General features: G+C 39.0%; 1 protein-coding gene across 4 annotated transcripts; it reads left to right on the top strand.

Annotated features, from left to right (window-relative positions):
- The first annotated feature begins 10679 nt into the window (after positions 1-10679).
- Positions 10680-239051, top strand: grm4 (glutamate receptor, metabotropic 4). 4 transcript variants are annotated; one of them, XM_037534870.1, is made up of 12 exons: positions 10680-11101; positions 90243-90338; positions 96315-97164; positions 161201-161417; positions 186427-186562; positions 187314-187468; positions 190588-190728; positions 206095-206295; positions 216212-216348; positions 216607-217542; positions 235440-235689; positions 237723-239051. In XM_037534870.1, the coding sequence occupies exons 3-12, from the start codon at positions 96640-96642 to the stop codon at positions 237770-237772; spliced, it is 2748 nt and encodes a 915-aa protein (XP_037390767.1). In that variant the 5' UTR covers positions 10680-11101; positions 90243-90338; positions 96315-96639; the 3' UTR covers positions 237773-239051. The 4 variants fall into 4 exon arrangements, with proteins under 4 accessions (XP_037390767.1, XP_017553312.1, XP_017553310.1 ...); XM_017697823.2 differs by lacking the exon at positions 90243-90338 and having other exon boundaries at positions 237855-239051; XM_017697821.2 differs by lacking the exon at positions 90243-90338.
- Positions 239052-251036: the final 11985 nt, after the last annotated feature.

The raw sequence follows: 251036 nt of genomic DNA, 5'->3' as shown, positions 1-251036 counted from the left end.
TCTCTCTCTTTGATTCGCTTTCTGTCTCTCACTGATTCTCTGTCTCTCTGTCTCTCTCTCTCTGATTCTCTCTCTGTCTCTCTCTCACCGATTTTCTGTATCTGTCTCTCTCTGATTCTCTCTCTCTCTGACTCTCTGTCTCTCTCTCTGTGACCCATTTACAATACTTTAAAGGGCCTATATATTAATCCAATATATTTACATATATTTTGAAAGGCTAAATGTGATGTAGTTTGTAAACATTGTTAAAATCTCTAAATGTGCTCCCAAACTCATACAGACCATAGACGAAGCTGCAACAACAGCCTATTTTCAGTTCATTGTTTTTCCATCCATCCATCCATCCATCCATTTTCTAAGCCGCTTCTCCGTCAGGGTTCATTGTTTTTGTGATGTCACAAAAAACTGACACATTTACATATTTAATCTTATTTAGCCCTGCCCATTCATGCTGAAGTTATAAAGAGTGAGTACTTTTTGAATTAGACACAAGAGCCAATCAGATCAGAAGGCATTCTCATGTATCAGTCTTAAAAGTACAGTAACAACCTGTTAAATTGTAAGAAATAAAGAGAAGTTGGAAAATGCTTGTTATGACTGTGTTTGGCACATAAATGTTATAAGTGGACCTGAAAAATAAAATGCTAGAAAAATGTAGCATATGAACCTTTAAATGTAATATAAGAACCTTTAAACTTAGGATATGATCCTTTAAATGTAGGATATGAGCTTTTAAATGTACTATAAGAACCTTTAAACTTAGGATATGAGCCTTTAAATGTAGAATATGAACCTTTAAATTTAGGATATGAGCCTTTAAACTTAGGATATGAGCCTTTAAATGTAGAATATGAACCTTTAAATGTAGGATATGAGCCTTTAAATGTAATATAATAACATTTAAACTTAGGATATGAGCCTTTAAATGTATAACATGAACCTTTAAATGTAGGATATGAGCCTTTAAATGTAGTATAATAACCTTTAAACTTAGGATATGAGCCTTTAAATGTAGAATATGAACATTTAAATGTAGAATATGAACCTTTAAATGTAGAATATGAACCTTTAAATGTATAACCTGAACCTTTAAATGTAGAATATGAACCTTTAAATGTAGAATATGAACCTTTAAATGTAGGATATGAGCCTTTAAATGTAGTATAATAACCTTTAAACTTAGGATATGAGCCTTTAAATGTAGAATATGAACCTTTAAATGTAGAATATGAACCTTTAAATGTATAACATGAACCTTTAAATGTAGAATATGAACCTTTAAATGTATAACATGAACCTTTAAATGTAGAATATGAACCTTTAAATGTAGAATATGAACCTTTAAATGTAGGCTATAAGCCATGGTGATTTACCAGCTCATAATATAATCTAAACAGTAAAGGAAAACATGAAGTTGATTCTTTTACATTTCGCTAACCTTCATGGTTAAAGCCTACAAATACTTGTGATAGATCCATCTTCAGAAACAGCAATCTTACAAAAAAGAGCAGATCATCTAGCTTAATGGACTGTCTCAGGCTTATTTAAAGCTGAGAAGGGATGAGAGCTTGCTGAATAACAATGGGGTTGCAGCCAGCTGCCCAGCAGCGGGTCCCTGGTGTGAAGGGTCTGTTGTCACAGTGGTGTCAGGCGATGTTCTGTGTTATGCTAATGCAGCTTGGCTAACAGAGCAATGCAGCTGCTGGATGCCAGAGTGGCTATTAACTCTTCTGCTGCAGAGCCAGGCCCAACAAATCAGGCCCTGACCTATTGTTCCCCTTGCTTTCCAACTCTAGACCTCAGTAAAGAAGAACACATTCATCCACTCTGACTGAAGAACAGGCTAAAAACGCTGATAGTGGCAAAACACTCATCTCTGTTTCTTTTGTGGAAAAATTAGAAACTTCCTAACACTTCTTAGCCTTTACTGCTTGTTAGCTGTGTGGATATTTGAGCGTATGGCATCTGGAAGTGCTGGCAGCTGGTGTTTTAGTAAGAAATAAGGGGAAAAAAGTAATTGTAGTGTATGTAGAACTAGATGTGCATTTCCTGAAGGAACTGCAAGAGTGCTTGAAAAGATCTGTGTGTGTGTGTGTGTTTGTGTGTGTTTCTGTGTAGGTGAACAACACCTTAGGTGTGTGTCGATTTGTGTGTGTCTGTGTGGGGTGTGTGAGAGGGAGAGATATATGTGTTTGAGGGGGGGAGTTGGGGAAAGGCATTCAAGTGAACTGTCACTCTGTTATTATGCAGCTCTTAGTGGAGAAGCCTTATTTGAGTCCGATTTGCACCCTCTGAACAAACAGTCATAATTGGAAATGTCAAGTTATGACAAGTTAAACACAGAGAAAATCTCGAAATAAGCAGATTTTGATTTTGAGAAATTTACATGGTAGTTTTTTTATTCAAAACGACCAATCTGATCGAAGTATGGAAGAAGAAGAAGAAGAAGAAGAAGCATGAGAGATAACAATAGAGTGTTTTATCAATCATTCTAATGAGCTGGAGCAGGTTAGCTAAGTTATTATAATGTCAGTGCCTTTTTTTCTTTGCTTAATATATAAGATATATGAAGGAAGAAAGAATGAATGGAAATGAAGTAATAACTCTTTCAGCTGTCTAAACAAACTAATAAACAGAAAAACAAACAGTCAAGTGAGTGAATGAATGGAGGAATGAATGAATAAGCCCTCACGTATGCCTTTGTCTTCTTTCCTTCTTCTTTCTTGCCCTACAGATATGTGATGAGGGTGTTGATGTACTGAGCGCAGAGCTTAAACTGAGGTGAAGGCAACTGAGATAAAGACGACAACAGAAGTGAAAGACTTCAGAGCTCAAAGGCTTCTGCTTATAATTTTAAACCTCAAAGCAGAAGATATTTGTTTATGAAAGGGCTAAATTTTTGTCCTGTGCAGGCCACTGCAATTCATCCACATGAGGCTATGTTGGTGAATTGGTCCATTTCTATAGAGCATTTCTATTGGTCTATTCATGAGTAAAGGTGTATACATATACAGTATCTCACAAAAATGAGAACACCCCCCACACTTCTGCAAATATTTTATTAGATGTTTTCATGGGACAACACTAAAGAAATGAAACTTGGATATAACTTAAAGTAGTCTGTGTACAGCTTGTATAGCAGTACAGATTTACTGTCCTCTGAAAATAAGTCAGCACACAGCCATTAATGTCTAAATAGCTGGTAACACAAGTGAGTACATCTCACAGTGAACATGTCCAAATTGTGCCCAATTGTGTCGTGTCCCTCCCTGGTATTATGTTACTCGTTAGAGTTACAAGGTTCCAGGTGTGAATGGGGAGCAGGGCTGTTAAATTTGGTGTTTTGGGTACAATTCTCTCATACTGGCCACTGGATATTCAACATGGCACCTCATGGCAATGAACTCTCTGAGGATGTGAGAAAGAGAATTTTTGCTCTCCACAAAGATGGCCTAGGCTATAAGAAGATTGCTAACACCCTGAAACTGAGCTATAGCATGGTGGCCAAAGTCATACAGCGGTTTTCCAGGACAGGTTGCACTCGGAACAGGCCTCACCAGGGTGGACCAAAGAGTCCACATGTTCAGCGTCATATCCAGAGGTTGGCTACAAAAAATAGGCACATAAGTGAGAGGTCAGCCTGTCAGTGCTCAGACCATACGCCGCACAATGCATCAACTCAGTCTGCAAGGCCATTGTCCCAGAAGGAAGCCTCTTCTGAAGCTGATACACAAGAAAGCCTGCTAACAGTTTGCTGACAACAAGCAGTCCAAAAACATGGATTACCAAGATAAAATTGTTTGGCTCACATGGTGTCCAGCATGTGTGGCAGCGCCCTGGCGAGGAGTATCAAGACAACTATCTCTTGCCTACAGTCTAACGTGGTGGTGGTAGCATCATTGTCTGGGACTGCATGAGTGCTGCCTGCAGTGGGGAGCTGTGATTTATTGAGGGATACATATATTCCAACATGTACTGTGACATTCTGAAGCAGAGCATGATCCCCCTCCCTTTGGAAACTGCGCCACATGGCGGTTTTCCAACACAATAACGACCCCAAACACACCTCTAAGATGACACCTGCCTTGCTGAGGAAGCTGAAAGTAAAGATGGTAAAGTATGTCTCCAGACCTAAGCCCAATTGAGCATCTGTAGGGTATCCTCAAGTGGGAGGAGGAGCGCAAGATGTCTAACATCTACCAGCTCTGTTTTGTTAATGGTAAATTCCATGCCCAAGAGTACTGACACTTTGAGCACAATTTGACATGTTCACTGTGAGGTGTACTCACTTGTGTTTCCAGCTATTTAGACATTAAAGGCTGAGTGTTGAGTTATTTTCAGAGGACAGAAAATCTATATTTCTATACAAGCTGTACACTGACTACTTTAAGTTATATCCAAGTTTTATTTCTACAGTGTTGTCCCATGAAAATATATAATCAAATATTTGCAGAAATGTGAGGGGTGTACTCACTTTTGTGAGATACTGTATGTGGTAGATAGTAGACCTAAAGAAATGGACAATGAGTGTAGAACGTGTGTGTGTGTCTGTGTGTGTGTATAATCTTTCTTGAATGTCTAAGTTGGTTGATATGTCAGCAATAGCACAAAATGACTGCTTACATGCATGAGTCAGATTATAGATTATATTTGTATATTTGTTTTATAGAGCTTTTTTACCTGAGGACAGATTGAAAACCTTTTAATGTTTTACACGTAATTTCGCTGGATTTCCATAGAGACTACATTAATATCACTCATTGCCACTTCTTTGCACATTTTCAGCTCCAGACTTAATTTAGCAGTTTATAGCCTTTTAGAAATGAATTAGGATTTTAGAAAACACTGTGAGTGCAGACGCACACTCGGTGGCTTACATTGTAATTACGTTAACAGAGTACCTTCACTTCTACTGAAGAAGCTCTGTCTCTCTAAGAACTGTCCTTCATCTTGAGCAGAATTTTACTTACAGCAGAGCACCAGAATAGCATTTGATTGTGTGTTTTTTTTCGTATCTCTACTGGGTTCTGTGAAATGTCCACAAGAGGGCCCTTTATGTCTTTATGTAAGATATGTAAGTAATGGAGAAGCACCATTAGCCCGAAGCATCTACACTGAGTGAGCAAGTGTGATGCGGCACAGTGTAACTTCCCTTCACAGATGAGCTGTTTGTGCTGATGTTACTGTCATTTTTGTATGGAAATCTCATTTCCTGTTAGTGACCTGTTTTTAGATGAGCCACGTTCTCTCTCTCTCTCTCTCTCTCTCTCTCTCTCTCTCTCTCTCTCTCTCTCTCTCTCTCTGTCACCCTCTCTCTACCTCTACCCAAACTGACATTTTTTAGCAGACAATTTGCAAATTTAATCTTGCTTTAGATCCTCAACCCATCACTTATTCAGCACACGCAGTGCAGGTTGTTGCTGTCATGGCAGCTATGCCACAATAAAAAATGCATAGGAAGATTTTAAATTCTGGGCCTATGTTTAGTAGCAACATGCCTTTAAAAGTAATTATGTGGTTTAAAGGGAAATTTTAAAGGTTAGCTCATTTTTCATCCTAAAACCATCTTAAACCCTGCACACACACAAGTACATGTTGTGCACAGCACTTTTTCTCTCAGTGATAAAAGTAGAAAATAGTTAATTTTACAGAGAGTTCAGGATGTGACATCCGCGCGGCGTCATGGGACCATGCATGAAAATAGAACTGAAGTCTATTTTTCATGGCTGTCATCAGACAGCACAGCAAAAATGCCAGGTTGCACATTCTTACGAAAATACGCGGCCTGTTCAGCCCATTTACTCAGCTGATTACTATGAACCTTGAAGCAGGTTTTAGTATAATCTTGTCACCATGGAGTGAATAAAAGGATGTGTACTCTGCATACTGTTAGCATTTTCAGTGGAAGAAAAGAAGCATCTTGCTGTCATAGTCCAAATCTACTCTTGACTGCAGGTTCCTGGAAATTGCTTGCTTCCACTGTGTCAAATGGGTCAAAATATTTATGTCAGAGTGTCGGATGTGATAGCCTAGTGTGTGTGGGGGGGGGGGGCTTTATGCTTTTGTTAATGCCATGAATAGGAATTTAATATCTCTATGCTAAGTTTCAACCATTTACATTCTTAACCCGTTAAACCCAAAGGGCCTGTAAACTCTTGAAGAGAAAGGTTCCCAAATGGGTTCTTGGCTTGGATGTGTGGTTCAAGGAAACACTTTAAATTGCTCTACAGTCATCACATTACATGGAGATTCTGTAATCTTTTAGAAGAATTCTTCCAATTTTTTTTGTAATACCTGTCTTTTGAAAGGCTCCTTATTGGATGACAAGTGATTCTTCTATGGTGTTACTCCAGAAAAAGAAAAAAAAACTTTTGGTAGCTGTATATTTAAAAATGTATGTGGGCCCCCACTTCAATTCTCATGCATCGTTCTATATAATTTATACATTAGTACCATAGCAGATTCTGATTAATAAATATAAAATAACTAAAGCATGAGAGGACCACTGAAGCTCTACAGCTGAAATTCTCCACCTCAAGCTCTGCACCTGGATCTATACACTCTGTTTGCGTTCTTTGGTATTACATGGAGTTCTAAACACCGGCCATATAATACCAAATATTGCACGTCAGCCCAAGCTCTCAGAGGTCTTACGCCTCTTGTCATCATTTTTTCTCATACTGCAAAAATATATTGAAGACATGGTCTGAGGCAGCAGCATGAAGTCTTAAGATTAATAACTGAACAATAAGTGTTCCAGGAGTTAAAGCCACAAAAAGCTGTCAAGTTTCAACTGTCAAATTTATAGTTTATTTCTATTAACACTCAGAAATGTATTTGTTTATATTAACATTAGAAATGACAGCTATCCTATATATTCTCCCCAAGTGTAAGATTACACTGCTTACTTACTAAAGAAAAACATTGTGTGCTTTTTAATGATTTCTTTAATGCCACTGTATTAATTTTATTCAGAGCTCTGTGAAACTCAAAAGACAACATGATTAGATTTGATTGTGTGGTAGTTGCGCCTACGCAGGATTCAGAATCCCACAGTCTGTGTGCTCACCAGGAAAATATCTGAGCATATTGTTTAATCTTCAGTTTACACTGGCTTCCTGTTCAGTTTTATGTTTGATTAACATTACCAAGGCCTTCTGAATCTTCAAATAAAGGTCTAGCTGCAGATATGAGGCCATGTGAATTAGTGATGGAAAAGGAAGTCAGTTCAAATCTGAGTAAAAAGATGACAGTAGAGTGTACCGTGTGAGTGGCCACGGGCAGTGCTTCTGTGGGGAGCTTACAGGATGTAGCACTCCTGGGTCCAAAAGGACACGTTGTTGTTGCTTATTTGTAGTTATTAGTGTAATTGTGACTGAGGTGGGTGGGTTCTTTGTTTGTATGTTTGTCTACCCTCCATGTGTGTCATGTCCTTCTGCCTTACCCCCTCCCTGTACAGAGCTGGGCCGGGCATTTCCAAAATCTTTGCCAAGACCGTTTGTTGAAGTACTTTTCCAATAGAGAGTATTTGACCACATGCACATTTTCCACGTCTTCTATTTTTTGACACCACTATACGATCCATCAAAAAATACTCACAAAATAGTTTCATAAGATGGATATGTGTAAACAAAATGCAAAGGTGAACTGAAACTTTCAATTTACAAGAGAAATCGTTTTCCCAAACACCAACAACCAGAGGCCTTCATTTTAGGTTTCTCTGAGAATCTATTACATCTGGAATCTTAAGCAGTAAAAGCCTATAGTAGAAATCTGTTTTATTTTTAAGGAAATAAGTCTTACAGAAACACATTTCTGTACACATTTGCAAATGTAAATTAAAAGTAATTGTGGAAACATTCTTGTTTTATTGTCTACATCCACTTAGACATCCCTAACCTAAAGACTACTCAGGAATTCAGAAAGGCGGACGGATGTATGGACGGAACAGTGAGGAGTGTTGTGAAATAGTGTAGTGCAACAGAATTGGTTGGGTTTGTGAATTTACATAAAGCTATTGGCTTGCACAGCACCACAGCTTCTACTCTGTGAAGCAAAAGGAGGCCAGAGATGCTAAGAGTACCTATCAGAGACCTGCATAATTGATACAGAAAGTGTGAATTTTAATGACACCAGCAGATTTTGAAGTAAAAGAGTTATCAAAAGTGGTATGAAAGAATAGCCTCAAAAACTGCCAGCAGGTTTGCACATTCAGCTTGAACAACACTTACACTGACAGACTTAAAAGGTCGATGAAGCACCCAGAGGAGGACATCTGAAAACTGTCTTCAGTTTTTGAGCTAAAAAATCTGCCCCTTGAGATGAGCTAATGCTAAAAATAACAGAGCAGCTAGTCGACGCTGTGTTAAATGCAAAAGAGGACACGTCATCTATTATATTAAGTCTTTTAGTGAACTATAATGAAACAATAGATATGATGACATAGTACATATAAGCAGAGGTGTAGTCAAGGTGTGACCAGAGGTGGCCAGTGCTACTCTAGAAAGAAGCATGGCCACTCTTCTAGCCACCCCAGTAATGTAAAGTGAGACAGTCAGCCATCATCAATTAAGCCATCATTAGTTAAACATAATTTAAGCTTTATGGTAAAAATCTTCCATTGGGATAGTTACCAATAAGTTATAAGAATCTGATGATGCTGCATTTAATAACTGGCATATCTTGCTGTGATTGGCTAATTTAAACAGTAATCAGGTGAGTGAATGTATGCTGGGCCCAATTCCATTTCTTGTTTTTACCCCCACCCCATGTTTTTGAGTATTACCCTAACCCTTTGGAACTGAGTTACAAGTGGTAGTGGTTGAAATCTTGCCATACAAAATGGGACCCTCAAATAAAAAAAAGAAAACCTTGCTTCATTAACATGCTACTAGCGGTGCTCTGTGAGCGACCCGGCCTGTCTTCAGTGATAGCAGATAAGAGAAAAGTTCAGCAACCTCACTGCTGATATGAGTATCATATGCTTTCAAAGAGGGGGTTTAGGACAATTATTTATAATCGCCCATCGCTAATTCTTTGGTGATATGAAGCTGAAGTCAGCTATTTGCCAGCTTCTGCAACTAGAGCATCAAAAGAGGTGTGTTTGTGTGTGAGTGCAGAGTATGCGTGTGAGGGGGGGCTTTCAGATCAGTCCTTGTGAGTTGTTGCAAAGCTGTTGCAGAGTGTGGCAGTGATGGCACAGATGTTCTGGTACGTTCTGCGAGACAACAGCAGTGAAAAAAGCCTGTGTGAGGGATTGATAGGGTCGTCCACAATACGGGTGGCTTTGCAGATGCAGCGTTTATTGTATATGTCCATGATGGAGGGGTGAGAGACCCCAATGATCTTCTTAGCTGTCCTCACTATACGCTGTAGGGTCTTGTGGTCAGAGGTGGTGCAATTCCCAAACCAAGCGATGATGCAGCTGCTCAGGATGCTCTCTATAGTCCTTTTGTAGAACATAGTGAGGATGGGAGGGGGGAGATTAGCCTTTTTCTGTCTCCACAGGAAGTAGAGGCACTGCTGGGCTCTCTTGGCTATGGAGTTCATGTTGAGGGACCAGGTGAAGTTCTCTGTGATGTGGACACTGAGGAACTTCTGATTATTGATTGACTTCCTGATGATTTCCACAGCAGAGCCAGTGATGTTAAGTCGGGGGTGGTCACCTTGCATTCTTTGGAAGTCAACAACCATCTCCTTAGTTTTGTCCACATTCAGGGACAGGTTGCTGGTTCCACATCAATCTGTTAGTTGCTGCTATAGTTTTATAGTTTTGTCACAGAGCTCTGAGTGTGGTCTTCCACACAGATTCATTCAGTTCTCACTGCAGGTTTGTTCTGATGAGTTTTGTGGAGTGTTGCCATGACAACGTCTTAATAAAAAACATTCCACAAATGAGTCTTTTGGAACAAACTGTACTCAAAATTCAACAAGACAGGGAGTCACTGAAGAAAGAAAAGGGTGATGCATATGCGCATGCAGGCAAAGCGCCGCTAGGTGTCAGCATGGCGCTACGCTCAACCTTCAGTTGCTCTGATGGAGAGCGCAGGACGCAGGACAGTAAAATCCGTGAGTTCTGGAAGACGCCTACACCTGAGACCTTTTCAGACTTCAAATTGATTGGATGTGGAATCATTTACAAATCTGATTCCTGAACTGCAACCTGTATTGTCTTATTTTCTTCTGTAACCTGTATTTGAAGCCTTTAAATGCTAAACATCTTATTTATGAAGCCATTTGGAGCTTAGAAAGTGTTCTGAAAACTGCACTGGCTGTGGTCCATAAGTGCCGTCCAGTGTATCGTCAAGAGACAGAACCTTGACCAAATCCGAGTTAGAAATGGGTGAACTGGTCCCAATTTAACATTCTACCAAAAATATCCAGAGGACATCGAAAGGAGGTTTTTCCACGAGCTCGTCGTTTCTATCTAGATACTTGGTATTTGCCTTAGAACCCACGGAAAACCACATACGCTACGTCTAAAAAACAGGAATTCATTTCAACTCTTCCCCACTTCCACATTTCGACTCTAGTTGACACAGAACGCTGAGCGTCATTAGTATGTCCGTTATGTCCTCTTTGATCATCTCTAAAAAGCACATATTCGAACCTGAATACTTTCGCAGTAGCTGCGCTGCGTTAATGATGAAGCGAAGCATGTGGGCGTTGAAAGCACTGCATCCATCGACTGACTAGCGCAGCCCCCATTTCTACACGGGTGCGCGCGCTGCACTGGTACGTCGGCCACCCTCACCGTAGGCTGGCCTGAGGTACGATAGCTGTGGTGTAGACTGTCGATTAAACGCGGTAGTAATGAGTGAGTGAGTGGAGTCGGACTGTTAGGAAATGGGCAGCACTTGCGCGCCGAGAGCGTTTCAGCACCACTCCGGGTGGACAGCGCAACAGCCTTTACCGCTCGGATCCTGATGCGGGGATTCCTCTCTGAATTTTACTGCCACGGTGATGGAGCTCGTCTCACTGGAAGCCAGCGTACCTCATCTGATTTGCAAGACCCCAGATAATCAGCTTTCGCGTGGGTCTAGCAGATAATGCAGGAGCTCCCTGTCGATACGCAGTAAAGAAAGCAGCAGGACCAGAAACGGTGAGTGGGAAATGGGTCAACTTTGAAATTCACGGAGTGGCTTGATTAAGAAGAATGTCAGTCGGACAACTGACTTTGTAGAGCGACTGAACAAGACATGATCTTATATTCTTCTTGTAGATTATGTATAATTTCCTTTGGATATTAGTGGCAGGACGCACGGGGAAAAGGCACGTTTCACTGAAAGAGGTGCTGCATAGAACTGAATGAGAACGTTGTTGAACTGGCGAGTAATTAGAGGGGATAATAAGAGGATTTTGTGCTTTAGCAAAAGAGACTCGTGTGCAGCCCCAGTGAACCAGTGGCTGCAATAAAAATCTAAGCTGAAGTTGTGTTTATTTATTTATCGATGTAGCCTATAGTTTTGATTAAACTTTTGCCTAATTTTATTCAAACATGCCCAACAACAGGTCTTGCAAGTCTATACAATTGCAGTAATGCAGTCTTGATCTCATGAACGTGGCCATGAGATTGGTTCAGACCACAAAACTGATCTTGGTCTTGATCTTGGCCTACACTCTTGGGAATTTACACCAGGACATAACTTGGAGTTGATGCTGGCACTGCAGATCTGCACATTGTCAGTATCTTGGTCCCATCTTCATTGCAACCTCATAATCGTGCATACAGGTTAACACTGAATTCAAAGATGATGTAAATAAAGTTTATTTTATACTTAGCTTTACTATGACCAGAAGATGGTAACTGAAAGAACATGATTAATAGTAAAGAGAAAAAGAAAAACTCATTCTACATGGCATATGGCCTCCCCAGCAAGCTAGGTCAACAAGAAACAGGCTAAGAGGAATTCCAAGGCTGCAAAGATGTCTTTCAGTTCTGCAGATGTCAAAGCTCGGAGCGATGCATATGGGCTTGGTTGGACCCTTATTGGACAGTGACATATGTTCTTTGTGACCTTTCCATAATGCCACACTGACACCTACAGTATGTGGTAGCATAAATGTCAGACAATTATCCACCATGAATGATGGCCAATAATTGTATGAAACTACGATCTAAATTTCTTTCTGCTTCCAGTAGTGCTTGTGGGTGTCAGTCTGAAGGACTTTTGGGCAACTGCTGGTACTGATAGCCTGCAGCTGTGCGTTGTTTCACCAATGCGTCGTCACGGCCTGCAGCTCCACTCCATGCACTTTAAATTTAGATCAGCTGTTTTTTTGAACAAGGTTTATGCTTGAGGTTAATCACACCGCATTGTGCGGGGGGCTGGCCAGGAAAAAAGAGACGTTAACATTTAGCTATAATGGTTGTTTTCTCAGAGCACCTGCTCTTTATAAACACTGTTTATTTTGCCTCTGATTTGCTGCTCTTTCCCACAGATCACAGTGTCTGTCGGCTTTGAGAGGTGAGAACAAAACAGATGGTGAAAGCAAATTAAATTAGTCATATTTCACTTCCTTTGTGCGCTCTCCATGTATAGAATAACATATTTCAGTCTTATTTAACTGACCGATTTTGCTCGGAATCACTATCTATAATTTAGACATTCCTAAAGCATGCTAGGTGCATGGATAAAGTATTGGCCAGCTCTGTGTCCTTAATGCATACACCATCTACACGTTTGCCATTTATTATTGATTACCAAGTACGGTAACTGTATTCCATCAACTCAACAGAGACCAGATGCTAAAAGGCTTTCTATTTACCACTCAATCAAAAATATATAATGTACAGAGGTCTGCAGTGTGATGGTTTGGCTGGCATCACTTCTGCTGCAGTTTATTCTCATTTGATAGGAGCTATGGAGTCCTTCTGCCTTTTCTGAACAGATGGAGTAATAGATTAGGAATTATTATGTATGCAAGTTGATTTTCTACTGTGCATGTAAAAGCAATCAGTAAAGGAACATTTTATCATTTGAGAAATATTGCTAAAGTTTGGCCTTTTCTATATCAGAGTAACACAGATGAACTTGTTTGTGCATTTGTTATAAGCTGATTACTGAGTTGATCACTCTAAGGCTGTTCTTACTGGACTTCCTAAGAGAGCAATACATCCCTTACATTTTGTATAAAATGCATCAGCTCAGATTCTAACAAACAAATACAGAGAGATCATATCACCCCTGTTTTGAAAGATTGGCACTGGCCACCTGTATCGTTCAGGACAGATTTTAAAGTTCTGCTACTAGTTTTTAATGCTATAAATGGCCTTAAAGCACTTCTTATATCACAGAATGTCTATCACTTTATGTTCCAGCATGTGATCTTAGATTTGTAGATCCTGTCCTTCTAAAAACACCTTCTGTAAAATACAGGAAACACACAAAATCTCATTCAGTTGTTCTGCTTCGAAACTGTGGAACTCAATTTACCTTTTATTAGACAGTCAAGTTCTGTGCATCTACAAATGCATCTCTTTAACTCAGCATATCGTTTTCTTATATGATTCTATATTAATTTTTATAATTAAATACAAATACAAATGTCTTTTATTATTGTTGTCTGTAAAGCACTTTGAGCTGCCATAGTATTAAGAGTGCTATATAAATAACAATTATTATTATTATTATTGTTATTAGATGGAATATTACTTTACTGAAGGGCTGCATTTGCAGGGCTACAAGACACCTAACCTAAACCTGTCATAAAGGCTGCCTTTTAAGCCTTTATAAATGTCTATACAGGTTTATATCAGTTGTCACAAAGGCTTACATAGGTGTTATATAACTTATGAACGTTGGTTGCTGTAAAATGTTACCGAATGTTCTTTGACAGTCATTTAGGATTGCAGGCTTATAAAGGCTTAAAAATAGAGGTGCCAGTAAAGGTTCTTTGGAGCAATGCCACTATTGGTTCCTTAATGCTTCTTGAAAAACTCACAACATGAGTTTTCTCTTGCATCTTTAGGACATCAAATGTCCTTTTTTGTGGAATCACTCCAGAAAATAAAAGGTGCTAAATGGTTCTTGGACTGAATAGCCAATTCTGAAAAAAAAAAACTTCAATTATTATAGAACCTGTAAATTATAGAACATTAAATTGGTTCTTCAAACTCACACATATTTACAAATATGTACTCACACATTACAAAAATGCATTGAAGAACCTTCAACTGAAGGGCTCTTTAGGGAACCAAGAGAGCCTCTTTTGGTACCATAGGTCCCTGTTTATGGCAGTGTATCTCTTTGAAACGTAGGATAGTTTATACAGGAAAGATCATTCAGAATGTTTTTCAAACTGGGCCACAGTTCAGTGTAATTGAGACACTTTGCCAGATATTGACAGGTCAGACTGCTGTCGTGAACTGGCACTAGAGCAAGTCCTACTTTGATTCTGCCTCCAAGCACACTGGAGAGTTTGTTGTCGGCAAATGAGGACTTTTTTAAAAGATCAAAAACCTTTGCCATGGGGGGGAGGCTCCTCTCCTATCACAGCTTAATTATCTGAAGTGACTGAGTAAGCATAAATCCAAATTTAGATTTCATTTAGTCTTGTGTTTCAGGCTCCCACATATAGATTTTCTGTACACTTTATCGGATGACTCCCCTTGGCATGTACAGAATGGGAGCGTGTGCATGGAGCATAGATATAGCACTAATGCATTCTTCATATCAGACCCCTATAGAGAGGCAGAGGGCAAGGCTGGACATAGATTTATTAAGTCTATATCTTCTTTCTTACATGCGCTCTCCCCCTCACATACACACACACACACACACACATATAAGCCCAAAACCTGCTGATGTGCTGATGTTGCAGTTTTACGTAAACCCTGCAAAAGCCCTTTACGTTACATTTCTCTACATTAGTCTTCCATCATTACTTGGTGTGTGTATGTGTGCATGTGCGTAATGGGACTTTTTTAACTCAGAGTGCCTCCACTCTAGCCCATCTTCCTCATTTCCCCCCCCAGCAAAGACCATCTGCTCAGCGGATGGTCCAGCCAAACAGCTTAGACACTGGGCGAGAGAGCAGACCCGCTGCTGTCCCAGCTACTGTCAATATCTCTCAACCCAGAGCAAAATCCACAGCCAGCTAAACTATGAGCTCAGTCACTTCAAGCAGTCACTGGACTGTTTTTTATTAGCAGCTCTGTGTCAGTAGACCACTCTCACATGGTGGAGCTGAATGGGCTGAATGGAATGGAGGACTTGATGGGCTGGCTTCTGGCTTTCTCCCTGCCTTGGCTCATTTCAGAGTCAGCGCTCGCGGTGGGATACTTGCAGGGTATTGTCCGTTTCTCCAGCCCGAGCCAACTCATTAGGACTGGATCTGTGCTGGCTTCGGAATGTAAAACAGGTGCTTTGTTTGCCGGCCCGGCCTAAGCCCTCCTCTAGCCGCTGATTTTTGTTTGTAGGGCCGCAGTGGTGTGTTTGATTTGGAACGTCCTTGGAAAAAAAAGGCATATTTGGAAACCCTCAGCCATGAATGACGAGAATACAGCCATTAGTCAGATGGTCTTACAGTGACTTGGCGGAGAAGCGGCGAGGGCGTGAAAGAGAGAGAATGTACCATTCATTGCACTTCAAACGCTCGTGATTGTCTAGTCGTGATCATGTCTTCATTGACGCTGAAGAGAAGCAGATGGAAATTACAAACACAACATTTGAAAACAGATCTTTCAAATTGCCTGAGAGTGTTGCAGCACTCCTGAGAACAAAAGTTCCTAAATTGTGCTTTGCTTGGACATGTAGTTCTAATTCTGTAGTTCTAAAAATGTGTAGAGCCTTTATATTATGTGAATGCTCTGTAAAATGCTGCTACATTTTTCTTGCATTTTATTTTTTCCTGAGAACTACATTTGAGTGGTTTAAGGTATGGAAAACAATTGTTATTCATGTTTTTTGTTTTGTGCCTTTAAGACTTTAAGATATACAGACATATGCAAAAGCTACTCAAATGACACATTTTGTTGATTTTCTATATGAAATCCCGGCTAGCTCTTTATTTGGGGTGGTCATTTATAGATCATTAATAAACTCTTAACAGATTATCAGTAACATATCAGCAACATATCAGTGAAGTAGCAGTAGTGAAGCATTTGAATACATTGAAGTAAATATCTTGAGATGTACTGTTCATGCATTACTTACATTAGGTCGATGTATTGTTTTATATGTTACTTCCATTACACACAACCTAACTCTGGCTTAATCATAAATTCTTATCCTAACCCTAACCTGAACCTCAGCCCAAAACCTAATCCTAACCCTCATACATTTTTGCTGTGTTACTGAGAGTTAGTTGAGTGTTTGTTTTATTTAAAAAGGACCACCCAAAATAAACTGTCACCAAAATAACACATCTTCTACAGGGAACCAAATGATGCATGGCTTTTTCTGCAATTTATTTATTTATTTGCTGTGTTTCACATTTTGCAAAAAATAAAACATAAAATATAAAATATGCTATAGCTTTTGTTCTGGCAACATTTTAATTGTAAATATGCATCATAATGTGTAGAAGTGTGTTCTCTATATTTTCACTTAGAAAATAAAGAAATTCATAAAATTTGCCTAGGGGGTGGGGGTAAAACTTTGGAATATGTCTGTATATAAATCACCCCTGTTCTGATTAGAGTTGGGTATAATTAAAAATGTATCAATACTATTAATAACACTCATATTGTGTCTTTGATACCAATGCTATTAAATATAAAAAATATTGAATTAAAAGTTATATATTGTGGGGGGCGCTGGTGAGCAGGCAATGGAGTAGGTTGGGGTTTCTTGAGCTCCACTGGGAACTTTGAATAAAATATAGCTTGTGGTGTTTTTTTTTTTAAAACAAAGCCATAGGTTAGTTGTCTGATTGTATATTTAATTCACCCGTTTGCTTTTCATGTGAATTACGTGAATAAATGGCCAAGAATCTACGTCAATTCACGTACACGGGCAGAAACATTGCTAACAGGCCTAGCGCCTCAGGTGATACTCAAGCGACATCCCGCGAGAAAACTCCGGTGATGAAAGCCTAGATTCTTTCTTCTTTGAAGGAGGACATCACCACTTTACTAAGGTCTGAGCTGAAAAGTGTACTCGCTGACGAGTTTGCAGGAATGAAGTCTGAGCTTCGTGCCGTTAAAGAAGAAGTGATAAGCAGTGTGGTCGTGCTACGTGCAGACGTGGACAGTGTGAAACAAACCGTGGCTGGAATGGAGCACAGCCTCTCCACATGCTCAGATGATATCACCACTCTGCAAACAACCGTGCACAAGCTTAGCAAAGATGTAGCTGGTTTGCAGGAGAAATGCGTCGACCTGGAAGGGTGAATGAGGAGATCGAACATCCGAATCAATGTGACTGAGAGTCCTGGCTCGAGCTCGCCTGCCGCAGTTTCAAAGTTACTAAAAGAGGCCCTGCGTCTGGAGAAGGAGGTTGTAGTAGACAGGTCGCACTGTGGTCTGCAATCCAGGCAGCAGGGTGGCAAACCCCGTGCTATTGTGGCCCAACTTCACTACTATCAGGACTGTGTGGACATTCTTCGTCGAGCCAGGGAGGCTGGTTCTCTGCAGTATAATGGCACTAAGATTTTCATCTTCCCTGATTATCCACCCAGTGTAGTCCACGCCAGATCAGCATTTAACTTAAGTTAAGAACGTCCTCCGAGGGCAGAAAGGTATGTTTTACCCAGCTAGGCTCCGCATTACACATAATGGGACTGAGAAAGAGTTCCAAGACCCAGCGGAGGCAATGGCATATGTCAGGGCCAACATGACACAGACTGGGTAGATAGCTAGCCACGGCTGAAACTTGACACTCCATTGGTGAGTAACCAAAGACAAAGGCACACATTGTGGAACTGATTACTCGGACACTACAAATTTCACTGAAGTAAAAAAACTAATGTTGGAGTTTCTCATAACCGAGTGCTTTGCATAATAAGTTTATTTGATCTATAGGCCACTTTATTGTTATTGTTATTACTATTATTTTCCTGAAATACTCAGCCGGAGCTGCTTGTATAACTAGTTCTCTCCTGTAAGCACAGTGTGCTTTTCTTGTTGCATAGGGGTTTTAGAGCACCTTGTTATGTTAGGTGACATGGGTTGGGTTTCTACTGCACCATTGATTATTATTTCTGCTTGTTTAAGGTGTGCTGTGTTATTGGAGATAGCGGTTTATTTTCCTTGGTATTGCACTGCACTTATAACTAATACATGACTAGAACATGTCTAATGAGTAAAAAGGCAGGTTGCCAGGTAAAATTCACAAGCTGGAATGTGAAATCTTTGAATCATCCAGTAAAGCGTAGCAAAGTATTGTCACATTTGAAGCAGATTGGGACAGGAATTGCTTTTTTACAAGAAACTCACCTACGGTTGTGTGATCATTCTAGGCTGGGGGGTGGGGGGGGGGGGGGTTGGACAGGTTTATCATTCTAATTTTAATTCTAAGTCAAGGGGAGCTGCAATACTTATTAGTAAATCAGTCCCATTTGTTATGTCAAATGTGGAGGCTGACCCAACAGGCAGGTATATACTAGTAACAGGTAGATTATATAATACTCCAGTGATACTTAGATCTTTAGACCGTAGTCCATCCTCACCTTTTTCCCTTTCAAAGTCTGCTCGGGCAATCAAAACCTTTTTGGACACTTATAAAATTATTGACATCTGGCGTCTCCACAATCCAACTTCCAGGAGTTACTCCTTCTTCTCACAGGTTCATAAAACATACTCCCGAATAGATAATTTTTTTCTAGACAAGCATCTCTTACACCTAGTTACTGGTTGTGAATATCAGGCCATAGTGATATCAGACCATGCCCCAATGGTGATGAATCTAATAATACCCACAACACACAATGAGTACCGTCCCTGGCGGCTAAATACACTACTATTGGATGACAAGGATTTTGTGAAATTTATTTCAAATGAAATTAATTTTTTCTTACTACATAATACGACTCCAGGAATGTCTCCTTCATTGATTTGGGAAGCCATCCATGAAGGCATACTTAAGAGGACAAATAATATCGTACACATCTTTTGTAAGGAAAAATCAAATGAGATGCCTGGAGGAATTAACGAAAGAGATTTCGAAAGTAGATGCTATAATGGCCCGGTGTCTACCCCCTGATGTGTATAAAAGGAGATTGTTGACACAAACAGAATATAATCTTCTTTCCACAAAACATGCTGAAAATATGATCAATAAAATACGTTGTAGGACATATGAGCATGGTGAGAAGACAGGGAGGAGCCTTGCTCAGCAGTTACGTCAAAAAATAGCAAATCAAACTATAGCCGAAATAAAGGACGAACAAGGTAACATACATATAGATCATTCACAGATAAATAATAGTTTTTTCAAGTTTTATTTAAAATTATATGCTTCCGAATCACCTGGAGACGAGCCCTTGTTGAAATTGTTTTTTGATAAAATTAATACACCTATGATTGACGCGGTAGCTTTAAATCAGCTTGATGAGCCACTAACTAAGGAGGAGTTCTTGGCAGCAGTAAAATCTTTGCAGAATGGGAAGAGTCCGGGTCCTGATGGGTCCCCCAGCAAATTTTTTAGGACGTTTGCTGGGGAGCTGGCTCTGCTTTTGCTGTCTGTATATGAAGAATCATACACCTCCGGCTCGTTGCCTCTTACAACGCGCCAGGCGATTATATCGCTAATTCTTAAGAGAGATAAAAGTCCTGTGGAATGTAATTCTTATTGTCCAATTTTGCTTCTTAATGTAGATTGTAAGTTATTAGCCAAGATTCTTGCTCAAAGATTAGAAAAAATCTTGCCTTCTGTAATATCAGATGATCAAACTGGATTTATTAAACATAGACAATTATTTTTTAATACACGCAGGTTATTTGATATTCTTTATAGTCCCACCCCACCAGGAGATACAGAAATATTATTATTATTAGACGCTGAGAAGGCATTCGATCGGGTGGAGTGGGACTATCTCCTTTACACAATGAAAAAATTTGGTTTTAGTCAAATATTTATCAGATGGATTGAGGTTCTTTATGCCTCACCTCTGGCAGCAATTTGTACAAATAACACTTTATCCCCCTTTTTTTAAGTTAGAGCGAGGCACTAGACAGGGATGTCCCCTCTCGCCCCTCCTCTTCTCACTGGTCATAGAACCTTAGCTATATTACTACGCAGTGAGGATATGATTAAGGGGATACATAGAGGAGGTTTAGAGCATAAGATTTCTTTATATGCGGACAATATGCTTTTATATATATCTGATCCAATGTCTATCTTACCAGAATTACTTAAGGCATTAAATAGTTTCAGTAAAATATCAGGAAATAAAATAAATTTTGAAAAGAGTGAACTCATGCCCATAAATAATGTAAATAAGGCAGCCATATGAAATATCAGTTCCCATTTAAAATAAACACTAATTTAAGTTTAAATATTTAGGAATATGGGTGACACATAAGTTTAGAGATCTCTATAATCCCAATCCCCCCCCCCCTTATAACCAGAATGAAACAAGATTTTGAACGGTGGAACCTACTCCCTCTATCCTTGGGAGGTATTCCAATATTTTTAACAAAATCTTTTTCTACAAAAACATCCTCCACAAGGGGGTTTATCTTTGCCAAATTTTTTGTATTACTATTGGGCCTGTAATGCACGAATACTATTATATTGGATTAGTACCACAAATGAACAGAGTGATCCTAAGTGGGTGCAATTGGAAAGGAATTCATGTAGTCCTATCTCACTGCAGGCATTGATTTGAAATCAGTTTTGGAACATTTGAACAGCTGAGTAGAATTGGGAATATCCAACATTCACACTTTTTTAGTTATTTACAACTTCGTAGTTTTATTTCATCACATTACACTGAATTCCCCACCATGCCATCAAAACATCTTCTAGATGTCATTTTAGAATCTGCAAACTCACCAAGAATTGGTACAGTATATGCTTTAATTAATTCAGAAGAATCTGAATCTCTACTTTCACTGAAACAACAATGGGAAGAGGAGTTATATATACAAATATCTGAAGAAATATGGGAGGATGCTTTGAATAGAATTCACTCTTCATCAATATGTTTGAGACACACTGTGATGCAGTTCAAGGTTGTTCATCGTTTACATTGGTCTAAAATAAAGCTGAAAAAATTCATACCGGATATTGACCCTATGTGTGAAAAATGTAAAACGGATCTAGCCACCCTTTCACATATGTATTGGTCTTGTTCTAAACTAATAACATTTTGGCATTCAACATTTTCCTTCCTTTCAAATGTTTTAGAAGCTTTTATTCCACCTTCACCATCCGGGGCTATATTTGGGGTGATACCTCAAGATATTTGTATAGGCAAACCAACTAAAACCGTGATAGCTTTCACAACCTTGTTAGCAAGATGATTGATATTGCTCAAATGGAAAGATACACACCCACCTGCTTTTAACCACTGGATTAGGGATTTAATGTTTTTCTTGAATCTGGAAAAAATCCGCTGCACAACAAGTAGGGATAGTTCAAAATTTTATGCTATCTGGCAGCCTGTCATTACATATGTGGAACAAATGGACTCTGTGGATATTGATGCATGAGATTGTACTACCACTGTTTGTTACTACGACTAATTATTTCTTTTTTTTTTCTCTCTTTTTGACTGTTACAGCCACCTTTTACTATTTTGTATTTGTTTATATATGTGTTTATTTTTAAAGAAGAGAATTTATAGGTGCAGTAGGGAGTGGGAGGGTTTGGGGTTATCTTATTTTTGGGGTTATAAAATTTTTGAATTTTAGCATAGAAGCATAGAAAGAGGCTCACTTATACTGCTAAGACTGGCTACTAGGCATTGAAATTTGATGCTGAATTATATATTACATTTGGTAGTATTGAAGTATTGAAACTTAATACCATAAATTCTGAATATTGAAGTTCTAATTGGCTGCCTTGCACATCATTTCAACTGCAATCTGGGCTAAAACACTTCTTATAGCTTCAACGTAAATGGCAGAGCTGAACTACTACAGGCTGAATAGTTGGATTTGCATTGGTTTGTGTGACATCACAAAAATAATGATTTCAAAATAGTCTGGTATAGAAGTTTAGTAAAGTTTAACACAAACTGTGCCAATGTTTTAATGAATAATCCATAGAAAGGTTATTTAATCAACCAAAACTGGCTCCTCTGTGCCGTTACTCCAAAGAACTCGATAAAGAAGAGTGAGTAACACTTTAAATAAGACCCAGATTCTCCTTTCAGTACTTTTAGATAACAAGGTCATTGTCTGCCAGTATGTTGAATGAGTGTAAGAGACCAAGGTATATGTACAGACAATACAGTGGGTACTGACATGATCCTTTTTCAAGACAGCCTTATGTATCATCATGACTCAAGGTGAACTGGCTGATAAGGGAATGAAAATTGAAAAGTTTTAAAGTTGTCAGGCAGATCTAGAGTAATTACCAAATCTGAAATAAGACAGCTTTGCTAGTGGGGTGCCCATCTATTCTGAGTTCCTCCAAGGCAGATCCTCATGCATGCTGAGAGATTCCCTACGTCACAGCAGTCAGCGTGTCCCCCCCAAGAGTGCCTCCTGTTAAATGGAGTGTGAAATGAGCACATTTAGCCAGCCCACTAGCATCATGCTCATGACATGGGCTCTTCTGCACTTGTAGCCAAACTCACAGCACCCCTGCCAATCACACCACAGTCTCATTGCCTCACATTATATATTTTAGTGATATTTATAACAGTGCTGTATGTTGAAATGCAAGTGACTATAAGTACCAGACCACTTGAGTGGTTTTATCTGCTATGAAATATATGCTGAGTTAGTGAGTTAGTTCTGTGTAAGTTGCTTGCTGAAGTTATGCCACCTTACACAAATCAGAATAACTGCTTCATATCAAGTGCTCAGATTTATCATTTAGATGTTGCAGCTCTACATGATATAACTCTTTTATTAGAAGTCCTACAAGTGCATTTCCAAGGCTCTTTCATATAGAGTAGCTTTGTGAGGGATTTCACCTTGCTCTGCTGTACACGTTTTTCTAACTGAAAAGTCTATGTGACAGAAAGAAACGGACTGACCATGACTTAAACATGAAGTGGGTGATAACTTAAACATGATGCCATTTTTGTGCTTTGCCTTTGTTCTTATGAAAGCAGTGAGGGGGAGGCAAAGTCTCATGGGGGAGGCAGCGGGCAGGTCTCGGGAATCTGAAGCTACAGAACCGAACAAGCCAGGGAAAGGAACGTGTCATTATCTAATCCATTCCCCAACTGCTAATGCATTCTTTCGTAGCTGCAGTCATGAGGGAGGACAAGCTGTAAAAAATGTTGACAGTAATCTCATTCAACCTAATGAGAAATTGTAGCCCACCACCTAACAAAGTACATTTAGGGTTCAAAGACATGAGAGAAAGTTCAGTTTCAGATCTTTCAATGCTGTAAGCTAGTTAACTTAATATTATACCCTACACCACTAGCTACTCTAGCATGGTTGATGTTATTATAAGATATTACAATATAAACATCATGCTTACTATATAGACGTTATGGGGAAAAAGGCTTCTTTTGCCTTGAACTTTCAATAAAGTCAAATTTACTCATTGGTGGTAATGTGGGATGTTTCACATTTAATATAAGATGTTTCACAGGTAATATAGGATGTTTCACCAAGTTTGCCACGTTGGCCTGGCCCAAACTCTGAAAAACAGGCCCCAGTCATGCTTTTTCCTCCACCAAACTTTATTGTTGACACTATGAATTCCAGTATATGGCGATCTACTGGCATCTGCCAAACTCAGGTTCATCCATCAGACAGCCAGATGCTGAAGCATGATTCGCCACTCCAGACAGCATATTTTCACTCCTGCAGCTGGCACTTGGCATTGCACATGTAAACCCATTTCATGAAGCTCGTGACACAGATGTTGCTTCTAGAGGCAGTTTGGATCACTGTAGTGACTGATGCAACAGAGGGTAGGTGAATTTAGGCACTATATTCTTCAGCATTTGAGAGACCTTTTGTGTGAGATTGTGTAGTTTACTGCTTTGTGGCTGAGCTGCTGTTTTTCCTAGATACTTCCATTTCATAATAATTGCAGTTGGATTAGACAGATCTAGCAAGGCAGACATTGTACTGACTAAAATCACCAAGCTCTTCAGAACAATCCATTCTAATGTCAATGTTTGTCTGCTGAGCTTGCATGACTCTGTGCTTGGTTTTATACAGTTTTTAGCAATGAGTGTGGCTGAAACACCTGAAATCAAAGAGAGGTGTGTGCATACTTTTGGCCATATAGTGTTTCTGGGAGCTACAATTTCTCATTAGACAGGGTTTAGACAGTGAAATTTACATACAACTGTAGTTGCTTGAAACTCCTATGAGGGTAAATTTTACTTGAGTTGCATAATGCAAAGCTACCTGTGACTCATTTGAAACTCAGCTGCAACAGTTGCAAGCATCTCAACTTTGTGATATAGTTTCATGAAAAAGCCAAAGTTGAAACACTTAAAAAATGCTTCATGTGATAATGACAAACAACATCCTTTTCAGAATGATCAGTGCAAAATAAAACAAACAAAAGTTTATAAGCTGGTTGAAAAGGAGGTCCTCCAGACTGACTTTAGCAAAGTAGTTTTTTTGTTTTGTTAGTTTCCTGAGCTGTGACATTACAAAGTGTAACATGTTACAAAGGTAACATTTCTGTATCCATTTGGCTTAACTGTCTGCTTGTGCCACCATATAGTCTTATTTGCTAGCCTGCTGTTATCACGATTTACTTGATACTAGATTATTCATGTTTTCCTCTCTTGGTGTTCCTTAACTTATTCAGAGCAGAGATTCCTTCGAGATGAAAATTATTACAGAAGAGAAGACTGAGATGTTCTTCTTGATAAACTCGCAGTGCTTCTAGGACAGAATGAGTGAGGCATTAAGTACAGCTGTAATGTCTAGCTAAACATTACATTTCAAATGGTAAACATGCTCAGAACAGATAAAAATATGTAAAAAAACATCATGGTAGATTACTTTATATAGTGAGAATGACAGACTGTGGAGGAATGCAATGTGTTACTTGAAACTTTGATTGTTTTTGATTGCTTTGTGTGTCCAATTCGACAGATACTATGTTGCATGCATCTCCCATCTATGCGACTAACTGCATAGACATTTCACCGTGTAAAGCGAGTCTTATGTTGACTGGGATCCTGATCAACATTTTGCAAACCTTTTTCAACAGTAGTGGTGCAAGTATATGTTTGTGGGCTGAGCATGGATAGAACAATTTTGTCCTTAAATGAGAGCCTACATGGGCCTTATTACACAGAAAGGAGTTCTGTACTGATAGGTGCGCTTTGTCACATTCTTGAAGCTTTTGAATGTCGGGGAGGAGCTGTGCCTCATTCAAGCGGCTCTAACAATGCAAAGCGGGCCAGCTCTCGGGCTCATTACAAAGAGACCGAGGACGTGGCTCCACAGTGGAGTCTCAGGATTTGATAATGAGATGTAATTATTTACCATGAGAGGCCCCAATTAATAATGCATGGGTCGCAACACGAGGAAAGAGGTGCACAATGCTCTGCAAGCAGCATGGCGAGGCATGTTAATTGTCAAAGCTCTGGAAGGAAAGTAGAACTGCACGGATTTAATGAAAGCCTGCATCTTCACTTGGCTGCGGTAAATGCGCCTCTGTGGATGAGCGCGCTTATGCGTGTGGTGGAGGGAAACCCCACAAGGTTTGATTTATCTGATGTCGTTCTGCAATCGGGTGACCTCGCTGTAGATCCGATTGGATTAAGTCGTGGGCCGTTTCTCACCCTTGGAGCAAAGGCGACAGCTCAGGCGACCCCCTTACTTCAGTGCATCTACATGCTGCCATTTCAGAACAGCATAGAAGGATTTGTGGTGCGTCCAGAAGGAACGGTCTCATTGTTCCACACCAGCCAGAGCTCTGTCCTTGTTTATCTGCGGCTGTGCAGAAAGCGCGGCTCACAGGCTCTTTCTCTGATCTTTTCCAGAAGCGCGTCGGTCGCATGCCATGGGAGCTGCCTGCTCTGGAGGTGAGCCTGGGCTGAAAGCACAGCTGTTGTCACACCTGAGCATGCTCCGCAGGTATTCTGCTGCAGCAGAGCACAAGGCCTGTTTGGATTTTGCAAAATGGAGGAAGCGTGGTTACATCTAACTGCATGCTCATTTTCTTAGCAGTGCAATCTTCTTTGATGTTACGGTGCCACTGCCAGTTGATAATCTACTCTATGATTTTGGCCTTACATACGTAAAGCACATTTAATGCACTATCTGCATAGAAAATGAAGAGCCTAATGCTAAGCAAATCCATTTCATTACAGGCGAGAGCATCTCTGCGATTAACTTAGGTTCATTCTGCTTTGGGATGAGCACTGGCCTTATTTATTTTGGTAGGCAGCCCTGCAGGCCATGTAGCATCTAGTGATAATGGCAAAATGGCAAATTTCCTAAGGATATTAGACACACATGCAAATGCTCACGCACACACATAGCCATGCAAAGCATATGGTGGGAAACGAGGGCTGTTTGAAAGCTCTCTCGGCTCTTGGCTGTGCTATGTGGGTGTTCTCTCATTGTCTTTCCCGCGGGGGATGCTCTTGTTGTGTTGCGGGGGAAGGTTGAGCTCCGAGATTAATGAAAAGCACCATCTTAGTCCGTACAAAAAACATATTCTCACAATCTACTTAACGTCATGCATTCCAGTAGCTCGCCGATGACTTGGGTTCGTGCACTCCCATGTGTGCAGGGCCAGCATTGTGATTTCCTCTTCGAATACCCCAAAATGGCCTCAGGCTCTTTGCTTCCTAATGTTCAGAGCAAACTTGCCACATTCATCATTGGCATCCATATTCAGCAGCAGCTACTTGTTGCACTGAGATCACCAGAAAGAAAGAGGTCTCACAGAATCATAGTTCATCGCTATGACAGAAGACAGAGAAATATGTCCCAGATTCAGGCATGTGTTTAGCAACAGCCTACCATATGATAGAAAAAGTTTAGAGATAATATGAAGCTGCCACTGAGACTTTGCTATGTTAACTCAATGTCACATTGTCAGTATGCAAGTTCAGTTTTCATCTTATTTACTCGGCCCCAGGAGAATGCTACTGGTCTTCCACAAAACAACAAAAAACATAGCAGCTGTCAAAGGTATTCAGTAAAACAGTGGGCTTGCTCTTGGTCTTGCTGTTATTTATCCCTGGACCCGGGGAATATAGCCCACAGAAATTCTGTAATAAGCAAGCCGCAGTGCTCTTGTGAAGAGCGTTGTGTACACATCCGCAGAACTTGACATTGGAAGCACTACCTCAGCAAAGTCAGAAAACACTGAATTATAGAAGAAGAAAACAGGAATCCATTATTATTTATCTATGGTGATAGGAAATGTATTGTGAATGTCATTTTTAAGATGACATTTTTTCCTCAATATGAGAACTTGCATTATAGAGAAAAAACTGAGGAACAAGAGCAGATGGTGCATTTTTTCAGCCAGTGTTCAAACTTGCTATCTTCAATTTCCCACCTATCCAGCTCAGAATATTAACAATGGACCTATAAGACAACAGTTAGAAAACCTCTTGAATATTGATATGTAGTATTTTTGCTATTGCCATAACCACTAGTTCTGTTGTGGGTGATAAAACCGTACTGAGCTGCATGGCACTCAAATAAGATCCACCCACTCTGGAAGGATCCAAGCCATAATAGCCCCAATCAGAGGAGCCAAAATCAGCCTTCCAGCAGAGGATATTCAGTCAGCAGATGGGAAGGCCTGCATGTAATCATTTACATGTTTAGACAAGTCAGCTTCTCGACACTCTACGTACACTATTCTGTGGTTTATTGATATTCTTTATTCTGTTTTTTTATTTCTTTTTTGGGGCAAAAGCACATTTTTTTGAAGTGTACTGATCATTATCAATCATCCATAATGTTTGTAGGAGAACACTACTTGCCCAAATCTGTCTACATGGCTTAGAGGTCGAGGCCTTCATCTATAGCATGGGTGCCCAAAGCTGCTACAGGATCTCTACCAGCATATTCCAATTATAATATACCACAACTGAGCCAGTTAATCATCATCTTTTGTGTGGACTTTCATGGTCAAATGACCTCCTAAAAAGGGCATTTATGGTCATGCCAAAAAGGTCCCAGAAAGAGTTCTTTGGAGGTATACCTTCTTTCAATTCTGGTTCCATCCTTTTCTAAACAAATAAACATTAATTGGAACATTCTTTAGGGAACCAAACATGGTTCTTTAATGGCTTTGCCTCTTTGTGGTCCTTTATACTCAAGAGTGAATACTTTTGTATTTTGTACTTTTGGGTGTCTTTTATCAGAATGGTTCATCTATGGCATCACTGCAAAGAGCTCTTATTTATAAGTGTGTTCTTTAAAGGGAACCACCTTTCAATCAAAGGTTTTAATCCTATTCAAAGTTTTTTCAAGAGCCAGTGAGGACTAAAATAAGCTGTGCAGGAGTTCATCTCACCCTGCTGATTGTACTTGTGTTGCTAAGGGAAAGATTGACTACTACATCATTTGTATTGACTGAAGCACTGTCAATTGCACATATAGACCTCAGTCCATGAATGGTAAACACAAATAAGGTCCCAGATTTAGAACCCACCTGTGTATTGCAGAAGAAGCATTGATGTTGAATGAGTCAGTGGCATAACTACTGGGGGAGCAAAGGGCCAGTCACACTGAGGCCCTCCAAATGTTTTTGTTAGGCTCCTTCAGGTTTGGGCTGCCAATTGGTTATGCCAGAAGATTTTCCTGTCAGTTGGACAGTCCAGGCCAGTTGTTCCAAAGGGATATCCATTATATGCACCAATCATACAGTATAATATGTGATTGGTCTTCTCAAAGCACATACATAGTATATGAGTTATAAATAGCATTAGTAATAGTAATAGTAAACTTATTATAGAACTAGCTGGTGAACTTGCTTAGTTAAGTTGCCTACAGAATTGCAGTTTCTGTTTACAAAATGGATAAAAAGAGGAGAGAAGGGAGGAGCATAGAGGAAAATAGAGAGCTTGCTCAGATTAACTCATTTAGCAACAAACAGATCAGTCTTCAGCCTCCTCTGCTCACCTGATCACTCTAGCTACTTGCTACTGCTGTTGGATTTTTCCCTTTATAATCATTTTATTTATCTATATTAAATAAATCCACCACCGACCAAGATGATCTTCCTTATTGACTCTAGCTAATCAATTTAATTAATGATGGTAGATTCAGCGTTCTCTTTTAAAGATAGTCCAGTTTGTACTTCATAATGTACCCATCTTATAACTGATTACAGACAGAACCCAAAAGAACTATCTTCAGCCAGGATGATTAAAAGTATCACTGAACTTCAACTTCATGGTCCAGTATTTAAAATATCATATTAAATAGAGCATTATTTACAACGGACTGTTAAAGTGATCGAACTGATTGTAGTGCTGTTATACATCAAGGATGGATATCATAGTTAGGTATGCTATTTGGTGATCACCTGATATAAACAGACATTTTAACCGTTTGCAATCATTTCTTATTTTAAATAAGCAATAATATTATAATATACATATCTACTACTGTGCAAAAGGCATCTGAGAAAATGATATATAAAGCCATTTATCTGTTTATTCGTCCCCAGGCACTAACATTGGAATAAATGCAAAAAACAAATGACCAGTCCATTGTGATTTGATGTGTGTTAGTTTAGCCATTTCAAAAACTTCCTCAAGGAATTGTAGTATTAGTATTCTAGTATTCGAGTTAACATCCAGTGCCTCATCTATCTATATATAGAACTCACTTCCAATCTCATCGGTTGTAGGTTTTAATATCTCCCTTGCCACGTTAATGCAGGGAGCTCACTCCGGGCTTTCTGATCATCTGCAGTGGCCTGGGAAATCAGCGGCATTCCAGGAATCTGATTTTGTTCTCGTGCCTGCGATCCCTCGTTGGCCATTTGGACTGTTTCTAGTGCCATGCCTTTTCGGCAACTTTCTCCAAGACCATGAAAGGTTCGGTGAGTGAGTGCTCTCTCCACTCCCCATTGCAACCTCCCAGCAATCACCTACTTGTCAGTATGTCAGCCAACATTACAGTAAAAACCCTTGTACAAGTGAGCAAGGCCCAGTGTGACTGGGGAACTGGAGCGGAACGGAGGGAGGGCAGGGCTGGGGAGGGAGCAGTCGTCTGACCTTCTGCGGCCTTGGAGGGTTCGAAGAACAGGCCCTGTGTGGGCGGCCGTGGTGTAGGACAGGAGATTCTCTGTCACAAATGATCTGCATGCTATGCACTGATGTGAGGCGAAGGCTCCGGTCACATGCTACCTTCCTGCATTGTAAGAACACTGGGCTCTGCCAAGGCCATGATTTCTGAAACCTTTTTAACTAGCAGGGGATTTTTAGTGAAGGGACATTATGTTGCAGTTCTCCAGATCAATAGCTGCAGCTGGACTTTTCAGCTCATTTATCATATTAGCCTATGAAATTGAAAATACATTTAAAACTGCCTGAGCAGGCTCCTCTTGGGAGGAAGGTTATGCAATTTTCAGTCTTCTTATTCTTTTTCTTTTTTTTTTTAAATTCATTAACCCTGCTCAAATGTCAGCTTGTCTCACAGCATAATAGTCCTGTAAAGTAACCCTAATCTGGACAGCTCAGTTAGGTGCACTGGTCAGTTCAAACATCCTCAGAGGGCTTAAGGCCTCTCTCAAGGCTTCTTTCATTTTAGTGCCATTGCCCTAGACAAGGTGATGATGTTCCGGGTTACACCTCTCACTATGCAGCTCGACTGTGGGCTTCCTCTGGGGCTATGCTCTGTACTAAGTGCCAGGGAGTCGAGGAGATTAAAACAGGGATTGAAAAGGCTGGCAGGCCTGGGCAGCCGTGTGGAGGAGGCTTTGACACACAGAGGCTTCCCAAGGGAGCTTTATCTTGTGGCCTGTAGCTCTATTTAAATGGAGCGAGCCCAGCTCAATTCATAGAGCACTCATGGGGAGGGACCTACAGAGACCACAGCTAAATAGACTTACTCCTATTGACTGGGCTTACTTGCCCAATGGATAATTTAGGTCATTTAAACATTTGATTTTCCAAGATTGTAATAATTAAATGTGGCTGCTTTCCTGATTCACAGATAAAAACAGAATTCGTTAAGGATAGATTACCAAGAAAATTACCATATTGTTTGTCTGGCAGTAGTTCCTCAATAAACAGTCACTCTACCTGAAAATGGTTGGTATCTCACTTTTTAAACAACTTTTTGATAGGTAGGAATTTAAGAGTGAGCACTATTTGAACAGGATTAGTTTTGCCATAAGAGGTTACTTAAAGATATTTGCAAGGGAGTTTACTGGCTGATTCTTGCATAAAGTATCTGTGGAATTTAACCAAATTACCACAGACTGCTGTGATTAAAACATCGTAGTCAGATGTATATGTCAGTCTTATGCACCACTAACAATACTGCACACTGCACCCTGTCTTGTCTATTATCAGGTTTTGTTATTACATTGCAAATTAGTTTTGGAGCCAAAATCACATAAATATAGTATTTCCCCAACTCTCAGTGCATATATACATACATATATATATATATATATATATATATATATATATAAATAATGTGCACCACTATTAGGTTACTGCTAACATAGTATTAAAAATCATGTAGGGGCACTAGCAAAATTTATCATACAGCTGTTTTTGTCATTTGTGGCCTAAACCAAAGATCTTGCTCTGATGCCATGTTTACATGATGAGGTTGAAAAAACAAGCCACGAGCGATGACGGCATGCAGCCTTTACAATGTTACCATGGTTATAAAATCTCAAATAAATGATTATTGGAGAACAGCTATAGATTTTTCAATTGTTTATTAAAGGTGGAAAAAAGATTTTCTGTACTTTTCATTAGACTTCATCAATGAGACCCTTTTTGTGAGAAAAGGAAAATCAACATCTGGGTTGTTCCACCACCATGGTCGACAGCAAATGTTGAGAAACTTGAACTCTTGATGGAATATTCCATTGAGTGCTGCAGTATGCTGTCATTAATGCTGGTGGTGGCAAAATTTTTCACTGCTCCATTGAAAACTATGATATATCCAGTTTGCCACTGACCACCTACCACCAACATAACACAGCATAATTGTCACAATTTGCTGGTAGTAAGACAAATTAAATAGGGCCATATGCAAGTAGATAATTTGTTCAGTCCAGCTTCAACATTGCATTTACAAGGCCTCATAACTTTTTATCTTACACAGCAAGTCTAAAAACAGAGGCTTCTTTTGTTTGTCCCCTCAAACAAGATGCTGTTTGTGTAAATACATAGTCTCTGTGTATTCTTATGACAGCACCAGTGTGCTTACACACCGGGGTCTTCAGGGCAGACTTTCACTGTCCATTCTAATAGTACTCACATCTGCGAGAATGGTACACAGAACTGCACCAAAATTTCACTCATGCAAAAAAACGAACAAACAAACAAACCCACGGGAATACAGTACCTATGTGTCTTATGAGTGAACAAAATAGTCTAGGTATAAACATTTCATACATAGAGCATGTTATGTAAAGCTGGGTATCCCTAAACCTTTTGAAAGAAGCTCAGTGATTATGATGTTCAGTGAAGTGTATGTTGAATATACACTATATTTGTAAAGGATTTGCAGTTGCAATATGAAAGTTGCATTGATTTTTTCAGATCATTAGACATTAAAAATGTGTCAAAAATTAAATAAGTCACTTTATTGCACATAATCAAAACCTGAATTCTTAAAGGGCCCATTTAATTGGATAAAAATCTCTTTTTTCAATTAAAAAATATTGAAAATAATTGAAAAGACTTTGGTTAAATAGGTTTTATATCCTACATTTCACTTCCACTAGCAAAATCAACCCATCTTGAATTCATTCATGTCACAAAAACCGATGTATTAAAATAAACTATAAAATAGTATGGAAAAGTATGTGGACACCCCTCCCAATTGTTGAGTTCACATGTTCCAGACACACCCTTTGCTAACAGTTGTATAAAATCAAACGCATTGCCATGTAATATCTATAGATGCACACTGGCAGTAAAATGGGCTGTATTTAAAAGCTCAGTGACTTTAAATGTGCCACTGTCATTGGATGCCGTGTTTATTCATTGGATGGCAGTTTGTGAATTTTCTGCTCTGCTAGATCTGCCCCAGTCAACTGTAAGTGCTATCATTATGAAATGGAAGCATCTAAGAGCAACAACAGCTCAGCCACGAAGTGTAAACTCACAGAATAGGGCTGCCTGTATGTAAAATGTAGGGTTGTAGGTATGTAGGGTTGCATGTAAAATCATCTATCCACTGTTACATCTTTCACTAACTGAGTCCCAAACTGCCTCTGGAAACAACGTCAGCGCTAGAACTGTTAGGAGCTTCATGAAATGGTTTCCCATGACCAAGCAGCTGCACACGAGCCAGTCAGCTGGAGTAGTATAAAGCATGCAGGCACTGGACTCTGGAGCAGTGGAATGGTGTGTGAATCACTCAACATGGAAGCATGAATCATGTTTCACTGTCTGGCAGTCTGATGGACGAATCTGAGTTTGTCAGATGCCAGGAGAACGCTACCTACATGAAAAAAATTGTGACAAAAACGAAGTATGATTGATAAATAATGGTCTGGGGCTGTTTATCAGGATGACTATGCCCCTGTGTCCCCACAAAGTGAGCTCCATAAACACATGGTTTGGAGAGGAACTCCACTTGTCAGTACAGACCCATGACCTCAACCTCATTAAACACTTTTGGGATGAACTGGAAAGTTGATAGTGAGTCAGGTCATCTTGTCCAACATCAGTGCCTGACTTCGCCAATGATTGGCACAGATTTCCCCAAACACACATCCAAAATCTAGTGAAAAGCTTTCCCAGATGAGTGAAGACTTTTATAGCCACAAAAGAGTGGCCAACTCCATATTAATGTCTGTGGTTTTGGAATAGGATGTCCAACAAGCTCAGATAAGTCTGATTATCAGGTATCTACATGCATTTGGTCATATAGTGCATAAGCACCTAATCAGCTAAACAGTTTAGCTCCATCCACTCGCATTGGATTGTTTCATGCCACAGGGCTACCAATGAGAACCAGAAGTCATTTATATATCGGCCTTGAAGGCACAGTGACAAACACCCTGTTTAATTGTAAATATTAAAAAAAAAGATAATATAAAAATGATTTACAACTCTGGTTAATAATGAAGTTTTTGTACACAAACCCACACAAATGTCAGAAGTAGATCCTCAGGGAAAAAAATAAAAGAAAAAGCTACATAGACAATGGCCCCTTTTGCCTAAAAACAATCAGTTTATTAATTATGAGTATTTATAAGCAGAAAACAGAGTGTTGCAATTTGGGAACAATTTCTCAATGCAATCATCAAAGCTGAGAAAACAAGTGAATGAACACTTGAATTAACCTGTAATTCCAAGTTAATGCAATTCAAAATTGTGAAAACTCCACACAGATTAAGCTCAAGAATGCTTATAAATTGTATTTTCAAGCTGCTAAGGAGTAAACCCAGCTCCCATGACTTCCCTCAGTGGTAGTGCTGCTCAGTTTTGTGGGCTCTTGCAAAATGAGTTGTGTAATCATCTTTACACGAGTTTAGCCTTAACCAGTATATATATATCTTCACTGATGAGAAAAGCAGGCAACAGTATTGTAGGTAAGGGTAGGCCTTGGCTGTTGGTTAAAGATAATTCAATCACTGAGATGGGAACCAGGAGTCATGAATGTCTACAATGCAAATCTAACTTTTTTAATTTACATTCAAAATGACTAGAGAACCTAAATGTGTCTTCTGACTGTTTCTTCTGTTTTTAAATGTAATGTTGATGGTAAAATAATAATCTTTATTTTTATAGCACTTTACATGCCAGTGGAAGCTCAAAGTGCTTTACAGACAGGCGATGGTGCTTAAGAGTAGTACAAGAAATTATGAGTACTAATTTAAAATCATTAAAAACATCATTAAAAAAATGTGGCCAATGTGAAAAAGGTGAAATAATGCTTTCTGGGTACTTGTATTGCATTACAATCTTGCATCCCTCCACCATAAACAGATGTGAATAAATGCATCTGAGGCTAAAATCTTTTCTTAGAACTATTGCCTATTATCATAGAAAGCATGTTTTCACCATTTCTGTGAGGAAGCTTTTAAAGGTGTTAAATGCTTCAGGTTCCCATCATCACCACTGTGAGCATTTCTGACTGTGTAAGTTTCTCTAGGATGGTTAGTTTATCCTCAAAACGCTCTTAATGATCTTTACATCTTAATCATTTAATTATGCAGTGATTTAGAAAAAATTAGTGTAATTCCCTTTTAACATGCAGTGGTGTTTCCAAAAGATATTAGTGTTGTTAGTAATGTGAATGGAAAGTGTCATGAATTTTAAACTGCAGAGATGTAGGAAGGTAGTTTAAGTTGGGGTGCTGAAATTTTAAGCACCATATATGTGATGTAAAGGACAGCATCATGGAAATTTTTTTATAGTTTACATCAAAATAATGCATCAAAACATGCCATAATACAGTTATGGACAACTCTCTCACTCTCTCATTCACAAAATTTATGCAAATGAACTCAGAGGCATCCAATCAGATTGTTCAATTGTGATGCGGTAACTGATTGTGTCACACCCACAGTCACACAGAGAGACTTAACACTGGAAAGTGGTTAAAAAACATGTTATTGTGGTACATTATATTTAAGGTCCAAAACATTATAGTCAGTATAATAATGGGCTGCTTTGGGGCTCAGAACTGACCTATAACTCTGCATAGGCTTTCCTTGTTTGCACTTCAACCTGTGCATTTTATTGATGTGAGAAAATCTCACTCTAAGTGCAGCGGTAACTTAAACAGTGCACGGCTACTGCGGGTTTTGAAAATACATAAATATAATATAAAATACCATACTATACTCTAATCAGAATAAAGTTCAGAGCTTTTTATTACTATTATTATGTTGGAGTCCTGAAATCTGGAGATGCTGAAGCATGCTTAGCATTCCCACTTCCTGCAATCCTGCTAAACTGACCTATGGTTGTTTTTTACAAGCATTATGGCCAATGAATGATTATGATGCATGTTTTGGATGCATTTTCTCTCAAATGAGCTGAGCCAGGCAAATTAATTCATAACAGCTTTCAAACTCTTTGGAAATGGATCCTTTGGCACTTGTTCCAAATAGCCTCAGAACTGGTATTCAACACTTAGCCGTAAATGTGATTCAGTAAATCGCTGCCGTTTTGCTCTCTTTTAACACTGCTGGGACCAGTAGATTCATACATGATGAGGAAAGATGCTTGACACATATATGAGAAAAATCAATACAGTTTTGTTGACTCCTGCAGACAATGAAGAAATAGGGACGCTCGACACATTTCAGAGTGTTCACAGAGCCTTTTCTTTCCTCTGGAACTAGTATTTTACTAGTGGTGGTATAAGATCAAATGAATCAGGTGGTATAAGATAAAATGAAGTCAATGAAAATTTTATACATTTGACAGATTTTAGCTATGCATGTAACTCTGCTGTATATTAAATGCTTTTGCTACTCAGTAGCATAGATCTATAACATGGTGCAAATGAAACTGCATAGATCAGCACTAAAATAATTCAACACATGGTTTCATAAATACATGGGTCATCAAATATTGACCTTTGATGAAGAGAGAATGTCAGTATTCAATGATGTTCCGCCTAATGCTGACTTGCCTGCAGTACCATGCCTACCATCTCCATGACAACCAAGGGTGAGCATTGTGATATATAACCCCAATACTGCCTTCCTCAACTGACAAATAATTATGATCTGTACACTCCGGCAGCTAATATAAAAGTGAGTTATGCATCTAACCTGTCATGCTGTTCACAAGGAAAGCTGGCATACTTTCATGCTCAAATATCTGATGCCATATGATGACTATAGAGAAGCAAATTTACATATTCAGTATTGCAGCAACTGCATAGTTTACAGTTCAGTGAATTGTTTCACGGTGAGCTTGATTATCATCTCTATTATTTCAAAACAATGTAAGTCCGTTGTACAGCTTTTAAATGCCAGCTGTCCTTTACATTATCTGAACATTTTATGATCAACAGAACAATAAAAATAGTCCAAAGATACTTGGAAAAGCATTAGATTGGGTTACATTAAAAGTTAAGGAGGTTTTTGCCTTCTACTGTAAAGTTAGCATTTTTGGAAGTAGAAAGTAATGTTAAGTAAAATTAGTGGGAAACCCTCAGAGCCTACATCAATTTGCCATTTGTATTTATTTATTTATTTATTGTTTGAGTGACCCTTATGAGTCCCACAACGGGGAAATTTCACTTCCGCATTTAACCCATCCGTGAAGTGAAGCACCACAAGCACACTAGTGAGCCCACACACTAGGGGGCAGTGAGCACACTTGCCCGTAAGGTGTGTATTCTTGACAAAGTTGTCCAGGATTTATTTCTCTTAGTGTAATTTATACAGCCAAGCTATCTTTCCCATTGCTTAGGCCTTCAGGATCGAAAGTGAAGACCTAATGATTAACCATTAACATAATAAGGAACAGTGGACCAAATTTTTGGGAGCGAAAGTGAGCAGTACCCTAGCCAGGTTTGAGTTAGTTGTAAATGAATGATGAATAAAAGTGGCAGCTCTATGCCAGGGTTGTTTGCTCAAACAGTGACTGACAACTGCTGCGAAGCAACCTTTACGTAAATGTCTGTTTTAAGCTACAAATAAAACATCTTTTTCCACTTTCAAAAGTCTGCAATTAATCTAGAACAGGCAAAAGGATAAATATTTATGTGATTTGCTATTAGTGCTCAGCATTACTAGAACCATATAGAGGTGCTAGCTGAAAATAGGTATTTTTAGTAGAGGTATTTTTTAAACTGTCATAGAGGAGTTTTGGCCCAAACTGAAGCCCTAGCCGTAATACTCGCGGTTCATCATGAATACTACTAATAAATACATTTCTGATCAGGAAGTGGTGATTAATAAAGTCAAACAGCAGAAAAAAATCTTCATGTGAATTGCCATTGGTGCTAACACACTGCTAGAATTATACATGGGAGCTAGCACAAATTATCATTGTTGTAGAGGAGTTTTGATATTCATGGTTCAAGCTAAAGGCCTAGCTCTAATGCACAATTCACCTCTGGAAATAATAATTACATTTCTGATCAGAAAGTTGTGATCCATAATGCCAAAGATTCAAGATTATTTTTAGCTAAATTCCATTTCATGGAATATTTCAGTTGAATAATATATTTTAGCTTGGTTCTCCTATAAGCTCCCTGCCACAGACACACACACACACCTTCCCCTGATTATATTCAGTGTCTGTCTTGTTTCCAACAGTATGTCAAATCACCTCCACACCTTTCTTGCTCTGGTGTTACTGATTAGATTTTGTTATGAAAGTCAAATTTCTGGAGTTCACAGTCAGAATAGATATAGATTTTGTGAATAGCCACTTTTAGTAGTTAGGGAGCAGCAAGTAGTCTCATGTGGCATTGTCTCGAGGTTCGTAGTCTCCAAATCGATGCCCATATCGTGTGTACAGCAGTGTTTTAGGGCCATAAACGCTTAATCATCTGCGTTGGGAGAGGGATATTTTTTCCTGGCATGGGCCTTTTGGTCGGGGCTTTTTTCCTATTAGCTTTTCTGCTCTCCATTATAATTGCAGACAGTTTGACTTACTTCACACGACTGTCTTGTAACCTGTTCTGTGGGATGCAAACATCACACAGCTTATCTCACAACCCACAGATGTGGAGGAGGGTAAATGATGGCAATTAAATTCTACTAGGATAATTAGCATTTTACAATATTAACAAAGTTTCCAACAATATTAATTTTATTACATGAAAATCATTCATCACTGCATCCCTCGTGGGCTCTCTTGAGACCCTGGGCTCAGGAAAGCTTTCTGCTGTTTTTTTTCCATCTTCTTGCAGTATGGAGAGAATGATTTGCATCTTGACATGACACGCTATTTTTTTCCACATAGAGCCCATAAAGAGGTTCAATTATAGATGTAAATGGTGGAGCTGCAGATTCATTCTCACATGAGGACGTTTCACTCCAGATGTTAAATTGGACCAAATGCATTTATCTAGCTCTTGAATCCCACTGATCAGACCTTCATTAGACATAATACATGAATCCATGTGGGTTTCCTGCTGAAATAAAGCCCAGAAGGGGCACTAGAGCTACCTTTTAATTAGAAACTGATTAAGTGAAAAACTGTGACATCTAGCAGTGAAAATAATGAGAACGCATAAGGCAAAGGTTAATGGGACGCAGTTACGTAGTCAACGAGAGAGAGACAGGTTCCAGTACTTCTAAAACGCCATGCATATGTTGTGGATAAAAATGGACATGCATCAGTGGTTTTAAATCAAAGTTACAAAACACGTCTGCATGAAAAAAAGGGTGACGAAATCAAGGTCGGCTCCGAAAGGTGGTAATTCTCCTTAACAGGATAAAAGCAAAGACTTGAAGGAACATCTTGAGAGGCGGTTTGATTGGGAAGGTGCAGAGGACTGATTAACACAATCAAACCTTGTGAAAACAGCAAAAGCTTTTTGTTCTGTTTTTTTCATATACATTTAGATTTTATACTGAATCTGAACACAATTCTAGCTGATCTCGTTTTAAAGCTAGTTTGATGCCTCTCACATTTTCTCAATTCTGCTAGATGCTGCAAACTTTGAAGCAAAGCAAGCAGCTAGCAACAACAGACAGCAAGTCCACGCACAAACATTTTGGGCGACAGGATAAAGGTCACCCTGAATGTGAATTAAAGTGAATTTTGGCTTCTTTCCGCAGGCCTCTTAAAAGCCCCTGGCAGCATGAAAATGATTTTAATATGGTAAATTAATGTAGTCAAATAGAATAATTTCCTAATAACTCTATCAGATTAACTAGGACACTGTTGGCTTTGTTTGTGAACTGATGTGACTCTATGTTGAGCTGCTAGTGAGCAATGATGGGTGAAAGGGGAGGGATGATATCCCCCTGCTGTGAAAACAACTCTTAACTTTGCACAAAGATGATTGTACTGAGATATAACAGGCAGCATCTATAGCTTTCTTTATGTCAGTCACATACTTTTTGACTTGCTTGCTTACCTACGTACACAAAAATCCTCTGCGCTTCTAGAATTGTAGTTATATGCAGTTCTACAAAAATATATTCCTTCAATGTTATTGAAGGAAAAAAAGCATATTGCAAAAGCTGATAGGTCTCCAAAAACAGGTGCACATGTCTATGCCTACTGTGACAAGGAGTTAAACATTTAAATTTGAACTCAAGTAGACTGACACTGTGGGGGCCAAACTGTGTTATCCTTGTGGTGATCAATGTTGGCCTTCTTGCAGGAATGTAGTTATAATTTTCTTTTATAAGTGACTTGAATATCTCCCCATTTTTACAGCAACAAAACATTGTTTTTTGTTTCTTACCACCGTTATGTTTAAAATAGTATTAGGTTCTTGAATTTGGTTTCTGTAAAGAGGCATTACTGATGGTTTATCATGATATGGTATGGTGGTACATGCTTCTGTGAGAGCTCAGAGCTGATAGACATGAAATATCTAGCAAAGGTGTACTGCACCAGAGGGGACGCCCAAGAGCATTGAAGCGCATGAAACCTAAGTCTACCCTCTAACTCTATTCTTAGGGTGAGGTTGAGACAATTATACTCCAGAGCTGCACGACTATGGGGATAGTGATAACACTGTGGATTTCTGTGGTAATCCACAGGCATGGGGATGAAATTAAAAATGCTCCTGCAGTGACAATGGGATTGGGGGATAAACTTTAGGGTGTTCTAATGGGAACAGTAATGAAATGTCTGTTAACGTTACGGAAATGGTAAAGAAATGGCCAGTTTCTTTTGATGTACTGACCTCACTCCCATATTGATCTTATACATTTCTTAGTCTTCCAATCACTGCTTAGCCATTGCTTTCAAAATGCTAAGCAATCCTTCATTACAAGATGATTTAGTTCTTCAGCCAGCCTATATTTTGAATGTAAAGCTTCAGATATGGTCAGAAATGCCTGAGGGACACCCAATAGTTGGACAAAGTGGATGTTGTTTTCTACACCAAAAACAGCTTTAAAAATGTCAGGTTTGGATTTGCCTGTGTAGTAAATCTTTCCATCAGCTGAGTGCAGCCAACAGAATGAACGCAACCTTTGCTCAAAGGTGAGTCATTTCATTTGCTGTGTAGTTGGTAATATGAGATCATTTGTCTCAATAAACTGCAAAGTGAGAGTAAAATCTTTGTTCATGTGAAATAGACATCACATTCACAGAACATCACACTCCTACAGTACAGTTTTAAACTAGTGGAAATTACCAGTTGATGTAAGACCCATGTGGCTGTATCTTTTAGCAATATTATTACAGTGAGAAAAATCTCATTAAGGCAAGTTTCTTACTGAATAACAATAAAGACTGGCAGACGAAAAACTGTTCAAAGTGTAAGGACAAATATTTATATTTCAGGTGTACTGTTATATTTATATGCTAATGTCATATGAAGGGATGCATAGTAACAGAAAGCATAACACCATTACATAATCAGAATACAAGAAACGGTCATTGTGTTCCATTACAGATACAGAAAAGGGGCAGTAAACAGATTGCAGGTGCATGATAAAAACTGTGATTACTAAAACCACTCATACTTATTTTTTGAAGTTATTTTCTGCCCTTTGTTTGTCTCTTCAAGCTAAATTTCTCTGCTCAGTGCAATTTTCTGTATGTTTTTTTCTTTCATGATACTTTATTGCTCACTACAGTGTGAGGAGAGAGAAGAGACAGGAGACAGCGTGAGAGAATAGAGACGGGAAGCTGTGGCAAGAGATGAACTCGCACAAAAGAAAAAAGTCTCACAAGAGTGGTCAACTTGTTTCAACTTGTCCAGCTTATAACTGACAGATACAAGTTAAACCAAAATGAACTTTTTTTCTGTGGAAATCTTCACTTGTTTCTTTTGTTACTGTCCACGGGGAGCGATGCAGGACTATGTCTTATTGGAACGGCACAAGTTAGACATTAAACATCGACTTGAGATGAAAAGCTTTTTACATTGCATAGAAAATAAACTACATTGAGAACAGTAAGATGCATATGTCATATATGTATGAACACTTTGCTCAGCTAGAAGATTCACAGTATTTGAGTATCTGAGGTTACCCTGCATGATAAAATAAGAAAGCAAAGCTGACAATGTTCCAGTATTTTATTATTTCAATATTTTATTCTATACTCCATGTGTGCTTTGTGTATGTGTGCTTTCTTGAGCACTTGATTAACTGGGTATGTTTTATTTTTAAATGGACCACTACATTTCATCAGTCATCCCACTGAGATTGTTTTTCTCTGGTATTTCTTTAATTATGTCCCTTTAAAAAGGCAAGTAATCAGATGTTGGGATAAGGTAGAGATATTTTCAGGGTATGCGGGGATGGTGTGGGGACAGTGATGGGGCATTTGGGTATCAGGAGGGTATGGTGTTGGGTAATGCTGGTTGTAGTTGTAGTGGGTTGTAGGGAGTTGTAGCATGTGGGTATAAGGTGGGGGTGCTGTTAGAGATGTCAGAGATGGTTGGAGTGTGGACAGAATTTCCTCCCTGTGCAGCTCTTTAAATGGTGGCTCAACGGAACAGATCAAGAATAATAGCCGAGACCATATAAAACAATTATTATTCACATCGACCAAGTGGGCCCTTGTGCAATTTGAGGGCAAAATGGTGGCGGCTGCAGCCCCCCAGGGCTCTGTCTGTGCACATGTCTGATGGCCAGATGTTCTCCTCATTTTCTTGTTTGATGTGCTGCTGTTCAACAAAGAAATGCCCCCTGTAGGTTTCTTTGATAAGCCATAAATTCTGTAATCCTGACTGGCAGTGGAAGCTCATCTATAGTTAAATCAATGAGTAAGATTGTAAGGGCTGTCATCGTTATTGACTCTGGTTCATATTTAGAAAGACCACACAGATTAGAGATGGCTGAGATTCATCAAATGGAGATTAGCCAAATGACAAAGGAAAAGCTCAGCTCTGCATAGCAGTGAGGAGGAAATTCTCACTTTATCTTCAAAATCCTTTAGCTCTGTCTAGTCAGAAATGCTTGACCGAACTGGGATTGGTCAGAGGTGCATAACAATGTGAACTCATAATTGCAGCTTGTATTAGCATGACCCCTCATGATGGACCCTCCAGAGCTTCATTTCTTCAATACAAACTGTTCCTTCTTTCTCCTTCCCTTAATCAGGTTCTGTCGTAGACCCTGTAGTAATAGACCATTCTGTGCCAGCTAATGAAATGCTGTATCTCCAAACAAGAAGTTGTGGGATTTTTAACTTAAAACCACAAATCAGCTGAATTGGAACTTGCCTGCACTACTCTGTGCTGAGTTGCCCATCTGTTGTTTTCTCACTTTCTACCCTATCCATCAGTGGATTTATTTATTTATTTATTTATTTTGCATGATCTGCATAAAACATAATTGCAGGAATATCATTGACCAGAAAGTGATGATTGACTCAGTCTTTTTGCACGGGAGTTATGTGAGTTATGTTTTTTCCCTGTGTAGCTTTATCAGTCCAGATATATTTATTTGGATGGTAGTAGAGGGTGGTTGATAGCAGGGTTTTTAAATGATTTGAATATGCTCAGGTGTCCACTTTTTGGCAAATTTGCCAAAATGCTGTTCAAACATTTTTATCACCCTGTTCTTGCACAATGGTAGTTTCAGTGGACTACTATTAACTGTGAATACAATGATTTTTTATTCAACAGTAGCATACTGTGGTGTATTAAATCCAGTCAATCAGGGTTATTGTGCTGTATTTATAATGAAACATGCAGTTGGTCAGTGTTGTACACGTGCTGACGATATTCCCAAAATGTTCAGGAAAGCATATCCTATTGTATTGTGACATAATTTATGACAATAATTAAATATATATATATATATATATATATATATATATATATATATATATATATTGTATATATATATATATATATATATATATATATATTGGCCCTACACCAAATAAAGAACCCTTTGTCCAACCTAAAAAGCGTTTAGGAACCTTTAATTTTGGGAGAAAACCCAGGAGCAGTTTAGGAACCTGTCTTTTTCAGAACGAGAGACTGGTCTGGAATCAAACCACTGATCAGGACAGCCCATTCTATCTTGAGGGGGAAAAAGCGAGGCTACAAGACAGAAATGAGGCACAGGAGTCTACTCAGATATCTGCTGTTTAAAGCATTCAACCAGCAAGAATGCTCCCCATCTCTGAACTCCCTCAACTGGAACAGTCCCAACAGAATAAATGCAATTGTAGGAGCCAGTAGGCAGATAAGGGGAAGACATAGGTGAAAGTTTACTCGCTGTCCTATTCTGGGCCCTAGTCCTGCTCAACAACCAGCAAAAACAGTCTGCTGCACAGGGGTGAATGGGATCTTTTCATAATTGATGGCGGAGCCTAGTTCCGGGGCCGTGGGAGAGGAGAATCTGTAAATGCTCTCGCACTTGCTGATGGGAGTTTGCTCGATGCAGCCAGTCATCTATGTAATTGGTGATTCTGAGTCCTGCCACCTTGAAGGGACTCAGAACAGCCTCTGCTTTCTTTATGAACGTATGGGGAGTTGAAGCTAGCCTGAGCCAGAGCAGAAGAAATACATGTCCTTTGAAATCAAACCTGAGAAAACAACATTTGTGAGGTGAAGGGCATCCTTCACATCCTGAGTTGCGAAGCCATTTCACTGATGTATCTACAGAAGCAGAAAGTGGAGATTTATGCAGACTTTAAAGTGCTTATTAAGAGCTCAGGTCCAGGAAAGAAACAGTAGTTCACCGTTTGGTCAAAACACACTCTTATGAAGGTGGAAGGTACTTGAAAATGAAAGTGACAGAAGATTTATTTGGAGAGATGCCTTAAAAGAGACACTTTTAGTTTCCCAAAGAAGCTTTTAATGGGAAGAATTTTTTAAAAGTAGCCTCTTTCTGCAGGTCTCCTAGTGGCCATTCTGCCATTGGGCTGGAAACTGATTCAATATTTTTAGAATATTGTCAAATAAAAGATCCTAGATAGTTTAGAGATGTTGATTCATTCTTGATTTTTCATAAGCATCATCATTTTGGTCTGGGCTGAATTTAAAATGTCATTGTTGTGTTGGATCAACATTATGCTATTGATGAAAGATGTCTTCCTAACATTGACCTCAGTGGTATTGAATATATAGTTGTGTGCGAAAGTTTGCACCCCCTGATCAAATGACATGTTTTGTTTATTGATTTGAAATGAAAGTAAGTGAACTTATCCTCTCCAGAGAACACACTTCTGGACAATTTAATAATTCAAAATGACTGTTTATTTGTTTATTTAATACATTTTGATAAAAAAATAAAACAAAATGTGGCCTGTGCAAATGTTTTCCCCCAATATGTTTGAGTCAGCATATGAATAGAAATGATGAGAAATGCCATGTTTAAGTTTGTTTTCTGTTTAGGAAAATAAAGGAATGTGATATGTAGTATATATTATGTCATTTGACCAGAGTTTTAAACTTTTGCATGTGATTCATACATTATGATTTGATTTAGATTATAATCTCAAAACAAATGTTTCCAGCTCTTAATGTTGGCAAGAATTATATTGAACATACATTGATTTAGAACTAACCATGAGGTCATGTGATGGCTAAACAAAAACATCTCTCACCCTGAGCCTCTAATTTTACCCTATAGAGCCACAGACTCTTCTTCTTCTTTCAGCTGCTCCCTTTAGGGGTCACCACAGCGGATCATCTGCCTCCATCTTGCCCTATCCACTGCCTCCTCTACTTTTACACCAACCATCTCCATGTCCACCTTCACTACATCCATAAACCTTCTCTGAGGTCTACCTCTTCTCCTTCTGCCCAGCAGCTCCATCTCCAACATCTTTGACCAACACATCCACTATTCCTCCTCAACACATGTCCAAACCATCTCAACCTGGCCTCTCTGACTTTATCTCCAAACTGCTCCACCTTCACTGTCCTTCTGATCTGCTCATTTCTAATCTTGTCCATCCTTGTCACTCCCAATGAAAATCTCAGCATCTTCATCTCCGCCACCTCTCAGCTGACACCCGTCTCCACCCACTCCATCCTGCCTGCACCCTCTTCTTCACCTCTTTTTTGCACTGTCCATTGCTCTGGATGGTTGACCCAAGATATTTGAAGTCATCTACTCCTTGCATCTTCACCTTTCCACCTACCTCCCTGTCATTCACACACATGTATTCTGTCTTGTCTCTACTGACCTTCATTCCTCTCCTCTACAGTGCAAAACTTCCACCTCTCCAGATTCTCTTCCACCTGCTCTCTACTCTCACCACAGATTACAATGTCATCTGCAAACATCATGGTCCATGGAGCCTCCTGCCTGACCTCATCTGTCAACCTGTCCATCACAATTGCAAACAAGAAGGGGCTCAAAGCTGATCCCTGATGTAACTCTACCTTCACCTTGAAACCATTTGTCACTCCAACTGCACACCTCACCACTGTCTCACTATCCTCATACATGTCCTGCACCACCCTAACATACTTTTCAGCTACACCTGACTTCCTCATACAGTACCACAGTTCCTCTCTTGGCACCCTATCATATGCCTTCTCTAGATCCACAAAGACACAATGTAGCTCCTTCTGACCTTCTCTGTACTTCTCTACCAACACTCTTTATTACAAACTTTTTTTCAGCAGGTTTAGTGTTGTGTAGACTCTGTGTTGAGTTGTAGGTATTTTTCTACTTGTTGTATTTGTTTTAGGTCTCAATGCATAGATAACTTCAGGTAGCAATTTAGAGCAAAGCTCTTTAAAATTATGTCGACCTTTATTAACATGAGATATTCTGAAGTAATGACAAGCACTTTTGTAAGTCGCTCTGGATAAGAGCGTCTGCTAAATGCCATAAATGTAAATGTAAATGTAACACTCTGATCTGGACCTCTCGCCTTAGCCTTGCTTCAGCAACTCTTTCCCATACCTTCATGGTGTGGCTCATCAACTTTATACCTCTGTAGTTACTGCAGCTCTGCACATCACCCTTGTTCTTAAAAATGGGGACCAATGCACTGCTTCTCCACTCATCAGGCATCCTCTCACTCTCCAGGATTTTGTTAAACAACCTGGTTAAAAAGTCCACTCTCCTAAACATCTCCATACCTCCACAGGTATGTCATCTGGACCAACTGCCTTTCCATTCTCCATCCTTTTTAAAGCTGCCCTCACTTCCACCTTACTAATTCTCTGCACGTCCTGATCCACTATCTCTCCCCCCATTGTCCTCCTCTCTCTCTCTCTCTCTCTCTCTCTTTCTCGTTTTCCTCATTCATTAGTTCTTCAAAGTACTCCTTCCATCTACTCAACACTCTCTGTTCACTCACTAGTACATTTCCCTCTCTATCCTTTATCAGCCTAACCTGCTGTACATCCTTTCCAGCTCTATCTCTCTGTTTAGCCAAACGATACAAGTCCTTTACTCCTTCTTTTCGCTATGCAACTAGCCTCACAGTACTCCTGCCTACTTCCTTCATCTCTCTGGTTATCCCACTTTTTCTTAGCTGCCTTCTTCTTCTGAACACAGACTCTATAGGGTAAGATTAATTTTCAAAAATTCTGCTATTAATTTTAAGTTGAATATAAAACATCTCAAACTGAATATAATTTGTTTTACTTGATTCATCATGACCTTATGACCACTCATATTTATAGGAGTCTAGAGAAAGACAAAACTCCTCACTGTTAGGCTTTTTGTACACCACTTGATTACTTGCTTTATTTTTCACAGCACTAATCTAAAAAGACATCCTGTGAAGCGAGCCAGCCTTTTGGTGTTTATGTCCAACTAATGACAGTTTGAGTGCATGATTATTTTTGCGTTATTGAAAAGTTATTTTAAGCCTTTTTGTTGTCAACTTGTCAGTTTAATGACTTTGTTTCAGTTTCAGCAAGTTTTTCACAACACGATCCTTCTTGTAGATAAAGCAGTGTTGGGTTTTGTAAATCTGGTTGTCAGTCATACACATTTCCACCTGAAATATACCCTGTTAACATTACTGTAGAAAAAATGGATAGAAGGACCTCCAAAATACATGGGGAACTGCATTTGTCTACTGTGAAAAGGGGTACAAAAACTCCACATAATGTATAGGCTCTATAGTTCTGTGTGTCTAAACCAAGAACCATTTAGGAACCCTTTATTTTCACGCCTGTAACATATGCGGCGGAGATGCTCATTAGCACATAAATATGTGTTCGCTGCTTAGTGTTGATGATTGCGCACCAGTGCAATTTTCACAGCTAAGATGAAGCAACTTTCACCTCCACAGTGTAGAATGCAAGCTTTATTTCTATAGCTTTATTAGCAAAGCTAAGTGGTTGTAAATGTATCTGTTACAGACAGACATGTGGAGGTCACATCAAAACTGGCAGGGCAGGATATAATATATCAAGGTGAGATTAGTGGCAGGGGAAATGAAACATTTGTTTCCACCACCTCCAGTAATGACATCTGAGTCAGTCCGTGACTCAGCTCAACTCAGTGATGTTGAGCATATCTGTTTCATTCACTGTGTTCTGGATCATTAACTAAGCTCCCTGTGAATATGCCATTAATGAGGAGTCAACAGCAGATCTGTGGTGTTGTGATCGGTCCTCCAACTCCTCGTAGGGTCATTAGCTAACAGCACTCAAATTAGGAAAAATATCAAAGAGAAAACATCTTAGTGTGGGTATGGCAGCATAACAAGCATCAGAGAGATATTTATTGGACAGGGAGGGACATGACTGATACGGCTAAGGTGGACAGCTTTGTCCTTCATGTACTCAACACTTTGAGTGATGTGTCCATAAAGGGTTTACAGTATGGTTATGGGATGTGGAAGAGTCATAAATGGCACTCTATTTACATAATAGAGCTCCTTACAGCCATAAGTAACACTAGACTGATGTTGTGAATTGGGCTATTTGTGCAGTTGGTCTTCACAATGACATCCATCTGCCAGCTATGAGGAGAATGTTGTGGTCAAGGTGTTGCATTAAAGAGTGGAGGAGGATAAATGCCTAATAACTGGCTAATAATTAATAGTCAATAACAAAGAATCTAGGGATGCTTTAAAAGCATTATGTCCTGTATTGAGACATATCTAGTGATTAAAATTGACTTTACTGTAGGGCAGTGTTTATAAGGGTATATGACACCTACAAAAGCTCATAATTACAACTGACATTTCTTTTTTTTACTCTTTATTTGAATCATTACCTTCTACAAAGTGGTTATTAGTCTTCCTGGTAACCACAAAAGAGCATTAAAAAAATAAACATCTTTAAAATCATCAACAAAAACAGAAACAAAACAAATTTTGAAAAGAAGTCAAATACCCAGCAACAACAAAATAACCAATAACCAATAAAAACCTTAACTGAAACAAAAATTCCCAAAACCAACAACAAAAGCAATCAAAAGTTCAGAAACAACAATAACACAATAGCATCTGTATAAAATGAATCCAATTTTGTTTTAGTATTTAATATTTCAACAGGCGTCATCTATCATAAAGGCTGCATTGTCAAATTGACATAACACCTCTAGCAGGGGACACAGTTTTGCAGAGTAGAGTTTTGTCATGAAACTTTTTGGGTGAAACTTTGGGTGACTTTGTAGCTTTGTGTACATCACAATGACTTAATGCATACGCATTTAAAAACATTTTTAAAGCAATACTTAAATTGAAATACTTAAAATTAAACAAATTGTGCAGTTAATCACAAGATGATGTAAGTTGTTTTTATGAAGTGAGTGACACTGAATTGAAACAAAGGTCTTTAATATACAGTGACAGACAGTCAGATGTCTACAGTCACACATGTGTCCCTAATAAAAATTCTTCTCCAAAATAATGTAATATACAACAACTTTCACTTTTAATACCAATTAAAAAGCAACTTTATACTGTTGTGCTCAAAAGTAAAGACAAACAGAACTTAAAAACAAGGTTTATGAGGCTCTTGACTAGGCATCTGGCTTCATAACAGTGTTACCAATGAATGTTACCCTAGTTGGAGGCCTCTCATGTGACTAAAATGTTATTTACATTAAATGTTATCTCATCTTCTTGAGCTTACTGGTATAAGCTGCTCATAAATATTCAAATACGCCTTAAAATAAAGTTTTACTGTAATGTGTTATCATTAAATTTCTAATTAGCATGACTAATTTTTCCTAATTGATATGAAGTGAGCGACCTGTTCAGGGTGTATCCTGCCTTCCGCCCAATGACCGCTGGGATAGGCTCCAGCATCCCCCTGCGATCCTGAGGGAGAAGTGGCTTAGAATGTTACAAAATTACATGAATGTACTTTAAAATAAAGAAAATCTTTCCATCTCCTTCAAAGTTACCATTTCAGAGAGATTTTGAAGAGTTTTTTTTATGGCAGCATAAATAACATACTATAGCAGAGGTCAACAAAAGTACATCTTGTACCCTTAAGTCAAATTTAGATGATTAACAAGGGCTCTTGTTAACATCTCCAAGATGGATTACAGCCAGTCATCAAGTGATTTGCAGGCCTATTTATAGTAGAATGTCATAGTTAATATATTTAGAAAGTATTTGTCACTTTGCCATCTGTAGTATCTTTGCTGTTTAACAGCTACAAGGGAGAGATAGATTCAGCGAGTCTGTGGGAGAGCAATGAGCATTCATGCTGTAGTGAGTGTTATGGAGCTTGCTGCAGCATTGCCATGACTGGTGCAGTGATTGAGGAGAGGCTGGCCGTGGAAGCGTGGCTGTCATCTACTACCTGTGCCATCTGTTTAAGGCAATGAGGCATGGTAAGGTTAGCAATAGGAACAGACAGGACTTTGCTAACAATGTACTACCAGCATAATTTAGAAAATACTACGTGCAGCAAATATTGCAACAAAGACTACACAGAGGTCCAGTGAATTCTATGTAGCAGTAGACTTTAAATATATCTAAAGTTTACTTCTATAACCTAAAAATAACACACGTCAGTTTGCATTGAAGTCCCTGTAGTTACTGAATAACAAACCTTAGTATGTAGTACGTAGGATTTTAAGAGGCTCTGCTAGCCACTGATCTAGAGGCTAATGAAGTTAGCTAGCACTAGTGATATAGCACTTCATCAAAGGAAATTTCATCCAGCTGACCCTGCACATATCCACCCCATAGAACATATAGTCTTTAAAAATTTGCTTCAGTCTTCCAGATATGTGATCAGGTTTTCCTAGTTTTTAAAGCAGGAACTCATTTTAGAGACTTACTGCACTACCAGCTTGAGAAGTGAGTAGGCATTTTTACAGTGTATACAGCAACAGTTTGATTTTTTATTTGGGCTTTTTAACTTTTAAATGGTAAATTGAGCTAAGAAAATTACTTTTTTGTTTTCTTTTAATCTGATTCTACAGTCAGCTGGTACTAAAACCTTTGTGTGGAAAATGTATGATGTTTTATTGATGATGTTTTTTGCATATTGCATGGTCATTAGTGACCAGGCACTCATGTATAATGCAAGTTAACAGGGTGATAGGCTTCATTTTTCTTGTATTTCTTTCCACCTTAGGTCTGCTTACGTTTTTGCATGGTTATATGTGTCATTCTCTTATGCGTGATCATTTTCACCATTTGTCAACATATCTGTGTGTTTAAGAATTAAACTGTTTGTTTTTGTGACTATAATAGTGATATATGCAAACTACCTCTGTTTTGATTGGCTGCTCTGCATTGCACCTATTCAAAAAGTAGTCCTGGCTGGAAAATGTCTTACAACTTCATCATTAATAGGCAGGCCTAAACTGCCACAGTTGGACATATATAAAAGTATAGGTTTGCATAAAAATAAAACTCTCTTACTGACTATTTTCCATATATGGACAATATGGATTTTATTTCAAGAAAGCAAAGGACATTTTGGTTAATAATATCTATAAATAGCCATGATAAAAACTGCAAAAACAGTAACACTGAAAATAGAAAACCATATATATATATTTTTTTTGCCATTTGTCTGGAAAAATTAGATTAAGTAGAAGGGGACAATGAGGTTGCCAGCAATATATGACATGCATTCAAGGATTAAGAAGCGAAGGATTATATTCATGCAAATACCCAGAATGCAATTGCTAGTGAATAATACAGTGAGAAGAGAGCTCTAGTGGCCAGAAGAGTCACTAACTTCACAGCACGCTCAGGCTTTCTGGTACATCTCTTACCTGGCAGGATGCAGGCTTCAGGACAAAGCTACAGAGAGACTGACCGATCGGCAGGCATCAGCACGCATGCTGGCAGCTCTGTTTTTCTGGGTGGAAATGCCCTAAGGGCAGTGGCCTGCCTTTCTTTAGTCTCTATGTGTTCTTCCAGTTGTGTGATGACCAGGCTGAATAGGCCAGTGGGTAACACAGTCTGATACAGGAAATGAATTTTGTCTTTGACTTTCATCTCAGAGGTTCAGCCAGAGGTGGCACAGCAAGACCCAGTGTCCAAACACATTAGCATAGCTTTCTGACAGTCTGATCATGACAGTGAAAGTCTGCTCCATTAGCTGCTGAACAGCGGACTACCAGGTTTAGAAATGTCACTGTGTCTAACAGGACTTGCTTGTTAACTAGACTGTTGCATATAATATATGTAGCAAGCATTTAAACCACTCACATAATATTCATTAAAATGTATGACTTTTATTTGACTAATGATATAGTGTATGCACACATTTACTGACGTGGTGAATTAAAGGTCATGTTTGTGCTGTCGTATTGATGTTGAAAAATTCCAGATATGTAACAGTAATATAAAGAAAGTGCTAGGGATGTGGAAAGTGTGCTGTGGTGACTGCAGCGCTCCCACATTTCAAAATAGTTTAAGTACAACTGTTTCAAAAAAGAAATGACCTGAACTTTAGAATCATTTTAGCCAATGTGTGCCTGTCAGGCTGAAGTTGTTTTTTAAAGCATACAGTGGTCGCACATTGATTCCTGGTGGTGCAACAACCATCCGTTGATGGGAGTCCAAAACAGTAAAATTGTCCTCACTCTCTCCGGCTGGGTTGGGTGACCTCCCTCTCCCTCCATCAATCAAAATAACACTAACAAATAAAAGAGTGTTAGATGAGTCTTAGCTGAATTGTCAGTTAGTGTTCTCCTCTAAGCCTGCTGAACTGTCTAAAGACATTGTGGTTGGGAGACATCTGGCTAGCGGGTGGAGTTGGCAATGACTCAATGTGTTTTTATTTGTAGATTTTATTTTTACATTTTCAAAAAAAAAAAAAAAAAAAAATATATATATATATGTATTCTGCCTTCCGCCCGAAGACTGCTGGGATAGGCTCCAGCAGCCCCCCGCGACCCTGACGGAGAAGCGGCTTAGAAAATGGATGGAAGGATGGATGGATGGATATTTTTAATATTATCATTTACAGTAGCTGTACAGTGTTTGTTATGCTGCACCTTCTTGACAGTAAGTAGAATCACTTCCCTCAGCAAAAGGGATGTTGCTAAAATACAAACAAATTTAGGTATCCAAAGTAAATGTGTATGCAGCATTGTAGGCTATTTTATCGTAATGGTAGGTCTGCTCAGACTTGTGAGCTATCATGACTTAATATTAAGAGTTTCAACTCATGTAATAAGGACTTTTTGTTTTAATACATTAGTTGCTTTTTCAAACATTGTATCTCCTGCTTGATATATGTTAAAGTATGGAATATCAGTGTAACTTCAATGTGGTCAGGACACGGTCAATTACAGTGCCACATATCAACAATTTGATTGGTCACTGCTCAGCTCATTTGTGCAAAGTTTGGCTATTGGGTTCAATTTCGCTAGCCACGCCCAGGTGTGATTACTGCCAGACCCGTTGAACCTAAACATCACTTAGATAGAACCTGTCTGTCTGTGAAGCACACTAGGTCTAAAAAAGCAGCATTTGATGCCACGTTCCAAAGATATTCAAATACAGATGGGAAACAATGTCACTGAAATCTACCAGTCTGGAAAAAGGTTATAAAGCCATTGCTGAGGCTCTGAGACTCCAGCTAACCACAGTGAGAGCCATTATCCATGAAAGGAAAAAGCTTGGAACAGTGGGGAACCTTCCCAGGAGTGGCAGGCCTACCAAAATTTCACCAAGAGTGCATCGACAGCTCATCCAGGAGGTTACAAAAGCACCCAGATGAACATCTAAAGAACAGCAGGCCTCACTTGCCTCAGTTTCCACAAAAAAGACACAAGGTTGCATCTTTGGGAGAGTTGCAATGCACAAACCACTCCAAAAAGAACACAAAGGTTGATCTTGCGTTTGCCAGAAAACATCTAGATGACGGTCCATGTCTTTTGTTTAATCTATTGACAAGCCTTGCTTAATGTCACATTCTGATATAGGAACTTCGTTCCAGGTCTTCATGCATGCTTATGCTCTCAGTGGCATAATGTTGGACTAAACCTACCTGTACATTGTAATATTTCATTTATAGGCTTGGAAACAAAAGCTCATTTGTGCAGGGAAGCTCAATACGAGCTAGCATTCTAAACAGTAGGCTAGCTCAGAGGCTACTACTGAGAAAACAAATCAAAAATCCTCTTGAAACGAGATGAAACTGTGATGAAGCCCCACAGAGAAAGCGTTGCCCTCTCCAGCTGGAAGGGCCGTCACACATTTCAATCCACAAGGAAGTACATTCTTTTTCTGAAGAAAATAATTTTCATGCTTTGTGAACAGACACTAGTGAATTGTAACTGGAATAATTATGAAGAATCATCTGTTGCTCTTCCCCTGCTGAGCCAATCACCTCTGCCTGGAGGCGAATGAAATAACAACCCGAAACAAGCCGTGTTAAGAATGGGACCAAAAGAGAGAGCACCTCAGATTCGGGTGAGGACTTGAGGTGATTGGGGGGGGTTTGGTTATTCAGTAATGAATATGGAGTGACTCAGGACAGCTCCCACCTTTGTACCTACCAACCAATAAGACTATTATGTGCCCCTCAGGCCTGCAGATTCTCATCTCTGCTCAGGAGTATATGAAAGTGGGTCAGGGCTCTCCTCTTGTTTTCTCTCATGATTTCTGCAGTACACATACTCTTAATTGATTCCTCCAATAGCCAGGTTTTTACACTGAGAGACAGAATGAGGTGGCTTTCCAGACAGCATGTACTTTCAGAGAAGAACTGATTATCATAGAAGGCCTGAGTTCAGCTATTTGTCATTGCCATCTTCGGTTTTGTCTAGGGAGCTTTCAAGTATGAACTGAAAAGCTGTGGTCTCTGAAGTAACCTGCCTTTTTTACCCTCTCCACCATGTAGCATTCTATTTTAATTTTGCTCGCATTCATTACGCAGAGCTCTTGGGCCATTTCAGATGCTGATGTTTCCAATGCGTTCTCTCAATGTGAGAGAGAAGAGTCTACAGCGAGAGCTGGAGGAGCTCTCTGGAGCTGATGTCTTGAGGTTGTATTTTCAGCCAACAAATTGCAGCACTATTTCTCTGTGTTCGGAGCCAGGGGAAATCAAACAACCGCAAAGAGACAGATGATGCATAATATCATGATAATATCATGTCTCTTTTTCTCCGAACAACAATATGCGCCCAGACCAGAGAAAAAAGAGTGGAACACCAGAGTCTTCTTGCACATTCTAACTAGGCAGAGAATTTAACATATGGTGCCCCTCCCCCCCTCCTCACCAAAGATATGCAGCGCATGACTCATACCAATAGTTGGAATAAAGTAGCATATCTCTCTGTGGTCCTTCAAAGCTTGTGTACAGAGTGTAGAAGCACAATGACATGCCAATTATGTGACCACCACTGGTAAATACTGGAGACCAACAGTACAATATGGTTGCAGCTCTGTCACCTACTGCACATATTCTAATTACACACTGCAGTGTATAAAGCACTTAATTAAAAATACCCTTGATTGATGTTGTTTAATAAAGCTAATTAGTATTCTTGGATAATTTTGTGGGCATTTAATTAGACTGTTATGTTAAACTCACCTTGCTCTGCTCTTTTGCTCTCATTAGGCCCATCCTATTACTTTTGATAGTCTCTGCTTTGCAACATTTCCTCATCAGATGCTCTATTAAAATGAGAGCCTCTAATAACAAGCAATGCCTGTTAAAATTGACTGATATTACTGTGAAGACATAAATGTACAGTACTGTGCACAATTAACTTCCAGTAAAAACAGCTGCAAAAACTTATTTCAGGAGATATTTATGAGGATACTAGACCTAAGATACTACACCCGCATAATGAGAAACAAAGTCAAATCAAAACAAGTGAAAAAGAAGATTTTCCAGAAAATAGAGTTTAATTTTTTTAAAGACACAGAGAAAATGGGAAGGTAACTATACAATGAGGCCTGGTAGATCAAGAAAACTGTCCTAGTTAGATAAACTGTACTTAAAGAGAAGAAAATCAAGCCCAACTGTTTTTCAGACATGGAAAAAATCCACAGGTTTTTCTATCCATCATTCCACTGTGAGAAGGTAACACTATGGAAGGATATGTAGCTGTCAAGAAGAGGAAACAAAAAAAGAGCCCAATTTGCAAATCAAACAAAGAATCTGCTGGTCTTCTCAAAGCAAAAAACTGACCACCTCAAAGTCCAGACCTCAAGATCACTGAAGGTGTGCTTGGTTCATGAGGAGCAGAAAATGCAACAAACTTTTAAGACTGAACTTTAGTGTGGAAAAATATGTCTGCAGCAGATTTCTTTGAAGAAACGACAGCAAGTCTTTCTGCTTTTGTTTATGCTTTTGCTGTAGCTGAAAAAACAAATAACTTGTACTTCTTGGCTGTTTTGACTTGAAATTAATTAAATAAACATTGGTCTCTGTATATTGCACAGAACTCTATCTGTGATGAGATAAAAAGAATGGGTTCATAGGTAAGCAGATCTTGCAGAAGCAACAATATGTCCACCTCCAAGATATCAGCAATGTGCTGTTTTAAACTGCCATCAGATGAGATCCAAATGATACTCAAACCGAACGAAAATCAATTGGAGCAGTTTGATGACTATATTGCAGAAGACATTGTTTCTGAACATTCATTCAACAAAGCAAGAGCTTAGATGATAAGTTGTTTGAAGACTGACCAGTTGACCAAGTGGGACCAGGTGTGCTCCTGTTTGTTTTAAATGAAAAGCTGCGGCCACACCAGCCCTTTGTGGATAAGACTGAAAACCTACAGAAAATCTGGTACTCTTCCATAAAATGTTCAAAAAAGCTCAGTGCCAAATAATTGGTATCTTCACATCTGAAGAGCTTTTTTTTTTCTGTTCACTTCAAACACAAAGGCATGTTTTTAGAGATGGCAGTTACTATGTTAGACATTACTCCTAGTTTATTAGTGACCCAACAAAGGTTCTCTTTTCTTCCTGCAATTTGCAAATTATTGTGAAAAAGAACCGCACTGTCATGGAAACAGAGCTGCTTGTTGATGCTGTGCGAGAAGAGCTCAAGCGGGACCCTTGTATTCAATTAAGAATTCATTTTAAGACATGGAGAGTTGTTTTGTTTTGTATACAAAGGGTCAGTCAGTGCTTAGTCAAACATGTGCATTTACATAAACAACCTGGCAGACCTTGTTAACTAAACTTGCGTGCTGAATCTTGTGTGGTGCTTCTCACTTTGCTGACTAAAGGCAAAGAAGACCACAGTGTGCTTTACTATGTTTTTACAAACAGAAAAGTCCTCAGGATGACATCAAGGACAACCTTGGTAGACAAATACTATATTTGTGGTGGAAATCGAATGGCTGCTGATTACAAGGATGTGCACTGCCAATTCAGACCGTTCTGGGTTTATTGTACTGCTCATACTCTCTCAGGCTCTCTCTCTCTCTCTCTCTCTCTGAGGGCATTCATTATTAGAGTATGACAGAGAATATCCCACTTCTTTAGTAAGGGGCCAGTGGTCCTTTTCATGCCTCATATATGTTTTCAGAGCACATTCATCATCTCATGCTCTGTCTACATTCTCATGCTAAAATGAACCTTAGATAAATTGCAAAGGGAATGGTGTTATCTAAATTAGCATATAGCCTGCCAAAAGCCTTCAGAGTGATGCATTTGAGGTGAGTCCTGGAGGTTCAACATTTTCCCTACAAACATACTTATGAGTCGAAAGTGAAAGCACAAAGCATGAGGCGCACAGACAAGTGCTACTCACTGGAACATGAGAGTGGCCATGTGAATGATGTAACAGGTGTGCAGATGATTGATGTTGCTCTTGCTGATCGTGCTGCAATACGCTGTGAGATGAAGAGGAGGATATGGAGCAAATAAAGCCTTATTTAAACTGAATTAGTTTTAGCCTACCTGGGGAGAAACTGTAATTTAACTTATTACCAGTGAGACTCATGAGTGTAATTTACTACAGATCTGCAGTGTCCATAGTTTTTCAAGTCTGACAAGTAATAATTCCATAGTGAATTACTTTTTGTAATTCAGCAAGCCTGGAGCTCCCCTAGTTATAGCAGCCCTGTTTAAATTGGCCTCATGGTAGCGTCTAGGGGTGTGGAAAAAATCGATTCTTTGATGCATCGCGATGCAGACGTGAACGATTCTGAATCGATTCACAAAAGTCAAAAATTGTGCATTCGCTGAATGTAAATGCGCCACCATTTAAGGTGGAACGGAAAAAAAAAATCAAAAGAGAAGCGACTTCATCTTCCCAACTTTTTAGTGTCTGACAGTCACTCGTTGCAGATTTAACGTTGGAAACTAACTGCGCCGCTTATAAATGCGAATAAGTCCACTCCTCTCCAAATGTTTGTCTTAGCTAAATCTTTCTCTTTGCCCTTTTGTTCGCTACTAGCTAGGAGAGGCTGTGTTGGTAAGTGACCTGCAGTCTGCACGCCAGTTTGTTGAGAAATGGGGCTTTTTTGCGTCACGTCTCGCAGATATTTTACTCGCTAAAAAAATCACTAAAGAAAATGGGCAGGATGGCTGTAACGTGCTGCGTGGACATCCACTCCCACAGGATCTTATTTGATTGTAACTGCACATTTTACTGCAGATGAGTGGCAGCAGCATCTCATGTGCTCCAAACAAAAGCAGTGAACGAGGGTCTTCCAGTTCACTTACCACATCACTTCCGTTTGATTTATTCAAAAGAAAAGTTAAAAAGTATTGGAAGTAAATTCATTATAGATCATTACAAGTACTTTCATTTAAAAGTACCAAGTCCTCACAGTGAGAAAAATGAAATCCTGTATAGAAAAAAGTTGCATCGATAATCGTTTTATAATCGCATCACAGCCCTCTGAATCGTAATTGCGTCGAATCGTGAGGTGCCTAGAGATTCCCACTCCTAGTAGTGTCATAAAAAACTCTGTAATAGACACAACCATGAGCCTTGTTATTATTATTTCTTATTTTACCCCCTACCCCTTGTTTTTGAGTGTCACTCTAACCCCTTGGAACAGAGTTACAAAGGGTAGTGGTTGAAATCTTGCCCTTGCTTCATTAACAGGGTACTAGTGCTCTGTAGGAGGCCCTCCCCGACTTCAGTGATAGTAGAGAAAGAAAAAGCCACTGGACTTTAGTTACATTTAGGGTAATATATGTTTTCAAAGAGGGGGTAGAAGACAATTATTTATTATTGCCCACCACTAATTCATTGGTGAAATGAAGCTAAAGTCAGCTATTCTTATTCGAATATTCCCATTCTACCTTAAATGGTGCAGTAGTTACTTTCTGGCACTTCAGGCGTCAATACTGCCGGACTATTTAAGATGGAAGGGGAAAATTAGCTAGCTTGCTACTGAGACATTTGCATACTCACATTTGTGGGTTTCTTTGGTCGCTCCGTTTGGAGTGAGCCTCTGAAAAACCCTCTATCCCAACAGAAATTGGGACACCCTAACCCTAGACATGAACATGCAAATCAGAAGGTTAAGGGCTAAGTGGTAGGGTCAAGGGGTGAAATGGGATTGGGCCTAATAATAAAAAGTTTGTAGTTGCGACTTCACTTTTACTTTATAGAATTCCAATGCTTGTTGTATTGTTACTCAGCAGGATTAAGCAGCAACACAATTAAGAAGTGACAGTGGCAGTGGATTTCCAATGGATGGGACTAATTTCATTTTAAAAAATGTCACTATAGGCCTTCAGGAAGTCCTAGATATGCCATTGAATGTGAATATGGGTGGTGGTCAAAGCAGGTTTCAGTTTTTAGAAAAAAATAATAGCAGCTGCTCAGTTTTGGCACTCTTCACTGAAAGAGATGCTTCTAAAACTATTAAAATATAAGGTTATATGTTTATGTCTGTTTTGAGCTTTAAATAAAAAAAGAAATGTCTTTTTTATGCTTTAAATGTCTCTTTTCAATCTTGAATGGCAAACAAATGTTAATGTGCATCAGCATTAGCTTAGCTTAGGGCTTAAATACTATTAAAAATCCTATAAGGGTGCTAGCAGACATCATAGTCATTATGTTTTTTTTTCCCTTGTGTTTTGACAGATCCAAACTAAAGTCCAGTTTTAACAATACGCTCTAACAATACTGTACAATATACAGTGATGTAGCCAAGCAGACACAGAATGTCCATAATGTACATGTGATGACTACGGTTGCAGAATGACAAGCAGGCACAAGAAACATCAGAGAATTAAATATTTACTTAAATCATGAATTATGTTACCAGTAATAGCATTCAATATAGTACCCTTCATCTTCCAATGTAGTTATCGCACCATTTCAAACACCAAGTGTTATTACTGTAATTTGTTATCACATAGATGCTTTATTCTGTATGAAATAGCCAGTCAAACTCCTACAAATGACATAATAGAACCGACTCTGGTAAACCTATTCCAGCTGAAATAGCGCTCAAGATGGCGAGGCTGGAGGTTGGTCCTGCTTGCCTGCCTCCACGCTCTTCCCTGAGCAACGCTGCATGAGAGTGAACGAGAATATTACTGAACTCCTCCCTCACGTCTGGGGGCACATGCAGCCTAACGCCCCTGCAGTAGAGAATCAGAGAGAAAAAGAGAAGCGATGACTTGATGTTGCCTATTGTCCACATGCATTATTACTTTTTTTTGCTAAGTGATGCATCTGCATTCAGCAAATCAAGGCGCTTCCTTTTGAAGATTAAGTAGACTTGCTGGTAGCATAAGCTTTGGGAGAGCTGTCTCCATCCTAGGAAATTACTAAAGGAGAAACAGGCTGCAGGACTGATTTTAAAAACGCAGTGCAGTGGTTTTACACTGGTTCAGTGAATGCATGATGAAAGCAATGCCTTGCTGTTCTCACAAAGGGAATTATCGTCCCTTGATATTCAACGGGATGCATTTCTGTGTGCTGCTCCACTGGCGGAGTCTATAAAGGGTTTTAAAACATGTTGTTGATAATAACTGCAAGAAGATGAAAAATGAGCTACAGAAAGTGGGCCAGCGTCGAAGGGTCTTCTCAAAGAAGGGTCTGTTTCAGGGAACAGCATTATAATGTCCCAGTACAGAATAAAGGACACAATTCTGTAGGCTGGTGGATCTCTCAAAGAGCCCCTTATTCATGTTGTGAGGCGGGGGTGGGGTGGTTGTGTATGTGGGGGGTGGGGTGAGGGGAGTAATTTAGGCACCTCTGCTCTAATCACATGTGCTCTGTTGGACATGATTGCCTGAACTTGCAACATCAGCATTTAATTGGAGATAGTAACTCTGGCACAAGGTGCTAATATCTCTACCAATACAGAGTTAATTGCTAGCATCCAAAAGCTGATAAGTCTTACGGAAATCAGTGTGTTCTTGCTCTTCTTGAAGGATGAACAACAATCTCATGGATATCATCTTGTTTACTGAGAACACTGCGACACTGGCCTGTATTAGAACGTTGTGCAATTTGTAACATTGATTTTCTCATTCCTGAAAAAAGGATGTGATGGGGTGAAGAGAGGCAAAGCTTCAGCACCTAAAAACAAACAATGCATCTGATTGTGTTATTATTTAAAATCAGTTTTATTATTAGTGTAGGCTAATGAAATTACAGGCTACTAATGAAACTGGACTTCATGCTATGATGCTAAAGAACGTTGATGGTGATTATGAAAATGACCTGAATGAAGTGTAGATTTCAAGCTGTAGGTACATTTTTGACCTTAAGATACTGTGATATTCGTCCCTAAATAAAAAAAAACCCTGCAAGTAACAGCGTAGGAAGGCATTTTATGTTAGGATGCTTATTTAGTAGTAGTAGTTGGGCACTCCAATAAAAACAATACATACATGCTACTACTGCTACCACCACCACTACTAATAATAATAATACTAATAATAATGTGTAATAATAATGTTAACAAGTTAATATATCCTCTACAGAGAATACACCTGAGGGTGCTCACATTTTTTCATGTGACTGCATATGTTAGATATACAGTGACATTATACAAAGTAATATGCCATTTTTTCCCTTTTTTTTGGTCATTTACATCAAACAGAAAGTGTCATAACATGCTGTAATGTGATAAGATGATAATATTAGCATATAACTTACCCATCAAACTATCGATGTACACACTGCTCACTCTCCTTCTGATTGAATTATGTAAATGAGCTGAGTGGTGACCAATCAGATTAGTTTAAATGTAGTGCTGTAATGGATTGTGTCATGCCCATGGATGGTTTGAAAGAACACTGTGGGAGATATAATGTCTTGAAAAAGAAAATGTACTCAAAATCTGGGACACTGTTACAGTTGATCCATTTTAAAGTGTACAAAATAGTTTTTGGCTGCTTTGGGTAAAAGGAATAGCCTACAACTCTGTGAACGCTTTTACTCTGGACTCTAAACTTACATGACATGCCCCACAAAACATCTAGCAGTTGGAGAGGGAAGCAATTCAGCTCGCTCCAGTGAAAATAAATCATTAACTTGCAAGTTGCAGCTAAGCAGTCCTGAAATCTAGGGATGCTGTTGCCCCCTCAGTAGAGGTCTGCATGGGCCTGACTATTAATACCTGCCCCCATCCGATTTAGCCACTAATCACGTTTGTCTGCGCCTGCAAAATGTACTGTGATTCTTACCCACCCCCACTCGCAAAACCTAGCATCATTTTTGGTAGCACCCACCGGCTTTAACCACAAACCATGTCCACCCGCACCCTCTTACTATGGGCTGTGCATGTAATCATGGTCAACTCCGGCCTGCATTTGCTGTAATCTGCTCCATTGATGTAAGACACTTGAACTTGCACTTGGAACCACACAATGAGTGTTGCATCATGTGACATTACAGTCGACATACAAGTGGACCACACCACAGGCAAAAAATAAAATAAAAAAATAGCATGTACACTATATTGCCAGTATTCACTCACCCATGTACATCATTGAATTCAAGTGTTCCAATCACTTCCATGGCCACAGGCATATAAATCCAAACACCTAAGCATGCAGACTGCTTCCACAAACATTAGTGAAAAAATGGGTCGCTCTCAGGAGCTCAGTGAATTCCAGCATGGTACTGTGATAGGATGCCACCCGTGCAACAAGTCCAGTTGTGAAATTTCCTCACTCCTAAATATTCCACAGTCAACTGTCAGTGGTATTATAACAAAGTGAAAGCGATTGGGAATGACAGCAACTCAGCCACGAAGAGGTCGGCCATGCAAAATGACAGAGCGGGGTCAGCGGATGCTGAGGCACATAGTGTGCAGAGGTTGACAACTTTCTGCAGAGTCAATCGCAACAGACCTCCAAACTTCATGTGCCCTTCAGATCAGCTCAAGAACAGCGAAGAGAGCTTTATGGAATGGGTTTCCATGGCCGAGCAGCTGCATCCAAGCCTTACATCACCAAGCGTAATGCAAAGCATTGAATATTGTGGTGTAAAGCACCGCCACTGGACTCTAGAGCAGTGGAGACGTGTTTTCTGGGGAGATGAATCACGCTTCTCCTTCTGACAATCCAGTGGATGAGTCTGGGAGTCTGGGTTTGGTGGTTGCCAGGAGAACAGTACTTGTCTGACTGCATTGTGCCAAGTGTAAAGTTTGGTGGAGGGGGGATTATGGTGTGGGGTTGTTTTTCAGGAGTTGGGCTCGGCCTCTTAGTTCCAGTGAAAGGAACTCTTAATGCTTCAGCAGACCAAGAGATTTTGGACAATTTCATGCCCCCAACTTTGTGGGAACAGTTTGGTGATGGTCCCTTCCTGTTCCAACATGACTGCGCACCAATGCACAAAGCAAGGTCCATAAAGACATGGATGAGGGAGTTTGGTGTGGAATAACTTGACTGGCCTGAACAGAGTCCTGACCTCAACCCGATAGAACACCTTTGGGATGAATTAGAGTGGAAACCGTGAGCCAGGCCTTCTTGTCCAACATCACTGTCTGACCTCACAAATGCACTTCTGGAAGAATGGTCAAAAATTCCCATAAACACACTCCTAACCCTTGTGAAAAGCTGCCCCAGAATAGTTGAAGCTGTTATAGCTGCAAAGGGTGGGCTAACAACAATTTAAACCCTATGGATTAAGAATGGGATCTCTCAAGTTCATATGCATGTGAAGGCAGACGAGCAAATACTTTTGGCAATATAGTATATGTATTTTTTGATGGCAGTGCCCAATTACACCTCAGCACCCCTTCTTCCCATGTCCCTGCCTGCAAGACTTCTAAGGTTATCAGTAAAGGTGGGCAGTATAGCAAACATATAATATTCCAATACTCACAGACATTGTCATGATATACAATACATATGTACCTTCGCTGAGCTAACATTGGATTTGCTGACATTTATTTTTGCTCAGCATAATATGAATAAATCAATTAATAAAAGAAGACAATGGCCTTGTTATTATACAGCCTTTATTGCTTTCATACAACCTAGAATAATGCAGCTTTAATTTGATTTCATGGGTTTTCTACAATTAGATTCAATATCTATATTTTTATGAAGTATGTAATTCACTGATGTCCTAGAAATATTGATGTATCTGTGTGGTTATCATGACTAGGCTTGTCATAATTATTACATAATTGCCTGATCATAGTTATTTAAGCTCACCGTAATTAATTTCCTCAGTTTTCAGCTTTAAAAACACATGTTAACATCACAACACACATTCTGGTGAGCTTTCACCAGCTGGGCTAAGGAAATACATGTAAATAAAAGGAAAAAAATGAATGCATTTGTTGTGAAACATCGTGGGCCTAATAAAAATGGTAAAAGGCTTTAATCATTAATTGCACTTATTTATATGGCAGTTAATCTTCAGTTAAAGTTTTATGACCGTGACAGGCCTAATTGTGATGTTATTTATAGTGATACTGACAATATATTGTCATATCACCCACCCCCAGTTACCATATATGATGTTTGTTTTCCGTGGGTTTGTTAATTAGCGCCGCTAACTTCCCCAAACCTGTGTGACAAGATTGCTTTGCTCATCTGTGCATGAGCAGATGTCTCACAGCAATTGTGCCATTTTGCAGCTGCCTTCTAATATTAGAATCTGAATCTCTGTATTTCACTATCAATACAAAGAGAACCTGATGTAAAACACCCAGGAAAGGCACTCAAGAGCAGTAATAAGTAAACTAGGACAAGGACGTAAACAGTATATGTCAATTACATTAGACGCAGTTTAGTAGGTGGTAGACTTTCTGGTACACTTATTACATAAAGTGGAGAATAAAACAAGATAGAGATTGGCAGCGGTTGAGTAGTCTTCAGACGCTTCTGTGCCTTCAGGCTAGACTGCTGGGATGCAGCGAGTATCTTCTATCTGATGTACAGTGCCTGAATTAGGCACAGACTTTACAGATTGTGTCTTTGACTGACAGGTATGTTTCTTCTTTTTGTACCTGATAGACATCTAGGTCCACTTTCAAATGTGTTTGGCCAGTCAAACTGTTGGCCAGTTAAGCTTTGCAGTCTCTCTAAAATATTCAGTTATTACTGACAGAATTAAATGTAAATATCAAATACAGAAGCCTATTTCAGGCCTTTGTGTACATGCAAACAGCTGCTATTTAAATTGTTGACTGAACTTCTGAGCACTTTCATGAATTTACGGTTTGTAAGAGGTAGGCGGTCTTATCACACGCTGATAGGGGCTTGAAGCACTGTGCTTAGCCATGTGTTGAATGGGCATTGCCTATCACTGCTGCCACGAGAAAGCCTCTGCATTTTTGACTTCACTTTTCATTTTTTTTTCTTTTTGTTATATAAAGCTGATTGTCCCCTGAATGCATTATAGGGTGTTTATAACTTCCTTTGTTAAACAGAATGGTGCAAAGATCTTACAGTTTCAATATGACTGGGCCCGAGTGCTGTAGAACCCCAGAAGCTCTTCTTCTCTTCTTAAAGTTACAGTTCTGAACATTTTCTTGCATCAGCTACTGTATGTAAATATTCATTTTCTTTTGAGTTTATTTATTTTTTTATTTACCACTGTGGTCACATTACAACCACAATGCATATCTAGTACAAGGCAGTTCAGATTATTGTGCCTCTGAGTTATTGCACGCAATTGTTATTATTATTACACATATGAACAATAGTGTTTGGTATTGAGTATTGCACAGATGAACCACACTTTGTGAATCATGCACTGAGAGAGGAGTTATAGAGTTTGATGGCCACAGGTAAGATTGACCTCCTGTGGTGCTCGCTGGTGCATTTTGGTAGGATGAGTCTTGCACTGTATGTAAACTGGACTCAAATGAGCTCAAATTCATCTTAAGGTCATCATTGTGGAATAAACCTTGCATCTCCAGTTTTTTAGTAAAGCCTTGTTAAATAAATGTATTAACTAATACTAATAAAACTAATAATTAAAAATATTTTATGTAAATTTCCATGTTTTGTGGATACACAATTTTGTTCTGACAGAGGTGATGCAGTCGTATGCAAATGTTTAAACGCCTCTGGTCAAATTACATGTTTTTGTTGCTTTTCTGGAAAAAATAAGTACCTTCAGGGTCTTCTCAGAGAAGGACTGATAATTGCTGGCAGCTAAAAAATACAGGTCTGTAATTTTTATGCCATTCATTCAGTGGAATAATGCTTACAGACTCTCCAAGTATTTACAGTACTGCTCTTTTTCTTGTAAGTTTTGGGTGGAAACAAAAGGGTACTACTTATTCATCCCTAATTAGGGATGAACAAGTAGTGCTGCATTAAGGCTTAAGTAACTACTATTATCTACCAAGGAGTACTAATGAATTACTAGGTGATAGTGAAGTAATTATTAGGGTAGTTCACCAGTAACTAAACATTAACTACATTATTGTCTTGTAGAGAATTTCTTTTCTGGTTTATATAAATCATTTAGATGTGCCTTCACTGGAACTAAGGAAAAAACAACCCCATGGCATTTTCCTTCCTCCACCAAACTTTCCAATTGGCACAATGCAGTCAGGCAGGTTTTGTAACCTGGTAACCCAAACTCGTCCATCAAATTGCCAGCTAGTATGATTCATCACTCCACAGAACATGTCTCCACTGCTCCAGAGTCCAGTGGCAGTGTGCCTTACACCACTCCAGTCGACGTTTGGCATTGGTCTGGGTGATGTAAGGCTTGCATGCAGCAGCTCAGCCATGGAGACCCAGTCCATGAAGCTCCAGGTGCACAGTTTATGTGCGGATGTTAATGCCAGAGGAGACCCTCTGTGTTGGTGTCCCTGCTCTGTAACATGGTCTGACACTTCATTGCTGAGTTGCTGTAGTTTCTAAACGCTTCCATTTTTCAATAATACAACTCAGAACTGATTGTGGAATTTCTAGGAATTAATAAATTTCGTGAACTTTCGTCTTTTTGCAACGGTAGCATCATACTGCAGTACCACACTCAAATTTAGTGGGCTAGTGAAGCTATTCATTCGCAGATGCCTGTAAAGGCAGACTGCATGGCTAGTTGCTTGATAATACACCTGTGGCAATGGGACTGAATGAATCATTTGAATTAAATGATAAAGAGTTGTGTGTGTGTGTGTGTGTGTGTGTGTGTGTGTGTGTGTATGTGTGTATACACACATATTATATGTATATATATATATATATATATATATATATATATTTATAAATAACAAATAAGCAAAAGTGTTCAAGCCAGATGAGATTTTGATGGCTGCAAACACAATTCCCCCTGTAAACAAGTCTAGAGTGGCAGTTCAGTAAACCAGCCATCTGTTTGTTATGCTGACATTTTCTTGTTTGGGTCACCAACGTATTGTGCGATATTTACTCCAATCGGCGAGGGAGCTTCAAAGAACACGGACTTTAACAATATAGTCTGACATGCTCTCTCGTTCCCAAAGCTAATTTCAGTTGTATGTGGAGATCTGAAGTCGATACCTTGTTGGGTAGGCTGGCTTATTTGATGGCGGAGGAAAAAAAGTCAGCACCATTTCAGGAAATGTCATGGTCTGTTCATCTTTTTAGAGGCCTGGTCCCTCTTGACCTGCTAGAGCTCACAGGGTGTCAGGGCCCAGACATGCTGTTTTATTTACCATACGAGTCTATTTCAACTGTTCTTAAACATTGCAAAGAACCCAAAGCACTTTTACATTTGCTTATATAAAGGACGTAATGCTTTATGTTGTTCCTATTTCTCCCAGAACCTCATAGTAATATTCACAAGGTAATTAAGAACATTCATGTGACATTTACTGTTTATTTAATTATTTTGTTGTTTTTTTTTTTTGTGCTGCAAATAAATAATAGGCTTCTTTTCTCTAAACTGTACTCCACAGTGAGCAGCCTGGCTTGTAGTTAAAAACTGTACTCCAGAGTGAGCAGTCTGGCTTGTAGTTAAACCTAAAACAGGTATGACCTCAGTGTCACTCACTCTGCACTGACGAAAGTGAATTAGCAGTGACTGAACAGGGGCAAATTACTTTTCCATTTGAAGTACAGAGCAGTTTCAAAGGAGCATGTCATCTTCAATGTGCTTACAATAGTGCTTCTCCTAGACTGAGAGCTCCTCTATCGCTTCACCTGTTCCTGCTGTGTGGCCTGGGTTCATTCTCCTGTTTGCTGAGAGATGGGGAGGGAGATTTTTTCTTTAAGATCAATTACTGCTCCGACTGACTGAATGGTGTCAGCTCATCGTGCTCAAAAGGGCTGAGAAAAGGAGACATGTTTAAAGAGGAAGGTACAGATGACAGGTGTGGGTACACGACAAGCAGAATTCTGCTGCCTATCCGAGAATGTATCTGCAACACCCTAGTTCTGTTCCACCACAGAGAGATATTCCATAAAAAAATCCCTTTGAGGCAGCAGTTCACCCCTTAATTCTGCTGGTATCAGATAGCACTCTTTTCTTGAAGCAGTAATGATTTTGCATGTAGAAACCTGGGAAAAGAGCTTTATTTGTACACATACAATGAATAGCATTGCGAGAAGTAGATAATGATCTAATTATCACTATTTGTAATTGCCACATCTGAAGCCCTGGAGCGCAGACACATACTCGACACAGGCTACATGAGATGTATGATAAGATACGAGGAACAATAATACTCACATTAGCAAAGATTCATGAGCCTCTTACAGAGGCGAAGTTCCCTTCAGCAGCCCACAGACCCAATGAGAATATCCAATGCAATCTCCTCTCGTTAGTCCAAAATAAGAATGTAGATATGCTGTAATCTGAAATGAATGATGATGATAGTATCCATCCGTGCTTATTATTGTAGCCATTATCAACTCAGAAGGCCGAGCCTTGTGGCGTTGATTAACCACCCTCTGAATACTAATGTCACAATTTGGCACTATTTAGTGAATGTCTAGATAGCAGGCCGGTAGTCTCGTATAGTCACATGCTGTCAATCTTACTTTGAAACTTTCAGACCTCATACGTAGCTATCTGTCACCTTTTATAGTGGAGATGATGTATTTCTTTTTTATTAAATCTCTAGACCACATAGCGGCCCCTAATGGCTACTCTGTTTACTCATGTGAATTCTGACTGGAAAGTGAATTTCAGTGACCTTTACACTATATTTATGAAAATTATTTGTACATCAGTAAATGAATTTGAACACACACATAACTGATATTATCTTGCACACCAAACACAATTTTCCAGAGGTGAAAATGCAGCCATTTCAATTTGTTCCGTTTCCTGTCTTTTGCTGGTGACATCATTACACTATACCCAGTAACTATCTCTGCCTCTGCCTCTTTTATGTGTAGCAAAGTATATATTTGTCACTTTAGCCACAGATGGAGCAAGGCACATTTCCAAAGGCATTACGCCATGTCTGGTGTGCATAAGTTCAGCTTGGAAAAAACAGTTAATTTTTTCATTTTCACATCAGATTTTCACCTTGCATTTTTTTAGTTTGTTTATTTACATAAGACAAGCAACATTATCCTATACACTCACCGGCCACTTTATTAGGTGCTAGTGAAAGGTGGGACCCCCTTTTGCCTTCAGAACTGCCTTAATTCTTCGTGGAATACTTTCAACAAGGTGTTGGAAACATTCCTCAGAGATTTTATTTATTTTTATTTATTTATTTATCTGCCCATTCTCATCTGACCTCTCACATCAACAAGGCATTTTCGTCCACACAACTGCCGCTCACTGGATATTTTCTCTTTTTCAGACCGTTCTCTGTAAACCCTAGAGATGGTTGTGTGTGAAAATCCCAGTAGATCAGCAGTTTCTGAAATACTCAGACCAGCCCGTCTGGCACCAACAACCACGCCACGCTCAAAGTCACTTAAATCACCTTTCTTCCCCATTCTGATGCTCAGTCTGCACTTCAGCAAGTTGTCTTGACCACCTCTACATGCCTAAATGCATTGATTTGCAGCCATGTGATTGGCTGATTAGCTATTTGTGTTAACACACAACTGAACGAAGGGGCCGGTGAGTGTGTGTGTGTGTGTGTGTGTATATATATATATATATATATATATATATTTATATGTATATAGATCAAAATTAGAGAACAATTCAAGAACACTTGATTTTTTCAGAAATAATGCAATCTTCATTGGTCAACATTTGAAGGATTTTTTGTTAGGGGTATACCATGCCACTAGAAGTACTTCAACAAAAAATCTTTATTTTGCAAAAAACACAATGATCAAAATTAGAGAACAGCAATGACTGTAGCACAGAGAAAGATTACAATTAAATTTTCTGAAGGTTACAACAGTCAGCAGTCAGTAGGAAGTCTACAGACCTTTGCTTTGAATGACTTCAGCACATCTGTGGCCACAGGACATCACTAGTCTCTCACACTGCTCTGGTGTGATTTTGGTCCACTCTTCTTCCAGTTTCTTCCAGTTCGCTGACTGTAGTGGGTTTCTTGGCCATAACTTTGTGACCAAGGATTTTCCAGAGGTTTTCTATTGGGTTTAGATCAGGACTCTGAGCTGGCCCTTTCATTGTTTCAATGTTTTCAATTTCAAGGAACTGCTTTACCCATTTTGCTGTGTGACAGGGGGCATTGTCATGCATGAAAATTGCTGGCTGATTGAGTGACAAAAGCAAGGAAGGGCGCATGTGTTGTTGAAGGTTCTGATACACACTTGCATTCACTCTGCCGTGTAGCTGTATGAGAGGCCCAGCTCCTGCTGCTGAAAACATTCCCCAAACCATGACATTTCCTCCTCCACCTTTCACTGACGTCTTTACACACTTCGGGTTCAGTCTTTCCCCAGTTTGTCGATGAACATAATGTTTCCCATCAGACCCAAATAAATTAAACTTTCTTTCATCACTAAAGTGAACTCTGGACCATGTTTCCTCTGTCCACACAACATGCTCCTCAGCAAAGGTTAATCTAGCCTTTTGATTCTTTCTGCTAATGAGAGGTTTGGTCACTGCAGAGTGGGCTGTCAGTCCAAATGCTTTTAAACATCGAGACACTGTATGACGAGATAGATCCTTACCCTGTTCAGTGCTGAACTGGCGAGCAATTCCAGCTGCAGTGTTGAACCGATTGCCCATGGAGATTCTCCGCATTATCCTGTCCTCTCTCGCATTTGTCTTTCGTGGATGACCAGCCTTCTTGGGAGACTTGAATGAGTGTGTGGTGTTGTAAAGATGCAGTATTCTGGAAATTACAGACTTGGAACGACCAACGTCTCTTGCTATGGCTGATAAGGTCACCCCTTTGGCCTTCATCTTGACTGCTGACGGAGGGTTTCAGTCACTTTGGAATGGCTTTCCATCTTGCAAAGTCAGTGAAAACTGGAAAGTTAGGCTACCAGTTAAATAGGGTTTGTCAGATAATTAAGGAAATAGCACCAGGTGCCATATTAACACCACCAACTTGCAGGTGTCTGAAAGTGTTGTCTAATTTTGATCAGTGTTCTTTTTCAAATACCTCATTTAAGTTTTTTACATTGTGCCTTACAATGTATGCAACTCCTGTTAGGATAAATTCACATAGGACTACATAGTGACTTTGACATTTAGGAAATTGTGTTGTTCTCTAATTTTGATCTCCAGTGTATATATATATATATATATATATATATATATATATATATATATATATATATAAGAAAACCTATCTCCAAAATGGTAACTTTACAGGAAAAATAAAAATAAACTACTTTACTTTTAATGTAAATCATTCAAACCAGACTTTTTGGCAGGTAATTATTTGCTGCTTCTTTTAGTCTATTTATCATGAAATTTACACACAGTGTAGTGAGCAACAGGTATACAGAGATATGAGGTCTTGTTGTCCACTGACTCATGCATCCAGTCCGATTACAGAATCCATGGGCTTTAAGTTCTAAATGAACTCAGCACAAAGCAAAATTAACTGCTACCAGAAGCAAATCATTTTTTTGTGTTCCTGTGTCCTGTCTTGTACAAATGAAATGTTTTTTCCACCATGCAAATTTTGGTCTGAATTTGGTCTGACCATGGCTTCCTTTCACTTTTTCAAAGAAATCTGCAGGGATATTTTTCCACACCTCCAAAGTTCAGTCTTAGAAGTTGTTTGGATTTATCTGCTTCACATGATCCAAATAAGCCCAAACATATTCAAGTGATGTTGAGGTCTGGACCCCGAAGTGGTCAGTCCATTGTTCTGAGATCACCAGTGGCTTCTTTGTTTGATTTGCTATTTTTTGTCTATTTGCTTGTCTCAGGGAGGGCTTCTTGATGGTTACACATCCTTTCGGTCCTATAGTGTTGAGTTGTCTTCTCACAGTGGAAGGATGAACAGAAAGACCTGAGGATTTTTTCAGATCTGAAGCAAGAGTAGAGCTTGATTTTTCTCCTCTCTCTCAAAGAAGAAAGCTTTTGTGATGGTCAGATAGACAGTTTTGATGGTCTACCAGGTCTTGTTTGGAGTCCCAGTTTCCATGTCTCTCTATTATTTTAATCATCTGCAGTTCTGAAAACTATTTTGTCACTTACTTTCCCGTTTCTTATGCAAGCGGATTATGTTTTATAAAATCTTCTTAGATTTAAAATATCTCCTTAAAAGTTAGTACTTTATGTTTACTATTGGTTTTGACTAGAAATAAAAAACTGTGGTGACAACTGATTGTATAATCTTGGATATTGTTGCTATTTTAACATGCACTTCTATGGTATCTTCATGAGTTGGTAAAATGCTTGTTTAGCATTTTCTTTTGGTATTTGCATGAAAACTGTCATGTTTTCATGGTCCTCGGCCTGAGGCATCACACTGGCTATATTACGCACACATTTTTGTGGCAGAAACACCTTGTTTCCTTGTAGTCCTGCATGTCTAATCTAATCAAATAAAGCCTTTGTTTCCATGTGGCCATAAACCCATGTTACTCATACAGTAAATTAAAGACTATCCTTTGAACAACAGCATCACTCTCTGTATAATCTTCTCTTAAGTGTCTGTGGTGATTTTGGTATTTAATTGCTTATAGTGGCTTAACCAAAGGATGTCCATTACTCCAGTTGTTTGGAGGACAGTGACAGTGAGGAGGCAGGAAAGAAAGAGTGAAACAGTTAAGGGTAACAAGAGGAGAGCCAGGAGGTGAGGGAGAGGGCCAAGGCAGAGGAGGCACACAGCGAGATAATGCCGTTCTGGATTCAGCAGGGAGGATGTCGGTTCCAAGTACTGTCATCCATCCATGCACCACTGAGCCAGAAACCCTGAACCAGTGCTGTAGGAGTATTGGATTTGGTGCTCAATTTCGATGGATTTATTTTTTTTTTTTTTACAACCCTTGTGCAGCTCATATAATAGTAGAGGAGCTATAACCAAATCACAAAGCCAAAAGCCAAGCCTTGTGGCTTTGATTAACCCACTCCTGAATACTAATATCACAATTTGCTACTTTTCAGTGAAAGTCTAGACAGCTGCCAGATAGATTCACATTAGCAGATGGTGTCCATCTCATTTTTAAATTTTCAGGCTCATCTCCTACTAGGTTACTTATCAAGTTTTATTGCATAAGTATGATAATTGTGTCTCATTTGCACTTAATTATGTCTTATGTACTCTCTGAACTAATCAGCTTTACATCTCTTTCTTTATCAGTCTTTCAAAAGCATTTAACACAGTAGATCATTTTTTCCTATGGCTTAACTGACCACTTGTTTTTGCTTTAAACCACTTATAAGTGGTTTCAGAAGTGCATCTCTGGTAGAAATCTGTGTATAGCGTCTGATGGCTTACAGTCGAAGTTCTTAGGGGTCACTAATGGAGTCCTACAGAGCTCCATATTGGGTCCAGAATTGTTCACCTTGTACATTAATGAAATTGGATCCCTACTGCAGATTGCACTTTTATGCTAATGACACAGTCATTTGCGCTTCCTTTGTAAACCAGACCATGTATGACCTGCAAAATGCTTTTAACACTGTTCAAAAATCTTTGCCGGACCTCAAATTGCTCCTGAGTGAGGGAAACACAAAATATATTTTATTCCTCACAGCCTTTAAAAACGAGCATCCGAGCTTATATATTTGAATCCTGAATAAGAGTCACTGAATTTGTCTCCTTTCATAAAAACCATATCTGCCAGAAAGTATTGCTTAAATGTGTCAAACCTGTACTAATAAACTTTGCATTTGCCAGCTTTCAGTCATCTTTCAGTCTCTGCATGTAAAGTATGTGCATTTTGCAAAACAGCCTAAAAAAGACTCATCCCCAAGAGTACCACTCATCTGAATCACCAAATCACTTTCAGGCTGTGGTCTTCACCTCAATTACCATGAAATTTCAAGGAGAAATTGGTTTGAAATATCATCCTCCCATTAGTCTCAGCATTTTTGGATTCCTTGCAGTTTGCTTGTAAACAAAAGAGAGTTACACTTATACTGCCTTCTATTACTTTCAAAGATCTCATCAGTCGAAAAATTTTACTCTACATCTCAGAAGTCCAGTTTCTGTCTTCTACTGCATTTTTCTTTCCTTACTTCAGCTTTAAAAAAGTTCTTTCCACTCATGCGTCTCATTTACAACCATGCCTTTACAATAATGGCTCTTAAAAGACTCCTTGCATTCAAAAACATGTTTTTAATGGTTAATTCCTCTTAAATGGCTTATTATGCTTATTTGTCAAAAGTGTAAAGTTCCCATTTTTCCCAAACATTAACATGGATGACTGAATGTTTGAGGCGTCTGGAGTGTGTAATTAAAAGCTAGCTAAAATAGATCAATTATGGTGGTATTTGAAATTTTGCAGTCAATTTTATACTCAACTTACTTCTAACGAACTGCTATTTAAGGTGTTCTAGTAGCAGGGAAGAGTAGCTTAGCATGCTACAGACTCACACATCACTGTCCTTGTTAGCACCAGAGGCTAATTACAGATTAGTGAGCAGGCCAAAAATATCTTCACAGCACAGGTTCATTTCTGGCTCACTGAGGCTTCATTGGTGCAATTTTTGAGGATAAGGACTCAAGTCTGAGGCAGTGAATTGTGTTTTGTGTATTGAGCTGTTAGCTATACCAATCTTGTTCCAATATATTGTCCTTATGATCAGAGGCTAGTGATAGCTTAATGAGCAGACTAAAAGATTAAAAATCTGTCTCATATGCCACAAAGTGGGACTGATATCCTCAGGTTTAGAGGATGAAGACTCAAATCTGTGCAAGTGAAATAAAGTGACTGGTATTGGAGTGAGAGAATACTACTTGCTCTGTGGTGTGTTGAGCTAGTTATTACAACCCCAATTCCAATGAAGTTGGGATGTTGTGTAAAACATAAATTCTTCTTTCGGCTGCTCCCTCTAGGGGTCGCCACAGCGGATCATCTGCCTCCATCTTGCCCTATCCACTGCCTCCTCTACTTTTACACCAACCATCTTCATGTCCACCTTCACTACATCCATAAACCTTCTCTGAGGTCTACCTCTTCTCCTTCTACCCAGCAGCTCCATCTCCAACATTCTTTGAGCAACATATCCACTATTCCTCCTCAACACATGTCCAAAATAAAAACAGAATATAAAGATTTGCAAATCCTTTTCAACCTATATTCAATTGAATACACTACAAAGACAAGTAAGGCTTCATAGTAAAAGAGTGCAGGTACTAGACTGGTCTGCCTGCAGTCCAGACCAGACCAAAAACAATAAAGTTTATCCGCTTGAACATTAAATATCTTGTCTTTGTAGTGTATTCAATTGAATATAGGTTGAAAAGGATTTGCAAATCATTGTATTCTGTTTTTATTTATGTTTTACACAACATCCCAACTTCATTGGAATTGAGGTTGTAGTCTGCTAAGCTTTACTGAAGTGAATCGTGCAGACCAAACTGTAAGTCATACAGACATGAAACCTGGTCAATAGATAGTAGTCCTTCCTGCTACTCAGGTGCATGAGTTCAGCTGACCGGCCTGATGGTGGCACTATGGCAAAGTGTTGCACTTTTTGGCTCATATCTCATGGACCATTTGTCATAGAGACACAATTCTTTTTTCCCTTGACTACATTTCTTATGGTCTGGACAATAGCCTCAAGAATTATATAGATCCACTCACTTAGACTTAGAGATCATTTAATGCATTTAAAGTATGCCAATTATGGTCTAAATCAACCTTCAGGGGCGCTACAATATGGAATAATAAATAAATTATGTCAAATTAACATATTTCTCACTCAGTTTAAATTAAAGAAATACACATTTTGGCAAAATACTCAATCTTTTCAGCCTCAACAACTTTGCCCAATTTAAAATAAAATGCACACAACTTTGCCTTTAAATAAAAGGCACCCAAAGTTAATAAAACAGTTCATTAAGTTAATAATTTGCACTCCATCCAAATGACTCATGAGCCAATAAATGTTGTGCAGTGAAAGACTGTCTGATTGACATGAAAATTATTTAGGCTGCTACTTTGTCCTATCCTGAATCAGGTTCTAGGAGATCCTTAAAAACATGTCTAATTAGAGGGATTTAAAAGCCTCAGAAGTGGTAAATCACCATTAAACTCCATATGTATGTACAAACCTTTATGGACTCCATATGTATGTACAAACCTTTATGGACCCAAAAATAACAATGTTGGACCCACTTGCAAAGACAGCCTGGACCTCACAAATGGCTGCTTGTGTCTATATCTGTCTGATTATTAATGTTACAGCAGGAGCTCATTTGGTTTCTGTTGTGTTCTGTATAATCTGCACAATCTATTCAAATACAGAGGGGTTTGGGAGACTTAATAGGTTCCTGGAAATAACGTAATTTTTATTTAATACAGATTATTTTAGGTCCTTTAGGGAGCAAAAAAAGTCTCTAGAACCCTTATTTAACCTATAATAAACCTTTATTGGCACTTTTGTTTTTAAGAGTGTAGATTACTTCTCATCGTTTTCAGTTTTACACTTGGCACAAACTTTCAGCTCAAATGACCCTGAAACTTCAGTAAGTTGATGTTCTACCACCTCCTATTCCCTGGAATCATTTCTTCCCCAGTGATAGACCACAAGCAGCAAGAGTCAACAACTCTTACTGACTCCATTTCTTATACAGTGTGCACAAAAGTCTATTATCTGTCACTGCACTTTAAGGCCCAATCCTGTTTCACCCCTTGCCCCTATCACTTAACCTTTCCCCTGCCATTTTGTGCATTCATGTCTGGGGGTAGGGTGTCCTGATTATTGTTGAGATACAGGGGTAGGGTGAAGTGTCAGGGCTACATTGTCCTCCAAATGGAGGTTTTTCTGAGGCACACTCCAAACGGAGTGTTATGAGGAAAAAAGGAAAAGAAAAAAAAACAGCAAGATGGCTGCACAAGCGACCAAAGAAACCCACAAATGAAAGTATTTTCTCCATTAAAAATGATCCAAACCATCGTAATATCTTAGTTTAATGTTGTTTCAGTGTATTATGGTCCTTTTCTTCATTATGAGCAAAAAATTGCTGGTAGTATGCTGACATCTTGGTAGCTAGCTAACTAAATGTCCCATTATGCTCCAGTTCCAAGATGCAAGATGACACTCAAAACAAAGGGGTAGGGGTGAAAATAAAAATTGGCATTGGGCTTAAATATGCAGATGACACAGTCGTACTTGAATGTATTACGTTAAAGCCTGCATTTTGTAATGAAGGAAAAAAGGAAAAACCTTTTTCACAGCTTACCCATAAATACACTTTTCAGCTTAGGTCTCAATTACAGATGTACAATAAGCGCAGCCTGACATCATCTGACAACATCCAAGTCGCTTCACCCTCAGGGTCGAGGTGCTGGAGCACATCCCAGCGGTCATTGGGCAGGATACACCCTGGACAGGTCGCCAGTCCATCGCAGGGCAGACTGACAGTCACTCACATACTGGGGCAAAAACAAATGGCCTGACTGCATGTCTTTGGACTGTGGGAGGAAACCGGAGAACCCACAGGAAACCCACACAGACATGGGTCACAGAGTCACCCGGTCAGGGAATCAAACCCAGGCCCTCCTCGCTGTGAGGCGACAGCGCTACCCACCGCACCACCGTGATCTGACAACATAAGAGCCACAAATATCAAGAAGAAAACAAACACATACTATCCATAAACATATAGCTGTGACATCTGTGACAAAGACTCCCCCTCAGCCTACCAAAAATACTCACCCGTTTGTACTTCATGGCATCATAATAATTACCTTCAACTCAATGCTTCAAAAACCGAAGAACTGCTCATATGCCACCCTACTTCTAATTATTCATCCAGTTCAACCATCATCAGTGGAAAGAGAGTAAATGTGGGTGAGGCTGCCAAATACCTTGGCATTACACTAGACAGTAACCTCAGCTTTAATCACCACATTGTGGACGTTTAAAACAATGCCAGCACAGTCTCTCAGTTTAGTAGACTAAAACCTCCTCCTCTCAACTGCTTCTGCTCTTTCTGTAACATAGTACTAGTAATAGTTCATCTTCTCATAAGGAATGATCTGTTTCTTTAGTGTGCTTCTGTCCCAAATTATAGTAAACTCCAAAAAATCTCACTTCTAGACACCAGAATAATTGCTCCCCCTGTCCCAAATTTAATTTACCTAATTTCGGCAGCCATAACAAGGAAAGCGCATGTTGTCATGACCCAGAACATCCACAACACTGTGTTCTTCACCCTGGTCCCCTGTGGATGTAGATGTAGGACACTTGCAAACAAGAGAGCTCATTTTGGCAAAGCTTTGTCCCCTCTACTGTATGCACAATAAACAGCTACCCACCCATTTAAAACTGCAGCCTGTTTAGACTATAGGGGCTGTGGGAATAGGCGTGACTGTGGTATAGTGTGAGGTTTACGTGTTGCTTTTCATAGTGTTGATAATAGCTATGGTCTGTCAGGTGGTGATTATGTGCGTGTGTGATAATGACTATGTTGCATGTTTAGCACTGTGGTACGCAGTAAGATTTACTTGTTTCCTTTTGTATGCATTTGTTATGTATAGCATGCTTCCTTAAACCCTTAATGCAGATCCAAGTTTAAGCTCATTTTCAAACGATTGTTACATTATAACACTACTTATTCTTCAGTTCTACAAATAGCATAATGATCATTTAGGGCTTAAACTGAAGTAGATACTTGGACCAAGACATTCATTCCACCCTAGGCTTTTATTTCCGTCATTTAGGTTCTATTTGAGAACATCAAATACAGAAGAAAATGTCAACAACAACAACAAAAAAGTGCTTGTTATTTTTCAGGGTTGCTACGTGTGTATGGATGCTAGGGATGTAACATCAGTCATGTTCTACATTTCTTGCTTCTACAGGGTCTTGTAAGACAAAGTACAAATCTGGAGTAGACCCATAAAAATATTCAGGAGCTACACTAAGTGTCTACTAGGCATCTCCAAAGTGTCCATAACTTCTCCAACCTCTCCCAATGCAAACGACATCTGTCACTATATATTAAGTGTGTGCAAGGTCAAGGTATTTTTTCTTGTGTGATAGAACAGACACATGTATGTCCACTTCAGAGTAATACTAATATTTCTTCCAAGGAAATGATTACCTATCCAAAATGTAAAATTTCCCCCGACACCTCTGCAACACCACAGCTTTAAAGTATTTTCGAGCCTAATAGAGATACAGAAATAGAAATGAATAAATATGCCATCTATGCTTCTTCAGTATGTAGCCTGTCAAAATTAAATGGTCTTCAGAATTTCAAAGACAAAAACATATGTTCTTTCTTTATCTAGAGAAATGACTTTTTCTTTACTTTTAAAACTCATGCTTTATGGTCTACCATAATATACTCCTCTAATGTATTCTCTTTCAGAAAACTTCAATAATGCTGTTTCTGAAATGAGCAGAATAGTTTAATGTCATGGAAACAAATTTGAATGTAAAAAGTGCTGTGGAAGCTATTAATGAACCTTTTTGCAAGTAAGTTCTCGTTGTCTCTTTGTCTCAGTGTTCCAGTCTGCCCTGAGTGAGCTCTTTTAGCATGTGCATAGCTGCATATAATGCAGTTGTTATGCAGAATCTGCAGAACTCTGTGGAGAATCAGCAAACTACATGCAAACAATAACAGATCACGGGCCCTGTGGTATTTTTAATTCTAGCTGAGTTCTGCAATTTTAATGAAGTGATGACATGTTACAACTTGCGATTACTTTATTCTCTGGAGATGACTTTATTCTCTTCCTGTGAAACATGAGGTGTTTAAAATAACCTTACAAGAATATAAACACCAAGTAGTCAGTGAGTAAATTTTTTATGTTATCATAGATCACTGCACTCTATTACAGTCATAATTCTATGTTATGTGGGGAGATAGTTGAATTATCCTATTATAAAAATTCCCATTAACATATTCATTGCAAGGCTAAGTTTGAGTTGATGGATCTCAATATCTTTTTACATTAAGCTAACATAGTTAAACTTTTGTCAGCCAACTGCATGCTGTTTATTTGATGCCAAAGAGCATGAAAGTTAGGCTAGTTTGTTTTGTTAGTGTAAAGTAGTTTGTGTTGTGGAAACTATTTATTAGTGTACAATAGTGCTATAGAAATGGTTGAGCAAAGCAGTGTTTTGATAACCATTTATTAAAGTAGTGTAATAGCATCATGTAAGCTACTAAAATACATTTTACTACATTATGAATATGTTGCATGTCTTTCAGCTATCTATAGAATTGTAGCACTAAAACCATTAGCATTTTAAATCTTTTGTGAATGACCAGCACACAGAGGAGTCTACGTTTGTTTTTACAACACTGCAAGGGTTTTAATGAGAGCCCTGTAAGCAGGCCTTTAAATAAGCCAGTTTTTATTTGCTGTTTAATGTGTATGAAAAGTAGCAGGTTTTCTCTGTATAATAAAATCAGAAACTACAATGAATTCTATGTCTCACATGTTAACTTTTTTAGTTGTGGACCAAGCGTGTGGTCATGCACCCAAAAAAGCCAGTGTGGCCTCTTATTGTAGCTTCACATTCCCAGAGGGAGGAATTCCTCGTAGGTCCCTTTTATATCAAAGCACATTTGCTAGTGTTGAAAAAGCATTTCACAGGTACTTCAGAGACTCGGTTGTAATTCTTTGAAGTACCAGTGCACTAGAGGTGAGGCATGCCGACACTCTGCATTACACTAATAGAACAGGAGGGGGAAAGTGGAGGTACAGAGCAGCAATAGGCCGAGGCAGACTGAGGGTCAGCCAGTTTGAAGTAGTAAAGGTATAAATGGCAAATATTGCTCATTTTGTTTTGCCTGATTTAGAGCTAATAAAGGGAACTGAGAGGAAAAGTGTGGGGCATAAGTGTTATTTTATAGCAGGCTATTTCAGCTTTAGCCAATGCTGCAAGGCATTTTAGCTTTTAATTCACTGTCTTGATATCAGGAAATCAACAACTAATAATATCAGTACTAAAAAATGAAATTGGGAAATGTATTTTGTTTCATTTATTTCCATTTAAATTATAATGGTAAAAATTATTTCTCTCAATAAGATGAAATGAAAAAGCTGTGCCCTCATTACTAAGTAATGCTGTCAAAGCTAGCACATTCATAACATGTTATAATGTGTTAATAACACATTAACACATTATAACATGTTGTTAATGTGCTAGCTTTGGCAGCATTAATTAGTAATCTTAGTAAACTTTACTTAGTAAAGTAAAGATCATTGACATGATAAACTTTTAACTCAGCTCATTTTTTAATGCTGTTATCACATTTTCCTAGCTTGACACTTTCATTCACAGTTTCAGGCTGAAGCCCAGCTGCAATGGCCTTTAGAATCATAGGAGTTAGCAAGCATTTGACCCATCCTTTTCTTGTTTTTTTTGTTTTTGATTGAGTTCAGGATGATAACAAAGGGAAAAGAACTCCACTTTCCCTAAACTGCAGAGGCCACTGAACTATATGCACAGACAGTGAGTCAAACTCAGCATTAGAAGTGATCAGGACATTTCGCTTACAACGAAAAAGTGAATGTGTATCAGAGGAGCTGCAGTTCAGCAATCTGGTTAAAATCTTTTTACTGTGATGCATGAACTAATGCACTCAGTCACAGTTCATGTTACCACACTGTATGAAATTTACCAAATGTTTCAATATTTCTTACAGCTATCTTCATGAACTACGTTAAAGTTTGCTATCAGAACCAGAGGCATTACAAAGGAAGGCAGTTATATCCAGTTATATAAGATAAACCTCCAATCTCTTTGACTGGGGAGACACCTAAAAACTTGAACCAGAAAGACACATTAAAGTTTCAAGGACATATTTGAAGTTCTTGAAAGAATGAAAAAAATCAAATAAATAGTTTGTAGCATTTGCCAAGAGATGCCAGGCTGAGCTATCTCATTTTTTGTTAACTCTCCTCCTTTGTAAGGTAAGGACTCTGGTAGAGTTTGACTGATTTCTTGATAAAATCGTTCTTGATAAAAAAGTTATTTCAACGTCTTCTACAGAATTTGTTTGTCCCCAAAATGTATTTAATGTGAATGGTCATTTATGAGCAAAGCACATGATTGTTGCCAACAATATCAGTAAATATCAGTAATATATGTATCTTTGGCAGATTACACTGGACAGTGCTCACAGGATATCTATGGATAAATAAGCAAGCAGCAAACTAACAAAAGCCAGTGGAACACTACAGTTTCCCTCAAGAGCCTCCACTATGCCAAGAATCCAGGAGCTGTGTGAACGATAGTGAAAGAATATAATCATTGGAATCATTGACTGTAATTATGATATACATGATATATACACTCTGAAGTTGGAACATGCAGCCACTGTTTATCTCATTGCACATCAGGGGGGACCTAACATCTTCTGGGTTACTGCTGTACCATGATTAAGATGTTTGAGAGTGTGCAAATCTGAAGCCAAAAAAAAGAATAGTAGCTGAGAAGAAAACGGTTAAAGATAAAGGTATATTTTTTCTGGTATTAACATTGTCACCTGTTTTATCTTGTAGTTAGACAACAAAAACTAGTGGATCTGGGGTCTGTCTAACAAAGGAGATTCAACTAAGTCAGGCTGTCAGATAAGGTTTCAGCTTCACAAAACCCCTGTTAATCCAGGTTTAGATACTCCGGTATTCTGTCTGTGATTAATCCTTGTTTGCATGCACATGAAAGTGTGACATTTATGACAAACAGCTAATCGCATGAACCATGAAGAGGAGTCACCAAAGAAGAAAAAAGAAATTACACTACCTAAATATGTAGAAAGCAAAGCTCTCACAACAGGATCACATTCAACTAAGCTTAAAGTTGTTATTGGTAAGCAAGAAATACTGCATCATGTTACAGACCCCTGGATCTACAATACTGAGGTCATCTGTAATTTACACTGTAATGTCTAATCATTATTAGATGATCTGATTATATTATTTTAGAACCCCTAACAAGCATTCAATCATCAGTTGTACAGCTATACATTAGCCAGTTGTTACTTGCAGCTAGCAAGATTGGGCCCCTCCCTTACAACCCAGTAAGGCTAGAGCCAGCCCTGTTCTCAGTGGAGTATGAGTGGTGCAGAGTGGGAGCAGAATGGGGAACAGAGTGGTGTGATTCTGCTCAGAACATGAAGCAGCTTTTCAGAAAGTTGGAGAGTCTGTATTCTCTCTCACTCTGAAATCGCTCCAATACTGCTCCATCCTATGAGCAAGTCCTTTTTTCACTCTGATTACTTCTGTGTGACAGCATGACTGCTACAGCTCTCACATGCCACCAATTCATACACAGCGTTTACGTAGTGGAACTGTTCAGTAGACCTGTGCTGGAAATTTTCACAGATAGCTACAAAGTTCTGCTGATATTACATACAATTAGTCTGACAATGTCCATTTTGCTGTGTGAATGATAGAGAAGATCATGTTGAAAGCATGTGCATTTGTTAATTTTCCTTGGTTTTCTGGACTGTGACTGGGCCATCATTTGAACCCTACACCCACCACAAAAAGCGTAAAGTAGCACAAAATGTTTGACTAGTTTTATGTTTAATGAATGACCATATATTACAAAATTAATTTACATTTACAGCATTTAGCAGATGCTGTTATCCAGAGCGACTTACAAGAAGTGCTTTGTCTATCTAGAGAAAGTATCTTTGCTAGTTACCAATGGGTTAGAGAGAAAGCCAGTCCTGACCTCAGATACTGCTAGAAACAAAAAGTCACTGTTGGTATCCAGAGAAAAGGAACAGAGTTGAACACAGAACTCTGTGTAATACAATACACTACAATACAATATAATACAATACAATATAATACAATACAATGAACTACAATACACAGTGCAATACAATAATATATAATATATAAGTGCAGCACAATATATTGCAATCAATACTTAATTCAGTGCTCATTTAAGTGCTGTGTAAAGAGATGTGTCTTCAGTCTGTGTTTAAAGACAGCAAGAGATTCTGTTGTACGGACAGCCAGTGGGATTTCATTCCACCCCTTGGGTGCCAGTACAGAGAAGATTCTCAATGCTTGTCTTCCACACGTCTTGAAGGATGGTGGGTCAAGCCAAGCTTTACTCGAAGCTCAAGGGCTTGTGGTACAGTGGTATATCAAGTAGCTAGGGGCTGGTCCATTTTTGGCTTTGTGAGCAAGCATTAGGGCTTTAAATCTGAGGCGTGCAGCTACAGGAAGCCAGTGTAAGGAGCACAGCAGTGGGATGACGCGGCTGAACTTGGGGAGATTGAAGACGAGCCATGCTGCCGCATTCTGGATGAGTTGCAGAGGCTTCATTGCCCCACCAAATTAAGTGCATGGCATACTGTCCATATGTTCAAGACATAAACTAAACACCATTAGAATTAATCATAGGCAGCACAAATTGAGTGGGTTTCCTCTGATATGTGAGCAAGGAACATGAAAAAGAAAACCTGGAGTGGGATGGAGTGGAGTGAACACAGAACGAGCGGAAATTTCTGCCACTGCACACTCCTCATGTACTCTGCTCCTGCCCAATAAAATGTGTGACACAAGAATTAGATTTTTATATGTCAGTTTTTTTCTCTCTTTCTTTTTTTTGTATTTGAGATATCTTACGTGTTCAGACTGAATTTCTAGCAGTAAACTGTATTAAAAGTTAAAACAGCTTGCCATACTATTTTGAAATTCAGTAAGTGAGAGCAGTGGTGACAGTAATGCACAAAGCATCTACTTGTGGTGATTAAAAGAGGCACAATATCACAGCAGGGATTGGCATAATTTATTTTTTAAACAAGATATGAAAATAGAATTACCCAAGCAATGAGATCCCTAGTGTACAACTAAAGGTGAAAGCAGTTCATTTACTGAGTCATGTTTATGCATTATGAAGGTGTGTTGTAGGCCTGTGAGTGCATGCCAGATAAAAATTTGACCTGTTCTATCTCACAATGTTCCATAATGAAGGCCATGCAAATTTCATTGCTCCTTTAACTGCCTTTCCTGCTCACTTTTCTCAGAAAAAAAATGATACAAAATTCATTTCATGTGGTACAAATGAAACACAGCTCACAGCTGAGGCCGAGCAGTCCTGGTTAAAGAATGTGGTGGTGGGTGAAACACATCCAAACACAGCTTCAGTGCATTTGTGCAGCGCTGTATTGAAAATAATCAGTGCGTGACAGTTTAGTTCAATCGATTCTTTATCGATTTCACATTTGCAGAGAATAAAAGAAATGCAAAGGCTCTTGAAAGATGGTCATCGAGGTCAAGCTGCCCACCTCTGGTGTGTATCAATAAAAAGCATAAATAAAAGAGCCATTGGGGAACTGACTGTTGTAGGCAATGTGACTTCTTCTTGTGTGAACTGACACTGAGCAAAAAAGAACATTGTGTTCTTCGGAACCAATTTTGCTGCTTTCAGTTTGCTTTTCTTTAAGGCTGAAGTTGTATTTAGAAGACTGTATTCAATGAAAATGACTTTTTTTTTCACGTTCAAGTTGTGTAAAAAGAACCTGCAATGATCTGCTTACATTCATTGTTTACCCAGTGTACCAATCCCAGTCTTTTTTACATGGTTCAGATGTAAGTGAATGATGCCATTCATTTTTTTGTAATACAGTGAACTGCTTTTGAATTACAGTGGTTCTGGTGTGATAGCTGAGGTCCTCGGGCCCTGCATCTTCAAGAATGTCATATTAATGTTTTCATGATGTATGATTACATTTGAGATGTGATCAGTGCAGATGCCAAAAAATGCCACAAAACGTTTGTGCAATGCCACAAGAAACCACCTTTTGATTCCTTAAAGAACCACATTTCAAAAAGAGATTCCTGGACGAAGGAACCTTCTCACATTGTAAAGGTTCTATAGCAATGAATGGTTCTTCTAAGAACCTTTACTTTATGTTTTAGGGTAAAACTTTGCAATACCCTCCCTTAGGACACCAAATGAAGGTTCTTCTGTGGCATCATGCAAAGAACCATCTTGCCATCTTTTTTTAGAGTTTTTTAGAACATTTCCAAACTCTTACCTCTAAGGAACCATCCAAACTTCCATTGAACAATTTTTTTCGGATCCAAATGTAGTTCTTCTATGGCACTGAACGAGGCTTTTTGGTATGTTTGCTTTTCAGAGTTTGAATGACAGTGGAGCTGCTATTAGGTATCACACAATTGATTTAGAGAACAAAAATCAGACTTTCCCCACCTCTGATTGACCTGCCCCTCAAACCTGACAGATATTAAGTAGATGTTAGTCTATCAGTGAACCTACCTGACAATGCCTCAGCACATTACATTACCTCAGCACATTAACCGTACGCTGATCCACCCAATGCTAATCATGCTTGCAGGCAGTTAGGCTGAGAGAGAATGACTAGTTTTATGATTATTAGTTTGATTCCAGTTTGTGACTCCTGATGAGGAATAAGGAATTAATCTGTATGGAATTATTCTTGTAAAATACTCAAAATAAAACATACTCAGACCTCTAAAACCTTAAAAACATCAAATGAGTCATAAAGCCTGATTTGATTCTAACCACCAAGAGTGTTCGGGATTGCATGAGAATGTATCACTGTCCCGGATTGTGGTGAGAATGAATTACTCAAATGTCAGCAAGGTAGCTCCTGGCTGTCTAGATATCTTACCTCAGTTTGGCTTCTTTTTTTGGCTGATAATGGATGTCATGATTTGGCCCCTCCCAGTCCTCCATGTACTTTTGTTTTGTTTTGGTCTTGTCCATGTGCTTTCTTTGTTTTGATTCTTCCCAGTCCTGCCCCCTTGTTTCTTGACTCTCCCCTTGATTGTTCACACCTGTGTTATCCACCTGTGTATTGTTAACCCTCGTTGTTTCCTGGTATTTAAGCCCTGTGTTTTCCCCTGTCAGTTTGCTGGTCATTGTATTGTATTGTGTTGTTTAACATCGTTTTTCTGGCCTCCATTGTGTGTGTTGCTTCTCTCAGCATGTGCGTCCACCTCATCATTGCTCCCCGGCATTACAATGGAGAAGAAAAAAAAAGATTTACCTTTTGTGCTGAATTAAGATAGAATTGCTGTTTTCTTTTAAATTTTGTTTAAAGACAGGCTAAATAAATTAACAACAGAAGGTATATTTATTAGCCTGTAATAGTGATACTTTTTTGATCCCACAACCAGGGAAATTCCACCTCTGCATTTAACCCATCCGTGAAGTGAAACACCACATACACACTAGTGAACACACACACTAGGGGGCAGTGAGCACACTTGCCCGGAGCGGTGGGCAGCCCTATCCACGGCACCCGGGGAGCAATTGGGGGTTAGGTGTCTTGCTCAAGGACACCTCAGTCATGGACTGTCAGCCCTGGGGAGCGAATCGGCAACCTTCTGGTCACAGGGCCAGATCCCTAACCTCCAGCCCACGACTGCCCCTCGTGGATCAGTGGCTAGGCTAGCAGTGAAGATTGGTTAACACCACAGAGACCACATTTCCTGTGGTTGTATGATGTATTTGCGTAATGCATGCTGGATATTGTAGTGTGAGAACACTGATGAACAAAAATACAAGAGCAGTATACAATTATGACTTCTATTAAACTGATGAGGCTGAAGGATGTGACGCTATGCAACAGAACGCTGCAAAACATGACAAGTAGCATGTTAAACTCTGGAATCCCAGAAAAAAAAATGTTGACACCCCATTTATATTATGTCTCAAGCAGACATGCTGGCATAGTCATAAAAATACAAAGGGAACATGTCAAATTATATATATGTATGCTCCTCAAAATAGGAGTCGTCTAGATTTTGCCTTCTTTGGCTACATTTGCAGCATATTTTATAATTAATTCTTTACAAAAAAGTGTCCAGTTCTGCTGACTAAATTACTGAACACAAATATTTGTAATTCATGCTCTAACTAGGTCAATCTGAAACTTTTCCTGTTTAGCTTTTGATGAACTTACTTTGAGAAGTATATTGTATGGTAAGCATTCTATAAAGGTTATGGCTGAATTGTTGATAATTTTCCGGCTTGCTTGCTGGGAATGACCTGCTCATCGAAAGTTCATGTTTGATCTTTCATTTATTAGTAATTATTTTGAAGCTACGCTATGTGAATTTCTGATGTTAAAACTGAAAGAAATAGCATTGCAGGAGAAAAAAGCAGGCAAAAATATGGTGGGTGGGTATGTGTGTGTGTACTACTGTAAAGCCTGTAAAGCCTGAAATAATAATTTAAAAGTCAGAGGCATTGAGTCGGATTTTGTGGGAGTTTTGCAGAACACATCATACATCTTTAAGATTAAATGTCATATGTTAGGTCTCAGAAAAAGATGTTTAGGTCTCAAATGCAAAGTCAATGCTATACTGAAAAAGATATGATGAATATGATGATATGATGAAGATATGATATCATTTAGTTAATGAAGGATTTCTGAAGACAGTACTTAGATGGATCAGATGGGATCAATTAGGGTCAGAGCTAAAGCCTGCAGGAAGGCAGATCTCCAGAAGCAGGATTGGTGACCACCATTTTAGGGGATAGTCTAATCCTTAGAATGAATGAATGGTTAACATTTTTATCACACAGACATTTTTATGCATGTATTTAAGTTTTGTTAGCTGCAACTTTCACATAAATTCCCCAAGATTAGGATGTGCTAAGTTTTAAATAACAACACGTAAACATTTGAAAATAGGTGAGTACCTCCAACTGGCCTGTACACACACAGCATGATATTTTTCCACAGAAAAAACAGAAGTGCAATTTTTAACACGGTGGAAGCTCCAAACCAAATCTAATGTGTTTTTTACAGGAAGAAGAAAGGACAAAAGGTTTCCTTTTGTAGTAGCAACCAAGGGTGGCGTCACACCTCCAAAAGTGGTGGAACAAGACTGTTTCCAAAAAAAAGGTGTGGCAAGCTGAGAGATGACAAAATGCAATTTGACTACAGCATGCAACTACTTTTAATGTAATGCTAAGAATATGTCTCTATAGATTTATTTATGAACAGGGTCAGTGTTAATTTTTGTTTTGACTCTACACTTCTCTAGATTTAGAGAAAAAACTGCTAGCTAACATCTCTGAGCAACGTTTTCAAACCCAATGCATTTTCTGAAGTCTGTATCAGTTTTGCAGAGATGTGCTGTGGAAAACGTGCTCTGCTGCTGAATTTTCTCATGAATTATCACAGTTCAGTTGTTTGGTGTGGACCTGAATGTAGCTGGATTGTTCACATTTTGAAACAGACAAAACTAAAGAAAAAAATCACAGGTTTACTTTAAACACACTGGGTCTGAAAGCAATCTTAATTTGACTGTTTCACCAAGAAACAAACCAAGACATCTACTAAATTCACAGTGTAGTAAATTGTGGCCCAGTTTGTGTATTGCAGTAAAAGCATTTTTAAAATTAATGAGCTGCAGCTCCTTTCACTGAAAACAAACTCATGAAAGCTTTAGCATTTGGGAAATGTCCCGCGCCACAGCTGAAGTGAGGATTCTGATTAGTTTTGCCTTTAAATTTGACTCTCTGTCAGTTCATGCCAGTCACTGTTATGTATACTTTCAAGAAAGTAAAGGTCTTCATTTTTTGTAAGCATCCTGAGCTCAGTCAAATATTGGTGGGTCATCGCCCCAGTACCGGTCAAATGCCTGCTTTTTTTCAAGGGAGTTTTGTCATTCAGCCTAACGCTCTGCCTAACAACAATCTTTCCCATGATATAATTACAGTAATACATATCCCAGCGGCTTGCTTTTATATAATGTCAGCATAAAATATGAAAAATACACAATGCTACAATACATAATTAAAATGTTTATTTTTAGTATTCTGCGAAGAAATGTAGTTCTTTTAGAGTATGGTATCGTTGCCAAGCAACCATAGACAGCTGAATGAGAAGGTTTGATTGCCCATCAGTGTATATTGTGCTCATTTCATGGACATTTTAACTTTTTGTTGTGTAACAATTAAAATATAACAAAACATTTGCTATAAGTACATATAAGTCATCCTATCCTATCTAATGTAGTCTAGATCTCATCTAATATAATATCTAATGCAGTGGCAATGGGTGGCAGGGTGGCACGGTGGGTAGCACTGTCACCTCACAGCAAGAAGGGCCTGGGTTCAATTCCCCGGCTGGGTGACCAGGGTCCTTTCTGTGTGGAGTTTCCATGTTCTCCCTGTGTCTGCGTGGGTCTCCTCCCACATGCAGTCATGCCTTTTGGACATGCTAAATTGCCCCTAGGTGTGAATGTGTGTGTATGTCTGTCTGCCTGCCCTGCGATGGACTGGTGACCTGTCCAGGGTGTATCCTGCCTTCTGCTCAATGACTGCTGGGATAGGCTCTAGCACCTGCTCCCCCCCTCGCGACCCTGAGGGAGAAACATCTGAGAAAATGTGTGTGTGTGTGTGTGTAGTGGCAACCCAGTGCCCACAGTGGGGTGGATCCTCCATGTTCTCTAGTGCACTTCTGGCTCTTGCACTCCAACAGTGCGTACTTTACTACAAAATAGTTATTCAGGATTCAGCCACATCTATAGTTTACAAATAGTGACTATTTTGGCTGTTAAATTTAAAAATTTGCATAGCATAGTATTTCAGGAGTACATAGCCATGTAGATCTGACTAAAACAGAGACATTTGAAGCATTTAAGCCATTCAAGTGACATTCTTTACTCTTTTATGTTGCTGATTTACAGTGAAATTTAAAGAAGTCTAAGATATTAATGATGGAGTTGTTTAGCATGTTTGCCATCTTTTAGTATATTAGCTAGCTGACCAGTCTAGTTCTAGGTAAGAAAATAAGTGTTAGCCCCTCCGTTTTAAACTAAATCAGGTTCTTACTTCATCGATACACTCGGTGGCTCTTCCAAGCGGCATTAGATTAAAAAAATACTCCATTAGCAGGACAAGGATTTTTCATGATGTGGTGCAGAAATACAGAATTCAGTTGTTCTGAGGCATTTGGTTTCTGTATATTGTCCTACAACAGCTTTTTTTTTTTTAACAGCGTTTTGTAATTTTCTTCAACTAAAAGGTGCACACTGGATCCAAACATTCCACAGTAACAATTGGGCATAAACAGGCTAGGATTTACCTAGATAAACCATACATTACTATTAACGATCATTTTGTTGTTCCGAGGCACAGGCGCCCAATCTTAGTCCTAGAATATCCTGTGTCTTGCACATTTTTACAATTTTCTGCTGTAACACACCCGATTCAACACAGGCTGGGCATGTTAGCTGGTAGATTGGATTAGGAGTGTTGAGAACAGAAAAAACACTAAAATGTAAAATATGCAGGGCAGCAAATACTCCAGGACCAATGCTGGAAACCGCTGAACAAAGGTTCTCACCATCATTCCCCAGTCTTTCGGCTACGTACATTTATTTTATTAAACCCTCACATTTCTTAATCAGTGTGTTGCATATGTTTTTGCGCTGTTACAAACAACCTGAGCTGTACTGCCTCCATGATGATACATATTTGTTTGGACTGCGACCATTCAGACTGTGTCTGGTTTGTAATGCATCCAGACAACGCAGAAATCAAGCTGGCTCTAACTGAAAAATTTACACAGCATCACAGTCAGTTTAGAACTTGATGTCAAAGATAGAATTAATATAGGTTTATAAATGTTTATCATTTTTTTGTGCTTAAAAATCTGTGTGGATAGGATTTTGCACCATCATTTATTGCGTTTTGTCTTGTGCACACTCCCTGACTCACATGCAAATGGCAAACACACATTTGTGCTTAGATATGAATTTGCCATTTGAAATGAAATTGGAATGCAGCACAGCTGAGTGAGCCTGCTCGTTTTTGGCATGTATGTTTTTCATGCGGACCTTCAAATGTTTTGAAAATTCCATTCCTTTCAATGGTGGTATGACTACAAATGCCCCCACTTGAAGAAACGGCAAGCAATTTTGCTCTGATAGCCCACTTTTGTCTCTTTTCCATCTGTTTTTCTCCATTGATATTCACAAAGCTGTTGCTGCTTCTCCAGCTTTAAAGCTAGGGCCTCCAAAGATGGTATGAAGATTTAGGCTAATGGCCTAAAGAATAAAGAATAAAAGCACATTTGATATGTGGTCTAATCCTTTTTCCACACCAGCCATTTATGGAGTATATCTCAAAGGAAGTTTTGTTTACTACATACAGTTTAGAGATATACCAAAACTGGAAGTGAAATGGATTTATGTCCATGAAGATGATCAAACTAGTCAATGTTCATTTAAAAACGTATTCTTTTTTTTTTTTTTTATCTTTATACAAACTCTGAGGAAATTTGCATGGCTGTCTTTGTGGGGAGATGTGAATTCAAATCAAATCAAATCAAATCAAATTTATTTGTATAGTGCTTTTTACAATGGATGTTGTCACAAAGCAGCTTTACAGAATTTCTGAAAAGACAAAGTTTCAACAGCAGTGTAAGAATGTACAGAAACCCCCTGGTGGGCAAGCCAGGGGCAACAGTGGCAAGGAAAACTCCCTCATAACTGAGGAAGAAACCTTGGGAGGAACCAGGCTCACCAGGGGGGACCCATCCTCCTCTGGTTAAACTACCTACAAGTGATTATATTACTAATATTAATAGCAGTAATATTGGTATTAGGAATAACTAGGAGTCTATGAGAACATCAGCGTAGGGTGGGCAGCTCGTCCAAGGCAGGTGGTGGCAGCTGGGGCATGGGCAGCTGGTCTGAAGTTGGTAGCAGGAGGGCTCAGCAGTCAATCGTCCTTCAGTGTCCAGCCGGACTTATGGGTGATTGTATACTCGGAAAGAAAGCAGGGAGATGGAGTTTTATTCTATCCGTTTGTACATAAACAGGAAATGTAAACATTTATACAGTGTGGCTAATGACTCCGGCAGATCTGACGATGACAGCTTAGCTAAAAGGAGAGAACCAGAAGGACACACAGACACGGCAGCACTCTTAAACAGTTTGGCATCCCTCCGCTCCACTGACCACAAACTTGAGTGACCGTGTGAGAGCAGCGGGACGACAGCACCAGCGTCTCAGTTTACTATAATTCCCTGTGTCCATGGAGCCCTGGATCTGCTGCCTTTATCTAGGGGGGGACATTAGCTACCAAAAGCTAAACTGAACAAGTGAGTTTTCAGCCTAGTCTTAAAAATTGATTGTGTCTGAGTCCCGAACAGTTTCTGGTAGATCATTCCAGAGTTTGGGGGCTTTATAAGAAAAAGCTCTTCCCCCAGCTGAAACCTTCGGAATTCTGGGGACTATTAATAAGCCAGCACTCTGTGATCTGAGTGGTCGTGATGGCTCATAATGAGAAATAAGGTCTTGCAGGTACTCAGGAGCAAGACCATGTAGGGCTTTATAAGTCAATAAAAGGATTTTATAATCAATACGGAATTTAATAGGTAGCCAATGAAGTGATGATAGCACTGGACTGATATGATCAAATTTTCTAGTTTTAGTGAGGACCCTGGCTGCGGCGTTTTGCACTAGTTGGAGTTTGTTTAAACTCCTGCTCGTACATCCTGACAGTAGTGCATTACAGTAGTCTAGCCTAGAAGTAATAAAGTCATGTACTAGTGTTTCCGCTTCCCACAGAGGTATGGCCTTCCTGATCTTGGCAATGTTGCGAAGATGTAGAAATGCTGTTCTAGTGATGCTGCCTATGTGTTGATCGAATGATAAATCTGAAACAATTGTAACGCCAAGATTTTTTGCTGCTGAGCCAGGTGTGGCTTGTGTTCATAGCAAGGGGTTTCTCACCCCTCCCCTTTCACCCGTCATTGCTCGCTAGCTGCTCAAAACACTGTCAACAGAGCGTCCCAGTTGACCTGATAACAAAGTTATAGGGAAAAATATATTATTTCGTCATATTAATTAAAAATAAACATTGATTTCCTTTCAGCCACTGGAATGGCCACTTGTAGACCTGCAGAGAGACGTTAAGGCTTGTCCTTTCTTAATCTGCGCTGTCCCATAGACCTTCATTCAACTTTTGCAATTTCGGACTTGAGATGCATATATTGATTTTTGGTGTCTATACCCCCTCCCCCACACATTTTCTTTTTCATCACTCCAACCCATAAAGACCTTGTCTTTGCTTTGCTGCAGCTCTTTCATTCATACATTTCATTTATATTTATTTATTTATTTACATCAATACTACCCTGTATATTTTTTCTTTTCCTTTTTTCTTTATTAGTTGTTATTACACGATCCGGTGTTGTGAAACTAAGGAACAATAGCTTCTGTAGGTTAGGGGAGGCTAACACAGGATAAGGATAAGGAATATTTCACCCTTTCATTACATTAAGATTTTTGGCAACTCTAGCTTTGCTAGACTCAACAAATGCTACAGTTTCGCTTCAGGCCGGTTAAGCTTTAAAATATTAAACACAATAAAAAGAGTAAATTTGGAGTCAGCTTTGTTAACATAAACCTTCATGTGTAATAAAAGTAAAGCCCAGCTATGAGATTAAGGAATTTCCTGTCATTAAAGTTCATTTTCTTCATGAAATATTTTGTGTTCAGAATGCTGGGAATGAACATGCACTGTAATATATACAATTCCACCACACAGCAAAGCAGTGGTTCATCAGAATGCAGCTCCTTCATTCAGAATGTTGAAAAGAGACATGCGGGAGCTAACGCTCATTCCTTCCGACCTTGGGAGCCCATAGCAACCTTTTAAATTCAAGATACACAGAGAAGAAGGGGATCTGTGAGAGAAATAGGAAAAAAAAACAGTTTTCAGTGAGGAGCTGTGAACGAAAACCGAGGAGGTAAAGTTAAAATGCTGCAATGCCCATACCAATATAGGATCATCTGACATGCTTTCCTTCTTTTGAGCTGTTTGTCACTGACTTTTTTCTTGCTTTTTCTTCTTTTTCTAGAGCAAACCTCTTTGGAGAACAAAGATTGTAGGCCTCAGATACAGACCTCTGTTCATCTCCTTTGGGAAAAAAAAAGATTGAAAATCCTGTGGAATCAAAGGATCTGGGATTTTTAATTAACTTGTAACCTTTTAAGCTCACCTAAGAGGTGTCATCTTGGATGGAGAGAGACACAACATGTGCTAGAATATCCCTCTTCTTTACCTTCTTGATTGATGTAAAAATGAACCTAAAAAGACACTGTAACCTCCAAGGACTCTTCTACTGATCAACTCCTAATCAACTGAGAGACTCTTCTGAATTAAAAACAAAAGTAAAGCTGGAAATGTCTCCTAACTTGGTCGACGTGGGTGGGAGAACCATCCGTATTGGTTTATCTTTGCTGATTCTTCTCACTTTCTTCTTGATAACATTGGCAGCAAGACCCAAAGGCCCAGGCCATACACATCTGAACTCTATTCGCATTGATGGAGACATCTCTCTGGGGGGTCTGTTCCCAGTTCATGCACGGGGCCACAACGGAAAGCCATGTGGGGAGCTGAAAAAGGAGAAGGGCATTCATCGTCTGGAGGCCATGCTCTTTGCTCTGGACCGTATCAACAACGATCACGAGCTGCTTCCCAACATCACTCTGGGAGCCCGAATTCTGGACACCTGCTCACGGGACACTCACGCTCTTGAGCAGTCTCTCACTTTTGTCCAGGCACTTATAGAGAAGGATGGGACAGACGTGAAGTGTCAAGGTGGTGGATCGCCCATCATCACCAAGCCGGAGAGAGTTGTAGGTGTGATTGGCGCATCCTCCAGCTCCGTGTCCATCATGGTGGCCAACATCCTTCGCCTGTTTAAGGTAAGCACCATGCTGGGGTGCTGCTGTGCACCTTGAACTGACTTGATCACTTAAGTGGCTGGTAGACTGGAAGATTAGGTCTCTAACATGCTTTCATTACCTTCACATAGTAATCACATTATAATTGCATTCTAATTGAATGTTTCCTTTACTCATTTCAGCCTGACCAGATTGTCATAACCACATAATTACACAGCTAATACAATGATTAACTCAACATGGATGGCACACTGGATATTAGATAACTCTCTGCATTGTTTCAGCTCTTTAAAGTTAATGTCACAGATAATACATTTTCTCTGTTCATGCCGTGTTGTGATCATGTGAATGCAGAGGAGTTCAGATACTGATAGGACACAACTGTAACTGCTCCCATTAAACTCAACCACCGCTGTTTGATTTCTTTGCAAATTCAAAATGAGCAAGTGTCTCCTGTTAATATTCATCCATCTTTTTCATTTTGCCACATGATTTCATCTCCATTTTAACATGTTTTTCTTCATCATTCTGAGATGTTGAATTAGCTGGTGGCTTTCCCATTTTCAGAGATCCAGTGTTTTCCCCACATATATGCTCTTTGTTATGAAGGGTAATATTTCAGTTTGATGAATGTTAAACAGCATACTTTTGGTGAACACTAGAGGGGAAAGAAATATGAATATGCAAATGAGTGGTGGATTCAGCCAACATTCAAAAAAACATACAAAAAAGAGGACCAAAAAGAATACAGGAACAAACATCATATACCAAGCGTCGCGTCTTCACATAAAGAGTCTCTCTGACTCAGTATGAAAAATATTTAAAGGGTCCATATCATGGAAAAACAAATTTCCACACTTTTTTTTCTTTTTTGATGTATTATGTAAATACTGTTAAAGTCTCAAAACATACCATTCACTCCTCAGTGCAGCCCTTATATGGAAACTGAGCTAAAATGGCCTGGTGTTAAATTTCTTATTTTTGTACTATAACTAAAACCAATTTTACGTGTCCACCTATTCAGTCTACAGCCATTTAATGGTGCACTCAGTCAAGATAGAACATGCCTGCTCTACTTTTTGAAATCATACAAGATCATTTTGGGGATTATGGAAAAGTTGTGTACTATGAGCATTATTATCACTTATTAGTAGCTCTTCTTTTTTCTTCTTATCATCATATTTATCATTATTATGCTATTTCGCTGAAATATTTATAACACAGCTCAAGTATGGAAGGAAAAATACCATTGTCATAGGCAACAATAAATATAATAAATATTAATATTCCTCTTAATTATATTATTTCTTGCTGTGTTTCAATACTGATATACTATACATGCACATCAGTATGGTAAGTGTACTTTATTAACACAGTTTTAAGTTTGAATTGCTTTATGTAAGTTTTAGCCTCCTGACATCAGTCCCCCCTGTTGTCAAACCAAGTAAGCACCACTGTGACATAATATCTTAATATTTTGAGAAAATAAGTCATAATTTAGAAATATTAAGTCTGTATTTCAAGACAATAAGTCTTTATTTTAATGAACTAAGTTAATATTTTGACATACCAATGTCAGGCACAAAGGAATCAATACCATGTCTAATAGAACCTATGAACATCTTCATAACATGTTATAGTGCATTTATAAGGCATCATAAACATTGCTATACATATTTAAGCAGATACATGACACTTTACAGCCATGCTTAGTATACTTTGTTAACATAATACATTATATATTGTTAGCGTGATGCATTATAAGTAGTGATCATAACATGTTTTAAGTATTTGTCAGCTTTAAGTAAAGTGAGGCATACTGTACTAAAGCCTCCGCCAATGTTATGAATGAGGCTTCAAGTTCAAGATGGATTTACTCTATTCATCACTGCAACATACACAGTAAAGCACATTATAAGATTCAAATATCAGATTTTAAACTAGTGGTGCCATCAGAAGTATTTTACCCAACATGGGGAAGTTAATGTTTACAACTGTTAGCTTGGCTCTTACTTAAAACTGCATATCCTACAGAGTGCTAGCAGAATCCACATTGTATGCAGTGAAGTGATGTTACAAAGTGAAGGTTTCTAGTAGTTAATGTTAGAACCAGTGAGGGAGCAAATTACAATGATAGCACTTTACTAACTTGCCTCTCACTCTCAAAGACTTCACCCCACAGTAACTTCATGCTGAATATGATGTGAGAAGGGGTTTCAGGCATGGAGCCTAATGAGTACTTGGATTGCTATAATGTAATTTCATTTTTAAAGTGAGAGTGGTGGTTAAGGAAAACACATTCTAATAAAAACTCTGGCCTGGACAACTTGTTTGAGGCTGGCCTTTGAATATTCAGGACTTAAGCCCCATAAGTGCAGCCCTAACAACACAAATATCAGAGGTGGACCCCAGAGGATAAAGCTGCAATGTGGAATACTGGCCATTTAAAATCAAGGTACAGCAATCTACCAGTAGCCACATTTACATGCGGCCCAATAATCCATTAATAATCCAACTAGCTAAATCAGAGTAGAATACGACCATGTACAGACATCAGTCAGAACAGACTTGTCCGATTGAGGCAATTCAAAGTACAGTTTCTGTCCTCCTGAACGGGGTGGGTAGTCCTGTAAATAATATGTTAAACAGAAGAATAATAGCTATGTAAATGCCTGTATCTGATTACATTGCCAATAAGTACGTTCTGCATGTTCGTTGCATCATAGTGAAAGTTTATAACATTCAACATGGCAGGAGCAGAAACTGGTCTGCAGAGGGGATGAAGTTTATGCTCTGAGCTTTAAAAGACAGCAGTGGGATGGGCATCCATCTTACGTGTCTCGGGACATGATGTCTTCCTCTTGGCCTTCTCTAATAAGTACATGTGAAGTACAATTTCCCGGGCTCTGACATAATTTTAACGGAATTAATAACACATGCATTGCTCACTGCTGCTCATCTCACTCTCACTGGCCTTATGTGATGCCCGTTGTCATGGTAACGTCTACACTAAGTGGCATTCTACGCATGCACATAATTTTTGATTGGCTTACTTGTATTGTGCATGTAAATGGAGATTTTCATCAGGTTGAGTGAGCATATACCTCAGTCTTAATCTATAATTGGAATGTATTCAATCAGATTGGTAAAAAACTTTGCATGTAAACACAGCGAGTGCTAACTAGCAAATAAAGTGAAGACACCCTGAGTTAAGTAGTCGGAAGTGTATTAAGATGACCCTGAATTTAGCTTGCTCTGAGATTACGATCCTAATGGTCAACAAGTTTAGAGCGAGCGGCATTGCTGATGACATTCGGGAATGCTGATCTGAGTAGAGATAATTAGGTAGCTACACATTTATTTATCCATTTGGCTTGCCAGAAATGTTTGGAATCATTTAAAACCTCTCCTTCTGGAACCACATCTGTCAGTGGGTTTATTGCCCCCACCCTCCACCCAAAAGAAAAAAGAAGGATCATAGATTGTAGATGCCTCTCAGAGTTTCAGAGGGCTCTGCTTGGTTACATAACCAAATTTTGTTTGCAGTCGAGGATCAGAATTGCACCTGTTCACAGTACAGGTCTATGAATAATGGACGAATCTCTACTTAACTGCAAATACTATCTCCTGCTGGCCTAGAGTCAGCGCTCTTGATCTGCACACGCTCCACAGCCTGGGCTACCCAGAGACAGCTGCTCACCGTTAAATGGATATTTACTCAGCTACGCAGTGCTATTCATCAGAGGGAACGGTGTGATCAAAGACAGATCACAGGCAGGGGGGAATGTGGCGGCATTGTAGCAGTGATGATAGGCCTTGGGTACAAGTGCTGCGATAAGCACATTTAAAGCTCACAGCTAAAACACTGACATTGCTGAGAGAAAGTAGGCAGCGAAGTCGAGACCCGGAACTAGGATATGGGGCGCTCTCCTCATACACATTCTTAGGTGGGGCCGTAACAACACTATGCTGCTTCTATGTGTATGTGTTCAGAATCAGAGCCTGCATCTTTATTGAGTTTGAACCGGAAGTGTTAGATGTGGTGTAGAAAAGAAACGGTATGTGTTCCATACTAGAAGTGTATTTAATGCATCATCTAAAGATCAGAGTACATTTTGAATGACTACAAAGACTTGGGGTGGATGCTTGAGGCAGTTTCTTCATTTTTTTCTTGCTCACATATTGGCTAATGCCACTGGGCTAATGCAGAAGCAATCCAGATAGCTAACAATACTGCCATGAGACCAGATATGCTTTTGCAGTCAATAACTTCAAATCATTACATTGGAGAGCATGGATCACTTAAGCACCAAAAATTACTCATCACTAAGGACAGCTAAAAGGTAACACTGGCCATCATTGGGCTAGTTGAGTGTTCTCAGCTGTGCTCTGTGTGGCTAGTTGATTTTGCAGTCCTGTGCTTTGATTGGCTTGTTGAATTTTCAGTCCTGCAGTCCAGTGGTCTACTTGAATCTTCAAGCTCTGATTGGCTAGTTGAAATTTCCCTCTTGTGTTCTGATTGACTCGGTGGATGTAGCCTCTTGGATTCTGATTCATTTTTTCTTTCCTGTAGTATGATTGGCTGCTTGAGTTTCCCTACACTCTGACTGGGTAGTTGAATTATCAGTGTTGCAATATGATTGACTAGTTGAAATTTCCCTCCTGCACAGCTGATTAGTTAGTTGCATTTACAATCCAGCAATCTAATTGTCTACCTCGATTTTGCTTTGTGCACTGTAATGGACTAAATGAATGCTCTTTCCTGCACTCTGATAGGCTAGTTGGATTTTGCCACCTGCTATCTGATTTGCTAGTTGAATTTTCCCTGCTGCGCTCTGATTGGCTAGATGAATTTCCCCTTTTACAATCCAATCATACAAAGTTATTGATGTTATTTAAAAGGCTTATCTGACAGACATTTAGAACACTTAGGGTTTTATTTTTTGCCTTATCAGGGACAAAAGGTTTTCACAGTACTAAATGTAAAGCCATTATTTTAAATCATCCTCATAGATTTTAGTAGAGAATATGTTTAATTGCCTCATTGTGAGAGCTCATCTCACAGTAAAATCACCAGCATTTAATGAACTCCTAGAGAGTTCATCTGGTCCAGCTCTGCTCAGAGAAACTCCATTTGAATTCTTCTAATGTGGCACTGATTTACAAAATTTGACTTCAGAAAGAAGGATTCATGTAGGTTATGACAACAAAGATGTTGGAAAATCAGCTTAAAGGATTGTTGTTAAAATAGAGGCATGTGGTAGCTGCATGTGAAATAATAAGTACTGTCTGTGCTGCTGTCATAATTTTGCTTATGTGTAAGGCAATAATTTAACAAACAAAATCATATGGCTCTGAAATGAGTTTTGGCTGCGCAGGCTCTCCTGTACTCTCAGCATAGCTGCTAATTATTTTAACTGTCAAAGTGACACTGAAAGGTGACCATACAACAATAAATCGTTTAATGAACACGTGTACCCTTTAGTTTTGATACTTAAGTTCATTTAAACTTCAACACTTTATCTGAATTGAAGGGTCACTTTCACTTTTAATTTCATTTAATTGAGTAATTTTCCTTCAGAGTAGCTCTGCTTCACTCGAGTCACAGATTTGAGCACTATTCCCATCACTGCCTATCGCCGAAAACAAATGACTCAGTTCTGCCTCAATAATGTTTTCTTCTAATCGTCACCATGCCACCCATTCCATTCTTATCGTTCCCAAACACTCTCCTCCCTGTTCGGGGGGCTTTTGTTACTGGAGGCCTGGGATGGCACTGCGAGTGCAGAGTTGGAGTTAATGTACCACTTTTACAATCCACTTAGAGAATGGCTTCAGCCCTGACCCAGCCACTGCACATCAAAGAGCGTACAAGAAGGGGGTCTGTATTAATCGTGTACTGGTCTGATTGAAAAACGTGCTATAGGCCATTAGACTAAAAGTCTCTGTTGAATGCATGGGCCTTTTGTATGGATTAAACAGTAAAGCTGTGAAAAGTGCTAGTGTCTCGCTGCCTTCCATTTAAGGAAGGGTGGTTTTTGTGGAGGACAGACGGTGGATTTGCACATCAGCAAAATGCACTTCACTTCTAGACAGCCTGAGTCAATTTAATGCAACTTCATCAGATTCAGCCGCATGCAAATATGGAAAGTGAAACCTTCTCCTAGAATGAAAACTAATGCGTGCCAGCAGAAGGTCTGGTCACACCCGCATAAACATGCAGACACACATGGCTGTGGGAGGCATGCCACCTGCATGCCACCAAGGAGGTTAAAGAAAAGCTGGCTGCTCAGCACCTAGCATCATGTGGACAGCGTCCGGAGCTTTGCCTGATTAATATTTCACATTGGCATTACGTAACAGCAGCTGGGGGCCTCCAAACTGCAGCTCTCCAACTCCTATGTGTTGAACTCATCAAAAATCATAACCAGGGAGCGAGGCTGCTGAGAAATGCTAATACGTTTTAGGGATGAGGCACACTGCGATGCTTTCATTATTCATCTCATCTGGCACAGGCCCTCAGTCAAACTCAAAGCACTAATAAAGTTTACGGCCATGTCCTCCTCCAGCTCGCCTCTTTATGTCTTACTGAAATGCAGGGGCCGCGATTGCCCACTAAATTTCCATCACAGTTCACGGAGGAGATCAACATTTTGGATCTGTGCAACTGCGTTATTTTCATTTTCTGGCCATAATTAAAACACCGCATTCGGGCCGCTTCTCCTGGCAGTGAGAAGTGTCACAAAAGAGCTCCTCTTTCTTAGAAATAATGCAAACAGCCTGTAATGTTCCTACGGCCTGGCAGTCATCAATAGTGCTTTAATGCATATGCCTCCCAGCGTGGATGACTTGGGAGAAAGTTATAAATCACACAACAGGCCTGGTATGAAGTTTCATAAATAAACGATGGCAGCCATCATTTTCCAGGGTAATATTGATTAGAAGAGAGTTTGTTTGAGGCTTTCTTAGTATTCCTGCGTTCGGCCACATTTGTGCATACGTCATTAGCTCCGAGCGAAGGCATTCATCTTCACTGTTTGGTGTAGATGGAAACATTTCAAGCTAGAAAACAATGACATGTTTACAGCTCCAAACCTGGGAGTAGACCTTGGTCAAAATGGCGTACAACTTTGCAATCAATCAGTGCGAAGTCAGTACACATGCTCACAAATAATGCTTTAGTCAGGGGTTGTGAACTGGAGGAGCATGTCAGTGGACCAAACCATACTTGTGTTGCGGTCCCTCCAATTTATGTAAACAACTTAGCTGGAGGACAGCTAGAAGGACACTAGTGTTGCCTCCAAGTTGTTTTGGAAACATTGTTTATGAGATAAGAGCTATGAGCATATGTTATGTGATGCTTCTAACCGGATAAAGCATTATTATTTCTCTGCTCATCCTCCACTCTTTGTTTTGATACAGCAAAGTAAAATAAACTTGTTGACCCCAGAAAAACAAGTAAACAAAACAGATTATTCCCAGTATATCAATCTTGTTTCTGACCAAAACCACCTGAACACAGCTGGAACTTCCAAGGAGGACTTGAAGCAGCAGAGTTACAGGGCTAGATATCATGTCAGAAATAATTTCAGGTCATAAATAATTTCATATATTTTTGTCATTTTTAGTTTTATTTATTATTTCTGATCTCAGTCGTGAAGTTAGGACATGACTTGCTAAAACTAAAGTAAGTTAATGAAGAAAGACAGTGTTTAAAAATGATTAAACAGAGAACTGTGTATTTTTCTTCCAGCTGATGTGTCTCATGGTCAAAGTTTGCAGCGCTCATTAACAGTGGAAATGTTAATCACTGCTGCAAGACACTTCACTTTAAATAAAAAAAAAATCTGTTCTGAGGATAGATAATTCTCAGCCATTCCCTGACAGCACAGGAATGCTCATTAAGAACAGCCTTAATTAATTTTTATTTTAGCTGTTTTTTAAATATTTAATCTTGCCTTATGTAAAGACAGAATTACTTTCTTCTCTGAAAAAAAAATATTTTGAATGCTTAAAAAAAATATTTTAAAGACCTTTCTCTTTCAAAGTGATTTTTTTGTATTATTATTATTTATTTATTTATTTGCAAAAATTGCCAATTAGATTGTAAAAGTACGCTATCAAAATTTATTTGATACCTTTTTTACTAATTATCCACACTAATCATTAATGGTTGTGTTTAAACATAACAGTTCTTGTCATTCACTTATGTTAATTAGTTTATCTGCACATTTGTAAACAAGACATTTGATGTAACTGGACCTTTACAGGCTTCAGCCCCCTATTTTCAGAGGTTACTGCTTGGTAAACGTCAACACAGTATCAATGCTGGTGTAGACACATAGTCTTTCTGTTTTTCCCTTTTTTTGCCACATATGCAGTTTATAAGTATAGTTGACCACTGCTGTTTGTTTGAGAGAGACACCACTGCACAGCCTACTTCCACTGCTGTTAACCTCATGGTCAATCGGGACAAGAGGAAGCTTTCACTGTTGAGTGCACATTTTACACCCTGAGTGGGCAAGCTCAAACTGCAGCGATGCTACTTCCTTTGGCCTCAAAACCTTTCAGGGTCTTGCCAGAGATGGATAGTGGTTGTTCTACCTCTCACTCTGCTTGTTGGTATATTCACTTGTGAGTTAAAAAAAGCTTTGGTGGGCCACAGTTAGTCAAGTGGGTCGGAATAACTGTCACTGGCACTTAGTCCTCAGTGGACCTATTTACCTTCTTGTCTCTGCATGATTCACTTCACATCTAAGGACAAGAATTAGAGTGTCAGTTCTGGATATTATACTTCCAGTGACAGTGGAATACTTTATCTTAAACAGTGAGGAACATTTTCAACATTAATATGCATTCCATTCCATTTTACACAGAATGTAATATCCAGGTGCCAACATCAGCCCAGGACAACATAGTTTGGTATACAGCCAGTGGATAAAAAAATATCAACACAGTTGTGGTTTACAGCAAGGTTTTCGTGATTTTTTAAAAATTTAATCCTATATTTAATAGATTTAATAACCTGACTTTTGGTTATGCCATTGTTAATGTACTTTGAAGTACCAGCTGCAGCAAACTACTATTTTAAACAGGTTGTGACAGTATTACATTGATTTAGTTTTTTAGGCTTTGGCACATTGCATACATTAAAGGCAATGTTCTTAATAATAGATGTCATAGGTAATATAAAAACAGTGGGTATGTTTATATGCACTCAATAGTCTGATCAGATTTCTGCAGTTCTGGTTATTCAAATGGTCATGTAAACAGCACACTCTGATTTCTTAGATCGGAGTAAGGTCTAGAAATCTGATTAAGAAATCTGATAAAGAGAGCTGGATTTGAGCTCAGTAATCAGATTTCTCAGTGCATATAAACTCTTCCTCTTATTTATTTTGGACTTCTCAGTCTGCACATGTGTGAAACAGACAACGGTACTGTAAATGTAGATGCACTCATTAACATCTTTCTGCGGGCCATCTAGTGGCCATTCTGTCAGTGGAATACATGTTGATTAAAAAACAGATAAAGCCCACACATAGTGTATTTTCATGCTGCTGTTGCTAATTGATACTATAAAATTGAAATAGAATGTAAATTTATAAAAACAAACTATTACCTTCATTTCACCTCAAAAGGCTATTAGTATTTCTAAAAAATTAGATGACTATCACAATTGGCCCCTCCCAGTCCGGTCCATGTGCTTTGTTTGGGTCTAGTCCATATGCTCTTTGTTTGATTTCCTAGTCTGGCCCCTTGTTTTGTGACTCCACCCCTGATTTTTGCCACCTGTTTTCCTCCTGTACCTTATTTCTGTGTTTTATATTTCATGGTTGTTATATGTTCATGCTGTCTGGAGTTCTGTGTTCATTTTTGTCATGTCTGTCCTTCCTACTCTTCGTATCGGCTAAACCTGGACCGTTATGACCCTGATTTTGGATTTGCCCACAATAAAAGTCGCTTATCTCCACATATGTGTCCGTCTCCTTGCTCCCTGGCGTTATAATGACTTTAATTTTATAGATTTTTGCCATCATTGAAAAAAATTACTTTTATTGTCTGTCATCCCTGCTATGGGACACTGTTGTCTGTCTGTGTGTGAAGAACCTAATTTTCCCTGCAGTGAAAACTATTCACCCCTCTCCACAAAGGCGGCCATGCTAAAGAGATAGCAAAAAAGCTCAGCTCTCTTGATATGAAAAAGTGTACATAAAAAAAGTTTTAAACACAACAAAAATACTTAAATAAATGATGACTTGCGTGCTCACCTGCACAAATGAAAATCACTTCACTTCCAAATCAAAGTTCACTTCCAAGTTTGTAAGTCTTACACGTTTCCACTGAAATATACTCTATCAGCGTTACTGTTTGCTGAAGAAAAAAACTCCTCTAAAACAGGTGGAAATGGGATTTTATGGCTACTGTGAAAAGGGCTGATAAAAGGGATTGAGAGGGCCGATGGCAGTTTTATAAGAAAACAAGAGAAATTATGTTTGTCACTTTTTTGATTGAGGGAATGGCATTCCGCTGCACACCCCCCCACCCCAGCCCCCAACTCCCAACACAAACAGAGGCCTGATTGAAACACTTTTATTACTAGTAAGTGACTTGCTATGTTTTATCCCTCCCTAACCTTGTATGATAGTCCATGTTCCATTATTCTGAAAGCAAACAAATACTTGAGTGTTTCAATATGAATTCATTGAGAAACAATTTTGACTCATCATACATACTAATTTAATGTATTAATGAGTGACTTGATGTGTTGTAGATTTTCCTGAATCTGAAGTGCATATTTTCCTGACATTTAAAATGGATCAGTGAATTTGCTCAGAAGAATAGCAATTGTTAAAATGTGTGTACTATGAAAATTACAATTGATCAGAACTGCTTTGTGAGGCACTGGGCTGTTTCATACAAATACCAGTATGAAAACCAACATGGTTTTGAATGTTAATTGATCAGACTAATCCAAATAAATGTTGCACTCAATAAAACAGTGGGACCTGTAGCTCTGTGATGTAGTAACAAATTTTATGTAGTTTTGTAGCTGAGTGCTTCATTGCAATAAGACCAAACCATATTCATTCAGTAGACATGCTATAAACATTTACAACATAATAGTCTTTAATAGTCAGAATCTGAAAAGTCAAAGACAAAGAGGGCGTGCTGCGGGTTGCGTCCACAGGAACTGGAACTCGGGTGGCGGACTGCTGCACCAATCTGGTGGCACAAACAGGAACAAAACCCACTCGGCCACTCCCAAGGCTCACCCGAGCTATGGGAAGCTTGCAGTGGTGCTTGAGAATGAGCCAAGAGTCATATAAAGGGTTTTCTGAATGTTCCTTCCATCTCACCTTGTCTTGCGCTACAGGTCGCTCCTCCCTGCAGCATTGCTCAAGACGAGTGGCCCCTAGGCGCTTACCTGAGCTCTCGTTATCTTGATACAAGATGGGATGGTCCTTCGCCTTTTTCTGGGAATGACAAGATGCTCGTCACAGCACCAGGGGATTTGCTGTCTCTGGTTTGGTGGTGTGGAGACACGGGTAACTTGGGTTGCGTAGAAACAGTCGGAGTTTCATCCCAACAGAATAACCACATACCAGAATCTTGCTTTCTCGCTGCATTCTTTGGTGGCTGGTCTTTCTGTAACAGTGTGGAGTGATGATGAGACAGATGCATATGCAGAGAAAAGTGAGATTTATTAAGGACCGATCCATAATCAGGGTCGAGGCGGTCCATGGTCAGAGATCCAACACGGAGAGCAAGAGGGATGGACATAACGCAAAATGAACACAGGATAAACAGACTACATAGGCCGTAAGAAACACCAAACGAAACAATTCAAACCATACATCAAACAAAGACCAACAAACACACAGGGGAAAGCACAGGGCTTAAATACAACTGAGATAACAATGGTTCACAGGTGGACAACAGGTGGAACAAATCAGGGGTGGAGTCAAGAAAACAAGGGGGCATGACAAAGAACTCAAAACAAGGAAGCACATGGACCAGACCAAAACAAAACAAAAGCACATGGAGTACTGGGAGGGACCAATTGTGACCAAGGAAGAAACTTTAAGAGAAACCAAGGCTCAAAAGGGGAAACCCATCCTCCTCTGGCCCTGGTAGCAAAACAACTGACACAAAAGCAATATGAACAGAGAACCATTACCATTAGTATAAAATATTAAAATACAGAAAAAGGCAAAAGCAGCTGAAACAATGGCTATGATTAATTAGTTTGAGTCTGTGTATACAGCAGTATCATCAGGAGGGTCAGGACCATCTACTTGTATCTCATAGTAGTGCTGCAGTGGTCTCTAGAGTGAGATTTTCTGGTTCAAAGGCTAGAAAAAACATTTTCCAACGATATATCTTGAAGGTGAAAGGAACATTTGAAAACTTATTTGGGGTGAATTTTTGGAAACAGGCTGTTAAATTTTTTTCTTTTGTTAGCTGATGGCATTAGGAAGCCAGAAAGCTAACAGTAGTGCAGGCCTAGAGTGATGTGGTAATTTAGTGGGGCAGTGCTCCACCAACCTAACATGAAGCTCTACTAAACTCACTTTTTATACATACGTCTACAGCAGCAAGTGGCAACCAAAGAAGTCAAGCCAAACTTCTTTACTTTGTGCTGGCTGTATTTTAGGGATGCACTGTATGCTGTGGGAAGAGAAATTTAAAGATTACTTCAATGGATATAGACTTTTACAACCCCAATTCGGGAATTTGGGACGTTGTGTAAAACATAAATAAAAACAGAATATGGTGATTTGCAAATCCTTTTCAACCTGATCAACACAGTGGAACAGCAAGGAAAGTCACTTTTAACCACAGGATTCCTCTCTATGGTAGACAGTTAACCCCACTCACTATAACTAATAACTAATAAAGCACACATAACATGCATTTTATACCCGCATCCAAAACACGTACCAGGAATGCTGAAATGCAACGTCTTCTGAGAGCCTCGCATACATGGCCATGCCTCCTGCGGTCCTACGACAGCCCACAGCCAGTGGTGGGTTGCCACAGCATTAAACTCTAGTTTTAGGCTGGAATGCCCCTTTGAGCTTCCTCATGAGGGAAAACTGACAAAGCAGATTAATGGCAAAACAAATTATTTCAGCCCATCCTTGCACTCTAAAACTATTGTCTGTATGTCAGATGGGTCGTATAGTAGGTGACTGTTTGTATGATTGACTGACATCATTGGAGAATTTTAGTGCAAAGTGTTTTAGTTCACTCCTCACTCACTACTCTGCCTCAGGTGAGTTCTTTGCAAGGCCACAAGCTCATTTTAGAGGGAAATTTCAATTCATTTTTGTTGGGAGAGAAGCTGACATCCCTGTGCCCCCACCCTTCCTTTTACCCCTTTCAGGGCAGCCTGTTCATGTATGGACTCCAGCAAAGTCTCTCCCACAGATCTCCTTGAATTCTTTGAAGATTTTTTTGAAGTTGCAAAGCCGCTCATTCCTTCCTGCCTTAGGGGGGCACAGATCGACACTGAGTTCTGCTAACCCCGGCAGTGGAGCAGTATAAGAGTGAAATTGTGTCTCCCATTAAAATCCATTGAACGTAGCAATGGATTCTTGGTAAATTGAACAATTTAAAGCAAAACACTTGACCTATATAGTTTCTTTATATCACTGTGCTCTTTAGTTTGTGTGTCATTTCCCCAAGGCTTATAGAAATGAAAATAAGCTTCCCTTTTCTTGATCTGGGTATTTATTTATCTCAGTGGATGGTGCCATAGGAGCTCTTACTCACATTCTTATGATGTGTTCAGTCAATCACTGGTAGGTCAGATCAACAACCCAGTGCTACTTATCTAGTAGTTCCACTGCACTGTCAAGAATAAAGGTCCCAAACAATTTTTTTGGATCTAATCTTTTGGTGCCCTAATTGAAAGACACATCTACACATTTTAATGCACAATTACTATTTATCTGTTGAATTTCTCAAATTGGGGAAAAAAAAAGAAAACAGAAAATATGGCCCATGCAAACATTATGGCACCATTTTTTTCTAATATGTCAAACTGACCAAATAAACACAAATTATTGACTAAAATTGGCAGAAACATCTTTAAGTTTCTCCTCTGTAGACCATGTGTTATTTTCACTTAGAAAATGAACATTCGTATTCATTTGCATATGACTGTATATCTCATTTACAAAGAACCCATTTTAAAGTGTACAGAAGCTTTTTATTGTTTAAGGAACATCCATGTGTTGTAAAGGTTCAATAGCAGGAACCATTTTTACTAAAAAGCCATGGACTGTTTTGAAAGATTTGTTTTTAAAAGGGTATAACACCTTTATTCTTGCAATAAATTGACAGGCCAGCGCAGGAGTGTCATATTCCAGCTACCATGACCATCATGTTTTAAATTTTATATGGAGTAAGAACAACACTCATCTCTGCAAGGCTTTGGCCCTTGAGGACCAGAGTTTGAGACTCTGTTACCCTTAAAATGGAGCAGTTTACTTTTTGTTTGATAGACTATGTCTGACAGTATTTATCCAGCAATCCTTGATAGACTTCTAACAGCAGTCATTGGTTTATCTCGTGATCTCTATACTGTCTAATCTGAATGGCTCTGTTTCATCTAATCTCTTTAATCGTGATTCACATTTCTTTATCACTGCTATTTGGTGTTCTTCATGGGTGGATCATTGTTCCTCTCAAGGTTTTTTCCTCAAGGTAAGTTTTCCTGCCACTGCCACTTTTTTTGGCTCTGGACGCAGATGTAGATGTGAAGTTGCAAAGCACTATACAAAGTGCTGAGCAAAAGTCAGAGACCCTTCATTTATTTAATTTCCAGTCAAAATGACCATTAAGTACACATTATTAATTTTTCCATATCAGAGAGCAAAGCAGAAAAACATATTTAACAGAAGAATTACACAGAGGCCTCAAAAAGGATATTTTTCCATATATTTTTTTAGTCCTTGGTTCAGTCTTGGAGCAGTGGCGCAGTCGGTAATGCTGTTGTGCTGTTGCCACACAGTAAGTAGGGCCTGGTTTTGATTTCCTGGCTGGGCATCCAGGGTCCTCTCTGTGTGGTGTTTGCATGTTGTCCCTGTGTCTGTGTGGATTTCTTCCCACAGTCCAAAGACATGTAGTCAGGCTAATTGGAGGTGCTATATTGCCCCTAGGTGTGAATGTATATGTCTGTCTGCCCTGTGATGGACTGGTGACCTGTCCAGGGTATATCCTGCCTTCCACCCAATGACTGCTGGGATAGGCTCCAGCTCCCCCTGTGACCCAGAAGGATAAGTGACTTAGGAGGTGTATGTGTGTGTGTGTGTATGTGTGTGTATGTGTGTGTGTGTGTGTGTGTGTGTGTGTGTGTGTGTGTGTGTGTGTGTGTGTGTGTGTGTGGTTCAGTCTTAGAAGTTGGTAGCATTTTCTGTCCCATTTCTCTGTATCTTTTCATCTTTTTTTGAACTTTGCTTTTGGAAACTGTATTATTTTCCTTTCTATTTCCTTATGCACATTGTTGATTTGAAATCTTTTCCCAGCAATCTCTCCTAAAATGAATAACTTGTGTCTGATGGCTATTTTGACTGGAAATTAAATAGGTGAATCATGGCTTGTGAATTTTGCATAACTCTGTGAACTGAATTGAATTTAACTGAATTTAATTGAATTCTCCCAAACAAGTCTCCTCCTGGTTTACATAGACAAAATGTCATGGAATCTCCAAGTATGACTAGAAAGATAAGCTGTAGTAAGCAGGCTTCAGAACTAAGACTGGCCTGTTTGTTCTACAATGATTAAGAAACTCTCTTTGACAGCACACTTGTACTCTGAACACAGCTTTCTCCTTTTGCAAGCTTAGCCAAATGTAGTAGCTCTTTTGAACACAGTGCGAGTGTAGCACATTGGGTGCACTTGACAAACATCACATGAAGACTTAAGCTGCATAAAGGATGACAAATTTCTGTCTAGCACATAGCATGACATTTTTTGCTTTTAATGAAATAATAATCAATTTAGGACCATTGCAAAGGGGATATAGCAGTTCAAGTGATTTTGGGATTAATGATCTGATGCAGTTGAACTGTCAAGAGTTACAAATGATACACTCATTCAGTGAACAAATTGTTATATCCCTATTAGGACTAATATGGAAAGAAATATTAGTCCAGGAATACATAAGCAGTGCTGCACCTTCAGAATTCAGATTGGAAGGGCTTCTTGATTTTCCTTTTTCCCCCAGATGACTGATCATGAGGCTTTTACCACTTGGCAGAAATACTTGAATCTCTGATTATTGATGTGGGCCTCTGAGTATGTCGGTGAACACAGCATTAAGATCTTAGTAAATCTGAATTCTGGCTTTGTGTCTTGGAGAAATTATGGCACAACATATTACACATTTTCTGCTAATTGGTTTCCAGCATCACCAAGTGTATAAAGGTTTCTGCCATTAAATGGCCCACGTCCTAACTTTTTTCTTGTATTTTTATTTCCCCTGTCATCTATTTATGACATTTTTGAGGTGTCTTTACCCTCATATTGTATTTGTTATATTGTTATATTCATGTTTTTCTTTATATTTTTATATCTGTTATCTTTAAGCTCTTTTTTCCTATGTTAGTGTGTGTTCTGTTGAGGGCCTCTTTCGCCCCCTCCTTCAAGAGAGGGAGCTAATGTATAGAATAGCATTCCAATAGTATGAGAGATTTAAGCTTTTCCAGATGTTTCCTTATGGGAATGTATGGATGTGTGTGTGTCTCTAACCATGTTATGTACAGTGGGGCAAACTGGGGTCCACGCAAGATCTCATCCCGTGGGGTCAAAATGATCATGAGAACGGTGAACAAAAATCCCAGAACTACACAGAGGGACCTGATGAATGACCTGCAGAGAGCTGGGACCAAAGTAACAAAGGCTACCCTCAGTAACACACTACGCCGAGAGGGACTCAAATCCTGCAGTGCAGGCGTGTCCCCCTGCTTAAGCCAGTACATGTCCAGGCCCATCTGAGGTTTGCCAGAGAGCATATGAATGATCATCATGTGGTCAGATGAAATCAAAATAGAACCTTTTGGTAAAAACTCAACTCGTCGTGTTTGGAGGAAGAAGAATGCTGAGTTGCATCCATACCTACTGTGAAGAATGGGGTTGGAAACATCAGGCTTTGGAGCTGTTTTTCTGCAAAGGGGACAGGACGACTGATCCGTGTTAAGGGAAGAATGAACGGGGCCATGTATCATGAGATTTTAAGCCATAACCTCCTTCCATCAGTGAGAGCATTGAAGATGGAACGTGGCTGGGTCTTCCAGCATGACAAAGATCCCAAACACAGCACTCAGGCAATGAAGGAGTGGCTCCGTAACAAGCAATTCAAGGTCCTGGAGTGGCCTAGCCAGTCTCCAGACCTCAACCCCATAGAAAATTTGTGGAGGGAGTTAAAAGTCCGTGTTGGCCAGTGACAGCCCCAAAACATCACTGCTCTAGAGGAGATCTGCGGGAGGAATGGGCCAAAATACGAGCTACAGTGTGTGCAAACCTGGTGAAGACTTGCAGGAAACGTTTGACCTCTGTCATTGCCAACAAAGGTTATGTTACAAAGTATTGAGTTGAACTTTTGTTATTGACAAATAATTATTTTCCACCATAATTTACAAATAAATTCTTTAAAAATCCTACAATGTGATTTCCTGGATTGTTTTCCCTCACATTGTGTCTCATAGTTGAGGTGTACCTATAATGAAAATTACAGACCTCTCTCATCTTTCTAAGTAGGTGAACTTGCACAATCAGTGGCTGACTAAATACTAAATCAAATGTATGTGACAGGATTCTGAAACTGGCTCCATGTATAAGACCATACAGAAACTAGCATCCGCCTCAGACTGAGCCTGCTGGACATGCACAAGTTTTACTGAACGATTGCTGGAAGCAGAATTCAAGTCAGACTCATTGGAGAGCTTCATCTTGTTCCCTGCACTGCTTCAATACACTTGTCGAGCCAGGCAATGAAATTGCCCTGTTAGACTGAGATTAGTTCTGACTTACATCCCACCTTTACACCTCAGTGTAGTGGTCAATTCCCCCACAACCAAGAAAGTGTTTTTTTTCCTTCTTCTACCTCACAATCCTATCGCAGTTTCATTTCCTTCCGCTGAAAAGACTCCATATACCACAAACAACATAAAACAATCACTAGAGGCAGTTTCTTAGTGCATGGTGTGAAATTCAAGATAATGAAACTTCCAAACTGTCATAATAAGAAGCTGATTACAATCTTCATGCACTGCCTGTGCAAAAACCTTCATGTCGGTAATGCAGACATTAGTGCTGACAGAACTGACAATTGTCTTTGGGTAATTTCACATACATTTTGGTGAGAAAATAGTTTTGCAATGTATTCTCCACATTCATGAATAATAAAACCGTGAAGAACATTTTAAAACATCACTGCAGCCACAAATAGTGATATGACAGAACTCGTGTAATGCTTTACAGTAATGATAGTAATGATAGACGTCCATCGGCTGTTACTCCATAACTGACTAATCGTGAATCAATGAGGTATTTAGAGTTATTCAACATTAATTAATATACAAATGTTACTTTTCAAGACACATATAAACAAATGGCTTAAGCTGTTTTTGCATCCTTTAATCTAATGTCATGTAACTGAAGTGTCCCATTCCTGGCTGAACCGTCATCTGACTCCTCCTGTGTAGACCCACCTCATTAGACCCACCTGTGTGTAGTTTGTTACCACCTCTTTCCTGGGTGGTTTCTATTCATGTCCTTGCTTTAAGCAGCTTTCATGGTTCAGTTTGCCTTTGTCAGCTGTCATTTGCATCATGTTGTGTTTGCAGTTGTCATTGCCTTATGTTTAATAACACCAATCAAATTAACTACTTCCTTATTGGTGGTCTGATCTTTAGTCACAGATGGAGGCATTAAAGAAGGATAGAGTGCCTCAGTGTTTATTGAGGTTGTTTATGGGCTATTATCACTTATTGTAATGCATAGCAGTGTTCATTAAGGTCATTTGTGGTCTACAATGTTTCATTTTAGTGTATAGGAGTGTATATTGAGGTCATTTGTGGTTTAATATCACTTACTCTAGTATAGCAGTGTTTATTGATGAATTTAAAGAACAATATGTATTATTCAAGTATATAGCAGTGTTAATTAAGTTTTCTGTAGAATAATATATCTTATTGTAGTGTTTAGCAGTGTTTATAAAGGTAATTTATGGACTAATATTTCTTATTCTAGTATTACATATTGTTTATACCGATCCTTTATGGACAATTATCTCTTATTCTAGTGTATAGCATTGTTATTGAGGTCATGTATGGACTAATATCACTTATTCTAATGTATAACAGTGTTTATTGGGTTGTTTATGTACTAATATCAATATTCTGGTGTATAGCATTGTTTTTAGAGGTAATTCATGGCCTAATATCTTTATTTTAATATATAGCAACATTTATTGAGTTTATTTATGGACTAATTCATCTTATTCTAGTGCATAGCAATGTTTTTGAGGTTGTTTGTGGACTAATGTCTCTTAGTGTATAACACTGTTTACAGAGGTCATTTATACACTAATATCTCTGCTTTTAGTGTGTAGCAGTGTTCACTGAGATCATTTGTAGTCTATTTTTTAATTTAGGGTATAGCAGTGTATATTAAGGTTATGTATGGACTAATATCACTTATTTAAGTGTATAGCTAAGAGATATTAGGGTCTTTTATGGGATAATATCTTATATTCTAGTCTATAAAGGTGTTTTTAAAGGTTGTTTCTACACTAATATCTATTATCATAGTGTTTACCTAGGCCATTTATTACTCTAGTGTATAGTAGTGTTTATTGGTGTCATTTATGGATCAATTTCTCTTATTCTAGTGCAAAGTATTGTTTATAGAGATCATTTATAAACTACCACCTCCTATTCTAGTGTATGCCAATGTTTATTGTGGCTTTTTATGTACTAATTTCTCTTATTCTACTGTATAATATTGTTGGTGAGGACATTTATGAACTAACATGTCTTCTTCCAGTGTATAGCAGTGGTTATTGAGGTTTATCATTAATCAATTACAAAGATTTATATAGAAATAAAGATTTAATTCCTAGTTTATACATGATTTGTTCATTGTGAAATAGAAGCTAATTACTTCATTGTGAAGTAACAGTTTAGATGTCTGTTATAAAGTCATGTGAATATATGAATTAATGAGGAATATCAACACATTCCTAATTAGTCTGTGATTAGTTCATTATAAATGAAGAGCTTATGAATGTCTTATAAACAATTGCTATTTTAAGATATTAATAAAATAACAGAATTCATGATGTCATGCGTTTTTGACTAAGGTTATGACTTACATTCAAAGAAGCAAATGGCATTTCTAATTGCTTAAAGCATCCTGTAATTCAGTGCATTTCAAAAGCTAAATCTATTATGTGTCTAATAAGTCTTGTTCTTCCTGTTCTTTGCTGCTGGACTGGGTGAGTCACCCATTTGAGGTGAATACTCATGGTGGATCAAACAGTTACAGAGGCCAATGAGCAACTTCAGTAGCACTAAAACTTCCAGACCTTCCCCACTGTGGCTTTAACATAATCCTGCAGTGATGTGACCTATAAAGAAATATCTATAAAAAGATATATTCAAGTGGAGGGGGTCTGGTAATAAAGGACAGGTTAATTGCTTTCCATAATGATACATACAATAAATTACGATGAATTTTATCTTGTCCCTTGCAGTGGTTATATGCTATTCCATTATAACGCGGCAAGTTACTGTAATGGTTTCGTTGACATCATTTAATGGTCCAGGGACCTCTTATGAATGTAGACATGCAGCAAAGTGCTACCGCCCTTCAAATAAGTGCAGAAAATGTAATCCACTTTCACGAAGATCTAACAAGTCTTCAGGTTTTTTTCTAAATAAGGTCAAGGCAAATTTACCATCAAGCAAATTCAAATCCAAAACTCCATTTCAAGTTTGTGATGTAGAGAATTCTGCAGTGGGCAAATTTTCTTTCCTATCGAGACATGAATGTGCAAAGCTGAAAACTGAGTTGAATTTGATGAGAGGATTGGACAAGTTGCTAAAAATTCTCTTAAGTACAGTATGTGAAGCCTGTTGAAAGTGAAATCGCTGAACTTTCTGCTTTACACATGCACTCCAGGTCTAGTTTGACAGCTTTATAGCAGAAGTGGCTACTGTTATTGCATATAAATGTCAGCTTGCCGTGATAAATTTGTGAAAGATATAGCCTAACCGGGCTCCGCTCCCTGTTTCTACATAGGACCGACTAGGTTCACTAAATGCTCTCCCTACTTAGGAGAAAAGATGGAGCGCCATTATTTGTGGGGTGGGGTAACGGCATTTGCCTCCAACAAACTCCCCGTGACTGAGTTGATTGAATAAAGACGGAGATGAATTTGTCTTCACTCAGGGCTCCTGCAAACGGCTTACATACTCATTAATGCCTTGGCTTTCTTCTTCTACTTGATCCTTAGAAGTGAGGCGTAGGACTGGGGCACCATATCTGTATTGATTTAACACCTCATTGGGGAAATGACAGCTGAATCAAGATTAACACTCCTGCTCAATATCTGCGCTGTGTGCCCATTTCTCTTCAACCCCATTAGTTGAGAGGTGATAGCCAAGCTGGCCGACAAATCTGTTTACACTGTCAAGTGTGTTCGATGGCAAGCACGCCAGCAGCAATCTGCTGCCTTATGAAAGCTTTTTATTTTCTGTCTGTTCTGCCACTGATGAATAACAGTCCTGCGTTATTCCACTATCTGTATAGTCTGCATGTAACATCATAAATCAGGATCTGTCTTATTGTATGCTGTTGCATGAAGTCATAGTGGCACAAATAGATTGCTAGCACAGATGTCGAGCCAGTATGTTCTCCTTGTGAGGTTCATTGAGATGAAGGTGAAATTTAATTGGTCTGATGAGTAGGGGTGGGCAGTGTGATAATATAGTTCTTTATTATGACAGATTTTCCTGATATGCTTTTCAGAGTAGGTCATCAGTACATCTAGAACACTGAACAATTAGATCAATAAAAATAACCCATTTATAGAGAGTCTGAACACAACAACCAGTGTATGTTCAGTGCAAAGAAATTAGTTATAAAATAAGTTTAGGGCTGAAGCTCGTCCTCATTCCAATACCTCCCATTTCCTGTGACAAACACCCCATCTCACCCCCATTCCTTAGTCATATCTTTCAGTCCTATCTCTCTTCATCAAAAGGGGGTGTCTGGCCTTTCAGCTTAAAGCAGAGGCTGCCCAGAACTGCAGCCCAACTGGAGCGATGAGGCTAATGTTGTTAAAAGAAACTAGACGTTAATAGTCAGCTAGATTGTGCAGATTTGTCCATTTGGCTTAAGACACAGTATTCCTTCACTGTGTAGCTGAAAGCAGCAGGCATTTTTGTCAACGAGTGTTGTGCCAATTGTAGACTCTTTGCATGCCTGTGCCTTGTGCAGACATGTGGACCCTAGACTACATTTGCGATTTCTGTTGTTTCTTCAGGTCCTAGCACTATTAGGTGTGTTTCCCCATTTTGGCAGTTCCTCTTTCAGTTGTTGTAACTCTAGTAATTATATGAGACAGCCACATGCTATATGCTGTTTTATTTTCAGAAGACCCGTGGCTTCTCAAATATGTAATCACCTGAGTTGTAAATGCCCACAGAAGTTTGATATTTTTATGAAACTGGACATGTTTTGATCAAAATTTTATTTTATTACCTATTTCTGACTGTATCAATTCAAAACATCAATTCACAGCTTAGATGTCTATTAGAAAGTTTTAGAATAAAGTGCCTATAAGTTGAAAATATAAGAATTTTGATGATTGTTCATTATATGGTTTATTACTGTGACACAACATATGAGTAGCATCAGGCAGACTTTCTTTCTTGATACTCTCACCTGTGGGATAAATGACAGACCATCACAGCAGCCAAGCTGTTTTTGCTCAGGGCCAATATGGCTAATATTCCAGCTAATAAAACACTGTTTTAGTACACTGGGTATTGACTATCAGCTGCTGATAATAACAGTTACTCTTTTAAGAGTAAAGAGTCTTTAAAGAGTCCTTCCACAAATGATTATATAAAGAAGAAAACACACAATGAATAACTATGTACCGTAATATAAACTTAAAATCTATATCAGTCCAGTGATGTTGGATGGATGGCAAAAGACTCTGAAGGTGTCCGTGCATCACATCTCTCAGATGGGACGCCAGTATGAGGACACGTGCGCACAAACAGAGCGAGGAAAGCGGCTTTTTAGCAGAGTGCACTTCAGCACTTCAGAGTTGGCTAAGCTGTGGAGGCACCGAAGAGACGTTTTCAGTGTATAATACTGACTCATCTAATCAAGTATTTGATTTGAAACACCACGTAAATATTTTAGAAGCCCTAGATGTGAATAATAGTAGTGGAAATAAAGAGAAATGCAGAGTTTATTAGCACAGAAATTGAATTTTATTTGAAGAATAAAACAAACTTTGAAGGAGAGTCTATTTTTACTGTTTTTCCACAATGGATTACTCCCAGACCCTTCATCAGACCATGATGATGCCACTATTTTTAGAAACAGTAGATTCAGAAGTTTCTAACGATATGCATAGTGAACTGCTGCATTAAAGCATTTGTGAGTTATAAAGCTGAGAAGACAAGGTGTGATTTGTGATGAAAAACGCGTCATGAGGGTTGTTAGAGAGAAATAATATATTCTAAAGCACATTGACAAGTCTGTGTGTCCAAGATGAAGATGTGGATGCAGTATAAGCTCTTTAAGAGATGTTTTGGGGATTTATTTATAAAAAAGATTTGGGTGTCTATTGACTTCTAGTGTTTTCTTAGCAATATTAGCCACAAGGCTCCAGCACTCAACTAAAGAAGACAAATTTGGACAGCAAATATGTCTTGGCTGATTGATAAAATCTGGGATACGTTGAAAATGGGGCAAAACTGATTTTTCCCCAAGCCATTACTTTAAATGGCTTTTGTAAATGGTGAATAAAAAAAATCATCTTACTCATAGCACATGTAACGGCACAGGTTTGCAGGTTCATTTTGTCCATTCTAATGTGTTAGCAACCTCTTAGACATGCTAAATATAGTGACGCATGCAATATGTCTTCAAATATGGCAATATTCCCCATCCTCACAGTGGAGGTATAATTAGTTATGATTACCCTGCTGGAACAGCACAAGTTGGAATTCATGCTGGATTATGTCCGTTTGGAAGTGGTTTAGCTGGTCATCTAATATGGTCATGCTGGTTGCCCAGCACGGCATGAAACCGAAACATAACATATGCTGGCAGTCAGCTCTGTTGGTCTATGCCGTGTTTTATACCAGGTGCTGCCTGTCATGAAGTATACTTTATGTACTTTGTCTGCTTGTTTGAATCTGATTCTGTTTGACTGATTTTGTCCAGCAAACTGGTCCTGAGCTTTCTTGGAAGGTCACCAATTTGGCCAGGTCTGAACAAATCATCCCTTTGTTTAGTTTGATGGGTGTTTTCAAGGCCTCTTCTGTCACCCTTATGTCTCTTCCTCTCTTAGATCTCTCCAGAGACACATGACCTAGCACGGATCTCCATCCAAGTACACAATATTTTCGGTAAAACTCACCAAATGAAGACCATGCTGTTACACTAAGCACTTCCAGCCATGTTGTCAGGCTCCCAAGTGTCTTCACTTGTGATGAGAAGATGGAATATTATACAATGCTGTGTCTTGATCCACAGTGACACATTCTCATATGTGGTAGCAAAGGGATGAAATCTAAACTCCCCAATCTGTCGAGTCAGGCAGCACTAGAGGAAGGGCCTGTGCGCTGTGCTCTTATTTAGAGTGGCTCTTAAAGGAGCTCACTCGGGCGGAAGTGTTCATTAACTGAATAGATCTTGACAGTGGAGGGGCTCTTTTGTTTCCGAGCATTAGTGTGCATCAGTACAAAGTAGTAATGGCCTCATAACATCCAAAAAGGGATGGAGGCATGGGCTCACTAAAAACATTACCTGTCTCTGCACTGATCTCTCTGCCAGTCTGTCACCCCACCAGAGGCAAGGTACTCTAGTCAGACGAAAAAATAAAAAAATAAAAACGGCCTGCTGTCTGCTCCTGAAAACCACTTAAGAGTGACCACTGTAAAATAACCAACGTTGGTTGTTTAGTTATGTGCCATTGTTAAAAATGTCCAGACTTTTACTTAACAAGCTGTTCTCCTGATTGTTTCTAAACAAAGGAAGGAAAGAAGAAAAAAAAAGAAAAAAATGAAAGTAATGAACCGCCTCACTGCATTTCTGCATAATGCATAATCTTATTATTTCAGTGTAATCATAGCAAGAGACACTAGTAGCTCAGAGACACAATAATAATAATAATATAGTTCCCTCTCTACGCTGCCTTCGATAAGTATTTAGGTTGGGACGTAATAGGGTGAAAAATTATTCTTGAGATGTATATCTGTTTTAAAGATGAAAATAACATATAATATGTATTGTTTTATAGCCCAAATCCAGTGCCCCCCACAATCCAGAAGGATAAGCGTCTTGGATAATGTGTGCATTACTTCTAAATTATTAACAAAACCACAAATGATGGGCAATATTAAAAGAAGAAGCTAAATGGAACATGTTCACAATGACATTACTGGAACTGGTGTTTACCTTCTCTGCTTGTTAACCACATATTGCATTATAAGCCTCTTTAACTCTTGGTATCTGTTTCAAATGCAACTTCTTCTCATATTCAGCTTTTTTTCCTTCTTCACGTTCCTCGGCCTGACTTTCATGTGGTGCTTGAGGCTGCGTTAGCTTCTAGCTGCATGCTTGAGTGAAACTTTGCAAAGTATTTTTTTTGGAATCTGATGTGCTTGACTTGACTGTGGAAAGGTCCTTTTATGCCTTGGAAAAGCCACACTTGACATTGATGTTTCTGACTTTTTCATCTCTTAATTTAAAGTAATATTTCTGCTTAGAGAATGTGTAGAGGATCATTTTGATTCAGTAAATGGAAGACAAACTGCATTACTGTGATTAGTGAGCATGACGTATTGGTTAGAGCTCTAAACAGCTGGAATTCTGAAAGTAAGGTGTTTATAACCTTTTGTGCTATAAAGGCAGGATGGGTTTTATAATGTAGGCTGAGGTGAAGTTATTGACCTTTTTTCACTGATAGTCTCATCCAAATCTGCCATGTCAGTAGTTTTTACAGACCATGCACTCCCACATTAGTAAGTATTCTGTCATTTTTATAATCCTCAAAATGAACTGAAGAACAAATCCCAGGTTATAAAAGTCTCTTCCTGCAGCCCCCTAAGGCGATTCCTTAGGCAGAACAGACATCGGCTCTAATATTTTCAATTAATGTAACCAAATAAATCTTTTGTCGTAACTTTGTTCACAGACTAGCTAGGACACTGTTGGCTCTCTGTGTGTGGAAAAAGTGTGACTCTGTGTTGAAGCGATGAGAGATGAAAGTGAAAATAAGTTTAAAACACAATAAAAAAACTTTTATAAATGTTGACTTGCTTGCTCAACTACAAAGATGAAAGTCCAGTGTTCTTTAGTAAACTGTATTTGTTGCAAAAAAGATGCAAAGTTAAGGGGTCTCATGAAGACTAGGATGCACTACATGAAGTTTTATTTGCATTCTCTGTGACCTTGATCAAGCCGATACATACCGACCCAGTATGGGACAGTACATGAAATGCAAGCAGTGATTCTTAAATCTACTTTGTCCTATATTTGAATAAAATAGAGCAATGACAAGACATTAAATGTTACCAACTTAACTTTTGTAAATATACGTTCTTTCTAAAATTGAAGCCTGCCACATGTTGCAGAGGCAGGGGCGAGTTAAGACTAGGAACATAGTGATAGTTTAAAACACATCTTAAGCAGGTGATGTAAACATACTTGAGTATAAAGAAGCATTCAGGAAAGGCCTAATCTGGCTTGCCATTTTGCCATAAATGCATCAGCAAAATAAACAGTTGAATCCCTTAAAATCCCAAGTTTATTACACGATAAGGCAGTAACTACAGGGACTTCAATGATTGAGCTACTCTTTATATGTTATAAAGGTTATAAAGGTTGTGTAATAAAGAGGTAATGTAATGGATTGAGAGTAACAGCATTGCACCTCCTTGAGTACATAATATCTTAAACAGATTCAGGAAATCTGAAGAAATCTCTGCAGTTAAAGGACAAGGCTGAAAACCTCAAAAGAATACCCTTGACTTTCAACCCCTCAGATAGCACTGTATTGAAATTCTGGCATGCTTCTGTGATGAATATAACCACATGGACTCAGGAATACTTTGATCAAACATTTTCAGTTGCTGCATCTCCAAATGCATGTTAAGACTGTGTTATACACAAAAAAGTAATTGGCCAACAGTGCCTAGAAACAGAATCAACTTCTGTGGACTAAAGCTCATCTGATATAAACTAGACATCATGTTCTCTGGGCCTAAAAAGAAATGTTTGTTACTGAAGTTTAAAAGCCAGCGTGGATCATGGTATCGGGGGTATTGGTGACATATGCCGCCTTTTAAACGCTGTCTTTTTCAGATATTCTCATGCCTATTTCAACATATCAACACCACCACATGTTACAACAGCACAGCTGCATAATCAAAGAGCGCAAGACTGGCCTTCTTACAGTCCAGAACTGTCTCCTATTGATAATGTGTCTTAATATACAACAAAGAAGGCCTTGTACGGTTCCATTATATTAATAAATTAAATGCTTGTTTTGTACATGGAACTTTTTGTGTGTGATGGCAACACCTAAATTGAGCAGCCACACACATCTCTGTAATTTATATTAAAATTTCATATCCCTTGCGAATCAATCATAAATACTGAAGCTGCCCTGTAGTAAAATTACACTACCCCACCTCCTCATGTAAAACTAATCTTCTCTGAACAGAACATTGCTGTAATAATGATACCCACTTACTAAAAGCAGTGCTGTGGTCAAGACCTCTGAAGGTGAAACTGAATTACGAGCAAGACCTGGACTCACTGCGTCTGAGTGAAGACCAAGACGTGGTGTAGAATGAAACAAGACCAAGACCTGATTAAGATTAGTTTTTTAGAATGAAGGGGTCAAAATGTATATTGTTCACTGTAAAATAACCAAAATGACCATTACAATTAATTATTTATAATGTATATTTTTAACGCCGGGGACGCATGTGCTGAGATACGCGACTTTTATTGTGGGCAAATCCAGGGTCATGTTCAAGACGGTCCAGGTGCAAATAGCCAACACGGAGAGAATAGGTGTCAGACATGACAAAAGAACACAGAAGTCCAAATACTTCACATCAAACAAATATCAAACACGATCAAACAACAAACAGTACAAAGACCAGCCAAAACAAAGGGAAAAGCACAGGGCTTAAATAGCAGGGTAAGCGAGGGACAGGCGGGGAACAGGTGGAGACAGTCAGGGGTGGAGTCATGAAACGAGGGGGCTGGATAAAACCAAAACAAAAACACATGGGCCAAACCAAAACAAAATCGTATGGACCGGACTGGGAGGGTCCAATCGTGACAGTAAAACAAAAAGCACATGGACTAGACCAAAACAAATGCACATGGACCGGACTGGGTGGGGCCAATCATGACAATATTAATAAATAATATTATATTTTATTTTATTATCGTCATATTATTATACATAAGATATAACATTCAACAATATACAGCCTTAACATATTGCTATTGTCAGATTAAAACCTTGTATCTCCAAAACAGTGTCTTTATAGGAGAAGGAAAAAACATACTTTATTTTTAATGTAAGTCAATGGAACCAGACGTCTTTCAGAGTAATTTTAGTCATTTGTTTTGGTCTATTCACCATGAAATTTACACAAAATTTAAAGGACAACAGGCATTTTAGATTATGTCAAAAAATGAAAATGACAAAAATGGAGATATGCAATATGATTAATTATTATTATAATATAAAGTCCAATTTGGTATTGTAACTTATTTATCTAATATAATTTCATTTAACAGTACAATTGCAAGAGACTCTTACTATGACCACATTTACAATTTTTGAAGTGCTGGAAATAGAGAGCAGTTAATCCTGCATACTCAGTACATTCGGATGATAATTTTAGATATTTCTTACTTCTTATACGCTGGATAAACGTTGTTCTGTTGGTGTTACAAGCAGTTCAAAAAGATGCGGCAGCTAGCTTCAGTCTTGGAGGAAGCATGCGCTTGGCCTTCACCCTCCCAGCTTAGTAACACTGCATGTTAAAGGGAGACTAAGCCAGTGATATTGGCAATTTGGCAATGACTACATTTAGGAGAAATTAAGAACTGTTAAAAAATCATTATATGACTTCATTACTCATTAATATAATATTATTACATAACATTATTCTTGACATTCACTGTGGTAACTATGACTAACATGATTAACATCACTGTCCTCACAGAACATTTGCTCTGAGGTGTTTGGCCTGGCCTTTTGCTACAGCCACTACAGTTCTGTTTATTTTGAAAGGTTTATGACTTCAGTGTTCCTCCCAGCTAGCGAAGTGCATGCCTGATTTAATTTTATTTGGGACTTTGACCTAGCCAGCCAAAAATGTTCTACTTTCCCCCAGTGACAGACTTCTTGACTGGCACTGTGTTTGGGTCATTGTCTAGTGAAGCGTCAGCCAGTGTGTCTGCATTCTTGTTCTTGTAAACAGGCAGACAGGATGTTTCAGTGCACATCAGATGCTATTGTGCTGCTGTTTTGTTGTTGCGTTAATCGTTTTTCTTCCAGCTCTACCATCAGCTGAAGAGCTGCAGTTGCTTTTTTGTGACTGCCAATTGTACCATGGTGTAATTATTTTAAAATATTTAAATGGTCCATTCATCATGAAATTTCACACACACACACACACACACACACACACACACACATATATATATACATATATATATATGTATATCTCTGAACAAAATCTTGTGTCTCCATTTTTTGCCAATTTTCAATTTTTGACATAATTTGAAAATGCCTGCTGTCTTTCACATTGGATGGAAATGTGATGAAGGATGGACCAAAAGAAATGGCCCAAAATTCCTTGGAAAAAAGTCTAGTTCCATTAACTTGCATTAAAAGAAAACTACGTTTTTTCCAACTCCTGTAAAGTTAACATTTTGGAGATAGAAGTTTTTGCTCTGACCACAGTGAAATGCGCGCACACACACACACACACACACACACACACACACACACACACACACGTGTCGCTCTCAGGAGCTCAGTGAATTCCAGCATGGTACCGTGATAGGATGCCACCTGTGTTCAGTCCAGTCGTGAAATTTCCTCAAAACTAAATTGTCCACAGTCAACGGTTACTGGTATTTTAACAAAGTGGAAGTGATTGGGAACGACAGCAACTCAGCCACGAAGTGGTCAGCCACGTAAAATGACAGCACGGGGTCAGTGGATGCTGAGGCGCATAGTGCGCAGAGGTCACCAACTTGCTGCAGTCTCTATAGTCTCTACAGACCTCCAAACTTCATGTGCCCTTCAGATTAGCTCAAGAACAGTGTAGAGAGCTTAATGGAATGGGTTTCCATGGACGAGCAGCTGCATCCAAGCCTTACATCACCAAGCGCAATGCAAAGCATTGAATGCAGTGGTGTAAAGCGCCACCACTGGACTCTAGAGCAGTGGAGCCGTGTTCTCTGGAGTGACAAATCATTCTTCTGTCTGGCTATCCGATGGACAAGTCTGGGTTTGGCAGTTTCCAGGAGAACAGGATTATAATGAACAGGATTATAACAGGGTTTTAATGTTGGGTTCTTTTTCAGGACTTTGGCTTGACCCCTTATTTCAAGTGAAAAGACCTCTTCAGCAGACCAAGAGATTTTGGACAATTTCATGCTCCCAACTTTGTGAGAACAGTTTGGGGATGAGCTTTTCTGTTCCAAGATAGCTGCGCACCAGTGCACAAATCAAGTTCCATAAAGAACCATAATAATTTGCTATAGCATAATAATTAACATAGCTGTTCTGTCCTATATGGCTAAAGTATCAAGGCTCAAGAATGATTCAGATTGCCCCAACTACACCCTGAAAAAATTCCAACGATGTATCAAAGAGTGTTATTTTTGAAATTCCACAATGCATCATGGTATCAAACTAGATGAAATATTATAAAACACCAATACAAATATTGAAATATGAATTTTTGCATTCCAAAATTCACTCTGTAGGACTATGATCCGCAAGCATCCACCAACACGTAAAAATGAAAGACACTGCTATTGTCTCCAGAGCATGAAATTCTGGTGTATTATTTTTTACTGCTTGATGAAACAATATGCCCAAGTCTGAGGCAAACAAAATAGCTCGGATTGTTTCTCTTCTGTCTGTTGGCTAATGTTACAAGCAGCAAGACTTATATATAAGAGACCTAGAAGATGCACTTTCTGCTTCTCACAATCCAAGTATTCACAAACACATTCATTGATGCTGACTCAGGGATGGCCAGTCCATTGTTCTGAAAACATTAGCAGCTAATTTGATTTGCAGTTTTCTTCTTTTTATTTTCTTTTCTCAGTAATGACTTACTGACATCCTTTGACATCCTACATGTCCTCTCAGACCCATAGTGTTGAGTTGTCTTCTCAGAGAGGAAGAATCAACAAACTCCTGTGGACTAATTCAGATTTGAAGCAAGAGTGCAGCTTGATTTTGTCTCATTTTTTGAACTACAGTTTTTTTTTGTAACTATTTTTTGTCTTTTATTTTTCCCTTACTTGTACTTGTGGATTATTTTACGTCTAATCTCCTCAGAAATATCTCCCAAAAATAAATAACCGTGGCAGTTTTGACTGGATCACACATTATCATTGTTGACCAAATTTGATTTTATCTTTGTTACTCCTTTTTACATATACTATGCTGTATCATACTGTATGTTCTATGTCACCAATAGAATTTCTGTCATAATCTGCCTCAAGTCATGTTGGGTCATGCCTACAGGCTTCAAAAGCAGAGTCTTGGTTTGCAGACTTGATGGATGGCATAGAAGGGGTATGCAAGCAAAATCTGACACCATTTAAATGTACTCTACATTCATGACTCTGGTATCCATGCTTGCGTAGACTGGCTTGGACTGAGCATGCTATTATTTTCCACTTTTAGTTCTGAGAGCATCTATATTTTCAAATATACACAGAAATGAAAAGTGACATTCTGTCTTTTTGTCTCATATCCATCTTTTCATCAATCTGAACTGCTCCAGCATGCAGCAGAATAATACATTTTACTGTCACAGTAATTATGGAAAGCACTGTATGTTGGAGGCTTAAAACATACAGCTGTCATGAGGAATGGGGGGATTACCGAGATAAATCACGTTGGTTTCTGAAGGGCATAGCCATGAAAATTAAATGTTGTCATGATGCCTTTAGCTACTAATTACACCATTGTGCTTGGCCAGTGCATTCTCTGCAAGAGAAACTAAGGATGCAATACTGGAAGATATCGATTCCTCATGGACTTGTGTCTGATTTAATATGTCGCTCTTGGGCATATAGACCAATGAACTGTGTAATAGCACCTTTTCAGGTGGCCAAGATTTTCCATTGCAGCAAAAAAAAAGGGAAAGAAGACTGTGGCCAAATCCAATTTGTTTACAGTTTCTCAAATGAGTTCAGAATTTCTACAGTAAACGAATTTACCAGGCAAATTCTCACATGTAGATTTATCATCATGTTTTCAGGACTTTTTTAACTGGATGATTGAATCTGCACTGATTAATTTACCACAATAGCATGTTGGCTCGTAAAGCTCCAGTGGAAGTCGGTGGCATGTTTGCAAGAACAAAGGCTTTAAATAGCACTGTCTCGAAAGCACAGCGCTCCCAGTTTGGCTGAAATAATTGCTTACTAAAGTTGTGTCATGACAGTGAAGGAGTAAATCTGCATTCTGCAAAATGTTATGTAAAAACTGTGTGAACCTAGGTGCAAAATACTGGGTTATTACTGGGATTTTCACTACTGTGAGTCGTTTGTTGTGCATTATTGTGTTCTATGTGAATTCAGTTGGGCAAATGTTATTCCAGGGCATTTCAAAGCCCTAAAGCTAGAGGCACAGTTAGCATTACTGAGTATGCTGCAGAGAATTTATTGGACTAGTATAATGGCACTCATGGTCTGCATCCCCCTTAGGCAAGCAGATTTATCGTGTTTTAATTATTCATAATCCCTAAGATACCTACATGTTTACACAAAAAGGTTATTCATATTGTTCGAGCAAAACAAACAGTTGTATGTCAGGGCTTTTAAGAAAGCACACAGAGCATTTGGAGGAAAGGAAGTGAGGATTTAACCAACTGATTATGCAGGTTCATTATCATACTTAACCTCAGGCTTTAGGCATGTGAAATATTAACAATCAATATCATCTACTACTGTTTACTACTGCTTTGGCCGATATTACACTTGATCACAAAGGTAAATGGTTTTATGAGCAATACACAGCCGGCCAAGGCCACTGCTTCTTACAGAGAGAGTGGTCACGTTTGCTTCATCATGTTTTTCCCTTTTTTCTTCTTCTTTTTGATTCTGTTTTGTCGCTGTTTTGTTTTCATACACTGTACAGCTGAAAGCCCCACAGTTCCGAGACATGGAGGTAGATGCTAGAAATGCATTTAAAGGGAACGGGATATTAAATGGATCGATTGTCTAGAGAAACTCATGCCTGGCTGCTCTCTGTCCAGCCAAATGGACGAGGAGAGGGCTCGACGAGCTTGTCTCACGTTACAGTGCATTATCCTGTGATTGTACATGTCTGAAACTGGACCCTCTTTCTGCCTGTATGTGGATGTGCTACTGAAAGGGTCCAGACAGATACAGAAGATGTCAGATAAAAATCAGCTTTCACACTCTCTGTCTCTGTCTGTGTCTCTTTCTCCCTCTGAATTTAATTGACCAGTCCATGCTCCCACAATCTGCACAACTTTTGTAGCTGCTGTTACTCGGTTGGACAAACTTTACAAAAAAAAAAACATTGAGAAATTGTTGTGCATGACTCTGCTAGATTGTGCGCTAAGAGTAATTGGGCTTCCTGTTAAAAATGCTATATTGCTGGACGGGTCTATGTCAATGTAACTAAGGAACTACCAGGAATTTGCCACTATGCTAATGCAAGCTTGATTACAGTTAAAAACAAAGACTACACTCAATCAATGCATACATACACTCTGAATCAGTGGCATAACCAGAACTTGATTTTAAAAGGGGGGCCGACTCACAGGTTGGGAGGACCAGCTAGTGAGGCCATTATGTCCCAGAGCTATTGTGACGCTGCCACCAACTACTCAACTAGCTTCCTTGTAGGTCCTATAACCAGAGAGAAACACAATGAAATGTTAAACACAGAACATGATTGCTGAAACATTTATCTGCCTTTATACTGAAAGGACTGATATCACAACAGTGAAGAGTCCTACCTTTTACAGTACCAGTACCAGTAGTAGACTTCTAGGGTGAATGGTTGAAGACTGCAACCCTCTCATCATTTATTACAGTGTTGACTTTACTACTTACTCCGCTAGCTAGCTAGACATAGAAATGCTTAAGCAAAGAGCTAGAAAGTTCTCACAATCTGCAGGAACAGTCGAGCAGGATAAGGCTGCATTCAGACAGTGGGGAAGAAAACTGTACTGTGAGGGATCCACACATGACAAGTGGAACAGAACTTTTTTTTTTTTTTTTTGGAGGAGAGTGCCAACCACAAGATCTGTTACGTCAGCTATCAAACGTCTGCGCTGACTAGTATTAGATTGAGTGATGGGGGAGAAGGGGGGCCATCCTACCCACCCAGAGAGAGCGAGGCCAATTGTGGAGCAGAACTTCATGGGTGATGCGATGTTATGGGTGAAATCCAACATCACATCATACTTCATACTGCAGGATAGACTAAAAAACTCTTCTTTTTGAAGAGAAAGATACGAAAGTACAGCATGTGTCATTCTTACTACTTAGCCAGCCCATGTGAACCCTAGCAATGTTAGCCATTGCCTTGAAAAACACAACCAGTAAGCAAAGTGACAAAACATCATATTTCTACACTAAAATAAACTATTTAATGAGGCACAGTAAGGTACACGGTCAGTGATAACAATGTATGTACTGGCATATGTTCCAATGATGAAACTTATGCCAGTGAATCAATTTTTATCTTCAAGTCGTTATTTTTGAATTAAGAATGTGAGCCAAGCTGTCCTACTGCTCCTGTATGTGATCTCTGGGACAGTTTTATCTTTTTTTTTGATAGGTTATCTTGTGAAAAGACATTTTAGTCATTTTACCAAAACTTAGTCATGTAATACAATTTCTCATTAGATTAAGTGCAATAAAGCTTGTTGGACTTCTTAACAGTTTCTATGAAAGAACACATTTCTGGGCTGAGTGTGGATAGGGCAGTTTGGTAATTCTGCCTAACACCTAATTAAAAACATAACTCAGTTTCATTTATAGATTGCACTGCACATTGGTGCATTGGCCACAGGTATTATCAGCATGTGCCCCATTTCCATCTCCTATAAAAGGGTTAACGCAGACAGCATTGATCCACTTAAATTGGGTTAAGGAAATGCGCACAGGTTCCCTTGGGAAATATAAGCAAATGTATGGCACATGTAGTTGTGGGCCATCGGGCCTGCAGGGACTCGTAGTTGTGCCCTGCTAGCTGCTCCCTTCTGAGCAGTGTCCAATTTCATGCAGAGTTATCCTAGAGCCGGGGCCTGGGCAGCAGGCCGGAGGAGGGACCATTAGCAACAAGCGTGGCGCCGTGTGAATGATGAGGCGCTCCCAAATGATCCTCCTGAGCCTCGTTCTCCCAGCCAGCGGGTGCCCTCAGCCTTCCACCAAGCTGTTCCTGCACACTGCCTGACCCCATGCACTAACATGCTTCAGACTGGACACATCAAGCCTGCTCACTAGTTGTTCCAGTTGCCGTGTTCCAGTTTGTGGATGCTTAATTAGTGATGTCTTATTCTATGGTCATAAAAAAAAAAAGTATAGCATGAACTACTTTAATAGTGAGACACTTGCCTAGTATATATTGGGCCATTTTTCCAGAGACAAATTAAGCGAAGAACTGCTTACTTAATATGTATTGGGCTGTTTTTTTTTAAACACAAATTATGTCTACTGCTGATCTACAAAGAATTCCCAAAAGACAAACTCACAATCCTCTTAAGTGGTATAATTTAGCGCAAGAGTGCACTTTACCTGGGTTTGAACAAGTGGCCTGTTGTGTTTAAGGCATGCTTAGAGAAGAAAGAAAGCAATCATCTAAGCTTCTGGCACTCAATCACAGTGTGATTTGTAACCAAATCATTCAAGTAAAGAACAAACAATCATCCTTATCAGATTTAAAAAGAGATGTATTATAAGTTTTTAGCACAATATTGATAATGGTAAAATAGCGGTAATATATGAAAAAAAAAGACCAAAGCTTTCTCACAAAACTATCATAAAACAACGTCTCTGGCATTAGCTAGTGTATTACCATAACTATTTCATGTAATAATGATTTTGAAAAATTGGTGGGATTCCTCTTTAATCCATCATTAGATTTTAAGGAATCTTATAAAGATTGTTTTATTTTAGCCCATAGTCTGGCTATGCAGCCTATTCATCCATAGTCAGATATCAGCCTCACTTTTTTTGGATAGCCCGCTATTGTCCCAAATCAATTATCTAAAGATATTCAAATTGTTAACAAAATGTCTGTTGAAACTCAGTTGATTATAAACTGTGACGGGTTAGAGTTAGTATTTAGACCAGTTAGGGCTAGGACCAGGATTTAGGTTTTGCGTTTTAAGTCCCACAATGGGGAAATTTCATGCAATCTAACCCATCCGTGCAGTGAAACACCACATACACACTAGTGAAGACACACACTAGTGAAGAGCACACTTGCTCAGAGCGGCGGGCAGCCCTATCTGCATGGCCCAGGGAGCAGTTGGGGGTTAGGTGCCTTGCTCAAGGGCACCTCAGTCATGGACTGTCGGCTCAGGGGATTGAACTGGCGACCTTCTGGTTCCCTAACTTCCAGCCCACGATGCCCCACTCTGACTTACTAAGAACCAAAATAAATACAGACTGTGTGCAACTTGAGTTTTTCAAGCATATTGTTTTACTAAAGCAATGCTTTCAACTGCAACAACACTCCTCAAATTATCTTCAAGCAATCATTGCCTAAATAATGACAGTTTTGTTTTTCAAATGATTATTAAAAGCACATATTGAAAGTCTTCAGGCTGTTCAATCCCTGAATTACAGCTACCTGTTACTTTGTTAGTCTGACCTTTGTTACAGGAAACTCTGATGCACTGTACATGGCTAAGAGGTTACACTCACTACAAGTTCAAAACCATACAGTTCCCAAATGACCAGGGTGCACTTAAAAATGAAAGAGGGGCATTACAGTTTCACACTGTTTAAAACTGTGCAGAACACAAAACTCAAGTTCAGCTCTTCTCACCAGCCGAAAATTCAAATTTCTGATTTTTTCAAAACAATTACTTATTAACAGCATCACTTTTTTGGTGAGAGTGCTTTAATGTGTGCTTTTGCCCTGATTGTGTTCTCCACTGCTCACCAGTCTTCTGGACTGGTTCAGTTTAACCACCATGGAGCTTCTGGTGTACAACCTGCATACCACTGACCCTCCTGATGATACTGCAATTTTTAATCATAGCCATTTTTCCTCCTGCTTTTCCTCTTTTCTGTATCTTATACTGATCCTGATGGTCAAACCTTATTCTCTGCTGTTATTGTTTGTTGAGTCTTAGTTCCTCACAATGTTTTGCTCTTAGGGAGTTTTTCCTTGCCGCTGTTGCCATTGATGACGCTCATAGGGTCTCAGTGCTCAGAGCTTTTCAGCAGGCCTGAACCAGAAGTTCTTATCCTGGCTGCACCACACTCTGGGTTTTACAGAATATTCCTCCCAAATCTTTGCAAATTAACCAGTCTTTGTGAAGTAGCGAAGAGTAGAATTGGCATCTGTTGCTCATGGAGCAAGTTGTGGTGTGCAATCATTGTTCTCTGCTATCAGGCTGCTTCTTTCATCACAGAAAATCTTGAGTGATGATGATTGTGTCTGTGGTGATAATCAAACTGTCAGAGAAGGACTGTAGCACTTAATTGTGTATTTGATGTGTATCTATTGAGGCTTTTGATGATCAGTTCCAACAAAAGATGTGGTGGATTAGCTGCCCCTCCTTTGATGTTCTCCACATTGTGTTACTGTGTTTCAGAAAGAAAAGATATGTCTTCTTTTTGTACATCAAGACTTTGAGGGCTTTAAATTTGAATCAAGGGCAAGAGACTGTAAAACATGGACTATCATGCTTCAAAAGGATTTTAAAGATTTCCAAAATGAAACCATTTCAAGCCATTTCCCCCTTGTCAGGCCATTTTTCTGGCTCTGGCATGCTGCTAATAGGAAACTCAGCGATTCCACAGTCTTCATTTTCACTGTTGTCTACTTTGCTGGCTGGTTAGTGCTTTTGATTCATGCCTGATTACAACATGTTCATATTATTAGCTGGAACTGAAGTGTTTATAAAGAACCACGTACAGTTTAACAGTGTTCACAGATTTTGCATAAGACTCTGACCATGTGCAGTAAGATACATTTTAAAGGACAAGATTTCTTGCTTTAAAGAAGAATAATGCAACATTCCTGACTGGCTGTAATTCATTTGATCCACTTTTTTAAGCTTCTGCTTGTCTTGTGTTCTTTATCAGGACAGAATGCCGTCTGTCCTGCTGAGAGAAATGCATATGTCAGAAGATAGGTTTATACATATATCACAGATTGCAGAAGTGGGTTTTTCAAAGGACATGAAAAACTCATGAAACCAGCATGGATAAGCGCAAGGCTGAACACAGCTGTAATGCCTCCTCCATTGGAGGCTGGAGAATGGGGAAAGAATCAAACACAGCCATCCTATCTTTGGAAATAAAAAAACATGTCATGTATTGCAGCAAAAACCGAGATTGGAGATGGCATTGGTTCACTCCAATTCGTGTTCTGTTCTGTAGGCAGATGTGCCTGCCACTATCTTTGTGAAGAGTCAGTGGGAGTCTGGTGAATGGACCCTGATTGATCCGAGAACCCCTCAAAGCCCTTTGTGTGCGTTCTCCTGTTGCGATCTACCCATATGCTCTGCAGCACAACTCGAGGTTTACTTGAGTCTCCGTGATCCCCTGGGAAATATTCAGCTGAAGTCCATCTCCTTCTCATCAGGGAAGACAGCATTTCAGGATTCTAAAAAAAGTGCATCCACCAATTAGGAAACTTTGCTCATTTCCATATCAACTCTTAAGATTAGAGCAAAACTGCCCTGAGTTTGAGTTATGGCAACAAGGAAATTCACTCAACATGACATACAAAACATTTCTGGCTTACGTTTGAGATTTGTCTGGTGTGAAAAATTCGTTGGGACTTCAGACGTTGAGGATTAATGTAGTGTATTTAGGCCTGTCGGTATTGATTTGTCCCGCACTGTAAACTGGAACAGACATCATCTTCAAACCTGTATGGTTCTTCTTATTAGGCCTAAAAAAAATAATCTTCATAATATAAAAAAAAAAAGGTGTTTGCAGTCTCAGCCTTAGATGTTTCTCCCACAGACATGCATGGACCATTCGATATACAGTCACTGGTCGTTTTATTAAGTATACTTATATACAATGATGTGGGGCAGTCGTAGGCTGGAGGTTAGGGAACCAGCCCTGTGACCAGAAGGTTTCCAGTTCGATCCCCTCGGCTGACAGTCCATGACTGAAGCGCCCTTGAGCAAGGCACCTAGCCCCCAATTGCTCCCTGGGCACCGTGGATAGGACTGCCCACTGCTCTGGGCAAGTGTGCTCACTGCCCCGTAGTGTGTGCGTGTGTTCACTAGTGTGCATGTATGTGGGTGTTTCACTGCACGGATGGGTTAAATGCAGAGGTCTAATTTCACAGTGTGCAAACACAGTGACAAATGGTTCTAAATTCAATTCAGTGGTGGTGGTTTGTTAGTGTGTGTTGTGCTGGTACAAGTGGATCAGACACAGCAGTGCTGTTGGAGTTTTTAAACACCTCAGTGTCACTGCTAGACTGAGAACAGTCTGCCAACTAAAAATATCCAGCCAACAGCATCCAGTGACCACTGATGAAGGACTAGAAGATAACCAACTGTGCAGCAGTAGAACAACTACCTTCTTTGTCTTTACATTTACAAGGTGGGCTGACAAGATAGGAGCATCTAATAGAGTGGACAGTGAGTGGACACAATGTTTAAAAACTCCAGAAGCACTGCTGTGATTGATCCACTCACACCAGCGCAACACACACTAACGTCAGTGTTGCACCACCACGTCAGTGTTGCTGCAGTGCTGAGAATGATCCACCACCCAAATAGTGCCTGCTCTGTGAGGGTCTATGGGAGTCCTGAGCACTAAAGAACAGGGTAAAAGGGGGCTAACAAAGTATGCAGAGAAACAGAGGGACTACAGTCTGTAACTGTAGAACTACAAAGTGCTCCTATATAGTAAGTGGGGCTGATAAAATGTACAATGGGGCTAGAAACAAGGAGGTGGTCATAATGTTATGCCTGAACGTATCGTATAAACAAATAACTGGTTCTTGGCCACACTGAGTAGCAAACCCGCCAGACTCTACAATAGTCAAAATTCTGGCTTGTGAAGCTGGCCGGAGTGCAGCCTGGCCATTTTGTCATAAAATTTAGCAGAAGTGCCTCACAAGTAATGCTCACTGATAGTTTTCCTTCATTCCCTCCTCTTCCAGCCCAAAGCTAATGATCTCTTTCAAGAAGCCTAGGGATGATACAGGTATCAACTGAAGTCACTGTGCAGCCTTGTTGTCCTTGTTCACCTGAGTTCTGGTAAATTACTCAAGCTGTTTGATGGTAACACATCCACCCTTTATCTTCATGCTCTTCATGGCAAAAAAGAGACTTTTTCTTTTTCCCTGCACATCTGATATCTTGTTAAAGCTAAAGCAGGTTTTGTCAGGCAATAAAAAAAACATCAAAGGAGGTGCAAAAATGCTGATTTATGAGAAAAAGTTGTGTTCAAATTAGGCAGCAGATTTGCATCATATCAGTATTGTTTATTGCTATTATTACAATACATTCAGGTCCTCATGTCACTTGTTATTTGGGTCTGATCTTAGATACATGATTTAAAAATGGCAACATTCTGTTTGATAAAGAAATGAAGTAAATAATGATAAAGAAAAGAATCATTCTTTTATTATGTAAAATGTGATAAATGTAAGCATGATGATCCAACGCAGTGTCTTATGTGGTATTTAATGTGTTAGAAGTGTTTTATTCAGTCTTACTGACTCCATCAGAAGACTGACCTATCTTTGCCTCTCCTATAAATGTGTTCTTTGATGTGAGGTTGAAGAGGCTTTACAGAAGCCTCAAGAGAAATTGCTTAACTTAGTTTTGATCAAAATGTCTACATTTAGATAACATTGCTCATTTCAAAGGGTGCAAAATATTTATTTTGTATGCATGTGGAAGGTCACGCTGTTAGGACAGATCGTATTCACTCAAGTGTCACAATACATAAACTCAGAGTGCGTTATTATTTTCACATTATGCTTATGTGTACACATTGAAAGGTCACAATCTTAGATTAGACTGGATGTACACTACCAGTCAAAAGTTTTTTTGTTTGGTTGCACATAACTGTACAAAAAGCCTATAAATACATAATTATATTATATTGTTTACCCTAATTAACTTCTTGATGTTGCCAAAATACTTGAAATATTGAATACAGCATCTAGTATTACTTTTCACTGTTTAAAGAGCTCATATCCTTAATTTATCTTTTATTTTAGCATTTTCCTTAAGGTCTACTTAAACTGTTTGTGTGGTTTTGGATAGTGTAGTGGTTAACACCTCTGCATTCTACACTGGGGTTCAATCCCCACCTGGGCAAACACCCTACACTATACTAATAAGAGTCCTTGGGCAAGACTCCTAACACTGCCTTGGCCTACCTATGTAAAATGATCAAATTGTAAGTCGCTCTGGAAAAGAGCGTCTGCCTAATGCCATAAATGTAAATGTTTTATGTACCAAAAGTATTACATTTTTGTTTGTTTTGTGGCTTTAAGACTTATACATGTAGATGACCTCTGTTCTGATATTTTGTCCTGTATTTTGCCTGATTTGAAAAACAGTCTGGTCTTAAACACTCCTTATAACTTCAGTGTGAACAGGCCAGGCTAAACTGCTGTGTACTGAACAGGCAGCTATATGTAAATTATTGTTTTCTGTGACATCACAACACCAGTGAATTCAAAACGGGCTATTTCTGAACAGGGAGTGATTGCTTAAACATCATGTAAACACTGTTAAGTTTTAACTTTTACATGCTACATAAAACTCTTTTATTTCAACGCTTAAATGGCCAGGGTCCACTGGTGGGCCCAACGTTTTATTACACCATTCTATAAGAATAGCTCAGCCAGTTTGCACTGAAGTCCATGTAGTTACTAAATAATAAGTCTTAGTATGTAATAAACCGGAATTTTGAAGGAGTTAAAAATATGCAGAAAACTGAGATTTACAAGATGTGGGCCCTTTACCTCTGCATTGAATATCTTGTTATTTTAAACTTTTGAGTGGTAGTGTAGTTCAGTTTCTAGTGCATATGCTAGTTGAGTAGATATTTTAAATGTGAAACTCAGTGTCATGTATCAATTCTGAATAGAGATCACTACAGTTTTCCATTATGCTGAATGGGATTTTGGCCAGAATTCTGTAAAGCCTGTCCAGCCTCGCAACGGTAGCTATGAAAGAACATATTTGTGAGCAGATCATGGATAGGTCAATTCAGATTAAGCCTGGATTACCACTGAGGCATGTACCCTGCCACTTCTGAATTCATGTAGCATACTTATCGTAGCAAAAGGGTTGACCGGGCCACAAATCCATAATGCTAGTGGCACAATGACAAGAAGAGGTCGTATAATGTAAGTAATGGTTTTGTGATAATAGAGGGACAAAAAAGATTTGAGACCCTATAGCATTCATATGTGTCACAGCAGGCATTCAGTCAGCGGGTGACTGTCTGTTTAGCTGAATACAGGCTTAAGCCTTTGCAGAAAAGTGTACATAGAGCACTTACCTTTTACTTCAACCACTAGGCCTCCTTGGAAATGAGTGGTCAGATGAAAGCTATCTAACCATTAGTTCTGCTCTTGGATTTCTAAATTTAGAGAAAGATATAATTTTCTGCCTGGGTCAACATATCATGGTTTCGGTGTGGCATGCATGGCAGAAAGTGTAGCCTACTGTTCTGACTGTTGCGAGACCCTGTACTGTATCTAATTGAAATGGCAACCTGAGAGACAAATCAATTGTTGCAGGCAGTGGAACAGGAAGTACTGGCCACTCTGTTGTTGGTGCTGTTATCAGATTTCTTTACAATCTGCTAGCACTAGGATCTTTTATTGTTCTTTTCCTTTTCAGAGGTGCATGCTGCACTCAGTGGTTCAGGGTTTTGAGTTGAAAATGTAATGAGAAATTGTATTAGGGCATGAAATATGAAGAGACCGACTGTTCTTATGGACCTGCAGTGGAGGACTGTTCACCAACTTTACAAACACACATCTGAGAGGCGTTGATTAAAATGATCCCCTACTGACGTGAGATCCTTTCCCTTTGTTTGGTTGATTACTAAATAAAACCATAAACTATTTATAAGAGTAAAGTGGGTGTGATTGTTTGACCCCTTTTGTGCTTAGCTATGTGGTGAACTCCTCTGCACTGTACATCTGTTATGGGTGACATTTTTACAGTATACAGTACTGGAAATTTATTAGGTGCCCCAGCACGTTTTAGCTGATATCTCGTTTGAAGAACAAGCTTGGTTCCACATTTCTCCTGGAAGCTCTCAGCCATCACAATTTGAAATTTTGTCACCAGCACACTTGATTTAACGTAATAAAGTGTTGAAATAGGAATTAAACTACACATAATATGGAGTCGTTTCACATGAATAGGTTTAGAAATGGTTAAGCAGAAACATATGGACATGAATAAAATCACTACTTATTCTATTAGTATATTTGTGATGCAATCAGAATCATTTTATTTTGCCAAGTATGGTACACATACAAATAATTTGTCTTGGTTAGTGCACGTGTGTCTGACATTCAACACACTGAACAGACAAGTAAGGCATCAAGACCAAACAAATATTTACCTACGGGACAAATAAAATAAGAATACAACAAACAGAATAGAGACAAAAACAAAATAATGTAGAGCAAACTTGAGATAAGCTTATAGAGATGTGTGAATGTCTGTACATATACAGATCAGAATGTCTATGCAAAAGCTGGTCTGAGGAGATATAATATAATATAATAGCTAAGAAATACAGAATATTGTAAGTATTTTGTGTTTTTTTCTCTGCAAATAAGCTCCTATTGACAGGATCAATAGCTTCTTAAATCTATTTTTTTTTCACGTGTGAAAAATCATTTTAACACAGAAGCTGTGTGAACATATCATGATGAATGAACCAATAGAAAATATCCAAAATCACTTGGAGGATGGGGTCTCCTGGCAGGAATAGGACCCTAAGCAGCTGCTTTTATTGCTTTTTAGGTAGAGCCAGCATTTCACTTCAAAAGTAAATGCCTGGAATTCGCCAGATTCCATTGGAACTTTGACTGGAAGCAGGTTCTATGGTCTATGGATAAAAACGTGGATCATTTGTGATGTAGCCATTTCTTCTCTAAAGGCCCTGGAAACCTTATTAAGATACATGGTATCATGGACTCCATGAAGTAACAGGAGATTTTACACAAACATCTGTCTGCCTAAAAGCTACAACTGGGTCATGTCTGGATCTTCCCACAGTTCAGTGATCCATTTGTCCAAATCCACACAAAAATGGTTCTCTGACCACAGACCTGGCCATTCCTGGATTTGCAAGTTGAACATTCCAATCGGAGGAGTGTGAACGTGTTTGAATCACAAGCTACATCGATTTATAAACTGATTAGTGGGTACAATTCTAAAAGAGGCTTACATTCATACATTTGAATATGATACAAATTGAGGAATATTTGGGTTAGACACTAAAATATGTTTTTTCCAGTGCGGTGGTGGAGAGAGCTTCTTTAAAACTTGTGTTTGTGAGCTCTTTCAGTGCTTCCCGCAGAGGTGTGGCCAGGTCATGCTTTGAATTCTGATAAATGTGTGAGTCATGTTCAGTTTAGCAGGGTGAGGTAAACTTAAAAAAACCACACAGAATCTTACAGAAAGAATGCATGTGCCTAGTTTGGTGAAATAACGGAAAATTGACATCACCTGTAATTATAGTCTTGCACATGGCTGTACAGTATATCACGTGGGCATCCTCATATCTTTCGATCTTCCCTTTTCATTTCCAGGCCATTAGACAAACACTGTCCATTTCTCCCAGTGGAATAATATAATATGTGCCTATTAGGTCCTTTATTTACTGTAATTTTTTCTAGATTAGCTGAGTGTGACTTGACCATATGCACATTGCCTATCTGATGATCAATGCTATGATTACCACAAGGCCTTTGATATTTTGAGCAGGAAATGTACTTCATGAAATCTTAATGGATTCAAAGCTTTTCCTGTGCTTGTAAAGCAAAAAGCATTGCCTCTCGAGAGGGAGAAAGAGAGGGAGAGAGAGGGGCCCTCCAAATTTGCTGTCTGTGAAATCACAGACAAATCAAAGATCAGAGCCAATGCCATGACAACAGCCTCGCTGAGGTGGTGATGTATTTCCTCTTGAAGGGGAAAAAAATACTCCTGGAACTCCACATTCTCTCTTTTGTTCTATAGACTAAAACTGGGACTGCTCGAAAGAGCCGCTTCCGACAATCTGTACAACCAGGCGTGTTATTTATCACACAGATAGGGTGAGACACGCACCAGCCTGGTGTACCAAAATATCTCTGCACACATGGTTCTCATCAGATAAGATAAGAACCTTCTGCAGAACATTAATGAGACAAGGTGATGCTTTAAACAATATAAATAAATAAATAAATAAATAAAAATGAATTCATACTATTAAGAGTAAACAAAGCTTCGCCAGTGAGTAATTTTCCTCTCTGTTTCCGTTCTCATTCTGCATATAACTAGATTTTAGCGTTCACATGCTGCAAGAATTTGAATGAGTTTCCACACAAAGGCATTATTAATTAACATATTCTTATTTAAACAGCATAGCCCTGTTGTGGCATAATAATGACTTGCCCCAACTCTTGGTGATCCGTAGCAGGAACATGATCACTAATGAGCTTATGGAAATGCAAAGTTCCAGAAAGAAATTGCTTTCTCAGTGACTATACCCTGCAATGTGTTTGGGGTTAAATGGAAAAAAATTGCGAGGGTAGATATTCTTCCACGTTAGTTGATAAATTGGTAAGAACAGTTGGAAAAGCTACATGGATCTCCCCTCATGCAATTATTAGTTAGAGTGTTCAGTGTACAAGCATTAAGAAATCAATTTATCCCCATCAGCTATAACACTATACACTATAAAATATCTTTATTATTTTAAAAATGAATGGGTAGTGATGTCCAGAGTTTTCTTTGAGTGTTGGTCTAGTACAGGCTTATCTTATATGAACCTGGAATGTTCATCAAATTATTCAATGAAAATTTTATATGATTAAATGTCGCCTCACAGCAAGAAGAGCTTGGGCTCAATTTCCTTCCTGTGTTCTCCCCGAGTCTGCGAACGTTTCTTCCCACAGTCCAAAGACATGCAGTAAGGCCAGTTGGACACCCTAAACAAAAGTGTATGTCCATGTGTCTGCCCTGTGATAGACTGGCGACCTGTTCAGGGTGTTTCCTGCCTTCTGCCTAATGACTGCTGGGATAGGCTTCCACTCCCCCTACGCCCAAAAAGGATAAGTGGCTTAGAAAGAATGTTTGTGAGTCAAATGTGTGTCTATTTATGATCTTGGACCTGCAGATACTGGCCTTTTGCAAACACCCTGCATAAAAAAGTGGAGAGACCTTGTTCTGTACTGCTTCTTAACTGTGGGACTCATTACCTTTCACAATTAGGCAGTCAAGTTCAGAAACATATTTAGCTTTTATTTAAATTGATTTTCAAGGATTATAGTAATTTATTGATTATTTATTTTTCACTTTATCTTCTTATTTGGCTTGATTTGATTTTCATTCCAATCTTGTGTTTTGATTTTATTTTGTAAAGAAATACTATTTCATTGTAAAGCTCTGTTCTGCTGCACATAAGAAAAGTTTTCTATAAATAAAGTTATATTATTATTATTATTATTATTATTATTATTATTATTATTATTAGTAGTAGTAGTAGTAGTAGTAGTAGTATTATATGTATGATGGAAAATGATTAATATTTGATCTAGTTGGTTCAAAGTAGTAAACTCTCTATTGTGTTACTTTATCTCAGTGTCACAGAAATGTAGTAACCTAAAATCTGTGTTTTCCTATTTAATTGCAAAAAAAAGGATCTTTGACCTTGAAAGATAAATACTTTGATATCACATGAACAAGAATTCTTGTTATGATTACCATACATTCAAAGTACCAATTGAAATTGTACTAATTTCCAATATTTGTAAATATTGGGTCATACATTTCACTACAAGTACATGCGGGATTTGTTTCATCTTGTTTTCAATAAAAGGATGTTTTTACAGAAAAATTTGATTTCATGCTTTTTTTTTATTTTATGATGCTATAGTACAATTGCGCATTGTTGCCCTATAGCAACAATCTATCAAATACACCACTTTAAAAATATATACTTTGTCCAATACTTCCATTATTTAAGCAATTTTAAATAACACATTAATTTTTTTTAAATTATGTTCATTCATGCAATAGATGGTTAAAAGCTAGTCACCCTCACCCAACATTGTTTTCTTTTTAATACAGCCCTATACCAAAGTCCAATCATATATTTTGTTGACTTTGAAAACACGTCCTCTACAGAGAACACATGGAAGTATTACATTTTGCTGCAAAAGTGTACAATTTCTATTTATTTTCTCCAAAATATTATCAATTCAGACAGTCATTATGCATTAAAATGTACAGAGGATTAAAATCTATAGAGATTTTTAATCTTTAACTTATTTTCCCTCAGAAAATCAACCAAACGTAAGTTAACTGGTGTCGCTTACATTTTTTACCTGTAACATGAGCAAGTATGTTTCATTGGTTGGTATAGTGTAGTGGCTAAGACTGCTGCCTTGTAGACTGGTGTTCGATACCCCACTAGGGCGAGCACCCTACACTATACCAATAAGAGTCCTTGGGCAAGACTCCTAACACCACCTTGGCCTACCTGTGTAAAAAAATCAAATTGTAAGTCACTCGGGATAAGAGCGTCTGCTAAAATGCCATAAATGTAAATGTTTCACCTTCACATAACTGTGATAACTCATGCATTTCTAAGTGTTTGTGTGCAAAGTCCAAAATGTAAAACAGTTTTTTAAAATCCTATTTTTTTATGGTCGCTCTCGTGCTCTCTTTTTTTAATCTTCGTCTGGTTATGCCTACGTCTTACATCCCATGTTCCATCTCTTCACACTATCAAAGCCCATCATAGGTTCAGGGCATCATTTTAGAGTCTTCACTTTGTGCTGGAAATATTGTGGTGCCTCCACCGTTTGATAGATGAATGAATAATACAACTGGTTGAAGGGGAAACAGACAGAGCAAGCGAAGTTGCCAGCAAGGCAATCAAGGCTTTACCCAAATAAGACTGTGACAAAGAGCACTGTAAACAGCAAAACACATTCAGGATGCTGGTCAGTCCTCCTCTTTTTGTTTGCTAAATGTCAGCAGAGGTTTGAGTATGTATGAGTGATGATAGCTGCTCTGCACCCGAGTGTCACAGGAAAGGAAATGCATATTGTTGCTGTGGTGGCACCAGACTTAATTACTTGTCCTGAGGTTTGGTGGGTAGAGGAGACACAAAACAAATCTAGTGGAAATATGGATTGCGCTTTCTGCAGGGGGAATAGAACAGCTACAGTAAATTCAGGGGCTGAAATATTTCTCTCAGCTCAAAAGGATGTGTGGTGACTGAAGAAGGGTATGAAAGGTCTCTACAATCGCACACAGAATGATTGGAAGGATGTAGGGCTGTCACTGTTGGTTTTAGGGGGCGGTATTTATTGTTATTGTCATAAATTAAGTCACTGTTGTAGCATATTTTGGATATCATTAGCACTTAAAGAATGCTTAACCGTTACTTGGTTCATTATAAAGAGAGCAAACTAGTCATTCACTTTTATTTAAGTTTAAATAAAAATAATTTTATTTATAGTTTCTCATCACACTGTATGAAATGTGACACTATTGGTTCTGTCAAAACCAAATATCATAATACATATAGGGCATTGTGACAATATCTTTAAGTATCATGATTAGAGATAACAATAACACTTTTTTCTTTTGCAGTGTGAGTCAATATCTTTCCCCCAGTGTTTTTTCAGACACACCGCATTTGTTTATTTATTTATTTTTAAAAATCAATACAGCCGATTTACATAAAAATACCAGATGCACATGTGTAATATAAATGTGTAGAGTGTTTACAGTGTGAAGTCTTTGAATATTCTTTTTATATGTTCATTTTCAGAGAAATGAGCAAAGGCCAAGGAATCTGAGGTTGAAGTAATAAAAAATCGCATAATATTTTCCTTTGGTAAACATTGAAAATGGGTCCCACAGACCTGATCACCGCACTAGGGTTAAATACTAACAAGCTTTAAAATGGGCTATTTTTAAATGAAGTATGTCTCTTAAAAAGAGCATCTAAAAGTGCTATCGTGCTCAAACTACTGGTGGAATAAAATGACAATATCGCAGTGGTTAAAAAGAAACTCTGATTTATCTTGCACATGAGAGGTTTAACACATAACAAGCATACCAGTACACTGTGTAGAAAGCAGAGGCCTGAATTTTGTATAAAGAGGCCCTATATAAACTTTTAACTCTGTTCTGCATGCATATGCATGATTTCTACACAGTGAACTTTTTAACTCAAAACGTAAGTAGGCCAGCCATGTAAGGTGGTTGTGTAAGTGGCCTTGAGGTGCAAGACCATACTTGGTGCAGGGATGATAATGTCTGTTGAAAAAAATAAAAACATCTTTCGTTGGACCTAAGGGTACCCAGTAAGGAAAACCTAGGGACCTCTTTGGAGTGACTAAACAAGGGTATGAAATGTGAAAGAAGGAGGGGTGATTACCTCATCACCCCAAGGGAATTGTATAAAAGTGAGAATCCTGTACACTGCGCTGGCATTAGGATTTCCGGAGCGTGGTGGCCAGGCTGAATGCTTTTTCCTAAGCCTTAAATAAAGAATTGAGGCCTTTATTTCTTACACCAAATTCAGCATCTGAAGTCTTTTTTGGGGACTCAAAATAGAATAAGCATTAGGTACAGGTAAATAGTAAGTGTGTGAGACAAAATTCAGTGTCACTTCTGAGTGGTAGGGATTGCTTGGGGCATGACATTACTCCAACACACTACTGCCCCACAGGAAGAAATACACAGCTAACAACATCACAACGAGTGCTATTTCAGGCTAGATGAGTTACAGAATTAGATCTGATTCATTTTTCCCTCTAATCTCAGATACAGCATTTTCTGCTGAGAATGGAGGTTATACAGATAACCATCAATACTGATCTGCCATTTCTAATCATGATGTCATATTTATGCAGTATTACTCACCCCTAATTGATCATAGTGGGAGGGCTTCACACTGGGCAGGTTTTGAGGACATAGATGGATTTGTTCTGTTGTTTCTGTTGTTTAAATGATAGCTAGACAGTTGATTGCAGTTTCAACACTACTGTCACTTAGGAACAGGGATGGAAGCAGTATGCCTTGTGAGTTTCCACCTGTAGAACAATGCAATTTGATTTTATTATTTGGATAATTGATTGAGAGTTTTTAAAGTAGGCCAACAATGTATGAAATAGCCTTTCAATACAGATCCTCTTAAACAGCATTGTGTATGTTTTATTATTATTATTATTATTATTATTATTATTATTATTATTATTTTGGGGGGATGAAAAATCTGGTGCACCCAATTATGTGAGCTCTAGGTACTAATAAGTGATCACCAGAGACTAATAAGTGATCACCAGATACTATCAGGTGAATACTAGATAATTATAAGTGGGATTCTAATGAGACACTAATAAATGAGCACCAGATACTATTAGGTGAGTACTAGATAAAAATAAGTGACCACAAGATACTATCAGGTAAGTGCAAGATACTAATAAATGAGCACCAGATAGCATTAGGTGAGCATCAGTCTCTAATATGAAGTGAGCACAAGATGCTACCAGGCATGTACCAGATAATAATAAATGAGTACCAGATACTATTACATGAGCACCTGATACTAATAAGAGAGCACCTGATACTATCAGGTTAGCTCCAGATACTATCAAGTGAGCACCAGATACAATCAGTTGCATAGCATATACAGTCTAGTGAGCCCCAAATACTACCAAGTGACCACCTGAACTGATACAGTATATGGTGTTTTCCTAAAAAAAACACCACATCCTTTCAAAAGCTCTGTATTATAAAGACTTTAAATCCTTTTTGTAAAAAGGTAAACAATATCTTTAGACTTACATCTTCTGTTGCAGACTTGCAATAAACTGAAACCATAAATGCATGTCTTTGAGTCTTGGCTTATGCACCCCTGGTTCTTGGCCATGATTGGGATGTTGACCTTGATATCAGTCTTAGCCTGAGCTTTCAAATAAGGCCAAAACCAAGTTTTACACTATTTGCTAAAATAATTTACCACTATGGGCAATACAACAATATTTTATCATATGGTGATATAATATATCAAAGTATTCTAAGCATAATGTGCATATTGTCAGTATTAAAGGGGCATTGACCAACTGCATAATGAGTCCTGGTTATCTGGATTTAGTCCTGCACAGTATGCGAAACACTGAACAAAAATCATTACACTTTTATTTTTAATAATATTTCTCAAGTGTTTGGCACTGTGCATTCTGTCTGTTCCAACTTATCAAACCTCAGAAAAACTGAAGAACAAGTTGCTGCCGGGGGTTCTTAGAACTATGTGCTTTAACTAGTTCACACATTCACCTATTAGTTCAAAGACTTCTGACTTATTATGTTCCATCCCCATGCTCAGGTCACACTAAAAGGGCAAAGAAGATCATTTAAATAATAGTGACTATCATTAATATAGCCAGATGCTGTGCTGTAAAATGGTAATAGGGCCTTAGGTGCTGATATTAAATTGGATGTGGCCACAGAAATTGGCTATAAACACTTCAAACATTATCTGATGGATGTGTTGAACTTCATTAACTTATCATGACAAAGCAGGACAGGTTTTTATTAAAATCCATATACAAAGTTTAGATAAGCATATTTAGATTATTTAAAGGTGATCTGTCACTTCATCATGCACCTCTTGACAGTCACACATACGTGGGAGGTTTTGCAGTCAAAAAGATACGATCTATCTTTTTAATGAGTTTATAGATTTAGAACAACTGTGAAGTATTAAAGGTTATTCGCATTCGTTTTGAAATATAGATAAATGTTAAATGTGAACATCCCAGTGTGCTGTTATACTGACGTGTGAAATAGATGTTGGTTTGATTGATGAAGGTGTTGTTGGCGATATTACTCATTTTAACCTGTCACACCATGACCTCTTAAACCTGACATGTTGCCATCTCTATGTTTTAGTGCCTTTTTGTGATCTGTCAGTCGTCACTGGATCACAAGCAATTGCTGCTATAAATTGTTCCTGTTGGGGTTCCTGCTCAGCAGGAAATTTAAGGTACCTGTGGCTGTTGTTCTGGGTGCTGGTCTTGGTCTTGAGATGTATGGTATTGGTCTGTGAGGGTTATGCAGGTCTGATACATATAAACCATTGATAGGATGCAATAATTACATATTAGTGATGTTCCAGTGGTCGACTTGTTCTACTGTGATGGAAATAAAGGTACTACGCAGGTACATTCTTCATTCATGAAGGTACAGTGGAAATGCACCCTTAGAGGTACAACAGTGATTTTAAGGTCCAGTTGTGTACCTTAAGGTTCCTAGATGAAAAGTACATATTTGTATTTTTTCATAACCGAGTGTATAAAAACAGAAAAATAAAATAAAAAGTCTGGAGGCAAGACGGGGTGTGTGGATTTTCAATGGTGTGGAAAGTGTGGGTGTAAGTAATTTCAATGGATTATGGCACAATTATGTTCCCTGACTAAAGGAGTTCTAACTTTCAGGGTACCACCCCAGTGACAAGAGGGGTTCTGTCCCAATGACAAATGACTAACTATTTCTCAGAGTGTGTGTCACTTTGCATGAAGTATTATGCAGTGGAAGAGTACATAGCGGTGCTGCACAAAGCAGGGAAGACATTTGATTTGGCCCACCAGCAAGTTGTCCTAACCAGGCGCCTCCTCACTCAATAATGAAACAAACATATTTTTATACAACCTAATATTTTTTATAAGTTTAAGGGCCACTCCAGCCAAAATGTTACATTTTGCTACTGATGCCTAGAAAATAACAACATACACTATATTGCCAAAAGTATTCGCTCGCCTGCCTTCACATGCGTATGAATTCGAGTGACATCCCATTCTTAATCCATAGGGAGTAATATGATATCAGTCCACCCCTTGCAGCTATAACAGCTTCAACTCTTGTGGGAAGGCTTTCCACAAGGGTTAGGAGTGTTTATGGGAATTTTTGACCATTCTTCCAGAAGCGCATTTGTGAGGTCAAACACTGATGTTGGACGAGAAGGCCTGGCTCACAGTCTCCGCTCTAATTCATCCCAAACGTGTTCTATCGGGTTGAAGTCAGGACTCTGTGCAGGCCAGTAAAGTTTTTCCACACTAAACTCGTTCATCCATGTATTTATGGACCTTGCTTTGTGCACTGGTGCGCAGTAATGCTGGAACCATAAGGGGCCGACCCCGAACTGTTCCCAGAAAGTTGGGCGCATGTAATTGTCCAACATCTCTTGGTCTGCTGAAGTATTAAGATTTCCTTCCACTGGAACTAAGGGGCTGATCCCAACTCCTGAAAAACAACCCCACACCATAATCCCCCCTTCACCAAACTTTACACTTGGTACAATGCAGTCAGACAAGTACCGATCTTCTGGAAACCGCCAAACCCAGGCTCATCCATCAGATTGCCAGATGGAGAAGTGTGATTCCTCACTCCAGAGAACAGTGGCGGCGGTTTATACCACTGCATTCGACACTTTGTGTTTCGTTTGGTGATGTAAGGCTTGGATGCAGCTGCTTGGCCATGGAAACCCATTCCATGAAGCTCTCTACACACTGTTCTTAAGCTAATATGAAGGCCATTTGAAGTTTGGAGGTCTGTAGTGATTGACTCTGCAGAATGTTGGCAACCTCTGCGCACTATGCGCCTCAGCATCCACTGTCATTTTCTGTCATTTTACGTGGCCTACCACTTCATGGCTGTGTTGCCAATCACTTCCACTTTGTTGTAATACCACTGACAGTTGACTGTGGAATATTTAGTAGTGAGGAAATTTCACATATTTAAATGTTGCACAGGTGGCATCCTATCGTGTTACCACGTTGGAATTGAGCTCCTGAGAGCGATCCATTCTTTCACTAATGTTTGTAGAAGCAGTCTGCAGGCCAAGGTGCTTGGTTTTATACATCTGTGGCCATGGAAGTGATTGGAACACCTGAACCCAATGATTTGGATGGGTGAGTGAATACTTTTGGCAATGTAGTGTATATACATGTGTGTGTGTGTCTGTGTGTGTGTATATATATATATATATATATATATATATATATATATATATATATATACACACATACATATATTATAGATATTTGCATTGTACCAGCCTTTTTTATTTTTGTACGGTTTTGGCTGTAACGGGGAGCTAGGAGGCGGACACATATTCTGAGATAAGCGAGATTTATTAAAGGCAAATCCAGGGTCATAGTCGTAACAGTCCAGGGTCATAGTTCCAACAGGGATAGATAGGGGGGCAGACATGACAGACACCAGAATCCAACAGAACAAGCAATAGGACATAGATCAGTACAAAGAGCAGCAGGTAACACCAACAAAGTCCAGCAAACACAAGGGCCAAACACAGGGCTTAAATACACAGGGAAGGTGAGGGACAGGTGGAAAACAGGTGGAGACAATCAGGGGCGGAGTCATGAAATGAGGGGGCTAAACCAAAACAAACGCACATGGGCTAAACCAAAACACTAACACATGGAGAGGACTGGGAGGGGCCAATCATGACATTGGCTTTTTAGCCTTTGGCCCACCACAAAGATTATACTTTCTCTCAAAGGAACAGTGGACACATTGGTGTAAAGTAATAATATATTATAATAATTGTACCATCATGAAACAATAAGGGCATAGACTTCTTTTTAGTGCCTTATTCATGAACTGATTTCTCATAGGGGCACATTTGTATAGTCTCATTATAGTGTACCATAAAATGAGATTTTAAACATCAAAAGCAGTGGCTTTCAGTATTTACAGGTTACAAGAAGGAGCAGAAATCGTGGCAATTAAAAACTTTATTTACACTGTCCAAAACAATGGCTGAATTTTTCAAATAACTACCCGCTTGTCTTATTGTCTTCAGTGTTTCTGATCTTTTTGCTGAACCTTGATAATGTTCTCATAATATAGATTCCATCCCATTAGCCTGGATCAAAGAATGTTATAATTAATAATTGCATTACATTTTGAGAGCTTCTTTGATAGTTAATTGATCATAAGTGGAAGTCAGAAGCAACAGATAGACCTCTAAAAACCTAGTCATGAATTCCCCATCTGCAGTGGCACGATTAGCAGTGAAATAGACAAATAAGGATGGATTGTAGAGGAGAGGCGAGATGGCCCCCTGAGCTAATCACCATAATTAAGCAGGTGGTATTTTCCCTTGCCAATATTTCACCCTCAATCGCCATTGAGAAGTCTACGCCACAGAGGCTACTTTGAATAATTAATGTTCCTCACAAGCATCTATAATTGAGGCCTTTCTCCATTAAATGTCTGAAGAAGCTAGGGACGTGTCACTGTAGCTTTTTTCCAGAGTTTATCACGAATGTTACGTAAGCAGCCGCTGTCTATTATTACATTCTTAGGTTTTTCCACATGGGTGATCTGAGTGCTATTGCTATGTCCACCTGTATGTTCTGTTCTGGCTGAATAACACACTAGCATCTCCACAGACAGGCCAGGTTACGAAAATTAACAAAAACCACTTAACTTTAACTGGATAGGATTACATCGGTTAAATGCGAGAGTTTTGTTTTTTTAACTCATTGTTTTGTTAGCTTTCTTAAAGTGTGGAAATGTGCTTTCCACAGGAAAAGGGGAATTTTTCTGAGGCAATGAACGACCAGAAATAACACTCATACACCGCCTCTGTGACACCATATTACAGCATCTGTTGATCTTCCAGGGCCTCTTTCTATATTCCAGTGGGATCCCATTAATGCCATACACAAAACTGACTTTGCAGCCTCAGCTTTCTCACCAGGCTCTCGATTCTGTCTTTGTAGATGATGAAATGGCTCCCTCTGACAGACTTGATTAGCATACACTAGCATAGCCCTGATGTGTTTTGATTAAGGTTTTCTGAAAGAGAAAAGGGCAAAAGTTCTGTAGGGTGAAATTTACTTAATATGCACAAAATCTCAACCATGCTTCAGAGTTAGCTATCTTAATGTAAATATCAGGCTTCTATGGCCCCATTATTGCGTCTTTAGATTTCTTGGGGTTCTCGAAATATACAAGCAAGTGGAATCAAGCAAACGTCCTTGATGAATGAATAATTACTGAAAGGCATTAGCCCATATCCTATGGTAAGACTAATGCTAACATGGACCAATCAAAATATCAAGTGCATCGTCTGCCAAGTAATGATTGTTAGCTGTCTTACACAGAACTGTGACAAACAAATCGATAGCTGGAGCTGATTTTTGCAGAGGCTGCTTGGTTGGCTAGAGCCCCCTGCGGTGATTATATCCAAACCCCTCTTTGACCCTGACACTGGATAAGCTCCTCTCCTGCTGTCGGCCCCAAACAAAAACCATGCTGCTTGGAGGAGATAATGAACTGACAAAGACTTATCTTCTTCTCCTGCCCTGCATAACCCCTACGTAATACCCCTGATCACCAGCACCACCGTAAAGATACATCACACATGCTGCAGAAGTCCTGCTCTTCAGCGGTTAGGTAACTAGGAAAGTCTCAACATTCTAGGCATCTGCTGAAGGATCTGTTTGGTCAAGCAGAAAGAGCTGAGCCTGGAATATGAGTCAGATATTAATTTGATTCACCAGACTCGGGCCTCTACTCCCAATAAAGCACTCATTCCAGGAGCGATGGAAAGGCTATAAGGAGGCTGCATGATGACAGTCTCCCCTGGAGACCAAAGATACTGAATGAGATAAGCATGACTAGATGCCATTTCCAAGGTGCAATGGGCTGCTAAATCTTCAAAGGTCAAGTTTGAATGATGAGAATATTATAAATGTATCTAATGCTCGTTCAGAATACTTCTTCTTAGCGAGCCAGTGCTGTGAACTGTAAAACAGGGTTATACAATGCACCAAACACACAATGCATCTAGCTTGTTTTGTTTTTTCTCCAGCTATGGAGTTGATGCTCTTGTCATAGTGTATGGGTGCACTTTATAGCTCTAGAATTACAGACTGTAGTCAACCTGTTTTTCTGCATGTTTCTCTGCGTAGCCTCCTTTTACCCTGTTCTTCAGTGGATATGGCCCCCACAGGACCACCACAGAGCAGGTATTATTTGGGTGGTGGATCATTCTCAGCATTGCAGTGACACTGATGTGGTGGTGACATGTTCATGTGCGTTGTGCTGTGTCCACTCACTGTCCACTCTATTAGACCTCTTACCTTGTTGGTCTACCTTGTAGATGTAAGTTAGAGCTATAGCTCATCTGTTGCTGCACAGTTTATGTTAGTCATCATCTAGTTCTCATCACTGGTCACATGATGCTGCTCACAGGAAGTTACCAGCTGGATATTTTTGGTTGGTGGACAGGAACACCGAACAGGTTTATTTAGGACGTGGATCATTCTCAGCACTGCAGTGACACTAACTTGGTGAGAATGATCTACCACTCAAATAATACCTGCTCTGTGGTGGTCTTGTGGGGGTTCTCACCATTGAAGAACAGGGTTAAAGGGGTGGGGGGTTAAAAAGTATGCATAGAAACAGATGGACTAGTCTGTAATTGTAGTATTACAAAGTGCACCTATATAGTAAATGGAGTTGATACAATGTACAGTGAGGGGAGATATATATATATATATTTTAAGTTGTTTATGTTCCCCAGCCATATGATTGATGCTTCGTCTGTATGGTATAAGGCAAATACTTTTGAAAAGGCTCAGACAACACAATACACCCAACAATGCATCTAGTTTAATTCATATCTATAGTGAAAGGAAACATATTTACACACTTTTGCTTTTGTTATTAATTACACTTCCAATGCATGTATCCACTTTAACTATACAGACATATTGTTTGTTGACTTTGTACTTTTCAATATGTACAAAAGAATATGTATTTGCAAGTATAAACAAAAAGATAAACCACCGTCACTGATGAACAATTAAACCATCAAACAAAAGAGCTTCACATAGTGGCCTGGAACACTAATGTAATTCTGTATTATTACTGTACAGTTCATGAACACTATGTATGTAAACTGTATTATATATGTGAGGAATGCCTAATGAGCATAGATGATAACTGATGAATATAATTTGGATCTCTTTTAAGTAGGTTGTATGAGTATTTGTATTACTTGATTCCATAAATAGATTGTAATTTATTCATGAATGTATCATAATGTACACATTAAAGATCACTGTTTTCAGTCCAATAAAATTAAAGCGTATTACTCATTAATGAATGTATTTATGAATATTTCAAAATGATTATAGAATTTTAATATAGTCTTACTATGCTATTTATAAATGTGCCACAAATACTTTTGTGCATGTAGTAACTGTAAAGCATTACCAGGATGGGTTTAAAAATGAAATTGATAGGGAGGTAAGTATTCAGACACCACAAATTAATAACATTATTACTTCATTGCAACTACACCTTGTACAGCACTTTAAATTACCCAATGTTTCGTCCATCTGATAGACTCGCAATTTCTCCAAAGTTCTCTACAAAGTCCTCCTTACATTCTCTGTATTATTGAGGTCAGGAGGTTGGCTAGACCTTGTACCTTCACTTTCTTGTTTAGAAACTGGTCTTGAGTTATTTTGGCTATATGTTCTGGGTCGTTGTCTTGTTGAAACATTCATCTTCTTCCCAAATTATTGAGATAAAGTTTTCTCTACTATGTCCCAGTACATCACTTAATTCCTGTTTGTGTCAACGTTGTGTAATGCTTCTCTGCAAATGGTATTGGATGCCATTTGCAGAGAAGCAGTCCCATATTATGATGCTCCTACCTTCGTACTTTACTGTAGGTTTGGTGATCTTGGTGTTCTTTTTCTTTGAAACACCAGCTGAATAATCACCAAAGAATTTTTGTTCTGTCTGACCAGAGGACACTGTTCCAAAAGAATTCTGAGCTGCCCAAATGCTTTGCTTCTTTTTCTTTAACACAGAGATGGCATTGGTGCCATTCAGTCCAGTTGTCTGTGTGTAACTGTTGTACCTGCTGCTTTTAGTTTATCCTGCCACTCTTTTTTAGTGATTTTCTGGCTTTTCTCTTACCATCCTTATTATTAATCTGACAGCTTGCTGTAAAACGTTTTTCCTCCACCCACAGGGTTGATATTGTACATGACAGATAACTCCAGTGCTTTGAAATGTAAAACTCCACATACACCAAACACACAATGTCTCTAGTTTGTTTATTTATTTTCTGTTTGTATGTTTTCTTGTTTGTTTTTTTTTCTCTCCCAGCCACAGGATTGAAGCTCTGGCCATAAAGCATATGGCAAATAACTTGCAATCTGACAGAACAGTAGTTAAAAAAAAAACAAAAAAACAAACAAACAAACAAATATGTAATCCATTTAGCTTGTTTTGTTTCTCCTTTTTCCTCTCTAACCATAGGGTTGATGTTTTAGCTGCATCATATATGGCAACTGAATTATAATTTGCAAAGGCTCCAAACACCCATAAATGAGGAATTATTGTAACGCCTACACACAGCTGTTTTTGTTTGTAGATGTTGTAGAACCTGAATGGAGCAATTTAGATTGGAATACAGCGAAAAGGCACAAGTTGTGATGAGATTGAAGCCGCTCAAGCTTTAGCACCCAAACGTACAATCTATCCTTCCGCTTCGATGTAAATGGCAGACTCTAGAGATACATCAGCTGATGGCACAGAGGAATGTCTGGCTTTCTGTCACTCACTGTGTATCTCAGTGCAGCTCTCCCATTAAACTGACAGATCAATTTCATTGCTTCACAGCTTGAAGTCTGAGCGACTCAGTCTCCGGATGCCTCTGTGGACGCCAGATGGGGGTCGTCAGTGCTATGAACACACTCTTTTGGCTGTGCAGTATGCCTCTTTAACCAGCTCTGGCCCAAAGCTTGATTGATGACTCTCAACAGGGACTTAAACTTAGCAGACAGGAGCTAATGACATTGTGACAATGTGAAACTTTGTTTTTTCAGACAAACTGTGGAAATGTGTTTAATAAATTTGAGGTTCTTAATCTAGAAACAGGCTTGTGTTCCTCTACAATCCATTTTACCAATAATTTGTTAATATTAAATGGAAATTGGCCTGGGCTTATGGAATTGCATTTGAATGGTTTTCTGTAACACCATTCACTAGGCTAATGCCTATTCCTAGCATAGGACCAATCTGTTTTGTTCAATAATTACACAGCGTTTTTGTCATTCTGTTCTTGCAGCTCAGCCATTTGCTGCTCCACTTAGCTTGACAGTAACAGATGTGAAAATTGCATCTCCTATCAGAGTAAACAACAGCTGATAACAGTAGAGAAGCACTGTTAGATATGGAAGAGGGATATTTGTTTCAAATTAGTTTATCCAGAAGCCTCTCCATGCCTGCAAGCAGCCACCAGGCCCAGCTGTGAACTGTGAGCTCACCATAACGCCTGCTTAGAAAGCACACACAAATATAGTATGTACAGTTTAGTAAGTGCATATCGTAAGTGCATCTGCAGGGCTGTCATATACTTCACAGTAAGTATCCATGTTATTACTGCGAAACATAATGCAATCCATGTGAAGAGTGGACGACTCTTCAAGCCACTGTAATCGTATGCATTTATGCAAACATATGCATGGTGAAAGCTTTTGCACACGGATGGAAATATTTATTTTAAACTCTGCTGCCGTTATCATTAGTCACCCTTCAGGTGCTCAGAAAGCCTGATTTGAAATCTTAAAATAACGAGCTTTCACAAGATCAACCAACAGCTGTAACCTTCCACACCTTCATCAAGAAGCTCCTTTGAGGCTAGTGCAAAGGCTAGTAAGATGCAAGGCGATGATTTTCAATGTTATTTACTGCACAGCTACATATTAAATAAAACAAAGCTTGTGGAATGGTTGAGCATTAAACAGCGAGACAACTGGAGTAATGACATTTTGAAATAACAGATTGTTTGTCACGCATATCATTGGATAATGTAAGAATGGTTTTTTTCAACAGCTTAATCAAATTGTAAATAAGTAAATAAAGTCATAAATGCTTTCATGCGAAATGCTCTAATCTGGAGATACTTACTGAGTTATCATTCACAATAGTGGTGATTAGGAACCAGACATATAAGAGTTTTCATATAATGCCTCTAAAAGCTACACCACAAAGGGTTATTATATTAAATAGTTAGGAATTTGTTGCCTGGCATCTGTGACATTATTTTACAAAGCTTTTGAGATGTTTTGGCCTAATGCAAACAGTACTGGCCCCAAGTCATAGACTGGCCTTCATTCATTAATTTCCAGTTACAATTATCATACAGTAAAAGTGCGGCACGGTGGCGTGGTGGGTAGCACTGTCGCCTCACAGCAAGGAGAGCCTGGGTTCGATTCCCCGGCCGGGTGTCCTCTCTGTGGTTTGCATGTTCTCCCCGTGTCTGCGTGGGTTTCCTCCAGGTTCTCCGGTTTCCTCCCACAGTCCAAAGACATGCAGTCAGGCTAAATTGTAAACATGCTAAATTGCCTCTAGGTGTGTGTGTGTGTGTGTGTGTGTGTGTGTGTGTGTGTGTGTGTGTGTGTGTGTGTGTGTGTGTGACTGTGTGTGACTGTCTGTGTCTGTCTGTCTGCCCTGCGATGGACTGGCAACCTGTCCAGGGTGTATCTGATGACTGCTGGGATAGGATAAACAGTACTTACAGCTTTCATCTTTGAGAAAAGCTCCACTGTTGCTTGAGATCTGAAAAATCCAACAGTGTTTCTGTCCATCGTCCCACTGTGAGAAGACAACTCAATAGGCTATGAGTCTAAAAGGATATGTAGCTGTCAAGAAGCTGTTACCAAGAAAAGGAAATCTGCAATCTGCTGGTGATTTGAGAACAATGTACTGACCACCCCACTGTCCAGACATAAACATAACTGAATGTGTTTGCAAAAAGCAGAAAGTGCAACCATATCCAGCAGATTTCTTTGAAAAACTGAAAGCAAGTGTACCAAAAAGAATAGAATTAAAAAAGCAAACTATTGACATGCTAAATGCTGAAAAAGCTACTATTTTACTTATTTAAGCTTTTGTGTCATTTTCTGCTAAACATACGCTTTCTACTTTTTTCTGATTCTGAAAAATGTGTTTGTGCTGAATGGCCTTATGACTATAAAACAAATAAAGACGAGTGGTTTCTGACTTTTCCACAGTAGAGTGTATATATAAAACATATGCAGGACATTGTAGGTAAAATACTTTTTTGTTTTCAGATTTATCACCACTTTATCATTTTCCACTTGATTAAATATACGTTTTTTCCATGGACTTATTCAGCTCAAGCGTGACTAGAAAACACACCAATGTGCAAAACTCATAGAAAATGACCGTAGATATAACTTGACCATATCTACATTATTCTTTGTGCCACACGTCCATCTGTAGTTGTCACATTCGATGCCCTGAGAGCTGTTTTTCTATTTGGTGAGTAATGCAAGAAGATATTGGCCCTGACAGAATTTGCAGTTACATATTGAAGCACATCCTCTATCTTCTGCAGCTGTGGAGACATGTGCTTTGCATAGCATATTGCGGTGAGAAAGACTACGTCATCGCAGTGTGAAATAATGTTGCCATTTTAGATGTGCTGCTTAAATGCTGATGTGATAGGCAGGTGTAACCTTTTCCTCAGGCTGTTCTTAAGGGCAGGAGGTTGCAAAAATGCCAGCCACCTTCCTTCACACGAAACAGAACATTTTGCGAGTTCCTATAAGCCATGTGTAAGTGTTGTAAGATGCTATATAAAGCAATTTTTACAACAAATTCTTCTGCTTGCTGCTGAGATTGGCCAGTTGTGAGCACAGAATGAATAATAAAAAAAAATGCTGCCCAAAAAAAAAGGTCCTGTTGGAGAAAGCTGCCTGCACCACTGTGATAGCCACTGTTGACCTGCGTGTCAGCAACTTCACACACATATATTATCTCCGAATGGACTCCCTTACCTCCCGTGGTCTTCAGGAGATCACACCCGGCTCAGTAAGAGTGCGAGCTCAGTGGGAAATGTAGTTTGTGCCATGATGAGGTGTGTTGTAATCCGTCAGGGGTACCGACTGGGGCTCAGCAGGGTTTGTGGGAATTGTGTACTTAAGACCCTGAGTGAGGTTGTACGTCTGTTCCCCCCCACACAGATCCCCCAGGTGAGCTATGCTTCGACAGCGCCAGAGTTGAGCGACAACACACGCTACGACTTCTTCTCTCGAGTGGTTCCTCCGGACACCTACCAGGCCCAGGCCATGGTTGACATAGTGCGGCACATGGGCTGGAACTACGTCTCCACAGTAGCTTCTGAGGGGAATTACGGAGAAAGTGGAGTAGATGCCTTCATCCAGAAGTCCCGCGAGGATGGTAAGAATCAGTCTAATTGAACTAATTGAACTAATGTGTTTGCACAGTCCATTCGAAATGCCCCTAGCCCTGCTGTTAGAGATAACCTCTGCTATCCCCTAATTACACGCTCCCCCAGTTACATCTTCATTTGATGAAGACAATCCATGACTAAAAACATCAAGTATGATGTTTGAACTGTGAAGGTTTTCTTTTCCTTTTTCACTGCCCACATTAAAACTCCTCCTCAGGAAATGGAGCTTGAAATGTTCTTCAGGGAGAAATGTTCCTGAAAAACTGTGGCTGTGTGAGGAATCCTGAGTGCTGTGATTGATTTGCTGCTGTTGTACCCTTGCTAGCCTCCAAGGCCATATGTCTCTCTCAGCACTAGCTTCGAAATGAATTTGATTGACAGGCTGGAACACGTGTGCCACCATTGGTCAAAGGAGGTGTAGATTTGGCTGTATCTCTTGCCAAAGACCTATGTGACTAGAATAGCATGGCCCAGCTCTTCTTAAGTGTACTGTAGACATGTTTCCTCCAACTGTAATGGGACAGAGTGCATAAGCTTTTGCAGCGGTAGGCTCCCTGCTAGAGATAAGAGCAAAGCTACAGTCTGGCCTAGAGGCAATTCTGATGGTTCAAGTAACTTGGGATCTGAAATTCCACCAACAAATACAGGACTACAGCATGGACTGCATGCGATAATAGGATTATGTAAACCATTAGAACAAGTTTACATTCACCTCGAGCGATGCAACATAGTGGAGAGATACAAGCAAAACAGCATGAGCTCAGTTCAGGTTTTATTTATTTATTATTTCATTTTTTGAAAGCTTACTTTGAAAGGGTGTTTCACAAACCAGTGAGTATATTCAGGCAGGATCTACAGGTTCTGGCAGCTACTGATGGAAATGGATGACCCATTTCAGTTGAGGTTTCAGGGCCACCGTGTGCTATATCCCCCTTGTATGTACCCTTTCATCTCTTTTGGATGTGGGGATAGTCGAAACAGCTGTTCGCCTTCCACATGCACTGACCCAGGACCTGACCTCTCTACAGGGCGGTGCCTAATGGCTAGAGTGACCTATAAAAGACCTTCCACTTCCCTGCCCTCTGACATTTCCTATCAGTAGACAGAAGAAGTGGTTATTATGTACTGGTTAAAGTCTCCATAACAGTAATAAGAGGGTAAAGAGACAGGGCATTAAGAGAATCGGGCCATGATGGGCTGCTGTGCTTTTGCCCTTGGACACACTGAAGTTGATGTTGCTTTAAAATTACTGTAATACCATATGGAGCTTTAAATTACAGTGATTTGTTGCCTTGGATAAAAGCACCTGCGCAGTGACATAAACATAAGGAAGAAAAGGTAGCAATGTACCAGGTTTCTACATAGTACTTCACTGAACCTCTTTGCTATCAAGGCATCTCAAACTGCTTAAGCACATAAATTTTTTACCACACATGGTAAATTTTTGTTGCCGTATTTTCTATCAACACCCTTGTAGAAATGTGCTGCTCTGTAATGTATTCAGTGTTGTGTTATATGTCATTATATTCAGTATTATGTGTTCTGTACTGTGACTGTATTTAGAACATTCTTCAGTTTGTTCTTGTTTATCCCTACATGTTCATGTCTGTCACACCTGTCACTTGTCATGTAGAGGCTGAGCCTAATCTTGGCATCAGTCCATGCTACAAAACTGCATCAGCCCAGTGTCTTACGGGCTGGCTTGGTGCCTGGTACCTGCACGCAAACTAATAAACTTCACTCCTCCAGACATACGGCTGGTCCCCTGGTTAAGTTAGGGTTTGGATTCTTCACTCTTAAAAGCTAAGATGTCAAAGGGGTTTCTTGAAGCATTGACATAGCAGAACCACTTTTATTTCCCTAAAGAACCTTTTAAAGGATGGTTCTTCAAAAAATACTCCAGCATTTTTTCTACATCTTCTGCATTTGTAGGATCTAACTGATAACCACAGATAATCATTTTAGTTTAAAAAATGTACACAATTAACCCTAAGATACAGGATGCAGCAGATTATGAGCCATCAATAGAAAGGTTCTTTAGATGGTTCTTCTATGGTGTCTTTCCAAAGAACTAGGGCTGAAAAAATGATTCGACATCAATCAACATTGTCAACAATAAATAAACCTTCACAAATATTTTCAACATCAATTTTTGAAATGATGTCTTCAGAGCCCTGCTGGTGAGATCCTGTATAAATAAAAATAACATATAATCACAACTCATTAAGGTGTGGGAATGAAATATTTAAGCATTGACCGCAGTTTAATGAAGCATGATCTCGTTCCCATGCCTTACTGAGTCATGGCCATCACTTAATTATCTTGTTCCCACACCTTACTAGGTAGTGACCTTGCATTATGATCTCGTTCCCATGCATCAATTTTCTGTTTACATTTTCAAAGTGATGTCTATGGAGCCCTGCTGGTGACATCCTGTATAAATAAAAACCATGAATGACCACGACTTCGTAAGGTGCAGGAACAAGATAATTAAGTCATGGCCATGTCTTAGTAAGGTGTAGGAACGAGATCTGAATACATGGCCACAACTTAATAACGCATGGGACTGAGATATTTAAGCCTTGACCACAGCTTAATTTTTATTCAAGATTAATTATCTTGTTCCCATGCCTTACTAAGTAGTGGCCATACATTAGGATCTCGTTCCCACATGTTAACATGGTGTAGCCACGCATTATTTTATTTATATGGGATGCAACTAGTAGAGCTCCATAGAATGAGCTAATCACTTAACCTAAAGACAGCAGCTTTTCACTCATAGTGTTGTACCTGTGTGAGCAGGGAGTGAAAGGAAAAAAAATATTGATAGCTCAAAAAAGAGAAATAAAGCCAGGAGGATTTTCTTAAATTAAAGGATAAAGTAGTCACATAACATATGTTCAAGCCTGACTTTACCCTGGCGTTACCCTCAACCACTGGAAATAAAAACCTGCTGACGCAGCGGAACAGTGAGTAAATGGTAGCTTCCTGCCTGTGTTCTGACAAACCAAGTTACTCCCCGAGGATGCTGTGAGCTAACATTACCCTTACAGAAATCACTAAAGCTCATCATATTACACTACTACTGTGACACTGGAATATTCTAAGCCGCATCCGTTAGAAGTATTTAGCAGCAAATTCCAACTATTGAACATTTGTCAGCTTTTCCTGTCACAGCATTGCATACAGTAGCTAGTTAACTGTGTAGGGGGGTGCAGGGAACAACTTAACACAGGGCACATTTTAACATAGACTTTGTTATTATAGAAGGTCATGCAGCAAGTGCTTCTGGCTACATTACCACATTTCCTAGCCACAGTCCCCTTGAAAATTCAGAGAAATTCGTCAGTGTTTTAAAGAGATCTTTTCCAAAGAGAGTTTTCAGGGCATGTAAGTAAGTTTTTTTTGCTTACTGAGCTGTTTGTGTAAATCACTAAATCCAACCTTATTATACTTAAATCATCATCTTTTTGCCTATAACCTAGTATTGTTTTGAAGTGTGAGACAAGCTTACAGCAAGTGCTAGCTAGGCTTAAGTACAAGCTGTGTACTGTGGGGTTAGTTGTCACATGGTGCTACCACTAAGCCACCTTTAGTAAACAAAGACAAATAAAGGAATGTTTTTGTCTTTTTTGAGCCAAAAGTTTACACATATTGTAGAATGAAAAATAGAAAACATCTGAAAACAGTGATTTTCTTCTATTCTTCTATTTTATTATTATTTGCTCTCCTGAACTAGACAAATACATTTGTCATTGACACACAGTAAATAATAATATAATATATAATGCAGTTTGGTTGGAAAATATTATGTTTCTTACAATGTAGAATTATACTGAATTGACTTCATTTGCACTAATTCATCAGATCTTCTAGCGGGTGTTAAACTAACCATCTCTTCCATGGGGTAAACTGTAACATTTGTAACACTGTAACACTTTCCATCATTTTTGGTGTAATTGTACAAATTGTAGGTTCTAGAAATAAACTCCAAGTGTTCCATTATAGCAGGGATGTATATGTTCCTTTTATGAAAATGTGATTACTCAACATTTTAAAATCAGTGTTTGGTTGTGCCTCGCTCTCCACTACAAGTGGATAATTAGCTTAAAATACACCTCACTTTGTAATTCATCCTGAGACCTCCCCCCTACCCTGACTGTGATAGGTCCAGTGCATTAAGTGCGCATGCAGCACTGTGGAGTTCTTTTTAAATATACTTATGACAGTTTAACTAGGAGAAGAGAATTCCCACTGACTGTTCAACATTTTACAGAGTTGTTTCATCAAAATCGTTGTTTTGATATAAAATGTGCTATTCTAGAGAAACTTACAATCTCAGAATTGCTCACAGCAGAGTGAATAGGAACTAGCTGTCCATAGGATTTAATACATCTCAAAATCAGGGTTCTTCAGTCCCAGTCCTAAAGTTCCATTCTATAGCACAGTGTGGTCATTTCCCTGCCCAGGTTCTAACACTAAACCTGGCAATTAACCTAGTCATGGAACCAGACTTTTCAGACATTTCTTTTGGTCTATTCTTCATGAAATTTACACACAATGTAAAGAACAACAGGCATTTTCAAATCAAAAAACTGAAAAATTTCCTTTTTTTCCCAAGGTTTTCTTCTGACAGCAGCGATATATGTAATTATGTAATTTTGATCACAGTGCATAATATATGTATGTGTGTATATATATATATATATATATACACATATATACACACATACTGTTCAAAAAAATAAAGGGAACACTCAAATAACACATCCTAGATCTGAATGAATGAAATATTCTCATTGAATACTTTGTTCTGTACAAAGTTGAATGTGCTGACAACAAAATCACACAAAAATCATCAATGGAAATCAAATTTATTAACCAGTGGAGGCCTGGATTTGGAGTCACACACAAAATTAAAGTGGAAAAACACACTACAGGCTGATCCAACTTTGATGTAATGTCCTTAAAACAAGTCAAAATGAGGCTCAGTATTGTGATGGGCATGCTCCTCATGAGGTGGCGGATGGTCTCCTGAGGGATCTCCCAGACCTGGACTAAAGCATCCGCCAACTCCTGGACAGTCTGTGGTGGATGGAGCGAGACATGATGTCCCAGATGTGCTCAATCGGATTCAGGTCTGGAGTTCATAGCTTCAATGCCTTCATCTTGCAGGAACTGCTGACACACTCTAGCCACATGAGGTCTAGCATTGTCCTGCATTAGGAGGAACCCAGGGCCAACTGCACCAGCATATGGTCTCACAAGGGGTCTGAGGATCTCATCTCAGTACCTAATGGCAGTCAGGCTACCTCTAGCGAGCACATGGAGGGCTGTGCGGCCCTCCAAAGAAATGCCACCCCACACCATTACTGACCCACTGCCAAACGGTCATGCTGAAGGATGTTGCAGGCAGCAGGTCGCTCTCCACGGCGTCTCCAGACTCTGTCACGTCTGTCACATGTGCTCAGTGTGAACCTGCTTTCATCTGTGAAGAGCACAGGGCGTCAGTGGCGAATTTGCCAATCCTGGTGTTCTCTGGCAAATGGCAAGCATCCTGCACGGTGTAGGGCTGTGAGTGTGAAAGCACCACCAACATTCAAAAGTGACCAAAACATCAGCCAGAAAGCAGAAAGGTACTGAGAAGTGGTCTGTGGTCCCCACCTGCAGAACCACTCCTTTATTGAGTGTGTCTTGCTAATTGCCAATAATTCCCACCTGTTGTCTATTCCATTTGTACAACAGCTGTGAAATTGATTGTCAATCAGTGTTGCTTCCTAAGTGGACAGTTTGATTTCACAGAAGTTTGATTTACTTGGAGTTATACTGTGTTGTTTAAGTGTTCCCTTTATTTTTTTGAGCAGTGTATATATATTAAACAATTTACTTCAGCAGTGAGTTTATCATCATTATTAATATTAGAATAAAGTCATATTCATAATTTAAATAAACATAAAAACAATAAAAAGTGACAAGAATTTCTTGGGTCCATATTTTTCCTTGACACTTTCACAGCCATAGAGACTTGTTCATATCATCAATTAAATCATGAGCACAATTTAATGAAGTACTGATTGGTCAAACCAGGAGTTGCTTTTTAATTACATATAATACTGGGCTTCCTCGAGGGGAGGTATTCAAATATAAACACATACTACACAAATAAATAGATTTTGAAAATGTCTTGGGTGCCTAAGACTTTCGCACAATATTGTGTGTGTGTATATATATATATGTGTGTGTATGTGTGTGTGTGTGTGTGTGTGTGTGTTCTTGAACCCTTATCAACATTATATTACTCAAAAAACATGTTTAGGATGACTGGTTATTTTGGACACAAAGCAAAATCCAATGTTAATATTTATTCTGTAGACATTGTGACCCTTGACTCCTATCACTACCACTGTGAAGAAATATGAGACAGTATATGTCTCTTTCATGCACCATCTCACATTAAACCACTCAGAATGAGGCTTTTTGCATTTGTAGAATTGAATTATGCAGACATTCTGAAAAAAACTTGGTGGAATTCCCCTTTAAAAACACTTCAAACTAGACTACCCGCATTACTGTGAGAGACAGGAGCTGTAAATGTGTTAGATCAATACATTAATGCAGTTGTTAGTAAAATAATAAGATAACTGTCTCCAGTCATTGTGCTCCTCTGCTGAGTGTGTGAGCACGGGGAGCAAATTTGATTTGAACGTATCAAATTACACTCACCAATGAGAGACACAATCAATTTGGAGCACAGGAAATATTTAAAAACCATGAAATGAAACTACAATTTATGAAGAGCTGAATTAATAAGAAACTCTTTTTGCAGCAAATGTACAGTGGATCCTTTCAGCCACGGAAAACAAAAATGAGCCAAAGCAAACAGACAAGCTCATATCCCAAAGGCTGTATTTACTTTCTTTAAGCCAGTACACAATTCAAATATAGTTCACATTATGATTTGCTCAGCCTGAATATTATCCAAGGATATTGTGCTGGGTGCTGAATGAGAACAACCTCTATAACACTTCAGGGCACAGAACAATGGCTCTATCATCTTGTGCTATATTACTCTGTTGTTTTCACACATTTCTAGCATTTCTTCTCCATGCCAGCTGAAAATGCTCTTTAAAGGGCCTATATCCTACATTTATCTTGTGTATGATTTTTTTATGATGCTTCTGTGGGTCTGTGTAATAAAACCCATCATAATTCATATAATTAAGCCTGCTCTTTGTCACTGTGCCTTTAGCACCCTGTACACACACCAGTTTGGCCTTCTGTCCACATATAAATATTGATTTCTGTCACTGAGGCTTTTTGAAAAGGCTGTTCAGGTTGAAGGTTTAATTTTTGTGTGAACAGGCAAAACACAGCTTTTTGAAAATGCTGATATCAGGCATTAATTTAATACTTGCCTGTTGTTGATTGCATTTGAAACACAGCACACTACTAGCATGTCTGTCTGCTGTGCAATGTGGGGGTGATACCATTGTTACAATTACATAAAACACCTTAGTTTTGCTTTTTCATTTAAACTGTAGTGTAGTGGTGTCAGAACACACTGCGCTCAGTTGTGAACTTTACTGCAAACATTAAAAATACTTAAATGATTTTAAAGGTATTTGATATTATAATTACTTACCAGCATCGGTGGAATGAAAAGCTTTGTCCATGTCGTAGCCATGGCAACTCTACACAGGCAAGCAGTAGCATTCATTTAGCTTTTTTAGCTTTTATTTTCTGGCAGAATTCAGAACTGAGATTTTACATTGTTAAAGGCCTGGTGGCATTTTCCATTTATGACACAGTGCCGTGTTAAAACACCTCTGCTTCACAATTTGGCTCTTGGGATTTTTGAAATCAAATATTTTATAAGCATTTTGAGAAAGATTTCTGAAATGCTACTGCTTTTTTAAAGAAGATTATTTTGAAAAAGGAGGTACAAATATTTGTAAAAATACCTGAATCATGTGGACAATGTGGGATGGAAACATTCCTTATAACTCAATGTGAACAGGGGAGGCTAAACTGCAGCAGGCTGATAAATGCATTGGTCTTCATGACATCACAAAACAAAACAAAGGCCCCTTAAAATCCCAGGTTTAGGCTTAAAGCTTATTATTCAGTAGTTACGTGGACTGCAATAGAAACTAAGAAAAGTTATTCTTAAGTTATACTTAGGTCATGGAAATGTGCAGTAGTGTTTGGACCCGCCCAAGGGTCCTGGTCATTTAATGGGCATAAACAATATTTACAATATTTAATAGTTCTATGTTCTTTTCAAACTTTTATTTCAAAGAACAGACAAGTGAAATTCAGTTTTCCAGGATACTGGCCCTTTAAGAACCCCAATTTAATGAGGTGTTTTCTGAGATGCTGGAAGAGAGGTATTGAGGGATTTAATTATTTCCCAAAACATCTGAACTCTCATCCGGAGGACAAATAGTGGCAGTGCACACATTTTAAGCAACTTCTTTTCCATTCTGTAGCCATGGTCATGTCCAGACTGGTCCCACAGCTGTGCTGGGGGGGATGTGGATGGACGGTGTGAGACTTGAGGGCCGTGATATGAATAACCATGAGTTTCACTGCAGCACTCTGCTTGCTCCTAATAGCCTTCCCTCAAGCCACAGGGGTGTTTGCACATCTGCCCTGGAAGCTGAGTGAGAGAGAGAGATAGAACGAGCCAGAGAGTGAGAGAGAGGGAGTCAACAACTTTAGCTTTGGGAGGATTTGGACATGCTGGTTCATGAAGCCTGTCCTTCGGAGCTGTGTTGACATGGATTTTAACATGGTCAGCACTGCTCCTCGATGGATGTGCGATAAGATGCCTGGCTATAATATTCTATGTGACGTCCCTGTTCCTTTTCCCCCCACTCAGGACTCCTCCAAAAGCATGTCAGCATGATGCCTGCTAGCCTATTTTCATCTTGCCTCGCTGACTCAGCCCTTAAGATGGTAAATAACAAAACATAAAACTGAATGAATCAATGTGTATCATTATGCGTGGGGGTTGGTTAAGGATGAAGTTGTTTCTCAATAATTAATCGAAAACACCAAATGAATAATAGAGAAAAAAGGCAGCACTCCAAAGGAAATGCTAAAGAAGATATGTGTTCCTGAAAGCAGCATGTCAGTGCATGGCTGTGACACTGGAGCATCTCTATTCACACAAGAGCTTGAGCTGCTAAATATTGCATGACTAACGTAATCCACCAGAAGTACAATATGCCCTCTCTTGACATGCAGCAGATATTGAGGAAATCTCTAGAAGTTTTCAGTTTGTTGGTGTGACACAGAAAGAGAGAGACAACTGTCTGATTCAGGGGTGCTGGTAGAAATTTTGGGCCACCTTAAAAAATTTCATGAATGGGCCTCATCTCGTTTCCCTTAGCAGGACCTGTCATAACTTATAACACTCATAACACTAGAATGCACGACCCAAAAAACCTACACAAATCAATGGTTTTCTTCAAAGACAAGATATCCTATCTTTTATTTAATGGCGACAATATCTAACAGTAATATAGTAGAAACTAATACTGTCCCATCAGATAAACAACACTTAAAGCTTTCATCTTTGAGAGTTGAATTGGTACAGAACTTTGTAATAGTTGTGTAGAAAGTTCTATAAAGTTTGTAATACAGTTGTTCAGACCCATTTATGCCAGTTAGAAAAACATCTCTATACAGAATCTTCCATTGAAAAGATACTTTGGGAACCAGACATGTTTTTTTCTACAGCATTGTTTCCAAGAACCTTCTCTCTTTTACTTTTAAGAGTATGTTTTCATTGCTTGTAGTTGTTATTTCTTTTGCTTGCACTAACTTTTTCTCTCTAACGTGGACATTAAAGGGACATTTCATACAAAAACATGCACTAATTTGTCATTTTTTGACATTTTGAGGATGATTTAAAAAATTTCTTTAACCATCTCCTTTTGTTGACATTGCATTGGCAGTGAGTTGGCAGTGACTCAGTATGACTCGGTGGGTTTAGATAATGCCGAAAGACAAGGAGTAAAACTAAAAATTCGGTATATACCCTGGAACAGGGTGTAATGCAAAGGTGAAATGGTAAATATGCTACACAAAGAAGCATAAAAAACTGCATAAATAATTTGTCTTTGACTCAAATAATATAAGAAATGTACATTTTTCAGGTTGTTCTGCATACAGCGTATGTGCAAATGCCGCTTTTTGACATTTTTAGTAATTCAATTTCCAGTTACAAACAACTATTTTTGCAAGTTATTCACTCAATCTACTTTTGTTTAAACTCTGCATACACTTAGGGTGCCCCCATTTACAATGCAGCTGAACATTAAACAAGAACAACGGACTGAAAATAATAAATACTTTATTTGGAATTACTCTTTTCCAATCATTCAAATGATATGAAGTATGTTTATACAAAAGCCTCTTACGCTGAGAATACAAATAAACAATCCATATCAAATCTATCAGTATTCAGTTTGTCCCCCCTTTGGCCACTTTACCTCGCCCATCCTTTGAATCTTAAACCAAACTGTTACAGCAGTTTCCAAAGGAGCCACTGACATTATGTTCCCTTTCAAAGAGACTCTAACATTCACAATAGCATCTGTCAAGCTTACCTTAGCTGCCTTTTATTTCCTCATCGGCACCTAAAATGGTTATAGGAGATATTTCTGAGAAAAGATTAGATGTAAGATAATCAGTTTGCATAAAAATCTGAAAAAACAGAAGTTTCCAAAACATTAGCTCAAAAAATGATTTAAAGATTCACAAAAATGGGCCTCCTAACAACCGTGCAAGACCTGGTAGACCAGCAGACTGTCCCCATCAGAGAAACAGCACTCAAAGCTTTCATCTTTGAGAAAGAGGAGAAAATCAAGCTCCGTTTTTACGTCAGATCTGAAATACATCTTAAGGATGTGTAGCTGTCAAGAAGCCATTATAGTAAAAAGGAAGCAATTTGCACTAGAAGACCATAACTGGACATCTGAGATGTGGAGGATGGTTTGTGGACCAATGAGTGTCACGGTTGGCTCCTCAAAGTCCTGTCCATGTGTTCTTGTTTTGGTTTGTAACTCCGCCCCTGATTGTTTTCACCTGTCCCTCGTTGTTCCATGTATTTAAGCCCTGTGTTTGCCCCTTGTGTTTGCCAGTCTTTGAATCCTTGTATCTTTGTACCTGGTTGTTGTTTGTGTTGGTTCTAGTCTTTGTTATGTCTTACCCAAACTCTGTACATGTCGGCTCATTGACCCTGGACCGTATTAACCACGACCCTGGATTTGCCCCTAATAAATCTCGCTTATCTCAGCGTGTGCGTCCGCCTCCTCGCTCCCCCTTACAATGAGTCCAAATTTGTAATTGGGAATACTTGGTATGTAAGAAGCAGAAAATACAACCAACTTCAAAGACTGAACTTTAGAAGTGTGGAAAAATATCCCTGCAGATTTCTCTGAAAACACTGAAAGCAATGGAAGCTGTAATAAAGGCAAATATTGGATACACTAAATACTGAAAGAAACCTTGGGCCTAAATCTCTAAAGTTTTTTCTTACATTAGTTCTTGATAAAGGTCCTAAGAAAAGGTCTATGTCAGATTCATGACATGTTTTTAAACCAGAGAACTGTCCGTGCCTTTGTGCTCTTGAGTGTGCATGGATTCTGTTCTTACCTAAAAACAAATCCCAACTAAGAAACCACTGATATTGTTGTCAGAATCATCTGGAACACTGAGTGGGTTTTAAGACGAAATTTCTTCTTAAGACGGTTGGTGAATGAGGTCCATTGATATTGTATTGAGTTGTTAAGGCTTCTGTGTAATTGTCTGTTGAGCATATGTTTTCTGTTTTCCTTCATGTTGAGAAACTGGAAATTCAATATACATAAGGGTGATCTCTTACTTTTGCACAGAACCTGTATGTCCCCAACAAGGGGGCTTTTTCCTGGTTTGTCTAAAAAAAAGCAGTAGGCTCTTTATTGGAGGGTAGGGTCATAATGAAGTACTGCCAATTCATCCTTCTTTTAGCTACAGAGGGCTTGATGAACATTTGTGAAAATCCCTCCAATTTCACAGTAAGAAAAATCATATTAGAAATGATGAACACTGAGTTTAATGCTTCTTAACCAGATGGCAATTTATTATCTGTAAACTGTGTCAACATCTGTTATTTGCATTGTATATGAAATGGAAATCACATATGGTACAAATATGACAAAGCCTGTTCTAATACTGCTGTCAGGATGTTGTCTGAATACATTAAACAGGGTTGACAGTGTTTGGGCTGGGTGAGTAGCTGATGACATGACTTCTGTCACATGACTTTTACCAGGTTAGATAAATGTAAGGTAGAAGATTTAGCAGGTATAACAATACCTTATTGCTTTATTTGTTTGCGTCACATAATCAAATCTGAGTGTCAGTTTATTCCCAAATAGAATTGCTAGGATTTCACTCTGACATTTAAGCAAAAAGTAGGCTTAGTTCTGTAGTAGCACAGGCATCGAGTCCTTTAATATACTTTTCTTCTTTTACCCTGTTGACTGTCCTTGAATCACAACCATATTCAATACTTTCAGGGTTGCAGTAATGGGCCAAATTTATAATGTGTCTGCTGCTGAGGGACCTTGAAGAGTCGATTTTTGAAACAGTGGAATAGATTTGGTGACTTTTGAGAGGTGACTGCCACCGACGTGTTTCGCAGGGGGAGGCTGTCGGCCAGTTACGCTGTGGAGCCTACGTGGGCCACGACTGACTGATGAATAATCTTGAAACCCAGCATGCTTCAATAATGCAGCAAACAGACCACGTCACATTCAGCATACATACATCTGAAATTTTCAGATCAACATGATTTGCCTGCCATAATTGATTTCACACAGAGATCCTAATCGAAGCCTTAGAGGCCTGGCTTCATATAATCAAGTCTGAGGTTACTCATCTGTAGACGGTTAAGGTGAGGAATGGTAAATTGGCCCTCACGGTGTAACAGCCTCTTGCATTGCAAAACCCTTTAGAGTTCTTCATTCTTGATGAGCATTTGAAAACAGGTTATTTGACATATAGTAAGCACAGTTTGCACTGGCAGAATATATAGTAATGTGCAAAAACCAGAGGCCATCGATCATCAGGAGTGATATGTCTAACAAAATATCACACAGAAGCCTCAAAAACTGAACATAAGATCCTGTTTTAGTATTTACTGAGTCCATCTTCCATTTATTACAGCTTCCATTCATAATGAGAGATTTGCTATCAGTTTTTCAAAGAAATCTGCAGGGATGTTTTTGAACATCTTCAAAGCTTAGAAGTCTTAGAAGTTGGTTGCATTTTCTGCTTCTTATGATCCAAGGAATTCCAAACACATTCAGTGATGTTGATGTAATTCCATTGTTCTGAAAAGACCAGCGGCTTCTCTGTTTGATTTGCATACTTTCTGCTTTTTTCTGTTTCCATTGCACTCCTGGTCAAATTGCATGTTTTGTTGATTTTCTAAGTGAAAGTAAATTAACACAGAGAATTCTCTACAGAGAACAAACTTCTGCACATTTTAATGTACAATTATATTATGTTTGCTAAATGTAACATATTGGAGAAAAAATATATAATGTTGCCTGTGCAAAAGTCATGACACATAATTTCTATTTATTTTCTGAGTTTATCACATTGGAAAAAATAAGACATAAAATATGTGCCAAGGCCCCTGCTGACCCAGGTAGTGATGCTGTGCTGCTCTCAGATATAGATAGGCATAGTACCCATTCAGCAAATAACCAGTAATTGTGCAGTAAAATGTTGCCTGTGTAAAAGCTATGGCATATATTTTGTTTTATTTTTTCCAATGTAAAAATAAATTGCAAAATTGTGCACAAAATTTGACCAGAGGTGTTAAAACTTTTGCATACAACTAGTCACATCCTTTCAGACCCATAGCGTTCAGTTGTCTTCTCACATATTAAGGATGGACCGAAACAAATGTGGATTTTTTTCAGAGCTGAAGCAACAGTGGAGCATGATTTTCTTCTGTCTCTCAAAGATGAAAGCTTTAGTACTGCTTATCTGACGAGAGCAATATTGGTGGTCTACCAGGTTGTCACAGTTTCCCCATTGTTCCCCTGAGTGTGCTTGCTTCTTCCCCTGTGTTGTGGCCATGTATTTTTAGCTATGTGCTTTTGTTTTTGATTTGTTTCCTTTGCTCTGCATTTTTCTCCACCTTCCCTATTTGGATTCTCATCTGTTTGTAGTCCCTGGCTCCTCCCTCTCCCAGCTGTTCCCTTTTCTTTGTAGTGTTAGAAATTTGGCAAGAAGAGTCAGGAGACTGGAACTTCGGCATTGACTGGAGTTTATTTCCACATACAGAGTGTGGGTACAGCATGGTCGATCAGCAGGATCAGGAGTCTAGTTTTATTCATGTGCATGCAGACGATCATGTACAGCTTGGTGATCAATGTGCAGGTATGAGGGAGTAGCGTAGTAGCACACTACTTTTTGTAGTTAGCTACAAATTTTAGTAGCAGTAGCTGCTACATTTTCATGAAATGCAGCTAGTAGCTGTTGCGCCTACAAATTTTTGTGTAGCTATAGCAAATATTTTTGCTACAGTGTTGCTACAGGCTTCAGTCAATCCGAGAACCACAGAGCGGTCATTCACTGGGCTGGTGGCGACTGCGCAATCTCACCTGAGCCATGGACAGCTCGAGCAAACAGGCACATGCTCGCCCCATGCGCTGGCTTAACTAGCAGGCTTAACTCAGGGGTCACAACTGAAATAAGAGTCGTTTTGTCCTTTTAGCAATGATGAAACCACCTTGGGAGCCACATTTTATGTCCGTTTTACCTTCTTGGCTGTAAGTACATCTCAGTATGTGCTTATATACAGGCCGAACATATAAACACGAACTCGGACACACTTTGCTCTGCTTTAACCTTTAACTCAGCTGTAGCCGCTTTTCTTGCATCTCATGAAACTTCAGCATTTAAAGTGGAATGGGAGAATGTGAACGAGAAGCAGTAGAAAGAGATGCTGACTTCAGTTTTGCGAGTTGCTGCAGATTAAACATATTAGGAAACCAGTGAGTCCATTCATCTCAAAATGATCAATTCGTTTCGTTCTCTGCCTTGCTGTTTGATCAACAGTCTGCACGTCAGTCTTCAGCGTTAAAGGTTGGTGAATTAGCAGTTTTACGTTAACTCCAAAAATCTAGTTCTGCTGTGGAGCCGCAGCAGCTCTGCAGCACTGCAGAGATTATTCAGGCCTGATTCTCACCCCAAACAGAGCCTCAGTCACTGAATTTGGAAGCTAAAGTGTTGCTGAAGTTTAAGAAAGACTCTGAATGTGCATCTCTGTACATACACTGATCAGGCATAACATTATGAGCACCTCCTTGTTTCTACGCTCATTTTTAAATGCTGTGTCCACTCACTGTCCACTATATTAGACACACCTGCGTTGTCGGTTCACCCTGTAGATGTGAAGAGGAGAGATATCTCTTGCTGTACAGTATGAGCTAATCGTCCTCTAGTCCTTCATTAGTGGTCACAGGATGACCTGCTGGATATTTTTGGTTGGTGGACTAATCTCAGTCCAATAGAGAGACTGAGGTGGTTAAAAACTCCAGCAGCACTGCTGTGACTGATCCACTCAGACCAGTGCAACACCCACTAACACACCACCACCACGTCAGTGTCACTGCAGTGCTGAGAATGACCCACCACCCAAATAGTACCTGCTCTGAGGGTCCATGGGGGTCCTGACCACTGAAGAACAGGGTAAAAGGAGGCTAACAAAGTATCAGAGAAACAGATGGACTACAGTCTGTAATTGTAGAACTACAAAGTGCAGCTATATAGTAAGTGGAACTGATCAAATGGACAATGAGTGTAGAAACAAGGAGGTGGTCATAATGTTATGCCTGATCAGTGAATCTTGCTGAAATGTTAAAATTGAAGCAGTTTTATCTCAACAGTAGACAACACTGCACAAAATTCTCTGGTTTGTATTCAGTTATTTTTGTTGATTTTTGTCAGGAAAAACCTGGAATGATTGAATTTGTATTTAGTCTTAATTTTTGCTGGATATCACACCTTTGGGTACGTAAGTTTGATTGTTGGTCTTTTTTGTTGATCTTGTATATTTGCAGCTTTTCAATTGTATGTTTCTTTCTGGCACAGGATTAAATCCAGTGTCTTGTTCACACTTTCAGTTGGGCTTGTTTGGTGTGTCAGGTAGAGATTCACAAACAATCTGACAATCACGCTTTGAAAGCAGCTAAAAAGCACTACTTTTCAAAAAGTAGCTAAAAAGTAGCCACTACTTTTCTGGAAAAGTAGCTAAAAAGTGGCTAGCTACTAATTTTGAGAAAGTAACTACAAAGTAGCTAGCTACTAATTTTTCAGTGGCTATCCCAACCCCATCAATGTGTCACCAGTCCAGTTTGGTCACCAGTCCATTCTAGTCTAGCCTGGTCAGCAGTCCAGTCTAACAAGAATATTTTGGAAGAACCTTATATACATTGAAAACCTAAGGGGAAGAAACGAGGAGGTAAAAGGAGGCTGAGGAGGCATAAGCAGGGGTTGTACAAGGAGAATATGAATAGAGATGTAGGGGGTAGAGATTGGGGGGGGGGGTTAATCACCTTAAGGTCATGAGACAAAGAGTCATTTCAATACAAACAAAGAGGTGAGGAGGCATTTGCTTTAAACTCTACAACGAACATGGTTTAGACCTTAAGCAAAAAACATAAGAGAAAACCGTATATATTGAGAATATTTTCTCCCGGTTTCTCATATCAAGCCCTTCAGGTCATGGTTGTGTGGTCTACACATCACTTTGTTATGTAGTGGTCATGTCCCTTTGCTGTATTTTGCTTGCTGAATGTGTTTCTTTGTTTAAAACCTTGTAGTTTTTTATTACGTACTCAGTGTTTCTAATATTTTATTGTTGTTTTTTTTAATTAAAGTATAAATTATAAATGATTAAAGTAAATTATAAAGCACTCATTTCTCATTACGGGTCTCGTTTCTCGCTGTCTTTCTATTATTTTTTGAACTGCATTTTTTTCCTTATGCAAGTGGATTATCTTATATCCAATGTTCTCCTAAAATATCTCTTGAAAAATGAATAACTTTTACTTAATGGCTGTTTTGGCTGGAAATATAACGAAATAGGATGGGCTGTGATAACTTGACACAGTCCTAATTAACATACAGTTCATGTAAAATACAGTAGTGCTTACTGATCATTCATTCTGTGTGAAATTTCAATATGAATTCTTAAGCTGCCATGGAAGAGTGACATATATGAACGGCAGAATCTAAGTGCGTCTTGACTCTAGTTGACTTTTTGAAAAGCTTGTGTTCTTCATGATGTTGAGGTCAGCTAGAGTTCTTGAAAAAGTGGCATTGTTTGTCTTTGTTCCACACTGACTTCAGTAAACCCACACTGAGTCACAAAAAGTCCAGCTCTGAGCCATTGCTTCAGCAAAGACAACAAACAACCATTTTTCAGTCTCGGAAATGTCTGGAATAATACATCTGTTTCCTCGCCTCAAGTGAAAGTCACTCTTTAAATGCAGCCCTGAAACTTTCAAATCGAAATTCATCTGAGAGCATCGACTCTTTAAGTGTTATTGAAGATGTTGTGCCGAATCCTTTGAAGTCCTGGATGCTTTGTGAGTTTCTTCATTTTGACTTTTCTCACAGTGTGCCTAGCAAGGATAATTGACTCTGGCACAAATCTGAGGATAAGGTTCTGACATTGTGTCACGTTGACTCAGTTCTTGCCATTTCAGCTGCTAGTAAAAAAAAAAAAAATTCCAAAAAAAGGGCAACAGCAGACATTGGGTCATGGAAAATAAGAAGAAGCTGCTGTTCGTCAGCATGTTGTTTTGATTTCTTTGTTTACTCATGATTCTTCCTTTATATAACTATGAATTGTTTCTTTATTTAAGCATTATTTCTTGGCATTTTTCTGCCAATTATGTATGTTCCTTTTGTTACTTTTACAAGCTACAATAACAACTACAACAACAATAATGTTGTTGTTTTAATGGGTAAATAGATGAGCCCCATTTATAGCCTGAACAGATGAGAGCAGAAGCATAAGACATCAACTTATGCAAATTAAAATATAAATAGAATAAAAATAAGAGTGAACACACTCACACATAAAATCAGTGTTTATTTATATATAGGTCAATGTCAGTGTTTTGAACAAATAAACACTTACTACCCAGATAAATACCCAGATATCTATCCTTTTCTCAGAGGACTTGAGAGCCATGGTCAATGCCAAGCATTGGCTAAAGGCATATTAAGCTCCACAGTATTTATAATCATTATATGAAGTATTGGTTTATTGGATTCTTAAAGTTTATAATGCTGATATTTGCATCAATACAAATGTATTTCCCTTTGATCCTCTGGATCTAATGAATGCAGCAGGCATCCTCAAGTGGCCCCAGAAGTTATTAATGTAAGAGACTTGCCTGGAAAAGGCCCTAGTGAAGCCCTGTATCTGCTTTAGACACCATTGGGAAGAAGGAAAGATAGAGAGGGACTTACATTAATTCATTTATGTTACATATATATTTTTTATGGTGATATAAAACCTCAACAGTAGTAGTTTATAAGACTATAGCATATCTGTGTAGTTGGCCATTACAGTGTGTGATTTAAGGCCATTCAAATTTAAATACTTGTTCACTTAGTGATATTTTTTGCAAAGAAAGAAAAGAGGCAAGCCAGTGGAGTGAGTGAAAATATTCTGTTAATATAGCTTGGACTGTATTGCTATCATTTCAGAGGTGATTGGATAACAGATCCTTTGCAGAGGTCAATTGCCATCACAACATTATACCAAACCATCCCTCTGTTTTGCTTATTTTAGATGAGCAAGATTAGCAAATCTGTTTAAATACAACTGTCCAATTTCTGGATTTATTACCATCCCAATTCACAAAATAGTTGGGACAGCAGGAAATTATAAATGGAAACAGACAGCAATTATGATATTTAATGTTTCAATTAAACGTAAAATTAACTTTATTTGGGTTTTTTTTGGTATATAAACACTTATTTTAAATTTGATGCCTGCAATGTGTTCTCTCTCCTTTTCTTTAACAATATGTGGTAATCATTTGAAACAAAAGACACCAATTGTAGTGGTGAAAGTGAATTTTCTCCCTGTCTTGCTTGATTTAACACTTGAACTGCTGAACCATTCAGGGTCTCCATTGTTGTATATTGTTATTTATAATGCACCACACATTTTCAATGGGAGACAGGTCTGGACTCTTACTATGAGGCCACACTGTTATCACACATGCAGAATGCAGCTTGGCATTGTCTTGCTGAAGCAAGCAGGAACATCCCTAAAAAGGACATTAAATGCTGCTCCAAAATTTGTTCCCCTCAGCATTACAGATGTGTAAGTTATCCACTAATACACCCCCACAGCATGATAGACGCTAGACTTTGAACTTTATGCTGGTAACAACTAGGATGGTCCTTTCCCTCTTTGGCCTGATAAAACAACATCCAAAAACAATTTAAAAGTGGACTCTGCAGACCACAGCGCACACTTCCGCTGTGCCTCAGTCCATCTCAGATAAGCTTTAGCCCAGAGAATTTGGCAGTGTTTCTAGACGTTGTTGACATATGGGTCCCGTTTTGTACAGTACAATCCTTCTCTTCTCGCTCTATCTGGCATGCATTTGGCCTGGAGGCCAATGTCCTCTCACTACTCTCCAGAGAGAGCTCGTATTTTTTCCTGGGGGATCATCACTCCAGACCCCTCTTATTAAAGCCTAATCAATCACAGGGGACAATAACAGTATAAGCCGAAACACAAAATTTATGCATTATATATACGGAAAAATGTGTTTCTCTGCATCATAGATTTGAATTTCCTGAATGACCATATGAAGCATTGGGTAATTGTGCATAATAGGTTGAGATATGGGAAATGTAGCTTAAAAAATTATCTCAGTTTTAAGTTTGGGCAGCTGCAGAATGTTAGTTTCATTCAAAATTTCTTTATCTTTTAAAACCAGAGACAAATCACCAACGATACTGTCAAAGAGCTGATGGAAAACTTCCTTTAACAATTCAAAGGCAGACCCACTACATGATTAGCTACAGCATTAGCTACAAATGTGTACTGAGGTCACAGTGAGTCACATGCTGTGTCTTCTTACACAGAGATTTCTCTGGATTCTCTGAACCTTTTAATAATACATTGGGCTGTGGATAGTGAAATTCCGGAATTCCTTGCATTCATGTTCTGGAAACATTGTTCTTAAACATTGAATCTATTTGCTCATGCAATTTGTTCCAAGGAACTGAACTAAACTGAACATTGAACTGAACCTTTCATGAATTCTTCTTTTATACACATGATATCATCATCTGCTACCTATTCGCCTGCTTACCTGTGAAAAGTTCCAAAACTTTGCACCTTTCAAAAAGCAGACATTCAGAATTAGCTTATATTTACAAAAATCAAAGTTAATAAAGTGAAATATTAAATATCTCTTCTTTGTGCTGTTGTCAATTAAATACACATAAAAGTCAGTGTACAAACCACTGTGTTCTGTTTTTGTTTGTGTTTTATACACTGTCCCAACTTTTTTGGATTGTGTTTGTACTTCATATAAAAAATAGACCAAATCCAACCTATACAGTGTCACATGTGCTGGATTTCCAATCTTACTAACCACAGATAAACTGTTTTATATAGTTGTATAGCAGCACATTGCAGCATAAAAAAGTGATATAAAACATACTTCTGTTGATGCAATTTTGCGCACTATACAGAAAAATGCACTGACGCTGTATATTTATTTCAAGACTCTTATATTAGCAGTCTAGCAGAAGTTAGAAGAACTAAAATAGAATGAGGTGTGATGAGTCATAGTTTGACTTTCTCTACAGTTTGGCTTTGTAAATGTTCCCTTCACTCATGTACCTGTGGAAAAAAAAAAGGTCCCTTAACTGGAGTTCATCAGTCATTTGAATTGCCCTCTGCTAGCGAGGAGCATATGCAGAGCCCTGCGTATGTCTGTAAGATTCCTGCTGCTCATGTCCCATATGGTGCCTTTGAGAGTTTTTCCTCTAATTAACACCTCTGACTCTGAGCAGCGCTCTTCTCTCAACAAGGACAGGTCAAAGCCTTAAAAAATGCTCTCTCTTTAGCACGGGAACAAATGAACTGTCTGGAAGTTGGCAGGAGCTGCACATAGCCACAGACAAAAAGGAGTCATGAAGCTGACCTGAGATAACTGGCGGTTTGTCAACATACATCATGCATTTAATACAAGTTAGAAAGTTTGGAAAGGACAAGAGACAAAACTCGCTGTATTTCATTTAACTTACTGTTACTATCATTAACTGTGTGTCTGTATTAAAGAATCAAGGACAAATAGCTGGTCAAACTTCTGAGGTGTGAATTTGATACATTCTTCTCAAAGCATGTATGTTATGTATGAAACTGGTATACTGGCACTGCAAAAAGAGGTAAACCTCCAAAGTGGTAACTTTGTAATAAAATGAAAAAACATGCTAAATGTCTTATGTAATAAAATTAAGTGGGCAGCGCTTTCATATTGCAGCATGAAGGGCCTGGGGTTTGGTTCCCTGGTCGGGTGACCAGGGTCCTTTCTGTGTGAAGTTTTTTTGTTCTCCTCATGACTGCGTGGGTTTCCTCCAGGTACATGCTAAATTGCCCCAGGTGTGAGTGTATGTGTGATTGTATTTGTCTGCAGGTCTGCCCTGCAATGGACTTGTGACCTGTCCAGAGTATTTTCTGCCTTCTGCCCAATGATAGTTGAGACAGGCTCCAGCATCCCCCATGACCCAGGAGGATAAGCAGATTAGTGTGTGTGTGTGTGTGTGTGTGTGTGTGTGTGTGTGTGTGTGTGTGATGAATTTCTCCTGATTTCTCTGTCAGTCACATCATCACAGAACAACAAAAATAGGTTTTATCTGTTTTTCTTTTGTTCTTGGCAGGATGGAGATAAATGAAAAGATGATTGATTCTTTAGCAATTTACAGTTTAATTAATATCAACTTTCAAAAACTGGAACATATAAAGTAACTTTTTTGCATGGCATACTGATACTGACCTTTCACAAATATCTCAACTTAAAAAAATAGAATTACGAAAAATGTTTCTTTTAATAACGTGAACCTGAATGATTCATTTATTATAAATTGATTTGTAGTAACATGTTTCAATTTAAGTGGCAAGATTCTCAATACAATAAGATTTAAAAATAATTTTGTAAATATTTTTTGTCTCCACAGCTTTTTACAAGCTGTGAAATTCTATTTTTGGATTAAGTATACATATTGCAAAATATAATGTTTTGCTATTTTATTTCATTACCACAACACTTTGACAGTCACCGAGGTCTGTCTTTTCCCTTGTGTTGCACAACATTTTTTAGTTTTGTTTAATTTTCTTACAGATTGCAAGGAAAACATTATTCAGCAGTTAAAAGTAAAATAAATGAATTTTCTTTTTTATTAAAAATGACAACAAATTGCAATGACACATATTTGAACACAGTGGAAATGAGAATTAGAGTAAAATGTGCCAACAAAAAAATATATATATAGCTTCAGCTGATCAGCTAAATTATATAAATATTTTTATCTCTAGGATGAATATTTTCAAATATTATGAACATGTTTTGAGTTGTTTTCATGAGAATGAAATTCTCTTTTTTTTCATTTAAATTTTCATGAAAAGTTGACACATTGTAAAGAGCTAGCATTTTTAAATGTTGCAAAAGAAATGAAATAAAACCAAATAAATGAAGTTTGGGCCATTGACAGGCCAGTTTTAGGGGGGCTTGATTTAACTGCCTTTGCTTGGCCTGCCCCTGTTATTAGTGGATGGATAGCAACCGAACACTTTTTACTACTCTAACAATTCATGACAAACCAACATTTTAGAGCCATTTTAAATTCCTGGGGGATCATGACCCCAGGCCCCTCTTATTAAAGCCTAATCAATCACAGGCAACAGTAGCAGTGTAAGCCAAAACACACATTAGAATCTAGAGAAAAATTACCAACAGTATCTCAAAGACCTGATGGGAAACTTCCTTTAACAATTCAAAGGCAGACCCACTACATGATTAGCTACAGCATTAACAACAAATGTGTACTGAGGTCACAGTGAGTCACATTTTTTGCTGTGCCTTCTCACACATAAACATTCAACCCACACAGCTGAATGTGCAGAGTAAATTAAGGACTCCACCAGAGTAGCATACTGTAAGTGTAGGTACAACATGATAGGTTGGTAAAGAGCTTTTAAATCCTGTTAGCTGCAACGCAGGATAAACACACACAGTGCCATACCTGATGACAAAACACGCATAGAGAGAGTTACAATTAAGGAGCCCAGTGGAGCAATGCATTAGTAAATTGAGGTTTCCAGGCAAAGCAATTAAGTTCCGATAGAGCATGAGATCTCTGGAGAGACCAGGTTGTTCCTTCAGGCCTTTATTGCAACAGCCACATATACAGCACCAGCACCATCTGCAATACCTTAACACTTGACAGTTTTCTAGGTTACTGTGTAAAATCAACACAACAGGATGCACTGTGGAGAATACTGTACCAATGAAAACAAAAACCCACTGAAGGCCTAAGAGGATGAATAAGACCTAAAACCACCTCCTTTCATCTCTCTTTGTTCTTTTACATGGCTGCTCTTATGAGATGACTGTTAAATTATTTTTGGATTTCCTGTTCCCAGTTTAAGCTGAAGAAAAACTGCTAGTTCTAACAAAAGGATCAAGTAGTTGACAGATAGTTAGAGATGATTTAACTACAAGAGATTCGGTTCAAAGCACTGGACACTTGATGTTTGCCGTATGATAAATGAAGATAAAAGGGACAATGAAGACAATGAGATAAATGTTCTTTTCTTACTATACTTTTAAAGGCTGTTTGGAGTGATGTCATTGAACCAGTGGTTCTCCAAGGAACCTTTTTTTGTATGTAAGATACAGTACTGGACCCCAAAAGTCAGACCCCACCCCTGGTCATCTCTTTCATTTCCAATCAAAATGACCATTTATTCATTCTTTAAGAGATAAGACATGAGAAAATCCACTTGCGTCAGGAAGAGGGAAGTGAAAAGAAAATAAGTGACAAAAACAGGAGTTTCCAAAACTGGAGTCTTCAAAGGTTCAAAGATCCAGAGAAAATGGGACGCATGCAAGACCTGGTACACCACCCACACTGTCACTGTCAGATAAACAGCACTTAAAGCTTTGAGAGAGAGGAGAAATTCAAGCTCCACCTTTACGTCAGATCTAAAAAAATCCACGGGGTTTTCTGTCCGTCCTTCAACGATGAGAAGACAACCTAACACTATGAGCCTGAAAGGACGTCTAGCTGTCAAGAAGCCGTTACTGAGAAAGAAAACAGATGAAAAAGAAGCCAATATGCGAATCAAACAAAGAAGCTGCTGGTCTTCTCAGAACAATGAGCTGGCCTTAACATCACTGAATGTGTTTGACATTACCTGAATAGCGCAAAGCTGAAAACATAACTTCTAAGTCTGAACTTTGGGGGTGTGGGAAACCCTCCCCACAGATTTCTTTGAAAAACTGAAAGGGAGTCTTCTGAAAATATATGGAAATAATGGAAATTGTAATAAAGGCAAGAGTGGGCAGGCTAAATACTGAAAAACTTTGATATTATATTTAATTGTTGTGTTGTTCTGTTAGAATACATGCTCTCTGAAAAATGACTAACTTGTACTTGTTAGCTACTTTGCCTAGAAATTAAATAGATGAGGGATGGTCTCTTACTTTTGCACAGTACTGTATGAGAGTGTGTTCAAAGTACCGCCATGTAATATTAAGGCTCTATTCCAATTAGACCTATTTCCTAGAACTGTTTATCCAAACCACGAGGCATTTAAGGACCTTTATTTTGAAGCATATGTAAGAGGGAATTCAAAATATCTTCTCTTATCTTTTGCAGGGGGTGTGTGTATCTCCCAGTCGGTTAAAATCCCTCGTGAGCCCAAAGTGGGAGAGTTTGACAAGATCATTCACCGGCTGGGGGAAAACCCCAATGCAAGAGTGGTCATTATTTTTGCAAATGAGGATGATATAAGGTGAGTTCTAACAACATGAGTGTTTTCATATCCTGAACATTAGTGGTTTTAATCAGCCTCATTACTCTACAGTCATGACAAAGCATAGAAGTAAATCCCATTTTAAAACCCCATGAATTTTGCTAGCCCATGTTTTAATTCTCCACATGGGAATGTTTAAAGCCCTTGATTTCTGAGTGCTGCACCTGGAGCTCCTAATCAGACCCATTACGACCCAGATGTTCTGACAGAATGTGACTAAATGCCTTCACTTACATGCATTATAACTACTGGTCTGTAATTACAAACTAATTATTTTTGATTTGAAAGGCGATCATGTTTAATCTGTCACTATGTGCTGAATACAAACATTACAAGATGAAAATCAAGCCATATTAATCATTTTGAGATGAGTTTCTACTTCATTCATGGGGTGGATTTTTTTTTTTACACAAATGTCTGTGAAATTTCATAGACATTACTGCCTCATGTCAGCTCACTGAGGTGCTCTTTCATTCAGATGGACTAAATTTGGCATCAGAGACCCTTTGCAAGCATGCTCATACAGTTCATTGTTAACTGTGGTCAATGCTGAACAGTCAATAACACATTGATTTGCAATTACACTAAATGGAGTTTCACCAAAGTGCTTGAGAACGCAGACAGTATTTTGATGACAAAAAAAAAAACATACAGTACAGTTGATGTCACCCAATCTCATTCCCAGGGACCTGGTGAACTAAACCATCTTTTTATTCTGATCTCTTTAAAGGAGGCTACTGCAAGCAGCAAAGAAAGTCAATCTGACTGGCCACTTCTTGTGGGTTGGGTCAGATAGCTGGGGTTCTAAGATATCTCCAGTGCTCCACCAAGAAGAGATGGCTGAGGGAGCAGTCACTATCTTACCCAAACGGCAGTCCATTAAAGGTAAGTGAAAAAATACGCTTTTTTAAATATACACTCTTAAAAATCTTTGTGCCGAAAGGGGTTCCTTGGGTTAAGCCATAGAAGAACCTCTTTTTAATCAGTGAAGAACATATCAATAAGAGCCTATACCCTGGATATCCTTGAAAGCCAAGACACCTAGACTACTTTTCCAAGCATGGTAACTCCTAGTCTCACACAAAAAGACGGAATCTCATGAGAAGAACCTTCAGGCTAAATGTAGGCAAGAAGACAGACTTATCAGAGTGGGAACAGACTGAGTGTGAAAGTTCTAAACCAATCCAGTGCCTTGTGTGTGAAGAAAACATTGCATGTGTTAAAAATAAACATTACCTTGTGAGGAAAAAGAGTTTTAACGATAGCATTTCATTAGATATCGAAGGTTCTCCTGACTAATGGAATTTGGGGGCCGGTTTCAGAGGGGGCGTAATGTTGTTTCAGCAAATTTCACCGCCGGCGCCAAAAGTTGTCCCCAGACATGTGTTCTTGTTATGAGATCACGTCTGGCCCTGTAAGACTAGAAAGCCACTGGAAAATGAGAAAATTGCTAAAATGTCCTGGAAATATTTGTGAAGTCCTAAAACAAGTTTAAATCTCGTCAACAACATTATTTAACACTGATGTTGCCTTCAGCAAATTAAATCCACTGTATGTCTAAGCTTAGTGTTTGTCAAAGTTGCTTGGTCATAGAGAGACACTGAGGCCCCGTTTTAATTCTTTATCTTAGCTTGCCCTAGTCCACTTCGACTCAACACTGTGTGTCACACCTACGTTACACAAGTGGTCACTCACAGCTTAAGGGGACTCATTTCATTCATTCAATGAGTGGCTAGCCCTGCTGACTTTGCAATGCAAAAGTACATAATGTGTGTGAGTAATATTTTTGTCTGCCTACAAATTTGGAGTGGTACTTGGAGTGGTGAAAGGACTTTCTTGTTGTTGTTCTTGTTAGCCATGTAGCCTTTAGCATGCTAACTAGCAGCTACCAGAGCAAAGTGATTAAGATTAAGATTAAGTGACCCTTATTAGTCCCACAACGGGGAAATTTCACCTCTGCATTTAACCCATCCATGAAGTGAAACACCACATACACACTAGTGAGCACACACACTAGGGGGCAGTGAGCACACTTGCCCAGAGCGGTGGGCAGCCCTATCTGCAGCACCCGGGGAGCAGTTGGGGGTTAGGTGTCTTGCTCAAGGACACCTCAGTCATGTACTGTCGGCTCTGGGCATTGAAATAAATAGCGTATTTTGTAACTTAAAGCCCAGTAAATACAATGTTATGGAAAATGTGAAGCATTATAAAGTTTTTTTCTGCAGTGGCTTAAACAGATTTGTGCAACATTTTTTTCTGACATTATTTTCCAGGTTAAAAAGCAATGCATATGGACAATTTCTACTGCTGAAGTAGCCACTTGTGTTCACTCAAACCCTAACACTCTTGACTTGACTTAATAAAGTAATGGAACAGCCCTTAAGATGGGCATTTCCCCGAGGGAAAATGATGGGGCCAAGTGGACGAGGGCTTGTGAGAACCTGTATTGAAACAAGTGGAGGGAGGGAGTGTGTGTGTGTGTGTGTGTGTGTGTGTGTGTGTGTGTGTGTGTGTGAGAGAGAGAGAGAGAGAGAGAGAGAGAGAATAATGAAAGACTGACTGATACATCTTTTCTGAGTTGGCTTTGACTCAGGCTTTTTTGTTATTTGAACATGAATATCAGAAATAAAATAATGAATTTAATTTAATTTAATTATTAATTAAAATGTACATTTAAATGGACGGTATTTAAATCATTGAGCAAATACAGTATATTAAGTTAAAGACTAATCTCTCAAAACTTGGTGCTGTGGATTTGGTCAGGCTCAGAAAGAGTTCTTGGGCTGTATTTGGATTCAGACCAAAGCATTAGGCCCAATTAAAGGTCTAACCAGGGGTAAAAACCTGGCAGGAGGTGGGCTGTGAAATTTAAACCTGATCTGAGCCTGACTCAGGAAACTGACAAACCATTTGCACTTTTAGATCTTGAGATTTGGTCTTGAGATTTAATCTCCACTAATAAAATATTATAAATTGTAAATATTCTTGTTGTTAGATGTTAGTTTTATTTGTATTTTATTATCAATAAGGGGGCATTGAGGGCCGTTTTTTTTATATTAATGTTAAAAAACCCACACTGTGGAAAACCACACTATAAAAAAGTTTCATATAACATGCAAACATTGCTAAAATCTGAAAAGGCACAGTTCACTCCTCAGTCAATACACCCACATGTAGAAAACTAGCCCATTTTGAATTCACTGTTATTTTATGTCACGAAAACCAACACATTTCCACATATCCACCTATTCAAATTACAGCATTTTAGCCCCACCTACTCACACAGTTTAATCACTATTTAAATGAAGCACAGAAAAGCCAATCAGAACACAACAGGGTTTATATAGATCAGTCTTAATGGAACAGTAACAAAAACAGTCTGTTTCTTTCTAAAGGATAAAGGAAGGTTGGAAAATGATCCTGTAAAACTAAATTCTGAATTTGATACATAACATCACTCAAATGTCAAAAGGAAGGCCTCAAGGATAAAATTACATGAATAACAGGATATTGGCCTTTCATCTTCTGTGCTAAGTAGCTGGCATGTGTAGAAATCTTGGAAAAAACATGCCCTAAACAGTGGGGACATGGCGATGGTGTATATCTTTAAATGAGATGTGCAAATATAAAAGCCTATTTCAGCTTTAAAGAAATATAGAAATGTATGTCCAAACCAAGAACCATTTTGGAACTGTTTTAATTGTTATTTTAAGAGTATTTATGTTCAGTAATGCTGAAACATCAGTGAAAGCACAATGTAATGTTTATTGAAAAGCATCAGCGTGGTAGCTCAGATAACCACTGGTAATGATATTAGATGTTAAGATTATAAATAACATGAGTTTTTGTATTTATTTATGTGTAAGAATATCTTGCTGAAGCTTGCTGCTTCTGCACCGTTCATAACACTGTGCTGGTCTGTGTCCTCTAAAGCTCAGTGGCTCTGCCCTTTGATTTTGACAGAACGCATTAAAGTGACACTTTTCTCATTGATCTTCTCCCAGGGTTTGATCGTTACTTCATCAGCCGAACACTAGAAAACAACAGGAGGAACATCTGGTTTGCGGAGTTCTGGGAGAACAATTTCAACTGCAAGCTCAACCGCCATGCCTTGAAGAAAGGATCCGGCATAAAGAAATGCACAAGTAAGAAATCCTTGCTATCTCCCCCTGGCAAAACACCCCTCTTCCAAAGCTCCATAGAAGCAGGAGCGAGGTGGGGGATGGGGTATAAAGGATGTGAGAGAGAGAGAGTGAGAGTGAGAGAGAGAGAGGAATAGAGAAAAGCAGAATACAAAAAAGGTGGTGCCAAATCCTTTCAGAAAGACTTGGCCTACTCTGCTGCGTGCTGGAGAAAGTGCCTGTTTAAGTCGTAATTCCACGAAGCTGCTTCATGTCTGAACTCCTGGGTTGAGCACCATCTTCCCTGCGCTAACTGCATAAAACCCATCTAATCCACTGTACAGGAGGAGCGATGATAATCTTTAATTGATTCAGGCTTTCTCTAGAGGGAGCGCTTTCATCACTGAGCCTCTCACCACCGAGTTGATCCTTGGTCAGCACTTGACCCCCCAGCCATGCAACACAGCTGTCACACAGCAACTCACCTCTGGCTACAGCCAATTGGGGAGCGGCGAGATCTGCCGAGATGGATACAGAGCTTTCTAGAAGCAGATTTGCTGGAGGATGGTGGCTTCCTCTGGTATTCGCTGCAGCCTTTACTGCACTGCAGCAGTAGACTAAGCAGGAGGGCTGCCAACCTCTGGCTTCACATCCACATAGAGTTGCTGCAAGTGATGCTCAGAAGCTGATTTTATACCTGACTGCTCCTGAGAATATGCATCTGACCGTAGCTTCACAGTTCACTAAATGCCTTATGAATTTAACTTTTTTTTTTCACGCATATTCATAAGTAGGGGACTTATTTCTCACTAGCTGGCTTTCTGCGCATAGCCAGAGGATTCTGGCACAGAAAAGATTCATCATGCTAGCACGATAGAATAAATTGCTTAATTTTATACAGCAATTGTTAGACTCACCAGGAAATCATTATTGTTGCCTCGCTGGAGATTCTTGAATAACTAACATTGATTAAATGCACTGTCTCCGTTGCTCCGTTAATTAACGCCAATACAATAGCCTGTTGTGTATAAGGAGAAAATACAATCCGTGCTTTAGTGACATGCAGGGAATTTAATTCATTTATTATACCTTCTTTTGTTTTTTTCTTTTTACAGTGAGTAGAATGCTACAGATTGCTGAACAGACATGAATAGTAATGGAACGGAATTCAATTAAAGACGCACATGGTTAATTTGTTATTTGTTTTCTTATTTCCTAATCAGCCTTAGCCAATTAAGTCAAATGTAAGTGTGGCAAGCCCCTCTACTCACCTGCCCAGTGGTGTGCACAGAGATTGGTGAGGACAGAGCTGAGATCTTTCAAAAGGGCATTTTCTGGAGGCATTTTTGGAAAAGTTCATTTCAGGGTTTTTCAGTTACTGTTATGGACAAAGGTATTCTAATATAAGAGTTTTCTACATGCAGACCTGATTTATATTCCAAAAACCTGATGTTTATTGTGAATTGTGCACATTATAAATACATTTTTCTTGTTGTGAGAACCTGTTCATAATCACAACTCTATTACATAATTACAGTGGCTATGTAGTGGTATTCAAACGTTTTATTCAGCCACTATTACTTTTTTCTTGTGGTATGCCAGAAAGCCAACCTATGTATGAACACTGTGGGATTACAGTTCAGTGACAGTTGGTCATAATGTTGCATGGGGGCTATAAATAATAATGAAACTATGAAATTAGATTGCTAGCTAACTACTGGTCAGAATACATACATGAATTCATATGCAAAAGTGAAAATAAGTTAACACATCCTCTACACCCTCTATTCTATTTATTTGCGTAACATATTAGAAATAACGAAAATGTGAAATATTAAATGGGCCATAACTTCATGTTCTTTTATTTCCTATACGTTAAATTCAGAAAATGAACAGTAATTGTGCATTAGAGTGTGCAGACGTGTGTTCTCTGTAGAGGGATAGATGTTATTTTCACTTAGAAAATCAACAAAGCAAATAATTTGACTAGGGAGGACAAGGAAAAACATTCTTAACTTTGAATGAACGCTAATGGAAAATAGTATTTCCAATAATTTTGGACATTTTTCAAAAAAAAAAAAAAAAAAAAAACTTCACTAAAGGACAAAGCAATGTACTGATTGGGGTCTTGAGGGGTTGAGACAGTAATGAAAGATGAATGAATAGCCATTGAATATATACAAATAATTAAATGAAACTACAACTTTTTTCAGGTTCCTCAGGTTTAATATTGTTGTTCATTTTGTTGCTGCCATTCAAATTGGATGTTTTACCTTTTAATGTGTGTAAAAATGCATCTGTTTCTGTATTATGCCTCGTTTTGGCTGAAAGGAAAATGAGAAGAAATCTTTGCCTTTACACACACAAATTTTACTGCACATGAAGCATTAATAAGGCTAATTTAACTTATTCTAAAAGCAAAAAAAACATTTGCATTGCTGACATTGTTTAATCTCACTTTCAAATATTTATTTCTTTATTTAGTGTTATTGTTAAGGGTTCAGTGGCCTCCTAAGATGCTAGCACCCAGGGGCCTTGCGAGACCATGAGTACTGACTGTGAGAAGGCAGAGCCGGACGTTGCAGGCATAAGAAATTTTATCCCAAATCAATGATGACACAATGCTTCTGACTTGAAATCACAGACAGGCTATGTGAATCTACAGCTTCTGTGTCGTCATGTTACATTGTTTTGATAATGTAAGTATGTTGTTATGAGATCTCTTTATTATCATAATATCAAGTAAGCGCAACATTCTTCACAGTCTTGCACACTGTATAATTTAGGCTAACATTACTTTGTATTTGAAGCTGGATAGATCTGCCAGTACAAGTTCAGGCATGAGATACATCAGCACTGTGTGATCTAGCAGGTGTTTTTAAAGCCCTTATGAAAGTTTATGGATGCAAACCCACTGTGTCTGCCACCCAGGAATAGTCCCAAGTTTTACACAGCAGCATGTTTAGCGTTCAGAGCCCATCAAAAAGTGCACTATTCGTTTCGAGACAAAAACAGCAGGGGCTTTTTACGTCTGCTCCTGGCACAGATTACCCTGGGGGATCAAATCGAAACATGGAAGATTTGTTGACTGTGTAAAAACTGAAGACTGAAGTGCAGATGCCAATGACAAGCATGTTTGTTCCCTTAATGAAAACCATTAGTCTCGCACAATGCTGTCGATTAACTGTGGCAAAGGGGGAAATATTTTAGAGGTCACACAAAAAAGAACATTAGTAATCCAAAGTAATGTTCGCTTATGATAAAATGCAATGCACTGTTTAACTGGGTAACATCCTCTAGCAGCGTTTGTCTCTAAGGGGAGATGTAATATTTATCGGAGAGAACTGATGCAGAACTGGAGCCCACTCCCCGCTGCTCAGCAAACCCTTTTATTCACCATGGAGTCTGGAGCTAACGCAGAAAAGATCCCCTCCTTATCAGCGTGTTTACAGCATTGTAAAGAACGCATGCCGACATTATAGCACACAAAAACATTCCTGTGTTTTCCATTAAAGAATCGCTGGCACAGACAGGTATTCATTGTCATTAGCCAGCTTGTTTCAGGGATTTAGAAGCAAACACTGCATGTTTATCTGTTGTTGCTGCCTGCATGACTGAGGTCGTGTAATGTTGTGAAATTGTGGGAACATGAGCTCTGCTCCCTTGCAAATGTCCTTCTGCTTGTTTTTATTGTTCCTTTTTAAGGTGTGCACAGCTAATTTGGAAATTCTCAAGCGTGTTCTTTGTACATCTTCAAAGCTAGAATAAAAAGCTGTGTGGCAGTGGCTAACTACGTTGCTCGGGTACCTAAGACAGAATGCAGCCCAAAGACAGCCTCAGAGGGATAGTGTTCCCACTAACAAACCCACCCATGCATGAGTCAACATGCACCCACGGATCTGCCCAAATCCCCACTGACATTGTTGATGGTGACTAATGTGATATAAGATCTTCAAAAAAAAAATGCCTCCATGAATGGCTGAGTCAAAGCACAATCTCCGACATCTCTCTGATTGCCTTTTTTAACACTCCAAGAACAGTCCAGGTTTAAAATCCAAGAAGAGCTGTTTTCTCAGCAGAGGAGATTTAGCTGAAAACCGTTGTATCCCAGCCCAAAAGGAAAAGTGCTCTGCTGAAGGCACAGAAATGTTCTTTCCAAAGTCAAGATGGGTTTGCATTAGCTGAATTGTGTGTTAGAGGTAGTTAAAAACGAAGGCTCCTAAACGGGATCTTAATAACACATGCATAAGCACTGAATAACTTATTTATAAAGCAATTTGTAAGTAGTTCTAAACAACTGTAACTGCAAGATGACATATGACGTATATGACATTGTATTGCCATTAAGGATTTCAAACTAAAGTGACTCACATTTGTTCCATGTGTAATGCTTAAGTTCATAGACATCAAAATACACAGAACTGACAGCTTAGCCTCTGCCTTTAAATTCAATTACTTGGGGATGATGCTTCATAATGCTTCTATGAATAGACCAAAGGTCTGTAACTTAAGTTTAAGGCCTGTCATATAAATGCAATGTCATTTACCTCAAAATGATCTTCTGTCATATTGCGATTACTGTCATACACAATTCATATACATTCATTTTTAAGTACTGCTTTATAAATATGTCCAATGCTTATGCAAGTGTTATGAGTGCTTTTAAGTATTTTTTTAAATAAAGTGTTATTGAAATATCTAATATAATATAGATACAAACCTTTACATCAAGTGCATTTACTTTCTAAAGTGTTAAAATCTTTTATCTGAGATGTTCCTTATTTGGTTACGTTATAGGCATGAATTTCAGTAACACACTTTTCACACAGTGAAATACATGTTGGAGGAATATTCTGGGCTCCGTCCACTAAACTGTGGGCAGAACAAAAGGGCTCAGTGTGATGTAACCTTACAGCAAAAACAGTCAAATGCAGACATTGCAATCTTCTTTTAGCACTGAATGTAAATTGTATGACCCCTTTTGTGTGTGTGTTTTCTTTTTTTTAATCAGTATTCAATGTAACAGAATTTCATTCAAATTTGACACTTGAATTCGTCATTAAACCAACCATCCATTGAACGATGGGTTAGGGACCCAAAGCGGCATCATCTCCTTTGGCACTTTTATTTTTAAGAGTGTACTCAAGATGCTCCAGATTCCTCCCACAGTCCAAAGACATGCAGTAAGTCTGGTTGGGCACACTAAATTGCCCCCATGTGTGAGTGTGTGGGTAAATGTATATGTCTGTGTGTCTGCCCTCTGATGGGCTAGTAACCTGCCCAGGTTGTATCCTGCCTTCCACCCAATAACTGCTGGGATAGGCTCCAGCTCCCCCTGCGACCCAGAAGGAGAAGCAACTTAGAAGGTGTGTGTGTGTGTGTGTGTGTGTGTGTGTGTGTGTGTGTGTGTGTGTGTGAGATGCAGAGACTACGAATGTGGAAGAAAAATACATTTATTTATTCATGTTAAAAATATTTGCATGATTAAGGTGTTCTTTGTGTTGTGAAATGGTTCTTCAGACTGATGAAGAATGTGTTGTAGATGGTTCTATATAGAACCAATATATATAGAACCATCTACAACACATTCTCCAACAGTCTAAAGAACCATTTTACAACACAAAGAACACTTTAATCAAGGTAAGAGTTCTTTGAGTGTTCATAGTGCCATATGGTACCATTTTCTATATTAAAGAATCCTTGACAAACCATCCTTTTTAAGTGTGTAGATATGTAGAAACAATGCAAAGGTTTACAAATGGAGAAGGTTTTTGTGAGTCAGTGATGGCATGTTAATGTATTATTTTGCATATAGGCAGTAACTGCACATTATTTGCCTATGCGCTTTATTAATAGATGGAATATCTATAATGCTGCTGGTCAGGAAGCTGGAATGCTCCCATGTTGTTTCCACGCTTCCCTCATACTCATACTGTTAGATAGCAGAGTGCAGCATCAGTGCTGTGATTTCGCAGCCCTCACAAAAACCCTGTGGTTACTGGAGGATTAAAGGGCCGGATATCTCTGCTTTCAGCTGCCTCTCTCTCTCTCTGTCTCTCTCTATCTTTCTCTCTCTCTTTCAGTTCAGAGCATGCACATTTTGTCTCTGTTTCCAACAGAAATGAACAAACATGCAAGAGCAATTTGAGATTGCTCTATAGATACACACATGAAATGTTGTTCAGTCACTTCCTCAATAAATATAATCAAAGTCTTTCTGAACATTTTTTCTTTTTTTTTTCTTTTTTTTTTTGATTGGCAGATTGATAACACTGCTGGTTTAAAAAGCAATGCTCAATGGATCACTTTCAGCAGATGCATTCCAGCTATGGCTGCCCTCACTGGCATAAGTCCAGTAAGAAAAATTCTGTGGTCAGAAACACAGAACTGCAGTACAGAGTCATCATCATTCAGCAGCTGACGTCTGGGGAAGCAATGAGATGAGAAGGTTACTTCGAATTGTTCTGGTATACAGCGGATCATGGCGGATTGTTTGCAGATGCACAAGAGGCTCTTGTCATATTCCAAATGATTCTGTGACAGTGGTTGTCACTGATGATAACTCTTGGCGCGTGCATCGCTAATCCAAAATCTCCTGTGATGTGAGAGCAACTTAAGACGCTTCTGCGGCATTCTTCACAGCATGCCCCGTAGGCCCGCACTATTCAGAGGACAGTGGAGAGGATGGATCACTGATGTCTAAACACTTTTGCAAGAGTGCTGTGATCAAAGAGCAGGACCCATCTTTTATCTATGAGAAATGTGGTGGTGGTTGCACAATTGATTGTAATAGGAAAGAACAGAAGGGTGTAGCTGATTCCTTTCTCCTGGGGCCCCATCATCTCAGCAGAACAAACATCCGAGTGGGCTGAACCGAGGGCCAGGAACGCAACTCACCTAGTTTGCTTGAACAATCCTCATTGGCAGAGGTGGGCAGAGTAGCCTACATCTATACTGAAGAAAAAGTCTTGTTACATTGTTTGCCTAATGACTCAAGAAAAAGTAAAAGTACATTTCAAAAAGGTAGCTTGAGTAGGAGGATAAAGATAGCATGATAAGTACTGAGTAACATCTAGAACTGCAGGGGTTTCGTAGGCTGGCTTTACACAATGGACGTTTCATGCAGGTTTTGTAGCTTGAAACCTACATAAAACTAAACTGCACTCAAGTTTCTTAACGTAAAGTGTCCCGTGACTCATTTGAAACTCAGCTGTTAATGCATTACGCAATCAAGTCAAATGAAACCATTTAGAAAAACTGATTACAAAAGCTGTTGGCTCAACAATCAAGAAAATGAATGAGAAGGCGGTCTTTTGGAGTTATTTTGTCAGTTAACCCAGGGATGACAAGAAACAAATGAGAGTTTATTGAAGCTAACATGTCTGCAACAAGCTAAACCAGTTAAAGCTAACAGCTAACAACTCTTTTCTCTCTTTTTGGTAGTGAGCCCTTCACCCCAACTCTTATAGCTCTTTTAATTCATTTTTCAGTACTACTGCAGTGATTGCTCTCTTCCTGCTTTCTGATACAACCAATTTAAACAGTGACAGTACCGTACAATAAAATGCTATTAAATATTCACATGTTGATAGACTACACATCTCAGATGAGGTTATATCACAAGAACGACCTATTTTTGCGAGCTGTTTTATTTGGCAAACTAGTGGATTAATGGAATATCTTGCATGTGACTGTGTTTGAATTGCTTCATGTAACTGTCAATTCGTTGGAAATTAGGTTGCAGGCAACTCAGAACATGCAACTAGTTGCATGAGTTTGACCATGTAAAGCTAACCTTAGTGCATCCAGCATATTAGGAACATATTAGAAGCTCAGGAAAGTACAAATCCAAACTTTGTGTGAGAACATGTAATCTTGTTACTACCCACTTCTGGTCTTTTACACTACCTATCGAATCGTTTCAGTACACTCAGCTTTTAAAACATTTTTAAATAAATGAGCATATTTTCATCATCACTTTGCAATAACTTTGCATGTTAAATGTAACCTGTTTAGATGTTGACATATTTCATTGTAAAAACTGCAAAACATCTGGCAAACTTACTGCTTTGGGAATAACTCCACATATTTTATATCCTTGTTGTGTTGTCAGCACTCATCCGAATAAAAAAAAAATAGCTTTTAACCGTCAAATCATTAAATCAACTGTCATATCATTTAAAGCAAAACCTGCTGTTCATACCCAGGAAGACTCTTGATGAAAATGAAGCTAAAAAATACCCAAAGTATTAGCCAAAAGCAGTTTTACGTCGACACATTTATCCTTATATAAATTAAAACTATCAGAGAAAAATATGAAATTTTTGATAAGCACTGTAGATGAACAGAATTCTAACCCTTTCTTAATTTTTTTCTAACCCTTTTCTTAGTTTGTTTCAGAGGGGCAATACAGAAGTGATCAACATCATTATTTTAATTATGTAACTCAGACACATTTAAACAAATAGCTCATTTTCATCTGCAGTCTCAGTGGAGGTGGTTGTTAATATTAAAAGTGAATCAGTGAAGTTTTTGTCTGTGTGTGTTTATGTAGAATATCTTAGAGTATGACTCTGTGATCACTGCCCCCGACCTCTGCTGGGATCTATACACCATAATGATTCACAACAGACATTGCAAGATTTGGGTAGTAATGCTTTATCTACAAGTGCTTCTGTTTGGATCTGGGACAGCTGCCTCCAAGCTCTGCTACCTGAATCATATCCAAAAGAACAATTACCCTTTTATTGCTGAAAGGAGTTTGTGGTTTGAGATGCAAAACCGAAGTATGTGCTCTCTGTGGCATTGTGTATTCTTTATAGCAGCCGCAGTACATTCAGTTTTTAATTCTCTAGCCAAAACACAATGGATTCTTCTATACAGAGTGATTTTTGTAAATACCTAAACATAAACATATAAACACTGTGTATGAAACAGGGCTGTACAATGTATTGTTTGTTAATCACTATCACAATATTGATCTTTGTAATACTGACACTTCAGTCAGCTGCAATATGCATATGCAAATTAGACTCAGACAAATTACAAATGTTGTACTGTGTGCTGTGATCATCCTGACTAAACATCAGATGATCCAAAAGAGTTTCTTTGGGTGTTTTGATGAATCAAGGCATTAACATAACATAAGCTATTTTGCTACAAAAAAAAGTGTGTGTGTGTGTGTGTGTGTGTGTATGTGTGTGTTTATTCAAATATTCTGTATAATTTAATCACTGAGATGTAAACAACGTCATTCAGAATGGTGTGTGGTGAAAGGGCTCTTTGTAGAGATATGCATTTACAGTGGTGATAGGAACCAGGGGTCACAATGCACAATGCAGATATGTACATTTTACTGACTATCCAAAACCACTCAGTGATCCTACATGTGCCCTCTATGTTTTTTATGTAATGTTCATTATGGTAAAATAGAAGTAAAGCCAAACAAACTATTTTACCGTACACAACACCCTGCATGTACCTTTCCACCATGAATAAAATACAAACAAATACATTTTAGGTCAAATTCTAATCTCAGATCTTTCAGGCACCATGCAGTGTATTCAGTGCATTCATAACCATGTAATAGTTTTCTGTAAGGGAGCGTTTAGAGGCCAAAAGCTTTTCAGACATTTGGTACTTATTCCCACCACAGAGAACAGTTCTGAGCATTTCACATCAAACCAACCTGGATGACTTTAATTACTTATATTTTTAAAAAATGGTGGAATACCAGCTCAAACCCTTTTATTGATCTAAATTCCAGTTAAAGTCTTTCCTTTTAATTTCAGGAAATTTTTTTATGATATTAGATACAAGATGATCCACTTGAATGAGGAAGAAGACATCAAAGAAAAATAAATGAAAGATCAGGAGTTTTCAAAATTGGAGTTAAACTAAGCTTAGAAAAATTCAGGCTCCTAATAATCATGCAAGACCTGTTAGACCACCAAGATTGTCGCCATCAGATAAACAGCACTTAAAGCTTTCATTAAGCTCGAAGATGATAATTGTTCTTCTTTCCTACCCTTTTAACAGCTCTTTGGAGCGATGACTTAGAAGAACCACTGGTTCTCCAGGGAACCTTTTTTTTGTATAAGATACAGTACTGGACCCCACCAGTCAAACCCCACCCCTAGACATTTTTTTTTCATTTCCAGTCAAAATAACCAGTTATTAATTTTTTAAGAGATTAGACATGAGATAATCCACTTGCATGAAGAAGGGAAAAGTCAAAGGAAAATAAATGACAAAAACAGGAGTTTGCAAAACTGTAGTTTAAAAAATGATTAAAAGATCCAGAGAAAATGGGGCGCGCGCAGGACCTGGTAGACCACCCACACTGTCACCGTCAGACAAACAGCACTTAAAGCTTCAAAAATCAAGCTCCACTGTTTCTTCAGATCTGAAAAAATCCACAGGTGTTTCTGTTCATCCTTGAGAAGACAACTAAACACTATGAGTCTGACAGGATGTGTAGCTGTCAAGAAGCTGTTACTGAGAAAAGAAAACAGATAAAAAAAGATGAAAAATTCAAATCATGCAAGTCTTACAAAGAAGCTGCCCGTGTTCTCAGAACAGTTGACTGACCACCTCAGAGACCAGACCTCAACACCACTGAATGTGTTGACCTTGTCATGCAGGCCTACTATGGAATGAAGGCCTTGCCACCTAAAGAACACAGGCTAAAGACAGTATGAATGAAGGCTGTACCTCCTGCCTCAGAAAGAGAAAGCAGAGAAAAGGATGTGTAAACTCCTCTACAAGAAAAGCGAGCCTGCCAAACCTGCGTAATGAAAACACTCAAACACACTGTGGTATGACAAATTTCTCTGGAGCTTTTCTTGGCACACAGAGCCAGTCGGCGCCATCGGTCCCGGAGGGGCCTGAGCCTTCAGAGGAAGGTGCCTTGAATTCATACAAGGAGTGAGTGGCTGGAGGTACAGGGTGTCAGCAGCACGGTGCTCTGCTACAGCCTGCACCTCTTGACTCCTTCAAGGCCCAGAAAACCCCTCTGCGATGCCTCTCTTAATCCAAACGGATTTCTCTAAAGGCACTGAGAGCCAGGCGAGTGTGTGTGTGGGCGTGCTCTGACTTGAAGATGAGGAGTGAATGTGTGCGTGTGTGTGCGGGTGTGACAAAGCTGGGTACGTGCTGATGAAAAAAGTGTGTGTCCCTATAGAGTAAAGACAAAGGAAGAGGTTGAAGAGAAAGTGTGTGTGTCTGTGTGTGAGTGTGTGTTTGTGTGTGTGTTTGTGTGTGTGTGTGGAGCCAAGTGGAGCGTGTGTGTGTCTGTTGCTCCCCCTCTGAGAGATCAATATCATGTTGGTGCTCAAACACCCCCCTCTTTTTTGCAGCCAAGCCCCTCAGCCTCTGTAACTCTGTCAAACGGTGGCACTTTTTGTCTCCAGCAGTAGCGCTCTTGGCAAACAATTACAGAGGCATATCCTGCTTCTTTAATTCAGGCTTTTAAAGATGCATGGCACTTGTCTGAGCTGTTAAATTGCCTTTGGTTCTCTGTCGCAAGGCTGAGCTGGAGTGCCGCTGATTACAGACCCTGAAGTAAAAGACTGACGCATTTACGAATAGCTACAGTAGCAGTTTTCTGGACACTCTCAGCTCCTGTGTTTAGATAAGAGGATGCATGGAAGAAGCAGAAAAGAGAGCCAACAGAAGACATGCATAGAATTAACCAGTTCTGTAAAAAATCTGCTTGATGTTTTCTTTTTAAAGGGCCCATATCATGGAAAACTGATTACATTTTCTTTTGAAAAGTGAGAGTTTAATGTAGTATGTTAAAACTGTTAAAGTGTTAAACATCTAAGAATAAAGATGTGGAGAACATCCCTGCAGATTTCTTTGAAAACCTGAAAGCAAGGGTCCCAAAAAGAATAGAAGCTGGAATAAAGACAAAGATTTTTACACTAAATACTGTAAAATGTTATATTTAGGGTACCTTCCACCCAGTGACCGCTGGGATAGGCTCCAGTAACCCCCCACCCTTTGACCCAGAAGGATAAGTGGCTTACATAATGTGTGGGTATGTGTGTTATATTTAGATGTTGAAGCGTCTCTATAAACACATACATGTAATTATGTTTTGTGCTAAACAAAAAAACCCAGAAAAACAAAGAACGTAATAATAATTTTATAGGTGACTTATAATAATAAATATATAATTTTGACTGGAAATGAATGAAGAGTGGTCTCTGGCTTTTGCACAGTACTATATATAGTATCTAGTAAATGTAATGGCAATATGTCATTTTGTCCATGTTGTGTAGACATACCATTCACTCCCAGGTTTCTATGACTTGCATATGTAAAATAAGCATATTCAGTTTAGCTCCATCCATTCATTCTGAAGTTATAAGGAGTGTTTCAGCTCTGTTTTTTGAATGAAGCATAATACAGGGCAGCCAGGCAAAACAGAAATAATTAAAATGGCCATGCAAAAGCAATTTAGACTGTTAAAACCTTATTCTCTGTTCATATTGCTCTTTTGTTATTCTTTACTATGCAGTGTCAGAGGACAAGTTCCCCTTTTGGGTCTTGGTTCCTCTCAAGGTTTCTTTCTATTATTCTTAGGGAGTTTTCCTTGCCACTGTCACCACTGGCTTGCTCATGGGGGCTTGCACCCCCATTTTCTGAACAGCTGCTGTGCAACACACCTGCTGTAAAAAGTGCTAAATAAATAACCTTTGCCTTGACTTGGCTTTTTTCTTCTTCTTCTTCTTCTTCTTCTTCTTCTTCTTCTTCTTAATGTTTTTATTGTGAAGTGCCATCAAGTTGATTCCAACCCATACAAACACATCGAAAGTTTTCTGTTTGGGTTAATGACTTACTCATGATTCCTGTGATCGTTCTATCCGTCATGTTGCTGGACATCTTCTTCTTCTTTTACCTTCAACTGTTCCAGGCATAACTGCCTTTTCAAATGAACTGATTCTTCTCATAATATGTTGAAAAGTTTAGCTGTCTGGGCATTGAGTGATAGGCAAGGCTTGATTTGCTGAAGGATCCATTTGTATGTTTTCTTTTCAAGGTTTCGTTATATGTTTTTGCCACACCAAAGTTCAAAGGCATCAATATTTGTCCATTCAGACTTTTTTACTGTTCAGTTTTCATATCCATAAAGAACAACAGAAACGAACACAGCCTGGACAATAGTGAAATTTGTTTGTAGTCAAGTTATCACGTTTGAAGATCTTTTCTTCATCGTTGTTCAGTGGATGCTAATTTGCGTTGCATTTCTTGACTCCTGGATCCTTGGTTGTTAATAATTGATCTAAGTACAGTACTTAGGAACTTGGGAAGGTTCTTATAACACTAAGATATGTAGAATGTTCTTAAACGGAGTTCTCAAAAATTCTCTTAAGGTATTGTAATAATTTTCTTAAAAATTTGTAAGAGAATCTTTGTTTTTGTAACGGGGAGCGAGGAGGCGGACGCATATGTGGAGATAAGCGACGTTTATTATGGGCAAATCCAGGGTCATAGAGTAATATGGATTGATCTGGGGGCAGACATGACAGAAAGCAGAATAACAACACGTCAAACATCAAACATCAAACATCAAACATCAAACATCAAACAAAGACTCCACACCAAAGACCAGCAACACAAAGGGCAAAGCACAGGGCTTAAATAACACAGGGAAAATGAGGGACAGGTGGGAAACAGGTGGAGACAATCAAGGGTGGAGTCATGAAACAAGGGGGCTGGACCAAAACAAACACACATGGGCTAAATCAAAACAACACGAACACATGGACAGGACTGGGAGGGGTCAATCGTGACAGTGTTGTTATGTAGGCTACATTGCATTTTATCATGTAGCATGAATGACATGAGATACAGTTTGAATATTTCCATCATTTCTGTTATTTTGGTTTAATCTGCTCAGAGGAGCAAAATAGAGAAAAAACATCAAACCCAGCATTTAAAAAAATTATAAATCAAACAAGAACTAGAGGTAATGGTGGAAGAAATAGCCAGCAGGGGAAAAATCTTCATTGAAAAATATGATAATATGCGGGTGATGGACGAAGATGAGAAGCAGGAGCAGAACAGACCGCGTCCTTCATAAATTTAGATGCTCACCTTGTCTGCTCTTACAGCCTAATCATGAGATTAAGAAAATATTTAAGAACATAATATTTCTAGAACACCACTTGCTCTTCCAATTATTTTTAAGAAAATAGAAAAGGTCATTTTTCTTAAGAAAAAAGTTTAAAAATACACACACATTTATGAAGATTTTCTTTCTTAAGACACTTTTGTGAATCTGGCCCCAGGAAGGAAAAAAAACTTCAAAAAAGCTGTAGAATAATGGTCCCTTTAAGTAAAGAGAATCTTCTCAGCTCGAGTAATTGGACTGAGCGACAGTGAACTCAAAGTCAGCTAAGTGTCAGTAATAGTGCAGGATGGCATTGTCACGGCAGGTCCCGGGCTTTATTCTGTAGACTGCACCGTGCAATTGAGACCTGCCACCATGACATCTGATGGCCCATCTCCCAGTTTAATTCGGCAGGGTCATAATTGAAACTGCTCCTTTGCAATTAAGAGCTTATACAAAAAAAGCACGCAGAGCAGCTCCGGCTCTAATGAATATACAGCTGTCTGGCATGATTATATGAGCACAGAAAGATAATTAATCTTGCTTGCTCTCTCACTGTCTATTATTCCACCCTCGTGTGTTAGCAGACCACTTCCATTTATCAGTCTCGGCATGAAGAACACGATACAGCACTAAGATAACATGGACAGAGATACATTAAGTCATTCCGTCACATGCCATAAAGAGATGCTTAGCCTTTATCATACAAAATTAAGGTAGATTTCAATTGGCCTGTATGAGCGGTGGATCAAAGATGACAGTTATAAGGCTTTCATTTTATCCAAACATATGACAAGACTGTTTATACATGCACTATGAATATTTCATTTAATGTGATTACATTTAACAGTGTTAGCATGTCATTTTCTATTACAATAAAAGAGACATAATTGTAGCAATTTACATAAAAATATCATCATTATTATTTTTAGCTGTCTTTTTTTTGCGCTGCCCATTGACATTGGACTTTTGTGCGTTTGATGTAATTAGATTGCATTAGCCTGTCCAAACAATTTGTACCTTTTTTCCTGTGGCAGCCACCTTCAAGAAAGAAAGAAAAAACAGAATAAAGAAAGAATTCACAAAGAATCTTCTCCCTTTGAGCTTAATGTTAGCTAAGTCATTACTTTAATTACTCCACCTCTTTCACTGCCTCACATTTGTAGGAATATTTGAAAATTGTATAAAGCAGATCACACAAAGCTGAAAATGCGCTGGTGAAGTTTTATTTGACATTACATTTGTGGTGCTTTCTTTTTTCTGTCTTCCAGATCAGGAGAGGATTGGGAAAGACTCGTCATACGAGCAGGAGGGTAAGGTGATGTTCGTGATCGATGCGGTTTACGCCATGGCCCATGCACTCCATAACATGCACAGTGACCTGTGTCCTGGAAAGGTCGGGCTTTGCTCCAAAATGGACCCTATTGACGGAAGTCTCCTGTTAAAGTACATCCGCGATGTCAAGATCACAGGTGCAGTACGGCTTAGTCACACTATGAAACACGTTTTGCCCTAAAATAAGACACTGAAAAATGTGAAGTGCACTGGATTCATATGATTCTAATGTGCACGATATTCCCACATAAATAAAAGTTATTAGGGCTGCCATTATTTTATCTGATTAATAACAGTTAATTGCATTTGTCTCGACTTTGCTCAAATTTAAAAAGGAGTGCATTTATAGCTGTATGAGTGGACAAAATAATCAGGATTTGTGTATTTCTTTATGTAAATGCAGATGTTACATGAACCTGAACATGAAAATTATGATTTCCATAGCCTGAATACAGTTTCCAGTTTTTATCAACAACATCCAGTGAGAGCAACAGTGTCTGCATGTTTCAACTAATGACTTCATATTCACCAATCAGGCATAACAATATCACCACCTCCTTGTTTCTATGATCATTGTCCATCTTATCAGCTCTACTTATTATATAGGTGCACTTTGTAGTTCTACAATTACAGACTGTAGTTCATCTGCATCTGACCTTTACACTGTATGAAAATTTTGTGATGAATGAACCAATAGAAATATTCCAGAATTGCTTGGAATAAAATCTCCTCACATTAACTTTCTTTTGCTTCCTCCACTAAAGTTAGCATTTGGGTGATACAGCAACACTATATATATATATATATATATATATATATATATATATATATATATATATAAACATTTAATAAAAGGTTTCAGGTCCTTCATTATTGTGGCTTCTTGCTCTCATTCATACAGCACATTGATTCTTATTACAGTGGAGGCTCCTGGTGAGAACTGAAGTTTTTCACATTTTTATTACTTTACATACTTTTATTGCCTTCTGCTCTTTGATTTACCTGTAGGTCTCCCATGAGCACAGTCCAGACAGTGCAGTCTGTCCAATAAAGGCATTTAAAAACTATATTTGAAATCACAGATTGTATCACAGCAACAGCTGGGCTTTAGCCTGCAATGCTAATGATATTTCAAAGGGCCAAACGAAGATGTGTAAACAGCATAAAAAATGTAGTGGTGTCAAAAAAAGTGTTAAAGCATTATTAACTTTAACAGCCCTACATTCTAGATATTTCATCAACACAGTTCACTTTGTTTAATACTTGTTATGATAATATATTTTATTCATACAGAAATTAGATGCAGATTTGAATCAAGAAAACTTTCTTGCAGTGCACTTTATTTGTTACAAAAGACAGTTCAACTACTGAGTTTTATTCATTAAAACTTTATATATAAATTTATAGGAGGGGTAGTTGGTAAATTGTTGCTATATGGCAACAATGTATAATCATGGAAAGTACTATAAATCAAAGTTTTCTCTAAACTTCCCTTTTTGAGAACAAGAATAAATAAAATCCAACTTATACATAGTGAGATATATAACCCAATATTTACACTTAATTTAAGATCATTTCAGTTGTTATTCGAAATTTGTACAGCAGGTAGTTCCAGTCCACAAGCTGATTGATTGAGAAGCGTTCTAACTGTGCTGTTATTTTGCCATAACATCACAGGTTTTCCACAAACACTGTACCTGTCTCGCTTCCGTCGAACTCCCTACAAAACTCCATTTCCCAGAATACTCGCGGCGATTTCCAGTGGTGTAATTTATAATCCAGATAATACGTTACAGTTTTAAAAATGTTTGAAATTACTATATAAATACATAAATAATGTTTTTTTCTCTTTTTAATGTAATCAAAAGTTGTAAATATAGTCTCAGAGTAGTGTAGTGCTATGTAAGGCAATATAGTTGCCATATGGCAACAAATTTATTTATACCATTTTTCAAAACTTGTATCAGATTTAAACTGGTTTTAAGGATGAGAATTAAGGTACTTTAACCCAAATAGTATTTCCATTTTTTTACTGTTGCCTAAACAGGGAGTGCAAACCGGATTACTTGGTCATAAAACATCCTGAGATATTTGTCCTTTCAAAGACAAAACAACCGTTTTTAACCGCAATTAAATAGTAAAGCATTGATTTTAAATTACCACCTTTTAGAAAAAATGAGATAAAGTAATCGTTGCCGTATGGCAACACCATGCAATAGAGGGTTAAGTCAGATAAGTAAATCAAAAACAAAGTTTTTTAGTAAATCAAAACAAAGCTGCGGTTCAGATAAACAAAAGTAATGTTCTTCAACAGTTCAGTTCTTACAAAGACATTTTTACAGTACATGTTGGATTAAGGATGTGAATCCCACCCTTGTTAAAGAAATTAAAACATTTTACACTTCTGTGCTTGTGGGACTTTTGTAAAGACAGCTCCAAAAACCCTTGTTTTTCATCCTCCCACCCTGACTGTAAATTGTCAACTAAAGGCTGAAGAAACAAATAAAGGGTATTACGAAGATTAGCTGCAGCAATGGATTCAAACCGAGTAAAGCTACAAAATCCCCCAAGGACAACAGACGGCTTCTCCAGAAAGCGCTTGATATGTGCTTTGCATGCCTAAACTGTCACTAGGTTGCTTGCGAGTCATTTCCGTTTCACTTAAGGCAATTACAACACATTTCATCTTCTTCATCCTGACTTATCAATGGCAGCAAAAAGTGGCAGCACTTAAATAGTGTCTGCTCAGAAGATAATAGCGTGACCTATCAAATAGCGAGTGCTATAGGGAAGGTGAACTACCCATATTTATTTAGATAAGAGCTATTTGTTGCACGCTGTTTGTGACAAGGTTATCTGAAGGGGTCCTGTAATACCGGCTTCAATTTTAGCTGGACAGAGAGAGGATTTTGTTGTAAGGCGAATAACAGTGACATTACACTACTGTCTATACCAAACGACCACAGGTTACTCCTAATCTCTTGCTCTTGCATCAGCAGACATCAGTATGGTGAACACAGTCATGTGATCTGCAGCCCGAGTGCTCTGCAAATGCCCACCGGTGTTCCTGGCAGAAAACATTAGCACTTTTTTTTTTTTTTTTTTTGCTTAGCACTAAACATTGATTTCATTTTTATTTATAGTTTATGAGTGAAATCTTTTGGGTTGTCCAGTCTGCATGGGTTTCTTGGTATTTTGGAGTGTGTGTGTGTGTGTGTGTGTGTGTGTGTGTGTGTGAGAGAGAGAGAGAGAGAGAGAGAGAGAGAGAGAGAGAGAGAGAGAGAGAGAGAGATTAAAAGACAACTAGCATAATGCTGACCACCATAATGCTTACCACACATCCAGTGAATGTGAAAACAGTGTAGGAGTGTGAGTGAGAGAAGGAAACATGGGGAGAAAGGAAAAAGAAAGGAAAGAGAGAGAGAGAGAGAGAGAGAGAGAGAGAAAGAAAGAGAGACTATTCAGGACAATAACAATAGTACCACCATAGAAAGAAAAAAGAAAGAAAAAAGAAAGAAAGAAACATTAAAAATAAATTAAGAAAGAACAGAGAAGAGAAAGGAAGGCAGAGAAAGAAGGAGAGAGAGCATTGAAAGAGAATGGGAGAAAGAATGTGAAAGAAAAAACAAATAGGAAAAAGAAAGAGAGAGAGAAAGATTGTGACAGAAGGAAAGACAGAGAATAGGAGAAGAACAAGAGAAAGAACGTGAGAGGGAAAAAGGGAGTGAGAGAAAAAGGACTGACAGTGATGGACAGAGAACGATCAAGGGAGAAAGGAGAGAGAAGGAGAGGACAGGAGAAAAAGTAAAAGAGAGAGAGAGAGAGAGAGAGAGAGAAAGAGAGAGAGAGAGAGAGAAAGAGAAACACAAGAGAGTAACAGAAATGAGAACAATACGAAAGAAATTTGCCCACCAAGAAAAGTGCCACCCTGGAGCTCAGAGTTCATACCCAGTACACTCTGCCTCCTCCTCCTCCTTCTCCTCCTCCTCCTCTAGCTGCAAAGTTGCTGCTACCAAAAGCAATTTTCAAACAATCACTTGCTTTGTCTCCTCATATCATCTTAGTTCTCAGTCGAGCGCAGGAGGACCTGCAGCTCCATCTTTGATGAGAATTGACACAGGCTTGTGGGTAATCTGTGCTTTTCTGCACCCATACAACTCCATATAACACGCAGGTGCTTATTTTTGTTAATAATAATGTTGATGCTCTAAATGTAACCAGGCTGGATCTGTAGGAAATGAGCATTCAGTGCTAAATCTGGGAACTGGAAATGCTATTCAAGCCGTACTTGGGCGGGGATTAGCCGTGCTGTCATCCTGTTTTGTAATTTATTGCTAGCTATCAGCTCCACAACACGATTGCATGCTGTGATGAGCTCATACAGCACAAAAAGAAAATCTTGGGCATTTCTGCCTGTTCTCAACCATTCAGGAGCTGCTCACCAGCATTCCCAGCGCTGCAGACGTAGCCGACACACACACACGCACACACACACATACACACCCTCCCATCTCGTCCTCCTTTGATATGTCTTTGAGTGAGGTTAGTTAGAGACTTCAATAGGCTGAGACAGAATGAAGCGCCCCATCAGTTTTCTATCCGTGCAGCCATCACTCCAGGCAAAGTGCACTCTGCTTTAGTGCATAGCGAACTGCTAGAGTAGTTTTACTGGCAGCCCTGGTGCACACAGTCTTCCAAAAGCACAAGAATGTGAAGGATTTTTTTTTCGACAAGCTTGAAATCTCTTTCACTGTATGTTCCTATTCTTTGCTAACTTCACTGAAGTCAGGAGGAGAAGGGAATCACTTTGAATGATCAATACTCTACAGATGGATCAGATTCAATACATATAGCAGCCAGTCAAACACATTTTCATCAGCAATTTATGGTTTTATTCCCTGTTGGACGAGGTCAAAATATTACCCTCGCTTGCATCACCAGCGAGCCATAGAAAATTTTCACAGAACATCGACAAATTTCACAGACAACTGTTACTTCGCTTTAATTTGAAGCAGCCCCTTGTATTTCCGTGTCAACAAATCACACTTTCCAAACAAATGGGCGAGCCAAGTCACACAATTGCACCATAATCACATAATTTGAGCTGAAAACATGCTTATAGATCAAGAGATTAGAAAATGACTGTGTGACGCTGAGAGCGACTGTGTGACTGTGTGGGCTGCTCGCTGAATATTATGCCTTTTGAAGGGGCTCTTGGCTGGTCAAAGAGCAGGCTGTAGCTAAGAGGAAGTCTACCTGGGAGTACTTTCTTCTCATCCTCTACATCAAGTATTGTCTAATTGACTTGCTCAGCAAGACTCTTAAATGTCCAACCCAATGCTGTTTCTCTACTCTAACTGTTCCATGGTCAGTAGACTTTCCGCACATGCGACTCCTCCAATGGAAAAAGCCCTTTTTGACTGGCCACTAAGACGATACACTTCTTTCTACTGAGAACTGTCGCAATAAGTGCATATCCACCCGATCACAATTATTTAAGCCGACCACAGTGATTTTGCACAGTTATTCTCTGCAACAGAAACAATGTGACTTCAGTACATTTTCATCAGCTGGATTGAGGCGTGTGGATAAAAGAAAGTTTTCATTTATCATGAAAACACATCAGTACACTGTTAGATATAAAGGTACATTTTTCGTTCATCAAGGTACAAACATTGTAAATGTGATCTCAATGATACAAAAGTGGTTTTAAGGTGCAATTTTGTACCTTAAATAAGGTGAAAAGTACATATTTTTATCTTTTTATAACCTAATGTCTTAAAACAGAACAATAAAATAAAAAGCCTTGAGATGAGATGGGGTGTGTGGAGTCAATACAACTTAGAAAACATCATTTCAGTTGATTATGGTACAATTATGTTCCCTAACTAAAGGTACTGAGATGTACATTTGAGTGCACCACCCCAGTAACAAGAGGGGCAGTTTTGTACTTGTTTTTTCTGAGAGTGTATGGATGTCACCTATCCAGGATTTTGGTTGTCTGTTCAGGAAAAAGATTATTTTCCTGGACATAAAATGTTGCAGAATAAAGCATTTTCATATAAATGCTTACATTTAAAATGCTTCTATTTATCCAATTAAACCATTTGCCTTGATTGCTTCAGATTACTGTCAGTGTAGGGACTGTTGGTGACCTTTTTAGGCACTAAGCAGATAACTGAATGTTAGGTACTGTAGCTGCACTGACTAGGTGCCTTAGACTGCATCATGTGTAGAGCTACCGTCCAATGAATTTAGTGAAAAATGGTAAAAAGACAAATAAGTAAATCCTTTTTTTTAAATCCACTAACTAAATTTCCAGTAATTTTTCTTTAGTCAACAAAAATTCTATTTTCTGACTTGCTAAAACACTTTTAGAGGGCAGTGGTGAGTGATGTTTGCTTATTTGAGTTTAAGCTGTTTCTGTGTTCAGTTGGGAGCTGCTGAGTATCAACAGCTTGGATGCAAAATAGCTAATCTGCCAATCTGGCCACTCTAGGTTTGCACTGTAATAGATGAATATAGTGAATAAAAAGGACACTTAAATAATTAATCACAGTGATTTACACGACAGGTAGTTCTCAGTAGGCCTGACTATCAGAACATAAATCACCTAAATGCAATTATTTGAGATGATCGCAAATATTTAAGCTGAATACAGTCATTTTCCACAGTAGCTAGATTGCAACAATGCAATAAACTAATTGTGCTTTTTCGGTTGAGGCAAATAAATTTAAATCAAAGAAAGGAAATGTAGTCATTGAGATGTCATGGGGCTTTTAACATGTTTAGAGGGCAGCGCTGATGGCTAGCTAAATCTAATATTTTCAGCAGGTATATTGACCAAATGAGTCTTTTTTGCTGATTTTTCACTGTTGTGAGGAACTTGTAGCTCTGCTTCACTCTATACATGAATCTGTGTGAAGCTGTAGACATTTGTGTGCATATGCAGGCATAACAGTGCGTGTGCACTGTGTCGACAGTACAACCAGTGATAGCTACTAAAAAAACAGTAAGCAGTTTGGCCTCTTTAGGCTTGTATTTTAATAGTTGTAAACAATTAAAAAGAACATAGAAATCATTAATGGCAATTATTTATATGCCAATTAATCATCAGGTAAAATTTCATGACTGTGACAGCCCTAATTGTCCACAATAACTGTGACAGGCCGAATATTGACTCGTCATTCTGAAATCAGCCCTCCTTCTTGGTGGATGGGTATAATTTATTTTTCTAGCACATCTTCAAAACAGAGGCAGGAATAAAAAAAGGAATGTGCCCTTTGAACAGGATTCATCGCCTTTTTTGAGAGATGGTTTTTAAGGAAATCTCAGCCACAAAAATGTGTCCAAAAAAGCAGGCTAGAATTCATGTGGGTCTCATGCTGTTTGCTAAATGGTTTTAATGATGAAATGCAATGAATCTGGGACACGTCTGAAAGGACAACTTCAAATTCATTCTCTTTAATATCCATTTAATGTCCAAGAAACTGAGTAAAGTAGCAAAGTACGCGTCTTGATAAAGCTAACATGGCTTCCTAGGGGGCTTGTTTAAGGGATGGACCCTCTAGGCGGTGACACAAATGGGACCCCCTGACATTCCATTGTGTTCAGTTCCAAAGTTTAAACTTCCTGTCACCAGACACCCCTGTGGACTTTAGGGCTGGTACTGAGGCTATGGTTACGGTAAAATATATCAGTGTGAAGTCAAAGTCAAACAGCTGTGAAAATACAAAACGCTTACTTAATTCTCAGGCTATAAGTCACTACAGATGTCTGTCGTTCAGTAGGAAAGCTGGCGTATAAATTCCATTCCTCCTTCGTGAAACAGCTGTAATCCTGCAGATTTGTGTATGTTTTGCATTTTGCTTCCCTGTCACCAAAAAAAATGTCTAATTCTTTAATCCAGCGCTGACTCACCGTGATGTGGATTAGGCATCTTGCATCTTCCAGCTCGATATAAAGACAGAGGATATTCATCAATAGAAATTCACCCCTCCTGCAATCACCCATGGCATTCAGCAAGAAAACCCTGTGAGGATTGTGAATTGGAACAGTAAGCCAAACATGAGTGGCGAAAACAATTGCTTGTGCTGCTGTTCAGCACACTTGGCTGCGTGGGGATTTGCCGGGCTGGGGAATGGAGTTGGACATGCTCAGGTGCTTTGAATACAGATAGCTCAGCTCAAAGGTTAAAGCTAGAGATTGGCAAAAACTTGCCGCATGTTGTTCCCAAAAACAAGACACCTAATCCAAAATTCATCATGGGGATACAGCAACATTGTTATCCTGTCTCCTTCACCCTCCTCTTTCAGGATCTCCTGCAACACTGAAAATTGCTCTCAATGAATCGAGCGAATGAAATGAAACGTTTTGACACAAAAAAGTGGCAACTTGTGCGCTCATAGATGTTTAGCTATGCATGTGCGAATCAATGTTGTGTTCTACTTTATACTTCATACAATTATGCCATTAATGCATTTCACTGTGTTCAGTCTAGTTGTATTTCTGGAGCAAAATTCATTGGTAAATCTTCTTATCTATTTCATCCAAGAAAATGGATATTTTAGGCAGATGTTTTGAGCGTTGACCTGGCCCCAAAGAAATGAGAGTGGTTCCTCTCCTGAGGGTTCAGAAGACGGGCCGCATTAAGGAATTCTGTGGCCCTGGGCTGACTTTGTCTCATGGGGCCTCCCACATTCCTTTCAATTAAGCTACACATTCACAGAAGAGACATTTCGAAGGAGCAAAGATAATATAATTTTACACAATTTAAATTTATAGTCGCATCCTTTTAATGAGTTTGTCCTTGTTTGTTTTTCAAGCTTAAGTTTTTCACTTACAACAATCGCTGTGGTGTTTTCTGTCTGACAGTCTAAAATTGCCTTAAGTTGACTAATGGTAGAGGCGGGCAATATTGCAATTGGGATTTAGGAGGTGGAGGACTTCGTTCATGCCAAAAATATGGGAGCAACATTGCTTTTGATTTATTTAGTGGAGTTATTGGAACTGATGTAATGGAAGTGTGTTAGGCTGGCTCTACAAGGTGAAATCCAAACTACTTGCATATTATGAATTGCCTGCATTATTTTTATATATTACTTATTTATAATTTCGATGCAACGTCACAGTTTCACTAAGCAATTGCATGTAACACATTTTATTATGCCACTAGTTTGGCAAATTAGCAGCTCGTAAGTTTGATACACTATGTTGCTCTCTCATCTGCAAGTTGAAATTTACATATTTGCAGAATATTTATCTTATTTTTTACCACCACCATCATTGTTCGTTTTTCTACATCTATATATTTGCCTTTTATCTATCTGTGTACAGTTCTTTACTATATTTTTATCTGTTTTGTGTATGTTAAGCCTTTAGAGATATAACATTTGAGTAGCTATAATAGTTATAGCATACTGGATGTCTCACTCATCCTGTCACAGAAGCACAACGAGGTCATCAAGAAGCTCTTCACTCTCATCTTCTGTAATAATTTTCATCCTTTTGTTCTCCAGTGAATCTGAGCTGTGTGTAAAATTAGGGGGTGTCATGAGAGGACAACGATAAATCTAGTTGCATAGCTCATGATGACAGCAGGCAAAAATAAATAAATAAACAGTGGCACAAACAGCAGCTTAAACAGCTGTTAGCATTAGCTGGCTAGTAAACACAGCTTTGTACATAAACTTCAGCGTCAAGAACCGCCATGTAAAGCCAGCCTTCGCATGTCTGTTTCTGGGTTCATTTAATTAGAACTGTGTGGTCAAGTCTTAACTTCTCAGTATTCTTTATTGTCAATTTTGGCCAAAATGTAAACACCATTATATCACATGAAATAGGCTGGCTGTCTAAATATATATTAGATTTAGTTACTTCAGTGTTACTGTAACTAGGCTAGCTAGCTATAGAATAGCAAAAGCAGGAAAAACTACAGGATTCAATTGGTTAATGTGGTTAATATGGTCCTGTTCACGAGGCTCTATGAGAGCATATTGTTTCTAGAAAAAAAATTGGATATTTCTAATCATGTTTATCTGCTTCTGTTCCCAGGCATTGCTGGCAATCCAGTGCAGTTCAATGAGAATGGGGATGCCCCAGGTCGGTATGATATCTATCAGTACCAGATAAAAAACAAAACAGCCGAGTACAAAATCATTGGCCACTGGACTGACCAACTCAACCTCAATGTAAGTGCTTTATTTCAAGCAGTATGCAGTATAAAGCAGCATGTTTCATTTATTTTATGATTTCCACAGTGCACAGTACAGATCTCTCTTATAATGCATGTTTAACCTTTTGAGGAAGGATTGAAGTCTAAAGGAAGACAATATTTTATATTTGCTGCAATCAGTTAACAGTTGTCATGAAAACAGAATACAGATCTTTCTGTTTCTCAGTTACTGCTGGTGTGAATATTAAGCAGTATTTGTACTTGTGTGTCTCAGATGCCAGTGATGCAGTGGCCAGGCGGTGCAAGGCAAGTGCCCTCCTCCATATGCAGCCAGCCTTGCAAGCCAGGTTGGCGCAAGAAGATTGTGAAGGGTATCCCCTGCTGCTGGCACTGCGAGCGCTGTGATGGATACCAATACCAGGCTGATGCGTTCACTTGTAAGATGTGTCGCTTTGACATGCGTCCCAACAAGACCCATACAGGCTGCCAGAAAATTCCGATTGTTCAGCTGGAGTGGAGCTCACCATGGGCGGTCATACCTGTCCTCATTGCTATACTGGGCATCATGGCGACCTTGTTTGTGGTGGTCACTTTTGTACGCTACAATGACACACCGATTGTGAAGGCATCAGGTCGGGAGCTCAGCTATGTCCTGTTGACGGGTATCTTCCTCTGCTATGCCACAACTTTCCTGATGATTTCTACCCCAGGTGTTGGCATTTGCTCGCTCCGACGTATCTTCCTTGGCCTGGGAATGAGTATAAGTTATGCTGCTTTGCTAACTAAAACCAACCGAATTTACCGTATTTTCGAGCAAGGGAAGATGTCGGTGAGCGCCCCTCGCTTCATCAGCCCAGCATCCCAGCTGGTCATCACCTTCAGCTTGATCTCAGTACAGCTCTTAGGGGTCTGTATCTGGTTTACGGTGGATCCTCCTCAGGCCTTCATTGACTACGAGGACCAACGCATGGCTAACCCGGAACTAGCAAGGGGTGTGCTCAAGTGTGACATCTCAGACTTGTCGCTCATCTGCCTTCTGGGCTACAGCATGCTGCTGATGGTCACCTGCACAGTCTACGCCATAAAGACGCGCGGGGTGCCGGAGACCTTCAACGAGGCCAAGCCCATCGGCTTCACCATGTACACCACCTGCATCATTTGGCTAGCTTTCATCCCCATCTTCTTTGGCACATCGCAGTCCACAGAGAAGGTAGGGAACGGTTTTGTGACAAAGTGAGACAGAAATTTGACAACTTTTGCAACTTCAGCTACTCTTGAAATACAGAGAACACAAGCCATTTTCAGTGACAGGCAGTTTAGCACTTCTGGGGGAAGTGTAGTTCTTTATTTCTGCTTCAGAGCAAGTTGCAGCCAATATGTTATGAGCTACAATACATGAGCTTTTGATCAGCATATTAATGTGGACATGTGCAGCAGGAAGACAAGAGGCTTCTCGTTTGCTAATCCTGCTCTGTATCTTCAGAGATGAAAGAGCCTTTGAAAACGGCGAGGATATCGAACATCAGCTTTTTGGGGGTGATGTAATCCATTGACAGCAAGTGTCTTGGAATAACAAACAGCAGAAAAATAGGAGTAGTACTCATGAGGAAATACTTTCAAGGCAGAATTTAATTTCTGCTCACATAGCCTTACTCTGCATTCCTTATTTTAATCAGAAAACCTGGGACCTTCTGTCCCTGGGATTTAGATAAGAGTTTTTTTTCCCCTTCCTCTTTCAATTCTGCCACGAGATATTTAATTAGCGTTGTCCTTTAGAAAAGGCTGAGTATGCCATGCCAATCTGGGGATCACTGTAACAAGAAGAAGGCAGAAATAATTTGTTAAACCTCTATGCCCAGCTGTACAGTGTACATTGACTGGCCACTTCATTAAGGACACCTGCTTGAACCTACACTCTTAGTCCATTTTATCAGCCCCACTTACTGTATAGGTGCACTTTGTAGTTCTACAATTACAGATTGTAGTCCATCTTATTCTCTGCATACCTTATTAGCCCCCTTTTACTCTGTTCTTCAGTGGTCAGGACCCCCATGGACCCTCACAGTGCAGGTATTCATTCCCACCACTGCAGTGACACTGACATGGTGGTGGTGTGTTAGAGTGTGTTGTGCTGATGAATGTGTCCCCTTATTGTCCACTCGATTAGACACTCTTACCTTGTTGATTCACCTTGTGGATATGAAGCCAGGGACAATAGCTCATTTGTTGCTGCACAGTTTGTGTTGGTCGTCCTCTGGTCCTTCATCAGTGGTCACAGAATGCTGCCCGCAGAACTCTGTTGGATGGAGGTTTTTGGTTGGTGGACTGTTTTCAGTCCAGCGGTGACATTGTGGTATTTACAAAATCCAGCATCACTGCTGTGTCTGATGCCCTCGTACCAAAGCAACGCACATTAACACATCACAGGTGGTCCTGTGGAGGTCCTGACTTGGAGAACAGGGTAAAAATATGCAGAAAAACAGATGGACTACAGTCTGTAATTGTGGAACTATAAAGTGCACCTATATGGTAAGTAGAGCAAAGAGATTAGATACAAGGTAAGTGTACTTAATGAAGTGGCTGGTCGGTCTAAATGGACAATGAGAGAGTCGTTTGATCAAACTAGTGTAATTGAAAATTAATAAGACCATGCTTGTTGGAAAACAGAAGATGTCTGTTCCTTTAGAGAATTATCGTAAAGCATTTTTTCCTCCCTTCCAGCTAGTCTTTTTTCTTCTCAAAGCTCCAAATTCCATAAATAATCAATCATTACCTATGTTCTGATGTGTGGTATCAAAGGGATACCGGACAGAAGCAGGAATTTGTCTTTGCTGATAGCTAGACTCACTTTGGGGAATTTCTGCACAGCACAGGCAATAAAACGGTGTCACGTGACAAATGTACACTGTTGAGTGTGCATCAAACAACTATCGTTGAAAAGAATTAACATTTCAAAACAGCTGCGTCTCACAATCATCCAAGCTGACAAGCACAGCCGAGCCTGGCGAGGGTGAGATGACATGTCTTTTAGTGCAATTAAATGCCTCTCTTCCCCCTGGCACTTGATTTACCTTATCTGTCCGCCCGTTCTCTCATCACCCGCTTACGGCCGAGCGTCTAATCAGCACGCCCACTCCATCATTTGTTTGTCATTTTATGTCAAACTGAACATAATGAATGTCACTTGGGGCTTTATGAATCATTTAAACGAGGGCACACGGTCTTGTCTCTATAGTATATGATGAGCCCGCTAAGTGCTAACTGTAAAGGTAATACTTATGTTATCTCATCCTGCTTGCTTTGAATGGTAGGGAAGAGGCTGCATGTCAGTGAATACTCATTGGTGGTGTTCGCCTTGAATGCCAGAAGTGGGCGTGACTGGTAGCAGTAAATCCTGTCACACGGTGATTTGAATGGCTAGAAGGGAATTACTAGCTGTTAGGCGTGTAATGATACATGTATTTTCAGGTCTGATGCAAACTAAGATTCAGTTAAAATGTTGATATTTTATATGTTAAATATGTTTTAATATATATTAAAGTATATTAAATTATCTATATACATATATTTAATATATAATTATGTGTGTGTGTGTGTGTGTGTGTGTGTGTGTGTGTGTGTGTGTGTGTGTGTGTGTATATATAAAAGCAGCCATTAGGGATGTACTTTGTGTACTTCTGATGCCGGTCCCAAGCCCGGATAAATGGTGAGGGTTGCGTCAGGAAGCGCATCCGGCATAAAACTTGTGCCAAAACTATCATGCAGATCACAAATATGACTGCCATACCGGATCGGTCGAGGCCCGGGTTAACAACGACTGCCTCTGGTGCTGTTGACCAGCAGGGTGCCGGTGGAAATTGGACTACTGTAGGTCGAAGACCATCAAAGAGGAGAGGAGGAAGGCGGGTTAGAAGGCAGCAAGAGTGAAGGAAAGGCAGGATTGTGGATGTTAGAGTAGGGACTCTGCACATAGGGACAATGACTGGTAAAGGTAGAGAGCTTGCAGACATGATGGAGAGAAGGAAGGTAGATATTCTGTGTCCAGGAGACCAGATGGAAAGGAAGCAAGGCCAGGAACATTGGAGGTGGATTCAAACTGTTCTATCATGGTGTAGAGAGGAAGAGAAATGGAGTAGGGATAATCCTAAAGGAACAGCTTGTGAAAAGTGTTCTGGATGTAAAGAGAGTGTCAGACAGGATCATGAGCCTGAAGTTGGAGGTTGATGGTGTAATTTTGAATGTGGTAAGTTCATATGCACCACAGGTTGGTTGTCAGTTAGAGAAAGAGGAATTTTGAAGTAAGATGGATGAAGTGGTAGATGGTGTCCCTAGAGAGGAGAGATTGGTGATTGGTGCAGACTTCAATGGACATGTTGGTGAAGGGAACAGAGGGGATGAAGAGGTGCTGGGTATGTATGGTGTGAAAGACAGAAATGCGGAAGGTCAGATGGTTGTAGATTTTGCAAAGAGAATGGAAATGGCTGTGGTGAACACGTATTTTCAGAAGAGGGAAGAACACAGGGTGACATACAAGAGTGGAGGGAGGTGCACACAGGTGGATTATATCCTTAGCAGGAGATGCCACCTAAAGGAGATTGGAGATTGTAAAGTGTTGCCAGGGGAAAGTGTAGCAAGGCAGCATAGGGTGGTTGTCTGTAGAATGAGGTTAGAAACAAAGAAGATGAAGAGAGTGAAGACAGAGCCAAAAATTAGATGGTGGAAGCTGAAGAAGGAGGATGGTTGCAGGCAGTTCAGGGAAAAATTGCAACAGGCCCTTGGGGGCAGTGAGGAGCTACCTGAGGACTGGGAAACTACAGCTAAGGTGGTGAGAGAAACTGGCAAAAATGTGTTGGGTGTTTCATCTGGTCAGAGGAAAGAAGATAAGGAAAGTTGGTGGAGGAATGAGGAAGTCCAGGAGAGTATTCAGAAGAAGAAGGCAGGTAAGAAAAAGTGGGATAACCAGATAGATGAAGGGAGTAGGCAGGAGTACTGTGAGGCTAGTCACATAGCAAAAAGAATGGTGGCAAAGGCAAAGGCTCAGGCCTATGATGAGCTGTATGAGAGGCTGGACAGTAAAGAAGGAGTAAAGGACTTGTATCGTTTGGCAAACAGAGAGATAGAGCTGGAAAGGATGTACAGCAGGTTAGGCTGATGAAGGATAGAGAGGGAAATGTACTAGTGAGTGAACAGAGAGTGTTGAGTAGATGGAAGAAGTACTTTGAAGAACTATTGAATGAGGAAAACGAGAGAGAGGAGGACAATGGGGGGAGAGATAGTGGATCAGGAAGTGCAGAGAATTAGTAAGGTGGAAGTGAGGGCAGCTTTAAAAAGGATGAAGAATGGAAAGGCAGTTGGTCCAGATGACATACCTGTGGAGGTATGGAGATGTTTAGGAGAGAAGGCAGTGGACTTTTTAACCAGGTTGTTTAACAAAATCCTGGAGAGTGAGAGGATGCCTGATGAGTGGAGAAGCAGTGTATTGGTCCCCATTTTTAAGAACAAGGGGGATGTGCAGAGCTGCAGTAACTACAGAGGTATACTGTTGATGAGCCACACCATGAAGGTATGGGAAAGAGTTGTTGAAGCAAGGCTAAGGCGAGAGGTTCAGATCAGTAAGCAGCACTTTGGTTTCATGCCCAGAAAGAGTACCACAGATGCAATTTTTGTGTTGAGAGTGTTGGTAGAGAAGTACAGAGAAGGTCAGAAGGAGCTGCATTGTGTCTTTGAGGATCTAGAGAAGGCATGTGATAGGGTGCCAAGAGAGGGACTGTGGTACTGTATGAGGAAGTCAGGTGTAGCTGAAAAGTATGTTAGGGTGGTGCAGGACATGTATGAGGATAGTGAGACAGTGGTGGGGTGTGCAGTTGGAGTGAGAAATGGTTTCAAGGTGAAGGTAGGGTTACATCAGGGATCAGCTTTGAGCCCCTTCTTGTTTGCAAAGGTGATGGACAGGTTGACAGATGAGGTCAGGCAGGAGGTTTTATGGACCATGATGTTTGCGGATGACATTGTAATCTGTGGTGAGAGTAGAGAGCAGGTGGAAGAGAATCTGGAGAGGTGGAGGTTTGCACTGGAGAGGAGAGGAATGAAGGTCAGTAGAGACAAGACGGAATACATGTGTGTGAATGAGAGGGAGGCAGGTGGAAAGGTGAAGATGCAAGGAGTAGAGGTCGTAAAGGTGGATGACTTCAAATATCTTGGGTCAACCATCCAGAGCAATGGACAGTGTAGAAAAGAGTTGAAGAAGAGGGTGCAGGCAGGATGGAGATGGCTGGAGATGGGTGTCAGGGCTGATGTGTGACAATAGGATAGCAGCAAGAGTGAAAGGGAAGGTTTACAAGACAGTAGTGTGTCCTGCTATGATGTATGGTTTGGAGACTGTGGCTCTGTCTAAAAGACAGGAGGCTGAGCTGGAAGTGGTGGAGATGAAGATGTTGATTTTCGTTGGGAGTGACAAGGATGGACAAGATTAGAAATGAGCAGATCAGAGGGACAGTGAAGGTGGAGCAGTTTGGAGATAAAGCCAGAGAGGCCAGGTTGAGATGGTTTGGACATGTGTTGAGGAGGAATAGTGGATATTGGGCAAAGAATGTTGGAGATGGAGCTGCCGGGTAGAAGGAGAAGAGGTAGACCTCAGAGAAGGTTTATGGATGTAGTGAAGGTGAAGTCACACACAGTAGAACATGTAAACAACAGCTTTAATAAAATGCCATCATGCTTTTTATTCTACATATTTTTGGTTTTTATTTCATTTTTTTCTTCGTATTCCAAATCTAAACTAACAGTGAGATGAATTATCCAGCCTGTTAATTGATCCTTTATATCAGTTATCAGCCCCTCCTCCAAACGTTTACCTTCCTGCAGGTTTCACCTCTAAGCTAATTCTAACAAAGATACACTCACCGGCCACTTTATTAAGCATTTATTAGGTGTTCAATTGCTTGTTAACACATATAGCTAATCAGCCAATCACACGGCCGCAACTCAATGCATTTAGGCATGTAGAGGTGGTCAAGACAACATGCTGAAGTGCAGACCGAGCATCAGAATGGGGGAAGAAAGGTGATTTAAGTGACTTTGAACGTGGCGTGGTTGTTGGTGCCAGATGGGCTGGTCTGAGTATTTCAGAAACTGCTGATCTACTGGGATTTTCATGCACAACCATCTCTAGGGTTTACAGAGAACGGTCCAAAAAAGAAAATATCCAGTGAGCGGCAGCTGTGTGGACGAAAATGCCTTGTTCATGTGAGAGGTCAGAGGAGAACGGGCAGACTGGTTTGAGATGATAGAAAGGCAACAGTAACTCAAATAACCAACCAAAATCTCTGAGGAATGTTTCCAACACCTTGTTGAAAGTATGCCACGAAGAATTAAGGCAGTTCTGAAGGCAAAAGCGGGTCCCACCTTTCACTAGTACCTAATAAAGTGGCCGGTGAGTGTGTGTATATATATATATATATATATATATATATATATATATATATATATATATATATACATACATACATATGAGACGGTGAGCGAGCGAGCGAGCGAGCGAGAGAGAGAAAACTAGATTGCTCCTGCACTGTAAACTGAATAATCTTCCATAGATATAATGTCAACATATTCCCAAAAATGTCACAAAAATGCTGAAGTGTACTGTGCTTTCCTACTAAATTTAGAGGCTGTCCAAACATTTGTAATGTGTGTCTATGGAAAGGTTTTTATGACTAATATAACCTGGTCTAGGCTTTCTCATCCATTCTTTTACTAGAATAGTTGTATTTATTCAAATATTTGTATATTCAAACAAATCTTAGTTAACACACCCTGTGCAAGAATGTGGTTTTGTTAAATTAGCTCCCAGCTGGCCAGCTCGACAGATAGCTTACAGTCTAAGAGGCTCCATAAATAATTTTCAGAGTAAAGGCACATTCACGTTATTGAGCATTTCACATCATCGCTCAAGGTGACAAACCACCAATCAGAGGAACTGAAACAAATATCTCAAACACGTTTTAATGGATTCAAGAAAATCTGAAATCTTTCTCTACAGAGAACAAGAAAATGCAATACATTCTGATGTACAGTATAGCTTAGAGAACAAGGCCAAAAAAATCAATGCAAGTCTAGGAGGAACACTTCCGGGAGTATGGGGTGCTACAGCAGAGGCCTCAGCAGAACACCCTCTATCAGCAAACCAGATACATATAACTATAGCTAGCTCATGCTTTATTGGAATCAAATGAATCTACCCACTGCGTCTATTCAGACCTCTGCTATTAGCCTTTATTTATATATCCTTCCACCATGCTTGGAAGAGAACAAAATTCTGTTACATCAGATAAGGCACCTATGTTCGTTAGCATAGAACTGAGTGATGGCCATCTAGAGAGGGAGGCTGTACTGGTCTCCTGGTGCTGGATGGCTGTTGCAAAGCCAGCTATTAAACACAAAGTCTCCCATCAGTAGAGCCAACGCTTGCAGGGTTGTGCCATTTGGGAGCCCTGAAATGTTCTTTTTTTATTTTAGATTTTTTAATACTATGGTCAAAGTGTTTCACCTTCACTGACTGGTTGAGTTTCCAGCATTTTCACTACAACACAGCACTGTAACACATCCTGATAATACTGTAGGGTGAAAAATGAGCCCAGGGCTGAGCTCGACATAGAGATCCAAGTTCAAGCAGCCCATCCCACACCATTGTGCTGCAAGAGCTATTTGAATCTGCACCCCACACAATTGCAGGCTGTCGTTGCAGTGCTAAATGGCTGACTTGCAGGAGATTCTCCATTGTGTTGTTGACAGAGTAATTACTGTCTCTGCATGTGGGAGAACGAGGTCCACACCTCTTATTACATACAGGTGTGTTTCAGAACTTGAAGAAGCTCTGTATGAGGCCCCATCTGTCACTCGATGCACAGGAGAAAGTTGTCATTTTAACTGTTATCCTAAAAAAAGACTTTGCAGCAACATTGTCAGGTACACTGAAGTTCACTTGCGATCCTCTTGGCAAAATCAGGTGATAATAAGCTTTATCACTACATCAATAACAGTTTTCAGCAGCGCCATCTTTACATAGGGACCTCTAGCTCAGACATATCTTGGGCACATTTCTATGAAACAATAAAAAGGCAGGCCAGAAGTGTGGCCATTTGGCTTCAAGGTCAATGGTCCGTAAAGACACACTGCTATTAAAAAGAAATTAGAACAAAGATACTTTGACTGGTTTGAGTTCAAATATCATATGTGATGTTGGAGTGGATAACATGAAGTAACATGAAGTATTTTCCTTTGTACAGAATAATAATAATAATAATAATAATAGTAAAAAGAAGAAGAAGAAGCTAGGTTCATGTATATAAACTAAAGTGCACATCAAGAGTGAAAAGGAAGGCTATTTGCCTTTGCAGACTGCACCAACACTGTGAGCTGTTCAAATTCATGTAACTTGCCTAGAAGCACAGCTGTCATAACATGACAGCCCACACAGACACGGGGGAAACATGCAAACTCCACATAGAAGGAACCCTGGTCACCTGGCTGTGAGGCAACAGTGCTACCCATACACACACACACACCCATACACACACACACACACACACACACACACACACACACATATATATATATATATATATAACCCCAATTCCAATTAAGTTGTGTAAAACATAAATAAAAACAAAATACGATGATTTACAAATCCTTTTCAATCTATATTCAATTGAATACACTACAAAGACAAGATATTTAATGTTCAACCGGATAAACTTTATTGTTTTTTGCAAATATTCATTCATTTTGAATTTGATGCCTGCAACATGTTCCAAAGAAGTTGGGACAGGTGCATGTTTACCACTGTGTTACATCACCTTTCCTTTTAACAACACTCAATAAGCGTTTGGGAACTGAGGACACTAATTGTTGGAGCTTTGTAGGTGGAATTCTTTCCCATTCTTGCTTGATGTACAACTTCAGTTGCTCAGCAGTCCGGGGTCTCTGTTGTCGTATTTTACACTTCATAATGCAGCACACATTTTCAATGGGAGACAGGTCTGGACTGCAGGCAGGCCAGTCTAGTACCCACACTCTTTTACTACGAAGCCACGCTTCTGTAACACGTGCAGAATTTGGCTTGGCATTGTCTTGCTGAAATAAGCAGGACGTCCCTGAAAAAGACGCTGCTTGGATGGCAGCATATGTTGCTCCAAAACCTGTATGTACCTTTCAGCATTAATGTTACCTTAACAGATGCACTTGCACTTGGAGATGGAGCGACGAACTGTGTTCACTGACAGTGGTTTTCTGAAGTGTTCCTGAGCCCATGTGGTAATATCCGTTACAGAATGATGTCGGTTTTTAATGCAGTGCCACCTGAGGGATCAAAGGTCACAGGCATTCAATGTTGGTTTTCTGCCTTGCCGCTTACTTGCAGAGATTTCTCCAGATTCTCTGAACCTTTTGATGATATTATGGACTGCAGATGATGAAATCCCTAAATTCCGAAACATTGTTCTTAAACTGTTGGACTATTTGCTCACGCAGTTGTTCACAAAGTGGTGAACCTCGCCCCGTCCTTGCTTGTGAACAACTGAGCCTTTCAGGGATGCTCCCTTTATACCCAATCATGACACTCACCTGTTTCCAATTAATCTGTTAACCTGTGGAATGTTCCAAACAGGTGTTTTTTGAGCACTCCTCAACTTTCCCAGTCTTTTGTTGCCCCTATCCCAACTTCTTTGGAACATGTTGCAGGCATCAAATTCAAAATGAGTGAATATTTGCGAAGAACAATAAAGTTTATCCATTTGAACATTAAATATCTTGTCTTTGTAGTGTACTCAATTAAATATAGGTTGAAAAGGATTTGTAAATCATATTCTGTTTTTATTTGTTTTACATAACGTCCCAACATTAGAATTGGGGTTGTGTGTATATATATATATATATATATATATATATGTATATATATATACACATACATAATATGTATATATATATATATATATATATATATATATATATACATAACCCCAATTCCAATGTTGGGACAATGTTGGTATATATACACTGCTCAAAAAAATAAAGGGAACACTCAAATAACGCATCCTAGATCTGAATGAATGAAATATTATAATAAGCATCCGCCAACTCCTGGACAGTCTGTGGTGCAACGTGGCATTGGTGGACGGAGCGAGACATGATGTCCCAGATGTGCTCAATCGGATTCAGGTCTGGGGAAAGGGCGGGCCAGTCCATAGCTTCAATGCCTTCATCTTGCAGGAACTGCTGACACACTCCAGCCACATGAGGTCTAGCATTGTCCTGCATTAGGAGGAACCCAGGGCCAACCGCACCAGCATATGGTCTCACAAGGGGTCTGAGGATCTCATCTTGGTACCTAATGGCAGTCAGGCTATCTCTGGCGAGCGCATGGAGGGCTATGCGGCCCTCCAAAGAAATGCCACCCCCACACAATTAGACTCACTGCCAAACCGGTCATGCTGAAGGATGTTGCAGGCAGCAGATCGCTCTCCACGGCATCTCCAGACTCTGTCACGTCTGTCACATGTGCTCAGTGTGAACCTGCTTTCATCTGTGAAGAGCACAGGGCGCCAGTGGCGAATTTGCCAATCCTGGTGTTCTCTGGCAAATGCCAAGCGTCCTGCACGGTGTTGGGCTGTGAGCACATTTGTGGACGCCGAGCCCTCATACCATCCTCATGGAGTCGGTTTCTAACCGTTTGTGCAGACACATGCACATTTGTGGCCTGCTGGAGGTCATTTTGCAGGGCTCTGGCAGTGCTCCTCCTGTTCCTCCTTGCACAAAGGCAGAGGTAGCGGTTCTGCTGCTGGGTTGTTGCCCTCCTACGGCCTCCTCCACGTCTCCTGTGTACTGACGTGTCTCCTGGTAGCGCCTCCAGCCTCTGGACACTACGCTGACAGACACAGCAAACCTTCTTGCCACAGCTCGCATTGATGTGCCATCCTGGATGACCTGCACTACCTGAGCCACTTGTGTGGGTTGTAGAGTCCGTCTCATGCTACCACGAGTGTGAAAGCACCACCAACATTCAAAAGTGACCAAAACATCAGCCAGAAAGCATCGGTACTGAAAAGTGGTCTGTGGTCCCCACTGAGTGTGTCTTGCTAATCGCCAATAATTTCCACCTGTTGTCTATTCCATTTGCACAACAGCATGTGAAATTGATTGTCAATCAGTGTTGCTTCCTAAGTGGACAGTTTGATTTCACAGAAGGTTGATTTACTTGGAGTTATATTGTGTGTATATATATATATACTTGGCCAGTCCTTCACTTTTTTTACCCTCACTTTCCTCAGCAAGGCAGTTGTTATCTTGGTGTGTTTGGAGTCGTTATTGTGTTGGAAAACTGCCATGCAGCGCAGTTTCCGGAGGGAGGAGATCACGCTTTGCTTCAGAATATCACAGTACATGTTGCAATTCATGTTTCCCTTAATGAACTGCAGCTCTCCAGTCCCAGACCATGATGTTACCACCACCATGCTTGACTGTAGGCAAGAGACAGTTGTTTTGGTATTCCTCACCAGGTCACTGCCACACATGCTGGACACCATCTGAGCTAAACAAGTTTATCTTGGTCTGGTCAGACCACAGGACATGGTTCCAGTAATCCATGTTCTTGGACTGCTTGTCTTCAGCAAACTGTTTGCGGGCTTTCTCGTGCGTCAGCTTCAGAAGAGGCTTCCTTCTGGGATGACAGCCATGCAGACTGAGTTGATGCATTGTGTGGAGTATGGTCTGAGCACTAACAGGCTGACCTCCCTCTTCTTCAACCTCTGCAGCAATGCTGGCAGTGTTCTTTGCCATGAGGTGCCATGTTGAATATCCAGTGGCCAGTATGAGTGAATTGTACCCAAAACACCAAATTTAACAGCCCTGCTCCCCATTCACACCTGGTAATCTTGTAACTCTGACACAAGTCACATGACACCAGGCAGGGACAACAACACAATTATACACAATTTGGACATGTTCACTGTGAGGTGTACTCTCTTGTGTTGCCAGCTATTTAGACATTAAAGGCTGTGTGCTGAGTTATTTTCAGAGGACAGTAAATCTGTACTGCTATACAAGCTGTACACTGACTACTTTAAGCTATATCCAAGTTTCAAATTTGCAGAAATGTGAGGGGTGAATTCACTTTTGTGAGATACTGTATATGGTTTTTAAATTTTTTTACATTCTTGTTAAAACTTGTTTCTGGAATCCTATGAAGCTGCTTTGTGACAACAATCCGTTGTAAAAAGCACTATACAAATAAATTTGATTTGTTTTCATATATAGAAATATATAAAAATGTGTTTTCCATTATTTAAACATATGCAATATAAAACACCTTGGAAATTCTTAAAGTACTTGGTTGGCTGAAAATATATCTGGGAGTCTCTCAGGTTTTGCCTATTTGTGGAAAACTATGGCTTTGTTTGAGCTCATCATGTTGTCTAGTCTTATTTTCCACTGGTATTCCTCTCAGCCCTTATCCAGTGAAAAGGTGATTTTGATGCAAAACAGAGGTACAGAAAATCTCTTGTTTATTTCACATGGCTGAACAACTGTTATATTCATGAGTGACAACAGCCAAAATCTGTTCGTCATTTGTTATTAGTGCAGTAAACACATTTAGCTGAATTGTCTGTTGATGAGGATGTTTTAGTTAGAGATTAGCCTCACACACAGCAGTTGTCTGCACTGAAACCTACAGTGGGTGTGATGTCTGCTTTGTAAGAATGTCAGCATTTTCCTGCATCTTAGCAGCTCTCACATGGGACTGGCCTCTCAAAAGCATCCTTATGTAACACACTGTCAGGGATCATAATAAGATCATTGTAGCTAGCTGAGCATTTTCACAGAGGTACTTTTCTGCTATCCTGAAATTCTTTCCTCTATACTTAGGAAAGGAATACTGAGAATTCATACCTAAAGAGGAAAGATGACTCCTAGAACTGTAGTGATAATTCAAGTAAAAGTATTAATAAAAGAAATAAGTGCAAGCACAATGCACTCTGCACTAGCTACTCACAAAAGAACCCAACATTATTTTTCAATATGTCCACAGGCATGATCTGAAAATATTTCCTCGCAGCTTGCACATGGTGGCTGGTCTCTAAAAAGCATCCTTATGTAACACAGTACTCCCTCTGTCTCCACCACCTCTAACACATTCACACTACTTGCAGTCAAAAGGCACCTGAACAGTTTAATTTCTGGAGCTGTGCACATTTGCTTTTCTTTCATTGGCTTTCAAAATGTAACTTTTTAAAGAAATGGCCACACAGTTTTCTATACATTTGGAGATGACCTGTACAAATAAAAGTACATTAAAACTTACATTTCTGCTAAAGAGGAACATTTAAACCGAGGGAATCATTATAGTAGTATATTAATTACATATCTTTTTGTTCTAAGCTGCCCATTAGTTTGAACGCTTATATTGGGTAAATAAGCTAGCTACAGAAGTCACACACCGTAGAACATGTAAACAACAGCTTTAATAAAATGCCATCATGCTTTTTATTCTGTATTTTTTAGGTTTTTATTAATTTTTTTTTCTTTTTATTCCAAATCTAAACTAAGAAGAAAACAGTGAAAGAACTCAAGTGAAAGTACAAATTCAGCTAAGATGAATTATCCAGCCTGTTAACCGATCCTTTATATCAGTTACCCCCCCAAAAGTTTTCCTTCCTGCAGGTTTCACCTCTAAGCTAATTCTAACAAAGATACATATTGCTGTTGTAGGAACAAAACCTCTTATCTCGAAAATGGTTTTCGAGAAGGACTTTACAGGAGAAGGAAAAACCTACATCATACAACCTTACACCTTACAACCTTTAATGTAAGTCAATGGAACCAGACTTTTTTTACAAGTAATTTTGGGTCATTTTTTTTTATCGATTAATCGTGAAATTTACACACAATATAAAGAGCAGTAGGTGTTTACAAATTCTGTCAAAACTGAAAATCAACAAAAATGGAGATACGAGGTTTTGTTCCAAAAACAGCGATATATAAATAGATGCTGTGCTGGGTTCAGCCTGACACATCAACAGTGCTGCCAATCTTGGAGCAGTCAACGTCGCTGCTGGACTGCATTTGGTACAATTGCTTGATCCAATTCTTATTGTATTCCATACCCTTGTATGTGCGTGGGGCTTGGAAGAATTTCACACATTGATTATGTTTGACTGATGTGTGACTTTTTCTACCAGAGCTAGTGCTAAACTGAGATCAGTCTTTAATATCAGGTGCAGGCCAAATAAAATGTCTGCTGCTGCTTCAGACTGCTAGCTAACCAGTGCACTAGTCATTTATGGACTAGAATAAAAGCAACCAAAACTTGTCAGAAATCTGTGCAACCTTGCTACTGATATATTCCTTGAATTTATTTTTAGCACCCCAGAACACAAGCAAATATTCAAAATAAAGAAATCTTTGTGGTCATTTCTACAAACTCAGATTGGGTTCTGTCATTGGACCACCACTTACTACCAATTACCACTTACATAGTTCTTACTACAACGTACTACCACTCTGTGGTAATTTCTGCAAAGTCAGATTGAACCAATCTGAACTCAGGTTCTATCATTGGACTTACACTTTAGATCTAACATGTATTTGCATTAATGACAATATCCAACATGGCAGAAATGTAGACGTATCGCCTCAGATTGGGAACAACAGACAATGCGTCAACTCTATTTGTCTATGAATTCCAATACATCTCATCAACTCATCAAGGACACTAATTAGATGGATGGGGTGGGGTTAATCAGGGTTTGGAAGGTAGATATCCAGGAGCAGGGTTGGTGACCATTGCTCTGCGTGCTTTGTCAGGCAGGAAGTTGAGATTAGCAGCTCAAAAAAACACTGTTTTCTTTAATGCATTTGAAATTGGATATAGAGGACAAATGGGCCAAGTTTGGTCTTGCTGGTATCACATTGTCTCCTCCACCTCTAACATATTTGCACTACTTGCAATCATAAGGCACCTCAGTAGTAGAATTTTTGGAACCTGCTTTGCTTCTATTGGATTTTTAAAATCAAGCCTTTAAAATGGTTTCTTCTAATTGGTTTACAAGCTGAACGATACGTACTGTATTGGGACTTCTTGTAATTTGTTCCCTTTCATTTGTGCTTTATGCTAACAAAAACTCAAACCAGTTGTTTTAGGAAACATCCACCGAAGATGTCAAGTAAAATGGCATGAAGTACCATTTGGTGTTCCTGAGTATTTGTGATGTGCATCATAACTGAACTACTTGAAAATAAGTCAAAAGACCTCTATTTTCAATCAGGCCAAATGTAACCAACTAGCTCTAAAGACTTAAGAGGCACTTTTATTGTGTACTTGACACTTAAATTTTCTCTGTGTGTATTGAGAGGGATGACATCTGATTGCTAAGCCAGACCCAATCACTTAGTTCTGTATCTATGATCAGCTTTAGTTCATCAGTCTGTGGAATGTGCACATACACTGACTGACAGAACCACTGGTGGAATACTAATGTGAGACATACAGCATGTTGTACACTCCATTGGTTTTCCAGGACCCATGGAGGGTTTGACTTCTGCAAATAAGCTTCTGTAAAATTGTCAGACCTGAGCTGGTATAGATTACCTAGTTAAACGTGACAAAGAGCCTTCGGAGTTCAATAACTAATTTGGAAACTTCAGCTGTTCCCTGATTTGCAAGGTACTTTGGGGACATCAAGTAAGGTCTTGTTTCTTGCCCCTTTGTGCTGCGATGCTAGGCGGCTTTGTTGATGTCGGTTCACTCTTCGGCAAAGTGCAAAGCACGCGTGACTAAGTATTACCGTGTTGCGAGTCGACGGTTCCCCAGAGGTAGTGCCCAGTACAGCGCAGTGGTCATCTGTCTCCACATCCTGAAGAAGCTCACCCTGGCTGTCTTGGCTTTGGCCGGCCCTTCCTGCCTGAGCTGGGACTCTTCCCCCAGGACAGTGGAGAGAGATCACAGCGATGAGTCACTCTTAATCATAGCTCGCAGAGGAGCTAGCGCTGAGGTCACGTCTGGGGGAGCACAAACACACAGCAGTGTTTTAAAGCAACAGCAGGGGGTCCGCAGCAGGGCCAGGGGAAGGCAGAGCCATTAGTGCATAGTGCGAATGTGGGAGGTTGAAAACATCATGCACAAATATACATGTGCTCCAGGCTTGATTGCTTAAGGAAGCCCATTATTGTCAGAAATTATGTCATATTCTTTTTGGCTGGCATTCATACACAGCTGTCACTGTGACCAACTATGTACACAAAAAGTAAAAAAAAAAATCCACTGTTTTTAGTGAACATGCATCATGCATGATCATCTGATAGATTCAGGGAAACAAACAACAAAACCCTCTGGACCATGCTGAAAAATATATTACTGCTATCCAAACATCATATCTCTGAAATAACTTTATTGGAAAGAGTGGCTGATGCTGCGTTTACATGTTGGCAGTAGACAGATGATGGCAAACCAGATATTCAATTGTTTTTAATGAAGCAGTGACAGAAAAGTCCGCCGTCGCCAGCAGCTATGTTCTGCTGACCGCAGCGGTAAGCAGAGCATTTTGTCCCAAGTTCAATTTTTACAACTTTTCCCATTGCTGCTTGGTGGATGTTGATTTTTTTTTTTTGGAAAACATGGGCGCTGAATGGTCATAGCTGAAATCCAAGCATACCATTCAATTACTTTGACTCTTAAAGTTCAGCAAATAAGCATAATTAGACAAATTAGCATGTGTTTAAAGCTCTTTTAGGATAAAATAGTGACCCTCACCCTGCACACAGGAAGAAACAGCAGTAATGTTATCACCATGGCAACATTTACATTGTTTCATGTTGCTGTTGGCTGCGTACCATTCCCATTTTTGTTATGGGACATTGAACAATGGTCTTTCAATGCAACATTAGCTATGAGGGGGTCTGGGTTGGGCACAGGCCTTTGTACTTGAAAGGCAGGCCGCCTTAGACTTTAGATTTTTTTAAAAGTTCTCTGATGTCTATGAAAATATTAGGCAAGGGGGCTACTTTCTTACATTCACTAACCAAAAGAGACTGACAAAGCTCTCACACTATCACCATAGCAATGATTTCACTGCTACATGCTGCTGCTGATTGTGCTCAAAGTCATAGAAAGGCACCTTATTTAAAACCAACATGTTAAATAACACAGCATTAAATTGCTCTGTTGTTTCCCCTGGTGGGGAGAACTTAGCTGAATTATAGGCTGCTTGCTTAGTAGTAGTTGACTGTGGTAAAGAATTCAAGAAGTTCAGTACTGTGAAATCACAATCTTCAGCCATTTGCACTAAGACATGTACTCCAAGTGCTATGAAACCTGCTGGCCTGCTGTCAGTTATTGTACAAACTAATGTTAGCCAGTTAAATGTGAGACAAGCAATCCTGCATTAGATGTAATATTTAAAAAGTTTTTTCAACATAAATTACATTAATGAGTGAGCAATTATTAACAATTTAATAATTTAAATGCAAAGGATTTGACTAGTTGATTGTTGTCATTCTCCTTATAGTGATGTCTGTGGGCCTTACTGCTCGCTAGCTGGCTAACCTGTAACTAGATTCCCTTTAAAATTAATTTTTGGATATACCACTGATAGAAGAAGAAACAAGCTTTAATGTAAGTTAATGTAACAATATTTTCTTCTGGTCCATCTTTTAGACATTTCTTTATGAAAGCCTAAAATAGTAGCAGGCATTAACCAATTAGGCATAAAACAAAAAACAAAATAGAACCGAAGTTACCAGATTATGTTGATGCATTGATGATATATTTTCTGATATGAGATCTACTTTCATGTCCAGTAGCAGGAAAACAAAACAACCTTATGTAAGACTGAGCAAGTGGCCCAATAATGTCTTACATGTTTTAATCAGCAGGTCAAGTGTTCTCCCTCTGTGAGTTCAGTCATGCTGAAATCGTCGGTGGTATCATGCCAAATCACATACATGTTTGAACCTGATCACAGGTGACAGACAGATGGTGAATGAACTGTAAATGATGTAGACAGTAATGGCTGTTTTTTTCCCCTTCCCCTCTTGTACTGTTGTCTATTGCATTGGCAGATGTACATCCAGACGACCACTCTGACCATCTCTGTCAGCCTGAGTGCCTCTGTCTCTCTGGGGATGCTCTACATGCCCAAGGTCTATGTGGTACTCCTGCACCCTGAGCAGAATGTGGCCAAGCGCAACACTCGCAGCCTGAAAGCTGTGGTCACTGCAGCCACCATGTCCAACAAGTTCAACCCCAAGGTCAGCCTGCGGCCCAATGGAGAGGCCAAGACTGAGCTGTGCGAGAACCTGGAAACTCAAGGTGAGATGGCTTAGAGGAAAACGACAGCTGATATCTGTAGTTTGTCATGCCGAATGGACATTTTTTAAGAAGCACTGCAGACTAGGAAAAATGAACACTCAAGTATTAAATAATTGCAAGTGCAACATTTTTTGTTTAGTCTACTAAGATCAGGGTATAGGATTTGGCTTTAGGCTTAAACTAGTGTCAAATTTCTTTGGACGCAAATGGCGTAAGCCCTATTAACTGAAGAAAAAAACAAAACAAAAGAGAATTACAGTCAAGCCACTCTTTAAAGAGCATTGTTTTTGTAGGAGTGACCGCAGCACTTCTACTATGATCAGACTGTAGAAATTAGCTTTTGGCTTAAAGCAATGTCAGTTTTCATTAGACACATTACACCATTAAATGGTGTAAGCCCTACCATTTGAAGAAAAACATGACTCTAAGCCCTACCATTTGAAGAAACGCATGACTCTAAGCCCTACCATTTGAAGGAAAAAAGGGACTCTAACATTGCAGACAACCTAATTTATACAGGAGTGTCCATTGGACTTCTACAGTGATCAGAATGAAGTTGTTTTTAGGCTTGAATTAGTGTTGGATTTCTCTGGGTGTCAATTGGTCCAAGCCCAACCAATTGAATTAAAAACACTCCTGAATGAATGAAAAAAAAAAATTAAAAAGACACATAAAATCCAAAGATACACTTTATTTTGAGTGGTCCTTTTAGATGAAACAAACAACAGACTCTAAGTAACATGTAAAAATAATATGAAGGTTAGGATTAGCTTTTGGGTAGAGATTAAGGTTATGGTTAGGATTAGGCCCAGGGTTAAGGTTAGGTTTTGGACATGGATGGGGAAGGTTAAGTTTCGCATAATGGAAGTAAAATATTAACAATACATCTACTTCATGTAAGTAATGTATCAACAGAGCATCTACATGATATTTACTTCAGCGTATCCAGATGCGTAACTACTGCTGCTTCACTGATATGTTGTTGATGTGTTACTGACACTCTGTTAATAGTTTATTAATCATCTACAAAGGAACATTACCAGTCCAAATTATCAGTAGTACAGTCTCCACTGAACTTTAACAATGATCAGAATGTTGTGTGCTCAAATTCCATTAGGCATCAAATGGTGCAGCTCCTACCAATCGAAGAAAAAACCAACCCAAAAAGGCAAATAACCCACTCTTTCAAAATTGCAGAGAAGTGTCCATTGTAATTCTATGGGGAAAACAACCTTCATTGTGTATCCGGAGTGGCTGTCATCTAAATAAGGCAATCTTCACACCTCGCCCCATCCTAGTAAAGATTGAATTGGCAGTTTAAGGCACTGCTTATCGTCCCGCCATTTGGCAGATGAGACGATCTTCAAACATCTCTCTCATCTAGTAAAACGTTAAATTGCCAGTCTAATTCACTGCTTAGGCATGGTCCAACGTAAATTACCGAGAGGCAAACCGATTTGATTTCAGTTGCATACAAGTCTCTTGCTGAGCTGCTAATTTGAATATGTATAAAACAGGGCAGCAGACAGATGGGCTTTGTACAACAGCAGTAAATAAAGCCATAAACAGCTGAATCAGCAGAAACAACTTTGAGTGATTATGCATTTCCACACCTCCAACCTGCACAGGCAGAGATAGGGAAGCCTGTGGCGGGAGATAGCTTCCATATTCCAGAGAAATTACAATTTGATTTTGCTCAGAGAGCAAAATTATTCATGCTTAGATAAGATACTCTTTTCCGTAAGTAATAAGCACAGTTCAGGTAAGGCTTGTAATTGCTTTTGGAAACTGAAGCTTTTTTGTTGCTTTGACAAAACTGCTTTTCTTTTGCCTCGTTGATTCAAACTCAGTACACAATCTAAGCAGTGACAAAGTAGAATATGGGCGACACCAGGCACAGTCCCCCGTTCAACAAGTAAATTTGTTTTGCCCCTTTTACTCCCAAGTACAAGGAGAAGTAAATTCCAATAACACATCTTGGCAACCCAGGCAATTTAGTAAGCAAAATTCTCATGCTGTCTCCTCTCTTTCAGGACTTAGCCCCAAACAAACATACATCAGCTATAGCAACCATGCAATCTAGCAAAAGTGAAAAAAAAGGCCGCTTCCTAAGAGTGACTTGTGGAAGACAGCGTCTAAAGGTGAACCACTCTTATGGTTTCCAGATGGGGGAGAGATATGAAAACTGCCTGCGGATGCCACGAACAATTTCTGATCACACAGAAGATCATGTGAAGACCCTGAGGGGGAAAAGTGGGAAGTCCATGACGTTTCAGTGATGCTACTGTACGTTCCATACTGTGGCATCCAGCAGAACGGACTCCTTGCTGGGACCATCTGCAAAACTCCACTGAAGCTTATTCAAATCTATTCTACCTTCAGATGTCATATATCTGATGTCATTTGCTAAAGGACCAAATTACAACATCTTCAACGACTTTCAGGTATGCACACATGGAGGGATGGCTGAGCAATGACAACAGAAATAAATCTCTTTTTCCCAGCAGGGGTTCTCATGTTTTCCTCTTGGTGATGGCGACAGCAAAGACCATTGTTTACAGGTGTTGAGCATGCTGGTTTTGGCATCCTGTGTTGTGTTGTTTTTTTTTTCTTTTCTTTTTAAGGAACATATCTGGAATGCTTTTAAAACCATGTTGCTGTGTTGTTACCACATTATGAGCCCTTGTGATATCAAAACTGTTTTAGGTGTATGGAGTGGTTTTTGGGGTAATGTTCGCTTGTGCTTGAGTACAAAAATCCTTTATTAAGTCAACTTACCCTGCGCTGTGGTCCAAAACACCCGATAGCTGTCACTGCCAACCATGCTTTGGCAAAAAAACAACAAAAAAAAACCAACAAAAAAAAAAAAATCACAATTTAGTAGCTGGGGTGATGTTAGCTTTTCTGGCTCCCCTCACTGAATCCTCTTAGAGACGATTCAGCTACTAAAAAACTAAACCTACCAGTGTCCTGTTTGAGTAATTAAAAAGAAGAAAAGAAAAACTGTATGCATAAAGCTTATAAATGACCTTTAGTAAAGAGCTGTAGGAAAGAGCAGGAAAAAGGTACTAATATGAAGAACTGTAAGAGGATATATTGCAGCGAAGCATTTTGTGGATGTTCTGTGAATTTACAATTCACTTCTTATGATTTTTCCCTGTTTTTTTTCTTTAATTTTTTCTTTTCTTTTGCACTGTTTGTGTTGCCAAAATATGTTCATGTTGACAGTGATAAATGGCAACTTAATGTGTGTTCCTGATTGGTAATGTTTGCGTTTCGTCCTGAAAAAAGAAAAAAAAAAAAGAAAAAAAAGGAATCAGAAACAGTGCCTGTACTAAAGTATTTGTAACATAAGAACTGAGGTATGTGAAGCATGATCATTTTTATACATAAGTTGTTTCTAATAAAAATATTTTTCAAAACGCATTGTAATTCTTTCATTTGTCCTTCATATAACAAAAACAGTGTCTTAGTAACAGTGTGGATAATGAAGTTGTCATATTAATGAGCTCAAATTAAAAAAAAAAAAAAAAAGTATTACTCTGTTGAACAGAAATCTCAGAAATCTGAGAGAAGTCCTGAGAGGCCATGAGGCTGCTATAATTTTCTGTATTGTTGTTATCTTGAGATAATGAGTTAACAAAGTCATTTTTCGAGTTCATTACCTTGTGATCAAAAGATAGTTTACTCATTATCTCAAGATTTTAATCCAGAAAATTACAATAACAGCTCATGGCCTCTACAGACTTCCATAGAAATATATAATATAATTCATATTTTAAAGTTTGTTGTGGTATGTAAAGTCTTTATATCAAGTTTCAAAGCTGCCACTGCCTATTTTTTTCAGTTTATATAAGAAACTAAGCTGCATCCATTTTAAATGTAATGTTTTTGTGATGCCATATAGTCACCAATTCAGCCTACAGCGCTTTCGCTCCGGCCCACTCATGCAGAAGTTATAAGCAGTGTGTCACCCCGGACAATGCAGAGCAGCCAACCAGGACAGAGCTCTTTCACATGGCATGCTGTGCAAAGGTTTTAGGCACCTGAGAAAATTACATTTAAAATGTTATTTATCTGGGCAGTCAGTGTTATTTGCTCAGTATAAAAAAAACTAGTACTACTATAAATGCAAATAATATGAATACAGTAAGTATATATTTTGTGTATTTCATTGTGTTTTTGACCCTTTCTTCATTGCAGCCCAGTATTATTTGTAGTTATCATCCAGTACCTAGTTTGGCTAATCAGACCATCATTAAATTAAATTAGGAGTGATGGATCTATGTGATGGCTGAAGGCACTGAGAAGAAATCTTGAACCAAACATTCTTTAAACTAGTTCACAATGTCAATTAGGTTTTTTTTTTGAAGATGGAAAAAAAGGAAGAAATTCCTGTTGCTTTTTACTGTATTTTTGTTTATTCATATGCATCCTTATTTTCTTATTCTATCTATTTTGTAATCTATGTTGCATTTATAAGCAAAAACACATTAATCATAAAAACTAGTAGTAAGTAATGTGCTTATGTGCTGTATATCAATATAGATCAATCTGCAGACACAAACCTGTATATCAGTCTCAAAGGCACAGTAATGAAAACAGCCTGTTTACCTCTGACACATAAAGAGAGCTTGGAAAATGGTCATGTAAAAATGAATTACAACTGTATTTGGTACAGACCGCTGGGATAGGCCCCAGCAACCCCCATGACCCAGAAGGAGAAGCGGCTTAGAAGATGTGTGTGTGTGTGTGTGTGTGTGTGTGTGTGTGTGTGTGTGTGTGTGTGTGTGTGTGTGTGTGTATTTGGTACATAAAACCTCAACACACATTGTAAGTGGATTTCAAGGCTGTGGATCCTGTTAAATTAGTGGCACAAATTGCTGGCTTTGAATTCTAGTTGTATTGTATTGTGTATGCAGATTATAGTCTATAACCTGACTTTTTCATACAGCTCAAATAAGCAATTCCAGTAAAGCAGGAGAAGCACATTATTTATTTTAACACAACTACAACCGTCTACATATTTTGAAGATGAAATTTTTCCAGACGGCATCTTTAATGGAGGGTAAATACCCACCGAGGCGGACAAGGCTCCTGGGAGCAAACAGAAGGAATTAAAAGAAATGTCATTAGCTGGAGATATATTTTTGCAAGAGGTGGCCGTCCATCATAGAGTGAATTTCAAAAGGCCCATTAGTATTCGTGAGTTATGTGTGCCATCAGTGCAAACAGCGTAGAAGCAGACAGGTGCTATAAAGAAGAGCTATGGTGCAGAGACTTCTTGATGTACAACACCTTGGCTAGAGATAAATTACTGCCCACATTGGGCTTATTTAGGTCTGTCTATAATATGGGACATAAAGCAGCCGACTGATTGGAATGCTACTCCGTCTCTCTGTCAAAGATGACAGCTTAGGGAAAGTGGTGAAAAAGTCGAGGCGGCGGAGCACGGTGAATTAGGCACAGTGTTAAAGCCCAGTGTGTGAGGAAAATGTAGTAATATGTGTGCAGGCATATGATTAATTAGTATGATTTATTTGAGCCAAGAAAATAAACTATCCCCTGGAGTCCATTTAATGGTGTAATAGTTTGCCAGTGCACATTTCCAGCAGTTGTGTCTAATTTTGGACCAAGGACCTGTTAACCTAATCACGATGTATTTGAACACTGACAGACAAACTGAAAGAGAATTTTAAGGTGTATTTTAGGCTAATGTGACTGGACATGTTCATTCAAGCTCAAGACTCGCACAGAATCTACTGATAAATAGAAGGGGGGGGGGTGTTGAGGAGGTCTATTCAGTCGCAGTTTAGTGAAACAGCACCACTTTGTGGTTGGTCTGTTTAGTCTCTAAAGTAGATTCACATATGCACACCGAGGTTCCAGGTCCATAAATGGTCTATTGGCCTATTCATTTCATTTTAGAGTGATAGTATATGCAATAGAGCTGCACTGTTTTCCATTTCAGCCTGGTCAGTTTATTTTTGCCTTGTTTCAAATTCTGAACAGATGAAAAACAGCAGTCACTGTTTTATATTCACCACACACTGAATGCCTGGTATAGTTTATAGCTTGAGCCATGTATACACTCATGTAATATATATATATATATATATATATATATATATATATATATATATATATATATATATATATATATTACAGTACTGTGCAAATGTTTTAGGCATCTAGGCAAATTTTTAAACAATTGACCTCAGCAGTGAGTTTATCACAATATACATTAGAATAAAGTCATATTCATAATTCAAATAAACATAAAAACAATAAAAAGTAACAAGAATGTCTTGGGTCCATATTTTTCCTTGACACCTTCACAACTGCCACAGAGACTTGTTCATATCATCAATTACATCATGAGCACGATTTACTGAAGACACTGATTGATCAAACCAGGAGCTTTATATATAAATATATATCATATGATATATATATATATATATATATATATGTGTGTGTGTGTGTGTGTGTGTGTGTGTGTGTGTGTGTGTGTGTGTGTGTATAGTAGCTGTTTGAAAGCTCATTGATCAATCTTTTAGTCAGTTCATTATATGGCAACCACCAGATCACACTGACCCAACAAAACCCTACATTTTAATGCTGGTTGTTGCTGTTTCACAATGTTTACAATGTTTAGGAAAAAGACCTAAAAAAACAAATGGACCAGTGTGTGTAAATGGTAGAGAGCATCCTAGAGCAATGTGACTTAGGGAGAACATTCCAGAAGCATGAAAATGATGGAGAACATTCTAGAGTGTGAATGGGGAGAACACTAAAAAAGCATCAGATGAAACATGAAAACAGGTGAAAACATCCTAGAATAGTGTGAATGGTGGAAAACATTCTAGAAAAGTGTGAATGGTGGGAAAACATTCCATAACTGTGTAAATGGTGGAGAACATTCTAGAACAGTGTGAATGGTAGATAGCATTCTAAAACTAGGAATAGGCCAGATCATTTTTGAACAGTTTTAATGGGAGAATACTCTAGAACAGTATGAACATGGGAAAACACTCCAGAATGAGGGAAATAATGGAGAGCATTCTAGAGCAGAATGAATGGGGAGAGCATTGCAGAACAGTGTGAAAGGAGGAGAATACTCTAGAACAGTATGAATGGAAGAGAACATTGTAAATTAGTGTAAATGAGAAGAACATTCTGGAACAGTATGAATGGGAGAGAACATTCTAGAATTATGTGAATGAGAAGGACGTTTAAGAAAAGTGTGAATGTTGGGGAACATTCTAGAATGGTAGAAATGGGGAAAAACACTCTATGACAGAGAAAACATTCTAGAACAGTGCAAATGGAGGAGAACACAATAGATCAAAATGAACACGCAAACGTCTAGTATAGTGTGAATGGGTAAAAACAATAAAGAGAAATGTGAATGAAGAAGAACACCGTAGAACAGTGTAAATGGAGGAGAACACTGTAGAACAGTGTAAATGATGGATAACATTACAGAACAGTGCGAATGAAGAGAATGTTTTAGAACAGTGTGAATGAAGGAGAACATTTCAGAACAGTGTGAATGGAGAACATTGTAGAACAGTGTGAATGGAGAAGAACATTGTGGACAGTATGAATGGAGAACAGCACTCTAGAACTGTGTGAATGGAAGAGAACATTATAGAATGTCGTAATTGAGGGGAATGTTCTAGAAAAGTGTGAACGGAAGAGAACATTCTAGAATGGTGTGAATGAGGAGAATGTTCTAGAACAGTGTGAACGGAGAGAACATGTTAGAACATTATGGTTAAGTGAAAATATTTCAGAACCCATGAATGCGGAGAACATGTATAAGAATGTATAAGAAAACGTTCTAGGGCAGTGTGAAGGGGGGCATTGTCTAAAGACTCCCAGCAATCACACACACATATGGCATGAGAACCAAACAGCAGTGTTTGTTGGTGGTTGCTGGGTCGGTGTGTTCTGGCCTTTAATCAGAGAATCATTCTGAACACAGCGTCTCTCTGTCTGCATTTACTTCTTCTTCTGATGATACTTCATTGTTTTTTATTGCTGGATGTGATTCTGTTTCAGAATAATGTGTCTGTACACGGGTTGCAGCAATTCAGACACTTCAGTTCTGTGACCCGAATGAAAATGAAAGAAGCGTACATTATCCATAGTGAGCAAAACTGTTTTTACAGTCATTTAGATCCACCATTAGACACAGATCTAAATGGTCAGAGTTCAGCTGGCTGCTGCGAGTGCTGCACACATTTTCTGTCTAGATTTATTAAGTCTGTGCTTCTGTTACATAATTGATACAGAGTGCCAAAAATGTGTGAGTGAGATGTTATAAATAACCATAATGCCATTAAAATTTAAATAAACATGTATGACAAAGACAGGCACTATCAATTAATAATGATTTAACAGTTTCGGTGGCATCTCTCTGCATCTCCCTTTCAAGGGATTTAAGTCTAAAGCATTGCAGCAGTTTTTCAAATGGAGGTGCTTAACCAAGACACAAGCACAGTTCAGTATATAACTACAGTGAGCGACTGTGCAGCATATGATCACTAAAGCTATGTAAAGGGCTCATATATCAAAAACTGGAAAATGTCAAAAATGGAGATGGGAGGTTTTCTTCAGACAACAGCGACTTACTTCATAGTCCATAGGGCCCAGTTTCGAATTCCTCCTTTTTGTGATGTCACAAAAACTCACATTCGTATATACTTTAGCCTAGTCATGCTGATGCTGTAGTTAAAGTGAAGTTATAGTGTTTTAGGCTTGACTGCTTTTTGAACAACGAATAATAGGGATTTGTTCCGACAGCAGTGATATATCTCTTAACGGCACAACAATAAAAACGGCCTGTTAAAGGGGCGCTTCCGGCGATGGCAGAGTAAAGACGTCCCTATGTGCTCTCCTCATATATTCCTCGATTTATTTGTAAGGTAGTTTATTTGTAATACACTCGTACTGCAGCTAAATGGGATGTGCATCTGTCTGAGTAATCTATGCTTTGAAAAAGGCCAGCAAAACGTCCTCCAGAGGCAACATCAAGCCGAAGGAAGCGGCTAGTCACAGTGCTGCTAGCCATCATGATAACATTAGCGCTGAAGTGCTAACGCCAAGTTACATGAGGGAGCTGGTAGAGGCCGTTAGATCCGATGTCTCGAGCATGCGGATGGAAATTCTGACGAAGCTCCGGGCTTCTGTTACCCTACTCCAAACAAAAGTATCTGGCAATGAAATGAAAATTGAAGGAACTGAATCTACTCTGACGACCCTGGACACAACGTTGTCTGAGCTCCGAGGTGCTGTGACATCACTGCAGGCCGAAAGGGCACATTTACAAGCGCGTGTGGATGAGCTGGAAAATGGGTCCAGGCATCAAAATATTCGAGTGGTCGGGCTTCCAGGAAACGCTGAAAAAGGTAACCATACAATTTTTCTTGAATCCGTTCTAATAGAAGTTTTTGGATGGGAGAGTTTTCTCCCTCATGCTTTGAGGCCCTTACCACCACCAAACGCTCCACCGAGAGCCATGATTGCCCGTATGCACCACCACAAGACGAAGGACTTGATTCTGAGGCTGGGTCAACTTACTTACTGCAGAAACAAGATCAGTTTCTTCCCCGATCTTAGCGCCGATTTAATGCACAAGAGAGCCGAATTCAACCCGGTGAAAAGACAACTTCACCAGGCTGGGGTGACATTTTCCCTTACTCATCTGGCGATGCTCCATTTCTCCTTTAACGGCTCCAGGCTGGAATTTAAATCCCCGAAGGAAGTGTCTGACTCTGTCGCTCGTCACATACTACCTACACTGAGCTAACGGGTATGCACTGGAGGACTAAGCGTAGACAGGTCGCAGAATGTCTCATCTGAAGCTTGCTTTAGTTGTCCCCAGCCTGGACTCACATAGCGATTGGTGGGACAGGCGGAGTTGACCATATCGTATGTATGTAAGTTAAGTTCTTGTATATATTTAATATGTTCGGGTTGCCAGCCCATGGTTGCTGTTCTGGATGTAACAAAAACGGCCTGTTAAATTCTAAAAGGAAAGAGAAGTTGGACGTTGGTCATGTAAATATGAAATATACATAAACTCACACAAATAGCATGGGTACAAAAACTGGCCGGCTCAAATACTCCAGAATCCATCCCTTATATTGATTTTGTATTCGGAAGCTTTGTTAGACTCCACCACTCTTGTGAATTCCTGATCAGTTTCAAAGTCAGACGCTTGTTCATCACAATTTCAAACAGAGCATTTAATAATAAAACCAAGAGAAAAACATCAGCTACTTAACAATGGATGTAATATAACCAGGCAATCTTAGCTACAGCCACGCTCTCCTATGCTTCCACATGGCCCCATTTTTTCTGAAAGACTGAACAAGATAAGTGAAAGCTGTTAAAATGACAAACAACATTTAAACAAAGACAGACAGCCAAATGCTTGTTTATTTGTTTGGCTCTGGTTTTGACAGCCGAACAACCGTCAGGTGAAGAAGCTGAGAGCATCCTCACTCACTCATTTAGCTGCCACAGAGCTAAGAGGCGAATCTGTTAAGCTGATTCTAATCAAATATGAACAGCCATAAATCTATATAATTTTAGTATACAAGACTTACAAAACTTGTCAGTCGTCGAACCTGAATTAGATTTATGTTGCTCTATGAAACTAATTTACCCCTATAAAATCATTACATACTTATCATTCATAACTACAGGGACTTTAATGCAACTGGCTGAGCTATTCTTAGGTTATAGATGTGTGCAATAAAACTTTGGGCCCACCAGCAGGCACTGGCCATTTAAGGGGATAACTCATGATGGAACTAAGCTTGGAACACTAAGTTAGTGATGGAATATGAACTAAATCCCTTTAGTAAACCAGTAAAACTGACTTTGAAAACATGGCACTAAACACAGCTTTTAAAAGATTTACAACTTGAACCAGTCAGGCTCATCTGTCTCCTTATCTGAAATAAGGTTACAGCACATGTTTCTCTGCCTCTTTGGAAGATCCATCATAAAAAGGGATGTGTACATGTATAGAACAAGTTGTTACAAATCAAAAACTGGAATATTTTGATTAAAATGATTGGAAACAATGAACATACTTAAAATTATGTTTAATGATTGTGTAAATATTAATATTTTAAGGGTAACACTGACTTAAGGTCAGTCATAAGAAAAATGTAGGACTGACCCTTTTAAACTACCTCAGTCTTAAGTAGCTTTTTCAGTAGGTTTCTAAAGAGTGCACAAGAAAGTGTTTATCAGATTGGAATTGTGTATATATGCATGTGTGAGTATGGTATCTGGTGTGTGTCGTGTTAGAGCGCCTCTGTTTCCGCTTACTGAGGTGTCAAGTTATGGTTGGGTCAAGCAATTTGCGCTGGGACTCAATCTATCAAAATGGCAGCTCATACTCGAGGAACAAGAAGCTTGGAATCTCCAGAGAAAAGCCTTTTTATAGTTTTACCTTCCATTTCCATGAAAGTTTCACAGGAAATATGTGAGCGTAGCCTGTACATCAAATTTGCACTTTTCAGAATGTTGTTTATTTGAGTTGAACTCTCTCCATCTTTAACCAGTGAAGCTAAAATGTCACCTAAATGCCCCTTTACTTCAGAAATTCAGCTGCTTGTCCAACACTTCCATCAATAACAAGAAAACAGCAGTCTGGAAACAGACAGACTGAGTATAGTTGGAGAAGCATGTGCTCATTCTTTTTCCTCATTACACTTTAGACATAATTTTCCAAGACATGCCATGATTTGTAGTTGGTCACATGTCTGAATAATGACATCCTGGTCTAAGCTGTTTTTTTCCAACCATATGGCAAACAAAAACATCCCAAAGCTGACATGTTTTGTTCTTTGTACATCATTTTTGTGGGTCCTCTGAAATATGGGGTCTGTATGTATTAATGTATTAATGTATTAATATTGCTATTATTTCTTTTTTTTTTTTTCTGTGATACTTTTTTGATCCCACAAACGGGGAAATTCCACCTCCGCATTTAACCCATCCATGAAGTGAAACATCACATACACACTAGTGAACACACACACTAGGGGGCAGTGAGCACACTTGCAGGGTGGGCAGCCCTATCCACGGCGCCCGGGGAGCAGTTGGGGGTTAGGTGTCTTGCTCAAGGACACCTCAGTCATGGACTGTCGGCCCTGGGGATCGAATCGGCAACCTTCCGGTCACAGGGCCAGATCCCTAACCTCCAGCCCATGACTGCCACGATTTGATGAAGAAGAAGAAGAAGAAGAAGAAGAAGAAGAAGAATATTTGATTGACACTGTGTGACATTGGGAGCTCCAGGCTTAGACCCCGAACGTCCTCAGGGGTCTATTAATGAAGGATGTATGATATCGCTGTTGTCGGAACAAAACCTCATATCTCCAAAATAGTAACTTTACAGGAGAAGGAAAAAACCTACTTTACCTTTAATGTAAGTGAATGGAACCAGACATTTTTCCAAGCCATTTTGGGCTGTTTCTTTTGGTCCATCCATCGTGAAATATACAAATGATATAAAAAACACCAGGTATTTTCTAATTATATCAAAAACTGAAAAACGTCAAAAATGATGATATGAGGTTTTGTTCCGACAACAGCGATATACTACACCTGCACAATATATTGTTTGTTAATCTTTTTTTTGTTGTTTGTTTGTTTTTGTTTTGTTTTCTTTGCTATATGCTGTAATACTGATATTGCAGTGGGCTATAACATGCCAATGAACCATCTAACAAATCACAATGCTTTTGTTTTTTTGTTTTCTTTTTATATACTACGTGTTGTCAGCATCTTGAGCAATCAGTTCCAGATGAGTTTCTGTGGGTGCTTTGATGGATGAGGGTATTCATGTTATCCAGTCTTTCTCAATCCTACTCCTGGAGAACCCACAGCACTGCATGGCACCAAGTAATCCCTGATTCAGCTCCAGCTCATCAATATGTTATGGGGCCTTCATAAGCTGGATCAGGTGTGTTTGGCCAGTGAAACTGTGCACTGTGGGTTGCCAGGAGCTGGATTAAGAAACACTGATGTAATCCAATGAAATTATATTATTGTACCCAAAATAATGCAAATTAATCTTTAACCATATAATGTTGTTGATTCTCCAATGCTTTCTTAATATATTGCAAGGTGTATCTTGGTTGCCATATAGTCACAATACTAAATATATCCATATCACACCAACCTATAATGTACAGAAAACATCAACCTTCACCATTATCAGAAGAAACCAGTTCAGACTAGCTGTCGATGATTCTGTAGCTTCTGTGTGTGTGTGCACTGCAGGATCTATAGGAGGTTCATGTGTGTTCTACCCTCTGCCACACTGCTAGACTCGCTACACGGTCGTTTGATTGATTGCGAGTGAACCGCAGTTGCTTTGATTAACAGTCGGTCTCCAGCTTGTCACTGAGGTATCTGGTGTAATTTCTTGCTTTTACTTGTCAGCAGATTGGAGTGTGTAATTTTGACCAATGCACTTGTCACTAAGCCCAGGGGGATTTAGCGAGTAATCACATCTCGATTAGGGGGGCTGTACACTGCAAATTACTTCAAGTTGGTGTTGTAGCACTTTTAATTTACAAACAGTGACTATGAAAATAGCAAAGCGTCCATAAAGCATGCAAAATGCAGCGAGCACGTGCCCAGCCCAATATGCAGAGCAAGCTTATTCTCACAAGCTAGCACAACAGCAGCCAGTAAGAATAAATATTTGTATGCCTTTTGGGCATGATGGGCTGGTATCTTACTGTAGAAGCCCACAATGCTTCTGTGTTCAGTATCATGAAACTCAAAAGCAGTCGTCAACAAGCCAGTTTCAGGCTCAAAAATCAATTTGTGCAATAAAGATTTCAGGATGCCAATGTCAATAAAACATGCTGATGCCTTACATTATCAAGTTCAATGACAGACAGACCATACCAGATAATAGATTCTAATGAATTTGTGTGTGACTTCATTTTTTTATTTTTATACTACCGAAACAACCAAAACACTACCGAATCTTTAACCAACTGTTTTGGTAGTGATCATTTTAGATGTAACTAGCATAACTTAAAAGAACTAGACAGTACATCAGTTGTACACATATGAAATCATAATATTTGTCATCAAAATGCAAAAAAAAAAAAATGTTTTTGCTAGTATCAATTCTTAGTGATACACACAGATATTCAGACATTGGGACGCATGGTATCTAACAGCACACCATGTGGCCATGAGGGACAGGGATGCAGACTCACTGCACTAAAATTCAGGGATGTGGCTAAAATATGGCTCTGCCTGTAGAATAAAAGTATTTGTGTTTCCATAGTGACATTGAAATATGTAGAATTTTTTTAAAAATTAAATTCTCAATCTTTCTAATAAAATTAAAAAACAAAAATATAAAAATACATTTTCTATATTTATTTTCATATGTTCTATTTTTAATGTATGTATATAATGTTAATATAATGTAACTAATTCATATTTTAAGTACTGATTTCAAGCTGGCATTTAGGGGTTTATGACTTTTGGGAAAGTACATCAAGGGAAATTATCCAATAGATGATCATTTTGTATATATTTGCCTTATTACTAAATTTATACTTCTATTCTTTTTGCTTACATTCAGAATATATAAATATATATGCACCATGGCATTGTTGGGGATCAAATTCTGGGGATCTTGCAAACTTTTTAAGGTACTAAAAATGTGTTTTTTGAGCAAAGCAATATAAGAACCATTTTGCTTCATTAAATAACAGGGCTGTCAAATGATTATGATAGTCACATTTCGTCTTATTTGCACAAGTTTGACCTTATCAGAGATGAAAACTCATGAGCAATAAGTTCAGAAACCAAGTCCCCTGTAGCAGGGTCGAGTGCCATCATTCCATCTAAACACAGGTAATTGCTGTAGCATTACTTATTTCATTTAGTTCATGTCTAGATACTCGTTTCTAGGTGTTTTTATTTATTAAAAATCTGTAGTGTACCATTTCAACTTCAAAAGGCCAGTGTGTGTGAAATCTTTTGAGATCATATTTTGAGACCATCTTGTGTGCTCTACTGGCCCCATGAGGTGTAAAGTGCTTGGCACCAATGATTGCCATTTGTGATATAGATGGTTGTCCAGTTCTCTAGCTGTTTCAGCAGTAAACAGAAATGAACATATTTTACATCAAATGAATCAGATGAAAACTAACTGAAAGCTGTCTGTCTTGGTTGCTAGTAATATTAATGTACACATTAACCATTTTATCCACTGTTCAAAAGCACTTAATAAATAATTCTGAATATTCCAAATTTCAAAAATGAAACCAATCCACACACAA

Source organism: Pygocentrus nattereri, chromosome 26 (genome assembly GCF_015220715.1).
Source record: "Pygocentrus nattereri isolate fPygNat1 chromosome 26, fPygNat1.pri, whole genome shotgun sequence".
Classification (NCBI taxonomy): Eukaryota; Metazoa; Chordata; class Actinopteri; order Characiformes; family Serrasalmidae; genus Pygocentrus; species Pygocentrus nattereri.
This window is presented reverse-complemented; position numbering and strand designations above follow the sequence as displayed.

Bases quoted from the DNA above. Each gene is read 5' to 3' on its own strand.
- grm4 (XM_017697821.2), top strand. From the start codon at position 96,640: ATGTCTCCTAACTTGGTCGACGTGGGTGGGAGAACCATCCGTATTGGT. The intron at 190,729-206,094 runs GTAAGAAATCCT...TCTGTCTTCCAG, and splicing joins CGGCATAAAGAAATGCACAA to ATCAGGAGAGGATTGGGAAA. The intron at 216,349-216,606 runs GTAAGTGCTTTA...TGTGTGTCTCAG, and splicing joins CTGACCAACTCAACCTCAAT to ATGCCAGTGATGCAGTGGCC.